The sequence below is a fragment of the Mercenaria mercenaria genome, chromosome 14 (assembly GCF_021730395.1).
Source record: "Mercenaria mercenaria strain notata chromosome 14, MADL_Memer_1, whole genome shotgun sequence".
Taxonomy (NCBI): domain Eukaryota; kingdom Metazoa; phylum Mollusca; class Bivalvia; order Venerida; family Veneridae; genus Mercenaria; species Mercenaria mercenaria.
Window position 1 is genome coordinate 5,783,691 of NC_069374.1, and position 288,358 is coordinate 6,072,048.

The 288,358-nt window shown below is 35.5% G+C and overlaps 4 protein-coding genes and 1 long non-coding RNA gene across 14 annotated transcripts in view; 4 read left to right on the top strand and 1 right to left on the bottom strand.

The window, feature by feature from the left end:
- The first annotated feature begins 87,310 nt into the window (after positions 1-87,310).
- Positions 87,311-208,004, top strand: LOC123526242 (D-glucuronyl C5-epimerase-like). 10 transcript variants are annotated; one of them, XM_053522881.1, is made up of 10 exons: positions 87,311-87,426; positions 120,802-120,986; positions 143,940-144,086; positions 154,824-154,895; positions 182,232-182,280; positions 194,711-194,866; positions 196,367-196,586; positions 199,017-199,188; positions 200,105-200,335; positions 200,661-208,004. In XM_053522881.1, exons 6-10 carry the CDS (start codon positions 194,724-194,726, stop codon positions 201,680-201,682), a joined length of 1,788 nt encoding a protein of 595 aa, XP_053378856.1. In that variant the 5' UTR covers positions 87,311-87,426; positions 120,802-120,986; positions 143,940-144,086; positions 154,824-154,895; positions 182,232-182,280; positions 194,711-194,723; the 3' UTR covers positions 201,683-208,004. The 10 variants fall into 10 exon arrangements, with proteins under 10 accessions (XP_053378856.1, XP_053378852.1, XP_053378853.1 ...); XM_053522877.1 differs by lacking the exon at positions 154,824-154,895; XM_053522878.1 differs by lacking the exons at positions 120,802-120,986; positions 154,824-154,895 and having other exon boundaries at positions 87,350-87,426.
- LOC128548630 (putative surface-exposed virulence protein BigA) lies at positions 132,664-142,253 on the top strand. Its single transcript, XM_053524002.1, has 3 exons — positions 132,664-132,767; positions 141,674-141,825; positions 141,976-142,253. The coding sequence occupies exons 1-3, from the start codon at positions 132,664-132,666 to the stop codon at positions 142,251-142,253; spliced, it is 534 nt and encodes a 177-aa protein (XP_053379977.1).
- LOC128548342 (uncharacterized) lies at positions 182,722-208,004 on the top strand. The gene is made up of 2 exons (XR_008366955.1): positions 182,722-183,578; positions 207,306-208,004. It is a non-coding gene; the product is annotated as an uncharacterized LOC128548342 (long non-coding RNA).
- Positions 208,005-218,521: 10,517 nt separating this feature from the next.
- Positions 218,522-219,451, bottom strand: LOC123552704 (uncharacterized). Its single transcript, XM_045342443.2, has one exon. It carries the CDS (start codon positions 219,449-219,451, stop codon positions 218,522-218,524), a length of 930 nt encoding a protein of 309 aa, XP_045198378.2.
- A 67,252-nt stretch (positions 219,452-286,703) lies between these two features.
- The window catches only part of LOC123528101 (hemicentin-2-like), a 20,811-nt gene continuing 19,156 nt past the window's right edge, over positions 286,704-288,358 (top strand). Inside the window, exon 1 of the mRNA XM_053522883.1 lies at positions 286,704-287,010. The gene's annotated coding sequence lies outside the window, so the exon portion shown is untranslated. The remainder of the gene's footprint in view (positions 287,011-288,358) is intronic.

A 288,358-nucleotide genomic window follows, 5' to 3' on the forward strand; every position in this document is an offset into this window, starting at 1 on the left:
TTTCTCTACAACAAGTGCTTACAGATAATGAAGGACTTTGAACGGGTTTTCTTCAGTTCTAAGTGCAAATAGATACTGAAGGATTTGTAACTGTCTTTCTTCGAGTCCACGAGCATGCATTTAATGAATGATTTGGAAAGTCTTTCTTCAATAACAAGTCCATACAGATAATGAATAGTTTGGAATGGTCTTACTTAAACTGTTAGTGCATGAAGATAATTTGGAACAGTTTTTTCCTCTGCCTCGATCTCCAACCTAACATAGAGGCCTGTACTGGTTCTTCCCAAGAAAGATGGGTCCGGAACGGTCTTTCGTCAACAGTTACTGTAAATGCTTCCGATAACGAAGGATTTGGAACGGTCTTTCTTCTACTCCACTTTCATACAGATATTGAAGAATTTGGAATGGCCTTTCTTCTGCCCCAAGAGGATAAAGATAACGAAGAATTTGGAATGGTCTTTCTTCAACTCCAATTTCATAGAGACAATTGGTTCCTTATCAGCATGCATTTGGTGGTAATGAAAGGCCGTTCCAAATCATTCATTAAATGTATGTACTTGGAGTAGAAGAAAGACCTTCCAAATCCTTTGTTAACTTTGCCCTCTAGGAGTAGAAGAAAGACTCTAACAAAATCTGCATTCGGAGTTGAAAAAAGACCATTCCAAATCCTTCATTATCTGTATGAAAGTGGAGTAGAAGAAAGACCGTTCCAAATTCTTCGTTACCTGAAGCATGTACAGTAACTGTTGAACAAAGACCGTTCCAAATCCATCATTATGTGTATGCACTCGAGATAGAAGAAAAAACTGTTCCAAATCCTTAATTAACTGTTTGCACTTACAGCTGGTGAACGGTCATTCCAAACTCTCCATTATCTCTATTGACTTGTATTTGAAGAAAGACTTTCCAAGTCATTCATTAAATGTTTGCTCTTGGACTCGAAAAGACTGTTACAAATACTTCATTATCTGTATGCACTTGAAGTAGAAGAAAGACCATTCCAAATCCTTAATTGTCTCTATGAAATTGGAGTTGAAGAAAGACCATTCCAAATTCTTCGTTATCTTTATCCTCTTGGGGCAGAAGAAAGGCCATTCCAAATTCTTCAATATCTGTATGAAAGTGGAGTAGAAGTTCAGATAATAAAGGATAAGAAACGGTCTTTCTTCCACTCTAAGTGCATACAAATAATGAAGGATTTGGAATGGTCTTGCTGCAACTCTTATTGCATACAGAAAATGAAGAATTTGGAAAGGTCGTTTTTCTGATACAAGTTTATACGGAAACGACTTGGAACAGTCTTTCTTCAGCTCTAATTGCATACAGATAATGAAGGATACGGAACGGTCTTTAATCCTCTCTAAGGATTTGGAACGGCCTTTCTTCTACTCCACTTTCATACAGATATTGAATAATTTGGAATGGTCTTTCTTCTGCCCCAAGAGGATAAAGATAACGAAGAATTTGGAATGGTCTTTCTTCAACTCCAATTTCATAGAGACAATTAAGGATTTGGAATGGTCTTTCTTCTACTTCAAGTGCATACAGATAATGAAGTATTTGTAACAGTCTTTTCGAGTCCAAGAGCAAACATTTAATGAATGACTTGGAAAGTCTTTCTTCAAATACAAGTCAATAGAGATAATGGAGAGTTTGGAATGACCGTTCACCAGCTGTAAGTGCAAACAGTTAATTAAGGATTTGGAACAGTTTTTTCTTCTATCTCGAGTGCATACACATAATGATGGGTTTGGAACGGTCTTTGTTCAACAGTTACTGTACATGCTTCAGGTAACGAAGAATTTGGAACGGTCTTTCTTCTACTCCACTTTCATACAGATAATGAAGGATTTGGAATGGTCTTTCTTCAACTCCGAATGCAGATTTTGTTAGAGTCTTTCTTCTACTCCTAGAGGGCAAAGTTAACAAAGGATTTGGAAGGTCTTTCTTCTACTCCAAGTACATACATTTAATGAATGATTTGGAACGGCCTTTCATTACCACCAAATGCATGCTGATAAGGAAGGTTTTGGAATGGTCTTTCTTCTACTGCAAATGCATGCAGGTAATGAATGATTTGGAATGGTCTTTCTTCTACTGCAAGTGCATGCTGATAATGAAGGATTTGGAATGGTCTTTCTTCTACTGCAAGTGCAAACAGATAAAGAAGGATTTGGAATGGTCTTTCTTCTACTCCATATGCAAACAGATAAGAAGAATTTTTAACGGCCTTGCTCCAAGTTCAGATAATAAAGGATAAGAAACGGTCTTTCTTCCACTCTAAGTGCATACAAATAATGAAGGATTTGGAATGGTCTTGCTGCAACTCTTATTGCATACTTAAAATGAAGAATTTGGAAAGGTCGTTTTTCTGATACAAGTTTATACGGAAACGACTTGGAACAGTCTTTCTTCAGCTCTAATTGCATACAGATAATGAAGGATACGGAACGGTCTTTAATCCTCTCTAAGTGCATGCAAATAACGAAGGATTTGGAATGGCCTTGCTGCAACTCTTATTGCATACAGATAGTGAAGGATTTGGATTGGACTTTCTTCTGATACAAGTTCATACAGATAATGAAGGACTTGGAACGGTTAGATTTTAGTTCTAAGTGTATACAGATAATAAGCATTAAGAACAGTCTTACTTCAACTCCAGTTCTCCTAAAACAAATTCATACAGATAATGAAAGGTTTTTAAACAGCTTCACACGAAGCCCCTGTAGCGTTAAATATGCCATGAACAACACGCAGTTATAAATAGTAGATATCGAAGTATTTTAAATAGAGGTTCTTGCAATGATTTTATTATAATAAACATAGCATGAAACAATATAAAAGCAATCTATCACAAACGTTGCTTCTCTTTTAAATTGAATTTTTCATCTGTCTCTTTTAAATTGAATTTTTCATCTGTCTCAGAGAAGCATTTGCAATCTTCAAATGATGTAAGCCGCAGTGAAGTTCAATTTGACAGATAAATGATTATGAGTAGCCTACAAGAGGAACACCGGAGGGGACTAAAGTAATATCCTTTGTCCGTTCGTCATTCCGTCCGAGCTTACATTTTCATACTTATGTGTCTGTAGGAACAATAGGTAACTGTACTTTTTCTTTTATGTCATTCATAAGCTCTTATGTAGCTATTTTTTTTTTACATGGCAGAAAAAAATAAAAAGCCACATCAATACCCAGATGTAGGAATATCCGTCTATTCATCCGTCTGTCTGTCCGAGCTAAAATTTGCATACTTAGGTGGCTATAGGGACAAAAGATAACTGTATGTTTTCTTTGATGTCATTCATTCGGTAAGCTTTTATTTGGCTATTTTCTTTTACGTGGCTAAAGGAACAATAGAGAGAACAAAATAGTAGCCACATAAATACCCGTTTGCAGGAATTTCCGTCAGTCTGTCCGTCTACAAGTCTGTATCCTTCGACACCTCAAATAGTATTTAAGGAAGGTTCATAAATCGTGGTATGTGAATAGTGAGCAATATGTAGATTATGCACGTACATGACTTATTCGTGTAGGTCAAAGGCCAAGGTCACTATTGAAGTTCAAGTAAAAATCGTTTTGCTCCCTAACTTTGATATGTAATGATTGATTATCTTTGTGATGCATAGAAACGATCAAACAATGTATCAACACATGATCTATACTTGGTTGTTAAAGGTAAAGGTCACTGTTAAAGGTCGAGTTATAGCTTATTTCTCCTTCATTACTTTTGATTGCATTGAAGGATTTTATTACCACGCAGAAATGTTCCCCATGATTAGTGTATGTGTCAAGGATATGACTCAATTTGGAAGGTCAAAGGTCAAGGTGACTTTTGAAGGCCAAGTAAAATTGTTTTTGTAAACCAGTAGGCGACTTCTGTACTGTCACTGTAAATGTCGATCACTTGAAGAAGTTACAAGCATTTTGCTAGTATTCAGCGAAAAGTGGGGGGTTTGTATATGTGTAACATAAAATCATTTTAGCAGGTTTACAAATCAAAACAATATTTAGAATAATTCACTCGGAATTACAAAACTGGAATTCAATTTTTGAAAATATTACTTTCACACTCTTGATCAATTGTTTTTACAAACTTTTCTGCTCGTAAATGTTCATTTTTGGAAAATGTTAAAATATTATGTAACATTAGCGGTTTTTATAAACTAGCACTGAATAAATGGGTAAAATTCAGACAAACCTTCGCCCCACAACTATTTCTGATACAAAAGATATGTTTTATTTGGATATAACGAGATAAGATGTCAAGGGAAATCTATATCTTTAAAATCTTTTTTTTTAAAGTGAAATTGAAAGATTCTGTGATCCTATTCTTTATGATTTTATTACTGCAGAACATCTATTAACAAAACTGAAATACATATGGACTCTTTAATATGAACCTGTCAACATCTGTGATTCTGATTTGCTGTTTGTTTCGGATATCATGATGACAGGCAAGTAAACAAATTGATTAATACGATTATATATGCAACATAATGGAAAATTTGAAAATTTAGAAATACTTGTAAATTCATTTACAACTATCAGTCAATAAGAAGCTTTTATAAACAATTAGAAAAATTAAAGAACAAATAAAAAGGCACAGTACTGATAATGAAAAAACTACATATATATATATATGGACGTATAAGTTTACACAATGTTGTGTATAGTAGAATATTTACAATCTAGAAAACAACAAAAATAAAGAAACTTCATCAAATTTTACTTGTCGTTTCGTTTTCGAACAAGTTCTGTTTCACTGGTGAAGTAACTATCGTGTTAATATTGTATTTATGCCAACTGCTGTTTTGCATACCGTCAGGGTAAAACATCTATTGGTCTTTGATCTCCATTGGTGACCTTGGCCTTTAAGCTAGGGTTCTGGTATTTTGCGCTTGACACGTCGTCTGATTTATACTAAGTAGTATTGTAATATGATGGTTGTTCTGGATCGAACATGAAACAGACCCCGTTGACCTTTGAGCTAGGGGTTTGAAAGCTTTGCATGACACATCATCTTATTATCATTTACATTTGTGGCAAGTAATAATAAAAAAAACCTTTATGGGTGGCAGAGTCATGGACAGGACAGGAAAACAGCTCTGGTGACATTTGATCCCCAAGTGTGACATTGACCTTTAAGCTTAGGGTCTGAGTTTTGCTTTGTTTGTATATTTCGATATTGACAACATGGTAACAATGACAACATTCATGATGATATCAAAATTTATCAGCAAGGCAAAAACTAATAAATTCATGAAATATGCTATGTTATAAACCATATCAGCTTATTAATATTAGGGATAACACATAAAAGGGAAGAAATCCTTTATTTCTATTATGGTCCCTGTTAGTGATGTTCTGACATAGAGAGGCATAAAACATTAATAAAAACATTAAAAAGACTTAAGATATCTAATTAAGAATTGCACTTAATTAAATAGAAAAAAGTGGAAACTTTTCATATTTTCGAAATTAAGAATGGTCAATCTCCTGACTTAATGATTAAATACTTTGTGACCCAAGATTCTGTGCATTCTTATAGAACAAGGTCTAATGACATAGGGTCTTTTATGCTAGGGTGAAAGGCTTTTGTTTGAAGTGTTTTTCCTCTGTAGGTTGTAAATTATGGAATATGTTTCCCTCTAAATAGGGAGTCTGTCCAAAAATTTGTCCTTTTGTGCCAAACTTTGTTTGCACTTAATTAAAGGCTAGGCACAAAGTAAAACAATTGAAAATTAAAAATTTTAGGGGTGTATTTAGTACAAATAATTTACCAAAAGGACCAAAGGTTGAATGTGGAATTATAAATTTGAACGACACTGCTGGGTCTGGAACACACTGTGTTTGCTATGTAAATAAAATATACTTTGACCCGTTTGGACTTCCTCCACCAAAAGAAGTAATTAATCACATCCCGGATGTAAAATACAATAATATACAATATCAAGACAAAACAAGTGTATTATGCGGTTACTATTGTTTATTTTTCATTAAAATGTTACAAGACAAAGTACCGTTGTATAATTTACTTTACAAAATACTAAATGTTCATACTCAAAGAAAAAATAAACAAACAATTATGAATTATTTTAATTAATAAGGACAAAACTATTGTAAATTGTTTTTCAGTGCGGAGTTTAAAGTTTCCTTCCGGGTTTTATAATGAAATATATTTTATATAAAATATATGTTTTCTTCACTTTATTAAACCAGAGGTTTTCACAGTAAGTTAAGTGTTTTTTTTAATTGTGTGAGCTTGCAGCTCCCAGGGACTTACGTCCATCAAACCAGAGGCTTTTTTAATTGGTCAGCAGTGGTCAGTTTGGGCCGAGGGTTGGAGGTCAAGTGAGGTTAAAGGCTTCGCACAATCATACTATAAACTACTAGACTAGTATAAACCTGTTTAATTAATTTTAGGTAACCTGTAGCTTGTTTTTTCAAACTTGAGATAAGTCGTGAAACCAGAAGGAACAGGCATAGTCAAAATGACACTGTATCAAAGCTAAAACTGAAAGTCTTTAAGTATGACCACGTATTCACCAGTAAGACTCTGAAAGTTGCACCTAGATACTTGGCAGATGAAGTGGAATTTATAGTTTGACCATTGCAACTAATATGAATGTTATTATCGGACCTTAACCTGGGTTTTGAGCCGAATAAAGTTGACTCTGTTTTTCCTAGATGTAGGGACAGCTTGTTATCAACTAACCACTGACTAACTGATTCAATGTCTTCTATTAGCTCTTTTTCAATGGCTGACCATTTTTTACCAGATACCAAAATAGCGGAGTCATCAGCATAAAGTTATAATTTATTTTTGACTACTGCAGATATATCATTTACTGATTTTTCTAGTACAATATATCATAAATTGATCTATTCATGTGTTTATAACACCAAACTGTAAAATGTTGTCGTTGTCAGACACTAAAATAAGGTCAATGATAGTAGATGACACTTCTAGTAAAGTCAGAAATCTGTTGCTTAAAATGAATATGTCCATAAAAGTTCTCATGCTAGTAAACAGTGCACACTTTTTACTGTTTTTACAAACGTCTGTGTTCAAATCCCCTGAAATGTAAGTTTCCAAAGAAATAAAATCTGATGCGTTTAAATAAACAGATTCTAAAATATTGTAGAAGTTCGACTGCTTTAGGGGTCTATAAATAACTCCACATATGATAGGTTTCGATTTAGGTAATAAGAACTTCGCACCACACTGCTTCCAACTCGTCATGTAAAAGATCTGCCCGTGTCATAAAGGCTATATCACTACGTATATGAAGGCATTAGTCTAGAATTCTAGAATTTTCAAATGAAAAGAAATTAAAAACTCGAAAAATGATGCGTGCATGATATTATAAGATATTCTTCTGGTTGCCAGTTGCAGTAATCTTATCAAGACCCCGATGTAACTGTCAGAACTATCTAACCTTTTCCTTTTTCTATATAACTTGCAAATGCAAGAGTTGCAAAATATTGAAGTTACATCCACATTAATGTCGATACTAGCTAGACTGGTTCTGTAACATTGATATACTGGGCGACTCAGTCTTGTCCTACAATTATATGTTGTTTTATTCTCTTTTGTATTGCACATTTATCTGTTTGCTAGCCATTATAAAGGTGCATGTATATAGTATATTTCTCTCACTATAATACCCGATCAGAATGTGACTACATGTGTAAGTACAGTATAACAACAGATGTAAAGAAAACAAACAATTGGCTATGATAACTGGCACCAGTCCAGAAAGAAAATGCCTCTGTTAATGTTATACTCTACCCTTAGGTATTCTATAATTACCATTGTCATCAACGGGAAAATATTCTAATCCATTTCAACCTACAACACGCAGTTCGGTAAATGTGTACTATTGATATTAAACAAGGGGTAAATCATCTTCCATTGTGTACCGGTCACATTTCTTCAAAATGTCTAATCTTAGAGAAACAGCGTGTTGCTTATAGTTTTTTCAACGTCACAAAAAAAAACTTGGTGAAGTTACGGTCTAGACTACAAAACATTCTGACTGGCTGATGTGAAAATGTCTCTCAGTCGTCGTTTAACTACTCGTGTAAGCTGAAATATGTATATGCAGCATAAATGTACAAAATGACTTAAATAAACAGATCAGATATATACCAATGTATGATTTCAAATTCAAAATCATATCTAAGATGAATTTCGCTCATAATTTCGAGGTTTTTTTTATTGAAAAACTGTGGATATTTTGCACTGTGATTTTGCTTATTTACATTTCGCCTAACATGAGCACACTGTTGTGACCTCTAGACCGGATGTTCATTAGGGAAGTCATTTTTCTGTAACGTTGAAAAGAACTGAAATATAGTTGTGTGACTAACGTTTATTGCTAGCTTTTCAATTATTTTTAAAGATGTTAATAAAATGATTATCTGCATTGATAAGGTTTATTTATTGTTTTGAAACATTTTATAATAGGCATACCTTCAATGCATATGCTTATTTCACTGAATTTATACATTGCACATTTTACAGAAAATATCATTCTCAGTCGCAAAATGCTAGAATTTCAACAACACAAATATAAAATAAAATTATTTTTGTGACAGTTTGATAGATGTATAACTTATTTATGAGTATCTGAAGACATTATATCAAATTATCTGTTATTGAGATTTTGCTTGTTTAAAAAAGTAATCCACTGTTTTGCAATGATGTTTAATTAAAACTATTTTTTATGGAAGAATCAAAAAAATAATCATCTAAAACAAGCAATAGCTCTAGATATGGCATTTCCTCTGTTTCGGAATAATGCATATTCTTCCGACCTGGTCAGCTTTCAATCAGCGGACTGACCTATATATGACTAAAGTTGGCAACCTGTCGATCAACCAAGCCAAAGCCCACAATCCTCATTAAACAAGCACCCACCGAAAGGGTTTGTGGTGAGAAATGGAAACGTATATATCCAGCAAAATGTTAACGATGTTTCTAAGAAGCAAATAATTTCATGCGTCAAAAACGATAACAGAAAACGAATATTTTAAGTGTACATAATAAATGTATGTTATAATTTTCCTGATTTATGTGTAATCAGCTTAGCTTTTAGAATTATATGGAATTATTTGAAATGTGAGCGTGAAGTGTGACTAGAACGAAATATCTTATTCAAGTAGTTTTGCACCATGTGTCGTTGTTTAACCTGTACATTTGAACTTAAAAGAACAGATTACTTAAGAGAGCACAATCAAATAAGAAATCTCTGGAATGTGGGTGGTGGCGTGGTGGTGATGGGTGGGAGGGATTGTGATACAACTTCACATGTAGACAAGCATTCATGGAAAGTTTAAAACTTCTTTTACAAAAGTAAAAAAAAGAATAGAATATTTTTTTTAGTGGGGGGAGGAGGGAGGTAAACGGGTGAGTGTACAAAACTTCAAATCTTGATAATGAATACTGATGGAAACTGAAAAAAATAAAAAAGGAAAATAAGAAATTAAAAATAGAAAAAGTTGGGGCAGGTGGGGAGGGATGCATGATCGGGGTGGTGAGATGACTGAGTGGAGGATCGAGGTTGTGGAGGGTACAACTTTGCATGTTGATAAATAGTCGTGGAATGTTTTAAAACAATAAATAAGGAACAAAAAATTGGGTAGGGGGAGGGTAAATGCTATGATCAGGGCCCTGTGGGTGGCCGGGTGTGGGTACACAACTCTACCTGTTTATAATACATGTTCATGGAAAAAAATGAAAGAAGCTTAAAGAAATTCTATCAATTAGGTAGTTCGTTATGTACACATATGTGGATTTTTAAACAATTAAAGGTAATTACTCTGAAGTTACAAAAGAAATCCTGACGAAATTAGTGTGTGCAATACCAAATTATGGTGATCTTGATTCAATTTGAATTTCATAGTTCTAGGTCAAATATGTCATAAGTTATGAGGCAGAAATTGCAAAATTTATAGAACCCTATATAGGTTACACAAGAAACTTCTAAGGGTCATAGTTCTGGTGTTACTTGGACAATCTGACTGAAACTCGACGGGCCGAATTTCCCTACTGTGATTAACATATATATGAAGTTTCATTTAAACATCCCTAACCACTTCCTAGATATGACTCCGGACGGACGGAAAGACGACTGACAGACGGACAACGCCAAAAATATATCCCTCCGCCTTCGGTTGGGGGAAAGCAATGTTGTTCAGAAAAGTATGACATACTTCAGAAAGACTAGGACAATCAAATACGGTTATAACTGTTCACCGGGCTGTTTACCGTAAAATCTCAAATATTTTATACATTTAGACCCTTTTTCAATTTCACAAAGGGGTGCGTAATATACACAAAAGTAGAGTTTTATACATTTATTCCCAGCTTGATAGTACGTAAATATCGGCGAAAATCGAACACTTTTTTGTCACTTGTCTCGTGTTTACTTTTTTGGCACCTCCTGTTAAAGAGAGCTTTCATCGGCTAGTTTTAAAACAGGAACGAAACCAAAACTATACAAATATACGGTAAAGTTGCCTTTCATTGCTTGTTTCCTTTTTTAATTTCTTTTAATTTCTAAAGATTTAATTAGTCATTCAAACGGCCATATAGTCACGATGTCGGTCAATTTTTACACATTCAAAAGCAGTGTATGATGTCAAATAAGTAAAAAAAACACATTTTATTTCAGGGGTTGATCTAGTATGAGATAAGGCACTGCCTCAATTGGGAATCGAACCGACTTCAACTCCACCCAATAACATTTGAAAATAACTGTCTAATGACGACACACTCGACTTTTTGAAACTCTTCCATCCCAAACTAGCTTAAAGCAAAAGGGGCATACCATTGAAATTTGAGACGACGTTCAGAAAGGAAAAAGAAGACCATCCGACTATACTTATAGCTGAACTCACCCTGAATGTTTAATTGACTTGGACAAAAAATTTAACCAACAGCACTACTGACAATTAAGTGGCACCAATACCTTTTCAAAAAGAGGACTCTGCAGGCCCTATAACGCTCATCGGGCCTAGGTCTTACCCTTGATAACGGAGTATCCATGTTTATCAATGATTTGACCTAGTGAAATAGTTTTTGTCCTCAGGCATTCCGATAGATTACATGCAGATAAATATTCTGACAAATGATTTAAGATGATAAGTTGAAAAAGCGACCTCTAAAGTTTACAAAGCTTTTCAATGATTTAAATTAATGACCCTGTTCTTTTAAAAAGACACTGTTACACGTTTATCCTAAATTCTAAACAAACAAACTAAGTCGCATCAAGGTCGGGTAGAACATATGGCATTTTGCATGTTAACAGTATCTTCTTACGCTTTGACCTAGATTTTGACCTAGATAACTCAATTTTGAAGTTTGCCTTGATTTCAAAGAGAAAAACATTCTACCAAGTTTGGAGATCAAACTGAAAATGTGGCCTCTAGAGTGTTAACAAGGTATTTCTTTGATTTGACCTAGTTTCTTATCTCATGTAACCCATATATTTCATAGACAAACACTCTGACTAAGTTTTAAGAAAACCAAACCTAAAATGTAACATTTTGAGTGTTAACAAGGTTTTCATATGATCTAACCTAATGACCTAGTTTTTTTACCTCAGGAAATTCAGTTTTCAAGAAAATCAGATTGAAAATATGGGCTCTAGAATGTAAGCAAGGTTTCTCTATGATTTAATTTAGTGATCTAGTTTTGGACCTCTGGTGACCCAGATCTAGATTACAGAGAGACAAACATTCTGACATAGTTTTAAGATGATCAAACAGAAAAAGAGACCTCTAGAGTGCTGAAAAGTTTCTTCTATGACTTGACCTAGTGAACTAGTGTTTGACCTCAGGCAACCAAATTTCAGACTTGACCAAGGGCATTTACAGTCCAATTGTTGAAAAGCACAATGACTGACATAGCGTGATCACAATAGCTCACATTTAGAGCATTGTGCCCCGGTGAGCTAAAAACCGGACAAGCATAATTTGAACAATCTTGTTAGGGAACCACTAGGCAACGCTACATATCAAACATCAAAGGCTTTAGCCTTGAACATTCAGACAAGAAGATTTTTATAATTTGTTTTCCTATACAAGTCTATGTAAAACTTGGGGCCCCTGGGACAGGGTCTCTTTTCACCCCAGGGCATAAGTCGAACAATTATGGTAGAGGGCCATTAGACATTGCAACATACCAAATATCAATAGCCTATGCTTTGCAGTTTCAGGTATGTAAAACTTGGGATCCCTTGGTGGGGCCTCTTTTCACCTCAGGGACATAATTTGAAAAATCTTGGTAAAGAACCACTAGACAATGCGACATACCAAATATCATAAGTCTAGACCTTAAAGTTTCAGAACAAAAGATTGTTTAAAGTGTTTTTTTCCACAATAAGTCAATGCAAAACTTTGTACCTCCAGGGAGAGGCCTCTTTTCACCCCAGGAACATAATTTGAGCAAACTTAGTAAAGGATCACAAGACAATGCTACATACCAAATATCAAAGGTCTAGGTCTTCTGGTTTCAGACAGGAAGATTTTTAAAGTTATTTCCTATATAAATCTAAGTAACACTTGGGACCCCCGGATGGGGCCTCTTTTCACCCCAGGTTTTTAATTTGAACAATTTTGGTAGAGGAACATAAGGACATGCTACATACCAAATATCAAAGGCCTAGGTCTGTGCGTGGCATTCCCTGTTTGATATTTTTCTTTGTTTTTTTTTTCAGACTAGAAGATTTTTAAAATAAATTCTATATAACTCTTTTTAGATTTGGACCTCCGGGGCTGGGCCTCTTTTCACCCCAGGGTTATAATTTGAACAATCTCGGTAGAAGATCACCAGGCAATGCTACATACCATATATCAAAGGCCTATGTCTTGTATTTTAAAACAAGAAGATTTTTAAAATAATTCCTATACAAGTCTATGTAAAACTTGAGATCCCCGGAGCGGGGCCTCTTTTCATCCCAGATGCATAATTCAAATAATCTTGGTAGAGGACTACTAGATGATGTCACATACCAAATATCAAAGCCCTATGCCCTGTGTTTTTGACAAGAAGATTGTCGAAGTCCTTTTTCCTATATAAGTCGATATAACCATGTGACCCCCGGGGCGGGGTCATATTTGACCCTAGGGGAATAATTTGTAAACTCATTACTAGATGATGTTACATACCACATATCAAAGCCCTAGGCCCAGTGGTTTTGGACAAATAGGTTTTCAAGTTTTTCCGTATATAAATCTATGTAAACCATGTGACTTCCCCACCCTCCAGGGCGGGGCCATATTTGACCCTAGGGGGATATTTCAACAAACTGGTTTTGGACAAGAAGATTTTAAACGTTTTTTCGTTTTGGTTGCCATGGCAACTAGAGTTCTGTAGGGAATTCATTTCTTTGACTAATTGTCAATGAGGATCATGCAAGGAACATTCCTGTGAAGTTTCATCAAAACTGAACTGGTGGTATAGGCTGGGAGGTGTTGACGGACGAGGTAGGATGACATACAATCACTGACCACAAAAGCTTACCCTTGAGCACTTCGTGCTCAGGTGAGCAAACAGATGGCAAATCCCTACAAACAAGATTGTAACAGCCACACATGTGCAAATCAATTTGCATACCGGCAGGGTAAGAGCATGGACTACTAGTATGGAGACATATTAGCCTTCATGCGCAGGCTTGAGTTATTTTATTTGTCTTGATTTTAATTTTGAAATTACTCACTCTTTGGCACCATGCTTGGTAAAACAAATACTAATTTTGCTTAGACATTAAAAAGGACTTGCAGCAACACTTAATGCATTAATTTAAATGAAATGTCCACTTGTTTAAGTTTTATCTATATATACTTTTATGATGACAGATTACATAATTTGTTTTATCCATTCATGAAATACAGCTGATCGGTGAATAAAAACTTTTACTAAGAGTACTGGATGCTTTTAGACAGAATTTCAGGCTTGAAATACGTATGTATCAAAATCAAAATAAAGAAAAGTGACTTGCTTTAATTAGTATTTTAAAATGTACCATTTTTTCAACAAAAACAAATAAAAACAAAACATTCTCTTTAAAATTGCACTGAAAATTTTATTAAAATATAAGTATGTAAATCAACAGGCAATTACCGAACCTTTGCAACAATTACAGAACCTTTGCGACAATTACCGAAAATAAGATTTAATGAAACATTAGTATATTTTATGTGCATAACAAAAATAATGTGATAATAGAAGTTTATCTCTTAGAGTAACAGAGCTTAATCAATCACTACTGTTCTCATTTTAAACTCAGTTGCCGCGTATATTCATATCTTTAAAATTTTATTTTATCCAGTTTTCCTTGTTCTTCTTTCTTTTCATATTTTCTGGTGTTTCTTTCTTGCTTTTTAAGTATAGTGATTTTGTTGACCTTCCATTCTGAAGCAGGAGTAAGCCTGTAAAACACAAATCAAACATTGTCAATTGATAAAAGACAATCTGACATGCTTACTTAGCTTTCAGAAAGCAGGCAAGCTAAAACAACAAAATCAATATAAAAATTTTAATACAATTTGACACGATTCTGAACAATTGGAAATATTTACAATTGTTTCAATACAGAGTTGGTCTGTCGCCTGGCAGTCATCTAATGACAAATTGAGTTGTCTTTATATGAAAATCAAACAAATTGCTTTTGAGAAAGAGATTTGCTAAATTTTCTATACAGTGATATATGAATAGACAGTACCAGCCACATGTGGCCTGTATATGTGTTCAGTTAAGTAGCTTTGTGGAGATCACCTGATGCTCAGATCTCTGAAATCACATTATTTTCTGACTTTTAGCATTTGAAAACAAATTGTTAACAGCTTCAGACTTAAAACAAGGTTTTCAAATGATTCAACCTAATGGCCTGGTTTATAACAACAGTTAATTTGGCTTAAACTTCTGTTAATATATATGACCTGGTCAGGATCCATGCTGTTCGCTTTCAAAGCCTATAACATTTAGAGAAACTGTTAGCTAACAGCATGGATCCTGACCACTATTTTTCTCATGGCGTGGCTCATATATATATAAACACTAGGCAGAAAATGTAGCCTCTAAACAGTTAAAAATGTGTCTAAGATTTGACTAAGTGACATAGTTTTTGACTCAAGTTGACCAAGGAAATTGAAGTAATGGTCTTTTTGATGATTTTATGAGGGAAATATACTTACAAAGTTCAATAAAGATTAGATAAAATTCTGATCCGAAGTGTTTGCAACTTAACAGTAAAATAGGTGACGACATATCACGATGATGACAGCCACCATGCAATAACAATCGCTTACCCGTGTATTGTACAGTATACAGTGCTCTTTGAATGATTGAAACTGCTTCCAACAACCACAACTAAAGAAAAAGAAAGACAGAAATACACACCTTAATCAAGTTGTTGCAGTCTGTCTACAAGCACATTGGAGCAGTACAACAATACTCTGTATTATGAAATCATATCTATAGACCCAATGTTCAGGGAAATAGTACTCTGTGACTGAGATGCCTGAAAAAGTGAAAAGTATGCAAATTCAGAAATACGGACAACCAGCTGTTTTGAAATTAGCAAGGTCTAAGGGCTTACCTGTTTTTTGAAACTCTAGTCATTTGTAGATAGTTAAATTAATGACCATCAAAACATATTTTGGTATCTCTTTTTTAAAACAAGAGGGTCATGATGACCCTGGATAGTTCACCTGAATAATGTGCACGTTTCTGATGCTAAAATATAAAGAAATTAGGTCACATTCATGGTCACTGAAAGTCAGTTTTAAGATCGGTGTGCAAAACTGTATCTGTCATTCAAAGCTCAGGCTCTACCTTAAAAAAACAAGAAAGTAGGTCAAGCACAGTCAAGTGACCCCTAACAACTTCGGGTCATCAGGTAATTATAATTAAACAGTCTTAGAATTATGATCAGATAATTTTACAAGATAATTTATATAACAAGTGACCCCCGGTGGGGGCCTCTTTTCACCCCAGGGGCATAATTTGAACAATTTTGACCTAGCTCTTGAACTTTCTGACAGTAAGTTTTTTTAAAGTTCTTTCACTTTATAATTCTATGTAAAACTTAGGACCCCCAGGGCAAAGCCTCTTTTTGTCGAAGGGGGCATAATTTGAAATATTTTGGTAGAGGACCACTAAGCAACGCAACATCGATGTTGGCAAAAAGCCGGTCAATATGAGTGCGGTCAATACTGGTTAAAGCAGTCATTAGTGGTAGATTCAATACTATGGTGGTCAATACTGGTTTAGTCAACATTTTTACATTATTGTAGTTTTGGATAAAAAGAGTTTTTAAGTTTTTCCTTTCGATTGCCATGGCAACCAGAGTTCTATTTTGAATTCAATTCTTTGAACAGTTTTGAAAGGCGGACACCAAAGGATCATTCCTGTGAAGAAACTGTTGAAAGATGCATGACGGACTACGGACATTGAGCGATCACAAAATCTCATAATGAGCCTTTGGCTCAAGTAAACTAAAAACACATAACTAAACGAGGATTTGGAAAATATGAATGTTTCACAATTCAACAGATCAGCAAAACATACCACAATTTGACCATTTAACACAAAAGCAAATATAAAAGAAGAAAAAATGGTATTAAATTATAAAATGCGACCAATAGTAATGAAACACAGCACAGACCAATATTACAAACAAAAGATATAATTCATTCAAAGGATCAGTTAACGCTGATATACAAAGGAAATTTAAAAAAAAAAGTGTATGTGCCGATTCTTTGTCGCCAGCCGACGTCAATCATACGTTACTGCAGTTCAGGTTAGAGACAACCAATTGTTTTTCAAAAAAGTTCTATTATAACATTACGGCATGTATTGCCTTCCATATATCGAAACATAAATCAAGAACTTAGTTCCATCAAAATATTGGACGAAACACATGAATATTGATACTTTATTTAAGTCATTTTCGTGTGAATGAGATAACCCTGTTTACATCATTGGCATGGCGGGAGAAATTTCATTTGATAAACTTTTCAATATAGTCTAATCAATCTTAAGCAGCCAGCCAGGGGAAACAGAAAACTTGGCTGCTTAAACTAGGTGACCGCTGATTGGAGGGCCAGTGAGCCAATTAATATATTTCAGACTTCTGACAAGTGTTCAATCATGACTTTAGGCCCATTTTCTATTTCTTTTTACTAATATCATTTTACCAGGATACATTGACCTGTATTTATTCGTAATACTAATGGGCTTCCTTCTTAGAATAGCTGATTAATTATCGAGCTCAAATTATGTCAAATTACTTAAAATAATGCAGTTCATGCAAGATTCTCAGATTCTGCGTACAGGAATTGCACATACAAAAACAAGTTTTAAAATCTTTAGCGTACAAATAATGAAATATACATGAATGGAAACACTGCAAAACCCTCGAGTGTCCGTTTACACAGCACATTGGCCGAACCATTAGCTTTAATTACGATCTTAGCAATGAACCATAAGAAACAGAAATCTAATACAGTAAGCCCATTTGAAATTTATAGATAAAAATAACAAATCTTTGTCTTCTAAGAGGGTGGGGTATTTGTTTACATTGGAAAATGTGTTACTCACGTTTCTATAAATGTCAACTGGTCCAACCACATTCTGTTACTGGAGCGTAGACCATTTTAACATATTAAAGTAGAATATTTCCATCCATCTATCATGCCTGCAAGCAAAATCACGGATTTCTTAAAAAAATTGTATGCGAATTGCCAATATTCATTTGCGAGTAACAGGAAAGTATCAGGAAGTTAAAAGTACCGAAAAGGAATTAAAATACAAATTGAAAAGCGATACAAAGATGAATCCATGAACTAACAAAATCGTAGGAGAAAGATTTTTTTCTCAAATTTTTAAATATGTCGGCCCCAGGGGTCAGTAAATCAATGGAAAATAGAGCTACTAAAAATCAAAATGTTCAAGACATGGGCGTCGTTTAAAAATGCTAATGAATAGAACATATTTGTATCACACAAAGAACCATAAAATACACAGAATGGCAACTGGGGATAATCCGGTGTCATCTCGTGTTAGCGCGTTATCTTATTTCAAAGCGTTTTCCGACTTGATCAATCGTGATCAAATCAACAGACGCTTACTGAAGTATAAACTGGCGGTACGCCCGGCGCGTATTAAACCGAATCGAGCCCATTCTTCAAATGACAACTGTTGATTTCTCAACCTTCCTATCATAAATTCATTCCTTCCCCGTGCAGAAAATACTATTCTAATATGACTAACACAGCGATGTTATGTTGACGTCACGTCAACGTGATATTTAGCGCCATGTACGCATCAACAAATAGCGCTTTCAAATTTCATGAAATGTTTTACTGATTAACATGTTTTAAACGAAATGTCACATTGCACAAGTGTTTTGATTAATTTATACACATACTGAATTAATTATCCGCTCTGTTGAATAATTCGCAATAATTTTCGCTCGAACTGAATTCTGCCGCAAGACGTATTACCGTTTCCGGTCCTGGCGTGTTCTAACAAATACCTACTATTGGGGCCATGCTTGCGCGAAGAAACAGTTCCATCATATTTGATATAAATTGTACAATAAAGAACATATTAGAATCGAAATAATTTATAGCAAAACAGTGCTTTATCACTATTTATACACTCGGGCGGTTATACGTCGTCCGAAATAATTTCACTCGGGCATAACATTAAAAAACCACCATTATCATTATAAACAAGCGATTCGAAAGTAATCTTATTTCAAAGCGTTTGTTGACATGATCAATCGTGATCAAATCAACAGACGCTTACTACAACGGGATCTCGTTCAGTTGCCACGGTATTTTGGCGAGATTTGCTCTATATGCCTTTCAAGTTGCCGATCTATTTAATTTTATGGCTCTTTGTATCACAATACCAGTGTAGTTTTGTTAGCGGCTGATAAGCTTGTGATCCAACAAACTTAACAGTTTACTTCAAATATCTTTCGTGTCGCAGACATCTTGTTGTGCGGATATTGCGTTTGGCAATCCGATGATCCAATGGACGCTTATTGACATTAGCGAACACCGGCGACGGAAAAGATATCCCGAATTTCATCGAGATCGTCGCACGCCCATGTTCTAAACTCCATATTTTTTTATCGCATGGTATGTGTTGTTTGGAATACCTCGCATGTTACCGTAGTGGGATCGATGGCTTCGCAACGAAATTCGATATGATCCCTAATAAATCCCAATCAGAACAACTTGCTTGTAATTTCTGTATTTCCAAGCAATTACCGATACAGTCCGCCATATATTGTTAAACAATCTTTCGTTTGATGTGCTTTTGTTATGAAATATTTGCTCACACGTCTAAAGCGTGCGGTGTAGATGCTGTCAGTGATAAAGTGTCATGTTGCCCATAACCGTTTAAGCAACGATTGCGATTTCCATGTAAAGTCATTGTTATGCGAGCAGTAAATGGTCGATTGTAAAGAAAACTTATCAGACTAATTTTCCAATGGAAGTGTTTATCCCAAGATTTTGATCCAAGATCGGGGCGTGGGTATACACGCGAGCATAAATTATATTGAGTGTTTACTATGCTTTGAACCAATCTTACGTATTGAAATGGACAGTGGGTGCATACAGGGACAAGGTAATACCTAGAATTGGTGGTTTGCATATATCGTTGAATTATTTGAAAATGATAAGTCACCATACAAAAGGGTCTGCTTTACATGAAAAATGGGTTGAATGCAATCTTATCTGTCCTATAGCCGCAGATCAGATATTGACTGGAAAGCACTACAACAGACCTACGAATAAGGGAATATACAGGCATTGTTTATTCCACAATTACTGAATTACATTGATTAGAGAGACATTAAATTACATGGGTCATTAATAGAAATGAAGCATTCTGCGGGCGTAGAAATTCTCGTTGCTGAGTTGCGAAACGACAACGTTATAATTTTGTTAAGACTGGTCGGAGTCTAACTTGCAGTTTTTTTGGACATACCAGGGAATGGTTTCAGTGCTTTTTAATGTTCATGTGCGAGCTATAAGGAATATTTTTAGATCTTATATCTCTACACATTTCGGTGCATGCTGCTTTTATTTCATATATATAATCATGCAAAGTATGCACGTTTGGAAGAGTCTTGCAAGCGGTCAAACGCCAAGTTATGGATCCTAATCAAAGCCAAGAATGGTTGAATTTAACTTTGAAGAGGGGGAATAATTGGTATAACGAGAACACTTACAGCTTTGACTAGATGGTCTTTATCATACAACCTGAGGTCTGACCAAGTGTACGTACAAATAAAATGACGAAAACATACTTGTGCACAATAAAACATCAAAAAGCAGGTAAACTGTGGACAAACAAGAATCAGTGGCTGATCACATTTGAAAGGTGAAAATTTGCTGAATGTAGCAACTTAAGGAGGTAGGTTACCTTTGTATTTGAATGTGCGCATGCCCAACCGGAGGTTATCGTGACGATTTACGACGACGTTTACGACAAACTAAATGTGTTTGTATATCCATTCTTCTGAAAAAAAATCCCGAGCCTGTCTCCGACCTGATGCTTGATGGTTTAATAAGGCAGATATAATGAATAAATTGCCGCAATAACGCTTCAAAACATTGTTGCCTTAAAATGACGTCATGACGTTACGTGTCAGTTACCGCGCAAAAAAAAAGATAGCTTTTATTTTGAAAGAACGTAATTCTGTGCATTTTCTGTATTTAAAAAGTTTTTAAACAGCCATTATTTGCTTAAATATTTTTTTGAGTCTTTACGCTCTGAATAATGATCAATATTTTGCTTTTTTATGTAGTTATATTGAAATGTTATGCGGAATGTAAGAAAATGATGATGGTTACTAATGTTATTAGGAATATAGTTGGGTGAAAGGTTATTTATTACAGCCATTTTCAAATAAAAATAGGACAGTTTGGTTTGTAATACATATTTTTCAGTTTCCCTTGATAATTTGTTACTTATATACTAAAACTAAGGTCTGAAATTGTTCAAATTTCAGTAGAAAATTGTGGTCTTTTGAATTAAATTGATGTTACAATGGAAACGAAGCCCGTGACCTCTATACCTAAATGTAAAATTCAAAAGCGTTGACACTGGTCTATTTAAGGAACACAGCTTCGGCTTTTTATTTGCATTTTACAATATCCATGAGAATAATAGCAGCGTGCAGAACGATTTTTTCATGAAAAATGCCCGACGAGGGGTACTGCTGTAAATATTTTAAGCTGTGATGTTTGTTTAAATATCTGTAAATAACACGAAAATATTACTTACGTTAGAAATAAGATGTTTTAGAGCTACAATAACAAGAAAGATAATTTTATTTAATATTTTTATAAGAAATTTCGATATAAGCTATTTTTAACATCTTTGTTGCCATGGTTGCTTTAAACTTTAAGAAAAATAGGGTACCGTGTAAAGTGCTTGGTATTTTGTTTATAATATTTCCCAAATATTCCATGTTTGTCATTAACAGAATGGCACTGAAGCTGCCGAAAAACCTTTTTTTCATACATAGTTGTTTAAAAATGAGAGAAAATGCGTTACCATGGAAACATGAGCCCTGCGACATATACATTTTAGTTAATATAGAAAGCTAACGCGCATACTAGTTAAATTATCAATTATGCAGATTTCTACGGATAACAATGAAACCACAATAAACAGAAAAGGGTTAAATATCCGTATTTCCCTTCTTCTTTCAATATAAAATACCTTTGGAGGGTCATGTACTTCAAACCTGGATAAAAATTGTACCTGAAGGGACAGAGATAAACGAAATTGAGATTGTAGCAGTTAAAACATTATATTCCACGAAATACAAAAATAATTGCTGCGGTTCAACTAATTTTACCCTGTTAACAAGGTAACCTACCTCCTTAACCAATTGTCACTGACACCATAGAAAGGTCTCTATTGTCTGCCCTGAAATCAAGCTAAGAACAAGTTGATAACTTTGTCACACAGAAAATCGGTGACAATTCATCGAAAGTTCAGCTATGTGATACAATAACAAAGAACAATCCATTTACAATTGCTTCAAGGTGATCACTGATAAAACATCAAAGTCAACAGTTGAGAATGGCAAAATATTAAAAGCAGATCGAAATACCCGGCATCATTTAGTGACTGCATATAAGGCAGGCGGGGATTTTGTTATAGAGGAAATACTTAACATGAATTGTGGCAAGTTGCATTTTTCATTTCTGAAAAAAATGGAACTCTCGAAGCGGACAAGAAATCCATACTGTCAGATGAACTTGTCAAGGACATTGAGATGAGTGACCAAAAAACGTAGAAGGAAAGACTGCATTAAATGTGGTTGGCCAATCGTTAGTCTGATAATAAAAGGAGAAACAACATTTGGTCAGAATGCTGATTTATTAATATGCTGATACAGTTTTGAACAAAGGAAAAATTAGGAAATAATCGATGAAGTGTTTGACTGATATAGGCATCACTCAATAAAATCAAACTTTAGGAAACACCGCACATGGACATATCGATCAAGTAGGGATATACCATTATAAAAATTGGTGTAACTTTTTAGCACTTCGTGCAAATAAAATTGACTTGGCTACATTTTCATCAAAGGAGCTGAACCTGCAAGCACCCACAGAAAAGACGTTGATTGTTGGTGGTGGTTTTCAGGAAAATAAAACCATTGAAAGCATTACCAGCGCACTGAATTTTGATGCATCAGAAGATAAATACGGGGAGGCTGAAGAATTATGGTTTATGCTGTTCACTGCAGTAAACGAACAATTTGTATTAATATTGTTGTTTCTGCCAGACATACTGACTAATTTGCTTGCCATTCATGCCCTCATTGGCTGTGACACGACATCATATTTCTACGGAATCTCTGAAACAATTGCATTTGAATCTTTTAAAGCTAATGCAAATCTAGTAGGCTTTGGACATAGACAACTGTCTTATTATGACGAAATGAAAAACTGTGATTATTTTGTTTACAAAATGTATGGTCAAGATAATGTAAGTTCTGTTATTTAATCGACCAACTTTCCCATTTAAGACCGGCCTGCACCTACCAACATGAGATGGAAGGTGGCAGATGCCAAATTATAGCATGTTCTTATTACCCATGATCCCATTTTTGCAGCTTGTATGGAAATTGTTGGTTGCAAGTGTACCTCTGGATGTAGGATCCTCAGAGAGAAATGTAAACAAGAGGGCCAAGATCGCCCTAGGTCGCTCACCTGAAAAACACACCATAACAGTGTAAACATGTGTGACCTAGTGATTTCATGGAAAAATATATTCTGACCAATTATCATTAAAAATGGAGCAAAAACCTTGAGTATAAACAAGTATTTTCTTTGATTTGACCTAGTGACCTAGTTTTTGACCCAAGATGATAATATTCGAACTTGACCTAGATTTCATCAAGGCTATCATTCTGACCAAATTTCATGAAGATCAATTGAAAAATACAGCCTCTATCGCATACACAAGGTTTTCCTTTGATTTGACCTAGTGACCTAGTTTTTGATCCTAGACAACCCATATTCAAACTTGATCTAGATTTCATCAAGGCAACCATTCTGACTAAATTTCATGAAAATCCAGTGTAAAATGCAGCCCCTATTGCATACACAAGGTTTTGCCTTGATTTGACCTAGTGACCTAGTTTTTTAATCCAGATGATCAATACTCGAACTTGACCTAGATTTCATCAAGGCAATCATTCTGACAAAATTTCATGAAGATCAGTTGAAAAATACAGCTTCTATCACATACCCGATGTTTTTCTTTGATTTAACCTAGTGACCTACTTTTTGACCCCAGATAAAACATAATCAAACTCAACCTAGATTTCATCAAGGCAATCATTCTGACCAAATTGTATGAAGATCAATTGAAAAATACAGCCTCTATCACATACACAAGGTTTTCCTTTGATTTGACCTAGTGACCTACTTCTTGACTTAAGATAACCTGTATTCAAATCTGACCTAGATCTCATCAAGACAATCATTCTGACTTAATTTCATGAAGATCACTTGAAAAATATAGCCTGTATCGCATACACAAAGTTTTTATTTGATTTGACCTAATGACCTACTTTTTGACCCGAGATGACCCATTTTTGAACTCGACCTAGATTTTATCAAGGCAATCATTCTGACCAATATTCACGAAGATCAATTGAAAAATACAGCCTCTATCGCATACACAAGGTTTTTCTTTGATTTGACCTAGTGACCTAGTTTTTGACCCCCAGATGACCCATTTTCGACCTCGGCCTAGATTTCATCAAGGTTATCATTCTGACCAATAATCATGAAGATTAATTGAAAAATACAGCCTCTATCGCATACACAAGGTTTTTCTTTGATTTGACCTAGTGACCTAGTTTTTGACCCGAAATGACCCATTTTCAAATTCGGCCTAGATTTCATCAAGCTTATCTTTCTGACCAATATTCATGAAGATTAATTGAAAAATACAGCCTCTATCGCATACACAAGGATTTTCTTTGATTTGACCTAGTGACCTAGTTTTTGACCCGAGATGATCCATTTTCGAACTCGGTTTAGATTTCATGAAAGTAATCAATCTAACCAATATTCATGAAGATTAATTGAAAAACACAGCCTCTATCGCATACATAACGTTTTTCTTTGATTTGACCTAGTGACCTAGTTTTTAAACCCAGATGACCCATTTTCGAACTTGGCCTAGATTTCATCAAGGTTATCATTCTAACCAAAATTCATGAAGATCAATTGAAAAATACAGCCTCTATCGCATACACAAGGTTTTTTTTTATTTGACCTAGTGACCTAGTTTTTGACCCCAGATGACCCATTTTCAAATTTGGCTTAGATTTCATCAAGGTTATCATTCTGACCAAATTTCATGAAGATCAATTGAAAAATACAGCCTCTATCGCATACACAAGCTAAATGTTGACAGACGACAGACAGACAGACAGACAGACAGACGACAGACGCCGGACATCGAGTGATCAGAAAAACTCACCTGAGCAATGCTCAGGTGAGCTAAAAAAAAAAAAGAAAAGACTGTGCACTAGCTCACAGATATATTTAAATGCAATAAACACATTTTCAGCTGTATGAACTCAAGGTAATAAATTAACAGATGAAATTGAACTGTGAAAGCAAACCTTACTGCTCAAAATTTCAATCTATATCATTTTGAAATGATTATATGATAATAAACAGTTTATGGATTTAGCTTCTGATTCCAAACGTTAGTTATAGTAACGTATAAAATAATAACAGGCGTGAATAATTTTTGTTTAATGATCATTTTTTTTAGCAAGCATTATCAAGGTAGAGCGCTTTATACATGTTATTTATTCATTTATTTATTTTTTGCTCTTAAATGAGCATACATTTAAATTAAAAGCTATGTTTGAAAAATGTTGTTTATTTTGTCTAATACTATGATACACATAAAGAAACCCGCATATTTTTGGTTAATTGTGATAATATTTTTTATTTTTATTAAAATATCTAAATTTCCCGGCCATTTTGTTTTCCGTCATTTTGACTCATAAGAATTATTTGTCAGATGACAAACTTTTATTTTAACGCAGTTTACCAAAACTATACGTAAAAAGAGTATATGGGACCAAATACTAATAAAATGCCTGTACTTCTCAAATTTATTGAAATCTGGACCACCTAGGAAAATTTCATTTCAAATTCTTAAAGACCCACCACGACCTCGGGACCTACTTTTTCCTCCCAAAATAATCGTGAAAATCATTCTAATAATACTGGTATAATTGCAGCTATGTTACATGATGACAGATGGACAACTTAGGCCCTCCATGAATTTATGCTTTCACAACTTCATCGACAAACTTATTCAGTCAATCGCTTTTCAGTATAGGTTTAAAACATAGGTAAATAACTATCTTACCCTGTAGAAACATAGTTTGATCTATACTCAGTTTAATATATCAAATATTGTTCTTAAAGCTACATTCATCCAGTACAATGTTTAGAATTAAACACATTGTCACAGCAAATTTGTTATTAGATACTTGTACTTCTCACTTTTTTTCCATGAAAATAATGTATAACTACCATCATGGAAATACGAAAGAATACAGTTATTTTGTGCCGCATTTTTAAATGCAGGATACTATTTTGTCAACCGTATTGTTAAACCGTTACTTTGCTGGGTTGTAATAGAAATTCGTATAAATTTGTACTGTCCTTTTTTTAAGGAGAACTATGTACTCATTAACTTTTGTTCTTGTATATCATATCAAAACATGCGCTGCATTTTGACAGCACGTGCCTGTAAACATCCGATGAAAATAGTCCCAATTTGTTCCACTTAATTAATTTTCAAATTTGACCCTAGCATGAATCATATGAATATGATGATGTATCGCTTTAAATTTGATAAAAGAATAACTTTATTGTCCTTTAGCTGTTTTATACGAAATCCGGTTAGTGCCTTTGAGGGCGACACACGACAATCAACGAGACACACGACACGACGCACAGCATTGTAACGCGACGGACGACAATGTACAAAGACACACGACATTTTAAGAATGTCTCATTGTCGCACTAGATTTTAGCAAAAAGTATTGCAGTAAAAATTAAGGGTCATTGTTCCTTGTCGTGTGTCGTGTCGTCTGTCACATTGAATGTCGTGTGACATCCGATGAAAATAGTCCAAATTTGTTCCACTTAATTAATTTTCAAATTTGACCCTAGCATGAATCATATTAATATGATGATGTATCGCTATAAATTTGATAAAAGAATAACTTTATTGTCCTTTAGCTGTTTTATACGAAATCTGGTTAGTGCCTTTGAGGGCGACATACGACAATCAACGAGACACACGACACGACGCACAACATTGCAACGCGACGGACGACAATGTACAAAGACACACGACATTTTAAGAATGTCTCATTGTCGCACTAGATTTTAGCAAAAAATATTGCAGTAAAAATTGAGGGTCATTGTTCCTTGTCGTGTGTCGTGTCGTCTGTCACATTGAATGTCGTGTGACACTTTGAGTTCAAAGCGACATACGACATTGAACAATGACACTCGACATTAAATAGGGCAGATTTCTTTGAATTGTCAATTGTGGACTTAAATTGCTTAACCATTACACGCAATATTAACGAGCAACGACACACGGCAGTCTATTGCACAAATATTGCGAAATTGTCGCATGTCGAGGTAACTAAGGTAAATTGTTGTTTTATTTTTTTTTTCAAAAATCGGTCATTTTCGATTAAATATTACGGCAAAAGTATTTAAAGTATCTTAAAAGAAGTTACATTATTTGTAGAAATATGCAAGAACTATTTCATAAAGGTAAATCGCAAGGCCCAAATCAGGCCCTAAGGGTTGTCCGGGCAAAAACATTTGTGTCATATCAAAAAGCAAAAAATACACGGAAATAAATCTTATCTATCTAAACAGAAGTTTGAATCAAATAAGGCTCTAATGTTATACACGTTGGTGTATATCAGTTATTTCTATGGATAATCTATAAATGGCTTACGGAAGGTCGGTGGTTCTACCCAGGTGCCCGCTCGTGATGAAATAATGCACGGAGGGGCACCTGGAGTCTTCCTCCACCATTAAAGCTGGAAAGTCGTCATATGACCTATCATGTGTCGGTGCGACGTTAAATCCAACGAAAAAAAAATCTATAAATACTTTTAGGTAAGTTTCGTCTGTCTGGACGATCTGTAGACTTGTTAAGGGGACGACTGTATAACGCTATTTGTGGTCGCATTCTTTCGAAAAATTCATCAATTGCATTTCATCATAAAACGTGGTAGGAATAAGATATCAAATTGAAATTCCTGTAAATAAATTATTGGAAATAGTTTCTAAACGAGTATGCAACAAATTTTCCCCCGTCGAGATCATTTGCTGAACTTTGCCAGTTTAGCTTAAAATATTTGCCGTAAAATAAGGGAAACGTGCTTGTAAAATATTCATTTTAGGTGAAGTATTGCAAATAAACTCTTGTTTAAATAAAAAATTATGGCATGTCCAAGGTTGTTAAATTTATATATCTATGTTATTGTAACAGTTATTGTTATTGATATTGTTATTCAAATACGTGTCATTCATATTCTAAGTCTTACCATTGTTATTGTATATATCGTTATTCTTATTGTGTGTTAGACATTCTTTGGTTAAAGTCATTATTGATATTCTATATTCCAATAACAGTGGAAACTAACTTAGAATATGAATGACACGACATTGAATAACAGTATCGAAGATACAATAACAATACTGAAATATAGAATAACATTAATGACTTTTACCGCAAGAATATCGAACATACAATAAGAATAACGACATATACAATAACAATGATAATACTTAGAATATGAATGAAACGACAATGAATAACAATGTCAAAGATACAATAACAAAACTAAATATAGAATAATAATAATAATGAATTTTGCCTTAGAAATATCGAACATACAATAATATCTCCTATAAACCAATGTTCTCCCCCTCTTCCTGTTGCGACCAATCATATAAAAAACTGGCAGCTCGAAGGTCAAAATCGTCTTCAAATAATTATTTGCTTTACATGGTGTACATTTAAGTTTTACAATAAGTCTAACACAAATATATGTATGTGGTTATATCAGATGAAACAGACAAGTAATGATTACAAAATGTTGACAAAATATTGGCTCATTACAACCATTGCGTGGAAATTCACTCGACCAAGTGACAAAACTGGTGAAATTATCATGCATTGTCCATAAATATATGTAAATGACATGTTGCATAGCTGTTGCGTTTTAGAGAAAAAAGTTTTTATCTAGACGGTACAAATATTAACTGTATACTGACTTGGCAATTTTAATATTTGATCTGATATTTTATTTCTGACTGACACTGTATTCCATTTTGCGAGTTAAGTATGCGAGCGATTTATGTCCTTTAAGCACGTTAATGTACCTAAGTTTCTAGATCGATTTGTTCTCCCGTGTGAAATGTCATTTAATGTCGAAACCCTCGAGCTATGCATGTATTACTCCACAGGGGCTTGGGGTCTATGACTCGCTATCCTACCTCATTATATAATGCACTTGACTGCTTTAGAATCGTTTACATGCAAGTAATCCGTGCTGGTTTTACAGATATATACACCCATAAAATAAAGAATAAAAAATACGAAAGTATACACAGGGTCCGTAGTATGCCATGCAAAAAATTACCCCCTTTTTGTGACCTTGACCTTGCAGCAAGGAACCAGATGGGACCAGTCTAATCAAACATCCTATCGTATCGTAGGACCATAATTTTGTCTGAATACTCTTGCTGATACCAGTAACAAAGCAAGTTTCTAATTTCATGTGTTCAAGATTTTATGTGTAGGCCTACGGACAGGTAGCATGTGTTCTGTATAATGTGTCCATATTCCAAAACAAATATTACAATTTTGACCAACGATCGATTTTAGTCGTACTTCGTTTGATAAGACTGGTCCCTGCGTCTTATGCGCTACACATCGACTGTTGAATACTTGTAACAAGTTATTTAAGTTAATTCAGAATCCCTTCATGAATAAAGACATTATGGCCCGGCCACGAAAAAGGAACCAACCCTATTTATGACATTTGACCTCTAAGTGTAACCTTGACCTTTGCGCTAGAGAGCTGCTTCTTGTGCACGACACATTGGCTCACGATGGTAAACATTTGTGCCAAGTTATTCCAGAATCACTTAATGCATAAAGATGTAAAGGCACAGACAGGAAAAAAATAGACCTTTTTTACCTTTGATCTCTTAAGGATGTATGAGCATTTTTTTCTAAAAAAATCAACGTAAAATTTACAATGGGGTAGGAGTAGGTAACTTCAAAGTAGGTCAGGTTTGGTTTTGATATTTTCCAGACAAAGACATATAATTGATAACCTATAATTGAAGTAAAAGTTTTCAAGATAGCACTTTGTTTTACGTAGAAAATATAAATTAAAACAAAAAGAATAAAAAAAAATATAAAAAATCACCAGTTTTTAACAGTTTTTACTTAATAAATCTGTTAATTGCACGGTGACCCCATTTTTTTCCCATTGTGAAGCAGTTTTGTGTATCATTAAAGCTGCAAAATATTTTTAAAATATGAGCGTCAGAATTTTTTCGCAGATCTAAATACGTTTTTTCCATTGAAAATAAAGTAGGTGGGGTAATTATGTCAACATGTAAAAGTGAAAGAGATTTCTTAGTATCATTTATGTTTATATAATACTGACATCACCTTGTATTCATATTAACCTGTAAGACCTGAAATCCCTACAGCATTAAATGGGATATTATATGTTTTATAAAGTTCCATCATTTTTTCAATTTTACAAAATTTCAGAAATGCTTAAACACTGGGTGAAGAAAAAGCCCTATAAAGTCAAAACGAGTTCGGTGACCTATGTTTTTTCTTCTCTTGATTGTCTTGGAAACTGATGTTCTTCAAGCTCACACAGTATGAAAACATTTTTAACGTTAAAAAAATCGTTCCAGCATCCTCAAGTGTGACATTGACCTTAAAAGAAAAAGAAAGGAAAAAAGAGGACGGGAATTAACTACATATAAACTGTGTGTGTGCGTGCGTGCGTGCGTTCGTGTGTGAAGTTTGAGAGAGTTAGGTGTAGTAATATTCAATTAATTGCAGGACCAAATTTTTAAGGACACACATACAGACAAACCGTACAAACAGACCGCTTGGTGATATCTCACTCCTTCAAACTTCGTTTGCGGGTTATAGTAACGAAACAATACTACTGGAGTAAGGTAAAGGCCGATATTTCATAAATAAATCAGTTCCTAACAGGAATACAGTCTGTCTTACGAACGTCGCAAACATTTGTACAGTAGTGGAACATATTGTCAATCGGTTTTAAAAATGTATTCAATGCCGTTTATGTTATCCACTTTAAATAAAGTCGTTACTTACTTACTGCATGTAAACATGCATACAGTCATAAAATCACACCGTATCCTCTTTCATTGACGGTTATAAACAAATTGGAGGTCTTAGCAATGACTTTATTTAATTTTACAAAAATAATATATTTATCCACGAAATAGTAGGATTTATATGTAGATCATTCTTCAAGCAAGAATATATGTACTTTTGACGCAGACAATGTTTAATTTCTGAACAAATTCTGTGACCAATCAAGTTATTTGCTATAATTTTACCTGTAATCAGACAAACACATTGTATTAACAAAAGATAATAGGTAAGGGTAGATTCCTCGGAAGCAAAGAGCACCAAAAACACAGCCCCAGAACCACTCATTTTTACATAGTAGGCCCAAAACAAAAAGAAGCTGTAATGGAAAAATATTTCAGACGGGTTGCTTCAAACATCCAACAAGTACATATTAATATAAGCTAAATATTGATAAAGGGGAAGGAAATGGTAAGGGGCGAAATGGGGTCGGGGATGGGGGAGGAATCTGAAGGGGGAAGTTGAACAAGGACGAATATACAAGTGAATGCCATGTTCTTTAAAAACAGTCGCACTACAACGTAAACCACAATAGCGCAGACACTCATGTACCAAAGATAAACACGCAACGACGATCAACTGAATAACATAGAAAAACGAACAAGCAAAACAGTAGGGCACCGTTATAGACTCACAAGCCTACAAACGTATCATGTTCAGTTTCAAATAAAATATAAGTATACACACCAACAAAGCACATTAATTTCTTTCAAATATTTTTTTTTTCAATTTTTAGCGATCAGCTTAATTTTTTATTATTATTATTATTATTATTTTTTGATCGGTTGCAACACGAACAGGGGGAGTACAGTCCTTTATAGGGGTTGAATAAGAATAACGACATATACAATAACAAAAGCAAATTTTAGAATATGAATGACACGATATTGAATAACAATAACAATCATCCAATGATAATAAGATTATAGATACGTATACGTAGACGTGCCATAGAAAATTTCAATTTCTGAAAGTGTTTTCCAAAAAAGACATCATGTGTTCGTCCGTCCATCCGTAGTTTAGGATAACAGCTGTATTTCCGTAGTTCTCGAACGGCAAACGTTTTTTTAACAACTGCAGAATATTCCAAACACAAGATATTTGATAAAACAACTTTTATAAATTAAATCTGAACATAATCCAAACAGATATGTAATTTGCATGCTTATATCGCCGACGGTTTCCTCGGGGCATTGTCTCAAAATGCACCATTTTTCGCGAATATATGCATACATCTTCGTATGTTAAATAGAGGCGCGGACCTTGTCAGAAGATTGCTATCTTCATAACCTGATGTTTATGTTAATAAATGATACGTCGGTGCAAAGGGCAGGCCGGTACCTAGAGAAAACAGGATAAGTCATTTCCAAACACGGTCAGCTGGGGGTCAAGGTCATAGGTCAAAGTCCGGTAACGTTATCAAAATATGAACTTTTCAGAGCAGTCAATGCAGTCCTGAAAACATAAGGCTACAAAAACCAATAACATCACTGAAAAATTTATCGCAGCTTCTGGGTCTGACCAGATTAGTCTTGGCCAGCTCCTTATTGTATATAACAAGTTCAGTCATTTTCTGATACCTGCCCTGAGCTCTGATGGCATCATATGGACTAGCAATATCTTCAATATGAAACCAAGACATTTAATAATATATTCATATACCGTATAGGTAGGCGAATGAGGTAAAGAGACATGAACAAGAGTCAAAATCTAACAACGTGTCATTATAAACTGAAATTTAGTTTGAATAACAATACCGTACATCCATATATTACCTCCACTGACACATATGGCCCACCCAGGTGTTCAAACATGAACTTAATCTGTGGCCAGGATCCGTACCTAATCGACCATGTATAAAACAGGTAAAACTTTTCATCAAAAGGGAACCACCTGGGTCCAAAACCTTCCAGACATGGTCAAAAACGCTGTTTCGAACCCTAAATTGTTCCCATATATGACCTGTCCTTACCTCAGGGGTTATCACAAGTACTCAAAATGGTCTCATTTAATAGCCAGGGATCTAATCTACATGACGATGTATTCAAACCTCGGTCGAAAACATCTATTATATGATCAAATGAGGAACTTCGAAGACCAAATGACCTTACATTCCCGCCCCGATCCCTACGGCTATCGAAGGAAAATTTTCTCGGTTGAGTTGATAGCTAGCCAGGACTTATACCCACACGACCATTTATGGTACGGGGATATATTTTTGTCATAGACGCTCGAATTTTATCGAAAACCTTTTAGTCTTAATTAAAAGAGACATTTTATCTAAGTCCGAACACTACCCGATGCCATTGTACGACCGGTCCTGACCCCTAGGCTATCCTAGGTACCAAAACCCTCATAAACAGACTCAATCAAACCGAGTCTGCTATTATTCTTCTTGGTTGCATTCTTTGCTTCCAAAGGATCTTTTTACACATTTTATTGAGAACTGCCTTGACTGCTCTAAAAAGTTCATATTTTGAGAATATTACCGGGCGTTAACCAATAACCTAGCCGACCGGGTTCGAACCCGACTTGGTCTGTTTTCTCTAGATTATTGCTTGCCCTTTGCAACGAGGTATCATTTATTGATACTGGACATCAAGTTATGAAGATATTACTCTAACAAGGCACATCCCCTATTTAATAGCTGAAGAAGTATCATTTGTATGCAGATTTTCGCGAATAATGGTACATTTGGAGACGGTCCACCGACAAAACCGTCCGCGTTTGCGTTTTAATTATACAAATTACACATCTGTTTATAAAATGCTTAGAGTTAATTCATTGAAATATTTGGTTTTGGAACATTCTACAACTAGCCCGCCCGTTTACGTCTTTAGAGAGAGTGCAGATCTACAGATCGCGGGATCGCGAGTTCGAACCCTGGAGAGGCGTATGTACTATGTGACGATTGATAAAAGACATTGTGTCTCGAATCATTCGTCCTCCACCGCTTATTCATGTGAAGTTTGGCAGTTATTTGCGGAGAAATGGTTTGTACTGGTACATAATCCAGGAACACTGATTAGGTTAACTGACCGCTGAAACATGACTTAAATACTGTTGAAAAATGGCGTTAAACCCAAAACAAACAAACAAACAAGGATTTGAAGTTAATGTAAAACAGGGACGTTTTACGTATGGAAACGAATGGAAATACAACTGTTATCCTAAATTACGTACAAATGGACGAATAGATGCTGTCATTTTTCACCATGAACTTTCAGATATGTAACTGTCCTTTCCCAACAAAACAAGCTTTCTATTTGTTTCTATTTACCCAAATTTATTTCCATAGAAATATTTGATATACACCAAAGCATGTTACTTTAGGGTCTTAGTTTATGTAAAAATAACAGCGTTAACAGCCGAAAATTGAAAATTCCATAAGGTCATGTGATGAAGCTGATCAAGCAACTTCGCACAAAGAAACAAAATTTTAGAAAATTGCATTTTATTCTGTAAATTACTTTTGCTAAAAATAAAATTGACACAAGAGGCCTCTGTGTCTACTGCCGTTGTTGTGAGATTGAGAGTTTTGCTACGAATATATATTTGTATGTTACATTAAGGAGGTAGATTACCTTGTTACCAGGGTAAATTAGTTGAACCCGCATTTTTTTTTTTGTATTTTATGTAATATGATGTTTTAACTGCTACAATCGGAATTTCGTTTATTTCTGTCCCTTCAAGTTTAATTTTTATTCAGGTTTGAACAACATAACCCTCCAAAGGTATTTTATATTGAAAGATTGAAGGAAGAAGGAGAATACGAATAATTATTTAACACTTTTCAGTGTATTTTGGTTTCATTGATATCCGTAGAAGTCTGCATAATTGATAATTTTACTTGTATACGCGTTAGCTTCTAATATAAGCTTAAAATATATATCACTCCGGGAGAACTACGTTCCAACGTTAGTCATGTCTCAACGATATCATGCGACATATCTCAACGATTTAGTTGCGGTGTCGCTCCGTATGACCTTGTTGATTCATTTAATATTATGTGCAATAAAGCATTTATTCTACGTTTTCATAACTATTTATACTTTACTGCATGTCTTTCTTCCTCGTCCTTTTTAAACAAGCACATTTCCTGAAAATTTCATTATTTCGATTTGTTTTCATCTCCCAATTTCCTTTTTAGATTCACGAAACTTGTGCATTTTCTAAGATATGCCAAACTTATGCAGCTTATTGCATTACCTTTTAACTTTTCTTTTTTCAAACTCAGTTCATAAAAGTCGTTCGGTAACTCGAATATCTTTTACTTTGTCGTTTTAGTGAATCGCCCTTTTCCTTTCTTAAATTAAAAATCATGCAAAAATAAGCCTTTATTTTAATCTCAGATAAATTAAAAAAAACAACCAAAAAACATTTAAAATGGCATTGTATATTCTGTGCACCCACAGTAAGTTAAAACGTGAAAGGCCACCACGGCCAATTGTCGCTGACTTCGAATCACTTGCCATCGCAACTATGTGCTTTAAGTGTGGGATTTTCATGTAAGATATCCATCCAGTACGCTTGCAGTACAGTAGGTCGTTTGCTCTACAAAGATGCCCGTCCGTATATGAAATAATGTTCAGATGGGCACCTAGGGCTTTCCATCACCATGAATCTTAATATATTTAATTGTCTCTGAGAGACGTAGAACGCTTCATTAATGTTACTAAATGGGCTCAGAATAGCTTATACATTCAAACTTATTAAATAGTACGTACATGCGTACACCGGTAATCAAAACTGTATAGATAATCAGGATCGTGAAGCATTACTTCCAGAACTTTGCACATAAATTAGCTGTTTTTATCACTTTGCGCAGGCGTATTGCTCATTTTGTCCGCAAATACTATTTACTATTACGTGCGAATGTATTAGGAAGCTGAGACGTCATAACTCGTAACCGCCCATGGCGCAAGTGCCCTCAGGACAGATATTTCTATTCAATTCGTAAACACATGAAGTTTTTCTTGCATATCGTATACAAATAAGCGTTTCATTCTGACAGATAATTTTTGTTGCATACCGTATTTTACAAATAATAGAAATTTAAAGCAAATAGAAATACTTTTTTGTAGCACTCCTTCTTATGGTAGAGTATTAGCGCACAGCACATGAAATTAACGTCCGAAAGCTGAAATGACGTCATGACGTTTCAGTGAAACTTTAGTTTGATCGTTTGTAGCGTTCCGTAAAATAACGTATTTTGGATCGAAAAATATACTATACGTAAAAAGGACGGAGCGAAGGTCTCAAGGTACCTGATATTGTCTTAGTTTGTATATACAATACCATATATAATCAATGCATGAAGCGCTAGTTGTCATTACCAGCACGAGAGCCATGTGGCATGGGGGTGCCAGATGGTTTTTACATGCATGGGTAAAATCAATGGAAACGCCAGTCCGGTGTGCAAGATTTTTTTTCCTTATTACATACCAAAACTTATTTTCCATTGAGTTTCAATGGACCGGCGTGCATTTTTTTCCTTATTATATACGTTACTATAGATAGTAACAAAAAAGCCGTTTAAAACGGTCATTACGGCTTCTGTTTATGCATCAATAATGGCGCAGTGCGCCTCACGCGCCATAATCAGAATGGCCCGGGTAACCGGATGTCAGTGCGTTCTAATGTTGACGTCATGTAGCAACATTATTATGGCGATTGAAAGGGCGTTGAATCATTTTCAGATCGATTGTCAAACATTTATGGCACTATTGATAAAAAGCAGTACAAATAATGCTTTTAAGTTTTTGAAAATATGTGAAATAAAAATACCAAGATATATATGAAGCGAAGGTATATAATAAAAAGGTCAATAAACATACTGGCACACATAGTTTCATAATAGCCCTCGGGCTAAAGCCATATAGGCGTGCCATTATGGCAAGAAAGCACAACCCAGTCGTACATTAACCTCTTAGTAATTCTTCGTGAAATGTTTTTTCTCCCAACCCTAAACTCACGGGTACTAAACAGTGCCTGCGGCACCGCCTGTGCCGATGAGAAATGAAGGCACTTCGCTTCCGGTACCGCAGGCATTTCGCCGATGTTGACAAATCAAGCGAGATCGGTGAGTGATTTTTTTCAGTTTTGTCATTTTGTTACAGCATGTAGCATTTTTTTTCAAAAATCGGGGAATGTAGCGGGGTGTAGAAGTACCTCATGAACATATCCATGCTAAAGTTTGTGGGAAATAATCAATTTCCTAGAAATGTAAGGACAAATAAGTTGGGAATAAAACGTGATTATTTCACATCAGTGACTGTTTAGAGTCATTTCTTTCCGCTGACCCAAACCATATCGTCTCTGCCTTCGTAAAACATATTTATAAATGATAAGTGATCTGCAAAAACATAAAATATGTCCAGAAAATTCCAAATTTGAACATTTATATGTCTATTTTGAAAATGTGCCACAGGCATTTTGACGGTGCCGCAGGCACTTCTTAAAGTATCGAGGCATAGATTTGGCTCGAAACTAACTAAATCTCGAATAACTTGCATTCGTGCAATTATATATAACATATTCACAAACATTTTCAATACATGTGATGAGTTATCAGATGAAATATTTTAGCAATCGGTTTATCTCCACATTCTTTTTTAAGATCCGTTTTGATCGATCAGTTTAAACAAACTGTATTTTTCCGAAAACATGCAACATTTTTAAAACCTTGTCACGCTGAAATCGGTTTGTTATAGATCAATATATTGATAGCAAATTGGATTTCTTCTGTGTGTGTGTGTGTGTGTGTGTGTGTGCGTGCGTATTCTTGTTTTCCTTTTTAGAGGAGCACAATCGATCATTAGTATAAGTCACTTATCTACTTTCCTTGCGTTTTTCTAGGTTGTTCCACTGAAAAGCAGTTTTGTTGAAAAAAAAGATGTAGTCATACTAAATGAAACGTAAGGTAAGTATATTTCAAAATATATGCTCGATTATTTACTCCTTTCTTTGTCCTGTACCCCAATATCAAATTTCATTTGTTTCAGTCGGGCTAGTTGCACGCGCATGAATTCGGTACATTTTTGGGATATGTTAAGTAGCCCGATCGGAACATCAAGGCGCAACTCAGTGTATCAATCACGTGATCCGGATATCCCGGCTTGGTATTATGTCTGTCCTCTGTGCGAAACATAGGGAACACTTCTTTGTTGTTTGTGTTTTGCAAACAAGTAACTATTACAAACTAATGCAAATATTGAATTGAAACCTTCCACATTTCTCAAGGTTTATAAACCTATGGTATAGCATAAAATTCCACAGATACCGATTGGAACTTTATAGATATTTTAACATTAAATGTTATATTTCCGAATTCGAATAGTCGAGGTTTTGCTTTCTTGTTGCTCTTGTTATAAAAGTTTTAACAATAAGTTCATGAGTAAGACAGCCCGCCAAGACAACACGGGTTATACCTGTCAACTTATTATTGTCTCTTGTTATTCATGATTTATTTTGAGAAAAGATGTCTGCATTTCTGAAATTCATGTTCATTATTGTTTTTCTAATGACAATCATAAAAAGCATAATGTTTGCAAAATACAGTTTGCTTCAACTGACTAAAGCAATGGTGTAGAGTTTAAGATCACTTGCGAATATAAACCGATTGCTGTTCATACTGTTCATACTGTTGTAGAGGCCACATGTGAATAAATCCATATAAACATATCGTTTCTGACGGCCCTTTTCTTTGTGTTCTCCCAAATCTCCGTCAGTAGCAACTTCCGTATACATGATGCATTTTTCACACACGTTATATTCTTATAAACTTATAGTCATCACAATGTCACAACATCATTGATAGCAACTAGCCTTAAATTTTATGGATAGACCCATCCAATGTTTATTTAAACGCGATCTAAATGCATTTACTGAGGGTGCTGGCACTACATTATCAGGTGTAAGTTGCTAAACTTTTTATTTATAACTCATCGCATGTATTGAAAATGTTTGTGAATATGACATATAATCGCATGAATGCGAGTTATTCGAGATTTGGTTAGTTTTGGGCCAAATTTATGCCCCCTATATTTTAAGAAGTGCCTGCGGCACCGTCGAAATGCCTACGGTACATTTTCAAAATAGGCATAATGTTCAAATTCGGAATTTTCTGGACACATTTTATGTTTTTGCAGATCACATATCATTTATAAATATGTTTTACGAAGGCGGAGACGATATGGTTTGGGTAAGCGGAAAGAAATGAGTCTAAACAGTCACTGATGTGAAAAAATCACGTTTCATTCCCAACTTATTTGTCCTTACATTTCTAGGAAATTGATTATTTCCCACAAACTTTAGCATGGATATGTTCATGAGGTACTTCTACACCCCTCTACATTCCCCTATTTTTGAAAAAAATGCTATATCCTGTAACAAAATGACAAAAACGAAAAAAATCACTCACCTATCTCGCTAGAATTGTCAACATCGGCGAAATGCCTGCGGTACCGGAAGCGAAGTGCCTTCATTCCTCATCGGCACAGGTGGTGCGACTGCCGCAGGCACTATTTGTACCCGTGAAACTATGCTTTATGTAAGAAAGGAAAACTATCAAGGCATTTGATTTTATAGAATGTATAGCCTCTTATACAAATAATATAGTAACTGAAAGGCTGCAGTAAATGCTAGTACCCATAAAAATTGCACTTTAAACTTTTCTTACAATATATTAGGTATAAATGTAATAAACAGGTAATTGCATTGATTAACCGATACATATTGACATGGAACGCTTTTATATCGGACGTGGATGTTTTCTAAAAGTTGTAATAGAAAGAATCGCGTGACGGCCATGGTGTCCACGCGCCCGTTGCGACAACAAGTTGACGTCAATTTCGCGGGAAATATCAATGCACGTCAGTTTGAATTATTTGTTACATTTTCGAAGAAATCTGGTATATTCCCTGTTTCTCGTAACAAAACGATAATTTAGACATAAAGTAATCATTTGGAAGTGGGTATATAATAAAAAGGTTATCAACTTTGTATGTAAGTATATGCACTTGTTCTTTCGCGGATAATATTGCCTTCCTAAAGTACCGCTGCAGAACAATGCATATATTCACATACAAAGTTAATAACCTATAAATATTGACGTTCCAGTTTCGGGTGTGTGTCGTCAATTGTGACGTCAGTTTCATGGATTTCGTCACGTTTTTAAGTTCTCTAAGTAGGACATTTTCAGTTCCACTCGGTCTAAAGAACAAAATTTATATCATTGATATAATGAATAATACACGTGTAGTAATTATAAAAGGTTTTTAGATTTGCATCGAGAAATATGCATTCATTCTTCATTTAGTCGCGCAATATTCTTATATTTCTGCTGCAGAACACGTTCATATTTCAATATACAAATTTAATAAGTAAACATGCAATTACATACTCACGTCATGTTGCTTAGTTGCCTCCTGTGCTTCAAAAGAATCGTTTTACAGGCTTTATAATAATTAGGGTGAGCGCATTCGATAGTATATTAAGTCAACTCCGCACCACCTCGTACATATTGCTTTCATTTGGACAAAGATATCTTGGTTTCTGGTATATTTTACTCGAAAAGCAATGTTTTAGTCCGCAAGACTTCGATGAGTGTCAGTAACGCTTACTTGTGTCGCGTTTAGAGAGTAACACCATCGGTTAGAGTGAGGAACATGATATTAAATAAATATTGCGTTTTAATGATAAAGCAGTTGCAGAAATACATTACTAAGATTAAAACTGGCATTGCCTTTAATCGATTCATTGACTGTTTGTGATTATTGCTTTTGTAAAAAGTGTAGTATATATTTTTCCTTTCTGTAAAATAGCAAAATGCTTTTTTTCTCAATAACAGACGACTGTTTTTAAAAATCTAAATGTTTTATTTAATTTATGCGATTACTTTCAGAATCTGAAAACATGGTCATGTCAAGACACAGGTAATGATAATCAAAGAAATTATTACATGTATATACGAAAATTATGTAGGCCGTGTCATATAGTGCGATACCGTAACCAAACGTCGTTGAGATATGTCACGTGATATCGTTGAGACATGACTTACGTTGGAACGTAGTACTCCCGGAGTGCATATGTCGTGGGGTTCGTGTTTCCATGGTTACGCATTTTCTCTCATTTTTAAAGAACTATGTATAAAAACGGAGTTTTCGAGGGCTCGTGTTTCCATGGTAACGCATTTTCTCTCATTTTTAAAGAACAATTATGTATAAAAACGAATTTTCGACGGCTTCAGTGCCATTCTGTTAATGACCAATATAGAATATTTGGGTAATATTATTAGCAAAATACCAAGTACTTAATAATACCTTATTTTTCTTAACGTTTAAAGTAGCCATGGCAACAGAGATGTTTAAAATAGCTTATATCTTGCTTTTTGTCGTAGGTTCTTATGAAAAAATATTGAATAAACTTATCTTTCTTGTTAATGTAGCTTTAAAACATATTAGTTCTAACGTAAGTAATATTTTCGTGTTGTTTGAATTGATTCAAACAAATTTTACAGCTTAAAATACTTTCAGCAGTACCCTTTGGCTGGCACTTTTCATGGAAAAATCGTTCTGCATGCTGCTATTATTCTCATGGATATTGTTTAAATGAAAATAAAAAGCCAAAACTGAGTTCCTTAAATAGACCAGTGTCAACGCTTAAAGATATATAGGTCACGGGCTTCGTTTCCATGGTAACATCAATTCAATTCAAGAAACCATAATTTTCTACTGAAATTCGAACAATTTTAGAGTTAAGTTTTTGTATATAAGTAACAAATTATCAACGGAAACTAAAACATAGATATTACAAATCAAACTGACAGACTTTTATTTGAAAATGGACGTAACAAGTAACCTTTCACCCAACTATATTCCAAATAACATTTATTACCATCATCCATTTTCTTACATTCCCCATAACATTTCACCATAACTGCATAAAAGAAGCAAGATATTATTATTCAGAGCAAAAGACTCATAAAAATATTTCAGCAAATAATGGCTGTTTGAAAATAGTTCAAATAAAAAAAGAATGCACAGAATTACGTACTTTCAAAATGAAAGCTATTAATTTTGCGCGGTGAATGACACGTAACATCTTGCACGTCAATGACGTCATTTTAAGGCAACAATGTTTTGAAGCGTTTCTGTCCGCATTATTAAACCATTAAGCATCAGATCGGAGACAGGTTCATGCTTCTTTTCCTGAAGAATGGTTATTCAAACACATTTAGTTTTGTCGTAAACGTCGTCGTAAATCGTCACGTTAGCTTCCGGTTGGGCATGCGCACATACCAATATTAAGGTAACCTACCTCCTTAAGGTAGTGGAAATTGGCCAATTTTAAAATAGATTTTAAATAGAAAAAACAATGATTTCTACTGTCAATGAAGTTATCCCAACCTACAAATGTTAAACGATATCATCTTGATTTTTGCTTTAAGTTTTATTTAAACTTAATACAAATATACAACATCTGAAAGCTGCGTCTGTACCCCAATTTACAGCCGAGTCCAACCATCAACAAGTGTTTCAACCCATAACTCGGAACACTCTCGGGAAGGGGGTCCACAGTGGTGATTAAGTCACTGTGTGGTGGTTGTGGGTTTCCAGCTACTAGTGTCTCGTATTGTCCACATCAAACACGACGCTCTTCCAGCTGCCTGAGCTACTCTCTGAATTGCAGCCTTCCTGCTTCGTCCTGTCACTCCAAAGCCGCTGAATATCCGCCACGCTGATTGGACGGGAAATACTCGTGCTCCATCTTCAACTAGGAAGTTCGAAGTGTATCATCCCTGTTGCCTGCATTCTGACAAAAGGTCCTGATATTTTTCTTTCTTCCTCTGGCTCGTGGGCCTCAGCACATCTCTCCTCCCATGGTACAGTAAGTTCAATGGCAATGATCTTCCTTTTTCCTTGTGACCACAGTACAACATCTGGTCTAAGGGTTGTGTGCACAATATCTGGGAAAGTGAGCCTGGTTTCAAGATCGACTGCCATTGTTCAGTCTTCTGCCTGGTCCAGAACTCCACGTCTGTCTCCATATCTAGCTTTGTTCGGAGTTTCGCCTTCTTTTACCAACTGTATTGACATCCGCTTCTTCTTTGGTCTGGCCTTACGCTCCTCAAGTGTATCGACTTTTTTATAATTTACTTTACCATAATATTTCACAGGGTATGTAATAACATAATATCCACAGGATATTAAACAATAGCAATATTTATTAGTTACTGTAAAATAACAAAGGAATGATAAGTTAAACATTTATGTGTTGCATTCTAACACGATCCGCAGCAATTACTATATAAACATATAGCGAAATCGCCTATACATGAATCTACGATAAAATATGGTTGGCTGTAACATTCCACTCCCTATTATTGTGACATAAGAGATTCTACTTCAGTTCCATTACATACGAATTATTTCAGGGCCAAACGGTTGAAAACAGCATTTCAAAAACATAAATATGATAACTGACTTATGTGTAGGACCGTAAAAACAAAGACAAATATCAAACAGGGAATGCCACGTACCAAAATCGCAGTCTCCCCAAAACGAAACCTACAGCACGCAGACGTGCACACCACAAACACACACACACACATACACGTGCACACACACAAAGCCAACACACGAGGACAAAACGAACAAACAAAGGAACACACACACATACACGCGCACACACACAAAGCCTACACAAGAGGACAAAACGAACAAACAAAGGAACACAGTGGGGCACCGCCTTGGAACGGTCAGTGGCAAAAACACCACTGGGGAGCTTAAACCGGTTTATGGTGCGCACCCATCCTCACTCTTACCCCAACCATGTTCCAAAGACACGGGACAGTGTAAATAAAAGTAATCCCCTCCAGGTGAATCTCTAATACACGTAATGGAAACAAAAAGGCATGGCATGTAAAACACAAAAATGCTCGTGTATAAAAATATAAAAAGCAAACCTTTAGAACCAAAAACGTATGTACTCAATGCCTTTTCAGAAGACAGAGCAACAAGAGAAACACCCTTAAGGGCCCGACGAAACAGGCCAGAAGACAGATATCAAAACAGTTCAGTCCTGGTAGGATTTAAAAACTGCTTATCATAGAGTCCTCCCCCTCTTCCGTCAGACACAAAGAGGGAAGCGTAGTGTCCAACTGTAAACGGATTGAACACTAAACATGCGGTATGTCTCAAAACAGTTGGGTCGTAACCTCTTTTAATAAAACGTTTTATAATTTTACCAAATACATTCGGAAAAATACCATGACCCAAGATCTTACGAAGTTTGTAAACCACATCCCCATAAAAAATACCTTCTCGCAGAAGTGTCTTTAAATTACTATTGAATTTTAAAACTAAATCAGAATTACGATAGTAAAATATTTACGCAATTTATAATAACAGTAGCCTTGCTGAAGAAGTTGACTTGTAATATATAGATTACGTTCATTGAAATGCTTGACATGACTACACGCTCTGGCAAACCGAATTAATTGAGAAATATATACCCCATAAGATGTAGCCTGAGGTACATCCCCATCCAAATGGGGAAAATTTACAATACTAAAGTTAAAATCATCCCTCTTGTCATAAATTTTGGTATGTATAATATTGTCATAAATAGAGAGATGTAAATCTAAAAACGAAGCATCAGTATCCGAATTGTTAGTTTTAATTAACTGAAGCTCCCTAGGATAAATAGTACCCGTAAAACACGTTCTGATCTCTACGAGCGAATTCAGTTGCTCAGTTATGATTAAGCGCTGACGTCATAACTGTATGACATAAAGTATGACGTCATAATGATGTGACGTCATATAAAAGTTAAGCTCGTCACTCGTAACACAGGGTCAACTCGCCTAATTTGATGATTCTGTTCGTAATTAGTTTTCGAGCTATTAGATTACTAATTTTTAAATACTTCTCAAAATTCTGATAAAAAAGAAACAAATATCTATACGTTCCATTTGCTATGCAACACTTTCTAACCATAGGGGGTAAATTGTAACCGCATAAGACCCGAATGAGGTATTACGCTGAAAATGTAGTACTGTAAAATGCGAATTATTTGCGTCGTTAGAATCGAAATAATAAATATGTTCCAATAATTTTATCAATTAATAAAACATGTGCAGTCGTTTGGATGCGAAAAATTAAATCACTCGTGCTACGCACTCGTGATTTAATTATTACGCATCCAAACTCCTGCCCATATTTTATTAACTGATAAAATATAGGAACAGATTTATTATTTCTTAAATAATACACATTGCCACGTTTTTCATTAACTAGACACATACAATGAATTGTCAATAATTTATTTCCTCATCTATTGGACGTGGCTCTAAACTTTTCGCTGTTATTTTACCAGCACGACGTTAATCAGCACATTTAGTAGCTACAACAAGATTCTGTTACAAACTCTGAATTCTAAATACAGGCTCACATCAAGATAGGCTAAGTTACGAATTAATTGTGCATTGATTCAGCTGTGTCAATGAATATTGAAATAAAAATAGCAATCAAAAGATAATTCTTCCTGAAATGTGTAAGAGGTATGTTTGAGTTACTTCCCTTGATTCAATGTTTATTAAAGAGAACATTCAAAGGAAATATAAGTAGAATCAAAGCGCTGATGGTGGCTGCTAATCAATGTGTAAAATATTACAAAGAATGCGACATTTGAGGAATTGTTAATATAAACCAGAAGAACTTATTTTTGCAAAATATTCGGCTTTTGTTTCAAAATTAATCCTTTTTCACTGCCAGTCATTGTTTACATACACATTGATTCAGTCTTTAACGAATAGTTTTGATCCTTTTTGATTATTTGTGACGAAAACTACAACATAAATTACATCGACGATGTTTTACTATAAATAAATGATATAAGCTTTTTCTCCAAATCATTCAGCTTTTAAGATTTCTTTCTAAAGCTTTTGGACAGTGTCTGTCATGAATTATATACACACTGATTTAGTCCTTATCAGATAGCTGTGGTTTTCATGAGATTTTTGTGAAAGAAAACAACACAAACATGCACATAAATGCACCTCAGAATGTCAGTTCTGCAGCCAGTGTATTTTAGAGGTGCATTAATTATCACTCCATCTGTTATACTCAAAAGTCCGCTAGACATAACAGCAGGCTTCGCAAAAATGCTGGACATACAGTCAGACAAACTTACAACTTTAGTCAGACCGAGAAAAATATCGAAAAATATGTAACTGGCGAAACGAAACCGTTTTAATTTTTATACATATATTTGTATCAATCCAGATATATTGAGCCGCATCATGAGAAAACCAACATAGTGCGTTTGCGACCAGCATGGATCCAGACCAGCCTGTGCATCCGCGCAGTCTGGTCAGGATCCATGCTGTTAGCTTTCAAAGCCTATTGCAACTGGAGAAGCCGTTAGCGAACAGCATGGATCCTGACCAGACTGTGTGGATCCGCAGTTTGATCTGGGTCCATCCTGGTCACAAATGCAATATGTTGTTTTTCTCATGGTGCGACTCGAATGAATTTAGCTGAAGTGAGCAGAATCTGTCTTGAAACAATTTAATTTTTAAGTTGGTCAAATCTGTTATCCGACGACTTGCTACAGTCTGACAGATTGCCGTTTCAAAAAGGCGAGTATTAATATCATCGCTGCGCCCACTTTCACGAGCTTACAAGTTGATGAAATCGTGATACAGTAACACCACTTAGTCAAAGCGAGCTTGCAACATTTGTCAGCTTGGTCGACCTGTGGGTTTCCACGTTGATAATTCGTGTATATTTAAGTATATTTTGTTCTTACTATAACGATGAACTCTACATGTTCAAGTTATATAAATGAATTACTATCCTGTTCTGTTCTGTTCATAAATCATCTCAGTAAGTTTGCGTTAATTAGTGTTAATTGGCAGTATCAACGCCTGAGGAAATCCATATCACTGCTGATTATCGATTTTCTATAAATAGCCTAATTAACATGCGGTCATATTTCCGCGTGTTTGAAACGAAAACGGGACAATGCTGTCGAAAATTCGGTAGCATTCTTAGATCACTAGGTTTGCATTAATATAATATCTTACAATTAGATAGCTATGACAAACATTTAAGTTTATTCTGACATATTTGAAAAGTGTTACGTCTTGCTGGAAAAGCTATGAGAGGTACAAACTGGTATTGTCTATGGACCGGAAATGTTCGGAAACTTTTGCGTTGAAATTCCGTTTCTATTTTTAGCCGCGGATTATTGCTAGCAGAAGTCATCGTTCTTTATCAAATACAGCCTTATATTTCGGGAGTTATACATGTGACATTGCGGTTAGGAAACATGTTTGAATTGTCAGTCTGGATTCCCAGGCTAGGTTTCTACCTTTTCTACGTTATAAGCTACGCGACCTCTAGGGCAGTACTATGCAAAAGCTAATCAATATCATCGCTCCAGTTCAGGTGGCATGAGGTCATCGTTTATTCACGTGATCATAAATTTGCATAGTTGTATTCTTACACGTTATGTTTTAATTAAAACGTTGACCAGTTTGTATTGATTTTAGTCGCCGAATTTACATTTAAAATGGTATAAAGGCATACATTGTAGCATTGCATATTCTGTACGTTGTGTAGATAATTGTTTCCCTGGAAAGCCTAGGACTATTTTTGGTTGTGTTGTTAGGATGGTTTTAAGAACTGACAAGATATCTCAAACTGAGTATTCTTTTTTGACACCAAAAAAGGAGAAAGGGTGGGGTGGGGGGTGGGGGTCCCAGTTAGGTGTCTGCGCAAAATGTTTTTTTTTGTTTTTTTTTCTTTATATTTTATGACAATATACCTACATGTATTAAGTTTCATTCACAAGTGTTACTGTTATCGGTTTTGACTTACTTTTATAGAAATTCACATTTAAAGTGGGTGGGGTAATTTGACATGTAACCAGCCAGGAACACAATTTCGTCGTTTTCTTGTTTGTTTGTTTTTGTTTTTTCTTTTTGTTTTTTTGAAAATGGTTCAAACTTTTTACCTTGAACTTTCATAATAAAATACCAATGCAGCGGACATTTACACAACATGTTGCGTTTTGAATTGTCTTGAATACCTTTTTCAAAACAGAGCCACAAAGTGGCCTGATCAAATTTACTGATTTTCAATGGACGAACTTCACAAAATATCTAAAACATTTTTTATTAGTTGAGGTATTCAGGTGTTATTTTCAGCAGGTATTGTAAGATAAATAAACATTAAAATGACAGTATATCAGTACACTCTTATTAATACTGGAAGAGTGGTACACTCTCAATCTGGGAAAAAGTGGTTGGGGTAAATAAACATTCGAAGCAACACTATTACTGGAACAAAAATTCTGCAGTTGTTAAGAAATGGCCTCAGATTGTCTACTACCCTCTTAATTGTATTAAATACAGCCATTGATGATAAACTTAAACACATATTTGTCCCTTATATACATGTGTGTCATGGAAAAAAAGCATAGACCATGAACATGAAATGTAGACAAACAAAATTATCCCTGAAAGCTCAAGATCTTTAACAAAAAGTTTTGCCTGAGGCAGTATATTATCAGGAAAGGTATTGTTAAAGTTGAGATTAAATTTTCTGCATTTGTAATTTCAATGTAGTTTAGAATATACATGAATATAGGTCTTCTAACTGGTAACTGACAGTCTCTTTTAGGTAGCCTTAGTGCTGGTAGTTTTAATATTCTATCTGGTTTGTCAATAGCAGCATATAATATACAGTACAGGCACTGCTGTCAGTGGCCGTTTACCTGAATGTACATAACACATTGATCGTTAATTTTTAGGCAGAAAAATAAATCTGCACTAAGCTTCAAGTACTTTTGTTATACGAAGGAACAAATACTTAAACATGTAACTGCATTAAAGAAGGAACCCATCAAGTAAGTTCAAGGGTGGAGTTTAAGGGTGGAACAGCACATTATTTACACTTGTTCCAAAGCAGGAACATATAGTCCTCAATCTAGGTATTGTTAGTTCCGGGTAGGGACATATACCTGTTGCACTCAATAAGCCACTATAAGTTCCAGAAAGTGTATCACCCAAGGCTGTATTTAATAAAACTAAAATTTGTCTGTAGGACACATGGTGTGCCCTCACTGGTACATTTGTCACAAATAAAGGCAATAATTCAAAAGTTCATGTTTGCAGTTTTAAGGGGATATAGCCTCAACAAACATTTTATACATAGAATTCATTATTCTATGCCATATACCTCTTGAGCTTTGAGCATCACAAGCAAAACATCCACTATTTTGGCTATTTTAAGGGCCATAATAATAAGCGTAATAAGCGCTAAGGTTCTCAAGAAGAATGCCAAGTGTGCAAGGTCATATCATAATCAAGACTCATGCAGTGTTTCATGAATTTACATCAAACTTTCTGAGCTAGGCACGTCATTAGATGAAAATGTGCATTTTGAACCATTTCAGGGGCCATAACTCTGGAAATAGGGGACAGAGCCAGACGACAAGTAAGAGGTGCACAAGTTCATATTATGATGAAGACTCATGCATGGTTTCATCAATTTATATGAAATACTTTTTGAGCTAGGCGCACACCAAGGTGAAAATGTGCATTTTTAACTATTTCAGGGGTCATTACTCTAGAAATTGGGGGTGGAGTCAGGCGAAAAAGTAGGAGATGCTCAAGTTCATATCACGATAATGATTTCAATTTATATGAAATACTTTTTGCGCTATCCACATCACAACGTGAAAATGCGCAGTTTTGACTATTTCAGGGGCCAAAACTCTGGAAAACGGGTGTAGAGACCGTAGAAAAATTAAAGGTGCGCAAGTTCATATCATGGTTAAGATTCATGCAAGGTTTCATCAATCTATATCAAATATTTTCTGAGCTAGGCGCGTCACATTGTGAAAATATTTGTTTTTGACTATGTCAGGGGCCATAACTCTGGAAATAAGGGGCGGAGCCAGACAAAAAATAGAAGGTACGCAAGTTTATATCACGATAAAGACTCATGCAATTTTTCAATTCATATCAAATACTTTTTGAGCTAGGTGCGTCAAGAACTTCGGGCGGCGGACGGACGCTCAGACGCACGGATGCAAGGACAAGACCAAATCTATATGCCCCCTTCACTCAGCGGGGCATAATTAAGATAGTAGTAGACAATCTGAGGCCATTTCTTGAACTGCAAAATTCTTATTCCTATATATGTGTTGCTTCGAATGTTGAGCTTCACATGTTTATTTACCCCACCCACTTTTCCCTAGTTTGAGAGTGTACCACTCTTCCAATATAAATCAGGGTATACTGATATATTGTCATTTTAATGTTTATTTATCTTACAATATCTGCTGAAAATAACTCCTGAATATCTCAACTAATAAAAAAGGTTTTAGATTTTTGGTGAAGTTCGACAATTGAAAATCGGTAAATTTGATTAGGCCACTTTGTGGCTCTGTGTTGAAAAAAGTATTCAAGACAATTCAAAACGCAACATGTTGTGTAAATTTCCATTGCATAATTATTTCATCATGAAAGTTCCAGGTAAAAAGTTTGAACCATTTTTAAAAAAGCGGCGGAAATTGTGTTCATGGCTGGTTACATGTCAAATTTACCCCCACCCACTTCAAATGTGAATTTCTATAAAAGTAAGTCAAAACTGATAACAGTAACACTTGTGAATCAAACTTTATACATGTAGGTATATAGTCAAAAAATATAAAGAAAATCAAAAAACATTTTGCGCAGACACCTAACTGGGACACCCCCCCCCCCCCCCCCCCCTGTTTAAAAGACCAAAGGGGACCGGGTGAGAGTTTAAAGTTAAAAACGCCTTAGATTGAAATACAAATGTTTTTTGTTTTTGAAATAAATAATTTGGACCAAAAATTGTGTGATTCATCCTAAACTGAAACCACTGCATTTTTGAGTTCTTTGTGCACTTAAAAGAAAATTTATATATATTTTCTAGATTGGGTTTACTAGATTTAAGTCTTGTGTCCATTTGTGTTGAGAGGAAGGCTGGCTTGTTTTGCTATTTAACGAATCATAACATTTTCTACAGCCTTTAACTCTAAAGTATATTATTGATATTGCTATAGGCAAGGGTTGCAGTAGATTTTTTGTTTGTTTCTTGTTTTCTTTACTTAGTGCTCTGATGCGGAATAAAAAGGCTATATAGATATGGGCGTGTAAAGGCAATATGTTATTGTAATGCAGATTATTGGTCCTTGTATTGTTTACCATTGAACTTCTTCAGTAGAAAATCGTTAACCAAAAAGGCCCCTTTGTCCAATACATGCTGATTTTCAAGAGTTTTCCCCCTTAATTTGAATTTTGTATTATTCCATATTGGTTGCATTGTTTACCATTGAACTTCTTCAGTAGAAAATCGTTAACGAAAAAGGCCCCTTTGTCCAATACATGCTGATTTTCAAGAGTTTTCTCCCTTAATTTGAATTTTGTATTATTCCATATTGGTTCAGAAAAAAACTCATACTATGTGTTAATCTGTTTCTTTTCAATAAGTGTTAATACCTACTTCCATACATCTCTCCAGAACTCATTTTGGATAAAATTAGTCTTTTGTTTTATATATTCGTTTCAATATTTACCAAAATTGGATACAAATAGGCATGTCTCTTTTACTAATACAAAATGTTTTGCGTTTTGTTGCTAAGATCTTCTTAACCATGTATATTTCAACGCTGTATTAAAGTTTCCAGCATTAATAACGCGGAGTTCCCCATTTTAAATCCTGTGCTGTTACCTCCCTTTTAATTTTATCTGGACCTTTATTCAATAAGAATCTAAAAATAAATTCTGCTGCAGCTATTTCATTGTCTAATTTTTCGGGGTGGGTAGACCAGTCATAAGATTATTTATTTTCGGAAGTGTTTAATTTTTATTACAATATTTTTCCCTACTGGTGTTGAATTCTTTTTGACCAAGTAGAAAAAAAAGAAGACTTTATTTCCCTTATTTTAGGTTTGCATTTCAAGTCAGTACTCTCTCATAAATTAACCGAGAAAGTCACACCTAATAGTTTAAAACTGCCCCTTTCCTAATTCAAACCAAGATCAGAGCAGACAACTTCATTGTTATAAACTGACATACGAGCCTCAAAGTGTCTGTGGTATAAAAACAGGTATTACAAACTTTTGGTTTACAAATTTCGTAAGATCTTGGGTCATGGTAATTTTCCAAATGTATTTGAAAAGATTATCAAACGTTTTATTAAAAGAGGTTACGACCCAACTGTTTTGAGACATACCGCATGTTTAGTGTTCAACCAGTTTACAGTTGGACACTACGCTTCCCTCTTTGATTGCGTCTGACCGAAGAGGGGGAGGACTCTATGATGAGCAGTTTTTAAATCCTACCAGGACCGAACTGTTTTGATATCTGTCTTCTGGCCTGTTTCGTCGGGCCCTTAAGGGTGTTTCTCTTGTTGCTCTGTCTTCTGAAAAGGCATTGAGCACATACGTTTTTGGTTCTTAAGGTTTGCTTTTTATATATTTATACACGAGCATTTTTGTGTTTTACATGCCATGCCTTTTTGTTTCCATTACGTGTGTTAGAGATTCACCTGGAGGGGATTACTTTTATTTACACTGTCCCATGTCTTTGGAACATGGTTGGGGTAAGAGTGAGGTTGGGTGCGCACCATAAACCGGTTTAAGCTCCCCAGTGGTGTTTTTGCCACTGACCGTTCCAAGGCAGTGCCCCACTGTGTTTTTTTGTTTGTTCGTTTTGTCCTTGTGTGTTGACTTTGTGTGCGCGCGTGTGTGTATGCTTATTGTTCGTCTTGTCCTTATGTGTTGGCTTTGAGTGTGCGTGTGTGTGTTGTTCATTTTGTCCTGATGTGTAAGCTATGAGTGTGTGTGGTGCACGCGTTTGCGTGTTGGGGGGTTCGTTTTGAGGATGCTGCGCTTTTGGTGCGTGGCAATCCCTGTTTGATATTTTTCTTTGTTTTTTTTTGCATCATATTTTTATAAATTTTTGAGCTATTGAGGTAAATGTCAGATGTTACGCATGCATAGAATACCTGTCGTGTTTTTTCTGTATTTGATAACTTGAATTTCCATGTAAATTTCATTAAATTCGGTTAAATAATAAAGAATTATATATTTTTTTAAACCTCAGAAATTACGTTTTTATCCCCGAAACCACTATAACGGGCCTTAAATTGTCTAATTTACTTTTTTCTATTCTTTGTAGAAATCATAATTTTCGCAATCGAGCTTTTTCCACCAGACGACATTTTCCTGGTGATGTCACGACCCGTAAGTGATTTTCCTAACTCGCCGCATGGGGGTGATTTCCCAGCGCTGAGATTCTACGTCCAAACTGTTGAGAAAGCTCAGGGATACAAACACCGGATATGGGGAGCCAGAATGGGGTTAATTACTTATTCGCGATTTGATGGGACAGTATCTTCAATAGTGTCAACATTAATAGTGTTGCTCTTAGTTTAAAGTAGATCTGAAACATCTGTAAAATCGTCACTATGACATTGCATTAGAAATCTGTGAAACGAACATTTTTTCTAAAATTATCACAGACTTTGAGCTTAGCCTTTTCTTTTCTTCTAATACGTAATTTCTTTTTATTCATTGTAAATATTCATTTTCTGTAAATAAGTTTGTGAATATTGTAATGTGTGTTAAATTGTTCGTATAGTTTCTGTCCCCGGTTAGACCATCCTATCACATTCACCATTTTTCCTGTCCAAATAAATTTGTCGCAGTTGACAAAGTCCCGAAATATTAGCATAGAATTTTAAAACGCGTATTGTGTTATTTAATGATTTTTCTGTACCATCTTACATAACTGATGTGTCATCCGCGTACTGTGACAGGAGAAATCCAAGGCTATTGATCATTGTGCCCTTGATGTTACTCTGTTCTTTAGCATAAGTGCAAAGATCTCGGAGCATACAAGGAAGAGATAAGGTGACAATAGGTCCCCTTGACGACAGCCTTAAGGTTCATAGAATCAGTCTGATAAATATACGTTTACAATAACAGAGGATTGAATGTTTCTATAAAGCCCTTCAGCGCACAAATTCAATACCAAATATCAAAAAATGGAGAACATCTAAAATAAGTTTCCATGAAAACTGAATCAAATGCTAGCTGAAAGTCAAGTTATAACAACAAACCTTGAACATAATTTTTCTCAGCATAAACATAACTCATATAATATTCTCACATTATCTGTTATGAAGCGTCCTGGAATAAATCCATTCTGGTCTTCATTTATTATTGAATTTTAAACCTTCTTCATTCGATTAGCAACAAATGCTGTGGATATCTTTTAGCCTACATTTAAAAGAGTAATAGGGCGCCAGATTTTAAGAAAAGACTTACTAGCATCTTTATCCCCTTTAGGTAAACATATTATGACACCTAATTCCTGAGATTTTGATAATTCTCCTACAGTACACCCGTGGTTTATTGACTTTATTAAAAATGGCCAATGTCAGACAAGAAAAAATGATAAAATGATACTTTGAAGCCAAAGTTTCTTTAAGGAGGTAGGTTACCTTGTTACAAGGGTACATTCAAATTAGCTGAACCGCAGCATTTTTTGGTATTTCGTGTAATATGACGTTTTAACTTCTACAATCTCAATTTCGTTTGTCTCTGTCTCTTCAAGTTCAGTTTTTATCCAGGTTTGAAGAACATGACCCTCAAAAGGTATTTCATATTGAAAGAAGAAGGAAAATACTGATATTTAACACTTTTCAGTGTATTTTAGTTTCATTGATATCCGTAAAAGTCTGCATAATTGATAATTTAACTAGTATGCACGTTAGCTTTCTAATATAAGCTTAAAATGTATATGTCGCGGGGCTCGTGTTTCCATGGTAACGCATTTTCTCTCATTTTTAAACAACTTTGTGTAAAAATACGGGTTTCCGACGGCCTCAGTGCCATTCTGTTAATGACCAACATGGAATATTTGGGTAATATTATCAGCAAAATACTAAGCACTTTACATGGTACCCTATTTTTCTCAAAGTTTAAAGTAACCATGGCAACAGAGATGTTTAAAATAGCTTATATATTGCTTTTTGTAGTAATTTCTTATAAAAAATATTGAATAAGATTATCTTTCTAGTTAATGTAGCTTTAAAACATATTATTTCTAACGTAAGTTATATTTTCGTGTTATTTGCATTTATTCAAACAAATTTCACAGCTTAGAATTCTTACAGCAGTACCCCGCGTCTGGCATTTTTCATGGAAAAATCGTTCAGCATGCTGTTTTTATTCTCATGGATATTGTTGAAATGAAAATAAAAAGCCGAAGCTGTGTTTCTTAAATAGACCAGTGTCAACGCTATTGAATTTCACATTTAGATATATAGGTCACGGGCTTCGTTTCCATGGTAACATCAACTTAATTCAAGAAACCATAATTTTCTACTGAAATCTGAACAATTTTAGATCTTAATTTAAGTATATAAGTAACAAATTATCAACGGAACCTGAAAAATAGGTATTACAAATCAAACTGCTAGATTTTTTATTTGAAAATGGCCGTAACAAGTAACCTTTCACCCAACTATATTCCAAATAACTTGGTTACCATCGTCCATTTTCTTACATTCCTCATAACATTTCAATATAACTACACAAAAGAAGCAAAATATTGATTATTATTCAGAGCAATAGATTCATAAAAATATTTCAGCAAATAATGGTTATTTGAAAATAGTTGAAATAAAGTAAATGCACAGAATTACGTACTTTCAAGATAAAAGCTATTAATTCAGCGCGGTAACTGACACGTAACGTCATGACGTCAATGACGTCATTTTAAAGCAACATTGTTTTGAAGCGTTTCTGCGGCAATTTATTCATTATTTCTGCATTATTAAGCCATAAAGCATCAGATCGAAGACAGGTTCATGATTTGTTTGTTTTCAGAAGAATGAATATACAATCACATTTAGTTTGTCGTAAACGTCGTCGTAAATCGTTACGTTAGCTTCCGGTTGGACATGCGCACATACAAATATGAAGGTAACCTACCTCCTTAAGCAGAAACATTTCGCATTTTTTAGATGTTCAAGCATTTCTTTGTATGTCAAATGCTTTTCTATTTCAGATAATCGGATAATCGTGGAACATTTACATTTGTGAATAATCTATTCAGATTAACATCTTTGGTTTCTTCGAAGGCGTACAAAGTTTTGTAATGATTAAAAGTTTAAGTTTTAAAATATCATCTTGCTCCTGCAATAAAGAACCTGCTTTTGAAAATAATTTATTTATCACTTTAGAGACAATTTTGCGGTTTTCTAGATTACAGAAATATTTACAAGGTTTCTCGCCTTTCAAAATCCATTTTGGCTCTTGATCTTATTCAATGAACCTTCTAATTTCTTTTTCCTAATTCCTTGTGTCTCCGTTTTCTTTTGCTCGATTAAAAATATTAATAATTCATAGTTTTGTGTCTGCGACCTTTTCAAATGTTCTGATTCTTTCTGTATTTCTTGCTCTCTTTAAACCTGTTGCTTTTTACGCAATTGATTTACCTCTCCATGCGCGGATCGAGAGTGGAATGGGTTAAAAAAGAAAGAAATGAAGGGAAGAAGGCAATATAAGGACCGCATTCAAAGTGTATGCTATATACAACCTCAACATAATTCATATCTATGTTAATTATCTCAAAGAAACAAAGAATTCTACCTTTATGAAAACTTAATTTTATCATTTTCCCAAATTTAACTGCTGAGCTCATATAAACGTGAAAATAAGGGAATATCTTATATAAATTTGCAGTGGAAAAAAAGTGTTTTTAAATGCTCCTTAAATTCCTAGGAAGCGAGGAGGCATGCCCCCGGAACCCTAGCTGGTCGACTACTTTTCTATTTCATCCCAGTTAGCAAATTTTATTTTGGCAAACCTATACTTATAAATGGGTACCATCCGCGTAAGTTACTTCAAATTATTTAGTGCATAAAGATACATGTTTGTGATAGTGAGGGTTCGGTCGGATCCCCTCTGAGAAAATTGGCTGGATCCGCGCATGCTTTATATCTGCATTAGCATAGTGTCAAAAATAATTGTAAAAATGATATCTTTATCAGGAATATCTTCAATAGGTATGTTAATTTCTTGAATACTAGTACTGTAAGCATATTGTAATTTAATCTGTGAAATAAGTTGTTTAATTTGTAGAACTTATTCTGAATCTTTTAGGAGAGAATCATTGAATTTCCAATACCTATTGCCTTTTTGAATTTATTGAGCTTAACTTTCTTTACTATTAAAGAATGTTCAGTTCTGTAACCAGGAAGTATTACAGAATCTATAGCATCTATATAAAAATACCCCTTCTTACTGTGAATGTAAAAACTCAAAATTTTGCTGTTCAGATGCCGGTCATGCCATCACTGGTAATTTTGATATTATTAAAGACAAACGTATTCGTACTTTATTCTTTAAAGGACCTAAATATAGAATTTCTTCAACTATTGATTTTGATGCTTGTCGTGGTCAGATTGCGGAATCCATCGAAACTTTTTGTGTTAAATGGTGTCGTCGTGAGAATGCTGATCCCAATGCATTAACGTCTTGGAAACGAAATATTTTTAACATTGTTGATTCTCGTATAAAATTTTATCAAACTAATGAACACCTAAACATTGAGTCCTTCTGTTGAAAATAATTTGGTCAATGATCACATCACTGAAGTTTCTAATTTAAAAGTTCGTATAGACGATCAACAAATTAAACTACCAACCATGTACTGGATTCTTAAATTGCATAAACAACCATATAAAGCTCGCTTCATCGCTAATTCAAGCTCTTGTACAACTACAAATATTTCAAAACTATTAACATCATGTCTAACTGCTGTGAAAGCCCACGTGGAATAATACTGCGATAAAGTATACGAAAACTCTGGTAAACACTTATTTTGGTCGATTAAAAATTCTGGCGAAATCCTGGATAAGTTTAAAATTAATAATTACAAGGTATCTACAGTCAGTACATTCGATTTTTCTACTTTGTATACCACTTTATCACATAACTTAATAAATGACAAACTAACTGCCCTAATTCAAAAGACTTTTGCCAGACAGAATGCTACATTTCTCGCTTGCAATTTTGATAAAGCTTTTTTTACTAGCAATATCATTAAACATTATACAATGTGGACCTGTGACGAAGTTTGTAAAGCCCTTTCCTTTTTATTGAACAACATTTATATCAGGTTTGGGAATGGAGTTTTTAGACATGTAGTTGGTATTCCCATAAGAACAAATTGTGCACCCCTGGTCGCAGATTTGTTTTTATATTGTTATGAAAGAGACTTTATGTTGAGCCTTTCTCCAGATACGCAGGCAGATATTATAATTACATTTAATAATACATCACGCTATCTGGATGATATTCTTAATATGGATAATCCGTTTTTTGGTCAATTGGTGGGTACTATTTATCCTAGGGAGCTTCAGTTAATTAAAACTAACAATTCGGATACTGATGCTTCATTTTTAGATTTACATCCCTCTATTTATGACAATATTATACATACCAAAATTTATGACAAGAGGGATGATTTTAATTTTAGTATTGTAAATTTTCCCCATTTGGATGGGGGTGTACCTCAGGCTACATCTTATGGGGTATATATTTCTCAATTAATTCGGTTTGCCAGAGCGTGTAGTCATGTTAAGCATTTCAATGAACGTAATCAATATATTACAAGTAAACTTCTTCAGCAAGGCTACCGTTATTACGAATTGCGTAAATATTTTGCTAAATTTTACTATCGTAATTCTGATTTAGTTTTAAAATTCAATAGTAATTTAAAGACACTTCTGCGAGAAGGTATTTCTAAACCCGTTTTTATGGGGATGTGGTTTACAAACTTCGTAAGATCTTGGGTCATGGTAATTTTCCAAATGTATTTGGTAAAATTATAAAACGTTTTATTAAAAGAGGTTACGACCCAACTGTTTTGAGACATACCGCATGTTTAGTGTTCAGTCCGTTTACAGTTGGACACTACGCTTCCCTCTTCGATTGTGTCTGACGGAAGAGGGGGAGGACTCTATGATAAGCAGTTTTTAAATCCTACCAGGACCGAACTGTTTTGATATCTGTCTTCTGGCCTGTTTCGTCGGGCCCTTAAGGGTGTTTTTCTTGTTGCTCTGTCTTCTGAAAAGGCATTGAGTACATACGTTTTTGGTTCTAAAGGTTTGCTTTTTATATTTTTATACACGAGCATTTTTGTGTTTTACATGCCATGCCTTTTTGTTTCCATTAGGTGTGTTAGAGATTCACCTGGAGGGGATTACTTTTATTTACACTGTCCCGTGTCTTTGGAACATGGTTGGGGTAAGAAAGAGGTTGGGTGCGCACCATAAACCGGTTTAAGCTCCCCAGTGGTGTTTTTGCCACTGACCGTTCCAAGGCGGTGCCCCACTGTGTTCCTTTGTTTGTTCGTTTTGTCCTAATGTCCTAATGTTTTGGCTTTGTGTGTGTGCGCGTGTATATGTATGTGTGCGTGTGTTTGTGGTGTGCGCGTCTGCGTGCTGTGGGTTTCGTTTTGGGGCGGCTGCGTTTTTGGTACGTGGCATTCCCTGTTTGATATTTGTCTTTGTTTTTTTTATATTAAAAGAACAACCTTTTTTTCACAGGGTTCTTCCTAAACAAAGTGTATTGTTGCAGTTCTAAATGTTAATCACGTCAGCAGTTAGTGACGTTACATATTGCCAATGAATGTATTACCTCGTTTCTTGGATTTGAATTATTCACACGCACATGATTAAAACAATTTATGTCTGTGTTCATCACTAAACTGAAATCACCCACCCCCGATTTTAATCATTACACAAACATTTTCTTCTGATGAGACTTTTTCAGTTAAGAATCTGTTAAAAATAGATTCATCATTATTTGGACCATACAAAAAAAAGAAGGAAAAATATTGATTTTACAATGAAATATGAGTACATTAGCATTAAAACATTTCTAAATATGTTTAAAACAAACTCAAAAGTGTTATCTATAAGAATTACTACCCCTTGAGAAGTTTAGTGTGCCTCCATGTATATCTCCTTTGTGTGAGTGCCACATGTCATGAAAAGGGCACATTTTCAAGGGTTCCTCGCTTCCCATATAGAGTGCAGTCTAGTCTGTCATTGAGATTCTACTTTTAGAGGTTGACTGACGAAGGGAGGATGTCATATACTGCCTGTAAAAGAAAACTGAGCCGGTATGTTGGGTATCTCCAATTCTCGGCTTAAGTGAGATTTCTGTCGTCAGATTCCCATACGGTCCATGCTCCCTGATAGCCAATTTCCACTGCATTTGTTCTTCTCTGTTCTTCTTCTTCTTCTGTCCTTATCTCCTTCTATAATAGGCTTCTCCTCTCAGCAACACTGGCAACATTCAAGAAGCAGCTGCTTTTTGTACCTAGTCCCTCGCGACCTTTGCAAACTGAACCAACGATCTCTATATGCCTCAACCTGCTTTCATCTTCGTCTACTGCTTTGCTGGCTGACCATTTTCTCCCTGTCTTGACCTGCACACCTTCTCATTTCCAGAATCCTTCACCGCTTAGCTCAGTAGGAAGAGCGTTGATCTATGGATCGCGAGTTCGATCCTCTGACGGGGCGTATGTTCTCCGTGACGATTTGATAAAAGACATTGTGTCTGAAATCATTCGTCCTCCACCTCTGATAATTCATGTGGGGAAGTTGGCAGTTACTTGCGGAGAACAGGTTTGTACTGGTACAGAATCCAGGATTACTGATAAAGTCAACAACCCGCCGTTACATGACTGAAATACTGTTGCTGTTGAAAAACGATGTAAAAGCCAAAACAAACAAACAAACAAACTTCAAGGTGATTAGAAGCCTTGCCTTTTTCACTTTGTACTCTACTGTCAAGGACGAAAGTTTCAGTTTGGCTGTTGAGTTATAGAGTTCCCTACTCTGTGTCACGGATGAAAATTTCTGTTTGGCTGATGAGAATCTTGGTGGAAGGCCAAGCCATTTGCAAAGATGCTTGTAAATGACACGCTCCAGTTTCTCAACGACCGTGGGTGATATCTCGTACAGCATCAGCGGCCAAGTCGGTAGTGGCAAGAGTAGGGCCTACATGTTGGTAGATCCAAGCTCTGAACTTACCTGGCTATCGAATCTTATTAATCGTCCTCATTCCCTCTTCTACATGCTGCTCCACTGTTCTGACGTTGGCCTTATCACTCAGTGTGTCCCTGAACCATTTCCATAGACACTTGATGGGGTTACCAATTATCGTTGGAATTCTGTCCCATGTACAATCAGGGTGAACTGCTGAGAGACCTTCTCTTTCCTTATTACTAAAGCTTTTGACTTCTTGGTTTGAAAGTCATCCTTGCGTAAGCTGCTGCATCTTCAAGTTCATTTTGCATCCATCTAACTTGGGTATAGGACTGTGTAGTATTCGTCAAATCATCAATAAAGCCTATGTTTGCTGGTTGCCCGATATTAGTGGCTCTCTTTGGGCCCCTTGTCACCCTTTCTCTAGCTTTTATAGCATGTTTATCCCCATGGCAAACAATATCAAAGGTATATCCTGTAATCCCTTTCTCTAGCTTCTGCCAAGAAGTCGTGAATCAATTGACTGAGAAGCACTAGATGGGTCCCGCTGAAATAGCTTCTTATGGTCCTTCTGAAGTGTTCTTGTATGTGGAGATACTTCAGGGCCTCCCCAATCACCATGTGTGGGATTGTTCCATACGCATTAGCCAAATTTAGCCATATATTGTCAGACCTGTAATGTAGACTTTGCTAGTATGTTCAATGCAACTTTAAAACCCGAAAACCCTGGACTTCCTCATTTCTGAACAGAGGTGTCGATATATCCATTGCTTCTCATGAACGGAGTCATATGCCAATCCATAAAAGAGAAGAAGATTTACCCTTCTACATTTAGTTAGGAAACGGTACACTTTAAAATAGTTCCTGTACAATTTGTAGGAAATACAGTTTGAGCCAGGTATAGAAAATGATGTTGCCTTTCTAACAGTCTCTGTTACTTCCCTCCAGGATTGTTCCTTTGAGTCCGAATCTCTCTGTGTTTTTTCAACCTCTTGGATCCTGGATCCTGTCACATGGTCCCAGAGGATCCCATGCATCAAAAGATGCCATAACACTTTATAATATTTCTTGTACAATTTGTAGGAAATACGGTTTGAGCCAGGTATAGAAAATGATCTTGCCTTTCTAACAGTCTCTGTTACTTCCCTCCAGGATTGTTCCTTTATGTCCAAATCACTCTGTGTTTTTTCAACCTCTTGGATCCTGGATCCTGTCACATGGTCCCAGAGGATCCCATGTTGACTATCACTATAGGTGTCGCTGAGGAAAATGTTCGACCTCTTCTCTGGTACTTGTCAGTTTCCCAGATTTCTTCCCCTCTAGGGCAGTGGAGGTAAACCTCTAAGGGTTTGCCTAAAATGCATGCCTCTTCTTCGCCCTTTCCTTTCTCTCTGCTTTCTGGATGTCATTGCTTTTCTTCCTCATAATATCTCTCAACTCCAGTCCACCTTTCTCTTCTTCTCTCGCTTTTTGTACTGTTCTGCAAGCTGTTTGAGTTCTGACCTGATCTTTCGTTACTCCTTCTGTCGTTTATTCTTTCCACAAGACCGTTCTTTATTGTTCCTTTGGATAAACCCAAACCGTTCTTTGCCCATAGTATACAGCATTGTTTCAAGGACAAGGGTAAAGTGTTCCTCTCCGTATCGCCAATCAGTGTTCTATTCGGGATCTTGCCCATATCTTCATCGAACGAGTCCCATTTTTTGTCATCTGCATCTACTTGAAAATAGTAGCTATCGATTTTACACATAAAATAATCTCAAAAAAAAAAAAAGAAACTGTTTGTCTTATTTCCTGATTATCAGCGTATTTTGTTTTCAATATGATATATTAAAACATAAAAAATAAAAAAATATTACTATTTTCACATTTTTCGTATGTAACTGTGTATTTATGTTATAAAAAGGAAACTAATTGCACTTGAAGCCCACAATATTTACGTTCTGAAACATTTTTCTATATAGATAAGGTTAATCTAAAGCATAAGTTGACCGATGTACTCCACAACTTGTCTGAAGTCAAAGCACCAAGAGCTCAACTTTTTAGGGCACAACAAGGAACGTTACAAGACAAAAATTCTCGCAGATATTCTACTTAATTCATAAAACTGCAATAAGCTCTCTCTCTCTCTCTCTCTCTCTTTCTCTCTCTCTCTGCCAGGATGTTAGTTCACGAGAAAAACCGTTAAGTCAAGAAACTTAGCTGGACTTACAATTTTGTCTTAAATTAAAAAAAAAAGCACTACTAAAACTATTAAAAAGGGTATGGTGTCAATAAAACGAAGAAAATATCAACAACGAATCTAACATACCTCGTTTAGACTGATTTTCAGAGGGGCAATTACATGGAAAGCGCAATATATGAGACAAAAAGGTCGGAAATCTCAATGACATTTGAGTTAATAATTTTTGTACTTATTCATGATAAAGGCATATCTTCCTAGTGTATACTAATTTGTTTTAGCTCGATAGTGATGAAAGCTTTAAGATTATTTTAACCACTTTTGAGTCCGCTTCCTAGAAAAACCAGTACTGGTGTCATATGAGAAGTAATGGTCGTGACCCCAGTGGGGCTCGAACCCACGACCCCTGTATTGAACGGCCGACACCTTATCCCCTAGACCACCGCTCCCATGTATATCTCCTTAGAAAGTGTTCAATGAATTGTATCTATATAATAGACCAATTTCAACAATTACTACGATTAAGCCATGGATATCATTTTTACATGGAGTTTAAACACTGTTCTCTAACAATGTGTGAACTAAATAGACATTTTAGTCAGTATCTTCCCGCTGGATAAAAAGACTTAATGGCTGTATTATAACTGGCACAGAATTGAGTATGAAATTACTTTTGAATGTTTTAGCTGTATAGCAGTAATAATACGAGACATTTATTAAGCATTGAAGGTTCATATCAATCTTATTACATTTCTATTATTTTGCTAGAATTAAATTCTACAAGTCTACAGAAATATCACAGAAAATACTAGAAATTTTTTAACGTAATTTATTGCTTTGTAAAATGAATTTCGAACCATTGCTTAATGCTGCAATATAATAAGAATGTTGGTAAACATATAGTTATTAATTTAACTACATTTGTAATATTACTAAATTCTCTGAGATGTAAAGCAAAATAAATATTTCATTACGGTACTATAGTTTTATTCTATGTGCTCGTTATTCGGCTGCATGTACCTCAGAATGAACACCAGAAAAATTACTTCAATGCAAAAATAAAAATGATTTACGTTTACTTGTATTTAAATAATCAATTTGCATTGACCTAATCGCTTTGTATAAAAAAGATCGTATATAATTTACAATATAAATAAGAACAATACAAAATTGCGTTACCTTTTCATTCAACAGAAAATAAATTTATCCTTCTTAAAATGCACAACCTTCTCCTCGGACAAGTTTATTCCGTATCGCATCACACATCTAGCTCCAATAGCTGAAACACGTGACTTTTTTAAGTTAAAGCATATCCTATTCCTTTGTGTTTAGAAAATCGTTAAGGAAAAAGTAACTGTATGAGCCGTGTCATGGGAAAATCAACATAGTGGCTTTGCGACCGGTATAGATCCAGACCAGCCTGCGCATCCGTGCAGTCTGGTCAGGATCCATGCTGTTCGCTAATGGTTTCTCTAATTGCAATAGACTTTGAAAGCGAACAGCATAGATCCTGACAAGACTGCGCGGATGCGCAGGCTAGTATGGATCCATGCTGGTCGCAAAGCCACTATGTTGGTTTTCTCATGGCAATGCTCGTATATGATTACTAAACTGAACGATCATGTTAACAACAAGTTGCTAAAAGCAACCAGTAACAGCAGCTTGTGTCGTATAGTTTGCCACTTTTTAACAAGTAATTAATCCTTGTATTGGGCTAATTTATTTTTTATGTTATTTGTATATAGAAAATGCCATGTTATAAGAAGAACAATAATATAAGCGTAAATTGAATGGAAATATTTTGTCAAAGGTATCTTGCTGAAGCATTCAGACATTTTATTTAGCTTGTAGTAGTAAATAAATCTACTATATGTTCTATATAAAATTTACAAACCTCCGAGCTGTAAAACATAGTCAGAGCCATTTTAAAAGACAATTACTAGCTTTTTCTTCTTGCATCACCTATAAGCCACAAAACACCAAGGAAAGTAAGGGTCATATATTCTCTAAGAGAGATTTTTGTCTGACTGGTCAACACAATGGACTGTCTTCCAAACTGACAGCTAAAATGTAGGAATAAAAAGGTGTGTTATGACTTCTATATATGCGAAAATCTCCTTGAATATGCTGCGAAAATATAAAAACAGGTCCACAATGAAACAAAAAGACGAACTAGCTGACATAAAACATGAACTTGAATGCCACTTTAATTGGGAAAAATTGAGAATTCGTTTCTTTCCGCCATTTTCCGACTAGCCCGGAAATGCTGCTTCATTACCTATTTAGAAATATTATACCTTAAACCCTACACCCTCTTTAATCAAAGGACCTAACCGTTGAATGAACACTATTTGTCAATTATATTCCTATCAATGCAATGAAAAAGCAACTTATCTATGTTATTTTTAATGTATGATAAACGCAGTCATGAATCTAACAATTTGTTCCTTGTTAGAGTAGGTTGTTAGACAAAGTGAGCGAAAGCTTATATAAAATGCATTACTCAATTTGTTTTATGTTTTAAAAGTTTTAAAACAGTCATGTTTCTAAATATTTCTGATGAAATTTCCAATGGCTATACTGATTGGTTTTGGTTATATTATTTTTAAGTCGTATCCCTATGTAATTTCTATGGTAGAAATAGGCAACGACAGTCCATCAGTTATCCAGATGATAGTATTTTCTGGCTATCACGTCCGTTCTTACTGTAGCCGGCTGATAGAGATCTGTGTTAGTCTTACAACATGCAATGCAATACGATTAAGGTATTAGGTCACTAATAGAGAGAGTATTCAATTCCTACCATAAACCTACTTTTACAGCAATTCTTAGGGGGGCGTAGGTTCAAGCCCTACTGGGGCCAAAATTTTTTCCCCTTATTTTCCTTTTTTCTAGTAAGTTTTTACTTCTTTCAAGACTTTTTATTGATTTCTTGTACAAAAATTGAAAACGATGAATATTATAAGCGATTTCTTGGTGTTCAAAGTGAATTTACTACTTAAACAGAAGGGATAGAGTTACACATCTTTAAAAATATTGAGTTACGCGCGGTGAAAGTTCTCTATTTTGCTTTCACTCTTAGATTATATATTGTGGAAGAAATTTAGGTGGGTTTTACATCTACCCTTTAAATAGGTTATTTTTAAATGGAGTAAGCAAAATTCAAAACAGAAACACAGCATTCGACCTTATTTTTTCAATGTTGAAATATGAATTCTGTCTCATTAAATCCGTTTACTTGAGGCACCATAGAAAAAATGATGTTGAAATTTTGCTTTTGTGTTTTATAATTGTTTATCAATAGTTTGATATTTCTTTTATTAAAATTAATGGTAAAATGAGTTCTCTGCAAATGTTTTGGATAGTGGCTATCACTGAAATTTGTCTGTACTTGAGATTGAGGAGATACCATAAGTTATACAAAATTTATAAAAGAAAAAACGGAACGGTAAAAGTTGTTTAAAAAATGCAAAATAGTACAGAACACGGTTACCTTTCAGAATATACCGAGCAGAGGCCATTTTGTAAACATTACTATTAGTGATCTAATACCTTAGTATAATTGCACAAAACATATAACATAATATTACCAGTAAAATAATATGGTTAATATATATTTTTTCTGTTCAACTATCTCGTATACTCTACTTATAATGATTAGATAATCTATGTACAAAAGGCTGAACAAAGTGTAAGTTTTATATGTTTACTTATAGGAGTTATTTCTCTTAGACCTCTGTCTTTAGTTACTCCCAATTTTTATTGTATTGTATTGTATTACATGCAATAACCGCTTCTTGGACAGGCCAAATAAATAAATATTTTCATATCTCTTCGGATAGGCCCTCCGGAGGGCACAGTTCATTTTATTTAAAGGTGCACACTACGTGACGTGTATAATTATACAACAGTGTGCCCATTCACGTGACTATGACGTCATTTTGGGTAAACACGGATAGTTTAATTAACAACAACTTCGTCGATTCGAAGGTTAAACGGATGTTCAATCGTTAAAGAGCGTTGATACATGAAAACAGTTTGCCATATATATATTATATTATTGTATTTGTGATTTTGTATACAGTATAACTGACATATTAACAATATTCAGTAACTAGAACATTTTAACAATATATTCTGTTGCTGTATAGTCTGCAAAGTATGAAAATAAGGAGGGTTCTATAATTGTTCTATAAATGTTCTGTCATGTACATTTTTAGTTTATTTCTTTGTTAGTTAGTTAGTTAGTTAGTTTATTTGTTTATTTGCTTGTTTTTTCTGGGGTCCATTTTTCAACAGTATTACAGTTATTTCAGTGTTCCAGGATTCTGTACCTGTACAAACCTGTTTTCTGCAAGTAACTGCCTGCCTACTTTCCAACATGAATCAGAGGTGGTGAACTTATGACAACAGACACAAAGTCTTTTATCAAACCTTTTATAAAATTATCACGGAGAACATACGCCCGTCCGGGGATCGAATGTGCTATTTTAGAATTTCAGTAATGCCCGGTAATTCTGTAATTGTTCTGGACAAACTCGAACAGCGAAATGGGTGTACCTAAATAGATATATGACAGAAGTCGTTAATACAGAATAGATTAACAGACTAAAGAATACAAAAATGTATAACACTGCACCTATCACATAACCACATAATAATAGTTTTGATTGATTTAATTGGACTATTGTAGAAATGATCTGTGAAATGTTAAGAATTCCAAAATTCCACCTAATACTGGTACTCTTAAAACGCCCAGGATAATTTAAGAATGGTCCATTTTGTCATATTAAGCATTGTATATATAGATTTGCCATATCAAGTTTCCTTCTAGTCTTCCTGTCTTGCATTTGAAACGCGCAAATAAATTATTTACCTGTATGTGTGTTGATTTATTGTCACACATCATGAAGAACGCATGCCTCTATCAATATAAAAAATAAAAAGAACAGTTATGGCGTTTTGATGCAAATACAAATTATAAAGGTGTCCAGAAAGTTCGTTACTTTTTTTTCCGAGAACCAGAATATTATGATGGTCTTTCTAAAGTGTCTAGTTTTTACAAGAAGAATACGTAAACTATTAACACTTGAAGATTGTGGTTAATAAAACTTCCATCAAGCCAAAAGGCACATTGAAATAATTATTATATCAGTGTTCTAAAGACTTTTCAAAGGATATCATTTTTCAGCAACTGTTTTGTGCTGCTTTATATAAAATGATAAAAATTGTTATTTACTGTCTACAGCTTGATGTTATATTCATTAAATTAAAGTATCTGAAATCTTTGGCATTACTTTTCTGATCTTTGATAAATGTCAAGTATTTGAACAATTAGTTTGCACAACAATATGTAAAATTAAGTATCAAAGTTTCCATCTTGGCCTCTTTGATCTTTGCCTACACAGACTGACGAACTGGGTCATCAAGTTCATGATCCCTGAAAACACATTAGCAGATGATCTCACAAGATGACCACGTGTAGATCTGTTAGGCTCATCTTCGAAAAATAAATAACACAATGCTCGGCCTAGCCTCGCCCAGTATAATTCCTTCAATGCCTAATATATTCTCTATTTATTATTAGGGAACTATTTCACCCGCAATGATAGTATTTATCACATCGATGAATTTAATGCAAGTGAGTATTGTACACTAGCGGCGATATGCATCGCAAACAATATGCAAGATTATATATGTAAAATAATACGTTTTTTAGCGTTTGGATGGTGCTAATTTCATTATAATTATTTAAAAACAACTATGCATACCTTCTAAGGCTTGAGGCGTTACCAGCAAGTGTCATGAACGTCCCTTTGATGTCTGTGAGGAAGTGCCCTGCCCCATCAGATTGTAAACCTTCTTTTTTAAAAGTTGTGTACTAGAACGACCTTAAAAGATGTAAATGTGTATGTTTTATGTATATCTGACGAGGTTTTATCACACATGAACAATAATAACGTTTAAGTTGGTGCTTACTGCGGTGATGCATTTTCCGTTACTGCCTTTATCAAATAAAACGAGATTTTTTCTTTAGTCCTTTGACAATTTTTGTGTGTTTTTGAAGTACCACGCTGCAAAAATTTAATTAAATGATTAATGATTATTGTATCGTGATGTCTATATCATTTAATACATGTTTTTAGAGGTGACATGGTCCGGGGTGAAAGCAACATATTATGGACCCAGAGATCATTAGTTCGAATCTCCCCCATAGGCAAACTTCCCACCACTGCCTCCCCTTTTCCTAAATTGACGCTAGTACTAGTTAAAAAAACTCAGAAAGTAGCTGTCGAGCGTGACTAAGTTCATTGTGAACATCCAATGACTTTTTTCTGAGGAGTGCGACTCAACAGACGGTTGTTTTGTCTTTTTTTTTAAAAAAAAGAAGGCTAGCCGTATTAGCGGGCTTGCTGTCTTAGCATATTTTGCATTTTCCACAGTTTTCTGATAATCCTGCCTTATTATTTCCGGCAAAGATCTTCAAAAGTGCAGGCATTGGATCTCTGTGAATCGGCTATACGCACGATATATTCCATGCCCACAGTTATCTGTTTTCCTGTCAAAAGGGACACTTGCTTGCCGTCATAACATGCTAAATTTTTGTTAAAAAATCGGTTTTCCCTTTTTCAGGCTAAAATTGCTCATCTGTTTATAAAACCATCTACTTGAACATGTAATATTCACTTTTTGCATTTGCTTGCGCTAAATTTGGCCAAAAAAAGAGCTTATGTTGATATGAAGTTTCGGACCGACGAAGTTGTTGTCAATTTACACGGGTATGAAACGTTGCCTGCGGCACAAAATGTGCCGCACTGAAACGAAGGCATCGCGCTTCCGACGGCGCAGGCATTGCGCAGGATGTTTACAAAAATAACGAGCACGGTGAGTAAAATTGAATGTTTTTGGTTATTGTCTTGTTACAGTAAACACTTTTTAGAAATCGGGGAATGCAGCGGGATGTAGTTATGTCTTGCCGACAAATCCATGCCCAGTTTGTGAAGATATATGTAATATTGTTATTTTGCGCGTGTTTTTCATCGGATACAGTAACGAGAAAATTACAAAAGCAGTGAATATTCCGAGTCATTTCACATCCTGCAGAAAAAGGAATGATGTATTTTTGTAGTATATTATAAAAAGACATGATATCTGATCGATTGAGATAAAATACATGTCAAGGAAAAGGCATATCCCCTCGTTCTGCCGATTTTTCAGTCCAGTGCCGCAGGCATCTCAATGGTGCCGCAGGCATCGCGAGGGACGCAGTTATCTTGAATACTATTTCTAGTCAGTAGTATGTGTAATTTCGACCACCTAACATGTATTAAAGTACAAAAAAAAATCAATAACAATGTTGTTCCTCCAGTTATTGTGTAAGACAAATCTTCTGAACCCGAACTTTGTAATATTAATAGCTATTTTAAGAAGTTTGCAGTATTTTTTCTCGCTGTTTTGGGGAATGGGGCCAGGTCGCTTCCAGCTGGGAAAATCACGTCATTTTATATCGAACTGGGATTATTTTCTCCTAAAATAACAATATTCAATTACCAAACATTACCATTAGTAACAATCATTGTTGCTTACTTCAAAGCAAGGTATGAAAACCAGCATTGGAGAACAAAACTGTCATAACTTTTGTCATTTTTCAGCCAGTTTTGATGTTTTTGTTTCAGCATCAAGTATTGTTGTTTCTATTTTCTTTACAGTTTTGGTGACTATTTTGATTAGCGATGAGCTGAGTTCCCCCACCCCCACCCTAACAAAAAAGAAAGAAAAACGAAAAAAAAAGAAATGGCAAAAAAATCACTGTTTTGGCTTTCCGCAAAAAAGGAACGAAACAAGACAAAAAAAATCGTAAAAACATGAAACTTCCCTTAAAACGATACTGTTCACAAATTTTATGTGGAAAAGAAGCAAATTATGAAGTTATCGAATGTTAAGTATCTTGTTAATTTTATATTTTCAGATGGATGTTCATTCAGTGTGTATTTAAAGGGAAAAGAAAATGATTTAGAACTCCTTATGGTCAGACGTCAACTTTATGTGTACAGTCATTGCACAGACCTAAATCATATTTGAACGACAAAGAGTGAGTAAAGTACGTTAATATTTTTGTAGAATTTCAGAAATAATTAAAACAAGTTAAGCCCCTTTTTGGAGAAATTTTTCGAAAGATCTCAACTTCATTGGTTCTTTTCCACACAAAACTTGGGAACAGTAGTTTTAAATATTCTTCGTTCGTATTTAAATATCTTGACCTAACAGTAAATTTGGTGCTGATGTACTGTTACAGAAAAACATGGCGCGAGATGAGCCAAAGAAGTTTCATGTTTTTACGATTTTTTATTTGTTTTTGCGTTCCTTTTTTTTTGGAACGCTGGAACGCAGTAATAGCGATTCTCACCAATACCTTATGTCTTTTCTTTATTTTTTTTTTTTTGGGGGGGGGGGGGGGGGAGATTCAGCTCACCGCTTATAAAAAAAGTACGCCCGAACTGTAAAGAAAAAACTCTTGATGCTGAAACACGGCTACTAAACGCTAGCGCCACCACCAAATTGTGGTGATAAGGAAATGAGCTATCGACATTTCCGTGGTGCAGCTATCGCCCGTTTCTATTTGTAAACACGTGAGTAAACTTTATATTTTATCTTATGTTTTTATTGATAGAACTTTTTTCGAAAATCGGAGAATGTAGTTCCGTGTAACAACACTTTTACTGCAGGTTGGCTGTTATTTCATTAAAATATTATGCAAATTGTGGTGTCAGGAGCTTTTCTCCCGAATCTGACTGTGGCACATTTTCATATCGGCCAGTATTCGAACACCATTCCGATGAATAGACACACTGTAAGAACATACCTGCGCATGCAAATGGTGCAGAAATGATAAATAATCATATACGCACACACCATGAATAATAGAATCTCGGGTTAGAAGAAATATACCAGGATTTTTAAAAGTAGTGGCGCTATAACTCTAGTGATGGCGCTATACAGTAGTGGTGGCGCTGTTACGACATTCAATAATACGAACTGCTGACGCGTCCGGAACAAAACAAACACAATATTTTTTCTAACTGATAATTTTCCTGCAAATAATTATGTTATTAAAGAAAGAAAAACACGATCATAGTTTATTTACCTTTATGAAACATTCTCTATCCAAGAAAAAAAAGAACAAAATACTCACAGACCCTTGGGACTCGTGTAGTCAAAGTAAATATTTTCCTTTGTTTAAAATGTTAATGTAGAATTATTTCTAACCTTTAAATATTGTACTTAAATACAAACGTAAGTGTACTTTAAATTCGGGTAAAGAAAAATAGTAGCAATACCTTTATTTCAAATGAAGATTTGTGTCCAGGCAATAATTTGAAGATAGTGTAGAATTTATTTTTATATTAATATTCTGAAAGTTACTTTCCTTTGTTTTTATACGTCTTTTGCATGTCATTGTAAACAAAAGACCTTACTTTCACAATTCTTTCTGAAAAGTAAATACAGTACAATTTCAATTCCAATCGGTTAAATATGATTAATCAATAGAGCTTAGTTGTACAATCTGAATCCATATATATGTAGACTATTTTATGTATGTATTTTGTTGAGTAACGTAATTTTATTATAGTGTGGGATAGGTTGATATCATCGATTATTGTAGAAATTTCCGTGGCTTGCAGACAGACATTTTCATATATTAAAATTGAATATATTAGCCACTAATCATATACAACATCGCCACCACTACAGTATAGCGCCACCACTTGAGTGATAACGCCACCACTTTCGAAAATAGTCGTGTTTTAACTTTTTACTGTGTTTTTCGTAATTCTTTGATGTAGGGGAATACGTGTAATTCATTTCTACACCATTTGCATGCGCAGGTATGTTCTTACAGTGTGTCTAGTCATCTGAATGGTGTTCGAATACTGACCGATATGAAAATATGCCACTGTCAGATTCAGGAGAAAAGCTCCTGGCACCACAATTTGCATAATATTTTAATGAAATAACAGCCAACCTGTAGTAAAAGTGTTGTTACACGGAACTACATTCTCCGATTTTCGAAAAAAGTTCTATCAATAAAAATATAAGATAAAATATAAGTTTTACTCACGTGTTTACAAATAGAAACGGGCGATAGCTGCACCACGGAAATGTCGATAGCTCATTTCCTTATCACCACAATTTGGTGGTGGCGCTAGCGTTTAGTAGCCGTGTGAAACAAAAGCAAAAAAATTGGTTGAAAAATGACAAAAGTTATGACAGTTTTTGTGCTCCAATGTTGGTTTTCATACCTTGCTTTGAACTAACTATCAATAATTGTTACAAATGGAAATGTTTGATAATTGAATATTGTTATTTCAGGGGAAATAATCCCAGTTCGATATAAAATGACGTGATTTTCTCAACTGAAAGGGATCTGACCCCATCCCACAAAACAGCGAGGAAAAATATTGCAAACTTCTCAAAATAGCTATTAATATTACAAAGTTCGGGTTCAGAAAATTTTGTCTTACACAATAACTGAAGGAACACCATTTAGTGTTATTTCTAGAGCGACGCAGCGGGGCGCCCCGCCCCGCCCTTTTTAACTGCCGCCACGCTGCCCTAAAATCGGTCCTATGTTCCGCCCCTTTACTGCCCTTTTCAACTGCCGTCAAAGTGCCCTAAAATCGGTCCTATGCTCCGCCCCGTTACTTCGCATTAGCCTCAAATTTGCATAATCACCTAGCGCGTGTCGTATCGATTCAGCAGCCTGTTGTATACATAGCGATAATTACGTCACGGAGCGTGAACACACTACAGGTCACATGTTGTGTAATGATTAAATTAAGTCAGCGTTATAATGATGTTACGGAGATTGATTGAAAGTTGTAATTGGGATCAAGGGATTACGACTAATTGTATAAATTAATACAAATAAAAGGACTTTGATCGGTGATAAATACGCAAAATTAAACATTGATTAGAATCAAAATATTGCCGTTTTGTAACGCTATTAAAGAGACAATGGATTACGGTGCTGAAAACGAAAGGTAAAAATCTGAATTCTAAAATTAATGTTCTGTATCATTCTTAATTCAGAATTGACGAGTTATAAACCATAAATTCATAGTTATAAGTGAACATAACCTTCTGTAAAAAGAAAATTGGTTCAGTTAGAGAAAGAGAGGGCTAAAATTGCAAAAAATAATCATTGTATGACATCGTTCTTCGGAGCTAGAGCAAGGTAATAAATAGATTATTCTTTAATATTAAAGGCACTGACCGACCAGATCAAACATTTTAGAGAAATTATTTATTGTTTGCAGATGCATTCAATAGATGCGTTCACATGCATTTTATTTTTGCTTGATAAAGGTATATCTATATTGAATCTAAATTTCATATTTAAAAACATGCACAATTACTTCATATTGTTTATTTGATGAGGACTTTATACATTTGAATAAATACCTAAAGATAAATCATTTTAGTTAAAGTTGTCCATAGGATATCTATTATGGAAAAATATCTTTTTTTTTTTGGTACTACAGGGTTTTAATTGTATAATTTCAGTGATGAGACAACTCAGGCTACCGAGGCTGTATTCGATCCAGCTCCTGTGCGTCAAGAAGATGCCAGCCACCAGTATCAACAACTTCAACACCAAAACAACGGAAAACGCTGAAAGCTAAACACAAGATTGGCTTTGAATCTGCATGGACATGACCAGACCTTGGTTTATACAGCAAACACGAATCGGATAGCAATGGGTCGTATGAAGTAATGTACTGTCGTCTGTGCCAGAAACACAAAACAAAGGGGCTCAACGGTAGTGAGGTTTGGTCACAAATAGGCTGTCGCAGTCTCAGGCTTGATAAAGTTACAACACATGAAAACTCGGACCAGCATCATCAGCAGTGAAACTAGAGACCGAGAGTCAGTTAAGTATTGAACAGTCTTTCAGTGATAGGACTCCATAAATGAAAAAGAATTTGAAGCCGTAGTTTGTGCTACAAAAGTGGTTCATTTTCTTGTAAAACACAATATTCCACACACAACAGTTTATGAGGTTTATGAGGACTTTATTAAGTTTGCAGTGGAGGAACTAAAAAGCCCAGTTCTTGCTAATCTGTCTCACAGCAAGAATGCGAAGTATACAAGTCAAACCACCGCTGATGAACTTCTTTCTGCTATGTCACAGGATATTGAGGAAACATTAAGAAAGCGCGTCACATCTAGTCCAGCATACTCAGTTATGACAGATGAAGCAACAGACATTGCCAATAGGAAACATCTGGCCTTTTGTGTAAAATATGTAGATTCTGAAACAGGTGATGTGAATGTGGACTTTTAAAGATGTTCAGGTTGATGATGGAAAGGCAGAGACAATTTTCAGTGAAACCAAGGTGCTTGTTGAGGAAGATCTGAAGTTTGAATCATTTGTAGGCTTTGTAGTGATGGATGCAACACAATGGTCGGGAAAAAATCTGGTGTCAACCCGTTTGAAGGAAATTAAACCGGACCTTATAACTGTACACTGTCACAATCACAGACTTGCACTTGCAGCCAAGAACACTTTGAATCCATCAAAGAATTTAGAGACACTGACGAAGTGCTATCTGGTGTGTATAAGTACTACAAATCTTCAGGTACCGGACACGATCACTGGAAAAACTTCAGAACATTCTAGATGAAAGTGATACTAAACGCATCAAACAAGTGCACACACCAGATGGCTGTCCCATCTGACGCAGTAACCTCACTCAGGGATACATATCCGGCAGTGCTGATGGATTTAGAAAACTGTGAACAATCCGGAAATGATCGTGTAAGGATAGGTTCTGGGCCATCTGCTATGGACTGAGTAAGAAGTTAAAGTGTTACCAAACTGTGCATATTATTCACTTCCTGTGTGATGCACTCAGACCTGTCACACAGTTAGCTTTAACATTTGAAAAGAACAGTGTTGACCTATCCGTCATCAACCACGAATGGATGCTGCCGTCAGTACATTAAGAAAACTTCAAACTTCAGATGGAATCAGCTTGAAGAAGGCAGAGAAACTTATGACAGACTTACATCACCCCGACTGAAGAACAAATAGAACCATGTAAACAAGCTGAGCATAAATTCATTGACAATCTCATTGATAACATTGAAATGCGTCTAGAGAACATTGATATCAATTGACAGCATGGCTGTCTTCACTATGCAGAGCACAGAATGCTTTGCTGTAATGATGAAATTGAAATACTGGCCCATCACTTTGGATTAGATATAGATCAGTGCCTTCTAGAGTGGGACCCAGCTGAAAAATGTGGTCAGAGACATTGATAATGGTAACATTGACTGTCCCTCCTCTTTAGTAAAGACAATTAGCAGTTTGAAAAACACTGCTGGTGACATCTTCCCTTCCATTGAAAAATGTTGCAGCTGCAGCTGTCCTTCCACTCAGCACTGCTGAAGTTGAACGGGTTTTTTCAGATGTGAATAGAACAGTGACTGATATAAGGAATCGTCTGAAGGTTGAAACAACAAACAAACTGTTGCTAGTTCACAAAGGTGACAAATACCTTGACTTTGAAAGAACAGTCAGATTGTGGCATAAGCAGAAGCCCCGTAGAATTAATATTTAAGTTAAAGACTGCTGAAAACTAGCTGAATTACTTATATGACTGTATCTGTCCTTGAATACTGATAAAATGTGTGACAATTAACTGTTTTCCACTTATATGAGCTTGTGAAATTTTTATGACATATTCTAAGCTTTGCACATTTAGCTTACACTCTGTCTTTAAATTTTGTTAAATTTAAGGTTTTGACAATTGACTGTTTTTAAACCAGAAAATACTCTCAATATTGTCCAATTACTGGAAGTTTTCACAGTATCACAGTGCTTTTGTATGATTTTTCAAAATAAGTCACTAAAGGGAGATAATAGAAACATTGTTAAGTTAAATGATAACATATTTGTTTGTATCTGTATCATAATGTGTACTATATGTAAATAATTCTTTGATGTTTGCAGTACATTTAAATACTTAAAGAACTAGCTGAATTAAGGTTTTCACTTAAGTATCACAGTGCTGTTTGTAAACATGTACTTTTTCAAAACAAAGTTACTAAATGGAGATAATAGAAACATTTGCAAGTCAAATAAGTTAGTCAGTTAAGTTGAATGATAACATATTTTGTTGTTATTATGTGTACTATATGTAAATAATTCTGTTGATGTTTTGCAGTACATTCTGAATACTTTTCACGAAATATTGAAGACAAAATTGATACAGCTAATTTCATCACAATTAGAATTGCTAGATTATATTATAGAATGCTAATTTTGCAAAAGATATGAAATTATTCAACTGATTACAGAAATGAACTGTATATATATGTATTTGATTGTAATCCTTACTTCAATGCAAGGGAAGCAACACCATAATCAGGTTAAATTGTTCTAAAGCCCTCTCAAACAACATGTTAGAAAATGCCCTTCTTTCCTAATCGCGGTACGGATGCCCCCTGCCCCTTTTTAGTAGCACCCTGCCCTTTTTGACCCTAGAAATAACACTACCATTGTTATTGATTTTTTAATGTACTTTAATACATGTTAGTTGGTCGAAATTACACATACTACTGACTACGATGGTATTCAAGATGACTGCGCCTCTCGCGATGCCTGCGGCACCATCGAGATGCCTGCGGCACTGGACTGAAAAGTCGGCAGAACGAGGGGTTATGCCTTTTTCTTGACATGTATTTTATCTCAATCGATCAGATATCATGTCTTTTTATAATATACTACAGAAATACATCATTCCTTTTTCTGCAGGATGTGAAATGACTCGGAATATGCACTGCTTTTGTAATTTTCACGTTACTGTATCCGATGAAAAACACGCGCAAAATAACAATATTACATATTTCTTCACAAACGGGGCATGGATTTGTCGCAAGACATAACTACATCCCGCTGCATTCCCCGATTTCTAAAAAGTGTTTTACTGTAACAAGACAATAACCAAAAACATTCAATTTTTCTCACCGTGCTCGTTATTTTTGTAAACATCCTGCGCAATGCCTGCGCCGTCGGAAGCGCGATGCCTTCATTTCAGTGCGGCACATTTTGTGCCGCAGGCAACGTTTCATACCCGTGATTTAGCTTGCCGTGATATCTAGAAATGACGTCAGAGTCACGTGCTTTGGGTACACTGTACAAGTGTTTGACAGGTGCAGACTAGTTAAAGAGACAGATATTCAGATACAAGGACCATGCTTGAAATAATGCTCGGAAAGAACACTAAAATCTGGAACAAAAACACAAAATAACTATTTACATTCACATTCACCTTATGCAAATATGTAAATGCGTCGGAAGCGGCCAGATATAAAATGGTTTTGGCTCAATCTTGAGATGAATTTATAATTTATGTAGACGCACAAGACTTCTGAAACACCGCACTATTGATATGGGGAGATAATAATAGTTGCTATAACTCATTTTTTCGCCCGACATTCAAGTTAAGGAATAAAATTTGGAAACTTGAATTGCATGTTATAATGGTTTGAAAATCAATTCTAATACTGCAATAAGAAAACAATACTAGAGCTAATATAACTCACTAGTTATTCATAAAAAGGGTGCTATTATATTTCATCAGGAAAACATTATAAAAAAGAGCGGACAGAGTGGTCCAGTGGTTACACTGTCTGACTACGAACCAGGGGTCATTAGTTCGTGAGTTACTAACATTGGGATAAGAGTCCCATGTATGGGTGCTTTACACCTGGCACCTCAAAGAACCAAGGAAGTTTCTGGAATTGTAACGTCTTGTCAATGTTGAATTCTATCCATTTTTTCATTAAAAACAATTAACTAAAACAACCATCTGTTCATACAATTTATTGAACACAGTTGTCTAAAAGCTTGTTTAATATGACAATATTTTGAAAATACTTACAGGCTAATTGAATTGTAATATAATACTGTTAAAAGATCAAGAGGGTGAAAAAAGTATATTTATTTTGTTCTAAGTACAATAAGTCATGTCTTGTATAACAAACTTTCGCATACGTTAAGACACAGACATGTTACCTCTACCTTTTACCCCCACTTAAATCTGGTATTATTAACAGACGCGAAGTCAGTGAAAATTAAAAGTTAATACAAGAATATGATCATAAAGGCATCAAAGTAAGAAAAGAATCTGCAAAGCATTTTAAAATATTACATAAATCATATTAAAATACATCCTGTCGCAATTATTTGTATTCAAGTTCGAGAACCTCGAGAGTAAGCAGATGAGCTGACACTCTCACTGTAAGTTAAAGACAACCAATGATTTCACCATATGTAAAAATTTAAACGTGCTGTCTTATGCAGATTTCTTATAATCGAAACATGTACATCTCGTCCAATTTTGGTGATGAACTTCAATGTTGTTATATTTTCTTGTCCTTTTGGATCATAAATATGTTATAGAGTTACGCTAAAGCCGGTGCTAGGGCATGAGAGATTGCTGCACATTCAGTTACCTGTAATGAACAGACACAATCAAACCGAGTCTGCTATTATTCTGCTTGCTTGCATTCTATGCACACAAAGGATCTTTAAGATTTTATTAATTGGAGAATAAAGGTCAAAATTTCAGAAGGGTTAATACAGACAAACCAAGCCTTCAGACCGTTTAAAGGATTTATCCCTTACATTTCAGGAATGCATTTAAGCTGTTTTCAAGAATTAATAATTGAGCAGAACGGTAAGAGATTCTACATCTGAATTATTCTCAGCCGAAGAAATGCTTCAAATATGCTCTCACTTTTTCTATGTGATTTTATTATCCAGTCTCCGCCATGTATGTAATGTTGAATTGTTTTAACACAAATAACACTCTCTTCGACAATAATTGTCCATTAGAGCCTAAATGCTAGTTTGACCGTGGTACAAATACATTTGTAATGTATTATGTATTACATGTTAAAAAATTAAGATCACTAGATTTACATGCCTTTTCATTGTTTCTTCAGGCAAGTAATGAAAATTGCAAAAACTACATTGAAAAGGACTTTTTAAGCATTTTCAAGGGCTTTTAAATACTTTTAAATGTAAGGAATAAGCGTTTTCACTTGTTTCATGACATTTTAAAACTTTCACACTTCAAACGTTGATAAATACGGTCATATTCATTTTTTGAGGATGAATAGTCAAGAGCAATAAAATGCAAACAGTCTTGCTACATTTTCTTCCAAACTTGTCTCTTCTGACTAACATATGGATATTTAACTCAGTCCAACCCTATCCTGATTTAAAACATGTGTCCATTTGAATGCATTGTTGTATATATACATGTACATGATTAGTGGTTATTTAGACAACAGTTTGCTTTGAGGTTCATTCCGAAGCTAATAAGAACGACGGATTTCTTGATTAAGCACCTATATTAACATTTAAGCACAATACTAAGCCATTCAGCTTCGTAATAATAGGGTAAAATGTACACTGTTAATCATATAACAGGCTAAAGCTTTTTCGCAAATCTAAATATCACTAGGTGTTTGGCGTAAAAATGAATTACTGCACATTAATTCTTATTGAATGACTGTACACAGTAGCTGAAATACCTTGTCAAAATAGCCACCATTATTTTAGTCCTTGTATATGTTGGAGGCCACAAATATTTCCTACAGACCTGTATTAAATATTTAGACAAACAATGCATAATACAAAAAATATCCAGGACTTCCCAGGTCTTTAAAGCGAAACAAACAGCCAGAATCAAAGCTTTATATCACATTTTCCTCTGTTATAAACGGCATCATGTATTTTGACTCATCGGTGTGGTGAGCAACATTTTAAAATACCATTTTTTGGTTAAGTTTATCATACGTGTCCACACCCGAGTCCCTTTGGAGTGGCAGACCGTCGGTGTAGAAGTACGTACTCAGGGGCGTAGGGACGATTTTAGCATTGGGTCGGCGGAGGAGGTGGGTTCTGGGAGGGGGATATACCCCCTCCCATCAACGGGGTCCGGGTGGCCCCGGGAAAATTTGTTTATAGCGAGAGTAAATGGTGCAATCTGGCGACTTCTTGGACTGCTCAGTAGCTGTTTTTTTTAATATGAATGGATTCCGTAATTTAAAACATTTAACACATAACACATCACACATAAGCATCCTGACAGATCCCAAATGCACAGGAGACGTAACATAATCGTATATTTTACAATAGATATTCACCTCATAATAGTGAATTCATGGAAATACGCTGAACTATTGAGGGTTGAATAAACGGAGTTAAGCGTTCTTTTTACCGAATGATCGCTTTGGAAACGCGAAATTGCGAGGCTGATTGGGCTTTTCCATTTTTATGTAGAAGCTGTAATACTTGTTTAATGTTATTAATGTTACTAGATCTGAAAATATGTGAGGATTTTTCTACATTCTGACACGTTGAATTTAATCATTATGATTGGTTTCTTTGATATTTTAAACAATATGTTTAAGTGTCAAAAATATTTAACTGAAAAGACATCTAAAGATGCCGATTTGCGTTTGTGTTTTACTTTGTCGATAGAATTTGAGACACAACATTAATTGCAAGTGTGTATAATCTTTTCGGTAGTAAGCAATTAAATACGATTAACTTTCATTAATTAGTGTACCGCCTATAATCCGAGTCTGCGGGGCGTGAAAATACAGCCACATTGGTCGTTGCGGATTATCGATTTTGTACAATACCCTGTCACCAAGGTGATCTAGCAAGGTGTCAGCGATATGACAAGATTCTGTGTACATATCAGTCGCCTATGCACTACATGATAAATTGACAATTGGCAAGGGAAGATCGCTGTATGTATTCTCAATTATATTTTCTAGCCTTTTTTTAAAATTTACGAGTTCGGCATTTCGCCGCCCCTCGAAACATTGGGGCGGCGGGCGCCGCCCCTGCCGCCCCAGCTCCTACGCCCTTGCGTACAGACTTCAAACTTATCAGGATTATCCCCAGATGGTTGATCGTTTGAATGTAAAGTGAAAATGCTCAAACTGTTTTCATTTCGAGAATTTCATTGAACGTAATCAATTTATTACAAGCAGACTTTTTCAGTAAGGCTACCGTTATAACAAATTGCGTTAATAGTTTGCTAACTTTTACTGTCGTAATTCTGATTTGGTTTTAAAATTCAGTAGTAATTTAAAGACACTTCTGCGAGAAGGTATTTCTAAACCTGTTTTTAATGGGGATGTGGTTTAAAACCTTCTTAAGACCTTGGGTCTTGGAGGTTACGACCAAAGAGTTTTGAGAAATACCGCATGTTTAGTGTTCAACCCGTTGACGGAAAAGAGAGGGGGAATCTGTGATAAGCAATTTCTAAATCCCACAAGGACTGAACTGTTTAGACCCTCAAGGGTGTTTCTCTTGGTGCTCTTTCTTCTGTAAAGGCACTGAGTACAAACTTTATCATTCCATCTTCAAGAACACAATATTATATGAACTCCTTCTTTCCCCGCACAATCAGATACTGGAACGCCTTAACTTATAACATCAAGGACAGTGTGAACCTTCAGTGCTTCACATCTGATCTAGATTCGTAGATACTCTGAGGGTGTTACTAGCTTTTGAAGATGTAAATTCAATATGTTTCTTCCAACTAAAGTCATCACTAATAGTAATCCCAAGATATTTAGCATTTTCTGTGGTTTTTAGTTCTTGATTATGTAATTTATATGGAAGATGATATTTTTTCTTTTTTTTTTAGAGATTCTTATGATTTCGCATTTATCAGGATTAAATTCCATAGACCATTTACGTTCCCATTCTTCTAATTTTGTCAAATCATCTTGAAGTTTATAGGAGTCTACTATAATGAGTCGATAGTGAGGTATATGATGGTGTCATCAGAAAATAGGCGTATTCTACTTTTAACAGTGTCGGGAAGGTCATTGATGAAACAAAGGAAGAGACAAGGACCCAACACTGAACCTTGGGGAACCCCTGAAAGAACTGGTAAAGAATCAGAATGTGAGCCTTCAACTACTACAGATTGAGAACGATTACTAAGGAAAGACTGAATCCAGGATACAGATGTTTTGTTGACACCAATTTCTTAAGTTTATAGAGAAGAAGCTGATGATCGACTTTATCGGAAGCTTTCGAGAAATCCATTACAATGAGATCTGTTTGTTTTCCAGATTGGAGATTGTCAAAAATTTCTTGTGTGAAGGATAAAAGTTGAGTCTCACAGCTATGTTTAGAACGGAAGCCATGTTGGAAAGGTGTGAAAAGATTGTTATTGTCGAGATGGCGCATGATGTTTGAGACCATGATATGCTTCATTAGTTTGGAAGCTATGCAAGTCAAAGAAATTGGTCGATAGTTGCTGGCTTAATATTTAGGACCCTTTTTGTATACAGGTGCAACAATAGCAGTTTTCCAGTCCTCTGGAACTATACCAGTCCTCAGTGAGTTCTGGAAGACTTTAGTGAGAAAAGGATCTGTTTCGAGAGAAAGTTCTTTAAGTAATCTTGTAATAGTAAGATAGATAGCTGTGTCATCAGCAAAAAGTCGGACCTGGGATTTTACATGATCAGGTAAGTCGTTAATATATAGAAGGAAGAGGAGATGCCCCAGGACAGACCCTTGGGCCACATCAGATGTCGCAGGAACTTCAACAGATTTCTCGCCCTCGAGAACAACCATCCGGGTTCTGCCTATTAAGAAAGAGCGAATCCAGTCAAGAGTACAGCCTCTGATACCATACTCATGAAGTTTATAAAGCAGTTTAGTGTGACTAATCAAAAGCCTTGCTAAAATCAAGGAGAAAACCGGATAACCGGATGTCAAAATTTATATGTCAAATATGAAGCAGTGACCACACAATATATAATCTCTAAAACTTTGTGAGCACACAAAAGTCTCGTGTATTAACATTTCAACATAAGCTATGAATTGCTGTTGGCCAATAAAAAAAGATATATGATCCCAGTTTTTGGTTTTCTGTTGTTTTCTTTAAAGGGAAAGGCAAAGTTGTTCTAATGTTAATTTCGCCTGCAAGGATTTCTTGTTTCATTTAAAAACGTGAAAGAATTTTCAAAATCGGCTTAAAAATGAGAAAGTTATCAGCATTTAAATATTACATCAAAATGGCGGCCATTTTGTTTCTATAGCAACAAAAAAAATGACAGATTTCTTAGATTTCTAGACATTACTTATTTCTGTTAAATAATTTCTCTGTTGTTTTTTTTCAAGCTATAATGAAAGGGATTACCAAGTTTTACATTTTACACTCAAGAAACATATGAAATTAGTCTATTTAACGGATTATTTGCTAAATAGAAAATTCAGCAGTGTGCAAATGACGTCATAAACACACTAAAATGGCTGCCTCTATGATCAGCCATTTTCTTAAATTTCAAACTGCCATATCTTTTTTGTATTTTCTATTTTTAGAACTGATAAGACAAAGACCGGGTGGGCAGACGCCGAGCGTCCATGTTTTTTGTAAACAGTGATGTTTTTCTAACGGCTTAAACTTTCTTAAAACATAAATAATATAAATAATTTTTTGATCAAATGAAAGTGTATAAAACAAGCAATTTATTTTAATTTCGAAATTAAATGTATTAATTATGAACGCTTAACTTACAGTGTTTTTTCTAAAAGTTTGGAGGATCGCTACGCCGCTATTAAAATCTTATGTCATTTAAAACGGTTATTCATTTTAAAAAGATATTTAAATGGGAAAATATGAAAGTCGTAAGCATTTCAAAACTTTTTGAATTTTTAAAATCCATAAATGTGCGAAAAAGTTATTAAAAATTAAAAATTCAGATCCCATACACAAACGATGTAAAAACATTTGTTTTACCCACCACCAGATAAACAGGTATTTATGCGTGACGTCATGGCGATCTCTCCTATAGTGGTCCAATTTTAAAAATTCTTTCAGCGTTATGAAAGGCTTGAGGATGGCTTTATAAAGTATACGAAAACTCAGGTAAACATTTATTTTGGTCGATTAAAAATTCTGGCGAAATCCTGGATAAGTTTAAAATTAATAATTACAAGGTATCTACAGTCAGTTCATACGATTTTTCTACTTTGTATACCACTTTACCACATAACTTAATAAATGACAAACTAACTGCCCTAATTCAAAAGACTTTTGCCAGAGAGAATGCTACATTTCTCGCTTGCAGTTTTGATAAAGCTTTTTTTACTAGCAATATTATTAAACATTATACAATGTGGACCTGTGACGAAGTTTGTAAAGCCCTTTCCTTTTTGTTGAACAACATTTACATAAGGTTTGGGAATGCAGTTTTTAGACAAGTAGTTGGTATTCCCATGGGAACAAATTGTGCACCCCTTGTCGCAGATTTGTTTTTATATTGTTATGAAAGAGACTTTATGTTGAGCCTTTTCCCAGATACGCAGGCAGATATTATAACTGCATTTAATAATACATCACGCTATCTGGATGATATTCTTAATATGGATAATCCGTTTTTTGGTCAATTGGTGGGTACTATTTATCCTAGGGAGCTTCAGTTAATTAAAACTAACAATTCGGATACTGATGCTTCGTTTTTAGATTTACATCTCTCTATTTATGACAATATTATACATACCAAAATTTATGACAAGAGGGATGATTTTAACTTTAGTATTGTAAATTTTCCCCATTTGGATGGGGATGTACCTCAGGCTACATCTTATGGGGTATATATTTCTCAATTAATTCGGTTTGCCAGAGCGTGTAGTCATGTCAAGCATTTCAATGAACGTAATCTATATATTACAAGTAAACTTCTTCAGCAAGGCTACCGTTATTACAAATTGCGTAAATATTTTGCTAAATTTTACTATCGTAATTCTGATTTAGTTTTAAAATTCAATAGTAATTTAAAGACACTTCTGCGAGAAGGTATTTCTAAACCCGTTTTTATGGGGATGTGGTTTACAAACTTCGTAAGATCTTGGGTCATGGTAATTTTCCAAATGTATTTGGTAAAATTATAAAACGTTTTATTAAAAGAGGTTATGACCCAACTGTTTTGAGACATACCGCATGTTTAGTGTTCAACCCGTTTACAGCTGGACACTACGCTTCCCTCTTTGATTGTGTCTGACGGAAGAGGGGGAGGACTCTATGATAAGCAGTTTTTAAATCCTACCAGGACTGAACTGTTTTGATATCTGTCTTCTGGCCTGTTTCGTCGGGCCCTTAAGGGTGTTTCTCTTGTTGCTCTGTCTTCTGAAAAGGCATTGAGTACATACGTTTTTGGTTCTAAAGGTTTGCTTTTTATATTTTTATACACGAGCATTTTTGTGTTTTACATGCCATGCCTTTTTGTTTCCATTACGTGTGTTAGAGATTCACCTGGAGGGGATTACCTTTATTTACACTGTCCCGTGTCTTTGGAACATGGTGGGGGTAAGAGTGAGGTTGGGTGCGCACCATAAACCGGTTTAAGCTCCCCAGTGGTGTTTTTGCCACTGACCGTTCCAAGGCGGTGTCCCACTGTGTTCCTTTGTTTGTTCGTTTTGTCCTCTTGTGTAGGCTTTGTGTGTGTGCGCGTGTATGTATGTGTGTTCCTTTGTTTGTTCGTTTTGTCCTCGTGTGTTGGCTTTGTGAGTGTCGGCCTGTGTGTGTGTTTGTGGTGTGCACGTCTGCGTGCTGTATGTTTCGTTTTGGGGAGGCTGCGATTTTGGTACGTGGCATTCCCTGTTTGATATTTGTCTTTGTTTTTCATATAAATTTAACATATTTTCAGGCTTTCCTTGTACTTTAAAGGTCATTTATAAATATTCTTTTGATTTTAAAATGGCCCTAACTATGACAGCACCAAGAAATTTATTTACTTGATATATCATACAGGACAAAATAGCTTTATTTGTAACGTCTCACGTTATCCCGGAGTAGAACGGGATTTATTCGTATCCGATATTAGCAAATTTTACAGGTACACAGTTCTTACAGCGACACAATATTTTGGAGAATTTCTCCGAATTTTCTCAGGAACTTTCCCAGGATTGTTTTCCTTTAGAATCTCATTTTCTGGTAAGAATAAACATTTTCTTTCGTAAAGATGTAAACATTAGTTATTTCAGAAGCTTTTTTGTATGTGAGTGTTTAGAGGACAAGCTGCTGATTATGTTGTATAATTTTTTTTGGTGAGAAAAAACATCACTCATCACTTACATCAGATGATCTTCCCAGTAGGAATTTATAACAACGTATCGGGCACTTGAGCGCTGCGCTATCTATCACCATTATTATGAATTAAGGCACCGCCTAGCATTGGGGATTTATCTTTTATATATCCGCTAAGAAAGAAATATTCAACGCTCAAGAAAGTGAAACTTTGCTCTAAACTGTAGTTTACATTTAGTGTCATCATACCTTTTACAGCGAATATCATACAATTGCAAAATTTACGGAAGCCATGCCGGTGACGTCATTCAGCGTTCTCGCACTAGCTTTGTTTGTTTGCACTCCACGCAGAAACTTGACGGTCTTTACACTTCCTTACTGTTTTAAAAGTGTTTTTCAGTTGCATGTACAGTTTTCATTACGAAAAAGAAGTAAAATAATCATGTTAGCGCGGTTTACGAGTTTCTATGACTAATTCGGGGTGCTCGGATGTTCATAAAGACAACCAGTCAGCGGATTTTATATAAACCGGAACCGGAAACATCGAAAAAATTGCCTCAGTATATGCAAACAGCAAAGACGAATATCTATATACGGACGTTACCGTCTCGGGGATTTTCATCCCCTATAAACCTTTCTTGCTTCAATCGGCTGTAGTTTCATTATTCATTAATCAAATTACAATTGTTTAGTTTCATTAAATAAATTAATATGAACTAAGGCAAAGCCTCAAAGCGAGCTCAAAGAAATCGGATTTATCTAAAAATATTATGCATCATTTATTTGTCACAAAGAAACTATTCACTAGTCACAAGAATTCACGAGAACCTATTCGCTTGAAAAAAGTCTACATTTAGTGTCACCATGCCTATAACAGTGAATATCATACGTTGCAAAATTTATGGGAGCCGGTGTCACGGTGACGTCATTACCGCGTTCCCGTTTCTTTCTGCTTATTAAAGACATTTTTTCCATTTTCTGGCCGATGCTTGATCTTTTAAATGCAAATAATATTTTTTTCAAACAACTGGAAATCATTCTTTCATTAGTGTTGAGTGATGAATAATTTTTAGCAATTGAATGAAGTTCTGTATTCACTCCGGAAAGAAGTTCTTCCTGTGAGCACCTATCCGCTAGGGTGCGCTTTTTAAAAACTTCCGACGAAACTTTTCAAATCAATCACCAAGTGTGCAAGTATATTTGCGTTACCATAAAGCTCGATTCTCAAGCAGGCCCTTTGGGCCTGCTCTTCGAGCTCACTATAAAGGAACTTTAGATTTATCTTTTCAAATATGTAAAAATATCTACTGTATATATTTTTTAATCTGAGATTATGTAGTTTTACCTTGTTTCAGTGGTAAATTTCTAGTTTACGAGGAATTTTGCTGCCATTTTTGTTTCGAATAGTATCATAATAATTGGGAAACAAAAATAGCTGTACACAGGCCTCAATCTTGACGGTAGCCCGAGGCTACCAGTTTTTCAGACGGACTACCGAATTTCCCAAGCTGGGTAGTCCGTCGGGCTACTAAGTTTTCAAACATGTTAATAATAAAAGCGTGAAATTTCACCGATTTATCTGATGTTTCCTTTTAAATGACAACGATATTTTCGGTCCGCATAGCACCGGTTGGCCATTTTTTCGAAATTTAAATCCCTTAATTTTCACAATAATTACAAAAAGAACTTCATGAATCTGAAATGAACATGCTAAATAGATCTACTAGCTTTCGTATATTTATGCATGAATTGATGACTTCAGATTTGCAATATATAAAGTAACTTTACAAAATTCAGAAATTACATCCCTAAGGCCATACCAAATTGATATGTCGTTCGTCGGAACAACCGCATCAATAATTTCATTCCCGAGAAAAAAAAATAAAAATTACCCGCCCACACGTACATAAAAATCTCCGAAAAAATTTTTTTCCCCCTATTACGCGGTCCGGAATAATAACGGCAAAGCAGGTTTTATCGCTGTTTTAATGCGTCAAAGTAATATTGATCGGATTTCATGCGTCCGTAATACATGTTACTGATGACCAAAACTCAAAAAGTCAGGAATTATGGTGTTGTTCATCATTTGTTTTAAATCTGGAGTGTCTGTGCTAGTGCCACACATGGCCTTCGATGTGTCGGTAGGTAATGAAGTAGACACGTTCTACTTTTGTTCAATACAGTGAAAGGGACGAAGCCCGACTTGTAAGACGTGCACGGGGATGCAGTTAAAATATTTGGAAATATTGTTCAGATATAGTTTTCAAACCATTTGTTATCAGTTGTTTAGTTCAGTATGTTATATCTAGAGCCCAAAGCTGAGGCCGACTACTGTCTTAAAAAAAATGTTTGTTCACAGATCCTGACCGACCTATCACATTGTCTAGGCCCAAATCTTTTTGAACGTAACTTCTTTCGTACAGCAGTCAGATATTCTATCGAAACGCATTTAGTCAATTTAAAAATTGTTTAGCTTTTCGAATAAGTAGTGTAGATATAAAATCTGTCCTTTTGTAACCCCAATTTTGCCTTTTTGTCTATTACTTGGCTATGAATTGATAGAACGGAACAAAAAACTGAAAAAAAAAACAGACCTACCCAACTCGAGTTCAGTCAAAGCAAAACAAACAACACTTTAAGGGTGGCCATATAACACTTTAAGGGTGGCCATATTGGGATCATTCTTTGTCAGTCTTGTTATCATTTTTGCCTGAAATGAATCTCCACCACAAAAACATAAGCTAGCCTGATCTGTTAAGAAATTATTCCAAAGGGATTCGGGCAATGCCAAAGCATCTGTATGACCAACTCTGTTTGGTCTCACTGGTCAAGTGGTTTATTACTTCCCTTCACCTCTATGGGTTGGAGTTCCACTAGGGGCACAAAGTTGTTCATGTGCCGAAGCCATCTAACTGTGTTTCAGAAGAAATGTTATTCCACACATGTGCCTGTTTTGTCTTAAATATTCCTCATGCTGTGCCGTTAAATCGGCAGGCCTTCAGATTAATGTAGAAAAATCAAAATTAAAAATAAGACACTCATCCCTTAGAAATTATAACTAAAAAAAAACAAAGTGATTCAGTGAGGTTTGGCAAGAATTTATTTGCAAAATCATTCATGTAGTCTTTAAAACATAATAGAAAAGCTATATACTGTGTTACCCACACTGTAAATGTTTGATTTCTGTGTTATTTCTAAAGAAATGTTAACTTCATGTATAATCATAACCGCCTCCTCAAGGGTCCAAGCTGGGAAAAAAAATATAAAAAAAGCCCGCTCGCTCTATGTAAAATCTACCCGCCTCTGAAAAAATCAAAATTGAGAAAAAAAAAATAAAATAAAAATTTCGCTCGCCCGCTCCAAATTTTTTTGAAAATTTTCCGAAGAACTATTAATCAATTTGGTATGGCCTAAAAATTACCTGGATTGACTGGAATTTACCTGCGAATTGTAAAGATATCAAAACGTCATGCCAGTAATTTTCCATTCCACTAGCACGTGCGACCTATCGTATCGCCGTTACTTAAATGTTTATCGACACATACACAAAAAACGCTTGTACTAAGTTGTAGTGCATTCATTTTTTAATATTCAAATTTTCAGCACCGCTTTAGAAGTAATACAGTTTGAATTCTATAACGATTTTAATAAGATGTCGACAGAAATATAGGCAAAATTCTATAAAAACGATCGAAGTTTCATACAATTATTTGTAAAATTTCAAACAGCGCGATCTTAATTATTTATTTATTTCTAAAAGAAAATAAATAATAAATACTATGATCATAAAATTCAGACTTTTGACAAGAAAGTACAAAACACAGAATTAAAAAATCTTAAATAATGAAAAAGCGGCACAATTTAAATACATCGAGTAAAACGATTTTTGGCAAACAGATTTCTTCAAGTGCGGATGAATAGGTTACGGGACCTCGTGAACGTAAATAAAAACAATGATTGTTTTAAAATAAAGCAGTATGATGTCGCTGTGGTTTTTAATAAGTTTAATAAGTAAATGAATCTTTGTACATGTCTTTTTTGACTCGACACTCAGATATTATTATATTCTTTTCAGACAATAATGTAAATTCCTTGAGGGCAAATAGGTCACAGAGGTAGGATATCTACTATTATCGTTTGACACATTTACCTGTCAGTTTATACAGGATATTGCACATTCGCTTTTAAAAAAAAATAAAGAAGATACTTTTTTACTGATTTCTTCTCAGCAATTTAAAGAACCGAGGCTGTACGATCAGACATTGATGTGCCACATGGCGCGAAAACATGACATAATGCCATGACAATCTCCGGCAACTAAACCACTTTGATCTCCACTTCAGATCTATGCCATGATACCGGCACACTTCTTTTAGCTCTTTGAGGGGGTTTTAATTGATGATGGAAACAAGGCCAATTACTTGTTTATCAACAGAATAATTACCGATAATTGTTAATGTTTTTATTTTCACTTTAAACACGGGTGGGTTGATGATGATTATTGTGTCCACGTCGCCCCGGACTGTGATAATAGGCTACATTTACTTGATACTAATTCTTAAAAAAAAAAATACCGACCTACCGACCCTACTTTTTTTGGCCATGCCACCAGAAACACAACATTTTTGGGGGGTTGGGGGGGGGGGGGGGGTGACACCGGGCTGATCCATTATTGCAGTTAAATTTGAACAGCTACACTATATTTTAAAGGCCCTGGCTAAAAAAGTCAGTTTTAGAAGGGTAGTGCAAATTTGAACCCCACGCCTGGCATATAACTAGATACTGGTATAGGTTTTACTTTTTTTCTACAGTTTTCTCCCATAATTTCTGTCTGCTAGTTACTTGAATATTGCAACATGGTTATCCACTAACGTTGGCTTAGCCTGCCCATGGATAGTGTGGGTAGGTTAGTTGCCTACCATTTAAATAACTGAATGTTGAATCAAGCATAAACTAAAATACATCATATTTATAAACAAAATGATTTCGGGCAATTAAAAATGTTTTCGGGCAGCCAAGTGGTTTTCTTAACTTACTTGCCCGAAAGGACAAGTGCTGAAAAAAAATTAAGGCGAAGACTGGAAGACTGTAATATATTTTTCACTTTTCCAAAACAGGACTACCAAAAACCTGGTCGGGCTACTTGATTTCACAAGTTGGTAGCCCTGCTGGCTACCAGCAAAAGTAGGTTAAGATCGAGGCCTGTGTACATGAATCATACTAATATAGAATTATCAAAAAATACCTTGGAGTGACCTTTGACAAACGGCTAACCTGGAAGCCCCACATTAGTCAAGCAGAAGGGAAGGCCCGTAGGAAGCTTGCCTGTTGCCATGATGCGCAAACTTGCTGGAACAACGTGGGGAGCAAATGAGCAAATACTCAAGACAGTATATCAGGGAACAGTGAGACCCCATTTAGAGTATAGATCAACTGCCTGGTCCACTACTGCCAAAACTAACCAACAGGCTTAAGACAAGGTTCAGAACCAAGCATTGCGGATCATGACAGGTGCTACAAAGTCAACACCAATCTCCTTCATGGAGAAGCTAACAGGCACACAGCCGTTACAAGACAGAAGATATGCAAAGGTTCTACTTCAAGCAGAGAAGTTCAGGTCTTTTCAAGACCATCCCATCAAAGCCAAGCTAGATGGCTACACAAAGAATCGGCTCAAACGTAGCAGCTTTGTACATGAGGCAAAGAAACTCAACTGAGAGTTCAAAACTGAGCTGAGCATACCAACGACTCCCCTAGGTAGTGAAGACATCATAAACCCACTAGCGAATGATCTGTCCTCAGTGACTGTGAGACTTGCTGTTCCTCGTCTTGACCGCGGGAAGCAAGAGGATGAAGGCATTCGGAAGAGCCTCACACTTGCTATGATCAATGAAGACTATCCTCCGGAATTATGGACTCATGTCTATACAGACGGATCAGCCACATGCGCCGTCAAAGATGGAGGAGCAGGAGTTTTCATTCAATACCCATCTGGCAAGAGAGAAACACTACATGCAGCCACAGGAAAACACTGCAGCAATTACAAGGCAGAGACTGAAGCACTCATGAAGGCCGTCTCAATGGTTGAAGACTCGGCAGAAGAAAGCTCCTCAGTCGTCTTTCTCACAGATGCACTGTCTGTCATGGAAGCTCTGATCAACAATAAAGCTCTGCAGCTAGCCAGGAGAATGCAGAGCCTGAGTATAACCTGCAAAGTAGCACTTCAGTGGATTCCATCCCATTGTGGACTTGCAGGCAATGAAGAGGCAGACAAACTGGCTAAGCTAGGAGCTCAGTCAGAACCTGTGAGTTACAAGGAGAAAGTCACCATCATCAAGGCACTAACGAGACCAAGAATGGAGGAAGATGCTTTTCATCTCCTTGATCGGTCTGAACAAGTGATGATGGTCAGGCTCCGCTCAGGGCACAACAAGCTCAATGCTCACATGTACAAGAAATACATACTGACATCATCGCCAACTTGTCCATGTGGTGAAGAAGATCAGACTGCGGAGCATATACTTCAGAGATGTAAAAGGAATGACCAGGAGCGGGCTGCGACTTGGCCGATAGATACCTCAATCCACCAGAAACTGTATGGTGGCATTGAGGATCTTCGGCAAACCACAAGTTTCATAAGAGGCCTCTGAAGGGGGTGATTTTTTTTATTTTCGGAAAATTAAAGCAATATTAAAAAAAAATACAACTGAAAATAGGTCTTTTTTGGTGACAATTATGGCATTGCCTATTGACCGGACTTTCCAGGACCCATTTTTTTATCGAATTTAGTCATTAAAGAAAAAGTTGATAACATAAAAATATATGTTTAACCTTGCATTTTTTTGTGCCATCGTTTCCAAATACCCCCCTCAGCAGGTGCGCTCTAGTTAGGTCGGCATTAAATCTCCTGCATTGAGTGTACGCACGCATTGAATGTACACAATTAAATCTACCTTAAACCTAACCCTAACCTTTAGTCAGTATATAGTACACTCAATAGGTGCGTACACCCAATAGGGGCGATTTAATGTTGACGCTCTAGTAATAAACTTTAAACAAATTACTTCCCTTGACAAAAAACTCTTCAATTTTCCGATATGGATTTGCTCTAGTTTTGACAGATGAATTTCTGACAGTCACCAGGTTTAACTCGTTATAACTTTTTAACAGATAAAGCTATTAAAAAATGGTTTTCACCATTGTTTCTCATAAAAATAGACCTTTCTAACAGTATAATATTATAGTGTGTGCCATTTATTTAAAAGAAAAGGAATAGTTTGTTATTGCTATTCCCAGTATGAGTATACTGGCAGTAGAGCTCTACCGGAAATTTTAATTTCACATTGGCAATTTGGTTCAGATTCTAGGATTACAGAAGTTCTGTATTCCTAGACAACCCTATGAGGTAGGCTAGGTAGCTATTTCAATGACATTTTATAAAGAATACATTTCCTATTTTTCAAAGTATCACTTCATTTAATAAGGCAATATCTTTCTAAAAATGTTAAAAAATTGGTTTAATTTATTGCAAAAAAAAAAGATCCTGCTCCATAAAATATTTTCTCCTACTTTTTCTTTCTTGATGCAAGAAAAAATGTAAACAAAAGGGAGACCACTACTCCCAACAAAGGGATAAGTTTCAGAATGCTAAATAGCAATGTTTAAGTTACTTCCCCGTTAGTGGTGATATTAACAGAAAGTGAATAATTGCTTCTCCCTAAGAGTTTCATAACTTCCGTTGCGCATGCGCAGTGAGCACTCTACGATTGGTAGTTTTGGAGGCAAATCGCTTGTAAATGCGAGTTGATAATGATTAGGGGTGACTATTGAGGCCAATTTTGACTATTGCAATACTATTGATATTGCTTAAAAACTATTGCGATACTATTCTATTGCAGGTTACTATTGCGATACTATTGCAATAGTTATCGGCCATCATATTTTATACAGTAAAGCTACCAACTGGCATTCTTTCTCCATGTCCATAGTACATTTTCTCATATAAAATTAACAGGTTATTTAAACATATTTAATCAAAGTTTCTAAGAAACTAAATTTATTAATTATCTCCCAGACTTCTCAGTCCTTTATGGTAGTTTAATTACGTGAGGGTAATTATTGTAATGGAGACGTAAACATTTTCCGAGGTGCAAATGAAAGCTGGCTCTGTTTCTTGGTTTATAAATTATAAATTATTTCTGTATTTACTAAAATTTCAAAACTATCGAAACTATCGATTATTGAAGGAACTATCGGCGATTGTTATTGGATCGTGACTTTTCTATCGATGCATGCTATCGGGACACTTAGTATCGCAATGCATCGATAGTTCGATGTATCGTTACACCCCTAATAATGATTTTATTTCGGTAAAAATAGGATACTTGCAAGGTACTTTGTCATCAGTAGAAATTTCTTTTTGTTTGCTGCTGTATTTATGAAAATTGAAAATTATTCCAACTTTCTATGTTACTAGATAAAAGCAAAGTTTCACCACCGAATTTGTTTTTAAAGAAAATGTCTTTTCTGCCGAAAAGATCATGAGTGAATTTATAAGTTTTGAAGTGAGCGGCACTTTCTACTTTCAATTGACGGCTGCCATATTTGTTTACATTAAAGGTCAAGGTCATTGAAATACCTAGTCTAGAATTACAGAATTATTTATGAGGCATCAAATATATCCCGACGTCATGTGTTCTCGACATACATGTATTCTCGAGCCAGGGTTTCCGCTGCAATTCACCAAATACGCCAATGGCGAAAAAAATAAAAAAGTGGCGGAAAAATATTTTGCCCTAAATGTATTTTTATGCCCCCGAAGGGAGGCATATTAGTTTTCAACTGTCTGTTCCCGTCTGTTAGTTTGTTCGTTCGTTCGTCACAACGTTAACTTTTTGCATGAAGGCACTTTACTCGCGAACCACTGCACCCAGTACCTTCAAACTTCACAGGCTGATAGTACTTATTGAGTACACGACCCCTACTGACTTTGGGGTCACCAGGTCAAAGTTCAAGGTCACAGGGGCCAATGTTAACTTTTTGCATGAAGGCACTTTACTCGTGAACCACTGACCCAGGACCTTCAAACTTCATGTGCTGATAGTACTTATTGAGTACACGACCCCTACTGACTTTGGGGTTTCCAGGTCAAAGGTCAAGGTCACATGGTCCGATGTTAACTTTTTGCATAAAGGCACTTTACTAATGAACCACTGCACCCAGGACCTTCAAACTTCACATACTGTTAGTACTTAATGAGTACACAACCGCTACTGACGTTGGGGTCACCAGGTCAAGGTCACAGGGGCCAATGTTAACTTTTTGCATGAAGGCACTTTACTCGTGAACCACTGACCCAGGACCTTCAAACTTCATGTGCTGATAGTACTTATTGAGTACACGACCCCTACTGACTTTGGGGTTTCCAGGTCAAAGGTCAAGGTCACATGGTCCGATGTTAACTTTTTGCATAAAGGCACTTTACTAATGAACCACTGCACCCAGGACCTTCAAACTTCACATACTGTTAGTACTTAATGAGTACACAACCGCTACTGACGTTGGGGTCACCAGGTCAAGGTCACAGGGGCCAATGTTAACTTTTTGCATTAAGGCTCTTTACTCGCGAACCACTGCACCCAGGACCTTCAAACTTCACGTGCTGATAGTACTTATTGAGAACCCGACCCCTACTGACTTTGGGGTCACCAGGTCAAAGGTCAAGGTCACAGGGGCCAATGTTAACTTTTTGCATGAAGACACTTTACTCGCGAACCACTGCACCCAGTACCTTCAAACTTCACATGCTGATAGTACGTATTGAGTATAAGACCCCTACTGACTTTGGGGTCTCCAGGTCAAAGGTCAAGGTCACATGGTCCAATGTTAACTTTTTGCATAAAGGCACTTTACTAACGAACCACTGCACCCAGGACCTTCAAACTTCACATACTGTTAGTACTTTGGGGTCACCAGGTCAAAGGTCAAGGCACTGCGGGGGCATTTGTCACCATTAGTGGCAGCTCTTGTTTTTAAATGTGTATTTCTTTGTCTAAAGTACTCTCTATCTAGCCTAAAAATCAATATTACCCGCGTCCGTTTCCGTTCATATTACACAATACACAGCATGTCACCAACGGAGGGATTAGCAATTCGACATCCATTACATAACGCTGCCATCTCTGACTTTAATTTAAACATGCGAGAAACCAATGACAGCTTTGGATGTAGAACGCGTGACGTATTTTATCGGCAAAATTATTTAGCTCCGCCTCTACATGTCATCGTTGATTGAAGTAATTGCTGATATTGTCAAAGAAATGAAAATCATGTTTCACGGACTGACGTAAAAGGCAATGACAGGTGTTAAATGAAAAACGCACATCAGTTATAAATTTCTCGGCAATGTTTTAATGAGCGGAATCACGAAAGTAGTATCAAAGTAGCCATTTCAAAGTTATATTTTGTAGCAAAACTTCGGAATGAATGACTGACGGGACATCCGTGATAATTTCTAATAATTTTAAATCATGATCGTAGACTGACTTTGGCAAAGTCCAATGAAAAACTGCGATAAACAAACAGAAATCAATGGTAAAAATTAACCCTGGTCATAGAAAATACATTATAAATTTTCATTTTATAAATAATGCTAATCTTGATTGCCTTTTTAGCTCACCTGAGCACAAAGTGCTCAGGGTGAGGTATTGTGATCGCTAACCGTCCGGCGTCCGTCCGTCGTCCATCCTTCCACACTTTCCTTTAAACAACATCTCCTCCTAAACCAACAGGCCAATTTTGATGAAACTTCACAGGGTTGTTTCTTGAATGGTCTTCTTTAAAAAATTTTCAAAGAATTGAATTCCATACAGAATTCTGGTTGCCATGGCAACCAAAAGGAAAAACTTTAAAAATCTTCTTCTCAAAAAGCAGAAGCCCTAGAGCTTAGATATTTGGTGTGAAGCATTGCCTAGTGGACCTCTACCAAGTTTGTTCAAATCATGACCCCAGGGTTAAAATTGACCCCGCCCCAGGGGTCACTTGATTTTACATAGGAAAATCTTAAAAAATCTTCTTCTCAAAAACCAGAAGCCCTTGACTTTGATATTTGACATGTAGCATTGCCTAGTGGACCTCTACTAAAATTGTTCAAATCATGACCCCGGGGTCAAAATTGACCTCGCCCCAGGGGTCACTTGATTTTACATAGGAAAATCTTCAAAAAATTTCTAAAAATAAACCAGAAGGCCTAGAGCTTAGATATTTGACATGTAGCATTGCAGTGGACCTCTACAAAATTTGTTCAAATCATGACCCCCGGGGTCAAAATTGACCCCACCCCAGGTGTCACTTGATTTTACATAGGAAAATCTTCAAAAATTTTCTAAAAATAAACCAGAAGGCCTAGATCTTAGATATTTGACATGTAGCATTGCCTAGTAGACTTCTACAAAATTTGTTCAAATCATGACCCCCGGGGTCAAATTGACCCCGCCCCATGGGATTACTTGATTGTACATAGAAAAATCTTCAAAATAAACCAGAAGGCCTAGAGCATAGATATTTCATATGTAGCATTGCCTAGTGAACCTCTACAAAATTTATGCAAATCATGACCCCCTGGGTTAAAATTGACCCCACCCCAGGGGTCACTTGATTTAACATAGGAAAATCTTCAAAATTTTTCTAAAAATAAACTAGAAGGCTTAGATCTTAGATATTTGACATGTAGCATTGCCTAGTAGACTTCTACAAAATTTGTTCAAATCATGACCTCCGGGGTCAAATTGACCCCACCCCATGGGGTTATTTGTTTAGCTTTAGCAAAGAATTTTTTTCAAGAAAGCAGTTAAACTCAGGTGAGCGATATAGGGCCATCATGGCCCTCTTGTTTTCGTTTGTCACACATTTTCGCGATCCCAATTTCAAATTAATTTTGGTCATTCAGAGAAGACCTACCTATGCAAGTGTATTTTGTAATTTTTGCTGAGAAGTACCCTACTATTTTGGCAAAGGAATAATAATAATATTTTCTCAAAATTTAGACCAAGAAACACACCAGAGGCCACCATTCCATACCTGTATTTTATAATTTTTCCAGGGTACTAACCCCTCCTTTACCTCAAAATTTTGGACCTAAAAATGTACCAGAGGCCACCATTTCATGTCTGTATTTCAAAATTTCCCAGGGGGAAACCCCCTGAGCCCCCCCTCCCCCCTTCATCAAAAGGCTACTAACCTCTCCATTATCTCTTTGTACCGCCTCGGTAGCCTAGTGGTAGAGCGTCCGCTTCCAGTGCGGGAGGTCGTGGGTTCGATCCCCGGCCGCGTCATACCAAAGACGTAAAAAATGGTACTAGCAGCTTCTTCGCTTGGCACTCAGCATTAAGGGGATAGTGCTAGGACTGGTCAGCCCGGTGTCAGTATAATGACTGTGACTGGGTGGGGTATCATGTCACATGTCTACGGCGTGATATTCCAGTGAGGCAGCACTATAAAGTTGGGCATTGTGCTCACTGCTACAAGTAGACACCGTCGTTTATATTACTGAAAAATTGTTGAAAAAGACGTTAAACCCAAACACACACACACACTCTCCATTATCTCAACATTTTGGATGTAAAAATGCACCAGAAGCCACCATTTCATGCCTGTATTTCAAAAATTTCCAAGGGGAGAGCCCCTTACTCCCCCCCCCCCCCCCACTTATCCCCCAATAAGAGTTTTACAATCAAATAATGAAAAAACTGTAAAAATGACAAATTGTTGCAACATGCACAGTGTGTTGGAGAATAAACCCACTTGACGCCCCCTCCCCCTATGTGTCGTTGACTTCGATATTTTGTGAGGAAAAAAAATTAGGGCCAGTGGAAATCCTGTAGGTGGGTAACAGTTTGTTTAAGTTATTTAGAACACAGTTAAAAAATGATTTCAAATGAATAGTTGAAAATATAGATTACAAACAACAGGGTCCCTTCAAATGCGAACTCTTTTTCCATTATTTTGAGCCATTGATGCGAATAAACTTAATAGTATAAAGTTTAATATTAATTTCTTGAGCTTAATTTGAAAAACTAACAAATACAATGAAGGAGGTCTGAGATCAGTGACTGTATCAATATGTTTCTGTCTAATAGTATTTAGTAAAATACAATCTTTGTAAAATTGATTTAATTTCCAAACATAATATGGACCATCCTACTGTTATACCATGACATAATAGCAGTCACTTGACTTCAGGCAGTTTATAAGTAACCTCCGTCACAGATTAATGTCTGTATAGTTCAAAGGTGATACTGATTGAATAAATGTATTCTCTTGGTATTTTTATTCAGTATGATAAAATTGCATGTGTTTATTGTGTGCATTTTGGAACGCAATGTATTCATATATAAATGTTATCTGTATGTCTGACAGTATGGAATGACATGTTGAAGTTTTTATATTAAAGTAAATCTATAGAAGATTTGATTTGTTTTAAGTATTTGCCTTAAATTCACCTCTTGTTGAGAATGAAACAATGAAGAAGCAAAATCTGTAATAAAAGTTTTGTTGAGGGTTTTGAGTCAGAGAATAAAATTTGAAAAACCATGGTCAAAGGAACAGTCCTTGAGACCCAAAAGTATGCCCAGAATTCACCAAGTGCATGCATTAATTTTAGAAAATATCTTGGAAAGTTTATCCCATAAATATTATCAGAAATGTTATATTTCTTTTTGCGATAAACTGTATGTCCAACGAAGACCCAATCTTATAGAAATCACCGTTTGCCTGTATAGTTTAAACACAAAACATGTCGCAGGACCCCAAACCCCTGCACACATTTGTTTGGAAATATATAAGAACATAGATTTACGATTGTGAGATTAAAGTAAGAAATATAATATCTGTTTACTTACTGAGTAGTTTGGAAAATCTCTGCATGTTGTTTTTGTTCAGATTTTTCAATTGTTTAAATGCAGATTTTTTCAGCAACCAAAATGTCATCATTCTTTGTGTTTAAAACTATGTCCAAGACCCTAAAATATGCTTGCATGCATAATTTAAAAAAATCTCAAAGGAGAACCCCCAAACTCACACACATTTCACACGAGGGAACAACTCTTTCCCCCTCCATTTAGAAAGAGCTTTTCACCAGGCTTTTTGTCAGGGATATACAGGTGACGGACATGTACAGGTGGCAGGCATATACAGTTGACAGGCATATACAGGTGACAGACATGCACAGATGACAGGGATATACAGGTGACGGACATGTACAGATGACAGGGATATACAGGTGACGGACATGTACAGGTGACAGGCATATACAGTTGACAGGCATATACAGGTGAGGGACATGCACAGATGACAGGGATATACAGGTGACGGACATGTACAGATGCAGGCATATACAGTGACAGGACATTACAGGTGACAGGACATCACAGATGACAGGGATATACAGGTGACGGCATACATGCAGCACAGTGACAGCATATACAGGTGACGGACATGCACAGATGACAGGATATACAGGTTGACAGACATGCACAGATGACAGGGATATACAGGTGACGGACATGTACAGGTGACAGGCAGTTGACAGACATGCATAGATGACAGGGATATACAGGTGACGGACATGCACAGATGACAGGCATATACAGGTGACAGACATGCACAGATGACAGGGATATACAGGTGACGGACATGTACAGGTGGCAGGCATATACAGTTGACAGGCATATACAGGTGACGGACATGCACAGATGACAGGCATATACAGGTGACAGACATGCACAGATGACAGGGATATACAGGTGACGGACATGTACAGGTGACAGGCATATACAGTTGACAGGCATATACAGGTGACAGACATGCACAGATGACAGGGATATACAGGTGACAGACATGCACAGATGACAGACATGCACAGGTGACAGGGATATACAGGTGACAGACATGTACAGATGACAGACACATAATACAAAACGTAGGACATCACAGATGACAGGCATTACAGTGAAGACATGCACAGCATGTACAGGTAACAGGGACATATACATGCAGGCATATACGTTGTAATGGATGACAAGACGAACAGTGACACAAGATGACTGGCATTAAGTTGACAGACATACAGATGACAGTACATGACAGATAACAGGACATGAATACAGATGACGTGGCATATGTGACAACATGACAGATGACAGACATGTACAGATAGATGACAGCATGTACACATGACTGGCATATACAACATGACAATGACGCATGTACAGTGATGAAGACATGTACAGATAACAGCATATACAAATGTACAGACATGTACAGATGACTGGCATGTAATGATGACAGACATGTACAGGTGGACAGGTTAAATGATCACTGTTTATGAGAGAACAATGTTGAAAGACAATGTTGTAAACATGTCAAACCATGAAAATTGATTGGCATACCAGCAGTGTTTGTAAATACAGATTTTTGCAAATTCCTGGATTAAAGGCATGATATCATTTTGTTTAAGGTGACAGTTCACAGTTGCATTGATATTCGTAGTGATAAGTATGAAACACCATAGATTTGCCTTGTTAAATCAAGAGAAATATTTAGGGAACTTGCAAAATAACAGAAAAAATATTGATATATCATAGTCAGATTAATTGTCCAGTTCATATGCAAATTAGTTATGGTTATTGTTTTATCCCTTCTTTGCTTCATGTTTATAAGCTGTCAGTTACTTGTGGAGAAATCAGTGTGGAGAGGTCAGTGTGAATAAGTCAATATGGAGAGGTCAGTGTGAAGAAGTCAGTATGGAGAGGTTGGTGTGAAGAAGTCAGTATGGAGAGGTCAGTGTGAAGAAGTCAGTATGGAAAGGTCAGTGTGAAGAAGTCAGTACGGAGAGGTCATTGTGAAGAAGTCAGTATGGAGAGGTCAGTGTGGAGAGGTTGGTGTGAAGAAGTCAGTATGGAGAGGTCAGTGTGAAGAAGTCAATATGGAGAGGTCAGTATAAGAAGTCAGTGTGGAGAAGTCAGTGTTGAGAAGACAGTGTGGACGTGTGAAGAAGTTAGTGTGGAGAGGTCAGACCTTAAATTGTATAGCTATAAGGTAACAGAAAGACTGTTGGAAAGTATTAATTTCATAGTAAACTAAGCCAAACTAACACATTGGTTACATATAGCAATGTTTTCTTCTGTCTTAAAATACTGAAAGAGATAAACTATTTTTCATATCTTAGCGGAGATAAATTGATGCTGGATCATGATGTACAGTCAGTTGGACTATAAAAAAGATGATTTATGAATGTTGAATTTTTTTTCTCTGATATAGATCTTATATTGCCAGTATGTTATCAGTTTATTTTCAAATATCAGTCTTTTTGTCCCACATCTGCCCTTGATGTTATATAATTCAATTACTAGATGCTTATAATGCCGACCTAGATTTCACTGTAAGTAGAATGTCTGGTGTTCGATCTTTGCTTCAGTTACTTTAGGTACACAGTCATGTACCGTAAGTTTTTAAGGCAAAGTCAGGTTGACTGACAGCCATCACAGGTTCATTACAGTACTGTTGAAAAATGGCACTGAATCAATAATGCAATTTGATTAAATTGTGGCTAACACATTTTTCCTTATGAAAATAATATACAGTCTAACCTGTCTTAAGCAGCCAGCCAAAGGAAGCAGACAATTTGGCCGCTTAAGCCAGGTGACCGCTGATTGGAGGTGCAGCCAATATATGTATTTTTCAGACTTCTTGCCAGTTTAGCCTTTAGGCCCAATTTTTGGGGGTTTTTCCATTATTATTTTACCAGGATACAATGACGTGCATTTGCCTTCGCAATACGACTGGTCTTCTTAGCAATCTTAAACTCTGGCGTGTTTTTTTACTACAAAAATTGTTACAGACAAGTTTCAAGTTTCAAGTTTATTTTCCAAGTTCAAAACAAGTTTGTTTACAATTTTCGCCATTTTAGTAAGGGAAGCTACTCTCCGCGCTTATTGTCTACGTTAAAATCTATGATTGTAGTTACGTTGCGTAAAAGATAGAGTGGTTTATATTTTTTTCAAACACAATGTCATATAAATTTAATAGTATTAATTTTTGATGACAGAAGTATAAAAAAAAATCACAAATATTATACTACTAATTAGTTATCGAGTATTATCTTTAACCGAGGTCAAACTGTGAACAACAAAATTGACACGAGGTGACACGCTAATTGCCGATAATTACTGGATATTTGATCATAACAAAAAGGGGATTACACCTTTGGTTATCAGTTTTAATTGAGAAGCTCATGTCATTTTGTCATTCTTGTGGTGAAGTCACGCGAAATTTAGCAATCACGTGCTTCTCAAAAATCGGGTATCTTCGGCCTAAAAATGATTGTTTTTGGAAGAAAAATGGCCGCTGAAAGGGGTCAAATACGGCGGTCGGGAGGCAATTTTGGTGTCCGCTGGCTGCGGATGGCAGGTAGCCGCTGAATAAAGTGATAAAATAGAGGAAAATCTGTCTGGGGCGTCATAAAATGACCGCTGAACCGAGGTGACCGCTGATCGGAGGTGACCGTTAGTACAGGTTAGACTGTATATCATATTTTTATATTCAGTCCTTTTTTCAGATATTATTTTTCAGATATGTGTCATAGATTTGAATATTTGTTCAACATAGCTGATATCATTATTGAATAAATCATTTTGATTACCTCCCTTTATGGGTCAGACAGTATCAGTTCATGTGTAATATTGAAGTTACTGAAGCCTGTTTAGCTCATGTGGTGTGTCATCCATTGTGTTTTAGGTTGATGTGCCATACGACACATTACATGACACATAACAACACAACATGACATCTAAAACAATTCAGGACAATGAGACGCAATGTGCCACATTAGTGTTATGATGGCATGTTGTATTGTCAGCAGTAATATTATGGGTTGAACATTGCAGTTTCATGCATCATGTTGTGTGTTGACCGTCTACCCTTCTATGTCAATGTGTGGCTTGCAATGAGACGTGCGACATAATGCATGACAATGCAACATGACATGCAACATGTATGTCACTATATGGCATCAAATTGTCCCCTGTTGTATCTTCTGCTGAGTGTTGTGTTGCTAATTACAAGGGTTTTTGAAGGTGCCGCGCTAGCTGTACTGTACCATGTTGCACATTTTATTTTGTGCATCAACCAGAAGAGTAGATAGTCAACATTCAACAGGGCATACAATAACATGACATGACAACTGGAAAAATGTCACATTGTTGTTTGTTGTGTTGTGTATCATGCGTCGTGTTGCAAGTAGTCCATCAAAATAAAACAAGACAAACGATACACAACATGAGCTAAACAGGATTCCGTATGAAGTTGTGTTTTACTAACCATGTAATTACGCAAATTTATTCTCTATTTGGGCAACTGCTTTATCTGCTTTTAACATTATTAAAATTATCAACCATACAGATATTTTGAGATACATACAGTAAAGTGATTTTTTTCTAATTACCAGTGATTGTTCATGCTTAAACTGTGTTGTTATGAAAAAGATCCAGTAATTTATACTCTGCACCAATATTCCTGTTGAGAAAGTCTAGAGGTCCATCCCCAGACAGTAGGACAGAACACCTGACTAGACTTATTTTCTCTCATTTTTATGTGTCGCTTAGGATGATGAATATTTGGGGTTTGTATTTTCCCCCATACATCAGATAATTTATAAGAAATTTCAGCTGTTTTCATAGTTTGTCATCATTTTTTCCATTTCATAATTGAGAAGGCTGCTGGAATGTTTGTTACTGCAGATATTTCATCTTAACAGAGTGATAAAGACGTTCAGACGTGGTAATAAACTTGAAATTCATGGCAGTTTATCTTTTAAATGTTCATTTTAATGTTGTTAAGGTGTAAGGTGGAATCCATACTCACAATAAAAATATCCTACGGTTTATTTCTGAATTTCTGAATTGGTTGCAAGAAATCTGTTGTCAAGAATTAACCTTTTTTTTCAAACAGGGGAGGTTATTATTGCAAGTCCTGTACCATTTTAGTGAAAGTTTTTTTCTGTATTACTTCCCTTCCCCAACTACACTACTCAAAACTCTTCTTAAACATTTTTGTGTTTAAAATTTAATGTACTTTTAAGTTAGAAGATTATCACAGATTGGCCCATACCATCAGGTATACAATATTGTATAAATTACATGTATTCACATTTTTATTTGGCTTTATTTTCTTCTGTACCTGGTTGCAAAAGTCAGTATTGTATTACGTAATAAGGTTATATTATATAGTATTTTCTAAATTTGACCTCAGATAAAATAACATTTGCTTATGAGATTAGCAGAAAGTGTTAAGAAATTATGAAACTTTTGTTTTCTCAGAGCAGACCCAGGAGTCCACTTGTCAAAAAGCAATTAAACTGTGGTACATAATCCGAAAATAATTAGATATTGGATATTATAATTATATAAACAAGATTTTAAGCCTAAAGGAAAAGTAATTTCAATTGTTCGTCTTATAACATCATATTGTTGGTCCTAGACTAAAATTTAATTGAAGAAAGAAGAAAGTCTTTTGCAAATATTTGCAATTAAAAGGGGGACGAGTAAACAAACAATGACATAAGGTCGCTAGGACCTGACTTTATTTGCTCATATAACATTGTATTGACAGCAACATTTATGGTTCCCTTCAGGCAGAAATGAAAGAGGTGGTCTTAAATTTTCCCTGTCAAAATTTTTCATTTTTGTTACCAGCATGTTTTTTCATTGAAAGAAAATAAAGCTAGCTTACTGCTTCTATGTGCATGTAGATTATTTCTCAACCCCCTTGTTCTTTTACAATTATTCTTGGGTATGTAAGTGTTGTTGGGATTGAACAACGTGATTTTACACTTTAATACTGAATGACATGCCAGTCAACAGTCCAGGGTTTTTTCTAGCTAATTTGGGAACATAGCCTATACCCCCAAGGGTTTTTTCTAGCCTATACCCCCAAAATTGGGAATTTTGACACGTAAATGTTCCAAATTGGGAAATATTTAGTCCCATAGGATATAGTAAGGATGTGTTTAAGCACTTTCTCATACACTTTTTTCAAATTGTACAACCTCTTTAACATACTTCCATTACAAATTGTCCATAATTTGGTAAATTTTTGTGCAATTTTGATGAATTTTTTTTCAGAATGTAGATTGGGAATTTTTGCACTCATTTTGGGAAAAATACATACTTCTTGGCATTGGGAATATAGCTGAATAAGGGCTATAAAAACAGCCGGAAAAAAACCCTGCAGTCAAAACTATTGCATGATGTCTGAAGGATCAAGGGCAGTAGTTTTTTCTGTTGACTGACAAGCCATTTGATAAGTGTTTTGTTACATGACATCAGAAATTAATTTCACAGTTTAATTTCGAGTTTTTGACACATATTAACCCAGTAAAGATTGTGCTGAGTATATACCAGTCATATAGCACAAACTACTGAGTATATACCAGTCATATAGCACAAACTACTGAGTATATACCAGTCATATAGCACAAAGTACTGAGTATATACCAGTCATATAGCACAAACTACTAAGTATATACCAGTCATATAGCACAAAGTACTGCAAACTATTGAGTATATACCAGTCATATAGCACAAACTATTGAGTATATACCAGTCGTATAGCACAAAGTACTGAGTATATACCAGTCGTATAGCACAAACTATTGAGTATATACCAGTCGTATAGCACAAACTACTGAGTATATACCAGTCACATAGCACAAACTACTGCGTATATACCAGTCATATAGCACAAACTACTGAGTATATACCAGTCACATAGCACAAACTACTGAGTATATATCAGTCATATAGCACAAACTACTGAGTATATATCAGTCACATAGCACAAACTACTGAGTATATATCAGTCATATAGCACAAACTACTGCGTATATACCAGTCACATAGCACAAACTATTGAGTATATATCAGTCACATAGCACAAACTACTGCGTATATACCAGTCACATAGCACAAACTACTGCGTATATACCAGTCACATAGCACAAACTACTGCGTATATATCAGTCACATAGCACAAACTACTGCGTATATATCAGTCACATAGCACAAACTACTGCGTATATATCAGTCATATAGCACAAACTACTGCGTATATATCAGTCATATAGCACAAACTACTGCGTATATACCAGTCACATAGCACAAACTACTGCGTATATATCAGTCATATAGCACAAACTATTGAGTATATATCAGTCATATAGCACAAACTACTGCGTATATACCAGTCACATAGCACAAACTACTGCGTATATACCAGTCACATAGCACAAACTACTGAGTATATATCAGTCATATAGCACAAACTACTGCGTATATACCAGTCATATAGCACAAACTACTGAGTATATATCAGTCATATAGCACAAACTACTGAGTATATACCAGTCACATAGCACAAACTACTGCGTATATACCAGTCATATAGCACAAACTACTGCGTATATACCAGTCACATAGCACAAACTACTGCGTATATACCAGTCACATAGCACAAACTACTGCGTATATACCAGTCACATAGCACAAACTACTGCGTATATATCAGTCACATAGCACAAACTACTGCGTATATATCAGTCACATAGCACAAACTACTGCGTATATATCAGTCATATAGCACAAACTACTGCGTATATACCAGTCACATAGCACAAACTACTGCGTATATACCAGTCACATAGCACAAACTACTGAGTATATATCAGTCATATAGCACAAACTACTGAGTATATACCAGTCATATAGCACAAAGTACTGAGTATATACCAGTCATATAGCACAAACTACTAAGTATATACCAGTCATATAGCACAAAGTACTGCAAACTATTGAGTATATACCAGTCATATAGCACAAACTATTGAGTATATACCAGTCATATAGCACAAATACTGAGTATATACCAGTCACATAGCACAAACTATGAGTATATACCAGTCTATAGCACAAACTACTGAGTATATACCAGTCACATAGCACAAACTACTGCGTATATACCAGTCATATAGCACAAACTACTGAGTATATACCAGTCACATAGCACAAACTACTGAGTATATATCAGTCATATAGCACAAACTACTGAGTATATATCAGTCATATAGCACAAACTACTGAGTATATATCAGTCACATAGCACAAACTACTGAGTATATATCAGTCACATAGCACAAACTACTGCGTATATACCAGTCACATAGCACAAACTATTGAGTATATATCAGTCACATAGCACAAACTACTGCGTATATACCAGTCACATAGCACAAACTACTGCGTATATACCAGTCACATAGCACAAACTACTGCGTATATATCAGTCACATAGCACAAACTACTGCGTATATATCAGTCACATAGCACAAACTACTGCGTATATATCAGTCATATAGCACAAACTACTGCGTATATATCAGTCATATAGCACAAACTACTGCGTATATACCAGTCACATAGCACAAACTACTGCGTATATATCAGTCACATAGCACAAACTACTGCGTATATACCAGTCACATAGCACAAACTACTGAGTATATACCAGTCACATAGCACAAACTACTGCGTATATACCAGTCATATAGCACAAACTACTGAGTATATATCAGTCATATAGCACAAACTACTGCGTATATACCAGTCACATAGCACAAACTACTGCGTATATACCAGTCACATAGCACAAACTACTGAGTATATATCAGTCATATAGCACAAACTACTGAGTATATATCAGTCACATAGCACAAACTACTGAGTATATATCAGTCATATAGCACAAACTACTGCGTATATACCAGTCACATAGCACAAACTACTGAGTATATATCAGTCATATAGCACAAACTACTGAGTATATATCAGTCACATAGCACAAACTACTGAGTATTACCAGTCACATAGCACAAACTACTGAGTATATATCAGTCACATAGCACAAACATCGTATCGTCACAGCACAACTTGATAATATAGTCATATAGACAAACTACTGATAATTTCACGATTGATAAACACATTTGAATATGAGACATTAATAAGGATATATAATAACTGTTTAATTTTCGTTATAACATTTAGCACTGTTTCTAGCATCTTTAAGGGGCCCACCGTCTTGTAGGGAGGCAGTACTTGTGCAAATTGATATCTCTCTTGATCAAGTCAATGTTATACATAAAAAATAAATTCAGCAGTAGAATTATTACATTCTTAACCTCAAAGGGACTATTTTAATAAACTTTTTTTATAATCTATTAAATCATCTGGGTGGTCTGTAAGTGGCAATTAATAAAGATTGATACTTTTTTAACTCCATTTTTGTTCTGCTATATTAGTATAATTGTGAAGCAGTACAGTTGAAACAAATATTTTGCTCAGTATGACATAAGATCTGATTAAGATAAGTTGATGGACTGGTTTTGAAAAAATCTCCTGTAAATAAAATCTTGATGAATGGCAGTTTAGTGAACCAGTCTAAGAAACAAGATAATTATTTTATCATTCATGTCATCAATCGCAATCATCATGCATCAATCGTTTATCATCACACATCAATCCTTTATCATCACTAGATCTTAGAAGGGTCTTTATTTTGGAAATCAGGGCTCAATTCATCATATGATTTTTATGATAGCCTGATGTCATCAGCTTACTGTAAGGACAGTGGTGTCAAAAAACTGAAATACATCAAAAGGTTTTAAATTAAAGTTAGTACTAGAGACAATTTTTAACTTTTTTTTTTTTGGAAGATGGGGTTTGGCGAGACTTTAGTAGTTTAGGCATATACTTTTTGCTTCTTTGAGATGTACTAGTTTGTGCTTTGCACCATCCTTTAATAATAGAGCATCAAAAAACAAATGTGGACGGTAACACCATGTAGATTCTAGTGCAGCAAGATAAATTTTGATTATGCAGTAAACACCATAAAGTGTACTAGTATTATTATATGTAAGGAATAACTAAAATATATGGCAGCAAATGCCAGCCAGTATCTAGTACAGCACATAGCACATGCAGTACTAAGAGATTAGTTTTGGGATTGGTCAGTCCAGTGTCAGTATAATGGGTGGGGTATGATGTCATGTGTCTACTGCATGATATTTCATTGAAGCAGCACTATAAAGTTGGGCTTTGTGCTCACTGCTACAAGTGGACATCATCTTTCATAGGATTGAGAAATTGTTGAAAAAGACAGTATACCTGAACACACACACACCTGAAGCATCAAGAGACAGTATACCTGAACACTAGTGATGGGGCGACAATCGACTAATCGTCGGCATTGCATTCATGAGTGTGATCGCCGACTTCACTTTTCCCTGACCGATTAATTACTTTGCACCCTAAAGGGATAAATTAGTTGTTTCTGACCTTTTTAGCTCACCTGTCACATAGTGACAAGGTGAGCTTTTGTGATCACCCTTTGTCCGTCGTGTGTCCGTGCGTCTGTTTCGTGCGTCCGTCAACAATTTCTTGTCTGCACGATAGTGGTTTCATTTATGATTTTATTTTAACCAAACTTGCACACAACTTGTATCACCATAAGATCACGGTTCCTTTCTTGAACTGGCCAGATCCCATTATGGGTTCCAGAGTTATGGCCCCTGAAAGGGCCAAAACTAGCTATTTTGACCTTGTCTGCACAATAGCAGCTTCATTTATGATTTGATTTTAACCAAACTTGCACACAACTTGTATCACTATAAGATCTCGGTTCCTTTCTTGAACTGGCGAGATTCCGTTATGGGTTCCAGAGTGATGGCCCCTGAAAGGGCCAGAATTAGCTATTTTGACCTTGTCTGCACAATAGCAGCTTCATTTATGATTTGAATTTAATCAAACTTGCACAAAACTTGTGTCGCCATAAGATCTTGGTTCCTCTCTTGAACCGGCCAGATCCCATTATGGGTTCCAGAGTTATGGCCCCTGAAAGGGCCAGAATTAGCTATTTTGACCTTGTCTGCACAATAGCAGCTTCATTTATGATTTGATTTTAACCAAACTTGCACACAACTTGTATCACCACAAGATCTTGCTTCCTTTCTTCAACTGGCCAGATTCCATCATGGGTTCCAGAGTTATGGCCCCTTGAAGGTACAAAATTGGCTATTTTGGCTTTTGCAGCCATATAGAGACTTCATTTATGGTTTTATTTGATACAAACTTCCAAAATACCTTCAACAACAAGAAATCTTGGATTCCATGACAAATCAGATCCAATCATAGGTTCCAGAGTTATTTTATATCTGATTACCTCCCCTGATTGTAATCAAAATGGATTTATATCAGTAAGTACTTACAGGACTTATTTGAAATTTCATTATTGTTATTAGTTGGACTGAGACAATAAGGGTAGATAACTATGGACTGATTTTATGTCAAATTACCTCCCTTTATTTCAAATTAAAATTGTTATATCTCCATAACTAATGAAGATACTGATCTGAAATTTCATTTATGTCAACAGATTTATTTGGCAGATCCTTCTTTTGTCCACTTACAATATTTTTTTTTAATTACTTCCCTTTTACGTTACTATAAATAGCCTATTTTTAGTAACTTTTTTTATTATTGGCCGTAGGGAAAACACGAGACCAGTTTTCTGTGGTACAACATGGATGGTACCTCCAATTTTTTAGGTGTATTTTAACATATCTATACCTTGTAAGATTTTTTTTTCTTTTTGGTTAAATTTCTTCCCTTTGTTGTTCCTGTCCTTTGGACTTGGATATTTTTTCTGAGGACCTTCTTGTCCTCAAGTGCAATGATAACAGGTGAGCGATATAGGGCCATCATGGCCCTCTTGTTCTTTCTGGTATCTACGGTTCTTTGGGGCAGTTACGCCAAGGGAAACTACGTAAAAATGGCTTCCTCCGAAGTCTCAAAAGAAATAGAAGTCGTCTGTGATAAGATACGTGGCTTTTACAAAGTTAAGCCGGGAAAACTATCAACCTAAACTCTTGACATAAGTATGGCAGTATGCATTGCATGCCGTAAGACTTACGCAAGCATATTAGCAAAGGTATTTTGATTTTTTGCTTTTTGTGGGATTGAAATCATTCCAGTCGTTAATGAAGAATTAATAAATCGTTAATACTTTTTTGCTCCAAATAAAAAGTTTAATTAAATAACACTGGATAAGTCACTGGTGAAATTAAGAGTACCTGATTTGAAGTTTACTATCTTCACAATCTGACTTAAGTAATTGATCTTCTAAACGAAGATCTGAGAACGACCCATTCACATACGTCTTCTGTATATTTTGGATTTCCAGTATTGCTATTTTTATTTTAACCAATCAGACGACTTGTTCGAATGTCACAGAGTAAGAAAAATGTGCAGTCCCTCCAGGGCTCGAACCCGGGACCCCTCGTTTACAAAGCGAGTGGCCTACCGACTGAGCTAACCGGCTCTCTGACACATTATGACATAAGAATTGTAAATATCAAAAGTCAAGTCTACAGGTAGATTTGCAAAATGTTGTAAGTTAAGCTCTGATTGGCTAGCGAAAGGGTCGTCAGAACGAGGCTATGAATAGGTCGTTCTCAGATCCTATGCGTAGCGTAATAGGAGATGTACTTTAGTCAGATTGACTATCTTCACAAATATTTCACTGTTATGCTCACTTACTCGTGTTTATGAAGGGATACAATAGTAGAAATAGAATATTTAATGTCTGTGTGGTTCATTTCTTAAGTAATGACATAAAACATACACTGCAGTGTGAACTTATAGATATGTAACTAGAGTAACCAATTATCCGATTATATCCGATTAATCGAATCCGTTGGCTTGTCCAATTATGCCGATTAATCGGTTGGCAAATCTAACCGATTTGCCCATCACTACTGAACACACATACCAGAAGCATCAAGAGACAGTATACCTGAACACACACACCTGAAGCATCAAGAGACAATATACCTGAACACACACATCTGAAGCATCAAGAGACAGTATACCTGAACACACACATCTGAAGCATCAGGAGACAGTATACCTGAACACACACACCTGAAGCGTCAAGAGACAGTATACCTGAACACACACACCTGAAGCATCAAGAGACAGTATACCTGAACACACACATCTGAAGCATCAAGAGACGACAATTAGGAAGAAACATCCTGTATAAATCATTCTAATATGTTTATTTCTGTTAAAACAAGCTTACACGAAAATGATGTCACATTAACGTGCGATGATGTCTATTTTTTTGCTGCGACTAAGAAATAGCGCTACTATATTTTATCTACTGTTTATATTAAGAGCATATTAGCATCAAAATAATGTATAGCAAAATTGTGTTTTACTTAAATTAATACACCCAAATCGGTTATACATCCACAAATATTAATTCACTAGTGTTACGCCCTCGTGAAATTATTCCTTGGACATAAATTATAACCTGTTTTCATGCATTATTAATGTTAAAACATGGTTTTTAGTTCGACTATTCGAAGAATAGGTGAGCTATCCTACTCGCCCCGGCGTCGGCGTGAGCGTGAGCATCACACAAATGTTAAAGTTTGCGTACCACCCCAAATATTTTCAAAGTCCATTGAGATATTGCTTTCATATTTTGCATACTTGTTTACCATCATGACCCCAGTCTGTAAAAAGGAGGAGGCAACTTTATCAAGCATATTGACTGAATTATGGCCCCTTTTCGACTTAGAATAAATGTTAAAGTTTGCGTACCACCCCAAATATTTCTAAAGTCCATTGAGATATTGCTTTCAGATTTTGCATACTTGTTTACCATCATGACCCCAGTCTGTAAAAAGGAGGAGGCAACTCTATCAAGCATTTTGACTGAATTATGGCCCCTTTGCGACTTAGAATATGCTTATTGTAATGTTAAAGTTTTACTCATTGCTTATATTATACTATCAGGCACTGAGAATAGTCGAGCGTGCTGTCCACTGACAGTTCTAGATCTAAACATTGTTTCCTAGTTATGCAGTTCACACATTCAAAACTATAATCAAATCTGCAAAAAAACTCCATACAGCTAGCAAATGCCATGCACTAGCAGTTATAGTGGCAGCGACTGCTATATAAGATGCCCCCCCCCCCCCCCCCCCCCCCCGGCTCCTCCTTGGATGCAACTGAAAACAAGCCAACTAAGAATGTTGTATAACATAATTGGAATCTTGCCTGTCATATTCAAGGAAGTAAGCTAGATCTTCCCTTCGCATTCATATTTGAATGGATTGGATCAGTTTAAATACTTCAAATAAATTTGATTTATTTTGAAATTGAAAAATAACTATCACTGTAAGTAAATGTAATCCGGTTGTTTACGCCTTATTAGTATTCATGTGTTTGAAGCGAAGAGCAAAAAAGGTGAAGTGGCGATTTGATATGCATGTGTGGTTATACTGTTGACAGATTTAGTTGGACAGATTATTCAAGCAAATGCTAACTTGATTCTATTTAATGGTATTGTTGGAAAATTAATTTAAACCAATTCCAACAAATAATTTTTGTAATAATCATTTCAGTCTAATTAATCTAGTCAAGTTTTTATGCCCCCGGAAGTTGGGCATATTAAAATGTCAATATTTAACTGTCCTTCCATGTGTGTGTGTGCGTCTGTTTAAATTTTTTCAGGGCTGTAACTTCAACATTCATAGGGGGATTTGAAAATAATTTGACACAAATGTTAACTATCTTGGGAAGGCTTGTGACCCGGGTCTCTCAGGTTGAGGTCAAAGTCACAAAATGATGTGTGATTTTTTTTTTGTACGGTCCAAATCTTTTTGGCACATGCAGGGATTTTGAAATAGATTTGCACAAATGTTCATCTAATCCCAAGGGTGTGTCATGTCAATGACTCGGATCTCTTGGATCAAGGTCAAGGTCACAATTTGACATAGCGGTTTTCTGCATGCAGTCATTATTTCTTTTTAATCATTTATGTATGGATTTAGAAGTCATTTTGTGCAAATAACTATTTAAAATATGCTATGTGCTTGATCCAGGTCTCTCGGGTCAAGGTCAAGGTCAGTATTTAAATTTTATTTATTTTGCGCAGACAACTGTAGCATTCTTGGGCACACTTCGGGGACATTTGTCACTAACAGTAATCATTTGTATGAAATCGAACCGAACCAGTTATCGGCCACCATATTTAAAATGCTGTTTTCTCTCCTGACGACTGTATCAAGGTTCTTCCAGCAGCTGAATACATTAGGAACTTACGGACTTAATCGTTTGCAAGCAGTGTGATAATTAATAATTAAGTCATATTTGGTGTAATTTATTTTACACAGAATTATCACGACAGGCAAATCCGAGACTATTGACTATGTTCAATGTGTTTTAGCGGGAATATACTGCGGGTCTATGTGCTAGTGAGAGGAATGTATAAAGTATGATTCATGATATTTATTGTTAGAAAGCGATTAGCGGTTTTGCAAAATTGAAACTGGTTTCACCTAGTAATTGAATCGGATCTGATTAACCTAGTAATCGTCCCAGTCCTAGTAACAGTGAACAAGTTCATCATGTAGATGAGTTAGCAATTGGCAACACATACTTAACCTACAGACTGAAAAGGTAAATGTGATCTTCTAACGTTTTGTTTTCGCTAAATTGGCTAATACGTACATTAGTTAAGCTGCTGCTAACAAATATGTATCATCATATTTTATTTAATTATCATTCTGATTTATTTTGATAACACTATACTATAAAAAATGTACAAAGGAACATATATTGTGCGACAGTAGCAAGACTTAATACCATATTGTGTGTGTCACATAAGAGGGGTGTCACATAATTAGAGGTTGCCAGGTTGTTCAAGTTTTTATTTAAGAATATATTTATATATATATGTGTTTAAATACTTATTTGGTTTATCATTGCATTTTTTTTTTATGTTTCTGCAAGAAATATATTTATCAAATATGTGATTATAACAGTTAAAATTGATCAGGAAAGTAATTTAAAATGAAACTGAAATGAGGGTTATAAAGTGATTTTTGTTGCAGCTTTAATTCCACATTCTGGAAGGTTAAAGATTACATTGAACAGATTATTCCAGTCATAAAGCCACTATTTTGTCATTCGCATTTTTATATTGACATTAAGAAGAATTTAAGAAGTATTACTGCTTTAGATTGCATAGCAAACAACATATCAGTATGTTAATTTATTCACAAGTGAGAATTGAAAGTGAGCTTAATGCATTCCAAGCACGCGTGGCGGCGCGCTGCCCTAGAGATGAAGCATAATTGTGTGAATTCCTTTGAGCGAGTTTGTCAAACCATAACCTATTTCAAGTCATGTGGAAAATCTGAAATCCCCACTTCTTCAAAGAAGAACAGTATGGGTCTGAACTGTATTTTGGATGATTTTGTTTTAACAATGGTACATAAACACCCAGCTCGGCAGTTTTTTTCCCTGCGCTTTTAATTTCAGTTTTATTTTCATGTTCAGCTATTGGTAAACCTCATTTAGATTTTTCTGTGACGGTATGATATAGCTGTTTCTCGAATGAAATATTTTGCCAGCAAGATTATTTTACTGTAACTTATTTATGTATGTTAATGTCTTGGACATTACAACTAGAAAAATTCATTTTATGCATAAAATCGGTAGAATGGCTTTAAAGGCCTAAGAAGCCTAATGAACAGAAGGTAATTGATCCCTGGCAGAATCAAATGGTACCAGTAGTAGCTCCCGTGCTAGGTGCTCAGCATGAAAAGGGAAACTGCCTCTTCTCTTGTACCTCAATGGTTATGGGTTTCCTCAGGAATGAGATGTCAAGAGTGGTTAATATAAGTGATACAACATGTTTCACAATAAGTCTCCCATAAAATAACTTGGTATAAGTTTAAGACAGTCAAAAACTGTGCTTTTGAATGTCTCATTTACTGGTAACTCGATAGTAAAACTATTACTGCATTATGTGCATTATGCACAAAAGCATACCAAAAATGATTGCCATATGCTTTTGAAGTCTGGCAAAAATATGAGTCAGTTTGTCTGAAAAAAATGCAGGTATTTCTTTCCTGAGAAATTAAAGAATACAGAAAATTAATGCAAACCGTCAAACATTGAAAGTGCACAGTAATTATCATTTTCTGCCTCGTTAAACACAGATTGTACTGTAATGAGAAATAAGTGCTCCTGTTAATGTAGGAGAGAAAGTTGTTTTCTTTACGCAAGAATCTCCAGAAATAATAAAAGCAATGCTATAAGCTTCCTAAAGGTATTAAAGGAATGCAGCTTGTGAAATTTAAAAAAAGAGAAATTTAAACTTTAGGAAATAGTGTTATGAGTGATAGTAAAATGAGCATTCTACTTTAGTACTGTACTGGCTTTAAAACTTGGTTAAGGTTGCTCCGACTTCAAATCACTTGCCCTTCATCTATGTGGGCTTGAGCCTCACTTGGGACATAGAATTCTTTAGCTGGGGAAGCCATCCAGCTTTCTTATGGACAGTTGTTGATTTTACCCAGGTTAATCCTGCCTGTGATTAAATATATAAATGCCTGAAGGGGCACCTGGTGTCATCTTTCACCAGGAAAATCTGGAACGTTGCTGTACAACCTATAATTGTGTCGGTGTGCCTGTTAAAAAAAAAACCCCCAAAACTTGGAGCTTATATTCATTATAAGTCTTTAAATTGAGGTATTTTGGATGCCATGCAAATTTAATAATTAGATCACTGATAGAAACATCCTTTTATGTTATTTTAATGAACTATAAACATTTAAGATTTGAAAATTGATAAATTTAGCTTGAAAATAATTTTGAAAACTATATGCATCATCTTTATGAGATACGTCAATCTTTGATAATTGGTGTGTGTATCTGACAATATCTGGAGACGTTATGATAATATTTCCTGTGATGAAACAAAATTTTAATCCTGAGGACTAAATGTTCCTTCAGATCATTGGTATTTTCAGACTTTAAGACTTGAAGTTATTCCATGTTCCAAGATTGATCACAATGTAGTCAGCAAATCTTTGCTTGAACATTATTAATGTACTATTTGATTTGTTAAGATTGTCCTTTCAAGTAGGAATGAGAATTTTTAGTATTGGCCTTTTTGCTGGATAGCTTCCTAATCATTGCATGAAAGTTGACAGGGAGGTTAGTCATGACCAACTGATGACCCATATTAGTTTTGAGTCTGTAGGCCAAAGGTCAAGGTCACAGTGACCTGGAACAGGTAAACACTTTCTGGACGATATCTTGAGAACGCTTTGGCCTAGGACCACGATATTTAATAGGGAGGTTGATCATGGCCAGCTGACCATCCCTGTAGATTTTGAGGTCAATAGGTAAAAGGTCAAGGTCACATTGACCCAGAACAGTAGAACTTTTGTGTACAGTGACCAAATAATTTCTATTCTTTGTGCAGTTACTGAATGCATCAAGGGGGGCATTTAGTTTCCTATGAGCTCTTGTTAACTTAAGAAAAACTCTGTAGTTTGTATTTTATAAACATATACATTAGTTTTACTGTTTGATACACTATTTCAACCATTTCGAAAATTTTATGAGGTATTCATGAACTGTTCAAGAATAAATTCATGTAGTATTTCATTAACTGAAAGTAGGGCTATAGCCAGTTTATAATCTAATTCATGAACTGTTCATGTTTGCTAGATATGTATAGTTCATGAACTCAGCCCCAGTATTGTTCGTGAACACACTTACTGGACTAGTAATGGGTCATTTATGCTCATATGAACTGTTTATGAATGTTGATGAACTCATGAACTTCATCTCCACGGGTTAAGTTACACAGTGATAATCCAGTTAATAAAAAAAAAATCTTTTTTTTGACAAATGCAGGGATTGCCAAGACCATTAATGGTTTGATAAAGTTGCTGAAAGTTTATCACCTTTGTCTCTTGTTCCTTTTCTAGTTGCAAAGGTTTGTGGTACAAACCAGATGCCACCCGAGCCCAAAATAGTGCTCTTAATAGAATCTGAAATCTGAAAGTGACACCATAATACTGAAAAAGACAAATGCTGGAATACAACTTATATTCTTGCAGTTTGGCAAACCTGCAAGAATTATTCAGTACATACAGAATTTGAAAAAAACTGATGTCATGAACTTGCTTATATGGTTTTCAAATGAAAGAAGCCAATCCTATCAACATGGTTTATCAGGAGCCAGTACAACAAGACCCTGCCTTGTATGCTATTATAAAACTCATTAAAATTTCTCTCTTTTCAGGAACCTAATCAAGAACTTTTCTGTGAAGCAAACTGTAACTTGGTTTATAATTGAAGAATACAGAGAGGTGATGAATCTATAAGTGAGGATTTTCTACTATATGGAAATTGTGATGAACTAAAGTCATATTACGGCAGTAAATTTGCATTATGTAAGAACGGAATAAGTTATCAGAAAGGATTAAGGTATAATAATATTTTGTGTACTGCTTTCATAGTTAAAAATACTTGTGTTGTTCTTTATAATATGGACAATTCACAAAGTCAGAATTTGAATTTGATTGATTTCGAATGGGTATTATATTTGTATCCTGGGAGAGTTTTTGTATTGTCCAATGCTCAAATTAACCCCTCCAGTTTATTGTGCTGTCAGGAATAATGTTTCCATTATCATTTTAAAATGCTAATATTTGTTTGATACATTTTCTATTCAGGAAACTGTTGGTGGTTGTAGTCACTTGGGATTTATTGAGCCTTTAAGAGCCTGTTTTAAATTTACTTTAAGGAACAAATTCATTAGTATTCTATTGTGCCGCGAGGTGTTATTGGCTATCGAATTTGCCGTTTGAAGCTTTTCAAAATAGATGAAATTATAGGATATAGTAATTTTCCTCATTCTGTATGGCTTCGGTACTTTATTAGTTTTATATGGGCAGACAATTGGGATTATTCTGATGAAATTTTTTACAAGGTGTTAAAAGCAAACATGTCATTAGTACATTTTTGGGTGCGAGTTTATTGATAGGGAATTATGGGGTATCTAAATGCTTTGATCAGGCAACAGGTAGTGTAGGCAAGGTATCCTTGAATTTGCATACAAGTGGCTTGTAGTCCAGTCCTGGCCCCAATTTCACGAAAATGCTTAGGTTTGTTAATTGACATAAGTACGTCAATTTACTAAAGTTTGGATTTTTCTTAAACACTTAAGTCAGGGTCTGGGCCTAAGTTTTGGAGACCAGTTTCAAATCTTCAGCATCTGATTGGTTGATCCTAACTTCAGATTTAAAATTGACCAATGGCATGGCAGCTTTTTGAGACTAGTTTGAAAAAGTCAGTTTTATGACATATATATAATGACCCAGGCTTATTTGATCCAGATCCAGATATTGTAATAATTTTGTGGGCATGTAATTTCGTGGTTTTGGTCAAATCAGCAATTTCGTGGGGATAAGAATTCGTGGATTTCAAGTTCTGAGCATAAAATGAATTGGAATTTTACTTGTTTGTTGGGATTAATTTTCGTGGATTGAATCAACCACAAAATCCACGAAAATTAGTCCCATGACTATTAATGATTTCGCAGTAGTTGACAAATTAAGACCCCTCTTGCTCTAAACTTTTGCTTGTTTACTTATATAATGAATGGAGGCAGCTACATTATTTCTTACATAGATAATGTGCTTGTTCAATTTCATGGCGTAGCATTCTTAATCTATTTAATGTGTGCACGTTAACCAGTATTTCCAAAACAACTGCACGAGTAATTAATGTATCACATGTTCTTTTTATAAATTTGCTTATATTTACATTTAAGCTAAATTAGATAATTCCGATGAATTACAAGGAGACAGTTTTATTGCAAAGAAACATTATAAAACTTATCTTAAATCAAAAGTTGCCTCCCTTGTAGCAGAGGCATCTCTGTTACTGGAACATTCTGGAAGTCAGCTCTTTTTTTTCAGGAATGATAATGTTAAATATCAAAGTGAATGCTGCATTTTCAAATAGTGTATCTGTTACTGCATCATTAACTTGTTTTAATTAAGTTTTTATATTTTTGTTACAAACTGACTTTATTAATGTTATATATGTCTTTGCTATCCGACACCCCTTCGTTCTTTGAACTTTCTGTCTATATTATGAATTATACTGTTCTGGAACTGTTCTTATGATATTCAAAAAACTGTTCTTGAACATATTGGGAACAAAAAATGATCATAACCTATTCTTAAAATGTTCAAAGAAGAGTTAAGTACAAAGGTTTAGCACTATGACAGCATTTCTTTCAGTTTCAAGAACAGGTCTTTGTGTTCAAGAACTCGGAACAAGAACTGTTTCTGACAGTAAGAACAGGTTGCATTGTATGTTTGTTTGGCCCCCACCACTTCATTAGTGGAGGGGGCATATAGATTTGGTCTTGTCTGTGCTATGTTTGTTAAAGAAGCATTTACAGGGGTGGGGGAGAGCTTTTGGGTAATGGTACTTTTAGTGCAATAGCTAGACCATATTAGGGACAGATTATAAAACATACTATAAATCTGACGATGGGTGTACTAGATGGGGAGCGATAAATTATCAACATAGTACAGTAAACAGTATGTTATCATCCCGAAATCTCCTAATTGTGAAAAAATAAACACAGAATATTTTAATATTTATTACTTCATTAAGCATATGGATGGGTTGGTAGTTATTTAAGTGACTCAGTGTTCTCTATGGATTATGATGGAATAAGATTATTATGTTAGTGGAAAAGTTCGTGAAGCGGAAATGTTCACAAATATGGGAGAATATCAGCCAGCGGAATTTCCACGTTTACTCAGACACGTCACTATTGTCAAAGGTTAACGATCTTAGCTTTAGCACTGGCAAAAATATTTCTGCTCCCGGAAGGTCTGGAATCGGCTGAATTTGTAAATATTTTGACCCGGGAATTTCACACTTCTACAGTATATGTATCCATATGTGACGACATTATCTGATGTAATGGAATTAGAATAAATGTCTCTACGAATGTCACAATCCTTTAGGATTGCACCAATCTTTACCTAAATCTTTATATGGAAATTATGGGGCTTATCAGGGATTTTCCATTAATAATTAACTTGCTCAGAAGAAACCAGATGAAATATTTCTTTTATCCCTGTAATCATCTTTGTACTAGAAATTCTCAAGTATCTAGTATTTGGTTGTGTTTTTTACAGTGAATAATCTATAGTTTATTGCTAATAGCTATTGATTACCGAACCAGAGCTTCTTTAGGGTATTGATAAAAGCCTGGTGTTCAAACAGAGAAACAAAAAAAGTAATGAAATATTATTTTCCTGTTGATCTACTGAACTAGAGGATTGAAGATCAAATGTTCTAATACACAACCCAAATTTCTGTGTGTTGAGAGTGGGGAATGGGGGAGGGGAGTTCATGTAGCGGGTGCCATGTCTGTCCAGTTACTAAGTGTTGACACACAAGTGAATTTGCTAGAGACAGCTGTGTTGGGATAACAGTACTCTACACACAAAGTCAGTGCCTGTACCAGAGACACTTGGTCTACTGACAATACCTTCAGCATCTACAGAGAGAGACAGTTAGTGTAGAAACACTTGAATGGTCTACTGAAATAACACTATCTACAACAAGAGGCAGTAAATTACCAGAGACAGGGGTACCAAGATACCAGTCTCTGTCTCTACATTCAGAGACAGATTCTTTACTATAGATATGTCTACTGAGATACCAGCATCCACAGACAGTGACAGTTACTTAACTAGAGATAGGTCCACAGAGATACCAGCATCCACAGACAGTGACAGTTACTTTACTAGAGATAGGTCCACAGAGATACCAGCATCCACAGACAGTGACAGTTACTTTACTAGAGATAGGTCCACAGAGATACCAGCATCCACAGACAGTGACAGTTACTTTACTAGAGATAGGTCCACAGAGATACCAGCATCCACAGACAGTGACAGTTACTTTACTAGAGATAGGGCCACTGAGATATCACTATCCACCCACTGAGATACCACCATCCGCAGACCCACAGACAGAGACAGTTTCTTTACTAGAGATACGTCTATTGAGATACCAGCATCCACAGACAGTGACGGTGACTTTACTAGAAGCAGGTCCACCGAGATACTAGTGTCCAGAGACAGTGACTTTACTAGAGGCAGTTCCACTGAGATATCAGCGTCCACAGACAGTGACAGTTACTTTACTAGAGGCAGGTCCACTGAGATACCAGCTTCCACAGACAGTTACAGTGACTTTACTAGAGGCAGTCCCACTGAGATACCAGGGCTCTCATACAGTGACAGTGACTTTACTAAAGTTACTTAACTAGAGGCAGGTCCACCGAGATACCAGTGTCCACAGACAGTGACAGTTACTTTACTAGAGGCAGGTCCACTGAGATACAAGTGTCCACAGACAGTGACAGTAACTTTACTAGAGGCAGGTCCACAGAGATACCAGTGTCAACAGACAGTGACAGTTACTTTATTAGAGGCAGGTCCACAGAGATACCAGTGTCCTCAGACATTGACAGTGACTTTACTAGAGACAGGACCACCGAGATACCAGCATCCACAGACAGTGACAGTGACATTACTAGAAACTGGGCCACCGAGATACCAGCATCCACAGACAGTGACAGTTACTTTACTGGAGGCAGGTCCACCTAGATATCAACATCCACAGACTGTTACTTTATTGGAGGCATGTTCACCGAGATACCAGCATCCACAGACTGTTACTTTACTGGAGGCAGGTCCACCGAGATACCAGCAACTGCAGACAGAGACAGTTTCTTTACTTGAGACAGATTTACTAAGATACTTAGATACGGATCTCTAGACCATCTAAATGAATCTCTAGTTGACTTTCTACATGTATCTCTAGACATGTAAATGGATCTCTAGATGCATTTACAGACAGAGATCATGATCTAATACATGAATTATTTCTGAACACGTTTTACCCAGAACCTAGCATTTGATTGGTTGATAGGAAATTAACCAATGGTAAGGTTTAGACTTGTCCTCAGTTTTATAACCTTGTAGCCAGTTATATTAAAAGTAACTAAATGCATTTATTTTATAGCTTTCAGGTAAAATCTGATTTAATATATACAAGTTCATATCAGGGTAAATGAAACACCGCCTCCGTAGCCTTAGTGGTAGAGCACCCGCTTCAAGTGCAGGAGGTGTCGGGTTTGATCCCTGCACACGTCATACCAAAGAATGTACTAGTAGCTTCCTCTGTTGGCGCTCAGCATAATAACGGGATAGTACTAGAACTGGTCAGCCCGGTGTCAGTATAATGTGACTGGTTGGGGTATCATGTGTCTACAGCGTGACATTCCAGTGATCCAGCACTATAGAGTTGGGCATTGGGCTCACTACTACTAGTAGACACCGTCGTTTGTATGACTGAAAAATTGTTGAAAAAGACATTAAACCCGAACACACACACAGGCTAAATGAAGAAAGTTTGATTATTTTGACTGTCAAGTGTTTCAAGATTCCAGGGGGTATTGAATACCTGTATGCCACATATGATAAATTGCAAAACTGTGCAATCGAAGGCAAAAAAATAACATTTAGACAGTTGTAAATTGACAAAAATGTGTGCCAACACCTTAGTGAGAATAAACAACTGAAAAAGTACCCCTCCAAAGTGACAATTGACAATTTGCATCATATCAAAATTCTCTTGTTGTCAGAGATTAAGGCAATCAAAATTTTTAGTCAAGATTTTGCTACCTGACAACCAGTATACACGATATTCTGTTTTAGGGATCAACAGAAAACGTAAAAGGGCATTTATTGATCAAAATGTGAACTCGTTAAAATGATCGTAAAAGAAATCCACAGGATTAGTTGCCAAGTGAGCAGCCGATTATCACTCTCCGGACAAAACGGAATGAATAAATTGATTCATAAAGAATGTTTTACCTTATACGGCTGATAGATAATATTGTTATACCTGGCCTCTTAAATTGTCTTTATTTCAATGTGTATATCCTTTCTTAAATTCTTAGTAGACAAGCAAAATAATGCATTAGGCATGATGAATGTATAGGATTTGTTTGAATTGATCCAGCGTGGCTATTATATGAAATCAGCCTGATTTAGTGTTTATAGATACAGTATTATTTGACTTGATCATGTGACTTTTCTAATCTAGTGAATTTAGATTGTTTATTCACACTATGACATGATTTTATGCACCCAAGCATATAGGAATCAAACTGCTTTCTGTTTGCTCGTCTGTATGAAATTTTACCATTTCACCTACAGTCCACATTAATGACTCAGTTTAGTTCATAACTGCACTCAACAATCCTTGCAACGACCTATTTATAAATGACCTTGACTTTCATAATTTATGTCCTTCACTATCAAACTTAAAACCTTTTAATCCACATAAATGACCCAGTTTAGTTCATACTCACACCCAAGAAACCTTGGGTCAGACCTACAGTCTGATCTATATATAGATTACCTTGACCTTCATATGATATTCAGCCTTACACTAAAACCTCGAAAAGCAACATCTTTGGTCATACTCCTGGGGGCATGATTTTGCCTTTTGAAAGTGCAGCTCCTTGTTTATTTCCCAATTTACTCATTTCATAAAATTAAACCACAAAGAACAAGAAAACTTAATGAATGATAGCTAAAGGCTTTTAGAATCCCCAATGAAAAAGTTAGCTTGGCAAATTCTACAAAATTTATATAGTTTCTCAACATTTTGCACAGTGGTTAGCTTGCATGAAAGAGCCATACAAGTTTTGTCAACAACCATCCAATAAAAAATCATTCAATAAAAATATAAAACTTCAATCTCATACCATATTAGCCTGCAACAAATCAATTCTAGCAATCTAAGTATCTTTGTGACCCTTTGTTCAAATTAGCTGCAAGATAAGGCAGTGTTTGTCGCCAGTTTCTACTTGCCACCATTTTTATCAGATTGTCATCAGATTGTCAAATTTATATCACCATAAATTAGGAAAATGGTCACTGGTTGTGTGTGAAGGTGTTTGACAGGTGTTTTCAAGTGTTCTCTATCCATCTTGAGCATTCCTGGTGTGGAGGGTCTGCTTCCTGAAACAGATAAAAAGTAAGGTTTTTTTTGGTAGTCTAAAGTCACATGCTGTGTTTTATGTGCACATATGCAAGGCCACCATTGGCTGTTAGAAAAGATATGTTTGTAGACTGGCTAGTATACCATCCTGGTAGTTTTTGTACCCCCCGACAACAAAGTTGTAAGGGGGGGTATACTGGTTTCAGGTTGTCTGTCTGTCTGTCTGTCTGTCCGTCTGTCCGTAGACGCAATCTTGTGCGCACCATCTCTCCTTATCCCCTTGACAGAATTTAATGAAACTTCACACAAGTGATCAGTACCAACAGTAGTTGTGCATGGGGCATGTTAGGTTCTTTTAGAAAAAAAATTTGCAGAGTTATGGGACTTTGTTTTTTTGTTACTATACTATATACATAGACACAATCTTGTGCGCACCATCTCTCCTCATCCCCTTGACACAATTTAATGAAACTTCACACAAGTGATCAGTACCAACAGTAGTTGTGCATGGGGCATGTTAGGTTCTTTTAGAAAAAAAATTTGCAGAGTTATGGGACTTTGTTTTTTTGTTACTATACTATATACATAGAAACAATCTTGTGCGCACCATCTCTCCTCATCCCCTTGACACAATTTAATGAAACTTCACACAAGTGATCAGTACCAACAGTAGTTGTGCATGGGGCATGTTAGGTTCTTTTAGAAAAAAAATTTGCAGAGTTATGGGACTTTGTTTTTTTGTTACTATACTATATACATAGACACAGTCTTGTGCACACCATCTCTCCTCATCCCCTTGACACCCCCCGACAACAAAGTTGTAAGGGGGGGTATACTGGTTTCAGGTTGTCTGTCTGGTTGTCTGTCTGTCTGTCTGTCCGTCTGTCTGTCTGTCCGTCTGTCCGTAGACGCAATCTTGTGTGCACCATCTCTCCTTATCCCCTTGACAGAATTTAATGAAACTTCACACAAGTGATCAGTACCAACAGTAGTTGTGCATGGGGCATGTTAGGTTCTTTTAGAAAAAAATTTGCAGAGTTATGGGACTTTGTTTTTTTGTTACTATACTATATACATAGACACAATCTTGTGCGCACCATCTCTCCTCATCCCCTTGACACAATTTAATGAAACTTCACACAAGTGATCAGTACCAACAGTAGTTGTGCATGGGGCATGTTAGGTTCTTTTAGAAAAAAAATTTGCAGAGTTATGGGACTTTGTTTTTTTGTTACTATACTAAATACATAGAAACAATCTTGTGCGCACCATCTCTCCTCATCCCCTTGACACAATTTAATGAAACTTCACCCAAGTGATCAGTACCAACAGTAGTTGTGCATGGGGCATGTTAGGTTCTTTTAGAAAAAAAATTTGCAGAGTTATGGGACTTTGTTTTTTTGTTACTATACTATATACATAGACACAATCTTGTGCACACCATCTCTCCTCATCCCCTTGACACAATTTAATGAAACTTCACACAAGTGATCAGTAACAACAGTAGTTGTGCATGGGGCATGTTAGGTTCTTTCAGAAAAAAAATTTGCAGAGTTATGGGACTTTGTTTTTTTTTTTGTTACTATACTATATACATAGACACAATCTTGTGTGCACCATATCTCCTCATCCCCTTGACACAATTTAATGAAACTTCACACAAGTGATCAGTACCAACCCTAGTTGTGCATGGTGCATGTTACATTCTTTTAGATAAATATTCTGCATAGTTATGGGACTTTGTTTTTTGTTACTATACTGTATACATACATTCTATATACATACAGTCCACATAATTATGCAATCTTGTGTGCGTCAAATTGCAATGTACTGTGTCAGTGCATGCGTGGGGTACATTCATCACCTTTAGTGATAGCTCTAGTTAAACTCAGCAGTATCAGTGTCTTCCTTAAGTTTCAAGGTCAGAAATGCCAGTTCATTCTAAAGATTCAAGGTCAACCTAAACAAGGCCATCCCAAAGTGTGAAGGTTATTATTTTAAGTTTTATTGTCAATATTACTAACATCACAGTCAAGTTCGGTGGTCAAAACTGCCATTGTCACTCAAACCTTCCAAAGACAATATTATCAGTGCCAACTTAAAGTTCCAGGATCAACAGTACCAGCCCCACACTTAAGTTCTAAGGTTAACTTTACCAGCCCATCCTAAAGTTCTAAGGCTTAACACTATTAGTCCCACCCTAAAGTTCTAACATCAACTTTACCAGTCCCATCCAAAAGTTATAAGGTCAACATTACCAGTCCCACCATAAATGTCCATGGTCTACATTACAAGTGCCATATCAACAATACCAGTCCCACCCGAAAGGTCCAACGTCAACATTACAAGTGCCAAGGTCGTCAATACCAGTCCCACCCTAAACTTCCAAGGTCAACAATATCAGTTACACCTTAAAGTCCTAAGGTCAATAATATCAGTAACGTCTTAAATATCCAAGGTCAGCAATATCAGTCACACCTTTATGTCCCAAGGTCATCAATATCAGTTCTTAAAGTTTCAAAGTCAACAATATCAGTAACACCTTTAAGTGCCAAGGTCATCAATATCTGTTCTTTAAGTTTCAAGATCAACAATATCAGTCACACCTTTAAGCGCTAAGGTCAGCAATATCAGTCACACCTTTAAGTCCCAAGGTCATCAATATCAGTTCTTTAAGTTTCAAGACCAACAATATCAGTCACACCTTTAAGCGCCAAGGTCAGCAGTATCAGTCACACCTTTTAAGTGCCAAGGTCATCAATATCAATTCTTTAAGTTTCAAGATCAACAAAATCAGTCACACCTTTAAGTGCCAAAGGTCATCAATATCAGTTCTTTAAGTTTCAGGATCAATAATATCAGTCACACCTTTAAGCGCCAAAGTCAACAATATCAGTCACACCTTTAAGTGCCAAGGCCATCAATATCAGTCACACCTTTTAAGTGCCAAGGTCATCAATATCAGTTCTTTGTTTCAAGAACTACAATATCAGCAACACCTTTAAGTGCCAAGGTCAACAATATCAGTCACACCTTTAAGTGCCAAGGTCATCAATATCAGTCACACCTTTAAGTGCCGAGGTCATCAATATCAGTTCTTTAAGTGCCAAGGTCAGCAGTATTAGTCACACCTTGAAGTACCAAGGTCAGCATTATCAGTCACACCTTTTAGTTCTAAGGTCATCAATATCAGTTCTTTATTTTTAGAACCAAGGTCAACAATATCAGTCACTCCTTTAAGTGCAAAGGTCAACAATATCATTAAAATCTTTAAGTTCCAAGGTCAGCAATATCAGTTTTAAGTTCCAAGGTCAGCAATATCAGTTTTTAGTTCCAAGGTCAACAATATCAGTCACAACTTTACTTTCCCAGGTCAACAGTATCTGAGCCACACCATTAAAGGCACATGCCTTAGATTGTAAAGCAACAACAACAAAATTAAGTATTAGGAAATTAAAATGCTTAATATTTCTTAAGAATGCTTTGAAACATAATTTCTATTTAAAGTGCTACCCTAAAGTTTTAAGGTCAACAATAATACTCAATATCAGTACCATGCTAAAGTTGTATTAGGTCAAAAATACAAGTCACAAGTTCCAAGGGCCGCCACTGATGCTAGAAAGACACCATATGACAAAGATTTAGTGTATTGGTGTTTCGTTAAATTGTTTTTTTTCCTGTTTGTGTTTAGAGCAGTTGGCATTTAGAAAGGTGATATGTAGTTCAAAGTTTGTCTAAACATTTCTCATGAAGTTGACAGAAATATTTTGAATTATTTATACCACCCTTTCGAATGGACATTAGATATTAGAGATCAAAGGGTCAGGTAATCATATATTTAAACTAGATTATGGTATTCATACTTATCGAGAAGATTGACAAGTTTATAAGTTACTGTTACTTTCTGGATTTCCTTCTCTTTTATTTAATCTTTATTACCCTTGACTCTTATCTCAGTTTTTTTTCGCTTTTAGCACTATTTTAAACTTAAGCAGTTTTTGACCATGTTGACCTTGTTAGGCTAGGTCAGGCTTTCATTCAATTAGTTCAGGTGAGAGTTTTCTCAGCTCTGTAGTTACTTTCTAAAATTACTAATGCAAGTAAGTTAAAAAAAAGTTGCGTTAAACAAAGGGCACACAGATAATTTTTACAAATAGAATTCAAATGAGCAAGTTTTAGTGCCCATTGTTTCCCTGTTCTTGGTTTTTATTCTACCTGAAAATTATCATGGGAGCATATTGTTGTTGCTTTGTCAGTCCGTCAGACCTGACATTCTTATCAGGGCTCTTTCTCAGGAACCTGCACTGCCTGGATGTACTAAGAGTTTTGGTCTTTTAATGGTAGTTTTTAAATAGATGTATCTGGACTAGTTTTCCTTTACTATTCATATTTGATAGAAATAATTTGTATGAAGCTTTGTTGCACATATGATATGAGTAGGAATAATTTTTCACTAAGTTCACTGAGTTACGGCCCTTTGAACTTTAGACATCAAGTCTTAAATAACATACAGTCCAACCTGAAATTCTTTCTGGAGCTTAGATTTCTCAACAAACACTCGCAAGAATTGAACAAAACTTTACAAGAAGCTATATTACCAATAATAGATATGCATAGTTTTAGCCCATCTTGGTAGGCTAATGTATTGCAGAGTTATGAGCCTTTAATGGTATTTTTTTCGGTATAAAATTACAACAGTTTGTAGTTAAAGCTAAGGTGATGATACCTAACATGACCTGACAGTAGCACAACCCGTGTCCTCTTTATCTTTATTTACTGCTGTATTTATCTACCTCTTGTTGACTTTCTGATAGCCTGCAAGCTTTCATCTCACATTGACTAAACAAGCTGTTACCTGACATGGCTCTTTGTGATAAAAATATATATATTTATTTTGAATAAAAAAAAAACAGGTACAACAGCTATTGCGAAACAAACAAGTTTAAAATCAAATAGATCAAAATCTCTATTTAAACTTATTACTAAGCCCCTTAGGTAGAGCACAAGACTTAAGACTGGAGTGATTGCTTCTTTAATCCCTGGCAAAGGTATGACTGTAGAGGATGCATGTTTGAGCCCTGGGCAAAGGTATGACTGGAGAGGATGCGTGTTTGAGCCCTGGGCAAAGGATGCGAGTTTGAGCCCTGGGCAAAGGTATTGCTGGAGAGGATGCATGTTTGAGCCCTGGGCAAAGGTATGACTGGAGAGGATGCGTGTTTGAGCCCTGGGCAAAGGATGCGTGTTTGAGCCCTGGGCAAAGGTATGACTGGAGAGGATGCGTGTTTGAGCCCTGGGCAAAGGATGCGTGTTTGAGCCCTGGGCAAAGGTATGGCTGGAGAGGAAGCATGTTTGAGCCCTGGGCAAAGGTATGACTGGAGAGGATGCGTGTTTGAGCCTTGGGAAAAGGTATGGCTGGAGAGGATGCCTGTTTGAGCCCTGGGCAAAGGTATGACTAGAGAGGATGCCTGTTTGAGCCCTGGGCAAAGGTATGGCTGGAGAGGATGCGTGTTTGAGCCCTGGGCAAAGGTATGACTGGAGAGTGCATGTTTGATCCCAGGGCAAGGGTATGACTGGGGAGGGCGCTTGTTTAATCCCTGGGCAAGTGTATGACTGGAAAGGGCACGTGTTGGATCCCTTGGAAAAGGTATGACAGGAGAGGGTGCGTGTTTGATCCTTGGGCAAGGGTATAGCTGGAGAGGATGCATGTTTGATACTTGGGCAAGCATATGACTAGAGAGGGTGCAAGTTTGATCCCAGTGCAAGGTTATTACTGGAAAGGGTGCATGTTTGATCTTTGGACATAGGTTTGACTGAAGAGAGCGCATGTTTAATCCCTTGGCAAGAGTATGACTGAAGAGAGCGCATGTTTAATCCCTTGGCAAGAGTATGACTGAAGAGTGTGCGTATTGTACTAGTAGAGAATGAATTTGGAGCCCTTTTCATGATAAACATGTTCAAAGATGCTTTACATAACGCTAAGGCAACCACTCAATGTTTGATCCCTGGACAAGCGTCTGACCAGAGAGGGCGTATGTTTGACATCTAGGCAAGGGTATGACTGGAGAAGGCATGTTGTTGGATCCCTAAGCAAAGGTATGACTGGAAAGGGCGTATGTTTGATCTCTAGGCAAGGGTATAACTGGAGAAGGCACATGTTGGATCCATTGGCAAGGGTATGACTAAAAAGGGCATGTGTTTGATCCCTGGGCAAGGGTATGACTGGAGAGGGTGCGTGTTTGATCCCTGGGTAAGAGTATGACTCGGGGAGGATGCATGTTTGAACGTTGGGCAAAGGTTTGACTGGAGGGGGCACATGTTTGATACCTGGCCCCGTGTTCACAAAACATTTTTTGGTCTCATCTGAGTTTGAGCTTGAAATTTTACTAAAACTTGAAGGTTAAATTCCGAGTGAGACTGACCATCAATACTGAATAGTCATTTGAAAATAGTTATTACCTTTAAATTTAGTTTTAAACATGCTATTTAGATATAAATGACAAATACAGTTTCATTATCAAACTCAGCTGAGGCTGAAAATGTTTTGTGAACACGTGGCCAGGGCATGGGTATGTCTAGAGAGTACTCATATTTGGGCAAAGGTATGACTGGAGAGGACTTACGTTTAATCCCCAGGAGTTGCAAGGGGAATGTTACCCAGGAAGATTTTTATAGCGTATAATATATCTGTTCAAAGTCATTCTTTTGCCACCTCTGAATCTGTGGAGAAGCTGTTAATTACTTGTAGTAAATAAATCAGTACAGGTACAGAGGTCAGAAACACAAGTATAGCTAACCGACACTATGACGTAAATGAAATGCTATAAAAGGTGAAGAACATAAGTTAAGCTAACTGACACCAATAACTTAACAGAAGAGCTGTTAAAACCAGCATTTATTCTGACTCTGTAGTTAAAAACAATGTTAAGTCTGATCCCCATTGCATAACTGGAATGCTGTTAAAACCAGCATTAATTCTGTCCCCATTACTTTTATCTGAAATGCTGTGAAAACCTGCATTAACTCCAAATCAAACAAAATTTAATGCTGTAAAACAGTGATATTTCTTCAAGTAGTAGCTAGTATCAAGTGTTCCAACTCCATGTGGTGTAGAGTCAGGGTGCTACCTGATTAGCATTGCTTGATTGTGTGGAAAATGATCAGCTTGTTATATGGACATTATTTCTAAGCCTGTTTGAAAAGGTGGTGTAATTCTATCTTTATCCCTATTATATTTTATGTTTCTGTATTTACAGGGCCTGCATCTTTTCTTTTGTGTACCAAGTATAGCCTGCTGCCTGGTATTTTGTATGTTTTAGGTCTCTGTTCACACATAAAGACATCTGTTTCAGCCCATAGACCACCTGCCATACATATTTACTGTAAAACAAGTTCAGTTTGTGAAGTCTTAACAGAGTGATTTTAAATTCACCTTTTTATATAGTTCTTATTAGTTTTATTGTTATATCAGCTACGTGTTTTTGTAGTTTAATTTGATAAAACCGTTTCCTATAGCAATGAACTGTAAATGGAACACCACAGCGACCATTTTATATGCATTGCTATAGTCCAGTAAGTAGCTTAATATGTGACCTGAGTTGCCGTGTTGTTGTAATGGGGATCCAGTTGCATTGTGGCTAAAATATACCTTTATATTAAAAGGATGTTTCCCAAAAAAATATTTCTGACATATTTATAATATTGACTTTTGCTGGTTTTCATAGATTATTTTAGCTATGTAATTTTATCTTGGCTCACTGTTTAAGCCACATAGCCATCTCAGCCCAAGTTGTTTGCCATTTAAACCATACTTCATACCACATTCCCGTCTTAGCCCTGTATTCAGTGGTATCATTTCATCTCTCCCTGTACCTTATCTGACATATTTTAAACCAAAGTAAGTTAATTAATATGAGTAACAATATGTCAACACCAAGTCGTTTATTATAATTTATTATTATCTACTAGTTTCGATCATACAATGATCTTCATCAGGACCTATAAGATAAAAAGATAACAAGATAAGATAAAAAGTATCAAAGACAATGAATGCTCACCACAAAGTGTCTGCCAGAAATTCTTGATACTTTTCTCAAACACTTCAACCAAATGTGTTTTTTTTTTCATGGACTAAAGTGTAGATCAGGTACACACTGGAATTTAGGTGAAGTGTTTGAAGACAGTATTGATTAAGAGTAGCAGAAGTTTTATGTTGAGGAAAGCACTTGTTTTTCTATTTTTAACACTTTTTATTTTATGAAAATCCATCAAGTGACAAGAATTACAAACAAAAAAGCTACATGAATTGAGGGATTTTCCCGGTGTGTACGATGGCAAAAAGTCATGTGGGTTTGCCACACTGCTCATGCTGTCTCAGTCAATTGGCCCTGAACTTTATGCCACATTATATTGTAATTCTTATTATTATTTGCAATTATGCTGTATTCCTATCTTTACCTTTGAAGCTACTTTATACAGCATAATCCTGGTTCTTTATGTCTTACAGCATAATCTCAGCCCTGAACTTAGTGTTAACCGGTTCTGAGAACTATGTGCTACATTGCCGTCATATCACTAAACTTTATGCCACACTGCTTTACCAACTTGTCAGTTCTTACCCCTGTGGGACATGTGATCTCCTTACATGATCAGAAGAAATTGTGCTGCTTGCAACATTTACAAAAACGAAATGTTGTTGCCAAAAAGTACAAAAAATGAAACTAATTCTGGTGTCAGAGACAGACTATTCTCTCTGTAGGCAGTCATCAGAGGGAGATTTCTCTTGTAACAGTTTACCTAATAAAGGAAGAAAAATAGAGAGATGTTGCTAATGTTCCTAGACACCCATATTGATATAGTCTGTGAATACAGACTTTTAGCATTTAATTGTGTGTTAGACCTAATATAGATGATGGAGGTCTTACCATACACACCTTCTACTGTCTCTCTGTTCACTGGCTGCTGTCAGAGCCAGACATCCAATCAGATGCCAGAGATTCTTTAAAGTATTAATAGTTGGGAAATCAGTTGGTCCCAACTCCCAGTCCAGGTTGCAGGTAAAGATCAAAGTTGGTTTATTTAATTAATGGCACTCCAAAGTAACTTAGTTCAACTTTGCTTCTCTTTATTTTTTAAAATAAGTAAAAGATAGGACAGAATGTAGAAATTTCAGAGGCATGCAGTGTTGAGTAAACTAATGGAACAATTTTTTAGGGAAGCAGTTATTGTAACATTGGATTAAACTATCGCTTTGTCTCTAAATTTTCTACTTGCATAGACGGTCTGTGCTACAATACAAGAAAAAGTTTTACAAGGGGCCAGTCATTAAGTATAAGAGCTTATTATCTTGTCGTATAAAAGGAGAATAACACTTCAACATCCTAACACGGTTATCAGACAATTCGACCATACGGTACATCTGTCCGTCCTTTTGAAAACGGGAACAATGTCTAGTGTGATGATAGTCAATTATGTTTACATTTTGCTCATTTTTTGACCACAGAGTCAAACTGTTTGACATGGTCACAAGTAATATAATAAATACTTTCGTATAATAGATACCCACTGAACAGTTGCTTTAGAAAAAAAGAGATTCTTTACAAAAATTGTGACAGTGAGCAAGTGATGCCAGTCATTTCTATCATTCAAATGCTACCAAAGGTGGACCAGACATATGGCCAGGGGTTACACTTCGCATTTACAAACTTGCTATGGAATGCATTTAATTATTGTTACAAAGCAGTCAGTGACTGGTACTATTGTCATGGTGACAGTGTTTATCTTTTGTTCATTCTTAAGATGACATCAATGTCATGAATTGACACTAATATGGAAGCTGGAAAGGTTGAAATCTGTCTTCAGAGTTTGGAAGTAAAAGAGTATGGGTCAGTAACATCTTAAGTAAAATGGTCCCAACCTTCTTAATTTTGTGACAGTTTTCTAATTATCATTGATAGACCTTCAAATCCTTACTATGTTACACAATTAAGGCATAATTTATTTGTTAATTCTCAACAGAATGAATGAAACCAACATTTTGCTCAGATACCATTGAAGTTCTTGTGTGCAAGATGAACATTCTGATTAAAAATCAAATTCCTGTAAAACAATTGTCCATAATTGTCTATAAAAGTAACAATCTCTAATGACTGTGTTAAAGCATTTAAAGTACAGTCGAACTTCGATGGCTCGAACTCGAGGGTCCCGTGGAAATTTGTTCGAGTTTTCCGTTGTTGGAACCATCCAAATGGCGGCCATTTTGAATTTGGGAATTCGAGGGCATGATGTGTTACAAACCTTACATCGTAATATATTGTCATATTATACCTAAATGTGAGTATGATACGATGATAAATAAAAAACGAACGCTGAAATATGCTTTATTTCAAACATGACATGATACGGAAAAAACACAAATAAAACACTAATATAATTATAAGAATTTGGTGAAGACAGCATCAAATAGAAAGACATGAATAACAAACCTTTTTGAATCATAGTCCAGTACAAATATTATCAAATTTATTGCTTTCCAGTAGCCGACTTAGCTATCCCCCCGTATCCGGGTCCTTTACTAAGTTGTTCAGCCATGCTAAAGCAGTATGAAAGTTGACGTCGGATCTCCCGTTTTTATGCAGAAAAAATAAAGACAGACGTAGTATGTACATTGCTCAATCATTTTAAATAATTTTATTCATATAAATAAAAGCCCATTAAAGCATTGCAGTGAACGAAAGTCACTGTTTAATTTGTTTGTCGTATACCGACGCTAATTACGTAAGCGTGTGAAAATTACGCACGCGCCGGTTAAAGGGGAAGCTTGGCGAATGTCAGGCAGAAGTGTGAAAAACTTTGTAAACACAAGCCATCCCGGCAAAAATTGTCTGTTCGACTGAAAAGGTGTAATTATCACTGTAATTAAGCCGAGGGGACCACCAAATGAGTTCGAGAGTTCGAATTATCGAAGTTCGAGCGATCCGAGGTAAAAATATATAGAATAAAGAAGGAATAAATTCGGGACCGGGCGAAGAGTTCGAGCGATCCCGGGTGTTCGAAAGATCCGAGTTCGAGCCATTGAAGTTCAACTGTATCTGAAAATTGGTTACAAATTCAAAAATCATGTTTATTTTTACTTCATTTGACTCAAACTGACTGTTAGTCATTATCTTCGTTTGAATCTTGACAGCCAAAGGTATCCAAATGAATCTTAATAACCACTAAAAAACTTTTCAAGTTTTTCTATTGATCTGTAATCATTGAATTTTCTTATTTCTGTAATTGTGAAACTTTGAAAGAAAGGCTTTTGTAACTGTTTCCATTTCTTTAGAGGTTTCAAGTTTCATGCTAAACAAAAGATCATCTAAAATGATCGCAGTGACCTCCCATCTGATACTCTTCAGTGCTGGGGGGTTAAAAAGGTGCCCATTTATGATACTCTTCATTGCTAGAAGGTTGAAAAGGTCCCATTTCTTTAATGTAACTGTTGCAGGTTGGAGGTAATGAAGCTTGAGTTATCAATATTCAATCTGTGAAAAAAAGAATTTGATGGGAAAAGAGATATTGAATCTTTCCCTAATTTATTTAAAATGAACTGTAACTAACAGGGACTGACCTCACATGAATTTGAGTCTTCACTTGTTCAGTTTATTTTCAATCTATGCTTAAAAAGACTGCCTTTGAACAGAGGCTGCCTCATAGACTCAAAAAGCTTTTATCTTGTTTCATGTATAAATTCTATATAAAAAGACATATTTTAGCTTACTTAAGAGACCCCTTTTCGGCACACGAGCACGGTGGTTACTTGAGGTTGTCTTGGTTGGAATGTAGTTGGGTTGGGGGATTGGGAATGGGTATTTTATGTTAGCCAAGCAAGTGGGATTTAGTCTAGAGCATCCAAAGTCAAGTTTTTCCGGGTACTCATAACATTAGTTTTGCTACTGAACACCAGACTAGAAAGAAAATGACGTTTTACTCAAAATTATTTAGTTTGGCAGTTAAATAAACCTAATATTCAGGTTACATCAATAAATCTTTTCACAACAAAATGTTAACTATGTTCGTCGAGCTTACTTGGAGATTCAAACTCGTGACCACCAGGTTAGGAATCTGATACTCTACCACTTCACCACTCTGTGATGATAGCTAATACTCAGCTTTTTGCTTTGAAACCTGTTTGCACAATTGTGCGGCAAACCCTTGCAATGTTTTGATAATATTCTGATATTCCAAAGACAAGGTAGTTGACGGCCAATTAAAAGCTGCACAAGTGAATGCAGACTGACTAGAGAAGAAAAGTTTGAAGAATGCAAGAAATTTTTATTTACGTATTGAAGAGGCCATCTTCTTTGTAATCGGTCCTTGTTGATTTCTTTTTGAATAGATAAGACGTATAATGGTGACAAGGGCTCCACTTTCACCGGATTTAAAATCAGTCTAATTGGATTGAACAATTTCATATAAAAATGATAAATTAACATGTGTCATTATATCGGGTAGCGAGAATTGAAGTGACTGCGTTGTATTCTCGTATATTTATAAACGTTTTATAGATAAATTGTGAAATATAGAAGCTGATTAGTAGTTAACGAAGACCCATCCAATAATAATAAAATTCAAGTGTTTGGTTAGATAGGTTACAAAATCAAATAAGACATGTTTCATTCTTCTATTGTTAGTGTGAATAGAATTGCGAATGAACGGCCATGAAATTTTATAACAGAATGAAAGCAATATTGCTTAAATCAAGGAGAAACGTTGAAGATTGATTGAAATGAAATTGGTCTTAGTTTGAATAGGATGGTACTTGAAATGAAATGAAATGTAAATAAAGATTTATTCTTACCCCTCCCACTTTTGGCTCAAGTGTGATTTCTAGACGTAAAGCCATGGAAATCTGGCCACTGTTGGTGGTAAGCTGTACCTAGATGGTACTTGATGTGATAGTTAGTCTTGTTGATTCTGTATTATATTTTCCTATATCTGTATAAGTATTACATTCTGCTGTATGCTAACATATCTTTAATATTCAGCATTAATTATGTACTGCCTTTTCAAAGAATTTTAGTTTGATTTAAACTCACTTAAAAGTTAAAGCATCATTTTCTGTAGCAGTACTGACTTATTCGGCTCTATAGGTCAAGGTCGCATTTGAAGGTCAAAGTTAGACTGGCTATTTTTTTTGTCCAGTATGCACCCTTTGTGAATATGAGAAATCATACCATATGTTGAAGTATCCATTGTGTAGTGTTTATGGTTGCATTTCGTGGCCTTTGCGGCCGAGTTGTGAAGGTTGCAGACTTCAAATTACTTGCCCCTAACCGGTGTGGGTTCGAGTCTAGGTTGGGGTGTAGAATTCTCCATCCAGCTGGCTTACGGAAGGTCGATGTTTCTCGTAACCCTGGTGCACATGACCATGATGAAATAATGCCTTGAAGGGCACTTGGTGTCTTCTTCCGCCATGAAAAGCTGGAAAATTAAAGTCACCATATGACCTATAATTGTGTTTGGTGTGGCATTAAACCCAACTAAGGAAATCACACTAGAATGACAAGTACACAATTTTCATGAAACAGTTTGATATTAAACAGCTTTCTGAATGCTCAAAGAATGTACAGATTAAATAAATTGTGATGTAAACATATATTATGAAAATTTATAGCCACATTATTGCTACATGACAATGGTAAATGTCTTAATTTATTTTTTCTTGTAGCTGTAAGGACCACCTAAAATGAAATGTTAAGTATTGTGTAAGAAGTTTATGTGAATTTCTTGGTTTATGCAAATAACGAAAAGAACAAAGTCAATACTCTACACAAGAGCAACATTTTAAATGTATGAGTAAGGGCCTTAAATGACTATATTAAATTTTATAAACAATGAATCAACTGCTGGGATCAAATTCTTCTGTTGGTTGCTTTTGATGATGATAATGATGTAGATTTTGCTGGAGATGATGCTGATTTTATTATTGTTGTTGTTGATGATGATGCTGATTTTATTATTGTTGTTGTTGATGATGATGGTGATTGTGATGTTATTGCAACTGATGATGATGGTGATAGTGATGTTGTTGCAACTGATGATGATGGTGATAGTGATGTTGTTGCAACTGATGATGATGGTGACAATGATGTTGTTGCAACTGATGGTGATAGTGATGTTGTTGCAACTGATGGTGATGGTGATAGTGATGATGTTGCAACTGATGATGATGGTGATAGTGATGTTGTTGTTGATGATGATGATGATAGTAATGTTGTTGCAACTGATGATGATGGTGATAGTGATGTTGTTGCAACTGATGATGATGGTGATAGTGATGTTGTTGCAATTGATGATGATGATGATAGTGATGTTGTTGCAGCTGATGATGATGGTGATAGTGATGTTGTTGCAACTGATAATGATGGTGATAGTGATGTTGTTGCAACTGATGATGATGGTGATAGTGATGTTGTTGCAACTTATGATGATGGTGATAGTGATGTTGTTGTTGATGATGATGGTGATAGTGATGTTGTTGCAACTTATGATGATGGTGATAGTGATGTTGTTGCAACTGATGATGATGGTGATAGTGATGTTGTTGCAACTTATGATGATGGTGATAGTGATGCAGTGTTCATTCCAGGATTTTTTTAAGTGGGGTCAAAGGGCCCCATGATGGCAAAAAATTGGGGACATTTGAAAAAAATAGGGGCCATGAAAGAAAAACTGATTTACATGAAAGGAAAGGCTGTATTTTTAACACTTTTCTTACATGGAGTTCAAGGTATTCTTTTCGCGGTTCGTAAAACATAATTACAAAGAGAAAAGTAAACACTTCACAGGTCGCTCAACACGACAAAAACGAAACAAGTCATAATATTTTGACCGTTACCGAAACTTAACCACGGAAAGTCCGACAGCCATGAATGCGGATTTACTACGGAATTAATGTTTGTCGCCTGATTTTGGCTAAGCGGTTAGGCTATTGAGTGGTCTAGCGGTCTCGAACATGTCATCTTTCTTTGGAAATTTGTTCTCCATCCTCTGCTTTTTTTAACGGTTAGAGAAAAACATAAAATTGGATTTCTTTTTTCTCCGAATCGCGACTGTTTTTTTTTTTTGTCCGCCATTGCATAGCAACATTGAAAGCTGTATGTTGTTAGGCGACCGGAGACTGGCTACTATTTTAACATCGACCAATGAAAATGCGCGTTACGTCATCGGAAGAGTCGTATTCGATTTACAACTTCTGGAAGTCGGCTCATTGTAAACGGACTGTTTTCTGAAAAAGTGTGCGCCCGACGGGCGCTATAGGGCAAACTTTTATGCGCCAATACAGTAAAATACGCGCCTATGGCCCCATGGCGCGGCCTGGAATGAACACTGGTGATGTTGTTGTTGATGATGATGGTGATAGTGATGTTGTTGCAACTGATGATGATGGTGACAATGATGTTGTTGCAACTGATGACGATGGTGATAGTGATGTTGTTACAACTGATGATGATGGTGATAGTGATGTTGTTACAACTGATGATGATGGTATTGATGTGAATGTGATGATGAAGTTGTTGATGATGACTGTAATTTTGTTGATGGTAGTGTTTATCAAGATAACAGTAATAACGATGAGGATGACAATGGAAAATTTGATATGTTTGATTCTGTTTTACTATTGATGATTATGTTGCTGATGATATTATTGTATATGATAATAGTTGTAATTATCATGATGAATTTTATGAAACAGTTTTGTCCTAGAAATGCATATTTGCAGTGAAATGTATATACTGTTAAATATTATAAGATATATGAGCTGAGTGACCAGTGAGTCAGTTCAAACATTAGGTGTCAGCAACAGAGTAAAATTAAACCTCATATTGAGCCAAAAACTGACATTGTTGTATTAAATCGTGTTGCTAAGCAACTTTGGAATTAACCATATTGGATTGAAGAGGCATATTATCACCATTAATTGCACCTTAAATTCTTGACCATCCATCAATAGCACAGTAGGGAGATTTACATCCCATTCAGGGTTAATACCTTATTTGAGCCTGTTACTGTCTGACAAAGTTTTAACTCGAGCGTGAGGTCACGATCAGTTCAGATCCTGCTACTTAAACGATTATTTTTGTTACCTTATCAGTTTGTGTTTGTTTTTCATTATTTTGATACTGTTTGTTTCTACATTATCAACAAAGAAGAGGGGGGAAAAAAAACACTGTGTATCAGGGTCAGTAGATTTAGTAGATTTATTTTTGTCTAATTTATATCTCTCTCATACTCTTTTAGCTTTTCATTCATTTATATTGATTAAAGTGTTTTACTCCATTTCAGTGTAGCTAACTTCTGACCTTCAACCAATCAAAGTACTACAAATGTGACCATGAATGGGAAAGGGGCAGTACCAAGGAGAACAGCCAACCAATCAAAATGAGTGTTACATAAATAAGTGTGAAACGTAGGCCGAGTTTTAGTTTTGAGGTATGTAATTGTAAATAAGTCATACATATTTTACAGTCAAATCTGTGTCATCGTTTTAAGTGTTTATCGTTTTGTGGTTGCAAAAACAGCTTAAGATATTGTAGAAATTTCCGATTTGTGTCGTCTTTCATGACGAAATAATATATATATAAATATCTAGCCTATAACTCTACTGAACAATATTTCCTTTTGGATTATAGATAAACAAATTGTGAACTTTTAAAGATTAAATTTTATAGAGTTGACTGGTTTTGTAAAATTGTACTAATTGTTCAGGACCGAAGTGTGTTTGTCTTTATCGGGCTCGGATCTTAAATAGAGAACAGGTAAGCTTTTCCCACGTGTCTTTAATTTGTACAATTACATTGAGAACAAATAAAGTTACTGTTACAGGGGCAATGAGAAAGGAAAGTTAGATGACATTTTACGATTGACTAAAATGTGTCTTAACCGAAGTTTATTCTTTGTTGTACGTAGTGGTGTCAGTGGTTTTAATTAATTGCATTTTTGTTTATGTTTAATATAAAAGGTTAAAGTTGTGACATTTAGTTATTTTCTCAGTCTTTTGACATTCGCCTTTCTATTGTCTTAAAAACAAACGAAATCTGTTTTTTGCACCATGCAAGATGTCACTGATAATATGCATTTTTTTTATGGCAGAAATCATAAAAATTCATGATAATATGCAATAGGTAATCTATCATTTTTTCCTTTTATCAGAAAAATATAGCTTGTGTCATGCATAATTCATGATATAGTGATACATTGCCTGATATTCCTGGTGTAGTTTTTTGATGTTTGATTCTAAATTCTGAGTTTGCGCCCCACTGGGGTTGCATTTTGATGTAATCTAATGGTTTGAATGTTGTGGTGTTTCACACCAGGGCCTGTGTTTAGACTTAGTCTAAAAAGTACCTGAAATCATTCCTCTGCCACCTTGAATTCATGTTGAGAAGTTGGCAGTTACTTGTGGAGAAGAGGCTATTATGCTGGTACAGAACCAGGAATACTGGTTAGCTAATACTGAATATCTGCCTGCCATTTACTAACTGGAATACTGTCCTAAAATGATTCTTGATTTTCTCCAATATGGTGTATGAGGCACACTTTTTGCTACCAAATTTCAGTAAAATCTTTTACCTGCCTGATTTCTTGGAAATTCTTAAATAAGGGAAGAGAGTTTTTGAGTTTCTAAATATTTAAGCTGTTAGATTTGCTTAAGTCTGTTAGCCATCTACTATTTTCATAAAATCTGAATCTGATATACAAATATTCCAAAAGAATAAAAGGATTTTAAGCATTTTAAAACATAATTTTCAGACTTAAAATGTCAATAAATTAAACTGAAGCAAGCCCAGTGAGGTTGTGCTTGCCTGTGATCTAATACCTTATTTAGTAAACTCTGTAACACATTTTTCTGCTGCAGAAACATGCAATTTAGAATTCCTTGATACGATTATTGGTAATAATTCATATAATACAGTGTCAGACTTCATAGCTCCTGCAATAAAGTAGAGAGTATCTCCACATAGTCTAGATATTACTGGTACTTCATCAGAGGTGGTGCTGTATGGATTGTGTGCATATGTATTGATTATCAGCAGGTTAAATGCACAAATTATGATAAAACATTTCCTGTTCAACAGTGCTTCTTTAATTATGAAGCAGACTGCAAGTCTCCTGCTGATTATAATAGGATAGTCATGAGCTGACTGGAACAGCATTTTACCATAATCTTTGCTAATAAATAAATGTTGAGATTTTTGTCGAGCCCGCTTGCGGAAGCGAAGACGTAGTTGTCCAAATGGCTGTTCGGTGTGTGTGCGTCCGTCCGTCCGGATTTGTTTGTCCGGTCCATAACTTTGACATGCATGGAGCAATCTTGTTTATATTTGGCATGAATGTTAACCTCAATGAGACGGAGTGTCATGCGCAAACCCCAGGTTCCTATCTCAAAGGTCAAGTTCACACTTAGAGGTCAACGGTCAAATTCAATAATGACTTTGTCCGGAGCATTTCTTCTTCATGCATGGAGAGATTTTGATGTAACTTGGCACAAATGTTCACCACCATGAGACAGAGTCATGCGCAAGAACCAGGTCCATAGGTCTAAGGTCAAGGTAACTTGGCACAATTGTTCTAGTTTGATGGAGGCTTTGGTGTTCCAGTTTGATGGAGGCTTTGGTGTTCCAGTTTGATGGATGATTTGGTGTTCTAGTTTGAAGGAGGCTTTGGTGTTCCAGTTTGATGGAGGCTTTGGTCTTCTAGTTTGATGGAGGCTTTGGTGTTCCAGATTGATGATCGAGGCTTTGGTGGTCTAGTTTGATGGAGGCTTTGATATTACAGTTAGATGGAGGATTTGGTGTTCCATTTTGATGGAGGCTTTGGTGTTCCAGCTTGATGGAGGCTTTGGTGTTCCAGCTTGATGGAGGATTTGGTGTTCCAGTTTGATGGAGGCTTTGGTGTTCTAGTTTGATGGAGGATTTGGTACTCCAGTTTGATGGAGGCATTTGTGTTCCAGTTTGATGGATGATTTGTTATTCCAGTTTGATGAAGGCTTTTGTGTTCCAGTTTGATGGAGGCTTTGGTGTTCCGGTTTGATGGAAACTTCGGTGTTGCAGTTTGATGGAGGCTTTGGTGTTGCAGTTTGATGGATGATTTGGTGTTCTAGTTTGATGGAGGCTTTGGTGTTCCAGTTTGATGGAGGCTTTGTTGTTCTAGTTTGATGGAGGCTTTGGTGTTCTAGTTTGATGGAGGCTTTGGTGTTCCAGTTTGATAGAGGCTTTGGTGTATTAGTTTGATGGAGGCTTAGTGTTCCAGCTTGATGGATGATTTGTTGTTCCAGTTTACTTGAGGATTTAGTGTTCCAGCTTGATGAGTTTGACAGAGGCTTTGATATTCCAGTTTGGTGGATGATTTGGTGTTCCAGTTTGATGGAGGGTGGATTTGGTGTTCCAGTTTGATGGAGGCTTGGTGTTCCAGTTTGATGGAGGCTTTGGTGTTCAAGTTTGATGGAGGCTTTGGTATTCCAGTTTGATGGAGGATTTGATGTTCCAGTTTGATGGAGGCTTTGGTATTCCAGTTTGATTGAGGCTTTGGTGTTCCAGTTTGATGGAGGATTTGATGTTCCAGTTTGATGGATGATTTGTTGTTCCAGTTTGATGGAGGATTTGGTGTTCCTGGGTTTGTTGGAAGCTTTGATGTTCCAGTTTGATAGAAGATTTAGTGTTCCTGCTTGATGGATGATTTGGTGTTCTAGTTTGATGAAGGCTTTTGTGTCGAGTTTGAAGCAGTTACTGCTTGGCTCTAGTGTTTTAGTGAACAAATTACCTGTTTGTTTGAGGCTTTGTTGTCTCAGTGAACAGTTACTGCTTGATTGAGACTGTAGTGTTTTAGTGAAAAGTAACTATTTGTTTGAGGATTTCTTGTTCCAGTGAACAGTTACTGATTGGTTGAGGTTGTTTTAGTGAACAGTAACTTCTTGTTTGAGGATTACTGCTTGGGTTGAGGCTGTAGTGTTTCAGTGAACAGTTACTACTTGTTTAAGGATTTGTTGTTCCAGTGAACAGTTACTGCTTAGTTGAGGCTCTAGTGTTTTAGTGAACAGTTACTACTTGTATGCAGATTTGTTTTCCAGTTAACAGTTACTGCTTGGTTGAGGCTCTAGAGTATTAGTGAACAGCTACTTTTTGTTTGAGGATTACTGCTTGGGTTGTGGCTCTAGTGTTTTAGTGAACAGTTACTACTTGTTTAAGGATTTGTTGTTCCAGTGAACAGTTACTGCTTAGGTGAGACTCTAGTGTTTTAGTGAACAGTTTTACTTGTATGCAGATTTGTTTTCCAGTTAACAGTTACTGCTTGGTTGAGGCTCTAGAGTATTAGTGAACAGCTACTTTTTTTGATCTGATTTAAAGATACTGCTTGGGTTGTGCTCTGGTGCTATTGAGAGGATTTTTGTTATGAACATTTGATTTTCATAGAACATAATGTTAGGTGAAGACTCTAGTGTTTTAGTGAACAGTTTTACTTGTATGCAGATTTGTTTTCCAGTTAACAGTTACTGCTTGGTTGAGGCTCGAGAGTATTAGTGAACAGCTACTTTTTGTTTGAGGATCTGTATTCTTAACAGATACTGCTTGCTTGTGACTCTGGTGCCTAATTTGAGAGAGAATTTTTGTTAATGCAACATTTCCAGATTTAAATAAAACTGACTGAATGTTAGCTGTCAGATACAGGATCCAGGATATCTGGCTAGCATTGAAAACAGACACAGATCTAGCTTGTAGCCAAAATTATTTTAAAGGGGCATGCCTCACAAGATTTATTCCAACATTTTCAGTGTACAGGGTAGTTGGCAGTGAGTTTTCTATAGAATGCTGTTATAGCTCAGGCATACAAAAGCTACAAAGGCTGTTTACTTGTTACTATCATTGCAAAAAAAATATTTTGGAAAGTTAACTTTGCTTCACATCCTGCACATAAAATATTACAAAGGTTAACTTCCATTACAATGTGTGTTCAAGGAAAATTTTTCTTTAAATAGATCTAAAAGCACTTTTTAGATTTTTTTTTTCTTTTAAAACAAAGATTTCTATACCAAAAAAGGGAGCATGCCCATTTAAACCTTTGGCAGCCTATTTGAGTGAAAGACCATTTTCTCAAAATGTCTGTCCTAAAATTGAGTATAATTTGCTTACAATATTATATACGAGACATGGTAATAAAATAATAGATACAAATTTTGAACAGCTTGTAATGGCTTGGAGTCTAATATAAAATATAAATGTCTCGCATTGCATGCTAATGTAACATTATGTACTGGTGAAATTTAAGCACCCATCTTTATTCAATAAACAGCCGTTTTAGATAGTGGAGGCTGAGGTATGGTTATTTAATTGGAAGTAATTTGATAAAATATATGCAATCTAGAATGGTTATATGATGAACAGTTGATGTTTGTTCACGATAAGACATGGAGGGCCTTAAGATGTTTGCATTTTTAGTGTTAGTTTACTTTAATGATATTTGATCTTGCCAGGTTTGTATACATTGTGGTAGATCTAATGCTATATGGTGGTAAAGTTTTCTCTTATTTATTCATTTTAGTGTAGTTTTCACTATGTTTGAATGTGATGGCAAAATATTGTAAATTAAGGTTTGCACAAAGCTAGATGTAAGGTATACTATAGTTATATAGCACAGGCTGTTAAATATGGTGTCCTTTGTCTTTGGCCTCCAACAAAGGTTATTTAACTGTATATGTCATATTTTGAAATTTTATATGAACAGAAATTTTAAAAAAATCTTAAAGCTCTGGTGCATTTATTTCCTCAGTAAATAACTGGCTCTCAAATGACAGCTGTCCATTTGCTATTAAATTTCTTAGTGAATGACAGCTCTCGGTTTGCTATATTACTTAGTAAATGACAGCTTACTCAATTTGCTATTTTTCTCAGTATATGGCAGCTCTCCATTTGCTATTATCCGCAGTAAGTGGCGGCTCTTGGTTTACTACTTACCTCAGTAAATGACAGCTCTTTGTTTACTATTTTCCTCAGTAAATGGCAGCTCTCCATTAACTATTTTCCACAGTAAATGACAGGTGTTGGTTTACTATTTTCCTCAGTAAATGACAGTTCTCCTTTTGCTATATTCCTCTTTAAATGACAGCTCTCCATTTGCTATTTTCTTCAGTAAATGACAGCTGTTTGTTTACTATTTTCCTCAGTAAATGGCAGCTCTCCATTAACTATCTTTTCACAGTAAATGACAGCTCTTAGTTTACTGTTTTCCTCAGTAAATGACAGTTCTCCTTTAACTATATTCCTCTTTAAATGACAGCTCTCCATTTGCTGTTTTCCTCAGTAAATGGCAGCTCTTGGTTTACTACTTTCCTCAGTAAATGGCAGCTCTTGGTTTACTACCTCAGTAAATGGCAGCTCTTGGTTTACTACTTTCCTCAGTAAATGGCAGCTCTTGGTTTACTATTTTCCTCAGTAAATGGCAGCTCTCAGTTATCCATTTTCCTCAGTAAATGACTGCTCTTGGTATGCTATTTTTCTTCAGTAAATGACAGTTCTCCATTTGCTGTTTTCCTCAGTAAATGATAGCTCTCAGTTTACCGTTTTCCTCAGTAAATGACCGCGCTCAGTATTCTATATTTCTCAGTAAAGGACAGTCTCAGTTTGCTATTTTTCTCAGTAAATGACAGTTATCCATTTGTTGTTTTCCTCAGTAAATGAACGCTCTTTATATGCTTTATTCCGCAGTAAATGACAGCTCCTTGTATGCTTTATTCCTCAGTAAGTGACAGCTCCTTGTATGCTTTATTCCTCAGTAAATGACTGCTCTTTGTATGCTTTATTCCTCAGTAAATGACAGCTCTTTGCATGCTTTATTCCTCAGTTAATGACAGCTCCTTGTATGCTTTATTCCTCAGTAAGTGACAGCTCCTTGTATGCTTTATTCCTCAGTAAATGACAGCTCCTTGTATGCTTTATTCCTCAGTAAGTGACAGCTCCTGTATGCTAAATTATTCCTCAGTAAATGACAGCTCATTGTATGCTTTATTCCTCAGTAAATGACAGCTCATTGTATGCTTTATTCCTCAGTGCTTTATTCCTCAGTAAATGACAGCTCATTGTATGCTTTATTCCTCAGTAAGTGACAGCTCATTGTATGCTTTATTCCTCAGTAAATGACAGCTCATTGTATGCTTTATTCCTCAGTAAATGAACGCTCTTTGTATGCTTTATTCCTCAGTAAATGAACACTCTTTGTATGCTTTATTCTTCAATAAATGACAGCTCTCGGTTTGCTGTTTACCTCAGTAAATGACAGCTCTCCCGGACGGACATGTATGCCTGAAATGACTTCTCCCCCACCCCTTATAGACAGTACTTAAAGGTCTATGGAGACTTTATGTCTCAGCACTCATAAGAATATTCCAGTCAGCCAGCTGCCATATCATTGATCTGAAAATTACAGCTTAATAGAAATGTTAAACAAATTATAATATACTGAACACCTATCTGTAAAAAACTGGAATATTTTTATTAATTCTAACATTTTTTTTGTATGCTGAGATTAGGATCTCAACAGCTTCTATTCTACTGTGTCTGTCAGTTTGTCAGCTGATTTATGTATTATTTTGTGAGTTTTCAGTTTTTTACCCTATCTGTTATACAGAAACAGCAGGTGTGCTAACTTCTGGGGAACAACAAGCTGGGAATTCCTGAAAGGAAGTTGCTAAATTCCTGTCCTTGTAGGATTTCCTTTGATTTGTTTGTTTGAGTGGAGGCTATCACTGTTTTCTTACAGAATTTCGAGATCACCTAACCAGTGTTTTTAGGATTCTGTATCAGTACTGATTCTCCTGAGAAAGAACCAGGCAGTTTTCTCACGTGCTGGAACAAATTATGTCAGACATATTGTCAACTGTCAGATTGTTGTAAATTTTATCTTCTGAGGCAAAAGTTGAAATCAATGAATTTAAATACCCTTAAAATAGCCATTTTGCCCAGTCCATGAAATTGCATCTACTCGAAATTAAATGATTTCAGGTTTTGAAGTCTTTCAAGGAAACCAAGCTTGTTACAGAGATTAGCTGGTATGCCACTGTCTGTATTTAGAAGTGCTGAGCTCAGTCATTTTGAAGTTAATGTACTGTCGAACTTGGTTCTCTGGAACTTAGCAGGACCATCAAAATTAGTGGAGTTATGAGTAGTTTGAGCCATTGAAAATCATACATTATACACGGATTTTGTTTGGACTTAACAATGAGTTTTAGTTGTCGTCAGTTATCTGCATTTGAGCGATCAAAATTTGACTGTACATGTAGCTGTAATTTTGGTTTACTATTACTGTCCCTCATCCTTAAAGAACATTAGAAATAAAGTCTAAATTAGAATAGGATGCTTCTTAGTTTTGGGAAATATGATTGGCTGATGAATATCTAGCCAGTGGTTAAATACTAAGCTTAGTAGTTACTGTGAAATCATTTTTATTCACGTAGGACGAATTTTCGCGTATTTCGCGCTAGAACCGATGCGCGAATTTAAGACCGTGCTATTATTATTTTTTAATTTGCTTTTTCATTTATGAATTGAAAATGCGCGAATTAAAGCCCGCGTAAAACAGTCCTTTTTCACGTTTGCGCGAAATTTCATGCCAGCGAATTTAAATGATTTCACAGTAACCAGTTTATAGAATTTTGATGAGGTTTTTTGTGAGCCTTTGTTTCTATAAAATGTTCTTTGATGAATAATTGTGTGGCAGGTAAACAACATTTTTAATCATAGATCAACATTAACCAGTGTTATCAAAATAAGCATCACCTAATTTTACTGCTAATTGTTTGTGAAGGCCTCCTAACAGTGACTGTTGCTTCATTTTATAGACTGTCTGTAAGTATTATTGATGTATGTTTAACATGTTCTTGAAAACAGAAGCTCTTAATTGGATTATAATTAACCAGGTAAATCACCAAGCCAGACAAGAACTGGGAATGTTGTTACTGTACTGCACTAGCGAAGTGCAACAGATTTTCCAACAGCATCAGTTTGGGGTACAGCCAGATTTCCCAATTATAGCAATATAATATAGACTTTAAGAATGTAGTAAAACATCCTAATTTTGATGAGGTGAATGCTAAATCAAAATATCTTGTAGAGTTAATTAAGGATTATAGGTAGCAAAGTTGAATGAACTCCATAGAGTTGTAGAGAGAAAAGTGGACAAAAATAAAACAGCGAATCAAGCTCATTTTAAAAAGGCTGAAGAAAGAAAATTTATCTAAATTCTATCCAGTCTGTGTAAATTGGGGGTGGATTTATTTTATTCCTTAGATTGAAAAAAGAGGAATATTTCCATATTACTATAAGCATTTACAGAGAGTAAACCAAGGTTAGTGCTTACATTTTAAGAATGCACTGTCCTCTGATAAATATTTTGATGGACAGTAAAGGCAGACTGATAATATTGTAGTAATATCCATCATCTGAAACTATTAGAGTAAGGATATGGAGTGTTTTTCTGTTTACACAATGATAGGTTTGTATAATATATTTCTTGGACAGCACATTATAGCAGGTTCTGATGAGTATCATTCACTTTCTAATATAGTTTATTAAAGAATTACCAGCCATTATCGCAGAAATGATGTTCTGGCAAAGCCTTGTTGTTACTGAATTCATGTTGCCTGCCATTTAATCTTGCAGAAATGATGGTCACTGCTGTTATTACAGAAAGAATGTTTTCTGCCGATATTCCCTGTCATTGTTTGCAGAAATGGTGTTCTGTCATTGTTGCAGAAATAATTTTCACTGCCATTTTTGCAGAAATGATGTTCTCTGCTATTGCAGAATAATCTTCCCAGCCATTATCACAAAAATGATGCTCCCTGCCATTATCTCAGAAATGATGTTTCCTGCCATTATTTCAGAAATGATGTTCCCTACCATTATCACAGAAATGATGTTCCGTGCCATCATCTCAGAAATAATATACCTGCCAATATCTCAGAAATGATGTTCCCTGCCATTATCTCAGAAATGATGTTTCCTGCCATTATTTCAGAAATGATGTTCCCTGTCATTATTTCAGAAATGATGTTTTTCCTTGCCATTATCTCCTGCCACTGCCATTATCTCAGAAAGGATGTTCCCTGTCATTATTTCAGAACTGATGTTGTTCCTTGCCATTATATCAGAAATGATGTTCCTTGCCATTAACTCAGAAATGATGTTCCCTGCCACTGCCATTATCTCAGAAATGATGTTCCCTGCCACTGCCATTATATCAGAAATGATGTTCCTTGCCATTATCACAGAAATGATGTTACCTGCCATTGTCTCAGAAATGATGGTCCCTGCCATTATTTCAGAAATGATGTTCCCTACAAACTTGCTTTTGTCTGTCAAAAAGCCTCGGAAATACAGGCATACAGTAACATAGCTATATTGTGGCAAGCAACAGTGTTTTTTGATGTCAGAAACAGTTAAAACTTTTCAGCAAATTTTGTTCCTGAAGTAGAGCCATGGACACACCTAGAAATTGTGACAGTGTATTTTTAGACTTAAGGCCCATCCCTGTCGGTCTTCTTGCATCTATCTAAACAAACAGTTCCGAAAATTGTATTTTCACATTTGATATTCTGTGAGTGTCTTTTTGCTACAAGATTGTAAGAAATGGCGGAAATCCAATACAAGCACAACTGAAAGCCTGTGGAATTATGTTCATTATCTTGTTCCTTAGGTGATCATTATAATTGTAGTAGCTTTTCACTTGTCTTTCATCCGAAAATGAAATTACACTCAGTTAATATTCAGGATTGGTTGGCAGTTGCCTTGGAAAATGTGAGATTAAAGTGTGGATCTATTGAGGAGTGATGATAAATTATTTTTGTGTTATAGTTTTAAGTAATGAACTCAAAGTTAGTAAACAAACATACTCTATTATCCTTCTATAGCTTCAGAAAAACAAGGATTACTGAAGAGGAATTTTTGGTATTCTTTGCAATTAATTAGGTGTTGATGTAGAGGTCCACTTCTTAATGTGAAACATCAATTACTGGTTAGTTATTACAGGAGGGCTATTATTTGGTTGAAGATCTTTAGACTCCAGTTGTTGGTGTTTTGTAGAATATTAATATAGAGCAGGAGGGAATATTTGTGTATTCTGTAAAATAATTATTTATATAACCAAGATAAGAGAATACTCTTTGTTCTCATTTTGTAGGATTACTAAAAGACTATCAGTGGTAAAAAAAATGCAGAAGAAATTTTGTGTTATGTCATGCAGGATATTGAAGTAAACATTGTTTCTTTGCAATATGAATAAAAAATTTGCTAGATTGTAAACTTGTATTTATTGAGTTTAAACTTTAACAATGGTATAATATAATAATGAAAAATGGTAACTTTTTACTTGAGTTTATTATAAAGGAGGAAAATAAAGAGATGATGTGTAACAAATTTATGTTACATTATAACTTAGTGCACAGTAACTGTTGTAAATTAAGAAGTATAATTATGTGTTTATATATATTTAAAATTTCATTAATGCAAGTAGTTTACCTATTTATTGGCAAAAATTTCATATTCAAAAGAGTTTTTGCAAATTTAAACACAGATTCATAAAGATTTATGGCTTGGAGTTTCAATTAATTCATAATTTAGGTTTACAAAAATGTAATTTGCTTCTGATATTTTTTTTGGTATTTTTCATTTATTTTAAAATTTGCAAGTAAATTGATCTTTTTTCTAATTTAACTTGCTTCTTGATATTCTTTTTGAAATGTTGATTTGGAGCTATCCCAGCTGCATTAATCAAGAGAAGCGAAAGAATGTGGAATTTGAAGCAATTTTTTTTTTACCTCCAATATTGAAGAGTATGGATTTTCTTTGTAGTTATTATGTCACACTTATAAGCAATAGATATAGTAAACCTTGGCTAAGACTGATTGATTGATTGATTATTAATGTCTTACATTTTAGAGACATAGATATTTTGATTGATAAATCTATATAAATCCAAATATTTGATAATCAGGGTAGCTTTTTTTCTTTGATCATATTATATGACATTTTAAAGTGACATTTTAATTGTTTGCGCAAAAATTAGACAGGCTTAATGTTGATAAAAGTAATGTAATCATAAATGGTACCTGGATGACTCAAGATAAGTTTTGAATGTCAGAAGATTTAATGGTTCCTAACATATTAAATCTCTTTCCATTGAATCATATTAATATTTTGGTTAGATTTGCATAATTGAATGAATAAAAGCATATTTTTCTCATATCAAGAATATACATTTGTTTCTGTTATTAAGCTTAATTTGATCACTGTAAATCTGAAATTTTTGCAAGGTATTTATTTTCACTGTAATTGCTAAATGTCTGTATTTGCAAAAAAAAATACTTGCAAAAGTTGGAGGATGTTATTGGTATGATTCATACATTATATATATTATATACCTTGATAACAATCTTGTAGATGTCCATTGACCCTGATTACATCTTCTATGTATTCACTGTACTTGATATTTTAACATTTGTAAGTGTCCACTAACCTTTATTACATCTTGTAAGTGTCCATTTACATTGATTACATCTTGTAAGCATCTGCTGACCTTGATGAAATCTTGTAAGTTTCCGCTGACCTTGATGACATATTGTAAATGTTCGCTCAGACCTTGATTACATCTTGTAAGTGTCCACTGACCTTGATGACAGCTTGTAAGTGTCCACTGACCTTGATGACAGCTTGTAAGTGTCCACTGACCTTGATGAAATCTTGCAAGTGTCTGCTGACCTTGATTAAAGCTTGTAAGTGTCCATTGACCTTGATGACATCTTGTTAGTGTCCACTGACATTGATGACAGCATGTAAGTCTCCGCTGACCTTGATGAAAGCTTGTAAATGTCTGCTTATGTTGATGACATCTTGTAAGTGTCTGTAGTCCTTGATGATATCTTGTATTAGTGTCTGCAGACCTTGATGACATCATGTAAGTGTCCCCTGACCTTGATGACATCATGTAAGTGTCCACTGACCTTGATGATGACATCTTGTAAGTGTCCACAGACCTTGATGATGACATCATGTAAATGTCTGCAGACCTTGATGACATCATGTAACTTACTAAGTGTCTGCAGACCTTGATGATGACATCATTTAAGTGACCGCAGACCTCGATGACATCTTGTAAGTGTCTGCTGACAGTGATGATGACACCATATAAGTGTCCGCAGACCTTGATGACATTATGTAAGTGTCTGTAGACCTTGATGACATCTTGTTAGTGTCCGAAGACCTTGATGACATCATGTAAGTGTCTGCAGACCTTGATGACATCTTGTAAGTGTCCACGGACCTTGATAGCGTCTTGTAAGACTTAGTGTCTCCTGGCCTTTATATCGTCTTGTGAGTGTTGACTATCCAACCTTGGTAACATCTTGTAAGTGTCCTCTGACCTTGATTTTTAAGTGAATAACATGTTTAGTTGTAGAGTCAATTTTACAATGTTTACGGTAAGATTATGTTAATTGTCGTAAAGTATTTTAATACAAGTTTAAATGTCATCCTTTACACCCATTATCTATTATTTATGTTGTATTAATGGACATCTTCAAATAATATTTAGTCAGAAGGGTCTGATCACTATTGTTCCACATTATGGTCTTGCAAATATTAATGACATTTATATATTGGAGATAAACAAAGAATATTTGATATTTGAGCCCCACAAGTGTCGTTTAAATTTTCAGCAAGTGGATGCGACCACTTGAGTATTTATGGTTGGATTGTTATGAATTTTATAGTGGGTACTTGATTTATTTATGAATGTTCAATAGATGCTATAGTATAATAAATTTAAAGACTCATAATGTCTTTATTCCGAACATGCTGCACAAGCAATAATATGCAAATGAGATATGAGTGGACGCAGGGATCCAATAGTAAGACTGACTGTTTAACCAGGGCTCGTGAGTTTAACTAACATTTGTACAATAATTCCCATGTATGGGTGCTTTACACCGGGCAATAACCTGAAAAAACATGGAAACTTCTTGAGGAGCATCTTCCTATATATTGCACTTTAATCCTCTCACAAAAAAACTACTAACAGTCTAAATTGTCTTCTGGAGGAGTTGCACATATGGGTTAAAATACCATCAACTTTCTTAAATATTGAGGTCAGAAGTTTTAATTGATTTGCATATTATGACCCGCATGCTAAGTAATCAGACAGCAGGTAATATAGGTACTACTTAATAATTTAGCTTATATGGAAATAGCTGTCTGGATCATAGAATAAAAATCATCAGTAAAACTTTTTACTCTGTAGTTACACTAGTACTATATGAAGGAAAATAGTTACACTAGTATACTATATGAAGGAAAATAGTTACACTAGTATACTATATGCACGAAAAACATTCTTCACTTCATTAAGAGTGGAAAGTTTCCTGTCCATAAGAAAAAAACAAACTATATTTGCAAAATGAGAATGTAATTGCTCATGGCACATTTATTACGCAGTTATTTTGATGATGCAGTGCATTTAGGATAGAGCAAATGATATGTTATAGATGAAAATGAGATAAATACTAGCTATTTAATCATTTCTGCAAAACTGTAAGTTGCAAATGGAGCTATTTTGAAAAAAGGGGGGTAACTCAGCCATGTTTATCAGAGTTGTGCAAATGGTGTATTTATAAAAAAAGGGAGGCAAATTCATTCAGTTTTGACACAAAGAGAAATTTAACATAATCAGATTGTGTTTAACTTTAATCCTGGATGACGTTTTCTTATCTAAGCCATCTATTTCCTAAAGAATAAAGGCAAGTGTCTCGCCATTACATTCCAAATTTTATTTTTATCTAGATTTTAAAGTAAAATAGGTAGCTCCCCTAGTTTTTGTGATACTAACAGTGAACATTAAAAATTATTTATCATTGTTTATCAGCATAGATGATCATGTGATATGATTAGACATTGGCTGCTACTGTGCATGCTTAAATTGAAAGTTAAATGTGATCAGGCAATTTATCAAAATATTTATGCAAATTTATTTATTGTCAAGCCCACCTTGACACATTTGGTATCTAAAAAATCTTTTAACATACAGCAGTAATGTTTGAAGTGTGATATGAGTACATAATTTAAGCCAGTAACTGACTCCTGAATATCTTATTAGTAACATTTTCTTACAAAGCAGAATATTAAAGAAATTTATTCATCTGCCATTCCTTCTTTAAAATATGATTTTTAAGGCAAAAATTGGACAGTCTTAATTGTAATTGATAGCTTTAAGGTCTATTAAGAAAAGAAAGTTATGGTCTATTAAGAAAAGAAAGTCAAAAAAATTTCAGTAAATTTTTACCGACTGCAACGTGATTGGAACAATCTTTGATAATTGGTTTCCGTACTAACATTTTGTTATTCTCAGATTCTCCTGTCTTCCCCAATCCTGGCCCTGTTGTATTTTAAAAAAATAGAAATTACGCTTCACCCCAATCTTTTGTGAACCTTGTTTAACTATGATTATGATTAAGGCTGCCAGAAAAAATTCATGTTTACTGTTTTTGCATATGAAAGAGAGGCATAATTGAAGTAGCCTGTTTGGTAAAAAACAATATTTTTCATACGAAATCTTAATGGTTTCCATTCCAGCTAGTATTCATGATTGTACCCTTCAGTCCCATTCACCAATAATAATTTGCTTCAGAGTAAAGCTAATATTCTTTTTTCAGGGAAGGTCAATTTGAATCTTTATCATTTTGGAGTACTTTTTGGATTATAGTATTAGAACTTCTCCCTGTCTGGTGTAGTTTTACTATCTATAAAGTACTGTACATTACACAGAAAAATAGTCTATCTGCTCAAGATTGGATAATTCTGTGATAAAAACTAGATAATAAGTGACTGCTTACTGCTCACAGACAACCATTACATCAATAACTTATCTCAGATTACAGTAAAAATGACATAAAAATATTTCTAATTGTTTATTTTACAGAAAGCAGGTAAGAAATATATAGATTATATGATTTATTTTTTCGGTATAGGATGTAGTGTTTTCAGAAAAGGCACAAGTAGTGTGACTAGGGAAAGATAATTCGATTTAACATGTAATATTTCATGCCTTGTCAGTGGTTGAAAGCAAATTGTATGCATTTATTGTGCAATGTCAAATATTGCACTATCAGGCTCTTAATTATTTATATGGGAAAAGTCAAAATTTTAAGTTCCTTTTGAGTTCAAGTGCATATAAGTTCCTTACCGGAATGAAATTATGTTTGTTAATTTTCCTCATGTTTGAAACAGTGGTTAGTAGTCACTGAAAATTATTTTTCACTAAACTGCCAGAAGCATGAAATAACATTTCACATTCTTTGTACATCATATATACTGTCAGAAATTATCTTTAGATAGTTTCTGATTATTAAATATTGAATGATACTTACGCATGTCAGGGTCAGTGACCTAAGATCATTTCTTTCAAGTCATTCACATATAGTAAGGCGACTGTTACCCCTGGACTGTGTTGAAGGCACAGCATCTGTTACCCCTGGACTGTGTTTAAGGCACAGCGTATGTTACACCAGGACTGTTTTGACGGCACAGTGTCTGTTTCCCATGGACTGTTTTGAAGGCACAGCATCTGTTACCCCTGGACTGTGTTGAAGGCACAGCGTATGTTACACCAGGACTGTTTTGACGGCACAGTGTCTGTTACCCATGGACTGTGTTGAAGGCACAGCATCTGTTACCCCTGGACTGTGTTGAAGGCACAGTGTCTGTTGCCGCTGGACTGTTCTGAAGGCACAGAGTCTGTTACCCATGGACTGTGTTGAAGGCACAGCATGGCTGTTAACCCTGGACTGTGTTGAGGGCACAGTGTCTGTTACCCATGGACTGTTTTGAAGGTACAGCATCTGTTACCCCTGGACTGTGTTGAAGGCACAGCGTATGTTACACCAGGACTGTTTTGACAGCACAGTGTCTTGTTTTCCCTGGACTGTTTTGAAGGCACAGTGTGTTACCCATGGACTGCGTTGAAGGCACAGCGAATGTTACACCAGGACTGTTTTGACGGCACATTGTCTGTTTCCCCTGGACTGTTTTGAAGGCACAGTGTCTGTTACCCATGGACTGTGTTGAAGGCACAGCATGGCTGTTAACCCTGGACTGTGTTGAGGGCACAGTGTCTGTTACCCATGGACTGTTTTGAAGGTACAGCATCTGTTACCCATGGACTGTGTTGAAGGCACAGTGTCTGTTACCCATGGACTGTTTTGAAGGTACAGCGTCTGTTACCCCTGGACTGTGTTGAAGGCACAGTGTCTGTTACCCATGGACTGTTTTGAAGGCACAGCATCTGTTACACCAGGACTGTTTTGAAGGAACAGCATCTGTTTCCCCTGGACTGTGTTGAAGGCACAGTGTCTGTTGCTGCTAGACTGTTCTGAAGGCACAGTGTCTGTTACCCCTGGACTGTGTTGAAGGCACAGTGTCTGTTGCCGCTGGACTGTTCTGAATGCACATCTGTTACATCAGGACTGTTTTGAAGGCACAGTGTCTGTTTCCCCTTGGACTGTTTTGAAGGCATAGTGTCTGTTACCCCTGGACTATTTTGAAGCTACAGCATCAGTTTCCCCTGGACTGTGTTGAAGGCACAGCGTGATCTGTTACCCGTGTGTTTAAGGCACAGCGTCTGCTACAGCTGTACTTATTTGAAGGCACAGCGCTACAGCTGGACTGTTATAGTGTCTGTTACCCATGGACTGTGTTGAAGGAACAGTGTCTGTTACCCCTGGAATGTGTTGAAGGCACATCATCTGTTACCCCTGAACTGTGTTGAAGGCACCGTGTCTGTTTACCCTGGACTGTGTTGAAGGCACAGAGTCTGTTGCCGCTGGACTGTTCTGAAGGCACAGTGTCTGTTACCCCTGGACTGTATTGAAGGAACAGCATCTGTTTCCCCTGGACTGTGTTGAAGGCACAGTGTCTGTTGCCGCTGGACTGTTTTGAAGGCACAACTTCCCAAAAGGAATACATTACATTTACAAAGCTACTCAAAATTGTATAATGACTATGTCCCCTGACTAAATATCTTTCAAATACCAGCTTGAACCTTAATCAATTGTATTACTTATATATATCTCTGTATAAAGATATGGGCTTCAGATATTTTGGAATTACTTTGTATGTAAAAGGGTCCTTAAATGAGAGATGGATGTTTCAAAGAGGGTTTGAAGGCATTTGATAAATACTCTACAGAAGAAACACACACTAAAGTCAGTTAGATAAATTTTGATAAAATGACAACTCTTCTTTATATATCTGACATAATTGGTTCATCGTGATCTCCTAATTGAATGATTTTAAACACTACTATCAGTTAAATATTATGTAAATATTACTGATACCATTGTTTCCATATTTGATGTTGCATAACTGATTTTATATACACCTGTCTAATGTTTCAAAGTGAGTGACTCATGTTAAATTATATTTAAGTGTATGGTTTTATATCTTAAAGGTGTTTTTCACAATTATTTCTAGGGACAGAATTTTTTGTAACTTTGCATATTTATAGATTGATGTATGACAAGTTAAGATAAAAAATAAAACTAATAGGTACCCGTGCTTCTTTTTTCAATATTCAAAGTTTATTAAGAACACCAAATCGATATTTTTGTCTGAAGAAACAGTACATACATGTTATAATAAAACTACTGCAAACAATTATCTATTCGAAGTTTCATTCTGATGTTACTTTTTATGCATCCGAATTAATAACACCACTATAACTATGCATAAAATGTCAACATATAGATATAATAACTCAGAAAAATTACTCTTGACAGATGTCGAAAGTATCAGAAACTGAGAAAAACACGAAGTATTTCTTAATGATATGAAAAATCTAGCGGACAGATTTTTTCCAAATTTTATATTATGTAAGCTAGAACTAAGACAAAAAAATCTAAACCAAAAAAATAATATCAACCCGTGCTTGTTTTCAAGAAAAATTAAAAAATATTCACTCCACCCACAAAAGTATTTTTTCATTACCCCACCCACCTAAAAATTATGAACATTTTTTTTCTTACAAAACAAATTGCACAATGTTATTACCAGTTCCTTAACCAATATTCTTACTCACATGCGGAATAATGCTCCTTTAAGGTTGCAAGCCTCTAGATCAAAGACTTTTTGAGATACATGCTACACAAGCTTTCACATCCCATTTACGTATATATTTGACCACGTCAAGGGACATAAATCTGTTTTTATTGAGTGAAACCTCAAACAAAAGCACTGGTGCACAATTTCGCATTCTGAATTTAATTCTTGTGTGGTTTCACGACTCTTGGCGCATATAATTTTGAGGTACATGCGACACAAATGTTTATACCCTTTATGTACAATTTGACTATCAGGGGCCATAACTCTGGTCTTACTACGTGAAATTCGGGATGGGGCACAAAAAAGTAAAACAACATTTTTAGGAAGTCACATTTGAACTTGAAGGAGATATATCTACTTTAAGATTTTCTGGAATTTTATTTGACTTGGAGTCAGCTGCATCATTACTGGACGAAATAATTTTTCTTTCAAATTGGCTGTCCACAATGTATTCGATTCGATCACTTCCTACAACTACTCCTCCAATAAAACACCATCACTTTTAAAGGTAAAATATGGATGCACGACCTATATTGTCAGTACATACGATATATTTTGCGCGAGTGCCCTCATATCCAACAATTATGCACTTTCGGCGGCGAATTCTGAACTTTACAGTGGATATCGCTTGCTGCGCGATTGAGCTGCGCACAAAATATTGTGATGAACTCCTTTAAGAATGGCAAACAACCGTTTAGAGTATTGTTAGAAAAGAAGCAAAAACTTGGATATTTTGATATTTATCCTTTTCTCCTTCTAGGAAAAAAATGTTGGATTCATGATGATTGACAGTTTCAAAGTAAATGGAGCATTTAACTTTGGGTGTAATTATGTTGTTACGGTAGAATAGGAAAGTGAAGGACTTCCAATAATGATTCAGATCAAAAAACAAAAAAATCTTTGTTATTTGTAAATGAAACATCTTGGAATATTAAATGGTACATGTTAAGATTTAATAAAATGCAGATTGAAATTTGATAATGGACATTTCTTGTTTCATTTTACATGGAACATTATGCACCTTAAAGTTTCATATACTGTGAAACACAGGTTACACTTCCATTTTACATTTACAGAAAAATTGTGTGTTTCATTTTTTAGCTCATCTGATTTTTTGAAAAAAAATGATGAGTTATTGTCATCACTTGAGCGGTTGTCGGCGTCGGCGTCGGCGTCGGCGTTGCCTGGTTAAGTTTTATGTTTAGGTCAGCTTTTCTCCTAAACTATCAAAGCTATTGCTTTGAAACTTGGAATACTTGTTCACCATCATAAGCTGACCCTGTATAGCAAGAAACATAACTCCATCTTGCTTTTTGCAAGATTTATGGCCCCTTTTGGACTTAGAAAATATCAGATTTCTTGGTTAAGTTTTATGTTTAGGTCAACTTTTCTCCTAAACTATCAAAGCTTTTGCTTTGAAACTTGGAATACTTGTTCACCATCATAAGCTGACCCTGTACATCAAGAAACATAACTCCATCTTGCTTTTTGCAAGAATTATTGCCCCTTTTGGACTTAGAAAATCAGTTTTCTTGGTTAAGTTTTATGTTTAGGTCAGCTTTTATCCTAAACTATCAAAGCTATTCCTTTGAAACTTGCAACACTTGTTCACCATCATAAGCTGACCCTGTACAGCAAGAAACATAACTCCATCCTGCTTTTTGCAAGATTTATGGCCCCTTTTGGACTTAGAAAATATCAGATTTCTTGGTTAAGTTTTATGTTTAGGTCAACTTTTTCTCTTAAACTATCAAAGCTATTGCTTTAAAACTTGCAACTCTTGTTCACCATCATAAGCTGACCCTGTACAGCAAGCAACATAACTCCATCCTGCTTTTTGCAATAATTATTGCCCCTTTTGGACTTAGAAAAATCATTTTCTTGGTTGAATATTATGTTTAAGTCAACTTTTCTCATAAACTATCAAAGCTATTGTTTTAAAACTTGCAACAGTTTTTCACCATCATAAGTGGACACTGTGCATCAAGAAACATAACTCTATCCTACTTTTTGCAAGAGTGATGGCCCTTTTTAGACTTAGAAAATCATGGGTAGGACAATATTTCTATTATACAAAAAAAATCAGATGAGCGTCAGCACCCGCAAGGCGGTGCTCTTGTTGAATATATAAAATTATGTTATGTTTCATATAAAATGAAGCTTATGCTCTAGTGTGAAACAGAAGTTTTTAACAAAAAATAAAACTGTTGTGTTTAGAGAATTTTTGTTTCATTTATATGAAACATCTTTGGATAATGTTATGTTTTAAATAATTATCTGAATGAAGGTTTGTACCAAAATTTTGCCATGTGCATGAAACACAAACTTCAGACTCACAGTTCTTGTATAAATGAAACATAATTATTTATAAATAAAGTGATGTTTCAGATTAGGTGAAACCCTAGGACAAGGGTGGTTTAGTTATCAGTATAATATCAGTGAATACTCACACCAAGATAATTATACTAAATACAGTGAGATAATTCCACTTAATATGACATGTGGGAGATAACAGGTAACAGGAATACAAGGGGATGTATTATGAAGTAGAAGAGGAAATATGGAAATAAATGTTTCTATCACTAGAGTATCAAGTACAGTCAGTGCCAGCTTTGTTAATTTAGTGTTAATGTAGGATCACATTCTGTTAAAGGTGGTTAATCATTCTATGGTCAATTTAAGTAACCTGTTTAGTCAAAACATAGTGCTTAATACAAGATAGATTTTCACTGACTGTCACAATTTTTAAATTTTCATTTTAGTATTTCATTTTATTTTCCAAGATTTTTAGTGTAAGTTTGACAAACATACTTTGCCTGGGAAATGATATGAATATAAGAACTTTAGTAATATAATTGTAAAAAGGTTTGTATTATAACTATATATTTAGCTGAAATTCATTAGAAATGCAAGTCTGAAAAAATATTATTACCTCCCTTTGTCCATCAATATAGACCAGAAATAAATGAATTCAGAGGTTAAGACACAGTTTACGGTAATTCAGATTGTTGAAATATCCAAATATATATTAAATGCAATTGTAAAACTAGAAATTATGTTGAAATAAAAAGAAATACTCAGCTTTTGAAATAATTTTATATTAAAGAGAAGTTACATCTTTTTTTAAAAAATCAATAAAACATACATTTATAATAAGTAATGTTAATTTTGTTCCTGAAATAAATCTCGGGAAAAGGGAAAAATGTGCTGAATTGTTGCTTAAATGTGAGTATAGAAGCAAATAATTTGTTTATTATGGATGTCTATCAGTGCCATTAATTAATTGTTAATATAGGATTTATAGGGGTAAAGATCAATTTAATATAGAAGCAACATTCATGTCAATACTTACATGGCAACTATTGTGAAACATAAAGGTTGTAGGCAGGTCTTTATGTCAGGGCTGGTGTCAACAAGTCTGCTCATATTGAACATACTTAATTACTATATGTAGTTGCTAATTACTCCGATATTGATATAGCTGCCTTGATAAAAGGATTTACTGTCGTGTTCTGGAATATTGTTATTTTCAGAATACTTTACTTCGGCCTGAATTTGGCGATAGAATTTCTATTTACACTTTGGTGAATTTTGCTGTTTTTAAAAAAATATTATCTTACTAGTGTGAAATAATCATGAACACTAAAAATTTATAATTATCCAGATATTTGTATATATATAGATGCCATGCACACTAAAAAACAACATTGGATAAAAATGATATTTAGTTATTATTGAATGATTGCATGTGAATATGATATGTGCAGTTTATCATGCATTACTTTCTCTACGTATTATTTTGTGTACTTGATGTCTGGTTTGTATCAAATCAGACTTAAATATAATGTTTGATACATGGGTTTGATGAAATTTTGATGGACAGCATTAAGCACACCATAAATGTTGGTGTTCAATTGCTCCTATGCCGGGAGGTAAAGGGTATGATCCCTGCAGGGTTTATGACTCACTGACTCTGAGTGCAGTGCCCAAGGTCTTACATGAGACACTAGTACTATTTTCCTTACAACTAGTTAGTGCCTGTAATATTAGCTTCGAACCATCTCAAATGTGTTTGACTCGCTCAGGGTACCTACGGCAGAAAAATTTGCCACTTCCATTCTAGTTCTTAACCTTTCGTTTAAAAACAAAATCTAAGTATTTCATAAAATAGTTTCTAACAGATGGTTTTAATGATCATTATATGTTAAAGAATATTAGAACTAAAGAGCCAGATGTTGTACAAAAACCAAGAAGTTAATACTGATATTTATAGCTTTGATTTAAAGAACTTGATAGTTATCCACAATGAAATATGTTTCCGGTGATGCATGTTTTTGGGACAGTTATTTTTTTAAATGTTGAATTTAGGTATACAAAGATTTGAATACCTTAAATTTGCTTTGAAGTATTAAGTGTTGATATTATTTTGTAATGTGAGATGTTTTTTCAAGAAACTCAAAGACTGTTTGTTTGAAGTAATCTATCCTCCACTTAGTATACATGCGAGGAAGTTGTCAAATACTAGTTTAAACGGAGTCCCAAGTATACAGACTTGTACAAAATCAAGAAAAGTCTTTCACATTGAAAGTAAGTGAGCTTATATAAGTGTTCAAGGGAAAAACAACAATTGCCCCTCCCCACCTCAGGGTTGGAACCGGTACAACCACCTGATTGGAAATCTTGTGAGCTAACAAGATGACCATTTAGGCTTAAAAAAATATTATTTCCAGTAACATGCAAAAAAAGGGTAGGTAGGTAGAAAATATTTTATTGATTTTTGTTTTACAATGAAGAAAGAGCAACACGAAGTGAAAAATAAAAAAAAAATAGCAAAAATATCGAAAAAAATATCGAAAAACATTTAAAGTCTCTGCAGATTTTTAGGGAGGTTAGGATACCAGAAACAAACATTTTTTTCAGGCCTAATAGGGAAACAAAAAAAAAGAGAAAACTCAATACAAGGATTTTAAGTTTCTCTTGAGAAATCAGACAGAATAGCTGATGTTTGAAGAAAAACAATTTCCTAAAATTTAATGTCTGTGCATCTAAAAGCAATGGAGACATCTGGTATCAAATTTCTGAAAAACTGAAGAAATCGATGCACACTTATGGAAGAATGAGCTTGCAAATGTAATTGCAGCAAATATGTGGTTATGTTGATATTCTATACATTCAACATTGTGGTATTACATGATGTTACTCGCAAATGAACGGTTAGGAGGGATTTTACTGAAACTTATCATGCAAGAAAATTTATAAATAGTATATCTAATTGCAGTATATGGTGCTGATATTGCAAAATTATACCACTATATAAGCATACAACTACATGTGTACATTGCATAATATTATATATCGGATTTGTACTTGTTCTTATTGTTTACTGGACTATTCTATTAAGATACTTGTAACAGATGGTTACTATTTAAATTTGTCGAGTACTTTGCAAAGAAAGACACCGGGGTTTTTTCCTACATGTGCACGACGCTACGTCATGGAAAATTACTGAGAAACTGCTTGCAACTAGCCGTTTCACGGGGCTTTCCTCGTTCTAAAAATAACAACCATTTAACATCAAAGTATTTTTAAATGTGTTAGGTCATGAAGGTCACGCGTGATACATGCAGATTTCCCCTAAACAACAATTTGTGTATACGATGGCTCGGAATTTATGGCCTTAATTTATGGCCTTACATAACGGGAAGTGTTAATCAAAACAGAAGGACCGCGGCTTTCAAATATTTTATGACACCCCAAGAGTTAATTGCTGCGGAAGTCACCCGTGATGTACCGACGTTTGATCATCAAAATATTACGTAATAATATCTTAAAAATATTTAATTTTTAGCACAAGAATACTGTAGTCTGTTACGAGTCTCGATCTCCACGATCTTTTTGCCCTTTCAGAAATTTTACGATCCGTTATTTTTGTAGTGTTTTTCAGTTTGATGGTTGTTTTTTATATAAATACTTACCGATTCCGATTCAGAAGATAAGTCTATTAACTATAAATCAAACTTTCAAACATCAAAATGAAATTGTATATGAATTTCAATGTGAAAGTAATCCAAAACAGAATTTTATGCCTAAAAATATATATTCCCGTACTTTAACACTTTATATCTTCGAAACTCAAAGAGAAACTACAATAAATTTTGTATCATCGGAAAGAGAATTTAAATTGCTATAAACTTTATATTGACAAAAATAATGTCAAACTTACAGAAAATATTAAAATAATTACATTTTTAAGATGTGTGTATGTAATCACAAAATAATGCCAACACCTCTGTTCAGATAAGACAGTCACCTTTATCAGCCGTATACCGATTATTGATTATTGATTATCACTTATCAGTGTTATGTAAAAGAGGTTACTTTGGCTTCTGTTCTGTGTGGTAAAGGGTTAAGATACTTGTAACAGATGTACCGGTATTGCCACTGCATGTATGTTTACTGGCCTATTCTATTAAGGTACTTGTAACAGATGTACCGGTATTGCCACTGCATGTATGTTTACTGGCCTATTCTATTAAGATACTTGTAACAGATGTACCGGTATTGCCACTGCATGTATGTTTACTGGCCTATTCTATTAAGATACTTGTAACAGATGTACCGGTATTGCCACTGCATGTATGTTTACTGGCCTATTCTATTAAGATACTTGTAACAGATGTACCGGTATTGCCACTGCATGTATGTTTACTGGACTATTCTATTAAGGTACTTGTAACAGATGTACCGGTATTGCCACTGCATGTATGTTTACTGGCCTATTCTATTAAGATACTTGTAACAGATGTACCGGTATTGCCACTGCATGTATGTTTACTGGACTATTCTATTAAGGTACTTGTAACAGATGTACCGGTATTGCCACTGCATGTATGTTTACTGGCCTATTCTATTAAGATACTTGTAACAGATGTACCGGTATTGCCACTGCATGTATGTTTACTGGCCTATTCTATTAAGATACTTGTAACAGATGTACCGGTATTGCCACTACATGTATGTTTACTGGACTATTTGAAAAGTGCTGTAACAACCTGTTTAGAAGTTGTCATTTACTTGCGGAGTAAGGAAATTCAATAAACACTGAACTATGTGTGTTTAACTAAATATAAAAGCCAAACTTGCCTTATATTGGCTCTGGTACCGGCACCGGCACCTGGAGAGAGTATACAAGCAGTATATGCAGCATCACACTGTACATAATGTAAACCAAACTTGTCTAGTCATTACGGTCAAGTCCTAAACCAGTCAGGGAAAATGTCCAATATTATATATAACCAACAAGAGAGCACATCTTCCATGGCTCACACCCAGCCAAATCATACTGTATGTGTTTAACTAATTTGATGTATTACTGGGTACCTTGCTGTATCACCAGTGGCTGTCAGTTTACTATTTTAAGAGCTGGTATTATAAGTGGTCCAGGGGTCATGAGTTTGAGGTCCAGCTGTTCCATCGTAAGTCACTCTAATAAGAGTGCAATGAGTATATGCTTTACACCTGACACAATAAAGAACCAGGGAAGCTTCTAATATTGCAGCATGTGATGTATCTTGCACAATCATCCAATTACTAGAACTCTTCTAGAGGAGTTGTCAACATGGGTTACCTGTGGCCGCTATAAATAAGCTTACGCACACACCTTCAAACTCGCACATACACCTTACTATTTTATATCTGTATATAATAAATAATGTCCTTACAGTTTCAGATCCAACTCAACATCACGGGAAGCTTTAAATCTAACACTGGGGGTCAATTTTACCCGATTCCTGTCCCATTCCTTCCCAGTCATTTGAATACTAATTGAAGGATAGATTACAAAAAGTGATACTGAAATATAAATATGAAATTTGCATGATAATATTTGCTGCATTTGCTTTGTGCAAAGGTCATCAAAAGGAATGGTAGTGATCAGGCATGAAGTATGACTGTGCTAGATTTTACCTGTCAACTTCAAACAGAATTGGCTGTCCAGTTTCTCTTTGTTCTTGATCACAGGGGTTACATCCTTAATGGGCACTTTGATGATGGACAGTGCTTTACCATTGGTCACGATGGATGCACAAAATTAATTATGGCGCATTTCTGTTCATGTTGGATTTTGAATTTTATTGAAATATTTTATTAATGATAATGTTGTGTGTACAGTGGAATCTAGCATAAACCTGGTTATTATGTCTCCCACCACACAGTGGTGTGGGAGACATATTGATTTACTCCAGTCTGTGTGTGTATCTGTCTGTCTCTGTGTGTGTCTGTCTGTCTGTCACAACCTTGTCCGCACTCTAAGTCGAACATTTCTCATCCGAACTTCACCAAACTTGAACAAAATGTGTTTGACCATAAGACCTCGGCCAAGTTTGATAACTAGCCAAATCGGCCCAGGCACTTTTAAATTATGGCCCTTGAATTACTGATTAGATCCACTCGTCCAGACCATCTAATTGAATCCATTCATCTAGACCATCCAGAGAAACTAGACATTTTTCATAAGAGCAGTTGTGGGAGACATGCGTTTTCTCAAAAGCCTCTTTAGTTATACCTTATTTTTGTTGCAATTTCATACATGTAATTCTTAATATAAGAGTTATGACAAAATAATGCTAAATGCCATAATAATAAGTTGTTATTGTGCTGCATTTTTATCATATTTATTTCTCTTTTATTTTAACAAGTCAAGTAGACTAATGCAGTATTAATGGCAGAAAAAATTCTGTATTAAGCTCTAAAAATTAATATACTTGACAATTAATATACTTGACAATAGGAAGCATTTTTTTTGGGCTGTTTTAATTGTTTCATTTCTCAACAATGAACTTATAATTAAAGTGTGTTTGAACCCCACATGTTTTTGCTTCTTCTGAAGACACTGGTGAAGTTGGGACTTTCTTATTAGTCTTATTAGAAGGCCAGACTTATGATAAAGTGATTTTAGATAGTATTGTAATTATCACCAGTTTTTCTGTTATCACCCAGTGTGTCATAATTAAAGCTCACGCTTTCTTTATCTCTTGCTGATTGGCTTGTTCTGTCGTTGTCTCTCAGTAGTTTAACTCACTTTGCTTTGTTTCTTAGTGTTTCAGCTCACTAGATATCTTTGTCTCTCAGTAGTTTAACTCACTTTGCTTTGTTTCTTAGTGTTTCAGCTCACTAGATATCTTTGTCTGTCTGTAGTTTAACTCACTTTGCTTTGTTTCTTAGTGTCTTAGTGTTTCAGCTCACTAGATATCTTTGTCTGTCAGTAGTTTAACTCACTTTGCTTTGTTTCTTAGTGTTTCAGCTCACTAGATATCTTTGTCTGTCTGTAGTTTAACTCACTTTGCTTTGTTTCTTAGTGTTTCAGCTCACTAGATATCTTTGTCTGTCTGTAGTTTAACTCACTTTGCTTTGTTTCTTAGTGTTTCAGCTCACTAGATATCTTTGTCTGTCTGTAGTTTAACTCACTTTGCTTTGTTTCTTAGTGTTTCAGCTCACTAGATATCTTTGTCTGTCTGTAGTTTAACTCACTTTGCTTTGTTTCTTAGTGTTTCAGCTCACTAGATATCTTTGTCTCTCAGTAGTTTAACCCACTTTGCTTTGTTTCTTAGTGTTTCAGCTCACTAGATATCTTTGTCTGTCTGTAGTTTAACTCACTTTGCTTTGTTTCTTAGTGTTTCAGCTCACTAGATATCTTTGTCTCTCAGTAGTTTAACTCACTTTGCTTTGTTTCTTAGTGTTTCAGCTCACTAGATACCTTTGTCTGTCTGTATAAGCTTGCTCGGTTTTTGTCTCTGAGTGTTTTACTATCACTCTGTTGTCCTGTACCTCATTTATTTCAATTCCTGATTGATATGTAAGCTATCCAGCCAGTTTTTCGGAAGGTCATTTATTTCTACAGAGGTGCTGGCCAGTGCCTTTGGAAGGGACTGCAGATGGGATGGTGAAGACTGCAGGAACACCAGTGGGATCTTCATCCACAATGTCTAGAAAGTTGCTGTATGATCTGGAGACAAAAATGCAGAGTGTTGCTGTGTAATGATCTAGAGAGTGTTGGCGTGACTTTAAAACAAACAGCAGACAATTTATTGTCCCTTGGACTACCTAGAATGTCTGGTTATAAATCAAGCAAGATAATTGAAACGATTTTTACAGGGTTATTTACAGTGGACAAAATCAATGCTGTTATTTTATCCTTAAATAGCATAAAAACTACTGAATAGAGACCAAAGAGAGGTAGAGTCTGCTATCTGAAATGTTACAGTGCACTTACCATCAAATAGCTTCTAATTGTGGAATTGTCTGGGGATGTAGATAATGTAATGTCTGAGCCCACAGGGTAGTCCACAGGAAGGTGAGCAAATTGTCTGTGAATATAGGAAACTTAATGGAAGACTATACCGCAGGCTGGCTCGCATAGACGTAGACCATGGATATTACAAAGAGGAGTGAGTAGTGAAATTGCAAATGGAGAGTAGAATCTGTGAGAGTGGGTGCATGTCCCTCATCCTGCTTGACTGGGGTGGGAATTGCAGGAAAAAAGAACTCATTTTTAAAAAATGCAGTCTTCACAGTTTGATGTAAATCTGTGATTTTTTTGTTCTGTTTTCTGCGAGTAAAAAAAGATCATTGGCAAATGTGTAAAAAGTACGAACTTGTTGGCAAGCATAAGATAGCAAATTAGAAAAAAAAAATTGATATACAGTCATATACTACAATACAAAATGGTCAATAAAATAAAAATTACATACAATTAAAATTAGATGCTGGCATATGTGATGCACTTCCCGACTGGATACGCCATGCAGAGTTGTAAAAGAAAAAAAAAATGGAACTTGATATTTGTTGGGTTTTTGTGATGTACATTAAAAGAACAGACTTATTTTGTAATTCATCAGTGTTAGCTTCATTGGTTATTTATAAATGCAGGGACTGGGGATAGGCTTCTAGCAAATCAATAAATGGTCATTGAAATAAAGATGTCATTGGTTTGTGGTCATTTCTTATTTGATATCAGGGAATTGTTAGTTAGCTATGAGAGGAAATCTTGTTGAAAGGTCAGTGTAAATATGGCTATAGAATTTTGTAATTTGTAATTTGGCTGATTTTTTATTTTAGAGAGAAAATGAAATTGTTATTCATTTTATATTATTTATTGAATGTTTATGTACTGCGTCAACAGTGTTTTCTAAGAGCAGTTGTTGCCGATTAGTTTCAATTTAGTCATAATTTTGGGGTATTTTTTTTTTTATTTAAGTAAAAGCACATTTGAAAGTTAGAAAAGAAAAAGTTTGAATGGATAAAATCACCCCTCTTGTTCCTGAGACTGCACACTAACTTAGGATCAAATTCAGTAACTAAGGGAGTATTGTAATTTTGAAGTACAAAATTACTAAAATTGGTCAATTTATTATCGTAGTAAATTGCTCAATTTATTATCGTAGTTGCACAGTTAAACTGAATTTTTTCAAATTTATCAAATTTTAGTGTTAAGATTTAATGGTGTTTTGTTTGCGAAAGTAATGAGAGGAAGGGGAGCCTCAGGAGTGTAAAGCTGGAACACTGGTTAGGTTAACTGCCTGCCGTTACATGACTGAAATACTGTTGAAAAACCCAAAACAAACAAACAAGACAAAAGCCATCATACACATAACTTTTCTGGACATTATAATAGTAATTTCCTTTGGAAGGGTTTAAACGTTGGCTCAAACCAAGGAACCATATGTTTGTAGCACAGCCCCAAAAAATAACCATTACACCATTGTGTTCACTCTAGAACTTTGTCTGCCAGTGGGAGGGGAGGTAATTCAGAGGTTTCATCAAATACTGAAGTGCAAAGTAGAGGAAGGTCTGCGATCCTCCCATTGATTTGCTACAGGAAAATTATTGGAGGCTTCAGACCACTAAAGTAAGGGGAAATCCCGGTCTTACAGCCTCTTTATGAAACCCCTGATGATTTTGTCTGTCCTAGGAGGCACAGGAGGATATTTTGTTTGCCTCAGGAAGGGGAGTGGAATTTATCTGCCTGAGGATTGGGGGAGGAGGTTTTTTATGCCAGGGGAGGGCATTTTGCCAGAGGACGGGGAGGGGACTTTGTCCGAATACAAACGTTCACACCTGTTGTATTGTTTGCTAAATATAGAGATCAAAGTGACAGGTACACTTGAGATCAATTCTCTGTATTAGATTATTGTGAGAGAAGTCATAAAACTCCATAAAATTCCAAGTGGCAATATGCAGAGGAATTGTAACCACTTATACTCTTATCAGAGAGTATTTCACCTTCAAGACTTTAGTGCTTTCTTATGTTTACAGAAGAAATTTCAATTATTTAAGGTGATGCATACCTCTGCAAAATTATATAATTTGTTAATATGATGTAGAACTTTGCACTGTTTGCATTAATTGACTATGTACATTAAGTCTCTTAGCAAAACTGTTAATTGGTAAAGAACCAAGATTGCTGTTAACTGCATGTCACTTGTTTTTAGCTCACCTGAGCACAAAGTGCTCACGGTGAGCTTTTGTGATCACCCTGTGTCCATCGTCGTCCGTTGTCAGTCGTCCGTCGTCGACAACAATTTGACTGTTAACACTCTAGATGTCACAATTTTGGCCTAATCTTAATGAAACTTGGACAGAATGTTACCCTCAATAAAATCTTGGACGAGTTCGATATTGGGTCATCTGGGTTCAAAAACTAGGTCACCAGGTCAAATCAAAGGAAAAGCTTGTTAACACTCTACAGATCACAATTTTGGCCCAGTCTTAATGAAACTTGGTCAGGAAGTTACCCTCAATAAAATCTTGGATGAGTTTGATATTGGGTCATTTGGGGTCAAAAACTAGGTCACCAGGTCAAATCAAAGGAAAAGCTTGTTAACACTCTAGAAAACACAATTTTGGCCCAATTTTAATGAAACTTGGTCAGAATGTTGCTCTCAATACAATCTTAGACGAGTTCGATATAGGGTCATCCGGGTTAAAAAACTAGGTCACTAGGTCAAATTGTAGGAAAAGCTTGTTAACATTGTAGAGGCCACATTTATGAGTGTATCTTCATGAAACTTGGTCAGAATGTTAATCTTGATGATCTTTAGGTCAGGTTTGAATCTGGGTCATGTGGGGTTAAAAACAAGGTCACCAGGTCAAATCAAAGGAAAAGCTATTTAACACTGTAGAGGCCACATTATGACCATATCTTAATGAAACTTGTTGAAAATGTTAATCTTGATGATTTATAGGTCAAGTACAAATCTTGGTCAGGTAGGGTCAAAAACTAGGTCACTAGGTCAGGTCAAAGGAAAAGCTTGTTAACACTCTAGAGGCCACATTTACGACTGTATCTTCATGAAACTTAGTCAGAATGTTAATCTTGATGATCTTTAGGTCAAATTTGAATCTTGGTCATGTGGGGTTAAAAACTAGGTCCCCAGGTCAAATCAAAGGAAAAGCTAGTTAACACTTTAGAGGCCATTATATTAATGAAACTTGGTCAGAATGTTAATCTTGATGATCTGTAAGTCAATAGGTCAGGTGAGCAATACAGGGCCTTCATGGCCCTCTTTTTTTTTTTTTAGTTTTTGTTAATGCTGTTGTTGTTTTGACTTTTTATTCTGACTTTTTTTTAAATGAAGAGCTGCATCTTCAGGGTTGGCAGTTTTCAAAGCCGACATGTCAGAATAGAAATAAAATATAGTAGTAACATCTCACATTTACATGCAGTTAATTGGATAAGAATTATAATCTAAAGTCAAAACAGGCTATATCTTTTTTGCATAAAAAAAGTTGCTTGTTCATTTGTATCAGCTAGCTAGGTTTGCATATAAAATTATGGAAATTCAGCAAAAAACAAACAAACAAGGAAGTTTAATTCGAAGGGAGATAATAATTGTCTGTTCTGTTGAGGTCTTTTATTCATTGACCAAAAATATACACTTAATTTTTAATGTTCTATAATGGTGTTCATAATCCTTAACAAAAATATAACAGAAAGATTGATTGAATTCCTGTTTTCATTTGATATAGTCTTTCTGTTTTAAATTTGAGAAGTTTGGCAGATATTTTGTTTTGAAAGCTTCTATACAAATCATTTATCTTTCAATAGCATCAAAAATTCTACCATTAGGTGTGGAAAGGATGATTGTAAATGTTAATTACTGACTTGAAGGTGACAGCATTGTGATGAATCATGACAAGTAACCTTACTCAGTCTCATTGACAGACAATACATGATTACTGTATTACATGTGAACCCATGTGTCATTTCTATTAGTATCTCTGAAAGTAGGATTGGTCAGAAATATTCTAGACAATGTAAGAGAATCATAGAACTGTTGTCTCTTTTTTGTAAAAAGTATAATATCAAATAGTTCATACATGTCAACTTAATAGATTTTTTAATTGATTGTTGAGTTTATGGTCTACCTTAATTGATTCATACAGGAAGAGCTTGTCTTAAACATTGTTGACAGTAATGTAATCAGTAAATTATCCGAAATGTGATCAGCTGATTATCAGCATGTGCATCTAGATTCTGGTATACCTTTGCCTTGCAGCATTGTGTCTGTAGAATCTAGGATACCCTTGTACTTTGTAGAATTGTTTCAACCTGTAAAGCTGACATGTTTATTGATAAGATTGGTGTATTCAATTCAAAGACAGGGAAGATAATTTCAAGATTTTTTTAACTGACTTCAAAAGGTGTCAACATAATTATCACCGAAATCAATCAGTACTATACTGCAGTATAAATATTTGTGGTATACAGGGACAAAATGGACCAGGATTTTGGAAGCCTGACAAAATTTTGATTTTTACCTACTGGTAAAGTAGTGACTAGATGGATAGGAATTTTGGTTAAGTACTTAATTTTGTAATGTTGAAACAAGGTTAAATTTGAATCACTTGATTTCTAGATATAAATATTGTTAATTGCATAAATAAATGGTTTATATATTTGTTAGATAGTACAGTCCATAGAAAAATACTTTATCAATTTGAACTGAAAATTTGGGCAGTGTCAGATCTCAAATGGAAAAAAAAATCTGAAAAGATAAAATGAAAAGGCTTTAAATACAGTGATTACAGGTGGGAGCAAGAGAAGCCCAAGTAATTAAGCGCAAAATAGACCATTCTTGCTTTCAATTGCTATATGAAAACAACGAATTGTTAAGAGGTAACACCAAGATGTTCAAAATTGATCGCAGTCCATCAGCATTTGGACTTCGAGAATCTTTTACAAATATTATAATAATCATTTATAATTTTTAGAGTTTGTGGTATTGTTAATAGTCCTTAAAACGATATTAACTCCTGAATGAAAACAAAAAATGAAATTCCCATTTTATAATTTTATATTTAAAATGACAGATTTTGCTGAAACCACAAAATTCAAACTGAAGGAATTAATTTATTTCATAGCATTTACATATGAGCCGTGCCATGGGAAAACCAACATAGTGGCTTTGCGACCAGCATGGATCCAGACCAGCCTGCGCATCTGCGTAGTCTGGTCAGGATCCATGCTGTTAGCTAACAGTTTCTCTAATAGCAATAGGCTTTGAAAGCGAACAGCATGGATCCTGACCAGACTGGTCGCAAAGCCACTATGTTGGTTTTCCCATGGCACGGCTCATATGTATTCAAAGTGATAAACTTCAAAATTCTTAATTTTCGTACTGAGGTATCAGTGTGACCATGGATTACAAGCTGCCGTGACCTGGACGTGTACAATATCTGTAAACAATACCTGACTAACCTTTGACCACGGTTTCAACTTTCATACTGTCATCTTATTCTCCTATATGACACTTCATCTTAAATATAAACAACCTGTCTTGTATTGTTGGTGTACCAGCAAATATTTATTGTGATTAAAATATGTGAACCCATTAACTTGCTGTGAAGTACACTTAACATAATAAGTTAATATAGCTTAAATTCTTTTGCTAGATGTTGAATCAGGGCCTGCAGCATCCATTTGCTAATACAGTCTAACCTGTCTTAAGCAGCCAGCCAAGGGAAGCAGACAATTTGGCCGCTAAAGCCAGGTGACCGCTGACCGGAGGTGCAGCCAGTATATGTATTTTTCAGACTTCTGACCAGTCTATAGCCTTTAGGCCCGTTTCTTTTTGGGTTTTCCATTATTATTTTACCAGGATACAATGACGTGCATTTGCCTTCGCAATACGAATGGTCTTCTTAGCAATCTAAAACTCCGCCGTTTTTTTTTTACTACAAAAATTGTTACAGACAATTTTCCAACTTCAAAACAAGTTTGTTTACAATTTTCGCCATTTTGGTAAGGGAAGCTACTCTCGGCGCTTATTGTCTACGCTAAATCTAAAATTGCCGTTACGTTCCGTAAAAGATAGAGTGGTTTATATTTTTTTTCAAACACAATTAATTTCGTATAAATTTAATAGTATTTTGATGACAGAAGTATAAAAAAATCACAAATATTATGCTACTAATTAGTTATCGAGTATTATCGTTAACCGAGGTCAAACTGTGAACAACAAAATTGACACGAGGTGACACGCTAATTACCGATAATTACTGGCCATTTGATCATAACAAAAGGGGATTACACCTTTGGTTATCAGTTTTAATTGAGAAGCTCATGTCATTTTGTCGTTCTTGTGGTGAAGTCCCGCGAAACTTAGCAACCACGTGCTTCTCAAAATCGGGTATCTTCGGCGATTATTGCCTAAAAATAATTGGTTTTGGAAGAAAAATGGCCGCTGAAAGGGGTCAAATACGGCGGTCGGGAGGCAATTTCGGTGGCCGCTGGCCGCGGACGGCAGGTGGCCGCTGAATAAAGTGATAAAATAGAGGAAAATCCGTCGGGGGCGTCATAAAATGACCGCTGAACGGAGGTGACCGCTGATCGGAGGTGACCGTTAGTACAGGTTAGACTGTACCTTATCTGTGCTTATTTCAGGGCCTCTTGTACATTCTGAGAAACAGATCTATCTATTCATCTAATGGCCAGGGTACCCGGTGAGTGACCCCCTCACTTCCAGTTGTAAGTCCACCTTTACTCATCAAATTTTTAAGATCCAAAACACACCAGAGGCCTCATTTTTATGCCTTGTAAATTTTCTAAAACTTCCAGCGGGGAAACTCATAGACCCTCCTTGCAGGAGAAGGTAACCCATCCCTTCTTGGACAAAATCTATATCTGGGGCTGTGCACCTTCCAGCTGAGGTCTTTGCCTTTATCTTCAGTGGGCCCCCTTAGTTGAAATTTTCTACATCTGGGCCTGTCATTTATTTGTGTCAGTAGCCTACAGTTATTTGTGTTATTGTGTTTGTTGGTTAAAGTCCTTTGAAGAGCTTCTTTGGCTTAAAACTCTCATAAGTCATTGTAGATGTAACAAAAGTTTGAACGGGCTTATAGGTACTTATTATTATTAATACAGTAAGAGTTATCCAGTTTTACGAGTGATCCAAACGTAGAACATAATAAAGAAGCTGGTTTGGGACCCAAGAATCGCTAAAGCATGCCCATGTTTTTAAGCCATTGACGCTCAAGCATCGGCGGTGTTTGACTGTTGTCTTGATCTAATAGAGTCATTAGTTCCCTGATGCTGAGAAGTTGTCCGCCCTTGTTTTACATATCAAATAAATATTGACGTTTGCTAATTGTTGCAATATTTTGTTGAGCAGTGTAGTGAATCTGAAAGATAGGACAGTGTCAGCAAGTGGGATGACCATTTTACAACTTCAGTTTAATGATAGTAATAATCACCCTGTAAGTTCATGTACGGTCATGGAAATACTTAATTTTGTATGAGGGTTGTCCGGACAGTCATTATTACAGTGTTGGATGTTGTAAATGAATAAAATCATCTACAGACACAGACAGTCAATCTGACCTTTCACACATTTCATACTGATTTGTGACCCAATTGCAATACACAACCAGAAAGTTTGTGGTTGGTGAGAGTTCTGTCCTTTGCCATCTTTCACAGACATCATAATGTTGGCCTGCACAAGGGAATTATTCTGGGTTTGAAGAATCTTCTGTTTAATAATTAATGCAAGTGGCTGCTTACTACAGGTAGTCATGAAATGCAGGTTGAACTGAATATGAGCCACACCATGAGAAAACCAACATAGTGCGTTTGCGACCAGCATAGATCCAGATCGGCCTGCACATCCATGCAGTCTGGTCAGGATCCATGCTGTTTGCTTTCAAAGCCTATTGCAATTAGAGAAACCATTAGCGAACAGCATGGATCATGACCAGACTGTGTGGATGCGCAGACTGGTCTGGATCCATGCTGGTTGCAGAGGCACTATATATAACATTCATAGCATTTTAAAGCCTAAGTTTCAGACTTTAAACATTGAATAGTGGACTCTGAAGCATCTGACATGCTTTTAATGCTATATCTGTATTGAGGTAACTTGTGTATTCTCTTTGTGATCCCTGTAAAAAGATATCAACTTTACAATTATGAAAGCTAATGTTCTCATTAAAAAGCCATTTAAGTGCCATTAAATTCCAGTTAACAAATAACAAACATAGTTGTTGCTAATAAATTCATAAAAATTACATTTTCATAGAACTAAATTGTACATTCTTTATTGTGAAAGAAATTAGTTTAAATTTTAAGTGTTTTTATTATTGCTTGATTTTCTGTACTTTTCTTTAATACATTTTACTTGTTAAACACCGCCATACAGCATTGGCGATGAACATTGTATTATGTTTTGCCAAATAAACTATCGAATTTGAATTGACTTAATAAAAATGTTATCTGTCATCTGTTGAATTAAAGTCATGTCCGAATTCAACTCCTGCTGGTCAGTATATTACAGTTTGAGACGAAAAGTCTGTCCATCATTTCTTTGTCTTTTTCACGCCTTTTAATTAAAAAATTTTAATCATATTTTTTGTAAAGAAAAACAGTTAGGGTTAGATTTCTTGCCTAATTACACAACAATATGGCACATGTGAATGAGTAAAACAGTTCTTAATTGGTGTCTATTACAAGTAATTATATAGGAATGTTAGGTGTAATTGACATGTGATTGGCATTGTAAACTAGCCAATAAGGTGTGAAAAATACTTTTCTGTCATTTGTGATTTTAATAGTTAAATATAATGTTACCTACAGTTTTGTGCTGTTGTGTTTGTTGGTTAAAGTCCTTTGAAGTGCTTCTTTGGCTTAAAACTCTTATAAGGACTGGCTTTGGTGTTGTGTCTGTGTAAATTGCTGAAAAAGAAACTTAGCAATAGAATTTCTTCATTTGCTTAAATTTGTTTCACTTACACTTGGATATTTTTGTTGGTTTCAAGGAGAGGTATATTTTATCAAACTGCTTTATTATTATTAAAAAAAAAAATTCTCTTAAGAATGAATTGATCATTTTAAGATTTTGCCTCATTTTATTTAAATGAATAAACTATATAAGAGTTTCTTTTTCTGTTGCAGGTACCAGTCTGAAGTGTTAAAGACAAGAGAAAAAAATATTTGGATGAAGGTAATAATCATTGTTCACTAATTATCTTTATAAAATCTATTTTGTTTACAAAGCATTAAGCAAAATTTTAAATATTATTACATTAAAGGGAGATAATTACAAAATTTCACAATTTATTTACTGATGCTACTTCTATCCGAATGTGTTGCTAAAATGCAGTTGACCACCATTAAACATGACACACAGTAGCCTGTGTGGGGTAAGGGTTACTCCATACGGACAAATTTCCCCATGTCATTTTGTCTAATTAGATGCTAATTTCACTTCATTCGATAATTATCATCTTAAAAATTGTATTTTGTAATTTCTGTTCATCTTTATTTGATTTTAAAACTTAATCAACAAAATCAAATGGGGGGATTTTGTCTGTCCATCTTGGTGAAATGAGGTGGGGGGGTGTGGAAGGGAGGATTTTGTCCAGAGGAGGGAGTGGAATTTTTGTCTTACATTCATCATCTGAAACTGAAGTCACATAACTTTCAAGACATATTGTAACAAATACTTACATTTTTAGCTCATCTGATTTTTTGAAAAAAAATGATGAGTTATTGTCATCACTTGAGCTGTTGTCGGCGTCGGCTGGTTAAGTTTTATGTTTAGGTAAGCTTTTCTCCTAAACTATCAAAGCTATTGCTTTGAAACTTGGAATACTTGTTCACCATCATAAGCTGACCCTGTATAGCAAGAAACATAACTCCATCTTGCTTTTTGCAAGATTTATGGCCCCTTTTGTACTTAGAAAATATCAGATTTCTTGGTTAAGTTTTATGTTTAGGTCAACTTTTCTCCTAAACTATCAAAGCTATTGCTTTGAAACTTGGAATACTTGTTCACCATCATAAGCTGACCCTGTACATCAAGAAACATAACTCCATCTTGCTTTTTGCAAGAATTATTGCCCCTTTTGGACTTAGAAAATCAGTTTTCTTGGTTAAGTTTTATGTTTAGGTCAGCTTTTTTTCTTAAACTATCAAAGCTATTGCTTTAAAACTTGCAACACTTGTTCACCATCATAAGCTGACCCTGTACAACAAGAAACATAATTCCATCCTGCTTTTTGCAAGATTTATGGCCCCTTTTGGACTTAGAAAATATCAGATTTCTTGGTTAAGTTTTATGTTTAGGTCAACTTTTTTTCTTAAACTATCAAAGCTATTGCTTTAAAACTTGCAACACTTGTTCACCATCATAAGCTGACCCTGTACAGCAAGCAACATAACTCCATCCTGCTTTTTGCAATAATTATTGCCCTTTTTGGACTTAGAAAAATCATTTTCTTGGTTGAATATTATGTTTAGGTCAACTTTTCTCATAAACTATCAAAGCTATTGCTTTAAAACTTGCAACAGTTTTTCACCATCATAAGTGGACACTGTACATCAAGAAACATAACTCTATCCTGCTTTTTGCAAGAGTGATGGCCCTTTTTAGACTTAGAAAATCATGGGTAGGACAATATTTCTATTATACAAAAAAAATCAGATGAGCGTCAGCACCCGCAAGGCGGTGCTCTTGTTGTGATATATAATCATGTCTTGTTAATATGACTTTAATTTCAATTTTATGCATACTTTAAATATTAAAGCATAAATTGTCTCATAATTAAACAGACTTGTAAACTTTAATTACTGTCAGCTTACAAGCTTGAACTATATAGTACAGACCATTAGTTCAATATTTCTAATACAGGCTTTTGACATGCATTTTACAATTTTAGTTGAGTATTTTAAGTTCATGGTAATCTTTTTATGTAAGAAGGGGAGAATGTAATATCTGCATTTTTCTGTTATTTCATCCAATTCCAGCCATGACTTTAAATGGTTTAAGGGGTTCTAATGAAACTTAATGAGAAGGTGTGTCACACACAATTGTCAGGTTGCTATCTCTTGAAGGTCACTGTGAGGCAAAGGTACTCCAGTTTGCGGTCAGTGGTTCTTATAAATTTACACTTTTGCACATTAAACACTTCCTGATCTAATGTGGGCATATTATCTATTCAATTCTATATCAAATGTCAAATGCTTGTACAAATCATTCCTTAAAATTGCAATAAAATTCTAATTGGTATGCTTTAAATTCCTAAGAGTTTTATTAGCCCTTATCATGCTGGACACACTGATTCGAGACTGCCTTTGCGACCAGTGTAGATCAGCACTGTTTGCCATTCAGTCAGTATCTTTTTGGTAAGCGGCCATTTTAACAGTTAATGGTACTGTCAAGATTGAAAGATGGACAAGTTCATTATAGAAATTTAGCAGGGTAAGGGTTAGATATCATGTTGTTTGAAAGGTTGAAATTAACAGTATGTATATTAGCCCGAGTAAGAGACATGAAAATAACCAAACACATTACAACAAATTTGGGCTTAATTTTCTATTGTTCTGCTTTATTTGTACCAAGTTCTCTTAGAATGTTGTGTTGTTAGTAGCGTTATGAATGGGAAAAATCCAGGGAGACAACACTCCTTCAAGTCCTTGTTCAGTTGACAAAATGTTGGACCTATCTCTTACTTTTGACAGTCATATTAAAGAGTTCATTTAGTCAAATTTATTATAAACTGTAGTCCATAGTGCATTTTAATATCTGTTAGTGCATTTTTGTACTTGAAGGTGGCGGCAGGTGACAGAACAGGGGAGGTAATTCAAAAAAATTCAAATTGCAATAACTTTGTCATTTCTTGGTCAAAATTGGTGGAATAAGCAGCAAAAAAAGATGATTCATAGATACCATCTCTATGAAAAGCTTTGAAATTGTCTTTAAGAACAGTCATATTTATAATGATTCTTGCTCAGTATCTGACAGGTCCTTTCAATAAACAGTTGTTTGTAGGGCTCTATTTTGGCCTATTGACAGTTGATTTCCATTTATTTGCTGACATATGACTGCTCTCATGACATGCGCACATCAAACGGGTGGAGGGAGGGGGATGGGACATGGGCAGTTTATTCCTACAAACACCTTTCAAACATTGACTGCTTGTATCCTAACTATTTTATGGCATACCATCCACTTGACTTCTACTTGTAAATTTTGTCTGTCTCAAACTGACAACTTAAAGGGCACCTATGTCATAATAGAATATTACAATAACAACAGTAAATCTTAAAAACAAGTCAGTGTTGTCTAATCACATTTGACCCGTGTAGGTTTAGTTGACCTCATCAGCTTGTCATAACAACTGGATTTTTGAAATTTTTATAATTTTTTTGTTATGCAGTTTAAATAGGATGAAAACATTTAAATTCCGACCATAAACTGAAGGTGCTTTTGGAAGCCCTCCATATAAAAACTAAAATCTTGGATAGCTGTGTGTTTAACTGACAGTGACCGTTGAATCTTCCATCAATGGCATATTTAAGACCGACTTCTCACCGTGTTCTTCTGTGTATTATGTCTCATTTTGACATGACTACCTCATTTCCCAAAACCTAGTGACAAAACCTCGGATGTATTCCAGAGCATCGTGCCAGCCTGAGCTGCCTGTATATTGACAATTCTCTGTACGCCATTAACAATATTGTCGGAACAAATTAAGTAAAAGCCGATGCTGCATCTTCGCCGACACACATACAAATCAATACGAACATGGTGATGTGAGCAAGCATGTACTATTAGTTTCTTCACTGTAAGCTTCTTTCCCCATATATATATTTTTATGTTACAAAAGCTGATTGGAATAGGAAATTTAATTAAGCTCTGACGTCCCCTATATAAGATTTTCTATATAACAGGATTTAGCAGGATTGGAATTAGAATGTGTAAGTTGTAACAGTGTGCTTCTGTGAATGTTTTACAAGTTCATTTATTACTTAAAGTATAATCTTTTGAAGCCAGTATCATGCAGTTTGTAAGTGTATAAATAATGAAAGTTGCAGTTACAAGAGATGCCACAGACAGTGACAGCACAGCTCTTTAATTGGATTTTTGTGGAGTACAGACTTAAGTTGAATAATTGCAGAATTTCATTAACGTGTAAGCAGAAATGAACTTGTGGCAATGGTTCAATTAAAATAATTATGGTATAAAATTGGCACTACATCATGTAACTTGTTTTTTATATTTCTATTCTGCCATCAAGGTAAGGAATGGAATTTATTTCATAAGTTTTTACCATGTATGAACTTTGTTCTTATTACCAGAGTCAAATTTGAGCTTTCTGTAATTCAAGTCTTTTCAAGTTTATTTCCGAGGACAGAGGGAACTTGGTTGTTGGCAACAATGTATGTGTTGATTTATTTCCTGTCTTTAACTAGGGATTATTGAATTTGGCGCTCTTTATATTTGGCTAAAGTAGTTGGAAGAGACTGTTAAGCTCCTAAAAGGAAATGTAATCTAAGAGAAGTCTATAGGGTGATAATTCAGTTTGAGATGTGCGAAGTAAAGGTAGGATGTGTAAAACATTGGGTGATGAATATTTCATTACTCCATCTGCAGCCAGTGAACAGAAAAGCTTGAAAATGTTTATATTAGTAACAGTAAAAACTGTTGCTGAATTGTAAATCTAATACCGTGTTCAGACTACGTTTTTAATCCTACATTAACTTGGGTTTATTTTTTAAACTCGTTTGCGTCCACACTATATGTGGTGTAAAACGTGAATTTTGTAAAGGTCAAGTGGTTTCTGTAATGTAGCATTAAAACTACCTCGGGAGGTGGTTTTAATACTACATTAAAAAGTAATGCTACATTATTTTACAAATGTGAACGCAAATGTGGTTTATAACTGGTTTTACAATCCCAAATCCACAGATCTTACCTTTTGGTGGAAGAATACTATGTGTTTCTCTTTTGTATCAAACAATTGATGCTGTGGCTGGCAAAAGTAATTGGACTGATGTTGAAACAAAAACATTAAATTGCGATATGGAGTCATGCTGATGCTCAAAATGGACAATAGAAGGAATGAACAGAAATTCTTAGATGAACACAGAAGTTTAAATATTGATGACCCCTTCTTGTTTCTGTTAGCCTCAATTCTTTGTAACCTTTTTTTGCTTATTACAAGATATTTGTTAACTTCCAACATGGCATGTATATATTTAAACCACATTTCTTTGCCTAGTGTGGACGCAAACTAGATTATATTTTGATGGGTTTTAAATGTCAAATACCAATTATAGCAAATTAGTGCCTGATTAAAATAAAACCGTTCTGCTAGTGTGAACACGGTATAAGTGAAGTTTCTAGAATATGTCAGGAGAAACAGGAAGTGCTTGAATAACCGTTACAATTGGTAAAGTATCAGAACTAAAAATGGGCTTAAGGAATTAGTGCCTTTAAAGCTCAGGGGAGATAACTGATGAAGATATTCAAATTTTATTTTTAATTATATCCCTTTTTGTTCTCAAAATATACATGATTTGAGATCTAGAAGAAAGTTTACTCAGACAGTAAATTTGAAAAAGTAAAAAAGATGTTTTAAATATTACGGAAAAAGATAATAGACTAAGCTTAAATTTGAACGACAATGTGTAAATGAGTATATTAGGTCATAATAAATGTTTTAGTCAAATTGTTAAGAAATCACTAATCATTAATGAGCTGTGCCATGGGAAAACCAACATAGTGGCTTTGCGACCAGCATGGATCCAGACCAGCCTGCGCATCCGCGAAGTCTGGTCAGGATCCATGCTGTTCGCTAACAGTTTCTCTAATTGCAATAGGCTTTGAAAGCGAACAGCATGGATCCTGACCAGACTGCACGAATGCGCAGGCTGGTCTGGATCCATGCTGGTCGCAAACCCACTATGTTGGTTTTCCAATGGCGCGGCTCATTTAAGGTCATTGATTGAATTAATTCAATGATCTCAAAATACTCGTATGAAGCTTACACTGTTAGCTTGATTTTCCTTTACATGATAATCTTCTTTTTAAAATGAGAAGAATTTGGAAATGACCCAAATTCATTTCATTCACAGTTGAATTATTTAAACAAACTTGAACACACAGTATATTGAAAGTAAATGCATGCAGTGATGCATTTTCAGTTGACATTTTGACTCGTTACAATAGACTGGAAATTTAAATGTAATTTTTCTGCAATGACATTTATTTGATATGTAAGTTAGAGTTACGCAGTTTTAAACCATTTTAGTGAAAAGATGGTTATAGGATAGTCTAAGGTAAGTAAGTCTTCTGAAGGAAAGTTACAGTGACCAGAAAAAAATGTTTGAGTAGTTTAACATAATGGTAATTGAATTTGCATATTATGTTCAGGATTTAATAAATGAGTTATCTTGAATTTTAGTGATCAATTGTCACCAATTATATAACTTCTTTTTATACGCCTGTTTGAAAAACGGGACATATTATGGGAACGCCCCTGGCGGGCGGCATCCACAGACCTTGTCCGGGTGGCGTCTTCTACATGCATGGAGGGATTTTGATGAAACTTGGCACAGTTGTTCACCATCATGAGACGGAGTGTCATTCGCAAGAACCAGGTCCCTAGGGGTAAGGTCAAGGCCACACTTAGAGGTCAAGGATACAAGAATGAAAACTTTGTCCGGATCATTTCTTCTTCATGCATTGAGGGATTTTGATACAACTTGGCACAAATGTTCACAAGCATGAGACAGAGTGTCATGCACTGGTCCCTTCTTTTGAATTACTTCCCTTTGCTGTTGCTATAAATAGCTTATATTGTAACTTTTTCATTACAAGTTGTAGGGAAAAATCGAGACCACTTTTCTGTAGTACAACATGCATGTTACATCCAATTTTGAGCTATCTCTACCTGGTAAGGATTTTTGTATGGACTTGTAATTTTTTTATTTTTTTTATTTTTTATTTCTCTTTAAAGATTAACTTCCCTTAGTTGTTACTTTAAATAACTTACATTGTAACTTTTTTATAATTGACCATAGGGAAAAACCAAGACCACTTTTCTGTGGTACAACATTGATGTTACTTTCAAATTTTGGGTGTATTTTAAGGTATCTCTACATGGTAAGGATTTTTTTTTGTGGACTTAGAAAAATAAAAGAATTACAATAATTTCTAAAAAAAGAAAAAACATTGTAAACAACTAGAAAATTAAAATTCCATTTGCAAATACAGGTGCTATTGTAAAGAAATTTGCTGTGACGAGCGTATATTGTGACATTCTGGCACTCTTGTTAATGCTAAATTCTTATGACTGGTTGCATAAAGATTTGGTATAATTACTACAGATTTGGTTATTTCTTGTGCAACTTTTCCCACAATTCTGAGAAGTTTTGGCCATATTCATATAGATCGAGTTCTAAGTTTTCACAACTATTTATTTGAGATGTTTGATATTCACCAGAGATTTAAACTGTATTTAAATGTCACTCTGTTCTCTGCTGCAACTTTTAGATAATTCAGGAATCCCAGTGAAACTTTATACAAATATGAAGAATAATGAAAAAAATTCAGCAGTCAGCTAGGTCTTTGCCTCCAAGGTCAAGGTCACAGGTATGAACCCCTGACATTTACAATTAACTCAAACCCACAGGCAGCTTGGCACTCCACTTGACAGGGGCATTCCTCATTCATGGTTGACATTATATCTTTATGTTTACATTTAAGTTTATCTCATCTTTTTATACAAAATATGCTCAGAACAAATATATGTAACAACATCTTTTGAAATGTGGATTCTGTTCAAGATTGTTTTATGCATTATTTTGTATTCAAACAGAAAATGCATTTCTGATATGCAGTCTGCTAAAGCATAAAATTTAATATAGCCGGGATTCTTGAAGTTATGTCTTTTTATTCAATTTATGAATACAAAATTATAGGGGCCAAACCATTGCTCTTGCATTTCCAGTCAGATAAAAATCTCCTGAAAATCAATTTTAACGATCACTAATACGCGTCAAATCATACGGAATATTCTTAAATGTTTCGAATCACGATAGTGATTTAAAAGCCGTCTAAAGAAAAGGAAGGGCCTAATTGTATGTTTTGGAAAAGTGTTTAGTTTGGAATGTTTTTATTACAGCAGCTTAGCTGATGGATTTAATACAACCGAATGCGGGTAATTTCTATTGAAGAATGGATTTATGTTTCATAGCTGGATGAACATTGTGATATGTTTTTCATTTATGTCGTCTTAATGTTATTCGTTTACTTAACGTGAAAGGATATTATACATAAGGCTGCGTTTAAATGGAGTGTGTCTCGGATACTCAAAACATTAGATGCTGTTGTTTAACTTGGGAGGAAGTTTTGTGTTTGGTTTTCGTAATAAACTGGAACAAAAATAGAGCCAGTGATACAGCGAAGTTGACTTTGTCAGACAACTGGGAGCAGATATTGAATAAAAGCAATGGAAATATTAAATCAAAATTGATCTTCTCAGTTGAGATACAGCTTGCGAAGGTATAAAATGTTGCAATAGGATTTACTTGTCTTTTCTGACAGTTGTGAATTTTATGAAATGGATAGCGCTTGTAAAATGTACTTATGATGTGTATTCTATTTTGATGAATATTACATGTAACAGATTTCCTTCTGGTATTATGTTTACGTAAATTATGTGTGTAATGCTTCAGTCTTTATTTCTAGTGTCAGAATTCAGGATATTGCACTTTTCAAACGCCCGAAGGGATATATTATGCTATTCTCCCAGTGTCCGTCAGTGAGTGTCCATCCGTTAGCAATTTTGTGTAACTCTTGAACCCCTCAAAGGATTTCAAAGAAACTTGACACAAATGTTTGCCACATCGGGATGACGTGCAGGACTCATGTTCTGGATGGCTCGCTTCAAGATCAAGGTCACACTTAGGACTCAAAGGTCATAATGAGTGTGTTTCGTGTCCGTTCATTAACTCTTGACCCCCTTCAAGGATTTAAAAAAAAACTTGACACAAATATTCACCACAACGAGACAATGTGTAGAGCGCATGTTCTGGATGGCTCATTTCAAGGTCAAGGTCACACTTGGGGGTCAATAGCCATATGAGTGAGTTTCATGTCCGCTCTGTTACTCTTGAACTGCTTGAAGGATTGTAAAGAAACAGGGTTTTCCCGGACGCAGGTTTTCTGCGTCCCTGACGCGGTTTGACTGCTTTGAACTCGCATTTTGTAGTGCCTCTGCGTCCACTGGACCCGCAAAATCGGTCACGAAACTCCTTTGCACTGAAGCCTCCTTTGCGCAGATACCCACGTAAAATGCGCAGTTTTTTACCACCGGGACCATCCCCGAATCGTGGGTGCTCATTATACACAGGTATAGACGATTTTCCAACTTCAAAACAAGTTTTGTTACCGATGTTCGCCATTTTGGTAAAGGGAAACTACTCTCCGCGCTAACTGACACCGCTAAAATCTAAGATTGCCGTTACGTTCCGTAAAACATGGAATGGTTTATTTTTCTATTAAACAAAATTAATTTCATATAAATTTAAAGTATTTTGATGAAAAAATATTAATAAATCACAAAAATTATTATACTAATTAAGGATCGAGTATTATCTTTAACCGAGATCAAACTGTGAACAACATAACTGACACGAGGTGACACTTAATTGCTGGTAATTACTGGCTAGTTGATCATAACAAAAAGACTGTCACACCTTTCGTTATCAGTCTGGATTGAGAAGCTCATGCCATTTTGAAAGATACCATTCCGAAATATTGAATCAGCTGCTATCTAAATTAAAAAGATACAAGTTCATTCGGTTTTAGGATAATTTTTTTTAGTAATAATGTCCATTTTCAAGATCAATAATTTGTGGACCCCCAAAAATTATTAGGGACCCTTAAATTAGCAGCCGTGGGAGTCCATGGACTCCCAAATAAAAAACCCGAGGGAAAACCCTGAAGAAACTTGGCACAAACTTTCACCGCATCGACATGATATGCAGAGCGCATGTTCTGGATGGCTAGCTAGAAAGTCAAGGTCATAATTAGGGGTCAAAGGTCATACTTTTGGCGTATATTGCGGTGCTCTTATTACACATTTTATTGATTCACATATGAAATGTAACTGTAAAACCTTAATATGAATGTTTAAAATGTGTTGATTTATGTATTATAACTAAGAAACTTAGATATTTTAGCAGATCTGGCTGGTATTTATTCCTGTACGTATTTGATGGTAATTATCATCCTGTGGAATACTCCTAAAATTGCCAAAAATTGGGAAAACTGGGAAATACTACCCAAAAAATTCTATAGAAAATGTTGTTTATTGTAAAAGAAAACATGATATGAATGTGTCATATATAATTAATATTAATATTATTCAGGTATTGCCATTCAATATGTTGGCCTCAACATTACCTTAACCTTTTATTTTCACAGATGTGACAGGGTTTTAGAGGACTATATGGTATGCAAGAGATGAGTTAGATAGAATTCTAGCTTCCTAGTTTACATTTTCTGGAGATACTTCATTGTAATGTTCTGATGCACCTGTAGACACTACATGGAGATTTATTGCCTCAATTTCAGTTGAAACTGGAAGATTTATTGTATGATTTTTTGAGTTGAAAGTTTCTATATGATTGGCCATTTTAAGTTTTCCCCTGCTAAATTTCTAAAATGGACTTGTCCAGCATTCAATTTGGACATTGCCACTTACTATTCAAAGGGGGTTCAGTGAACATTTACTGACTGAGTAGCGAACAGTGCTGACCATACTCGGCCTGGTCTTGGTCTGGCACTGGTCCCAAAGTCAGAATCACTTTGCCAGCAGGCAAAAGGTTAGCTCTTCAACTTGCAACCATGATATATTTGTATGTAAATTGACATCAACGAAAGACTATCCAAACGGCAGTTATAACTGTAGATTTCATTGATATAGATAATATGTTAACTGCGAACAAATTGCTTATACATTTTTCAAGCAAAAACACACATATTAGATGACATTTTACATTTATAATGGCCGCACCATGCCCCAAGGCTTTTTGATGTATAAGTCAAATTAACCTGCATAAAATTTATCTTTGTAAAACATTTGTTAAAACATCAAAAGCGTTTGGAGTATGTTTTTGGGTGGGTTGGAAGAGATTTTTACATTGTAAGTTTAAAAATTTTACTTTAATCCTCTTTTGGTGTAACATATTTTTATCTTGATAATTTAAAGATATGGATTTGAATGAATAGAAAAACAGAAAGTTTTTACTATGCATAAAATTGATATAGATAAGAAATTTTATCTTTTGTAAATCTGTCACTTGTTTAACAATGACTTAGACAATAAAGGGCTTTTATTTGTTTATTGCTCTTTATCCATAAATCATAGAAAACAACTGATAACAAAAAAAAAAAATAACATTGATAGTTTTATTACAAAAGGTCTTTTCTATGTCAGTCAAAAGAAGCATAAGGTTAAATTTGTCAGAATAGATAGAGTATCTTTTGTCTTTCAGTTCGTAAATTGATTATGGTAATTTACTATTGTATAAAACTGACAGATTTTTTGTTATTTTAGTCCTTTCTCATAATTTTGTTATTTTTGTGATATAAAGCCGCTGTATAATTATGGAGAAGTTCTGTGAAGTATATATATAGCTAAAAATTACTATTGTATAATTTTTGGTTATTTTAATCCTTTTTCATATTTTGTTCTTTTTGTGATATAAAGCCAGCTGTATAATTATGGAGAAATTCTGTATAGCAAATAAATACAGAAATATAATGCCATTTATGTCAGATATACAACACACATTCTTATGCAACATACAGGCATTAAGTTGAGCTTTGGCGCCATTAGAAGATAGTACTTTACTGTGATGTTACTTTGACGTCATTTAAGTATTTTTATGTTTCTGAAATGAGATTTGATACCGTATAGTTTCTGAGAGCAGACCTAGTTTTTGATGTCATCCTGGCAGTTATTGTTCTAGTTTATTTGGAGATGCCTTTTTAGCTTCTGTAATATAATCTTCTGTAAGTAGTTAATGTTGTTTCATTACAGAATTTAAGGAGTTATGATTTGATTGGATGAAACTTTTCATTTATTTCTACAAAATTTATGTAATTAAGAGATATCTCAAGTTATAACATTTCACCTTTTTTCGAGCACTAATAGTAAAATTTTCGTTATTTTGTTCTTTTTTATTCAGCATATAAATGAAGCCAAAAATAAAACTACCACGAAAATTAGATATGCATACAGTATGTGAGACTAAGCTTCCTGATTGTTGAATTTATGTTCAATTTAACCCTTACCCTGCTAAATTTCTATAATGAACTCGTCCATCTTTCAATTTGGACAGTACCATTAACTGTTAAAAGGGGGCATTTACCAAAGACATACTGACTGAATGGCAAACAGTGCAGATCATGATCAGACTGCATGTATGTGCAGGCTGATCATGATCTACACTGGTCGCAAAGGCAGAATCAATTGTGTCCAGCATGATAAGGGTTTAAAGTAGTTATTCGTGTAGCGAAACTGTTTCTCCGCTGTAGAATTCAGCTTAAAATGGACATTCATTTCTATTTTCAGATGATGAACTGAAATGTTAAAATCTGTCACGAGCATCTGCAACATGCGATTCAATCGTCGATCTCTCCTCTTCCTGCTGGTCCTGTGTACTTTCATGATCTGCTTCTCATTCTGGTCAAGATGTATTCTCAATCCAGAAACTTCTGATCTCAACAGGTATGTTAGTATTCTCAATCACGAAACTTCTGATCTCAACAGGTACATTAGTATTCTCAATCTGGAAACTTCTGATCTCAACAGGTACATTAGTATTCTCAATCCGGAAACTTCTGATCTCAACAGGTACATTAGTATTCTCAATCCGGAAACTTCTGATCTCAACAGGTATGTTATGTCTTCTGCTTCATCTGTCATAGCTTAACTCAATAGGGAAAGAACAGATCTATGGATCACGGGGTTAGAGTTCAATTCCCAGGCAAGATGTATGTTCTCTGTAACGATTTGATAAAAGACATTGTGTCTGAAATCATTATTCCTCCTCCTCTGATTCATGTGGAGAAGTTGGCAGTAACATTACTTGCATGGAGTAGGTAAGTACTAGTACAGAATCCAGAAACAATGGTTAAATGTACTGACTGAATAGCAAACAGTGCAGACCATGATCAGTCTGCACAGATGTGCATGCTGATTTTGGTCTGCACTGGTCGAAAAGGCAGAACTACTAGCCGCCAGCAGGCTAAAGGTTAATAAGATGTGTTCTGAATCCAGAAACTTCCTGTCAGGACAGGTGCTTCTTCAAGTTGCAGTAAAACTTGATGAATTTGAAGACAGAAAAAAAAATGGATATCTTTGGAGTGTGATTTTATCACTTCAGCTATATTTTCCGCCTTCTGTTAAACAGTATATAAAGATAACAGATAGCCAGAAATGTTTTATTATTTGCACATAACAGTGTTCATCTTCAATACTGTGAAGAGATTTTATCTTGTAGTTACTGCATACAATGCATATTTCTCAAGCGATATTACTTTTTCAACCATGCAGTGAAATTGTAGTAAATTATGGTGTCCCGTTAATGCCAGCGCATGCTTCCTATATAATGTAGGTATAATGAAGGTGCACTGGCAAAGGATGAAGATTTTTCCATCTTCATGTTATATAAGTAGCATACGCTGGTCCATATGAAACACTACTACATAACAACTGTATGTTTGAATGCACTTGCAATATTGATGAATTCATAGCTTCAAGCTGTGCACATTTATTCATATCTTTATTACATTATGCATGAAGAAAATACAACAAATAAACTAGTGAAAACTTGGTACAATAGCATGATTTGCAATAGATATGTTTGGTAAGTACATATACTATTGATGAATGGGTCATTTTCCCTGCATATCATGTTTATTTTATGTAATTCTTTCTCATGCAGTTGGACAGAGTTGAATCCTGGGTAACCAGACCCGTTTTCCATGACATTTCAATGAAGGCAGTTTGTCTTAAGTTGATTGTCCTCTACCTTTGAATAATGTTTGGAAGGTGTCATTTACTTGTAGAACATTTCAGTTTTGGTACTGAACAGACTTGGGGTTAACAGACCCAGTTACCAACTGAATTGGTGTCGAAAAACAATGTTAAACACACATAAAACAAATAAACATTTTCTGAATTTGCTGGTTCTTACCATTGTTTTGTGCTATGGTCAAATTACAGGAAGCTGATTGCAGATGGACGAACAAATGGAGATTTTGACAACGTTCATTTCGTCAACCGGGGAGCAAAGAATTACAACGCACCCGTGAATGAAATGGAAATACCTTCGTCAAACTTGCAGGAAATCGAGTGTGAAATAAACAGAGAATACTCCGTGCAATGTCGCAAGGACAATAATGAAGTTTATCTGCCATTCAGCTTCATACAGAAATACTTTGAGGTAACAATGCTACTGCTTTTATTGAAATTTTCCAGAAGCACTTGCTTATTAGACGCGCCCCCTTCAATGAATTTGAAATCGAATCAGCAATTATGGGTCTAATAGGTGAAAATGTGATGGTATGACAGCTTATGAAAATTGATCTAATAAAACTCCAACCTTGTGTTGACAATATTGGCTAGAATATTTGGATTTTATTTACTAGAAAGCAAGTACTCTCATTTGTAATGCTGGATCTTGGTGAAACTTTTCAGGATTGTTAACAGTTGACTGAACATTGAACCTAGCAAGTTTCAGAATGACCTGTGAGGAAATAGAAAATACAGGAAATACAATATATAAGAAAAAATGTCTTTCAAAATTTCAACAAAAATGGTTTAATTGTTGATAAAGACGGACACAGGATGTTGTTTTCTATATCAACAGTTAATGATTCACTTGTTATTAAATAATGAATCAACCGACCAGGACTTCTTGTCTGAATTTTACCATGTAAACCCTAAGGCTAGGGTGTAACAATATGCAAGGAATCTGCATTTTCCTTTTTGTAAATATATTGATGAGGGTCTCTGCTGATTGTCAATTAACATTCGAATTAATTCAGTACATTGATTCTGTAATCTTCACACTCGCCTAACTAAACTGTGGTTAAATATCTGCATATGATTAAAGGTAGGACAGTACTTAAAGCAAATTGTAAATGTTAAAACTTGTTGATAAAAATCAAGTACTCCCCAAACTTCTTAAGCTTTAAATTTTGTTGAATAGGACTTTGATATATAAGTTTTGCAAAGCTTTTTCTTTTACAAAAAACAAATACATGTACATATGATTTGAAAAGGAGTATAGCGGCTGAAACATTTCTAAGCACAATATCGACAGTCTGTGTAGTTTTAACAAATATTGTATAAATAGTCCCATTTTCTCCTCTTTGAAAGTTTTGCAGTGTCCTACATCTGAAATAAAAATTTGTTAAATTTTAAAGAAATTCAAATTTTTCACTGCTAGCTATGATAGAGCCTCTTTAAAATCACATCCTGTAGTTAGACAATGGAGATTTATGTAAAACTTTCTGTCATTTTTGAAAATGTGTACGATTCTTTGAAGTAAAAACAGTTCTTTGGTTTCATTTCTTTTAAGAATATTTTCTAGAAAATTAAAGACAAAGAAAACTGTCTGCTTTTGACAGTTTTTCTCCAGTTTCTTAATGTTTTTGTTACTAGAACAAAGAACTGTCTGATCTAACTGTGTAACTGTATTTGCATAAATTGTCTCTTTTTAAATTGTCTTTTTATATTTCTTGCTTAGTCATACACTACATTTGAGCTGCGCCATGAGAAAACCAACATAGTGCCTTTGCGACTAGCATGGATCCATACTGTTAGTTAATGGTTTCTCTAATTGCAATAGGCTTTGAAAGCGAACAGCATGGATCCTGACTAGACTGCGCGGATGTGCAGGCTGGTCTGGATCCATGCTGGTCGCAAAGGCACTATGTTGGTTTTCTCATGGCATGGCTCATTTCAGCTGGGCCACCAGAAATTGGTTTCACTCTTCTTTCTACTTGTTAGAATAATGGGTAACAAACAAGACAACTTGGAAAATGGCGTTCGATTTCTGTAACCTTTTAGGTCATTTTGAAATTGTAAACCTTAATTTTAGTGCATATAGGGATTAAATATATGTCATCAAATGTTGAGGCATTTTTCATAAAATTCATGAATTGAAAAAAGTGCTCTAAATTAAAACAGCCACTTCAGTATACATGGTATACAATTAAGTATGGAAAGTGCATCCATTAATTGCAAAAAAAACCCAAAATACAGCTATTCTTTGAGAGAGCAAACAAAGTAGATACAGGCAGTTTTATTTAATGATACGCATGCTAAGTACTGCACAAAACACATCCAAGAGTATGCAGATAGCTGTTCTCTGTTTTCCATATTATTACTGGATAATGAATTTAGAACCTTGCAAAAAATTATGACAAGACCATTTTTGCAGCAATGCAAATGTTTTTACCATACCATTTATTATGCATACTTAATAAGAAAATGTATTACGTAGTACAATTTAATGCTTATAGCATTGTGTTCAGCTTTTTGTAGAAATAACTCGGAAAAAAGAAAAAAATGAAAATGCATTCCCTTCTTTATGACTCTGCCTTAAATTCCTTTAGCATGATATTCTGTGAGGGAAATGTTAGGAAATATTGCGAAAAAAGGCGCATTTAAATCTCTATTAAATACTAAAACATAAATAAATACTGATAAAGATTTAAGATAATATAATTGTTGTTAGAAAAGAAATTAAATTTTAGCTTGTCTTCAAAAAGTAAGTAGAACTGTTGCACTTGCCCATGCATATATCTGTACAACTGTTCAAGCTATATGAAAGTATAATGAACATGATGATTGGTCTCTCTGACAGGTATATGGAGAGTTCGAGAACATTGAAGGATATGAGAAATTTGAGTTCTCGCACAGTTACTCCGAAGTTCATCACCCGCCGGACGTTATCAGACCTGATGGAGCATTCATGTCATTTGAGCATTACAATGTGGAAATCAGAAAGAGAGTAAAATGTATAACAGCAGTAGAAGGTATGTCTGTATTTCTCTTTTCAATGTTTTTGGTCAAAGTATTTATTTTGCCCCATGTGGTTCTGGGATGATCTGTGTATGAAAAGAATTGGAACCACTGTCTTACCCTTGCATGATCATAAGAGGCGACTAATAGGGTCTTAACACTTGGTTTTGTTGTATCTCTGTGATTCCAGTAGGTATGCAAATTTTGATTCCATACCTCATGTTTTTATTTCGATGTAAATGAGATGTGAAACCAAAATTTGTAGTCCTGTTTGGCGCCATATAACCTATACTGTGTTGGTGCGCCGTAAAACCCAAATTAAATCATTTATTTTGCTGAAACTTCATACGTTTTCTCCCAATAAATGATACGTTGCTAAAACATTGTCCAGAACTAGCGGTCATACTGTTAATTGGTTATATTGGAATTGTAAATATGGTTATAAGACTGTGCTCAACTCCTTCAAAATGATGACTACTAGGTTGTTTACTGACCACTATATAAACGCCTCGGTAGCCTAATGGTAAAGCACCAACTTCAAGTGGGAGGTTGTGGGTTCACTTCCAGACCGTGTCATACCAAAGACATGAAAGATGGTACTACTAGCTTTAGCATTAAGAGGATAGGACTAGGACTGGTCAACCCGGTGTCAGTATAATGTGACTTGGTGGTGTATCATGTCACATGTCTATGGCGTGATATTACAGTGAAGCAGCACTACGAAGGTGGACATTTTGCTTGCTGCTACAAGAAGACACTGTCATTAATACAACTGAAAAATCGTTGAAAAAGATGCAAAACTGGAACAAACTCACAAACTGACCACTGCATAAATGGAATATTGTCAAATCAGCTTGACAAACAGACACATGAGTTAGACATATGGTCCAGGATTGTTTTCAGTGTTAGATAATTTTGTAAATTTTTCAGGTGTACCAATATCAACCCAGTGGGAACCAGCAGGACATTACTATCCTATACAGATTGCTCAATTTGCACTGTCTCACTATAGTAAATACTTGAAGGAAGGGGAACCAGACCAGATCCCATTGCTGAATAGTGAAAGGGATGTGGGAATGTGGTTGAAGGGTGGAAATGTTAACATAAAAAGTGTCTGGAGTAAAACCCGCCGTTCACAAGTTGTTGAATTCCAGTCTTCAGGTAGGAAAAACTAAACTGTAAACATACACATTATTGTTGGATGAGCAATTTGATCAAACCAGTGCAGATTTATCATTGGAAGATCTACAACAAAATTTTTTAGGATTCACAACCAATTGCTCTACTGTTTTAGTAAAGAAATGAAATTTTAAATTTGTAGAAGCCTTTGCAACAAATTTAAATCTTTAATAAAAGTCAGTTTTCTGTCTACTTGCTTGATTGAATTTAATATCTAAAGTAGAGTTGTGAGAGTTGTAAGTAGAATAAGGCATATACAGGAAAGCTGTTTGCGTGTCAGTAAACATACGTTTCTATTTCATTTCAGATTCTTTATCGAATGCTGGGTTTTACACCATGATGAAAGAGACATCAAATTTTGCTGTAACATTTGACTTCAAAATCGTTTCAAATGGAAGTATAAGTTTAACCTTGAAAAATGACGCTGTTACATTCCATTTACATTATGTGTTTTCTGATACATTGATAACCTGTGATGGAAAAAATATTTATTACGGACTCGGAGAAAATCGCCGAGGTGACTGGATCCATTTTGCACGGGATGCAGACATGGATCTCTTGAAAGGTTTAAGTTTAAAGTGTTCCAAATATAGAAAATTAGGTAGATTGACGTTGTTAGGTATCACTATTCGAGGACATGGTTGGTTAGATAATGTAACAGTATCATCCGCCGCTCATATGGACCATTTTTTCAATGCAGCTAACTGGTTTGTTACACATCAAGACAGTCGTGGCGGCTGGCCGATCATGGTCACTCGCAAGCTTATTTCAGGGGTTATGGAACTTCAGCCAGGATGGTACTCGGCCATGGCACAGGGTCATGGCATATCAACATTAGTACGGGCATATTTAAAGTCTAAAAATACAGTTTATCTAAGAACAGCTATAAATGCGTTAAAAATATTTGAAATCAGTAGTGCTCAAGGTGGTGTGAAAGCGCGTTTTGCGAACTCGTACAATTGGTACGAGGAGTATCCAACTACTCCAAGCAGTTTTGTGTTAAATGGATTTATTTTCTCTTTATTTGGTCTCTATGACCTGAAAGAAATAGCAACAGGGGAACCCCTAGAGAAAGTGACTCAGTTATATGAGGAAGGAATAAAATCATTGAAAGCTATGTTGTTAATGTATGACTCTGGTTTTGGAACATTTTATGATCTCAGGCATGTGAGTGCGGGTCTTGCGCCCAACCGAGCCCGCTGGGATTATCATACAGTCCACATTAGTCAACTTCTTCAGTTATCTAAAATGGAGGACGAGCCCCTGTTCACTAGAACAGTGAAGCGATGGCAGGATTATATGAAAGGAGTTAGGTCCCCTCATAACTGAACAACTGGTTCCTGACTTCTGTGTTATATCTATATAGAATCCTCCTCACAGGATAGAATCCTGCCTAGGGGATTGTGGGAGTAGAGCTGATGATGTCATTGTGAAAGATAACACTTTCTGATGATAAGAAGTCTCAGAATGAGGCAAAAGAATGAAAGCACTGTTCCCACAGGTGATGTTCAAAAAGAACCCAAAGAGATGTTCATGTACCCAAAGAAACCTAAAGACCTCAAAGAAATAAATGTTTTCACAAGAGGAATGTGTAACTAGTATTGGTAACCAACTGGTATCAGAAACAAAAAGGAAATTTAAGCTTTTTAAAAAAGCTGTTCTTTAGTGTTCAGTCAGTCAGACAAAACCTTTGTCTCAAATGTTTCCAAAACAGCTGCTTTAGAGACGGGACATATTACATTTGTTTAATTGTCTATTTTACTATCTGGAAAACTTATTTTGACAAACTTGCAGTTCTGGTGAATATTGACAAAGTAATGCATTTACAGACTGAAATGAATTAAGCTGAACCCTGCCTAAAATGTGGCTTGTTTTTCAAACAAGAAACAGCCATTAACAAGTCTGTAAATTATTGTTGCAGAAATAATGATGGTCCGTTCATATTAAGAATATTTGTCTCATGTTTTGACACAAGGCAGTTTTATAGTACAGCTATAACTGTGTTATTGTTCTCTTAAGGTAGTTCTGCATGTTTGGATAAATTCACTTGATTCTGATTTATCAAAACATTGTGATTTACTAAATTATACTAAATATACCGTCAGAAAAAAGATAGGGTTTTGTGCTATATTTTTCGCTGTACTGATTTGAACATTCTTGACCTCAAACAAGTTTTTTTTATAATGTGAGTCATTGATAAAAATTGCAATTTTTATCATGATTTTGCATATAAAAAGTTCTACTATGTAGATTTACTACTACTAAAAGTTTTAAATTTTCTAACATATAGTCAAATAAAATGCAAATATAAAAGTGTGTGTGCTAAAAGATATATTTCCAGGCTTGAAAAGAACCCCCAATATGAAGCTGATTTTTTGACATTATATAGAACTTTTTGTTACTATATTTAAACTTTTTAGAAAGATATTATTACCAGTGTACTCATTTAACACAAGAGTTGTCATTTATTTCAACCATGCTTTCTGTTTCTGTATGCCTGATTTATTCTAGGTTATCCAGATATTTGATGTGAAATGTCAGGCCATTACTTCTGGAGAAACAAACATGCAGAACTACCTTAAGTGATGTTTTAAAGGCTGATAAAGGCATTTGAATAGAAAGATAAATGGCAAACTGGTAACTTTTAATGTTATCAAGACCTTTTGAAATTTGAATGTTACTGCCAAAGATTCGGGTTGCATTTTTTGTATGACTTTCATCATTATTGTACATCATCAACATTTTGAATGTTTTTTTTTGTTGTTGTTTTTTTGCAGAAATTTTCGAAAAGGCTAATCATGTGTTTATTAATTCAATGGCTTGAATCAAGAGTTCTGTTAATTTAAAACTATTTTGTGATGTTAAATACTCTTACAAATCCAAAGTCACAAAATAGTTATGAAACTGGATTTGGAGACCAGTCACAGAATGCAATCTTCTCATTGGTCAGTTTCAAAACTGAGCTCAAAATGAACCAATCAGGTGCTTGAATTTTTAGACTGGTCCCCAATCTCTTTCCTTATAAGCTCAGGCATATTAAGCGAGGTATCTGAAGGTTGCAGAAAAACTTTTAAAAGACAGATTTATTGAGCACTGAAAACAGTTTCTTAGATCTTTTTGGAAATAAAATTCAAATACCGTAACCAACTTATACCACAGATTTTTAATTATTGAAACCTGAGTCTATGTTTTTAATGGCCTAAAACTTCACTGTGTCAAATTTGGTGTTTAAATGCCTTTGTTATTTAGTGATATATAGCCTTGGTAGTCAGACTCACCAAACAACACACCAACCTCATTGTAATTGTATATGTATATACATTGATACATAGTTGTATACATTGATACATAGTTGTATACATAGTTATCTGTGATGTATCTGTCATTCAGTAATGTATGTACATTACCCTATATATATGTGTGTATGGTAATAAAGGCTGGTAACATGATCACTCGGTTTACAGTTACATAGTTTAACTTCATGGTGATGAAAGCCAGCTTGGGACCACCTTGAGGTTCTGCTAGACAGAATGCTAGTTTTTTTTAACACTCTTAGGTCAGCCACTGCTATTGATTTCTCCATATGCTTCCAGTGTAAGAAATGACCCTGCCACATACCCAGAAATTGAGAGTAGACCATTAAAATGTGATTCTTTCAATAAAATGACACCCTTTTTTTTCCAATCTGCTGAAGTCTCGTGAATTTTATGGTTTTCACTTCTTTTTTTTTTAGACAAACGGAAGCTGTCCTTTCAGTACCATCATTTGACCTGTAGGGTTCAGTTTAATGGAATGGCTATGGATTTTTACTCTCCCTAAGGTTCTGCTGGTCACTTGTGTCAGGGACCTATTGGTTTGAGCCTTAAATTTGTAGATTTTTTATAAAGATTCAAAGATCTTCATACGACTAGTTTAGAATACAAAGATGGCTGGAGTGAGAGGTTTGTCTTACTATATTGGTAGTAAGGAAGTATATATTACATAAGTTCAGATAAGTAACTTAAATTGCTTATTGTTGGCGTGTATATAACTGTAAAACAAAACAGTTTTTTCTCACCTAAGGCACTGTCTGTTGGAAAATAGAATTAAAGTATATAGTCTGTGGCAGGGGTTCTAACCAATCCCGATCAGGTTGCAGGTTAGAAATTTGTCTAGGTTACAGCCATACTGTCACATACGACATGATTATCGGTATTTGCCCATAGGGCAGACAACCATACATTAATACATTCATTGTTTTCTGTTGATGATAATGATACCATATTTTACTTTCCTTTAAACATAACACTATTGAAATCAGCAAAACATAAAATATTATACGCAATAAATCAGTCTTTCTGAATGACGTTTAAGTGTTGTTTTTTTTTTAGATATGGCCTTGTTCAGTGTATGCATTTATATTGCTAATTTGCCGACTTTACATTTTCATTTTTTAGGTAAATTGACAGTCTTAGTTTAACCATTTTTATGACGGTTTTTATATGATTATATTCATTTTTTTATGTAAATATGAAAATTACATAAGCTTGTGTAATTATTCATGGAGGATCAAAAGATGTACATAATTCAGATTTGAATTGTTTTTATCAGCCCAGTTTGTGATATGTAAATATATTTTAGTTTTCTGCTTAGAAGTAAAATTATAGTATAATGTTGTGAATGTTGAACATAGTTAACAGGTTTTACTTCCAAGTGGAAAGTTCAGAAGTCGAGAGCTTTTAGAAATTTCCAGTTTTATATGGTGATATTATTATGATTTTATATGATTAGCATTTACGTATAAATAATTACTTTTTATGTATGTACATTTACTTAGAAATTATGTACATTTACATAGCAGTAATTACTTTTTGTCACATTACGCACCATTCAAGTACCAGTGCTGGTTAAAGATATCTGAAATATTCTGGATGTCTGTTTTAGAACACCTCTAATATATGTTGGGAAGTTTTCCATTATTGGTGGAGAACGAATTGTCACTGGTTGAAAATACTGAAAACATTGGCTAGATTGAATGATAACTGTTAGATTCTTTAAAAAATGCATTAAAACTGGGTCAAACTGTTCAAGAAAACTTTTTGTATATTTTGGTTTTATTTTTTGGGCAAAAAAATTGAAGGAATATTCCCTAAAAACAATAAAAAAAATATTTAAAAAAGCATTATTTAGTAAGTGGACCATTTTGATCCGAAACTGTTCATTGAAACACAATTTGGCTTATGGTGAACTTTTAAGAATGAGAAATTTTATTTTCACAGACTTGGAAATGCCAGGTATGCGGTCTGGATGCTACACTGTATCAAGTAATTAAAAAGCTGGTCTTAATTGAAATACATTTTTTTAAATTAAACACAGACTTTACATAATACGCAGGGAACTCACAGGCAGAAGTCTGTGTTGAAAGCAAAGAGTTATATAATTATTCAAAGTTTTGGCAGTTAATTCTATTATACGTACTGTATATTACCTAATTAACACCCTCACCCCAACCATACTTTTAAGAAAAAAGTATGAATTTAGGTCAGAAGTGAATTATGCACATTTGAATGGAGCTATAATGATTAAATTTCATTCATTAGAAATTGGATTTATAGTTCATATATACCAAAAAAAGTATTGAGAGCCTTAAAAAATGCCCCACCCCCATCCTTTCGTAAAATGTAACTCAGGCCTCCTGGAGGTGTTAATAAAGGTTACTGTACATTAACTTGAATTTCTAAGCTTGTTATCTGTTACATATTTCTAGTGAGAAACATTAACTTTTTTTGTTAATTTCACATTCGGAGATGGGTTTTGGTTGTGTATATAAAGATGAGTTGTGCTTTTTATAACAGCACCCGTTATCTTTCTCTGGTTTCTGCCTTTTTTTCTTGCAAATTTTTTTTATATACATACATTATATTCTAGCAGCAATTTTTATGATTGTTTTTTTATTGGTATTCCAATGATTTATGTTGCTCTATTGTTTATAAATGGATGACGGCGGCCAAGAATGAATTAATTAGAAAAAATGTTTGGAAGAGTGTGTGTATGTAAAAAAAAAATTGTTATTATAAATATTAATCATAATTGAGCAGTGCCATGAGAAAACCAACATAGTGGCGTTGCGACCAGCATGGATCCAGACCAGGCTGCGCAATGCGCAGTCTGGTCAGAATCCATGGTGTTTGGTTTCAAAGCCTATTGCAATTAAAGTAACTTAGCGAACAGTATGGATCCTGACCAGACTGCGCAGATGCGCAGGCTGGTCTGGATCCATGCTGGTCGCAAAACCACTGTTGGTTTTCTCATGGCATGGCTCATATATTATCACAATGCATTTTTAGCTCATCTGATTTTTTGAAAAAAAATGATGAGTTATTGTCATCACTTGAGCGGTTGTCGGCGTCGGCGTCTGCGTCGGCGTTGCCTGGTTAAGTTTTATGTTTAGGTCAGCTTTTCTCCTAAACTATCAAAGCTATTGCTTTGAAACTTGGAATACTTGTTCACCATCATAAGCTGACCCTGTATAGCAAGAAACATAACTCCATCTTGCTTTTTGCAAGATTTTTGGCCCCTTTTGTACTTAGAAAATATCAGATTTCTTGGTTAAGTTTTATGTTTAGGTCAACTTTTCTCCTAAACTATCAAAGCTATTGCTTTGAAACTTGGAATACTTGTTCACCATCATAAGCTGACCCTGTACATCAAGAAACATAACTCCATCTTGCTTTTTGCAAGATTTATTGCCCTTTTGGACTTAGAAAATCAGTTTTCTTGGTTAAGTTTTATGTTTAGGTCAGCTTTTATCCTAAACTATCAAAGCTATTGCTTTAAAACTTGCAACACTTGTTCACCATCATAAGTTGACCCTGTACAGCAAGAAACATAACTCCGTCCTGCTTTTTGCAAGATTTATGGCCCCTTTTGGACTTAGAAAATATCAGATTTCTTGGTTAAGTTTTATGTTTAGGTCAACTTTTTCTCTTAAACTATCAAAGCTATTGCTTTGAAACTTGCAACACTTGTTCACCATCATAAGCTGACCCTGTACAGCAAGCAACATAACTCCATCCTGCTTTTTGCAATAATTATTGCCCCTTTTGGACTTAGAAAATCATTTTCTTGGTTGAGTATTATGTTTAAGTCAACTTTTCTCATAAACTATCAAAGCTATTGCTTTAAAACTGCAACAGTTTTTCACCATCATAAGTGGACACTGTACATCAAGAAACATAACTCTATCCTGCTTTTTGCAAAAATGATGGCCCTTTTTAGACTTAGAAAATCATGGGTAGGACAATATTTCTATTACACAAAAAAAATCAGATGAGCGTCAGCACCCGCAAGGCGGTGCTCTTGTTAATTATGTGAGCAGACTTTGATATTTATGAAATACTCAGTACAGAAACTTGAAAACATTGAATAGGACTAGATTTACTGGGTTAATTATTCATGCCTCAAGTCTAACCCCACATCGAGATGTACAACGTTGAAGCCACCTGCCTTCATTCCAGACCTGTATAAAATTTTGCAAAATTTATAAAGTTCTTTCATTTGTTTGTTACTGTAAGAGCTGTGAGGACTAGCTAGTATTATTTATAAGAACAACATTTCGTCTTTATAGAAAAAATGTATGTGCTAGGTTAATTCATAGTAAATACAAAATGTATTTGATGTAAAAATAGAAGCATCAAAACAGTTCTTCATATTCTACTCGTCAAATCTTATTTAATAAAATACTGATTTTTAGTTTTTTTTATACATTTTGCTATATCTTTTTGATAAAGCATTCATATACTGTTTGTTTAGCTAGAGATTTCTCACATTCTTGTTCTGCTTTTTAACCCTTAGCCTGCTGCAGGCGAATTTAACAGCCTTTGCAAACAGCTTGGAACCAGATCAGACGCCGATTAAATCGGCGTCTGATCAGGTTCCAAGCTGTTTGCTACTCTGACAATATTTCTTCCAATTTTGGAGCAAATTGAATGAACTTTACAATTTTAGCAGACGACATTTCCAGCAGACGACAATTTATCTAGCATGCTAAGGGTTAAGTACTAACCTTTAAGTTATACAGTATGTTTGAAATGACCTTTTAAGGCTATTTTACTCAACAAGACATTGTTTTGCAGGGGATGGTTTTGACATGATGACACTTTTATTATAATAGAAATTATTTACACTCAAATATAAAAAGTCAGCTCACACCAGTCCTAGACCAGGTCAGTAAAACTGAGCTATGTGATAAGTTTGTTATTGTACGCATGACCGTTACAGTGTTGATTATGTTAGTGTATGTCTGTGAGATCATATAGATGTATGGTGATAATTTGACATTGCGTGTTGTTACAAAAATGACATACATATAAAAAGTCGTGCTGGCTTTGAGAGATTTTAATAAATCTTAGAATTAGTGCACCTATAGATTATCCAGTTATGGAATCGGATCTGCCCTGTCTTAGACCTTTTTAAATGACTGTTCAATGCCAAATTGTCATTGTATATCTGTATAGTACAATTATTGTTAATGATGATGTTTGTTAATAATTAAACTGATATTGTCACCTCCATACTTGTTATGAAATATTTTTCAATGCAGAACAGAATTGAAAAAAGAAAATAAAAACAAAAACTAAAATGTTGCTTTCATTTTGTTTTTCAGCCATTGTGCCTTATTTGCTTTATGCTAGGTTTCATATTTTATGCCCACTTCTTCCAGTTGGAGGTGTTTTGCTTATTTCTGTCTATCTACCTGCAATTCGTCACCGAGAAATAATAGCAGAAGAGAAGCCAATTTCCCTTTTAATGCAAAGTACCAACCCCTTTCAAGGTACCAGCATACTTGAAACTGAAAATTACCCACCCATTTTCCTACATGAGGCCATCTTTGGAAGCAACCACATTTTGTTATCCATCAGCATAGCATAGTGATTGATTATAGAAGAAACAACTCTGTGATTTAAGTTTGTTTGTTAGTTTTGTTGGGTTTAATATCACACTGCCACAATTATAGGTCATATAGCGACTTTCCAGTTTTGATGATGGAAAAAGACCCAAAGTGCCCCTGCGTGCATTATTTCATCACAGGCCAACACCTGGGTAGACCAACCGACCTATAAGCCAGCTGGATGGCTTCCTCGCACAAAGAGTCCTGAGTGAGAATGATTTCAGTATCTGACTTGATCACCTGACCATTATCACACCTTTCACCAAGTGAATCCCTGTCCTCCATCATCACTGTTGCAAAGTATCTAAGATGTCCAATCGCTTGTCCATCACATCTGTGGCAAAGTGGTTTAGGTGTTTGAATCACCTGTCTGCCATCACATCTGTGGCAAAGTGGTTTAGGTGATTGAATCACCTGTCTGCCATCATCTTTGGCAAAATGGTTTAGGTTGTTTGAATCACCTGTCTGTCATCACATCTGTGGTAAAGAGGTTTAGGTGTTTGAATCACCTGTCTGCCATCACATCTGTGGTAAAGAGGTTTAGGTGTTTGAATCACCTGTCTGCCATCATCTGTGGCAAAATGGTTTAGGTGTTTGAATCACCTATCTGCCATCACATCTGTGGTAAAGTGGTTTAGGTGTTTGAATCACCTGTCTGCCATCACATCTGTGATAAAGAGGTTTAGGTGTTTGAATCACCTGTCTGCCATCACATCTGTGGTAAAGAGGTTTAGGTGTTTGAATCACCTGTCTGCCATCACATCTGTGGCAAAGTGGTTTAGGTGTTTGAATCACCTGTCTGCCATCACATCTGTGGCAAAGTGGTTAAAGTGTCCTAATTAGAGGAAGGTGCCCTGCATCACATCTGTAGGAAAGTGATTAAGGTATCTGACTTAGAAACACTTGTCCTTTGGCACCACTGGGCCAACGTACTTAAGGTGTGTGACTTTGGTCACCTGTACCTCAGCAGCACTGTAGCAAAAGTGGTTTAAGTATCATAAATTGCATCCTTTGTTCTCCAACACTTTTGCGGTGAAGTTGTTCCAGTCCCATGTCCTTTGATACCTTTGTGCAAAGTGGTATTAGTATCTGACTGGATAAGCTTGTCCTTCAATAACACTATGGCAAAGTGGTTAAGGTACTGACTTTCAATGCCCTTGTCCTAAAGCACAAGTTTTGCAAAGTAGTTTACATTATCTGTCTTTGATTCACTGTCCTTTGTCACTGTGTCACAGCAGATGATGTGTCTGACTTTGAGTCTACTGTCTATCAGCATTTTAGTGGCAAAGTGGTTGTGGTATCTGATTGTGAATCCCGAGTCCTTTGACACATAATGTCAAGGAGGTTAAGGTATCTGACTTTGAAACACATGTCATTCAGCACCACTGCAGCTATCTGCTTAAGGTATCTTACCTTGAATCACCTTTCCTTCAACACCAGTGCAGCCACATTAACATGGCTGAATCCACTGTGAAAAAAATGGCTAAGGTATCGTTCAGTACCACTGTGGCAAACTGGTTTAGATATCAGCACTGTTAATTAATTTGAACTTTGACGCAGTCAGTTTGTCTTGCATGAGAACTCCATACAGCTTGTATAAGGTGAGTGCATCTTCTCAGATATCCATAATACTGTAAAATCATTTTTATTGGCGTAGGACGAATTTTCGCGTATTTCGCGCTAGAACCGATGCGCGAATTTAAGCCCGCGCTAATATTATTTTTTAATTTTATTTTTTTCATTTATAAATTGAAAATGCGCAAATTAAAGTCCGCGCGAAACAGTCTTTTTTCACGTTTGCGCGAATTTTTATGCCAGCGAATTTAAATGATTTCACAGTATAGCTAAATAATGCATGAAAGTTCACCCCAGGTTCTTCTTTCAAAAACAAATAAAGTTAACAGTCTTTACTTTGCAGCTAGTTTCATCGCTGCAACAAATATTCTCCATTAAAAAATAGTAGCAGTTTGAAATAGTAAGTATAGACTTTAACAAGTTTGGGCAACTGTTTTTGCTCTACCGTATCATGCTACTCTTTGCAAACTTTAAGCTTACAAAATTGAACGATTTTTTTTCAATGATCTCGCGATACATTAAAATTTCTTTTGTATTTTTTTATAACTGATGTACACATCTACATAACAATTTGACTGGTTGTTCTATGGACATAAATCATAAATATGATATTAGAAAATCATAAATGGCAAGTACGAAAATGATGTTTTTGTAAATATTTACTTTAATTTACACTTGAAATATCACATTACAACTGCACCTAATAATTCTTTCTACAGTTTGTAATTAGGGGTTGTTTGATTCACTTTGCTAGGGACTTATGATAGTCATTTTCAGGTTATGTCAGCAATAATTCATCCGTTATCTGTCTGTTATTACTTCAATAACTGGTAGTGTACTGGTTTTAAGATCGTTATCTCAGGGGGAAATTGAGATAGTTTTCAAGTTCGATATAGGCTGGAAAAAAGTGAAGCCATTTGTGAAATAACCTTATTAGGTCGATAGAAAAAAAAGTATTTGAAAACAGTCTGAAAGGCTTTTTGGTATTAATCTTGCATAAGCCTTTGACGGGGGAACTGCGCTGGTTAGAATACTCGTCTATAGCTACTGTGCAAAATATAGTCTAAATTTGCTTTAGGTACCGTATGATATCAATTTGAATACAAAAAAGTGGTAACTTTTATTGTATGTAAAATAGAGTGGATGAATGCCGTTGTAAAAGGCCAGTAAATGGAACAATTTCACTTATCAACCACTAGTAATTGACATAATTGGCACTAAATTATACATTTTTGTGCTATAATCATCACTTCTGGCAATTACAGGTTATATGATAATTATTTAAAATACCATATTCCTGATTTTCAATACAAAAATCACACTATGTGAGAGGCTGTGTATATACTTCATATAAAGCTGTATGACCATATTGTAGAATTGCTACACACACACCTAAAAATAAAACATGTTATATATATATATCCAGTAATATATACCTAAACTTGAAAACAATCGTACATCCAATGTTGTGCATGACAACAATACTGCAATATGTGTCATGCACCATAATGAGCGAAGGGAACCAGAATTTTAGGTGTTCTACCGTTGACATCATATAGCAACATCAATATGGCCGATGAAAAGCTGTTGAAAACATAATGATTGTTACACACAATGGTATTTTAGATACACTGATGCATTGGGAAATACCAAGTTGAAATTATAGCTGAAGAGATGACAGAATCATTCGGGATTTTATTTTTCAGAAATATTCGCTTTGTGCATATGATATACAGAGCGTTAAAATTCAAACTGCACGTGCATTGGTACATGCATATATACTTGAAATGTTTTATGAGATAGAAAGTTGTTGGCAGACTTTTTTTTTGTAAAATAATAATATCATAATGAGATATTTACATACCAGTATTAGAATATATACTTCTAATACAGATCGCCATATTTACATGTAGTTGTATTGTCATATGGATCTCAGACCTTCTGGATATGAAAATAAATAAACTTGATAGTATGTATTACATATTTCATGTATACCATTGATTCATATCGTCCCACAGATACTTCGTTTATTCATAAAATAAACAAACATTATATCTAAAGTACACAGGAAAGGATATATGGCAACATAACTTCACATTGCCCACATAATTACGTAAATCATAATAAAAACTCTGTCGCTTTTCCCTCTCAAAAATGTGTAGGAACGTCTTGGGAACGGGCTTTCGCGAATGAACATTAAAAGCGCTACTACTTCTCCAGTTGTATGTATTTTTAAGTACTCATCGACCGTATTTTGAGAAACATCTTTTTCTGCGTCCTCTTGTACGTGCCAGCAGTTAATCATGGCCGTGCTAAAAACTTGTTTGCTTGATTTTCATCACAACTGGTTCAGTAAACATCCATGATTCCGCTACAAGGAACTGCAGAACGCTGTCTCTACTTTCTGTTCAATACTTCAGATGAAATAAGGCAGTGTGCGTACATAATTTCATTTCCAATAGAAAAATTATTCATTACTTAATACAGTTATGAGAAAGTTTTCTCATAAGTTGTTTCTCAATAGTGCAAATAAATTACATCCAGTATACATGTACAGCGTATGCTGCAAACGTATACAACAAAACATGTACTGAAAATTCCCCATACAAAGAATTCATGACATTTGATATAGATCCACAGCCAATATATACTTGGATGGAGGTACAGCCAATATATACTTGGAAGTAAGTACCGAAATGCATTTAATAAGTAGAAAAAATAGGGACCAAAATACTAAAAGTTCCTATTTATAATATTGGCGACTTTAATGCTATACCAGAATGTAGATGGTAAAAGATATATTTGTGGGAAGGGAAAAATAGAAATGATGAAACATTACTGAACTATTTGATGATTGATAATTGTCATACATGTAACTTATTTGCCAACTTTCGCAGGAGTTTACCTTCTCCTCTAGCACTTATCACAACGACACTTATTACAGTCGTAACATGCATGTTTTATTTCCCATTTATTTCATTGCATTTTATGACATTTAAGGTAACTGCGCAGTCTGGTCAGGATCCATGCTGTTCGCTTTCAAAGCCTATTGCATTTAGAGAAACCGTTAGCGAACAGCATGGATCCTGACCAGACTGCGCGGATGGTCTGGATCCGTGCTGGTTGCAAAGCAACTATGTTGGTTTTCTCATGGCACGGCTCATTTAAAAACTAAAACAGTTACTTTCTGTTTCATTCCATTAACGTCTCGGCTTTAAGGCCTTTATCAAAATGACAAATCTCGAATGACGAACAACAAAATCAATCATAGCATTATAAAACATGATTAACAACGAAACCATATACAGCATTTTAAAACATTATGATCCAAAATTGATAGCATAGCAACACAGGACTAACCACAAAGCCATAGCATAACAAATAAAATCATAGCATAATAAAAACATGATAAATAACAAAACCATATCATTACAAAGCATGACGACCCACAAAACAACTGCATAAAAACAAATGATCAACCACAATGGCATAGCATATTAAAATACACTGACAAACAAAATCTTAGCTTGATAAAAACATGATAAACGACAAATCCAACGTGATTATAATGAGCAGTCAAAGAATTAGCAAAAAGTACACTGTAACAATTTAGCATATATGCTACATGAAATGAGACCCAAGTGAAGTGTATGTTTCATTCCAACGGAAACGTACAGTAACGTACTACTCAAAATACAAAATGTATTTTACATTTACTTTGAAAAATGATTTGTTAAATTATCAAATAAAGTGGTCATACTTTAACATATGTTACGCATGCTTCATTATATGTCATACCACTTTTTACATATGATTTGTAAACGAAGTCTTTCAAGGAGCAATCGTTGATTTTCATTGAACCAAATCGCTTGGAAAACGAACCCCTAGTACGAAACGATAAATGAAAACAATAACGCTTTTTAGCTGAACGAAAACGCAAACATGGCAATCAATGCGTGTAAAGTATATAGATATCAAGATGCACTACCCTTAACGTATTTGATAAATTATGTATATATATAATCTGATAAAAAGAAAACATGTCCCCTTTAACATTTTTTTTCATTTCATTTATTGGCAAATCGGCATTACAAATGCCTTTGACCATTTACAATATGTTTATTCAATATGGTCAAGACATACAAATACATAATTATATAATATACACAAATACACAAAAATATCACTTCAATAAAACATTTATACTGTGCAAACATAAATTCAGCTAAACATTATATGAAAATTTAAAGAGCAGTTAAATCTTCAAGAGTTTGTTCACGTAGTTTAATAGCTTCGCTTATATATTTCGCATTTCTTATCAATCTTTTCTTGCTAGTAGAGGACATGATATATATGAATTTATTAACAGACGGCCAAGCTGCATTGATACAATATTTCTGTCTAATATGTGAATACTTATTGCAACAAAGCATAATATGGTATTCAGATTCAACAAAATGACTAGAGCATATTTTACAGATACGATCCTGTCTATCAATACCAGTATACCGGCCTACTTCGATTTCTAAGCTATGTGATGCAGTTCTAAAACTTGTATATTGTTTTCTCAGTAAAGTGCTTGGTAAAATATCTAAATATTTCTCATAACAAAATTCAAGTTTATATTTACTATAATATTCAAGTTTCAATACATTTTGAATAGACGCTTTCCAACTTTGTATGTACTGATCACGTAGCCGTTGCTTAAACATAGCATAATAGTTGCAGTTCGAATCGAAATTCAACCAGATATCACTAAATCCTAAACTATCTAATAAAGATTTAATTTTATGTGACCATGAATCACCATTCAGGCTATTGCATTGCTCATTAAAAATTCTATACATGGGCATATCCTGATTTTTCATAATTTTTATCCAATATTTTAAGGCTCTCTCTTTCATAATTACTGATAATGGAAAGCGGCCAAGTTCGCCAAAGACAGCTAAGTTAGGAGTTTGATTTCGTACCCCTAAGACATGTTTACAAAATCTTAAATGTAGTTTGTCGATTTCTTTGAATTCGTATATTCCCCAAATATCAGCAGCATACAAAAGAATAGGCGCAACCATTGAATCAAAAAGTGATAATTTTGTTCTAATATCCATATTTATCCTACTGAAAACAGATAGCAAATTATTATACGCCCTTAAGGCTTGGTCAGAGAGAGTCTTTACAGCAATTTTCATATTTCCGGTATAAGTGAAATTAACACCCAGGTAACAAAAATGATCAACAATATCCAACTTCTCACCATTAACATACCATTCAAATGTACGGTTTTGTTTTCTTTTTTCAAAAATACAAACTTTGGTCTTTCTGACATTTATCTTAAGACCCCATTTATCAGAATATTGATAAATACAATCAAGTTGTGTTTGTAAGCTCTCAGCATTTGTTGTGAATAAAACAATGTCGTCCGCAAAAATCAGCATATACATTGACAATTGAGTTAAATCATTTTCAGTAAGGTTATTAAAATCGATACAATTTTTAATATCATTTAGGAATAATATAAACAATAGGGGCGAGAGTGGTTCCCCTTGTTTTAATCCGATAGTGACATCAAAGAAGTCTGACATTTTCATATTTGGAGTTAATTTTACACATGACTTAACATTTGAGTATATAGACTTTAGCATGGTTAACACTTTACAACTAATGCCTGAATTACAGAGTTTGATCCACAAGGCATCACGTATTACTGTGTCAAATGCCTTTTCATAATCTATAAAAGCACAAAATAATTTAGATTTATTATACAAGGTATTCTGAATAATTGTGTGTAATAAAAATATACAGTCACTAGTGCAATGATTATCTCTAAAACCAAATTGAGCATCATTAAAGACATCATTAGATTCACACCACTTATTGATTCTATTTCTTAGAGTTAAAGAAAATATTTTTGCAGTTATATTGACAAGAGTAATTCCCCTGTAATTACAAGGGTTTGATTCATCCCCCTTTTTAAAAATAGGTATTATAACACCTTTACACCATGACTCGGGGTATCTCCCCGAGTCATAAATTTTGTTGAATATAGAAACAAGATAAGGAGTTATAAAATGATTAGAATCAATGAAAAAATCGGCTACATTATTTTCATAATCGCAGCTTTTATGTCTATTTAAAGACGAAATTACTTTAGATACTTCATCCGAAGTAAATGGACAATCTAGTTCATCTATACGTAAATTCTCTGTACGACTACTCTCTTCATCTTCTGATACAAAATCAGTTTGATTTGAACTAGATAATGTACTAAAATACTCAGCAAAATCATTTACACTAATACCATCAGATTTCGGCATGCTTTTATTTTTGAATTTTTTAATATATTTCCAAAATTTTCGTGGATTCCGTTTACTTAAATCAGATAATTTGGACTTTTCAATGTTATAATATTCCTTTTTAACTTTGCTTTTAATCTGAGTAAATCTTCTCCTACTTGACAAAAAATTAAGTCTATTTGTATCAGACGGATTAGTTTTGAATGCCCTTTTGTCCCTCCAAAAAGCCTTTTTAGCTTGCTTACACCTATCATCAAACCATGGGGATTTCTTATGTACATTCTTCTTAGGCCTAACGGTAAAAGTTTTACCATGCAACTTAAAGGATGTGTCAAAAATAATTGTATTCAAATTATCAATACACCTGTCAATGTCTGATTCATCAGTCTCCAACTGATATAAAATATTATCAAACATGTGTTTATTTTCATTTAAAACATGATTCAATATAATTGGGTCATTTTCTTCCCAAATAATTTTATCATAAGTCAATACATCATAATGATATAATATTGTATTTTCGCAGTTCAAACCAAATTCAATCGGACAGTGATCCGAATATTCCGTTAAATCACAGACTTTCATATTTGTTATATTAGCGAAGTTATTGTAGCTTGTAATTACATAATCAACAACACTAGCAGCCTTGCGGCTATGCGCTGTATTATAACAAGTAAAACTCCCTTTTTCAAGCCGGCCATTAACAATGTTAATATTATTTTCTTTACATAGAGACAGCAATTTTAATCCGAAACCGTTAACATGACTGTCTTGTGATACACGTGATGGTATATTATTTACAGCTATATCATCTAAAGGCATGTGAACATATCGATCAAGGTTGATGTTATTGACAGAATCAGGATGTTGTCCTGTTCTAGAGTTTAAATCACCTGTCACATATATATCTCCAAAATTACTGTAACTCCTGATGTCATCATTTATTTGTTCAAAGAAGTCGAAGTTATGTAAACTCGACGAGATGTTTTTATAAACATTTGAATCCTCAGGCGGTATGTAACACGTACAGAAATACAAGTCATTTAAAGTTCCAAAGTGTTCTTTCAGTAATTTAAACCATACTATACCTTTGACATTTAAACTTACAAGTTCAATTTTTTTGAAATATTTTTCTTTATAGTATATAACAACACCACCACTAAATCGTTTTGCTTTGCGGTTATATTTTGGCCTCGGACACGAAAAAGAGCAATATCCATCGATATCAATATTGGTTGTTTTTGAGTTCCATACTTCTGTGAACAATAAGATGTCAAAATTGCCTATGTAGTTTAAAAATTCACTATCATTTAGTTTATTTACAATCCCCTGAATATTCCATAACAGGAAAGTTAACTGCCCCTGCTCTTCCTAATTGGCTTCCTCAACTGTTTCACGAAACAAACTGCCATTAATATACAGCTTATCGTATCTCAAAACTGCTGTCTTGTTTTCTTCTCTAGCCTTTATCATCTCTGGTATTAACCTCTTTCTGCGATCCTGGATAACTTTAGGATATTGATCACTGCATTTGACAGATATAGAATCCTGTTTCTCAAATACCTTTTTTTTTATTTCTATTTTATCGGGTGTGTGATTAAATTTTACCACTATTGGTCTTTTTTTACCCGTTGTAAATTGGCCAATACGGTGCGCCCTGTCAATCTGTACACTGGTTTGAACGTCCGCCATACCCAGATCGTTTTTACAGAACGTGTAAATTTTGTTACTACAGTTTTCAGTTTTGCGGGCCTCATCGGTTTTTTCTTCTTCAATGTTAAAAAAGAGTAAATTGTCCCGCATGGACCTCGACTGTAAGTCAATAACTTCCTCAGTCAATCTGTGATTCTCCTTCTTTAAAGTTTGATATTCCGACATTACTTTCTTATTTGCTTCAATACCAGACTTAAGTTGTTTGTCAATGTCATATTGTTTTTTTCTAATCTCATCGCTTAATTGGGAATCATAATTTCTGCTGGCTTCAATTTCTGTTAATTTACTGTTTTGCTCATAAATTTTACCCTCAAGTGATGAGACACGTTGATCCATAACGGTCATTTTCTGTGTCAAATTGCTAATCTGACTTTCAATTAAATCCAGCTTATTTAATCTTTTGTCCATTGCCTCGAGCTTTTCCATAATCGCTTGATTTACAGGTATTGAAGATTGAGTGAGCTGTTGTTGATATTGAGGTGGGGTCATAAATTGGGTATGTGGAGGTAAAAATTGACCTGGAAATCCATGTACCTGTGTTACGTAACTAGCATTTGGGGATGATCCCGGAGAACTTTGATCTGCCATAATTAGTCTTTTACCAGGCTGTTCAATCAGATAATTCGGGGATGCTTGAGATTTCGTTCGTTTTTTTCTGCCCATTAAAAGTTTTCATAACACTTTCAAATCTATCCCGCCAAAATATAAAACCTTATTGTTTTTATATAATCTCACTGTCTACAGTAGAACACTACTCACTATCGTTTTCTGCTTGTTTCTAATATATATATGCAAACTCCTGTTCGCTTTTATCCAAAAAAACACTAAATAATCCATTTTTTGCACAAAAATTTAGCTGTTCGAAAATAACATGTCCGCCATATTGTCACATGACCACGATATGTATGTTTCATTCCAACGGAAACGTACAGTAACGTACTACTCAAAATACAAAATGTATTTTACATTTACTTTGAAAAATGATTTGTTAAATTATCAAATAAAGTGGTCATACTTTAACATATGTTACGCATGCTTCATTATATGTCATACCACTTTTTACATATGATTTGTAAACGAAGTCTTTCAAGGAGCAATCGTTGATTTTCATTGAACCAAATCGCTTGGAAAACGAACCCCTAGTACGAAACGATAAATGAAAACAATAACGCTTTTTAGCTGAACGAAAACGCAAACATGGCAATCAATGCGTGTAAAGTATATAGATATCAAGATGCACTACCCTTAACGTATTTGATAAATTATGTATATATATAATCTGATAAAAAGAAAACATGTCCCCTTTAACGAGTAGACAACTTTCTGCTAATTGTAATAAATGGTAACGCTAAAATGGTAACTGAAGACCCAAGCGTGGCAAATACAGGGGCAAGGCATAGTCTTCTATGTTTGTAAATCCTAATGGCTAAATACTCTTAGATCCTTACTCAAACTTGGCTTATTTTCAGACATATGAATTTATTGTCAGAGGAAATACTCAACTTTCTTAAGCTATGGAGACTGATTTCTGCCGCCCGTTTTGGCGTGTTGTCGCATTTGAAGACCGACAAAACGCCGAAAAACGACAAACATACGATAAATACCGTATTTGTCGTATCGCCGTGCTAATTTATTTCGTATTGGCGTGTGGATACCCAAACACACCAACACGCAAGAACGACACATATTTTATCGTTTTTGGTGTGTTTGGACGTTAAAAAGGCATCGACACACAAGGACGACACATCAGCGCGCCTGTTTATCGTGCTTAAATATATCAAAACAGGGATTCTGCGATATATATTTATTATTTCGATGCTTATATGTCTTTTATGTTAATAGTGAATGAAATCGGAAAGCACTGTTTCTTGGCGCATGTATGACACTAAAATGTAGGTCGGATATGACGTGGAGTTTAATATCAGAACATGGCGAAGAGGCTACGCGTCCCGCGGAGTAATTGTGGAGTACGTAGACGTCTATTGAATTATTTTACGAGCCTAATAATCAATGCGAAGTATGTGAACTAAGTGTCACAATGCAAAGTACATTTATGTGAACTAAGTGCCACAATGCAAAGTATGTGAACTAAGTGTCACAATGCAAAGTACATTTATGTGAACTAAGTGCCACAATGCAAAGTATGTGAACTAAGTGTCACAATGCAAAGTATGTGAACTAAGTGTCACAATGCGAAGTAAGTGAACTAAGTGTCACTATGCGAAGTATGTGAACTAAGTGTCACAATGCGAAGTATGTGAACTAAGTGTCACAATGCAAAGTACATTTATGTGAACTAGGTGTCACAATGCAAAGTATGTGAACTAAGTGTCACAATGCGAAGTATGTAAACTAAGTGTCACAATGCGAAGTATGTGAAATAAGTGTGATACCGTTACGTTATATAATTTCTATTCTGGAAAAAAAATCATTTTTTGTAGCTTTCTTTCTCGGCGCCTGTATGAAAACAAACGTGATATTTTTTTAAATCTTAGACTTTGTTAAACCATGTTTTTCTTCAGAAAGACATATATTTTCCGAAGCAGTTTTATAAGATGATTCAAACGAAACCCTTAACTATTATATGTTTTATCCAAACAAGAAGTGAAACGGCTTTTAGGTGAAAACTTGAAAAAACAAACAGCGCGTAAAGAAAAAATGATATATAGATATCCAGATTTATTCACATATTCAATAAATCATGTACCATCTGATTTAAACAAATTTCAGATACAGACATGTCCCCCTTTAGACTAGACAAGTCACAAATCGGATAACTTTCTATTAATCGTCATAAATTATAGATTAATGACAATGTATTTACAATTTTTAATGCGACCATATTGGGACAAATACAGGACCGAAGCAACGTGTTCTGTGTTCAAAAACGTTTAGGGCGGATGAGCGAAATAACAATAACAAAATTACAAAACATATCTATGTAATGACCTAATTTAACACGATACATAGATTGTTCATTTACTTGTTCATTCATGTGACAAGAGCTCTAGTCAGAAAGTATGCTAAACTCCGCTATCTGAGCAATACTGGCACATAATAGTAATCCATGACAATTCAAGTCTCCCTGCGCAACAGTTTGCTATATGCATTGTCTCATATATAACTCGACCAAAGGAGAATCTGTAGCTGCTCCTGTACTAAAGGAGTTGTCATTAAATACCGCTTCCATACTGAATACTCTAGTATTACTCTGGCCAAAAAGGAGGTAGTTCTTGCATGCATATGTGGCCTTTACCCTGGATCCTGTCTCTGAAACCTCCGGTCATTTTGTACAGTTATTGAACTGCGTTTATCTTCATTAAAACAGGATTAATATATAGCATACTTTGAATTATTTTCTTTTGTACAAAGGATAATGTTCGGAGCCGTTAGTGTGACCTTGACATTGAAGTTTTGGTTTCAGTGTCTTATGTAAGGTGGTGCATTATATCTCAAATATTTTCCACATGCTACTATCTATTGCATACCGCAGTTTTCGGTGTATTCCCCGCTGCTGTAAAACTCCAATGGTGTCTAGAACGAACTACATCTATTTAGTAAATTCGTGCATCAATTGTTATTTTCACGTAAAACGAGATAAATATCAGCATATTTTACGATTCAGAAAAGTTGTTTTACACGAAATACATTGCAGATAAAGTAAACAGGAACCCGAAGTTGTCATGCGCCTGACGTCTTTACGTCTTTTTCCTGTTTACGAACCAAACGTTCCTTGCACTTTTTTAAATACGATACTGTAAGAAAATAGTGCTATATTGAAAGTTTTTTGTTTTATTTTGCTGTTATTATGATTTGGTATGCTAGAAAACGATTATTTCACTGGTTGTGGGTAAAATGATATGGTACGAAAGAAAATGATCATATCACTGGTTGTAGGTGACATGGTTTGGTATGCAAGAAAACGATTACTAGAATATCACTGGTTGTAATTATATAACATTATAGACCATTCTACTCCGACGATCTTTAATTGTCACTATGGCGTTGTATTTAAATGTAGTTCAATCCCAACTGAGGCAGAAATTTTGGAGTTTATCCGTCTGTCCGTCTCAGTCAATCTGTAATGTATTAAGATATATCGAAAATCACAACAAGACGATGTAAGGCCAGAAGTGCCAATGATACAACTGACTTGTTACTGAACACGTATACCATGAACAATGAAATAGACCCAGAGTCTTTAAAAGTATGATGTATGAAGTAACACTATTGAGATGTTGATATCAGGCGTCTTGGTGTCTCCCTATGTCTATATAGCTTGTTGAAATAGAACCGAAATTATCTAACATAGAGATATATCTACAATATAACATCTTTTCATAGCTTTTCTCAAAGGAATTTTTAAGAGCGGAATAATCTTCTCAAACAGTATTAAACTGAAGGAGCTACCTTTATATTACTTTCAATTTGCAATACAATAGGTGTCTCATTTTATGCGATAAGCTTTTTTTTTAGAAAAGTAGATGCATAGAAAATGCATTGACCTCATTTCTTCCATTGAAAGTATATAATATCGTAATCATCTCTCTTCTTTTGAGATATGTAGTTAAATTTATGAATCTTTTGTGTTCAATGCACCGCGGTGGCGCCTTGTGTGTATAGATTTAACATCGTCAAATTTATACTATTATATCATTTTATACAGCGTGTATCAGAAGTAGATCGTTAATATTTATTATTTATTGTTAATATATCTGTGTGAAAGAATTCTTTTAAGTTGTTTTCAATAGTGTAAATAAATTACATTCGTTTACAAAAGTTGTAAGCGAAAACATGCACTTGAAATTGCCACAGACCAGCGGACATAATTCTCCCCGCGTTGGATCACTTTTAAGTACAAAAAGAAAGAAAAAGAAATAAAGGGATAGAATGATGAAGACGATAATTATTTAACATAAAATTGATGCTTTTGATACAATATTTCCATATAACAAGCCATCAGGCTCTACTCACGGAGAAAAGCCAAACACCATCATGAGGAAAGTGGTTCCAACCCAAAATCCTTAAAGAGTATCCGGCGAACTAGATGTTCGATCGACAGGTATCTTCTGTGGTTAGTGAAAATAGTATAAAAAGGGTATATAACTAATATCAAGGTAATTATTCCGTTCCAAGCTTACTTGTGTTGGTTTTGGCCTCAAAAGTTCTTTTTCCTTTACATTTTGAAATCTTCACAATTAAGAAGACGATTATTATAACTTCATAAAGTATAATTATGGCTAAATCAGAATGAAAATGTGAGCTGTCATGGGAGATTGTGGAATTTAGAGAATCTATCTGCTGTCAGTGTTTGTGCGGACACCCATCACGAAGGCGTACGTATAAAATAGAAATGATGAAACTGTTATAACTTGTGTCATTTTACTAATTTTATTACTAATAATCACCACTTACTCAAATTTTTGTGACTTTTCAACCACCTTAGAAAGGCACTGAAAAGCGCGCGACCGTATCCAGTATGGACGACATATTCATTGTAACAACCTACATTAACATAGATACCCGTTTTAAACGTAATAAAATCGTACTCTTTTAAAAGAATCGAGAGAATAATAATAATAATAATAATAATAATAATAAGAAGAAGAAGAAGAAGAAGAAGAAGACCTATTACGTCCAAAAATTACATTAAATATAATTATTTTATGTTTTTCGGTGGTTTATCGAAATATAACGGTGAATTATATCCTGATAAACTCACTGGCCACTCAGTGAAAATTATCAAATCTGATACCCGGATTAACGTCAAAAAGTTTACCGAGCGTACTGAAAGCCGGAAACAATATGACGATGACGTCGTTAAAATGACGTCATCTTTGCGAATCTTCCTGATAAAATTTCCCGCAAATTTCGACATTTTATTGAAATAAACACAACAAAAGTAGAGTTTTAGACATAAAATAAACAGAAAAATTGTTGGTATCGATGTAATATCACGGTAATTTCACTCGTGAACACCAAAAGTTGTTATTTTCACTCGTGGCTGCGCCACTCGTGAAAATATCACTTTTGGTGCCCACTCGGTGAAATTATAACGTGATATTACACCGAAACCAACAATTATCCTCTATTTATATGATGGGACTGATAATAATAATGATGAAAAAATATGACTCATAACGCGATAAGCTTAATTAGCAATAAAGACCAGCGGACTATTTTCATGGCTCACTTCCGGCGAATAAACAATATCCCTCTTTGTGGACCCCGGTCTTAGTGATGGAACACATGGCAAATCTATTAGAATTTGTCCATGAATACATTTCTAACACTACATTTCGGTTTGAATAAGTTTATACTAATCGAAACATCAAACGGCGCTTGATAATTTTTAAGATTGAAGATATTATTCATGATTGTAATAGTAGGCCTACATTTATCAAATTTCTTACACTTATAGATAAATTCACTAAATTTAGCAGAATTTGTTTATACTGATACAGAGGTGTAAACGTGTACTTTTCACTGATATATGAACAAATATCAAACTAAATTTGAATTCATTTTCAAGATATGACAGGATAAAGACGTTATTTTGCGTTTGTCAAATCTTTTCGTAAATTATAGACATGTATCTTTTGTGACTTTTTAGAATTGGATTCAGGCCATATGATATTATACCATCACTTAATTTTGTTGACAGATACAAACGTAATTTTCCATTGTGTTTACCTTTCCAAATATGTGAGGACCTTCCAAAATGTAGTGATAGTGATTATGAAAAATACTGACAGAGATAACGAGTGTGCTAGAGGTTTAGTTAAGTGATTATTTCTTTTCCTACCAAATGCTTTTCTTTTTATCCTAATAATCAAAATTTATTAAAATGAATGCTATTAGTGGTGTCTAAGAAATGAAACATAATAGTACCTGCTTCCAGTTTTTCGATATCTACTGAAAGTAAAACACAGTCTATTAATTTTGTTAATAGTCATTTTTCTTAACTAGGTGTTCATAATTTCTTTCATTTCTTTATTTTTTTCTTAAAATAACCTACATTTGTAATTGTATGTAAAGTAAAACAATCTAAAATTCGTGTTGTTATTATTTTATGCTGTGTGTTATTTTTATGGCAGAGAAATTTACAAAAGTTCCCTTCTTAATACTGCAGAAATATTATGTTATTGTAAAACACATAATATATATATGTGTATATATATTGAACTAACTAACAAAACATTTCATAACAAAAGACATGCGTCGTCTTGTAATTTTTCCTTGCCGAAACCAAACGCCAACCGGTTAGCTCAGTCTGCGTCAGTTGGTATAGTGCTCGCCCAGTAAGCGAGGGGTCCCTGGTTCGATTGCACAACTTTCTCACCCAGTGAAAGTTTGCTGCCAACATTGGACCGTTACATCATTGGTCGGTCAGTCTTACCACGCTTAGTAAACTGGGTCCTCCGTGGCCGAGTGAGTAAGGTCGCCGACTTAGAATCACTGGCCCGTTACAGCCGTGGGTTCGAAACAGTGTTTCGGATGTAGAATTCTTTCATCTGAGGAAGCCATCCAGCTGGTTTACGGAAGGCTGGTTGTTCCACCTAGATGTCTACCCTTACCTGGACATACACTGAGGGTCTTCCTCACAGACACCTGCAATGCGGATATCAGAGTGTAGATTTATGAAGAGGAAATTTCACTAGAAGGGGGATAAAACATCACCTTGCACAATTCTTTAGAATCTTAAATGCAGCTTTTTCATCGAAAGACCAATATCTAAAAATCTTGTTATTTGTTGTTTTTTAAAAATTGGTCAATCGAATTATTGCCAAAACAATATTTTTGCACATTTGTAAGTTCCTACATTACTTTGGAGATTATTGGCTCTTCACAGAGAGAAAAAATGCCACCAGAATAGTATATTTTTCCAATTTACATTTTTTTTGTCTGGGAAATATTTGTTAAAATAGTGCTGACACTTTTGTAATTGTTTCTATTTTTGATGAGTTATATACTTCTGAAAATTGTACTTCAGAAAATCGATGACGGAAAGTATGTCGCAGTACAAACTCTTTCACATTAGACAATAGTATGCATAAGGCAGCTAGTTAGCTTAGTTGGTAGAGTACTCACCCTGTAATCAAGTGACCCTGGATTCAAGCGCGGGACTGAGTATACACGTTTCTCAACCTCTGACATATGGTAAGATCTGCGGATAAAAAGGCAAGATACTGAGTTGAAATGTCGAATTAGTAACTTGAAATTTCTGAACTAGAAAATTGAGATTTCGACTTACCTAACTAGAAATGCTTTTCCGTAAATACTGTTCAAACAATACATGAAAAACGAAAAATATCGGGTTTGGGATGAAACGTTGAACAGCTAAAAGCCCACTTACTAATAAGTATGAAAGCAAAATGATGATATATAGATATCGGGAGATCACTCTTAACATTTTTAATAAGAATATATATCATATGATGTAAAACTTCAAAAGAAACATTCGTCCCCTTACACAGTGACTAATCAGATAACATTCTATTAATTGTAATAAATTATAACTTAATGGCAATGTATCTCTACACCACTTTAAGATGACTATAGTGGGACAAATATACAGGGCCAAGGCAAATAATTCTATGCTTGTAAGTCACAATCTATAGGGATAACAAAATATCAAAACAAGTTATTTAGTGGTAACGTTATTTCTGCGTCACAAGCTTAGGTACATTATGTCCATTAAAGAAAGAAGATAGTTTTGCAATATAAAGTATAAGCTTTTTATAATGTTTCACAAATTCATGACATTTTTATTGAAAATTAAAACCATTTTCGTTTTTTAAAGAACCTCACATTTCCCCACATCCTTGTTCTTTTTAAAAGCTTTGTTTACAGTATGTTTATTTTTTCTTTGCATGAGACATTTCATTTGAAACTTGTCTAGTCAGCGTATCATTCAAACTATACTCAAGTAATTTAAAAACGCAACACCAATAAATTTGATCCTCTCAGAAGATATTCTTACTATTTTCATATTAATAATACTATTTGAGCTGCGGTGGCCTAATGGATAAGGCATCTGCCTCAATCGGGAGGTCGAAGATTCGAGCCCTGTCAGAGGCGGGTCTTGTTACTGAAGAGAGACGGGTTGGTGAACCGCCACCTAGTTAAATGAAAGTTACAGATTGCCTACCTGCCGCCTGGTGCATGGCATTAAAAATGGAATCGGGAAGTAATGCTGTTCAATGTATGTAGGTGTCTCATAAGCCAAATTGGCTGGCCCTTTCAGTAGAGGTGACACTATAATAAACAAACTCTTTACTTACTTAACTTGTTATCGTATGTGCAATAAATAAGGGTATCAGTTATGTAGCTTTTCAATGCTATTAATTACAGACCTATAAATACAAAGGTTCTGCAAAAGCCAATTTTTCTTAGAGAACTGGCTAAGCTACTTTGTCTTTGTATGAGACATTTAATTTTCTTCAGTGTATCATTATAAATTATGAGAATACACCAATGCATTTTATTGTTGAATGAGTATTTTTATTTCTGCACGTTGCGCACTTGAACGATAAATCGTATTGACACAAACTAGCCAATTTGTGATGTAGCATACTACACTAGTCATATATCAATCTTTAAGTTTTAAATAAATATATATACATTCACTTGTTTTATTGTGTGCGTTTTTATTTGCAATGTCTGTCTACATGAAAAAAAGATTGAATGTCGTGTTTAGATGTTATTGCAGTGTTTGAGGTTTAATTGTGAGGGAGAAACCTAAGATGAAACTGCGAACATAATTTCAGACATGGGTTTAACCACGCACCATCTGAAAATGCCAGCTTGTTGGTGTCATCACATGAGAGAATTCGTCCTTGACCCCTAATAAAACTTAAATATAAAACTGGTGAGTGAGAGGTAGATTAAACTTCTTGCGAGAATTCCATGCAACAAAGGACTGGACACTACTAATGATTTAAGAGTGTCTTTAAACTTAATACAATACTGCTGTGTTTTACTCTTTCTTACATGTACCGTAAAACGTGTCGGTATGCGAAACTACGTAAAAACGATGTTAGTTGTGGGCAGATGAGCGTTTTAAATCATAGTAAAACATGTAATGTTTTGGCGGGAACATATGTAAACTGACTACAACATTACAATCATGTTGTTGTTACATATTTTGACGTCACGGACAACAAGGAAGTAATCTAGACATATGAATAAAAAATTCAGTATTTTGGTCATTTTGGAACTCCCTAGTCTAGGAACTCCCTTAAGTTCCTGAATAATTGCAAAGTACAATTCTGGAAATCATCCTTTATCATTATCAGTCACATTGTGGTATTGTAGTAGACTAATATTCCAAAACTGTAAATACTGTGACGAGGGGCTGATTGTGACAGGTATCTATTAATGGAAACTTCTTTTGTAAGAAACAAATCCATAATTGAGATGCCAACTGTCTGCATCTACTATACCTCAATTTCTCCTTGCAAGGTATATTACCGATACCCTACGTGAATACCAATCGTTTAGAAGGACTAACGTCCATGTGAAATAATGATTTAAAAAAGAAATCATGAGCATAAAGTTTTATGACTCTACATGAATACGTGAAATACTTTTCGAATATATGCGACACAAACATTATATGCTCTTTGTGCAATTTTTTTATTAAATCAACGGCCATAACTCTGGTCCTACCGATGGAAACTCCAAACGACAAGAGGTGTACAATTTCACAAGCTGAATAATATTTCTTTCATGTTTTATGACCCCAGGTAAAATACACTTTAAGACACATAAGACACAAACTTTCATGCCCTTCAATGCATATGTTTGAGTAAGTCAAGGGCCATTACTCTGGTCTAGCTGAGTGAAATCTCAACTGAAACACCATGGCCAAGCTTCAATGACTCTAGGTCAAATATTTTTGTAGATATCAACGACGCAAATTCGGACTGACAGACAGACGTACAGACAAGGGCAAATGTAAACTCCCCCCCCCCCCTCCTTATTTTGAATTATAAATTTAAGTGTGAGACGGGGGCGGGGGCACAAAAATGTATTGTTGCAGGTATTAACAATGACTTTTCGAAACCATTCTGTATACAATGAAATTTAATCATGAATGTGATTTGTATTTTCTTCTCATTATATGACAAATATTCTAATTCAATGAAGGTATAAGAACAAAACTTGAAAATGTTGAATACAGTTTTGAAGAAACTTTCATACACGAAATTTCTTTGAATTTCTTTGAATATGCATATACTTTAGTGGAACCGTCACGTGATATTGCTTTCTGTATTATGCTTTTTACGCAGGAAATGTCGCACATTACAACGCTTTGTATGTCTTGTAAAACTTGAAAGTATACTATGTCAGATTTACATAGCGCCCTTTTCATGATAAACGCTTTCAAAGGCACTTTACATAAACGCAAAGAGCCAGGTTTATTCCCTACTAGTACATCTCAGAGCGATCTGACCAGAGGGACAGAGCAAGAGAAAGCCCCCTCCCCACGAACAGATAGAGAAAAATTTGTCCGACTAACGTAACCTAGTTTACGAATAGACAATCCGGTTCTAGCTCCGGTGTGAAGACGTCCTTCAGTACTGGCATCTTAGTTAGGTGGGAGACTGTTAATAGAATCTCAGAAACCTTCAGTGCTGGGCTGAGATTCGAACCGGCCACCCGTTAAATTATTAGTAACAATTAAAGGGGTGCAACTACATGTACATAAATACTTAAAGTAATCACTTGTTAGTTCCCCTGATAAACTTAGTCGACTGACATCACAGAGATTATTACATGTTGCTTTTGTCGCTATATGCACACATTCCCCGAAAGATCACAGTTAATATAAATCGGCTTAGTCACACGAAATTTACGTAAAGGAAAAAGATAAATAGGTTAATACGTCATTGGATTTTGCATGTAATAGGATGTAGCATACTAGATTTTCTTCTCTTCATTTAAACCCTATAAAAGAAGTGGGAGGAGCCTAATTTCGAAGGAGAGTGTTTGCAATAATGCTGTTCATAAAGAAAATCTTGCGGTTGTAGGGACACGTTTTCTCTTTACAAACATGTATTTCTTTGAAAAAAAATTGAAATAACGTTTGACCCAAGTCATGTGGTAAAAACATCTACTTGAGGTTTAACGTCATACCGGCACAATTATAATAGTAATTCATACAATAGTTTTTACACCCATACCAAGGTTTATTGTCTTGACAAGGAAGTTTTTAAATCGGGCCTAGATGTTGAGGAATGTTAGTATAGTGCCATCCAGGAAGATACACCTAAACGAGATAAACAAAGTTTTGAATATTTTTTTTGCATATTTCATAGGGATATATTATGAGTCAAATATATCTTTGAACAACAGGTGCAATATAATCACGAGTAGGGCAGCTATGAGAAATAATGTTCTTCCACGCGAACGAGAAGAAGAAAAAGATAATGTTCTTCCTGATGTTGACAACAGAAATGTAAAACATAGCATATTCTTACTAGTTTTTGCTTTTCTTACGAATCCTCTAAATTGATTTCTAACACTTTTATTTTTGATATAACATTCTTTGTCTATTTACATGTACTTACGAAATAATATTTCATACTTACACAATATTTCTTAATAACAAAATAATATATATTTTTAGCTCCACTTTTCGGAGAATAGGGCGGCTATTCTACTCGCCCCGGCGTCGGCGTTAGCGTCGACGTCGGCGTCGGCGCGAGCTTTCTTGGTTTAAGTTTTTCAGCAACCTTTGTTTTTCTGTCATATCTTTGTTATTATTGCTTATATCTTACTGTAAGTACACATAAACATTGTCCAGCATACAAACAAAGTATGTGCAGGGGCTGGGACCATTATACCAAAGGTCAAGGTCACCAAGGTGTTATACTTAGGTTATTTTTAAGGCTAAAGTTTTTCGGCAACCTTTGTTTTTCTGTCATATCTTTGTTACTATTGCTTATATCTTACTGTAAGTTCACATAAACATTGTCCAGCATACAAAAAAAGTATGTGCAGGGGCTCGGTCCATTATACTCAAAAGATAATAGGTAAGTGTAGATTTCTCGGAAGCACAGAGCACCAAAAACACAGCCCCAGAGCCATGCATTTACATAGTAGGCCCACAACAAAAAGAAGCTGTAACGGAAAAATATTTCAGACGGGTTGTTTCAAACATCCAACCAGTACATATCAATATAAGCTAAATATTGATAAAGGGGAAGGAAATGGCAAGGGGCGAAACGGGGCCGGGGGTTGGGGAGGAACCCGAAGGGGAAAGCCGAACAAGGACGAACACACAAGGGAACGCCATGCTCCTCAAAAACAGCCGCACCACAACGCAAACCACAACAGCGCAGACACCCATGCGCCAAAGACAAACACACAACGACGACCAACCGAACAACACAGAAAAATGAACAAGCAACACACAAGAAAACAGCAGGGCACCGTTATAGATTCACAAGCTTACAAACGCACCAACACAAGTAGGAAAAACAACCAAGTACAGTTACGGAATTCGGCTGCCAAAACAAAGAGGAGTCACGAAAACTTACTAAAGTTAAAGGGGAGGGGATGCAAAAAGTAGCGTAAATGCAAGGGAAAGGAGAGGGCAAAAGGGGACAGTGGGGCGGAGGAAAAACGCCTACAATAAACAAGAAAACAGACACAACACACAATACAAGACAGACAAAACAACCTGTTGAAAATAGGGGCACCGCCTTGGAACGGTCAGAAACCTAAATAAAGGAAACTGGGGGTTTAAACGCGTTAAGGGCATGCCAACCTCGCACTTACCCTATTTTTAACAAGTTAAACAACACAATGTAAATAAAATCCTTGCTGAGAAAGGCTCTAACGTTAGTGCAAAAGTAACAGATAAATAAAGAAAAACATAAAATTAAGGTAATTTTAAGGTACAATTACACCAGTGTACTCAACAACTTGTCTGAAGTCAGAGCAACAAGAGCCTAACTTTTAAGGGCACGACTAAGAAAACTGTAAGACAAAAATCAACTCCCTCCGTCAAGGTAAAGGTCACAAAGGGGGCGGGGGTCCCAGTTAGGTGTCTGCGCAAAATGTTTTTTGATTTTATTTATACTTTGTGGTAATATACCTACATGTATTAAGTTTCATTAACAAGTGTTACTGTTACCTGTTTTGACTTACGTTTATAGATATTCACATTTAAAGTGGGTGGGGTAATCTGACATGTGACCAGCTAGGAACACAATTTCTGTTATTTTTTAAAAAATGGTTCTAACTTTTTACCTGAAACTTTCATGATAAAAAAGCAATGCAATGGGCATTCACACAACATGTTGCATTTTAAATTATACTGAATACTTTTTTCAGCACAGAGCCACAAAATGGTCTAATCAATTTTACTGATTTTCAATGGACGAACTTCACTCAAAAGCTAAAACATTTTTCATTAGTTGAGATATTAAGGTGTTATTTTTAGCAGATATTGTAAACTAAATAAACATAAAAATGACAGTATATCAGTTTACTCTGATTAATATTGGAAGAATGGTACACTCTCAAACTGGGTAAAAGTGGGTGGGGTAAATAAATATTCAAAGCAACACTACAAAATTTGTGCAGTTGTTACGAAACGGCCTCAAGATTGTCTATTACTATCTTAATTGTGCCCCCATGAGTGGTGGGAGCATATAGATTTGCTCTTGTCCGTGCGTCCGTCCGTCCATCCGTCCGTACGTCCGTCTGAAGTTCGTGACGCGCCTAGCTCTAAAAGTATTTGAAATAAATTGATGAAACCTTGCAAGAGTCTTTATCATGATATGGACTTGCGCACCTTCTATTTTTCGTCTGGCTCCGCCCCCTTAATTTTAGAGTTACTGCCCCTGAAATAGTAAAAAATGCACATTTTCACCTTGTGACAGGCCTAGCTCAAAAGTATTTGATATAAATTGATGAAATCTTGCACGAGTCTTTATAATGATATGAACTTGCACACCTTCAATTTTTCGTCTGGCTACGCCCCCTATTTCTAGAGTTATGGCCCCTGAAATAGTAAAAAATGCACATTTTCACCTTGTGACACGCCTAGCTCAAAAAGTACTTGATATAGATTAATGAAACCTTGCATTAGTCTTAATCATGATATGAACTTGCGCATCTCCTATTTTTAATCTGGGTCCGCGCCCTATTTCTAGAGTTATGTCCCCTGAAATAGTCAAAAATGCACATTTTCACCTTGTGACACGCCTAGCTCAAAAAGTATTTGATATAAATTGATGAGTGTTTATCATGATATGAACTTGCGCACCTACTACTTTTTATCTGGGTCTGCCCCCTATTTCCAGAGTTATGGCCCCTGAAATAGTAAAAAAATGCACATATTTACATAATTATGTGCCTTACTCAGAAGTATTCTTGGTGCCTTACTCAGAAGTATTTAAATGTAAATTCATGAAACCTTGCTTGAGTCTTTATCATAATGTGACCTTTGCACACATGGCATTCTTCTTGAGAATTTTAGCATTCATTACAGAGTTATGGCCCTTGAAATAGCCAAAATAGTGGATTTTTTGTTTGTGATGCTCATAGCTCAAAAAGTATATGGTATAGAATAATGAATACTTTTCATATTTTTTTTAAGGCTATACCCCATTAAGACTGCAAACATTTGAATTATTTCCCCTTATTTGTGACAAATGTACCAGTCGGGGGGAGGGCACACCATGTGTCCTACAGACACATTCTAGTTTTAGTAAATACAGACTGGGTTGATAAATTTTAACAAAATTTTTTTCTCTTTAATAAGACTTTATACATGTGTGCCATGGAAAAATCAATGCAGAAAATTTAATGTTAATTTGAACAATAGCTTTCCTTAAAATATACTGCCTCAGGCAAAACCTTTTGTTAAATACTTTGAGCTTTCAGGGTTAATTTGGTTTGTCTACATGTCATGATCAAGGTCCATGCTTTTTCCATGATAAACATGTATACAGTGGGAATTTTTTTGTTAAAATTTATCAATCAATGCTGTATTTGATAAAATTAAGATAGTAATAGACAATCTGAGGCCATTTCTTAACAACTGCACAATTTTTGTAGTGTTGCTTCGAATATGTATTTACCCCACCCACTTTTTCCCAGTTTGAGAGTATACCACTCTTTCAATATTAATCAGAGTGTACTGATATACTGTCATTTTAATGTTTATTTAGTTTACAATATCTGCTGAAAATAACACCTTAATATCTCAACTAATGAAAAATGTTTTAGCTTTTTGGTAAAGTTCGTCCATTGAAGATCAGTAAATTTGATTAGACCACTTTGTGGCTCTGTGATGAAAAAAGTATTCAGTACAATTTAAAATGCAACATGTTGTGTGAATGGCCATTGTTTAGTTATTTTATCATGAAAGTTTCAGGTAAAAAGTTTGAACCATTTAAAAAGAAATAATATAAATTGTGTTCCTGGCTGGTCACATGTCAGATTACCCCACCCACTTTAAATGTGAATATCTATAAAAGTAAGTCATAACTGGTAACAGTAACACTTGTTAATGAAACTTAATGCATGTAGGTATATTATCACAAAGTATAAATAAAATAAAAAAACATTTTGCGCAGACACCTAACTGGGACCCCCCTTTGTTATACTTAGAATTATTTTCATGTTATTTTTTTTGAAAGCTTTGTTTATAGACATATCTTTGGTTCTTAAAAAGATAATGACTTGAAATTGAAAACATTTCTTTATAATGTGTGTTACAATCCCGATAACTCTAATTGTATTTTTGACAGAACTATGCCCCTTTCATACATAAAATGTTTTGGCAATCTTCGTTTTTCTCGATGTTACTTTAGTACATTCTAGCATAAAACTGCTGTTATTGTCATTTTTCAGGGGTGTTTTGACAGGAGAGAAAACGTGTGTTAACAGAGAGATTCTCGCGCTCACGTGCTGTAATAACACCTTTTTATATACAAAAATGTATGCGCGTCCCGTGGCAAAACGGATAATTCAAAAGGAAATGACGTCCACGTGAAAAAACAACGTAGATTTCACCGCGCATTTCATGGAAATTTTAGGACGTTGAGGGACAACATATTCATTTACCTGTTTTTTTTACGCGTTTATGCTAAAATAGCGTTAGCGCATGTTCTTTTCGTGTTGTAACATTTTCAGAATCCCTCGGAAATCGTTGGTACCCTCGCCCTAACGGGCTTGGGTACCAACCATTACCTCGGGATTCTGCAGATGTTATAACACGAAAAAACATGCGTTATCTCTACAATATAAGATAAAGACTTGAAACATGAAATGTATCTTTATCATCATCATCTGCATAAGTGGTAACAATCTCAATAACTCTGATTTGTATTTTTGACCAAATTATGCCCCTTTTATACATAAATTTTTTGACAATCTTCGTTTTTTGGACATACCTTTGATACTATATAAGGTTATGACTTAAAACTCAGAATATATCTTTACTATCATCATCTGCATGTGTGATAACAATCCCAATAATTCTAATTTGTGTTCTTGACAGAAGTATGCCACTTTGTGTATCTTCCTTTTAAAGTAGAGGTCTCTTATTGAGACCTATATTCATTTTACTGTCAAATCGCCGAATAGTGGAGCGCGCTGTCTTACGGACAGCTCTTGTTATTTTAGAGATTACATTTTTTTTCATTTTATAAATACGAAATAATATTTCATAAAAACGAAACATATTTCGTATTTGATATTTCGGAAAAACGCTATAATAGCGTTTATATTTTGGTATTTACGGTATTACATATATTTCCTGACGATATATATGGTATTAAATGATTATATGGACAATATGACAATAGGGGAGGTGTACATTTTAAGGGGTAGAGGAACATTAATACTAGAGTATATGGTAATACATGTATAGTTAAACAATATATATATTGAGATATGCAGTAGTACATGCATATACATGTATTGACAATACATCAAAAACTACTTTTTCATTACACTTATTTCCAAATAAGGGGTGTGGTGCGTTTCCGCGGAATGCGGAGCGTTTATACCAGAGTATACGGAGGTACATGTATATCCTGAAAATATGACGTGACAATATGCCCAAATTAACTGAACGTAGTTATTTTTTACGTTACTTTGAACCATATCCGTTAACAACTCGGTCAAGGCTTACGTCAGTACTGGGCACTATACAGCATTCTATAAAATCTTAAATGGACATGACGCCTATACAGGGCATGGTGCATTCACGCTCTAACCATATGCCATTGTTTACCCCATAGTGATACTTTTTTGAAAGTGTGGACCACATCCGCTTTCAACCGCAGGAGGAGTTGTCCGTACAGTGCTTACATTAGCATTGCGCAACATGCTGTACAGCATTCCGTAAAATTTCAACTAGGACTAACCAGGCAAAATGACAATATGATGGTCACTGGAATACATTCCTGTAAGTTTAGGCGAAATTCCTGTATATACTCGTATATATATCTAACATATTATACAGCATTCTGTAAAATTTTAAAGGACCGTTTATGTTATAAACTGTTCATTTATGTCATTGTAATATGCAAGTTTATTTCGGTACATTTCTGTTAGTCTGAGTCAAATCCCATGGAAACTGTAGGAGGTGATAGATAGGCAAAGATTTCGGGATATAAAGGCAAGGCGGCAATTATGTACCCCCTACACAAGCATTTAAATCAGGAATGTTTGGACCTGCAATAATTCCAAAAAAACTTGTGTTCTCTTTGATCCTTGGCAGATATCTCAAAATAATTCGAACAAGCTTAACATTTCATTTTATAGAAAGTAGGTATACGTGCACCTGCTAGAACTTGAAGTTAAATCATTTCAGTTTCTTCTGTAGCAAGAATGACATTATAACTTTGATCTTCAGATTGATTCCATGGGTGAACTAGCAAAAACAAAGGTCCTGACTTTCCTCAAATAGGATTCACTAAAGTTGCAACCTGTAGGAACAATTTTCATTAATGCTATGTATAAAGGGAGAGGTGGACAACAGCATTTCAACAAACTTTTTAACGAATTATTGTCCATTGCTTAAATTATTATGTAGTAAACTTGCTGTGTGACGTTTCTTTTATTCTGTCTCTTTTCCGATAATATCTCTTTATCATGTTATAATATTTGTCCGGAATATTAGTATATATCTTCGTTTTTTGTTGCTTGGACCAGAGTCACCTCGACACAATTAAAGCGAGCTTTGCTTTGATGGGGAAGAAAGTCAAAAGGAACCCCTCCGGGCATTGTTTCATGCAAAGGCTGACACTTGGGTCACCATCGACCTTCCGTAAGTCAAATATGGAGACTGAAATTACGATACAACAACAATAGCAACGAGGTTTCCTTGACAACATGTTGAATTTAAATACTTCTATGTTTCAATGGAGGAGGATACAATTATTTGCCAATTACATTTTCTTTCTGACTTCGTTTAGTATAAAAACATTTTTTAAAAACATCTTGTTTGTTTAGAAATAATATCATTATGAAATAATAACAAATTAATTGTAAACTAACCACTCAAAAATTGTGTTAAGAGAATGATTTCTACAAATTTAACTTTTAGCATAATTATGGGCCGTTTCATGACAACACATGTGTTAACTAGTGACAAAATAGATCAAAATAGAGATAACACAATATTCGTGAAGACCATTCTTTAACATAAATTATCAAATCTGAAAATTAAAAAAAATGATCCTCACTATTTCAATACTTACAATGCTTTTAATTAAGTCACAAAAGAAGTTTAGAGACATGACGTTTAGAACATCGGGAAAACATCTTCGTGCATGGCGTGCATACGAATTAAGTGTACACCTTACAACGAGTGTATACCGGTTATAACAAAAAATCAAAATTTCAACTACTTTAGCAGACGAATCCATACATTAATACATGGCAACTGTATTTTTTTTCAGCAATAACCCTGAAGTGTATGTTTACCTTCAGTGTTTAAAATTGTCAAGGACTTTATTAGTTTTAAATTTAAATGTGTTTTCCATTGCATAACGTCTGCAAGTTACATAAAGTTTAAAATTCACCAAAGTGTAACATTATTTTAGTGAAGATAAGACTTAGACTATCCATGTTTTGAGGATATTCTTGTTGTGGGTAGGTGTTTGATATATTTCACACATTTTAAAACGAGTACAGCCGTTGATTTCCGCGCATCAAGGTGGTTTTGAAAGTCAACGAAAGTCATAATCATTCTATGAGGAATCTAGTATTATCTATATAGAATGCCAAGGTAAATATAGTTGCTCTGAAAATCAAAATGACATTTACAAATAACTATTTCGCATTTGTCTATGGTTTACTATAAGTAGAGGTCGGCAATACTATTCGGGGTCATTCTTATTAAATTCAATAGCTGTAATAGGGTTTGTTTTTAATTTTAATTTTCGAAATAGGATATTAGGGTTAGGCGGACGGTTTCGAAATTTTTCCGATATCCAAGAAATAAATGCAAAGTGGAGAAAAGTGACTAGATTAAAACATAATAAACAGAAAAAAAAAACAATTATCAATTTAAACATAAAGACAATAGATTTAAATTAAATAGAAAAGTAAATCAGTAACGGCAAAACAAAATGTCTATTTGATTTGGAAAAGTGTAGTTCTCTATTATTAACCGATTTTTATAGGTGGGCCGGTGATCTAGTGGTAACACGTTTGACTGTTCGAATCCCGGTCCAGGAATTGGAAATTTCTGAGATGCTCTTGAGTGTCTACCACTTAACTAGTGGCCTGTACCGGTTCTTCCCAGGAAAGACGGTTTCGCGTGTATCGATGCTATACATTGGGAACGTTAAAGAACTAGACTGTCTATTCGCAAAGAGCTAGGTAAAGTTAGCCGGACACGTCTGTATCTAAAACGATCTCTCTGTCTGTTCTGGGGGCTTTATCACACTCTGTCCCTCTGGTCAGATCGTTCTGTGTCTGTACTTGTAGAGAATGAATTTTGCGCCCTTTGTGGCTGTGTTTGCTATATGTAAAGCGCTTTTGAACGTGTTTATCATGAAAAGGGCGCTATATAAATCTTGTATAATAATAATGATAATAATAATAATAATAATAATAATTTTAACGAAAACAATAAAATCGGCTAAATTTTGTGAATGTAAAATAAACGCGCTGTAAAGTGTTGAGTGAAATTGCCGTATCATTTTTGCTTAAATAATAAATGCTCGAGGCAAGTGCGTGTATATACTGTCAGGAATCGTTGTTAATTCTGAATCGTATGTTGGAACAACTTTGGTACAACTGTTTTGGCTTTTTAATATACTTCATTAATAGTTTGAAATAAATTGCACACAATTGTTATTTGCGATAACTTCTTCTTTTTTGGCGGGGCGGGGGGAAGTGGGGTGGGGGGGGGGGGGGGTTAACATTGCATCTCATATGGCGACTTTTCCGGCTTTAATGGTGGAGGAAGATCCCAGCGACCTTCCGTAAGCCAGCTGGATGGCTTCCTCACATGAAGAAATCCACAACCCGACTGAGGCTCGAACCCATATCGATGAGGGGCAATTGATTTAAAGTCAGCAACCTTAACCACACACGCAATACTAGCATTGTAGCTAGTACAAAAACTTGTTTTCGATGAAGTTAAAGAAAAGGAATATCCAATTGTACGTCTTTGTTAGAATATACCAAGTTGTAAATATATGACAAAAAAATGTGCATTTTTATTCTATAATATCTACTTTATGACATTAACTTCTATAAGTTATCTCAAAAGAATCGCAGGTTTTATATCCCTTTAATGTTCATAATTTAACTATAAAGGAGAAGGTTCACTTTTGTCTCAAAATGGCCTAAAAACTGAAAGTTTTTAAATGGGGTAAAAAGCATGTTTTCTTTCATCAGGAAGTAGTCTTTTATCAAATTGCACAATATAGTTTACAATATATTCATTATAGAAGAATATATTTGACATAACTGAAAATACATTTACCATTATGGGTATGGGAAACCTTCGGTTTATAACAGAATTTTTAAACAAATCTGAAATTTTCACTACGAGCACAGCTGTCGACCACAATAAAAAATGACCATAAATTCTGTGAAAGAAGCTGGACCTATGCTCAAAATATTTTTGTGGTCCTTGAGTGTGCTCACTACTAAAATATTCCTATGTGCCCTAAATATGGCGAAAATTGCCCATTTTCTTGAAAAATATACTGCGATTTCATCATTATTCAGTGATATGTGCTGAACAAAATTATAAATCTGTTTATAAAAACTAAATTCCTAACTGTAGTTAAACATTCTGGTAGCAAATAATATATAGATTTTCAAATTTTAGCCAATTTGAAAATTTTCAAAATTGCATAGGCCATATAAGGCTTAAGTTAACTTTGTTTTCATACGCTCGGAGCATTTTAACAGCTAACATAAAAAAGTGTATGCAATTGTTTTGGTTCAATAAGTAAAAGATATACTATATCTTTAAAATCAAATTCATTTATAAATCCAAGAAAACAGTGAATCGTTTTGTTACATTATTTGTAACTGAGATTGTATTCCTTATTTACTTACAGATACCTTTTAACTTTGGATGATAACACATGTCATCATGACTCATTTATTTGTCACATTGACGGTTGTTTACATTCAAGGTATTGTTTATTTTTAACATTTACTCCAGTATTTGACTTGTGTTTTAGTTATCACTATTGAATGTTTTTAAAGTGTACATGTTTGTTACAAATGGACTTTGAACAGGCTTTTTCAAATGAGGCATGGCAAAACCGAGTCTGCAATTTTCACTATTTGCCTTGTTCTCGGTGCTTCCGTGGGATCTTCTTTCCAGATTTCATAATTATAAAATCAACAATAACCGAGTACGTTTCCCACAAGTTCTTTACACGACTATCAAGGAAGACGTTTTGTATTTCAAAAGATTTTAGTCAAATGTTTGAAGTACTGTTACAACGTAAATGTTATATAATGTGTCTACTTTCCTTCCTTCAACGGATTGAAACATAATTCTTCGTAATGTATATTACATGTACTAACTCAGCAAGTTTATTGCGGTCTGTCATATGATTTTATTTACAAATATTAACACCCTGATACTTCATCCACTGTCCAAAGCTCCTTTTGTGTCCTATTAGTACATACTATACAAACAAATTTTTAAAATGTATTAAGATAAGTCTGCACTTCTTTGTATTGGTGAATGTCTATCCAAGTCCTCAGGTCTTTCTTGGTGCATTTGTAGCAATACCTAGGCGTTTATTTCTCCATAATAGTCCATTTTGGTCAACAACTATTTTAAGTACATTGGCCTGTACACGTTTTCCGCAATGCGCTATGTTATTCAGATATCCGTCGTTAAAATGGGTTTGAACCTTCTCTGGATAAGATAATTAGTTACGCCTCCGCAACAGTTTTGTCCCTATTCTCGAAACGGCAAATACATTGTACCTCCGGACAGCGTAATTCATTACGGAATCCTGTTTCCGCCATCGACTTTTCGACTAGACAGAAACGCGAAAACTTGAAATTAAGCATCTAATTTATACTTTTCGTGCTATAAATTTACCGCGAAAAGTCGAAATCTTGAAGTTTTTGACCCGACAATTGTCGTGCAAACGTCAACTTTTCGACCTAGAATCAAGCGCGAAAAGTAGAAATTAAGAGAGCTAATTTCAACTTCTCGTGCTAAGATATTTCCTCGAAAAATTGAAAAGTCGAAGTTTGTAACGCGACAATTGTCGTGCAAATTTCAACTTATCGACTGAATTTGTAGGGCGAAAAGTATAAATTAAAGTCTTAACTTCTACTTTTCGTGCCAGTTCTTTGGCCGATAATTTCGCGATATTATCGCTTAAATTTCGACTTTTCGTTGTAGGACTAATTTCAGTGAGCATAACTCTACACCGGTAAGAGGTGTCTTGGTAAAAAACTGTATACTATCACCGTTTTTCGAAATGTCGTTGGAAGATGACATTTGGCATTATTTTATGCAGAATCATACAAACAGGGAAATATTGGTACTTTTACACCTGGAAAAGAATGTAAGTATCAGGTAAGCTTCATAATATGAAATAAGGCGTTGCCTATCTGACGGGAAAACCTAGTCATACGGATTCTTTCTTCTTTCTGCATAAAGTGTTCTTTCTGATATTTTCAGTTTTGACTGTAAGCCTAGTGGTTTTGCTCTTGTTATATTACATAATATAATATTTCAAACACTTCAGTATACCCCATTCGGTACATACCTACACTCGGTGCCATGCGCCCTTTAACGATCATGCCTCTAATACAAATTTCTGAATCCAGGAATGCACAGTTTCTTTTCAGTTCATTTTTTACATATAGTTTTTAAAAAAGACCAAAATAAAAATACAAATCAAGCAATAAACATCACAAACTGTATGTTATCTTTACATTTCTTTGACTATCAAATACTATATGATAGACCCACAGTATATTTCTGCTTCAACATAATTAATGGTCTCAGATTTGCCTGTCGTGATAAGTCTTAAAAATACTCTAAAATGTGACTTATTTATCACACGATAAAGTCTGTAAGTTCCTGATGAAGTCAGCTGCTGAAAGTACAAATGTACTTTGATACGGTCGCCAGGAAAGAAAACAGCATTTTAAATATGATACGACGCACAACAATGGCATCATATGGACTTGTAATAGCTTAAATGTAAAGCCAAGTCATCTACGAACATATCCATATATGGTATAGGTAGGTACCTGGGGTGTAGAGACTTGAACAAGGGTCAAAATCTAACATAGTGTCATTGTCAACTGAAATTCCGTATAAATTACAATAATAATAATAATAATAATAATAATAATAGGACAGGTATCAGAAAATGACGAAACTTGTTATATGCGGTAGGGTGCTGGCCAAGACTAAGCTGGCCTGACCCGTGGAGCTCTGAGAATTGCTCCAATGGTGTCATTGGACTGAGTAAAGGTAGTGCTTGGGTTTTCAGGACTTCATTGACTGCTCTAACAAGTTAATATTTTGAGAATTTTACCTGAATTTGACCTATGACCTTGACCCCTAGTTGACCGGGTACGAACCGGACGTGGCCACTTTTCTCTAGGTATTGGTTTGCCCTTTGCAACAAGGTATCATGAAATCAGACATCAGGTTATGAAGATATAGCTCCTCAGACAAGGACCACTCCTCTATTTAATATATGAAGAAGTATGCATATTTTCACGAAAAATGATACATTTTGAGACGGTTCTCCGACGAAACCGTCGGTGGTAAAATTATACAAATTACGTATCCGTTTAGACAATGTTAAAATTATATTTATAAAAGTAATACCATTTAAATATCTTGTGTTTGGAACATTCTACAATTTTTTTAAGTTAATGAATAAAACGGACATTTTACTTACGGAAATACAGCTTTTATCCTAAATTACGTACAGACGGATGAACAGATATTGTCTTTTTTGTCACAAACATTCAGATTTTGTCATTTTCTTTCAAAACAAGTTTTTATTTGCAGTTATTTACCTAAAATAAATCTGTTATAAGCACTTTTTCCTGATTTTACTGATAATGTTTTAAGCCAAAAATTGCAAAGTTCAGCAAATGTTCCCGACAGCGTGCCCATCGGGGAAGAACATTTGTTTTTAATATTCGATTTGACAATACTACTTCTTAAAAGAAATTTCAGTTTGATACCTTACTTTTACCGCTTTTAATGATAAATTGAAATTGATGAATTGTTAAAAAAATGTCACCAAGATTAGGCGGGTTTTTTTTAGTGAACACCGCTATTTATTCAAGTGAACACCAGTTGACGCACGACAATGCGATACGACATCGCGATAATGTCGTTTGTCGTATCGCGTTTTCGCGCGTCGTATCATATTGTTGTGATGTCGTATTGCATTGTCGTGTTTTGTATTGCGATGTCGCATCGTGCTATTGACGACAATGCGACACGACATCACGACAATGTCGTTTGAGAATGTACGGAAACGTTTATGGGCCTCGCAATGTCGTGTAAGATAACGCAAATATCGACATATTTTCGCGAGAAATCAACATATTATCATAACAAGTCGTTATTTTTTATTGACATATTGCATTCATCTTTTCAATGTTTAATAATTTTTTCCCGAGATCCGCGTAAGCTGTAATGATACCTCGACATATTATGTCGATATAAACCATCCGTTTCTTGATTTTCTAACGCAAGTTCTCGACTTAACCCGACTATATGTATACAAAGTCACTTCAATGACAGTGAGCAGGGGTGTAGGAAAGGTGTGTTTGGTTAGGATTCAGTATGTATGCGTGGATCAGGGGACTCGTCAAGCAGATTATACGAATACACAATGAACATAAACATAAAATAAAAACGTGTAGTATCTCTAGAAAAAAATGCGGATTCACTGTATAGGCAGTTTACGAGTACTTAGGCACCAAATTTTCACTCGGCGGATCATTTGCCTTTCTATAAAGAGACTCGGCAGAGCTGCTAGTAATAGCAAGACTAAAAGTTTATTTCTGGTTTACTGCAATTTGTAAGTGCCTTAATGCTACTCGTTGACAGATAGTATGAAGCAGAGAATAACTGCATACACAGTTTGGTTTGTCTCTGAACAAATAACATATCACTAGCACATAACACATTTTCATCAACCTTTTCTGAGTGCATGTTCTTTCAAAAACAGCAACAACTAACAAATTAAACAGATAAAGAAAATTAGGGGAAAAAACAGTCTCACAGTAAAATATCCACAGTTCTACTTTCACAACAGACGTCGGTCAAGTGTTGTGAAAGTGAGACAATTCTTTGATTGTTTTTCTATTTTTATGGATTTCATAAATGAACACCAAGACACTTTTATATTAAATAACAAAAATGTTTTTCATAAAGTAGATCTAGGTTAAACACGGATTTCGTAATAAAAAGTAAATATTCAAATTTAAAAAAAAAATACAATGATTATGTTTCATGAATGTATTTTATTAAAGAACGTTCGAAAATAACAACACTTTCTTAAACTAAAAATATAAACAAGTTTTAATATTTTTATGAAGTACATCAAGAATACAGTCGGATTTCTTTAAAAAGATGATTAAGGGAAATAAATAAATAAAATGTTGAGTTTTTTTATTAAGTAGATTAAGACTGCTTGGGTTTCCTAAAATATCTGTTGCATTGCATTTGACCGACCAATGTGTTTGTAACACTATCTGCTATCTATGTCATCTCACATGGATCAGGAACTTACATACTATAAGTGGTCAGCTTGAATAGTGTATACTTTTCCATCGATAATTTCTACATGTTTTATTCATGACAGGAAATATGGAACCTGTTTTTTTGTGTACATTCATATATCTTTTGTGTGTTGTCAGAATTCAAAGGAATTATGGTAACGTTACTGTTGTTTTTAGGAACCGCTTTTTTAACACATCCCGCTCCCAAAAATTGCAAACTAAGTGCTGGTTTATAGTTGTAAAAGTACAGTCTAACCTGCCCTACGGTCAGTTTATATTGGCGGTAAGCCAGGCTTCTAGGAACAGGGTCAGTGCAACAATTCCCGAAATAATTTCCAAAATTGCGTTTATTCTACTGATTGAACTTCCAGCTAGTTGATTTGTCTTACTAGCATAAAATACTTCGTAAGGGCCTGTAAACCCAAATTCCATATTTCTAAAGAGAGCAATTACTATATATTACGAGAACTCACTTTAGTAAATCAAGAAAGGGTCGTTTCTACGGAAGCTTATTAGGGCCTACAGTTGGTGAGATGTTTGTGCTAAGTCGACTTGTCTTTACTCGCCTAGATAAGATGTTTTACACATGTCAATAAAATTTATTGACAAAGATTAAAAGTATAGAGGTAATGCAACTTAACCTTTCTCGATATGCTCGATGTTTTTCTCTTTTCGAATTAACTTTTCTCGATAAGCTCGATGTTTTTCACTTTTCGACTTAACTTTTCTCAATATGCTCGATGTTTTTCTATTTTCGACAAATATTTAATTGAAAAAAATATACGTCGTGATTTTCGAGAAAAACATTGTGAGAAATTTTCTATAAACTTAATGTTTTTGCTTGTTTAGTACCATTTATTTTTGAATTCTCTCTGTGGAAAGATGGCGTATTTAGCACAAAAGTACGGAAGCTTATCAGGGCCTCCACTTATTTAAAAGTTTCGCGTCAAGTCAACTTGTGTCTTTTCGTTTTGAACAAAAACATCTGATGAAGGCGTGATAATTAATACATTATACGTAAATGTTTTTAATCATTACGCATACTTTTTTATCGAATTGCGTGAAATATTTGTCAATGCGATTAACTTCTACACGTCTAACTAGATCTTTCAGCGAAGTCGTCAAGAAACATAACAAGAAGATAAATGTATTTGGTATTTCAACATAATTTACTCGACTTGTTACATCTTTTTCTCGAGAACTTTTACTTTAAGCGATATAATTATGCATGTCACGTGATATTTAAACACGTCAGGTTCAAAAATTGCCTTTATTGGTCTTGTCTGCACAGTGATGGTTTCATTATGTCTACGCCAGAAATATTCTAGGGAGACATATTGTTTTCCCCGAGTTGTCTGTCTGTCCGTCTGTCTGTCCCGACGTGCCCACACGTAAATTTGGGGTTAGCGTTTCTGTTGAATTTGACATTCTGAGGTTGTGGTCATTCTGGGGTTAAATTGGTATGTGGGGTTAAAAATTAGTATTGTGGGGTTAAAAGGATCAAAGGAAGATAATAGGTATGTTAAGGGATTACCCCACAAATCCTGTAAGTTCGTCCGTCTGTCCTTCACAAATCGTTCCGGGCTGTATTGTTTAAACCCCTTAAAGGATTTTCAATTACTTGGCACAAATAGTCACTGTAACAAATCATGGAGGCTGGGGAGACATGTGTTTTTGTTACAAAACCCTTCTTGTTTGTGAGTTGATTTTAACTAAACTTGCACATAACTTTTACCACCAAAAGATCTTGCTTCCTTTCTTGAACCAGGCATATCCCATGATTGACTCGAGAGTTATATCCCCTAAAAGGGCAAAACTTGTCTAAATTGTGGTCTTGTCTGCACAGAGTTATTGTTTCATTTATGATTCTATTTTTCAGCTATATTTCAATATGAACATGTGAAATTTCATAATAACACAACAACACTCCACCCTCTTCCACCCCACCCCCACATCACAACCCCCTCCACACACTGAGGTGGCCGCCCCCCCCCCACCCCCCTTAAAAAATCTATTGTTAGCTATATTTTCAATATAAACATGTGAAAATGTGAAATTTCAAAACAACAGTTCCCCGCATCCCGACACCCTGCACCCCCTCCACCAGGGTGACATCCCTCCCCCAGTTATTCTTTTTATTTTCCAGCTCTATTTCAGTATGAACATGTGAAATTTCAAAAAGGCACTTCCACACGCCCCCGCCCCCTCCCCTCCTCCTTCCCATTCAGTTATATATGATTGTCCTTTTTAGCTCGACTAAATATACAAACACTATCAAAGCTTTGATACTAGCTAGATCAATGTAATTTTGTATGTGAATAGAGGGCAATATTGAAATTATGAACAACACTTTGTTAAAATTCATGTTGCTATGGCAACAGAAATAGTCAAAATATAGTTTTTCCCATATGGATCCTTTGATGACTAAAAATATAGTGGCTAGGTTAATGTAATTTGGTATGTGAATACATGGAAATATGGAGATTACTATAGGTTTACTCTCCATCTGTCTGTCTGTCTGTCCATCCGTCTCACAATGTTTATCTCGAAAATCACGATTTATATTTTTTTTTCAATTAAATATTTGTCGAAAATAGAAAAACATCGAGCATATTGAGAAAAGTTAAGTCGAAAAGTGAAAAACATCGAGCATATCGAGAAAAGTGAAGTCGAAAAGGGAAAAACATTGAGCATATCGCGAAAGGTTAAGTTGCATTACCTCTATACTTTTAATCTTTGTCAATAAATTTTATTGACATGTGTAAAACATCTTATCTAGGCGAGTAAAGACAAGTTGACTTAGCACAAAACATCTCACCAACTGTAGGCCCTAATAAGCTTCCGTACAAAAGGTATGTATACATGTATTTTAAAAATTATTCGGGTTAGATTTACTCTTTAAACTTGTACGTTCGTGTGTGTGTCCGTATGTCCGTTCGTCCCGAAAATCGTGACAGGCGTTCAGCTAAAACTATTTGTTGTAGAAAGCATTGGGACCGCTAGGGGCTCCTGCGCGTACTCGAAGTGTCTGGAAACACTGAAACAGATGATGTGTATGCTATTAGATTATTGAATTTTCTGTTTTTGAGCATAGCCAACATATTCTTAATCTATATTGTAATGCAAATGTATTTGTATCTTGCGACTGTGTATGTGTATGTGTGTTTCAAAACACATGTGTATACATTTGAATGGAATAGAACAGGCAATCAATTATTCAATAATTCATATCTGTTGATCTAAAGGGCATCAGATCGAATTCCGTTTTGAAATTCATCAAATTCATTTTTAGTGAAACATGTTTTAACATAATACATCAATTATGACAATTTCAGATTTTATAGAATATATAGTGTATGCTTTCTATGTATTATAATTATGCGAGGTTTGTTAAAAAATAACAAGTATAAATTTTTTTTCTCAACGTACCATTGTACTTCAATGTCTTCCGTTCAACGATAGTTTTGGTAAAATTTATTCTATTGCTTTCAGGTATTGCTTGTGGTTTTCTGTTGCTTACCTGTGTGTTTCGCACCACCAGTTGACAATGAAAATATTGACAATTTAGTAAAACAATATTTTTATGAAGGGTACACCGTGAAGGAAATTGTATCTACTATTTTGGCTATTTCTGTTGCCATAGCAACATGAATTTTAACAAAGTGATGTGCATAATTTCAATATTGCCATCTATTCACATACAAAATTACATTGATCTAGCTAGTATCAAAGCTTTGATAGTGTTTGATATATTTAGTCGAGCTAAAAAGGACCAGTCATATATTAACTGAATGGAAGAGGAGGGGAGGGGGCGGGGGCGTGTGGAAGTGCTCTTCTGAAATTTCACATGTTCATACTGAAATAGAGCTGGAAAATAAAAAAAACACTAACTGGAGGAGGGATGTCACCCTGGTGGAGGGGGTGCAGGGTGTCGGGATGCGGAGACTGTTGTTTTGAAATTTCAAATTTTCACATGTTTATATTGAAAATATAGCTGAACAAAAGATTTTCTTAAGGGGTGGGTGGGTGGGTGGGGGTCTCCTCAGTGTGGGGAAGGGGTTGTGATGTGGGGGTGGGGTGGAAGAGGGGGAAGTGTTGTTGTGTTATTATGAAATTTCACATGTTCATATTGAAATATAGCTGAAAATAAAATCATAAATGAAACAATAATTCTGTGCAGACAAGACCACAAATTAGACAGTATTGCCCTTTTAGGGGATATAACTCTGGAGTCAGTCATGGGATATGCCTGGTTCAAGAAAGGAACCAAGATCTTTTGGTGGTAAAAGTTATGTGCAAGTTTAGTTAAAATCAACTCACAAACAAGAAGGGTTTTTTTTGTAACAAAAACACATGTCTCCCCCAGCCTCCATGATTTGTTACAGTGACTATTTGTGCCAAGTAATTTGAAAATCCTTTAAGGGGTTTAAACAATACAGCCAGGACACGATTTGTGAAGGACAGACGGACGAACTTACAGGATTTGTGGGGTAATCCCTTATATTACCTATTATCTTCCTTTGATCCTTTTAACCCCACAATACTATTTTAACCCCACAATACCAATTTAACCCCAGAATGACCACAACCTCAGAATGTCAATTTCAACAGAAACGCTAACCCCAAATTTACATGTGGGCACGTCGGGACAGACAGACGGTCAGACAGACAACTCGGGAAAAACAATATGTCTCCCTAGAATATTTCTGGGGTAGACATTATGAAACCATCACTGTGCAGACAAGACCATGCATAATTTTATCGCCTTAAAGTAATCGTTCTCGAGAAAAAGATGTAACAAGTCGAGTAAATTATGTTGAAAAACCAAATACATTTATCTTCTTGCTATGTTTCTTGACGACTTCGCTGAAAGATCTAGTTAGACGTGTAGAAGTTAATCGCATTGACAGATATTTTACGCAATTCGATAAAAAAGTATGCGTAATGATTAAAAACATTTACGTATAACGTATTAATTATCACGCCTTCATCAGATGTTTTTGTTCAAAACGAAAAGACACAAGTTGACTTGAGGCGAAACTTTTAAATAAGTGGAGGCCCTGATAAGCTTCCATACGTTTCATATCGTCATTATATGTCGAAATATCTTTATAGTTTACGCGGATAACGAGAAAAAGTGGTTAAACATTGGAAAAATGAATGCAATATGTCAATAAAATATATCGACTTGTTGTGATAATATGTTGATTTCTCGCGATATTATGTCGATATTTGCGTTATCTAAAGCGACATTGCGAGGCCCATAAACGTTTCCCTAAGAATGTCATGTGTCGTATGCGTCGCTAAAATGCAGGACACGATGCGCTACAATGCGATACGACATCGCGACAATACGATACGAAGCACGACAATGCGATACGACGGACAACAATGTGACGCGATACTGCGACATATCGTGCCAAAATTGCCAACTCAACGCACGACACTGCGAAGCGACATCGCGACATTTGGACGAATGTCATATTGCATTGTCTCGCGTCGTATCTCATTGTCGTGTGTCGTATCGCATTGTCCCGTGTTGTATCGCATTGTCGTGATGTGGTATCGCAATGTCGTGCATCGCCTTTGAGTGGCGAGGGACGACATTTCACATGGCACTTACAGGATTCCGTAGCTAACTGATAACAAACAAGACTCACACACCAAGCTTAAAAGCCCACATGTCCACCAGCCGTGCATGACATGATATTTAATTAGTTTAAAAACATAAATGCTGTCGGGTGCAAACAATTCAACACCATTGAATTATTTGAATAAAATTGATATCGAATTCATGTAAACAGTAGTACAGTAGTAGATATGAGGAATGCATTTTTTATATTAAGAAATAGTAATGTTTTATAGATCTGTCTACTAGTATATAAAAAAGAAGAAAAAACAAACAATGTGCACAAAGTAAATGTACATTGTTTCATTTCAGAGACGTATAGATCATATATTTATATGTTTGTGATTGTTTCAATAACTTCATGTATTTTACAGATTCATAACACATGATTTAAAACTGTGATAATATATATTCCGAAATTATTTTTTTTAATTTAAACTTTAATTATTTTAACGTTTAGATTAGAAATGTAACACAAGTAATTATTTGAAAAATCCTCTTATTTTGTGACATATACATCACATAAAATTACAAGTTAGGGAACTTCATTAGAACATGTACTTGAGTAATAACCTCTAATAAGGTGTGAATTACATAATACCATGAAAATAAAGTTTGATGAACCGGCAGTATAAATTAAGTTTTATTTAATGTATTACAGTCTTAGAAGTCTTGAGAGAATTCTTCGTAGCCTTGGTTTGAGAAGAAGGAGAACATTGGTTGTGCCCAGAGTTCAGGCAGCATTAATGGTATATACTTTTGTCTGTTTTCTGTGTTTTGTTTAAAAAAAGATGATCTTGACATGCTTGAAGGCTTTGAAACCTATATAGCTAATGGCTACTTGTTGACCCTGCTATTTTTAAGCCGCAGTGAAATTGCCAGCTATTAATTATCCAATGTGTGAAAACATCAGATTCTGGCCCTACCCTTAGGTGTACTATTTGTCTAAAAACAATTTGATAGCCATTTTTTATACCACTTGTACCAAAGTACCAAATGCATAATAGTAACTTTCAACAAAGGATGGTAACCATTATCACATACAAGTCAGACAAAATTCACAAGAAATAGTCATGTGATTGCTAAATAAATTTACTCACAAACTAGTTCAGAAACACTTTTAGAGAAATGTGTGCCTGATGGAAATACCTTATTTTACATTATTACATGAGTACCTATAAATAGTAACAAATTTGTGCTGAAAATTCTCCCATTATCGCATTGCGTCGTGTATTATCACATTATCATAATAAGCTCCGGGGCCATTATCGATAATGGCCCTGGCGTTAGCGCGGGAAATTAACGTCCGTAAATAAAAATGACGTCATGGCATTTCATGGAGGTAAAATAGGGAATATTTCCGTTTTATTTTATCATCTTGAGCGTTACATCGTGTATTCTTCGTGAAATAGCGTATTTTTCTCCCTAAATTATGCAATAAGCAAGAAAGTAAAACTATCCAGGTATTTGATTTTTATACAGTAAATAGACTCTTATAGCCTACAAATAATATAGAAACTGAAAAGCTGAAATTATTGTGCCAAAAGACGCAAGTAGGCCTACCCATATAAATGACACAAAAACCCCATTTTTTACTATATTATAGGTAAACATGTAATAAACAGGTAAATACATGAGAGCGCGGTGCCTTTGAGTGATAATGGCCCTGGAAGAAGATAATAGCCCTCGGGCTATTATCACCTTGCCAGGGCCATTATCACTCAAAGGCGCTGCTCTCCCATTTATTAACCTATACATAACACACATCACAGGAAAATGGGCAATTTTGAGCCTTGTCCAAGATCTGTCTGAAGTTGTGAAAGCTGACCAGACCCATATTATACATGTATTTCTTTTTGTTCTTTACTTTTTTATTCAAAACCAATTTATATTTTTCTTGTCATTGCACCATTATCTCTGTACATGTACAGATATGGTAAATGGACTGATATATTTTAGCCACTTAATGACTCAACTTGTAAACAAACATATAAAATGGACGCTTGCAGTGGTTTGGTTGATTACTGGATCTGTGCCATATGAGACTGGCCAATAAGCACTGCTGGCTTGATGCATACTTGTAGGTACTTGTCTATGATTCATTATGGAAGTGCATATCAAGACTGATAACTCAACAGCAATTAGGAATTAGTACTTAGCTAATAGGTAGACATTTTGCCTTCCCAACAATGTTAATGTTTATCATGGAACTTTTTTCAGTCATCAAGAATAATGTATGTTGACTGTTTAAACCTACCAAATTTGAAGGAAGGATAGTGGAATTTTAAATTCTTTTTATAATTTCTAGAGAATCGAGTCGTGGTGGAGGCTAATGCGGCAAATGGGAATAGGCTACTGGATTGACTATTTCAAAGATCTGGATGACAATGGGGTATTGTCCACTGAAAGTCCAGTTCATGTGTGAGTATTGTCTCAACCATAGTATAATGCACAAAGTGTATAAATAATTATTGACAAATATGCAGGTAAGGAACCTCAACTAGAAGATGTAAATTTTCGCAAATATTGTTAAAAGTAACTTATTTAAGCTCTACTTAGAAGATAGCTTAAGGACGTGTCTGGGAGTTACTTATATAATAATAGTGTGAAGAATTTCCCATGAAATCGGATTTTCTCGTTGTTTCTTGATTTCAAGGGCAGATAACTCAAAAGCAATGATGGCGACCTATATTTTTTATTTTATTTTCTCTCTGTGTGGGAAATTTTTCACACTATTATTATATAGGGATCTCCCAGACTTTTTTTTTGTGTGTGTGTGTGTGTGTGTTTATAAATTTTTGTGTACACATGTGTACTTTGTGACGTTACTTGGCAACGCCACATTTTCATTATGTCTGCCCTAACGATTTTACATGAAACCGGTTGGTGGACGAAATACATATTAAAAACGCATTTGATGTTTTTTTATCATTTTTAGCTCGAATATTCTAAGAATAGGGGAGCTATCCTACTCGCCCGGCGTCGGCGGGAGCGTTAGCGTGAGCGTCACACAAACGTTAAAGTTTGCGTACCACCCCAAATATTTTCAAAGTCCATTGAGATATTGCTTTCATATTTTGCATACTTGTTTTCCATCATGACCCCATTCTGTAAACAGGAGCAGACAACTCTATCAAGTATTTTGACTGAATTATGGCCCCTTTTCGGCTTAGAATATGCTTATTGTAATGTTGAAGTTTTACTCATAGCTTATATTATACTATCAAGCACTGAGAATAGTCGAGCGCGCTGTCAACTGACAGCTCTTATTTATCTTATAATATACTTGTCCAGGAGAAAGTTATATATATATATATATATATATATATATATATATATATGTATATATATATATATATACACACACATGTTCATAAATTTTTGAACTGATTGTATAAATTAAAACAATTAATGGGTGTTTTAGCTCACCTGTCACACAGTGACAAGGTAAGCCTTTGAGTTCACATTTTGTCGTTCCTCCGTCCGTGTGTGCGTCCGTGCGTCAACAATCGATGTCTGCGCTCTAGTGGCCACAATTCTTCTTCAATTTTCACCAAACCTGGTCAGAAGTTGTGTCTGGATGATATCTAGGTCAAGTTCGAATATGGGTCAGATGGGGTAAAAAAAACTAGGTCACACGGTCACGAAGTACATTGAAAATCAGCTTTATAATGCTGTAGCGGCTACAATTTTGATTAGATTTTCAACAAAACCTGGTCAGAAGTTGCTTCTTTGTGAGTTCTAGGTCTTTGTTCAAATATTTGTCATGTCTTGTCAAAAACTAGGTCATGGAGTCACTTAGTACATTTAAAAAGGCCTTTTAACACTCTAGCAGCTACAATTTTCGTTGGAATTTCCCCAAACCTGCTCATAAATTGCTTCTAGATGATCTCTAGGTAAAGTTCGAATATGGGTCATGTTGGGTCTAAAACAAGGTCACAGATTTACTATGTACATTATAAAATAGCCTGTGAACGCTCTAGCGGCTACAATTTTTGGTGGATTTTCACCAAACTTAGTTAAATGCGACATCTAGGTGATACGTAGACCGATCAAGTGTCAAAAAATCGGACACATGGTTACTTAGTACATTGAAAAAATGAAACAGTCTACTTCAACAGGTGAGCGACCTTAAGATCATCTATGATGACCCTCTTGTTTTGTTACCCATTTTTTTCAGGGAGTGTCTGAGGTTTTGTTTTATGAAGTTGCTTCAGAAAGAGCTTGATGAATTGAGAGAACAGTGGAACTTGCATCGTGTTAGAACTTCGTCAAAGTTTTGCTGGAAAGCCAAACCTGCTCTATCACCACCCAGAACTTTTTGGTTAGTTGTTCAGTTCCTTCGTTCCTACATGAACAGAATGAAACATAAAGAAGCAGTACTGTACATACTTAATTATAATTAGCAGATTTTTTTTACCATATCTCAACTTCACTGTCCAATAATCATAGTAATTATTGACTTATTTTTTAAGATCTAATAGGACATAGTTCATAACTTTTAATATATCGCTGGATAAGTTGTCTTAGGGATAAATCTTGCCTGGAATATACATGTCTGATGATGGTGGACAGTTGAACCAAGTTATGTCATAATTTATGACAGCCTAGACAAGTTCTGTTGAATGCAAAATTGACCTATAACCTCTATATGTGCCTTTGAAGTATGGACCTAGGACTTAAGCAAGACACATGGTCTCATTTCGGTGAGCATTTGTGCCAAGTAATTGCAAAGTCCTTAATTGCGTAAGAGATACAGTTTTTACAAAGTGATCTGTGCACACACTGTTAGCATGCTTCTGAAGGTCTTTATATTGTGTCACTGTGCAACAAGTATTGATGGCAATTTTAGATAGATAAATAGATAGATTTATTTCGATAATTGAGCAAAACATAACATAGTTACAATACATGCATATAATAAAATTTATAATCAAATATAAAAGTTGTCATATGAAGTAACGTGTTATGAACTATGTCAGTCACATCAATATCAAGGATGACACAAGAAAGAGAAAAAAAATCTCTTATTTCCATTTTGCCACTCATTCAAGGTTGTTTTTTTATTTTTAAGGTGCAAGAGACTACAAATTTCCAGTAGAGTTTGAGGATATTGATGCTCTAGAAAGATTCACTGTTAGGACACCACAGTATGGTTGTCTTGTTGAGTATGTTGAAGAATTTTAAATCCTTCTCGAAAGGAATGGAAAGGAAATGCCAGAAACCTGTCATGAAGCTATAACCCTTTATTTATGGTTAATACAACAAATCTGAAATTGTAATCTTTGTCCTGCAAGCGTGGCTTGAGTTTGAGGAGGATATGTAACAAAGATCAAGAGCTCAGTAAAGCAAACTTTATAGCTCATGAAAAGAGCAACAACATTGTCATACATTTTAGATACTAGTAGCATAAATATTGGTAATGTAATTGCTAGAAATATACCAGATCACTCTTTTTTTCTTTGGAAAACCAATGTAAATGTTGGATTGCATTCACAGGCTCACTGCATGCCATCGCAAAGTTATGACAATTCCAACTTCGGTAATATCCCAGGGAATTTTCTGTCTGACCAAAGTATAGTTACACAGTTAAATGACCTAATAGCTAAACTAGTAACTTGCCTGAGAATGCAATCGGACATAAATGTTGCATACAACCAATGGTGTGATATTGTTAAGTCAGAAATGTATGAGAAAATACCTTTTATAACCATTTATAGTAATAACATTTTATCTTGTTCCAAATATAGAACGTTTAAACCTTGGTGGAATGATAAATCGTCTGATCTGTGGCGAAATGTTCATACAGCAGAAAGAAATTGGTTAAATTGTTCTTCCAAATCTTTGAAAAATGATTTTAAGCATGTATATGTTAATGTTAAAGAACAATTTGATAGAGAGGTACAACGTTCTATAACGTTTGTTTGGTATAAAACTCAAAATGATATTTTATCTGATCTACATTGTGATAGTAACCAGTTTTGGAAAGCAATGGGCAAAACAGGTATTGCAAATGAAAAAAGTAAGACTATACCTATGCAGGTAGCTGATATTGTAACTGACAATGTTTTAGATACTGATATGTGTTTTAGAAGTAAAGAAAGCAGAACAGCGTCTGGTTTTGATATGTTACCATGAGAAATTTTAAAGAATGATACTTCAATTTTTATTTTGCATAGTCTTTTCAATATATGTTTTAAAACTGGTCAGGTTCTAGCACTCTGGTCAAAAACTATTATAAACCCAATACCAAAGTCATCTTCTAATGATCCTAGAAAGCCTATGTCATATAGAGGTATATCATTGGTCTGTTCTATTAGATATACATACCTTGGTTTAACCTTAACTGAACATCTTGATTTAAACATTACAGCCAAAATGGTCGCTCAGAGTACTGGCCGTGCCCTGGGACTACTCATTGCCAAGTACAAAAGCTTTGTTGGGTTACCTTATGATGTTTACAAAATTGTATTATTCAAATGTGGTACCAGTTATACGCTATGGAGCCGCTGTTTGGGGTGCAAGAAGATTTTCATGTATCAATGCAATACACCACAGGGCTATGAGATTTTTCCTAGGCACCGGCAAATATACACCCAGTGCTGCTATACAAGGTGACATGGGTTGGCAACCTATTATTGTTGAGCAATGGAAGAATATATGTTATCACTGGAACCATTGTTTACATTAACATGATTATAGAATTAACAGTAAGATTTTTCAATGGTGTTTAAGAAAAGGTAATCATAGGTGTATTCTAAAAAGTCACAAAGGTAAATAACGACATAGAATTTTGGTAATATCTTTGATAAACTTGTCACTACTGTCTACATGATGATGCACTGCACTGTAAAATGTTGCATGTAAAGTAGTCACGAGGCTTAAAATGAACATTCTGACCTTGTTTCGTGAAACTCTGATAAAAAATGTGGCCTTTAAAATGGTTGCAAGATTTTCCTCAAATTTGACATAGTGACCTAATTTTTGACCCCAGTTGACCTATATATAAACTGGATCTACATATCATCAAGAGAAACCTTATGACCAAGATTCATGAAAATCCACTGCAAATTATAGCCTAACCCTACTTGACACAGATTCAACCTTGACCTAGGTCTCATTAAGATAAACATTCTGACAAAGTTTCATGAAGATCCATTGAAAAACATAGCCTCTAGATTGGTCACAGTGTTTTCGTATTTGGTTACGTAGGTATTGACCCCACTTGACCTAGATTCAAACTCGACCTAGATATCGAGATAAACATTCTGACCTAATTACCCTTGGAAAATGTGGCATTTGCAGTGAGTGATCACAAGCAAAAGTGTATGCATGCATGGCCAACGGATAATCACAAAAGCTCAACTTGCCACTTTGCAACAGGTGAGCTAATACTAGGTAAGTACATGTAGGTCATGGTAAAGATTATTCGTGGTAAAAATATGTCAAACACTTCACAAAAAATATGAACTGGTACGGAAAACTTAACCAAGACTTCTAAGTCAAAATGGGGCCATAATTCAGCCAAAATCCTTGATGGAGTTATGTACTATTGCCTATAACTGGATATGGTGATGGTAAACAGGTGTTAAAAGTTTCAAAGCTTTATCTCAAAAGACTTTCTCAAAATGTGGACTGGTACGAAAAACTTAACCAAGGTGTGACGCCGACGCCGTGGTGAGTAGGATAGCTCTACTTATTCTTCGAATAGTCGAGCTAAAAAGTGGGTCAGTTACACAAGAGTAAGACTATTCACGACGATTAACCCTCCTTTTTCATACTATGGGCTGATGGGCATAATTTGAGCTTTTTCATAGGCGACGTCGCTTATCAAATATCCATACTTTTCACCTTGTAGTTGTCGAGACAATTGCTCCAATGTGTTACAAAAACATTAAAAGAAACACTGTCTTTTTTAGTTTTATTGCAAAGGATATGCCTTATCCTTATATGATCAAAATTTTATGTAACTATACTAGTCAAAAGTTCCAACGCCCATATGTACAAAAGTATCAATATTTCATTTAATATTATTCCAAATACACTGAAATTTGACATGAGTATCACATAACTATCCTGTAACAGAATAAAAAACAAAAACTTATCAAATACCACAGTAGTCTGCGATAAAATGCATTAATTAATTGAAGGGTGCATTTTTAAAGTTTGCAGGATAGGTCAGAAGCGCGTAACGGTAACATGAACGGTCAGCGATACCAAAAGGACATCTTGCGTGCTGTGGTGGTACCTTACATCAACGCACATCCGGCGTACAATCTCATTTTCCAACAGGACAACGCACGTCCGCACGTGGCTCGTATAAATATGGCATACCTGCAGCAGAACGGCGTCAACATTCTTGATTGGCCTGTGTTATCTTCCGACATGTCGCCAATTGAGCACCTGTGGGACTCGCTCGACAAGGCGATCCGCCAGCGTCATAGACAGCCTAGAAACCTACAAGAACTAACCAATGCGATTATCCAGGAGTGGCGTAACATTCCAATTAACTTTGTGCGTCGTTTGATCGCATCAACGCGAAGAAGATGTTTAGCTGTGGTGAATGCTGCTGGTGGCCACACCCGCTATTGACTGATCCTGCGAACTTTAAAAATGCACCATTCAATCAATTAATGCATTTTATTGTTATCTACTGTGTTTTTCTGTTAAGTTCTTGTTTTTCTTTCTGTTACAGGATAGTTATGTGTTACTCATGTCAAGTTTCATTGTACTTGGTTGAATATTAAATAAAATATCGAAACTTATGTACATATGGGCGTTGGAACTTTTGACTAGTATATAATTATACTCGCCCTTCAGGGAACATCAAAATCAAGAGCAACATTTAGTATGAAAATTATTTTTCCAAAATAGGCCTACACAACATTTATACTGAAATAAATGAGTAACCGACAGCTTAAGTATGAAACACTAAGGGCTGTTCCAGGAAAAAAGGCATGGAGTGTGTGTTTGTGTGTGTGTGGTGGGAGGGTGGGGGGCCAGAATGCCATCCTAAACAAGAGCTCCGCCAAGTGGGGCAATATACACCCGAAGGGTTATATCAGAGGAGGATGGGAGTAAAATTTAAAGAACTTATCTTTTGAAGCCCAAAGGACAGGAAGAACAAAAAGAAGAAATTCAAAAAAAAAAAAAATTCTAAGTCAACAGCAAAAACTATAAGTCCGCAAAAAATCCTTACCAGGTATAGATATGTCAAAATATACCTAAAAATTGGAGGTACCATCCATGTTGTACCACAGAAAAGTGGTCTCGGCTTTTCCCTATGACCAATAATAAAATAGTTACACAATAAGCTATTTATAGTAACATAAAAAGGAAGTAATTCAACAAGAGGGTCATGATGACCCTGAATCGCTCACCTGGGTAATATGAGCCAAATGTTTCAAATGGCAAACTGACTCTAAAATATTATAAAGTAGGTCACAATCATGGTCACTGAAAGTCAGTTTTAAGATTGGTGTGCAAAACTGTACATGTCATCCAAATTTCATGGCTGTATCTTAAAAAACAAAAAGGAAGGTCAAGGTCACCGTCAAGTGACTCCTAATTGCTTAGGGTCATCAGGTAATTATAATTAAACAGTCTAGGAAATATAATCTGATAATATTTGAAGTATTTATTCCTATATAACTCATATAACAAATGAACCCCAGGGCGGGCCTCTTTTCCTCCCAAGGTCATAATTTGAACAATATTGTTAGAGATCCACTAGGCAATGCTACACATCAGATATCAAAGGCCTTGAACTTTCAGAGACGAAGATTTTTAATTATTTTCCTATATAAGTCTATGTAAAAATTGGGACCCCCGGAGCGGCGCCTCTTTTCACCCCAGGGGCATAATTTTAACAATCTTGGTAGAGGAGCACAAGGCAATGCTTCATATCAAATATCAAAGTCCTAGGTCTTGCGGTATCAGACATGAAGATTTTCAAAGTTTTTTCCTATACAAGTCTATGTAAAACTTGGGACCCCCGGGCCGGGGCCTCTATTCACCCCAGGGGCACAATTTGAACAATTTTCATAGAGGACCATTAGATAATGTCACATATCAAATATCAAGGCTCTATGCCTACCCCGGTAAATTAGTCCTACAACGAAAAGTCGAAATTTAAGCGATAATATCGCGAAATTATCGGCCAAAGAACTGGCACGAAAAGTAGAAGTTAAGACTTTAATTTATACTTTTCGCCCTACAAATTCAGTCGATAAGTTGAAATTTGCACGACAATTGTCGCGTTACAAACTTCGACTTTTCAACTTTTCGAGGAAATATCTTAGCACGAGAAGTTGAAATTAGCTCTCTTAATTTCTACTTTTCGCGCTTGATTCTAGGTCGAAAAGTTGACGTTTGCACGACAATTGTCGGGTCAAAAACTTCATGATTTCGACTTTTCGCGGTAAATTTATAGCACGAAAAGTATAAATTAGATGCTTAATTTCAAGTTTTCGCGTTTCTGTCTAGTCGAAAAGTCGATGGCGGAAACAGGATTCCGTAATTCATAGTAGTTTACTAACGAGTGTCAAAATGCAACGGTATCCTTGACCTTATAATGTTGTAATTTGCCTGTGTTCCAGAAAATATCGCATTTTTGACAACGTCGACGGATAATCCCAGCAAATGGAACGTAATACATGTTCATATGCGAATGACACTTCTGTTTTCTGGTACTGCTTTGGGATATCAAATCACCTTTAATCATATTAATAATTCTCTTCTTCATTTTGTTGTCGACCTCGTATCTTTAATTGATGCCACTCGTTGTTGAATTAGTCTTTTTAACTTTCATTGATCTCCATAATCTATTTAAAGTCTTAAAATTAGATTTCTGTTAAAGATAACCAGCATAGCTTTGTATCTCTTAAAAGGTTTCATAACTTACCTTTACTTGTTTAGCTCTAGTGATGGAAGTAGAAACTACTTTAACATCACGAACAAACCACTGTACATCTGGCATGTCCAGCACATTTTATATTTCACCAAGTATAAAATCACAAAATACAAAGTCTAACGCCATAGCCTCTATCCCACCAGTACGGTGTATCAGTTTTTGCCATAGGTACGCCCATCAGTTGTTAACATTATCCAGTTTTTCTTATGCAAATGACCTTCTTCGTCTATCTGTTTTCTACCTGTTGCTAATTCTAAAGCGATCTCTTTGAATCTTTTTTGGTCACCTAGCCTAGCGTCAAAACGACTCCTCGTAAAAAATTTCCGAACATGTACATATCCTAAATATTTTACAATTTGATTTCTACCAGTTTTTCTACACCGCTTATTACTTTGATCTCGATGGTTTGTTGCCTTCTAACCAGAGCTTCTTTAAAACAGTCGTATCAGGGCGGCGATTTGAAGTCCGAACTACAATTAGAGTGCGACATTTAAATAGTATTAAATTTTGCTGTGAATTTTTGTTTTCATTTGAGTATAAACTTAGATATTTAACGTCACTAACATTCCAATTCTGATTGTTCCTACAAAATATCAAGTTATACCGATAAAATATATATGAAACTCTTCGTACAATCATTTTAGTAATCAAAACAACCTTCATAGAACAATGAAAGCGTAACCAGTCTAACAAAAGAGACACCCACAATATCAAATTAAGCTTGGGTGTTTAATTGCGTGTTGAATGACTAGACTAGCGACGTCGAACTTACTTTCCTTCTTGGAAAGATTCTTTTAAAGAAGTGCTCACTAACAATTAAATCCGTCCAGTCATCATTATTGGCGAACTCAGTTATTTTATCTTATTCCATCTGCTCAAGTGGCTGTCTAGAGTTTAATGCCTGATAGTCTAAAGCTAAAGAACTCAAAGTAATGACCAATGTATCATGTTACCACTCTTGGCAAAGATCAAAACATCAAAGGGAAACATCAATATGTTCTTGCCTATCTTCAAATATTGATAGGTTTGATTTTAGGCATTTGCTTTGTGGCTCCTCGACAAGAAAGGAAACCACGTCCGCTTATAGCTGACACTGCATTCCATGTGTGTGAAGAAAAATGTCTTTTTTATCATAAAGTCGAGAAAAACTATAATGTGTCAAAAAAGAGGAAAAATAAAGACGCAAAGACAGGAACCCTTGTGTTTGTGGTGCTTGATACATGTTTTTATTATATCTGTTTTAAAAAAGATAAAGCCCGCCCGCTTAGCTCAGTAGGTAGAGCGTTGGTCTACGGATCGCGGGGTCATGAGTTCCATCCTCGGGCGGGGCGTATGTTCTACGTGACTATTTGATAAACGACATTGTGTCTGAAATCATTAGTCCTCCACCTCTGATTCAAGTGGGCAAGTTGGCAGTTACCTGCGGAGAACAAGTTTGTACTGGTATCCAGGAACACTAGTTAGGTTAACTGCCCGCAGTTACATGACTGAAATACTGTTGAAAACGGCGTTAAACCCAAAACAAACAAACAAACAAACAAACAAATCAAAAATAAATGTATAGCAATATCTAAAACAGCCAAACTGATTTTATGTAAAGTTGTGAATATTTGAGCGAATAAGCTCGATCCCCGGGCGAGGTGTATGGGATCAGTGTCGATTTGATAACAGATGTTGTGTTCCCACACCTTTGATTCATGCTGAGAAGTTGGTAGGCACTTGTGGTAGGGAGGTTGCTACTGGTGCAGAAACCAAGAGCTCTGGTTAGGTTAACAGCCTGACGTTTTGTAACTGAAATACTGTTGAAAAACCGCGCTAAACCCAAAACAAAACAAACAGATATAGGAATGTTTTGTCTTTTTGCATTAAAACGTACCGTCAGTCAGAATCTGATATTCATTTATTCTTGAAAAGAGAAAGACATTTGATGATCGAGGGCTCTCAAAGTATTTTGGATATGAACGTTCGATTGTAGGTGTTTTTGAACTCGACACGATATCTACATCAATGGTAACTCGAAAACAGTCTTTATACAATTTTGACTAAGTACCTTATGCTTTATTTAACAGTTTTAATTAGATTAGACATCAATGTAAAAAGAAAGCTATTTAACATGCCATTTTTGACTTTTGAAATTACCAAAACTTGCTTATATAAATCCTACATACCAATTTAATCATTTTAACACGACATAACATTCCAAGATTGTCTTTTTTCCAGAAGCTTTCTAAAAACAATAACAGACCCGGTAGTTTTTTTGACACCAATTTACGTAGACCTCATCGAGGAGGTAGTGTCAATAATTAAATGGCTTTCAATTTCCAATTTCGGCCAATTCGTTCTGGTCAAACTTGTTTCGCACCAATTTGATAAGTCATTTCGACACACGATAGTACATGCAGAATTTTATAATATTTACATGTGTTTAAGTACTATTTCACAGTTTTAGCTATCTTAATCTGTAAAGGACAATGACATTTTAACCTTGCTTCTGGTCAGGTTTTATAAACATCGATTACGTTGTTCATTAAAAGTTATTTTGAACCTTTTTTTTTTGTTGTGGCCATCCATAAAAGCGGACAAGCAGAACCATCAAGTTACGGTAAAAATGCAAAATTCGTCATTACAACACTACACAATTAATAAAAGGCTATTTCAGGGGAGCTGTATAAGAAATTGCGCTGTCTGATTTTAAAATACTTTGTTAATTCTGATGAGGTTCTTTCTATTTAGATGAAATTTATAATGGATGTAAGCGGTTGTGCTACGTACGAAAATGTGACAAGACTTAAGAAACTAAATATCGCTACGTCTGGTTATTGCTTTAGAATTCATTGTTTTGTGAAGATTACTGAGATTTGAATTGTCAGCAAACGAACTAAAGAAAACACGTAAGTCAATAAAGAAAAGGAAAGGTTTGAACATTTTATGGACGAATGTGAGCCTAGTGCTTGTTTCCAATTATTAACACTTCAGATTTTGTGTTCCATGAAGACATTACATCTAGCCATACATCTAAACAAACATTAAATTATCGTAAATGATAAAAGAAGTTAATTTCATAGCTTCCCAAACATTGATCCCTAAGTCTTTGTACACCAACTCAACTGCCTATGGTATATCAAAAAGCGCGCTATGAATTCTCGAACATGACTTAAAGTTAGTCTTAAGGACAGTTGGAAGAAACAAGGCCATTAACTGTAAAAACAAAAAAACCCAGAAAACTTTGCAGTCTATGCCTAAGGTCTAAGCGTTGCAGTTATGTAAAAGAGGTCGAATTTTCAATTGCAGTTATAATAAGCAGGTTCGTCTGACGTTACTTCAATTCCATGCTATGAAAATTTATATTCCTCGCAGCATTTTGTCATTATATGAATATACAATATATTTCATTCCCCTTCAGCCGCTGTTGTTGTATCTACAATGGTTACCCTGGGGGAATGGATGTTTTTGGTTGCATGAATTTTTCCGAATGACTTGTTTCAAATTTATCTTTACGAAAAATTCCTAATAAAAAATGGGGGTTTTTTTCTTTATTTCCATGAACACATCAGTTTGGGTTTCAAAAAAAAGATGAAAACATTTTTTAAGACATTTTGGCGTTTTCAAAAACCCCCCGTATTCTTTTACTTTCTGTGAAAAAAAAAGTTCTTTAAATTTTTTGTGCTTTAAGCAAGTAGTTTCCCCTCACCTTACAGAATGGTTTTCCCGCTATCTGGGAAAACGATATATTTAAAACTGTTCAATAAAGTAAATAGTAAGTATTTTAAATTTTTTTTCTCTTGGCTTTTAAAAAAAACTTTTAAAAAAGATAAACTATTTGCATTGGGGTTAAATTGTTGGTTGAAACACGTGCGTGATGAAAACAGTCTCTCCTCAAGCTCGCAAAAAGTCCGCTTAATTTTTAAAGCGTATACATGTACATTTAAATTTTGAAGTTCAAAAATTTACATTGTTTTTAAAATGCAAGGGTTTAAGTTTCAAAATTTTGTTTTATAAAAAGGGAGCAAGGTACTCAGTAAAATTTTTACAATAATCGATTTGTACAGGTTCTTCGCCTACAAAATCCAGGGTTCTTTTTTTCGATATTTTAAACTGGTCTGCCCCCACTTTTCGGGTTCCCAAAAGGGCCCCAAATTTAAGTTTTTAAAATAGGAAACAAACACATCAAGATTGCCAAATTTGACATAATGTTTTAAAAAAAATTTACCCAAAAAAAGTCCTAATTTAGAATAAACAAATTTTATAATACACAGGTTACTGAAAATTTATTTTAAAATAGTTGAATTGTGATACGGTTTACCTCCTTTGTGAAAAAAAGTATTGTTTTAAAATTTTAAAAAAATTTTTTTAAAAAAAAAAATTGGGCCGGGGGAAAAACATCGGTAAAAAAAAATATTAGTTGGGAAAATTTTAAAACATCATTTGTTTTGCATTTTTGTATTGTTTTGCTCGCTATGCCCTCCAATGAAGTTTAAACAATTTTTTAAAAAATAAAAATTTTGTGAATTTCCCAATAAACTGTCGCCCTTTTTGACCAATTATAGGGATAGAAGGAAAGGCAAAATTTTTGGGAAGCGAAAATTAAAGGTTTTTTTTTGGTTGGGAAACCTTTTTTAGTAAAATCAATTTTCCCCTTTATTTTAAAGATTTAAATAATTCACTTATTTTTGTTTTTGTTTTTTGTCGTATATCAGTAAATCAGTATTCCGCTTTATCATGGGTTTTTAAATCTGTGTTCCCCTTGTTTTTTGTATTGTACTCCGGGGTTTTTTTTTTTCAAGTCCCGTCATGTGTTTACCCCGTGCATATGGGCTTTTTTTTTTTTTATAGGGAAAAGTTTTCATTGGTCATTAAAGTTTTACACGAATAATTACTTTTGGGCGAAATTTAAAATTTGCACGGGCCCTCTATAAAATCATTCCCCCCGGAAACATTTTCTAGTGAAAAGCAAGTTTCTTAAGAATTTCCTTTGTACTTTGGCAAAAAAGACCTTTTCCGTTTGGGCCCTTGCTACCCCTTTTTAAAATTTTGGGAAAATGTCCCTTTCCTTTTGGACACCTTGCCCCCCCTTTTCTTTGTAAATTTGGGAAAAAATTTCCCTTTCCTTTGGGCAAACCCTTTCTTAAAACCCTTTTTACTTTGGAAATGTCCTTACCCTTTTTAAAATTTCTATCTTTTTTACTTTGGGGAAAATGTCCTTACCTTTGGGACAAACCCTTTCTACCTTTGTACTTTGGCAAAACGCCCTTACCTTTGGAAACCTTGGGTATCTTTGTCTTTGGCAAAACGCCCTTACCTTTTGGCACCTTGCTACCTTTTTACTTTGGGAAAACGCCCTTTCCTTTGGGGCACCTTGGGTAAACCCTTTTTACTTTGGGAAAACGCCCCTTTCCTTTGGGAACCTTCTACCTTTGTACTTTGGCAAAAAGCCCTTTCCTTTGGACACCTTCTACCTTTGAACTTTGGCAAAATGTCCTTTCCTTTGGGGCACCCTTTCTAAATTTTTTTTCTTTGGGGAAAAAGTCCTTACCCCTTTTTTTAAACCCTTTTTTTCCTTTGTACTTTTGGGAAAAAAACCCCCTTTCCTTTGGACACCTTTTCTACCTTTTTCTTTGGGAAAATGTCCTTTCCTTTGGACAAACCCTTTTACCTTTGTACTTTGGCCCAAAAAACGCCCTTACCGTTGGGAACCTTTTACCTTTGCTTTGGCAAAAAAGGCCCCCCTTACCGTTGGCCCCCTTGTACCTTTTTTCTTTGGGGGAAAACGCCTTTCCTTTGGACACCTTGCTACCTTTGAACCTTTTGGGAAAATGTCCTTACCTTTGGACACCTTTTCTATCTTTGTACTTGGCAAAATGTCCCCTTAAACCCTTTTGGGCACCCCTTTCTACCTTTGTACTTTTTGGCCAAAAAGGGGCCCTTTCCTTTTGGGCACCTTGCATCTTTTTAACTTTTGGGAAAACGCCCCCCTTTTGGCAAATTGCTTTCCTTTTACTTTGGCCAAAAAGTCCCCCTTTAAATTTTGGGAACCTTTTCTACCTTTGTTTTTTTGGCAAAAAAGCCCCCTTTCCTTTGGACACCTTGCTACCTTTGTACTTTGGGGAAAAAAGGCCTTTTTCCTTTGGAAAAACCCCCCCCCTTTTTTTCCTTTTTACTTTGGCAAAAAGCCCTTACTTTTGGGAACCTTGCTCCTTTTTTCTTTTCCAAAAAAGCCCTTTCCCCTTTTGGGCACCTTTTACCTTTTTTACTTTTGGCAAAAAAGTCCTTTGGACAAACCCTTTCTACATTTGTACATTTTGGGAAAATTTCCTTACCGTTTTGGAAAAAACCCCTTTCTACCTTTTTTACTTTGGCAAAACGCCCTTAAACCCTTGGGGAAAAACCCTTTCTACCTTTTTACTTTGGCCAAAAAAGTCGTACCTTTGAACCCTTTCACCCTTTTTACATTGGGGAAAATGTCCTTACCGTTTTGGGCACCTTGCTATCTTTGTACTTTTGGGAAAAACCCCCTTTAAGTTGGAAACCTTGCTAAAACCCTTTTTACTTTGGCAAAACGTTTCCCTTAAACCCTTTTTGGGGAAAACCCCTTTCTACCTTTTTTAAATTGGCAAAACGTCCTTACCGTTGGACACCCTTTCTATCTTTGTACTTTGGCAAAATGTCCTTACGTTGGACACCCCCCTTTTTTCCTTTTCCTTTTTTTATTTTGGCAAAAATTCCCCTTTCCGTTTGGCACCTTCCCATCCCTTTTTACTTTGGAAAAACCCCTTACCGTTGGACACCTTGCTATCTTTGTACTTTGGCCCCAAAAAGCCCTTTACCCTTGGACACCCTTTAAACCCTTTTTACTTTTTTCAAAATGTCCTTACCGTTGGGGACCTTCCTAAACCCTTTTTACTTTTTGGGAAAATGTCCTTACCGTTGGACACCTTTCCAAACTTTGTACTTTGGCAAAAAAGCCCTTACCCTTTTGGGGGGGGCCCCGGGTTTCTACCTTTGTACTTTGGCAAAATGTTTCCCTTTCCCTTGGACCCCTTGCTATCTTTGTCTTTGGGCCCCAAAATTTTCTTTTTCCGTTGGGGAACCCTTTTTACCTTTGTAAATTTTGGGAAAAGCCCTTAACCCTTGGTAACCTTTTTCTAAACCCTTTTTACTTTGGCAAAAAAGTCCTTTCCGTTGGTAACCTTTGAACCCTTTTTTACTTTTTGGGAAAAATTTTTTTACCCCTTGGACACCTTTTTTTTCTTTGTACTTTGGGAAAAAAGCCCTTCCCCTTGGTTTAACCCTTTTAAACCCTTTTTACATTGGGCAAAATTCCCCTTTCCTTTGGACCCTTGCTAAACCCTTTTTACTTTGGCAAAATGTTTTTTACCGTTTGGGAACCTTTTCCCACCTTTGTACTTGGCAAAAACGCCCTTCCTTTGGGCACCTTGTTTCCTTTTTTAATTTGGCAAAATGTCCTTTTCCTTTGGACACCTTGCTTTCCTTTGTACATTTGGAAAAAGTCCTTTTGGGCACCTTGTACCTTTTTTTACTTTGGGAAAACGGGGCCTTTCCCCTTGGACACCTTGCCCACCTTTTTTACATTGGGGAAAATGTCCCCTTTCCGTTGGTAACCTTTCTACCTTTTTACTTTTTGGGAAAACGGGGCCCTTTCCTTGGGGGGCACCTTTTCTAAACCCTTTTTAATTTTTCAAAAACGCCCCCCTTTCCTTTGGACACCTTGTTTCCCTTTTTACATTGGCAAAATGTCCTTTGGACCCTTGCTACCTTTGTACTTTGGGGAAAATGTCTTTACCGTTGGTAACCCTTTTACCTTTGTACTTTGGCCAAAAAAGTCCTTAAAACCCTTGGACACCTTACTCCTTTGTACTTTGGCAAAAAGTCCTTAAATTTTTGGCACCTTTTTCTAATTTTTACTTTGGGAAAATTTTCCTTTTTGGGCCAAACCTTTTTACCTTTGTACATTGGGGAAAACCCCTTACCTTTGGACACCCCTTTCTACCTTTTGTACATTTTCAAATGTCCCCTTAACCCGTTGGACACCCTTTCACCTTTGTACTTTGGGCCCAAAAAGTCCTTACCCTTTTGGGCAAACCCGCTTTAAATTTTTTACATTTGGCCCAAAATCCCTTTGGACAAACCCTTTCTACCTTTGTACATTTGGGAAAAAGCCCCTTTCCGTTGGGAAAAACCTTTTCTTTCCTTTGTACTTTTGGCAAAATGTCCTTACCCCTTTGGGCAACCCCTTTCTACCTATGTACATTTGGGAAATGTCCTTACCCCTTGGGGCAAAAAAGCTATTTTGTATTTGGGAAAAAAGCCCTTTAACCGGTTTTGGGCACCTTGCTACCCTTTTTACATTGGCAAAATGCCCCTTTCCCTTTTGGGCAAACCCTTTCCCACCTTTGTTTCTTTTTGGCCCAAAAAGGCCCCCTACCTTTGGACACCTTGCTACCCTTTGTACTTTGGGAAAATGCCCTTTCCTTTGGAAACCCTTTAACCCTTTTTACTTGGGAAAAAGCCCTTACCTTTGGAACCCCTTTCTAACCCTTTTTTCTTTGGCAAAAATGTCCCTTTGGCAAACCCTTTCTACCTTTTTTCTTTTGGGAAAATTTCCTTTTGGGAAACCCTTGGGTACCTTTTTACTTTTGGGAAAACCCCCCTTTTCCTTTTTGGGCCCCTTCTCCCCTTTTACTTTGGAAAAAAAAGTCCTTTGGGGCACCTTTCTACCTTTGCTTTTGGGAAAATGTTTCCTTTTTAAAACCTTGCTACCCCTTTTAATTTGGCAAAATGTCCCTTTTGGGCACCCTTTCTACCTTTGTACTTTGGCAAAAAGGCCCCCTTTTCCCTTTTTTTCACCTTGGGTACCTTTGTAAATTTGGCAAAATGCCTTTGGACACCCCTTTCAACCTTTGTACATTGGGGAAAAAGACCTTCCGTTGGGGCACCTTGCTTTCCTTTTTTACTTTTTTAAAAAAGCCCTTACCTTTGGGCACCTTTTTAACCCTTTGACTTTTTGGGAAAATTGGGGCCCCCTTTGGGCCCCTTGCTACCTTTTACTTTTGCAAAAAAGTCCTTAAACCCTTTTGGGCAACCCTTTCTATCTTTTTTACTTTGGCCCAAAAAGGGCCCTTTTCCGTTGGGAAAACCTTTCTATCTTTGTATTTGGAAAACGCCCTTACCGTTGGACACCTTGCTACCTTTGTACTTGGCAAAAAGTCTTACCTTTGGACACCTTGCTATCTTTTTTACTTTTTGGAAAAATTTTTCCTTTGGGCATTTGAACTTGTACCCTTTTGGGAAAATGTCCCCTTTTAAAAAGTTGGGAACCCTTTCTACCTTTGTACTTTGGGAAAAAAGCCTTAAACCCTTTTGGGAAACCCTTTCTACATTTTGGGCTTTGGCAAAAGTCCTTTCCCTTGGACACCCTTTCTACCCTTTTTAATTGGGGAAAAAACCCCTTTCCTTTGGAAAAACCTTGCTACCCTTTTTTAAATTTGGGAAAACGCCCTTACCTTTTTGGGCACCCTTTCTACCCCTTTTTACCTTTTGGGAAAAAGTCCTTACCCTTTTGGGAACCCTTTCTACCCTTTTTACTTTGGCAAAAAGTCTTTACCCTTGGTAACCCTTTCCCACCTTTGTAAAATTGGGGGAAAAGTCCTTTCCTTTGGGCACCTTGCTACCTTTTTTACTTTGGCAAAATGTTTCCCTTTTTTTTGGGCACCCTTTCACCTTTGTACTTTGGCAAAATGTCCTTTTGGGGCACCTTGCTAACCCTTTTTACATTGGCAAAACGGGCCCCTTTCCTTTGGACACCCCTTTCTACCTTTTTACATTGGCAAAATGGCCTTTTTCCCTTGGGGCACCTTTCTAATTTGTACTTTGGGAAAATGTTTCCCTTTCCGTTGGCCCCCCTTGCTACCCTTTTGGGACTTTGGGAAAATGTCCTTACCTTTGGACACCTTGCTACCTTTGTTAAAATTTCCCAAAAATTTCCCTTTTGGGCACCTTTTCTAAACCTTTTTACCTTGGCAAAAAACGCCCCTTTTTCCGTTGGCCCCCTTGCTACCCTTTTTACTTTTTACAAAATGGCCTTACCGTTGGAAACCCCTTTCTACCTTTTTTACTTTGGCAAATGTCCCCTTTCCCTTGGGCACCTTGCTACTTTTTCTTTTGGGAAAACCCCTTACCTTGGACAACCCTTTCTACCCTTTTTACTTTGGCAAAAAATCCCTTTCCCCTTTTGGGCACCTTGCTCATATGGACCCCTTGGCCAAAAAAAGCCCCTTTCCGTTGGACACCTTGCTATCTTTGTAAATTTGGCAAAAAAGCCCCTTTCCGTTTGGGCCCCCTTGCTACCTTTTTTTAACCCTTGGCAAAAAAAAGCCCCCTTTCCTTGGACCCCCTTGCTACTTTTTTTATTTGGCCAACCCCCCTTTCCCTTTTGGGCGGCCTTTTTCCTTTGTACTTTTGGGAAATTTCCCCTTTCCTTTGGGCACATTTCAACCTTTTTTAAATTTGGCAAAACCCCTTACCTTGGCCCCCTTGCTACCTTTGTACTTTGGCAAAATGCCTTTGGACCCTTGGGGTACCTTTTTTTACTTTTGGGGAAAAAAGTCCCTTTTTTACACCCTTTCTACCTTTGTTTCTTTGGCCAAAAAAGCCCTTTCCTTTGGACACCTTGCTAAAAAAATTTTTACTTTGGCAAAAAAGTTCCCCTTTTGGGCACCTTGCTTTCCTTTGGTTTCTTTTTCAAAATTCCTTTGGAACCTTGTACCTTTGTACTTTGGCAAAAAAAATGTCCTTTTTGGGCACCTTTCTACCTTTGGGAAATTTGGCAAAAACCCCCCTTTCCCCTTTTTTACACCTTGCTACCTTTTTTCTTTTGGCCCAAAAAGTCCCCTTTTGGGCACCTTGCTTTCCTTTTTACATTGGGGAAAAAGACCTTACCGTTGGGAACCTTGCTAAAATTTTTACTTTGGGAAAAAAAAACCCCCCCACCTTTGGAACCTTCCTTGTTTTTCCCCTTTTTTTTACTTTGGCAAAAAGTCCTTTGGACACCTTTTCTTTCCTTTGGGACTTTTGGAAAATGTCCCCTTTTGGGCAAACCCTTTCTACCTTTGGGAAAATTTTTCAAAAAAGACCCCTTTCCGTTGGGGCACCTTGCTACCTTTTTACTTTGGCCCAAAACCCCCTTACCTTTGGGGCCAAACCCCCTTTCTCCTTTGTACTTTTTGGGAAAATGTCCCTTTGGGGCACCTTGGGTACCTTTGTTTCTTTGGCAAAAAGTTTCCCTTACCTTTGGGGCCCCCTTGCTATCTTTTTTTTAAAAACCTTTGGCAAAAACCCTCCCTTACGTTTGGAAAAACCTTGGGGCTAAATTCCTTTGGGTTCCCTTTGGGGGGGGCCAAAAACCCCCCTTTCCCGTTGGGGGGGGCCAAACCCGCTAAAATTTTTAAATTTTGGCAAAATGGGGGGCCCCCCCTTAAAACCTTTGGAAAAACCCCTTGTTGGTATTTTTTTTGTACCTTTTTGGGAAAAGTTCCTTTTGGGCACCTTGCCCCTTCTTTGGGGCCCCCCCCCCACCCTTTTTTAAAATTTTTCTTTTTGGCAAAAAAGTCCTTTCCGTTGGTAACCCTTTCTACCCCTTTTTACTTTTTTGGGAAATGTCCTTACCTTTGGACACCTTTCAAAATTTGTTTCTTTGGCAAAATGCCTTACCCTTGGACACCTTTTTTTCCTTTGTACATTGGGCAAAACGCCCTTACCTTTGGACACCTTGCTACCTTTGTACTTTGGCAAAACGCCCCTTAAACCCTTGGAAATTGCCCACCTTTGTTTCTTTGGCAAAAAGGGCCTTCCGTTTGGGAACCCTTTCCCAAATTTTTTTACTTTGCAAAATTTTTCCCTTTTCCGTTTGGGAAACCTTTCACCTTTTTACTTGGCAAAAAAGCCCTTCCCCTTGGACCCCTTGCTTTCCTTTGTCTTTGGCCAAAAACCCCTTCCGTTGGACACCTTTCAAACCCTTTTTTTCTTTGGCGAAAAGCCCCTTTTTCCCTTTGGGAAAACCCCTTTCTACCTTTGTTTCTTTGGCAAAATGGGCTTTTAACCCTTTTGGGAACCCCGCTACCTTTTTATTTGGCCAAAATGTCTTTACCGTTGGGAACCTTGCTACCTTTGACATTGGCAAAAAAGTCCTTACCGTTTTAAAACCTTGGGTTTCCTTTGTTTCTTTTGGGGGAAAAAGTCCTTACCGTTGGACACCTTGCTACCTTTGTAAATTTTGGGAAAATGTCCCTTTTCCCTTGGTTTAAACCCTTTCTGGCCTTTTTTACTTTGGCAAAACGGCCCTTTTCCCTTTTGGGCACCTTTCACCTTTTTACTTTTGGGAAAAAAGGGCCCTTTGGACCCTTGGGAAACCCTTTTTACATTGGGGAAAAAGCCCTTTCCTTTTGGGCAATTTCTTTTCCCTTTTTGCTTTGGCAAAATGGGCCTTTGGAAAACCTTGGGTTTCCTTTTTACAATTTGGGGAAACGCCCTTACCGTTGGAACCCTTTCATCTTTTTTACTTTGGGAAAATGTCCCTTACCGTTTGGGCACCTTGCACCTTTTTTACTTTGGGAAAAACCCCCACCTTTTTGGGGAAACCCTTTCTACCTTTGTACATTGGCCAAAAAGCCCCTTTCCTTTGGACACCTTCACCTTTTTTTACTTTGGCAAAATTTCTTTTTTCCCTTGGTAAACCCTTTTACCTTTGACTTTTGGGAAAAAATTTCTTTTCCCCTTGTAACCCTTTCTACCCTTTGTAATTGGGAAAAAAAGTCCTTACCCTTTTGGGCACCCTTTTACCTTTGTACTTGGAAAAAGTCCTTACCCTTGGACACCTTGTTACCTTTTTAAATTTTTGGGAAAAATTTTTTACCCTTGGTAACCTTGCTTTCCTTTTTACTTTTGGGAAAATGTCCTTTCCCTTTTTTGGAACCCCCCCTTTCTACCTTTGTACTTTTGGGAAAACGCCCTTACCGTTTGGCAAACCCTTTCTAAAACCCTTTTTACTTTTGGGAAAACGCCCTTACCGTTTGGGGCCCCCCTTTCTACCCTTTTTTACTTTGGGGGAAAAGCCCTTTCCTTTTTGGGAAAACCCTTTCTACCTTTGTACTTTGGCAAAATGTCTTTACCGTTGGTAACCTTGCTACCTTTGTACTTTGGCAAAATGTCTTTACCGTTGGTAACCTTGCTCCCTTTTTTACATTGGCAAAAAAGTCCTTACCTTGGACCCCCTTGTAAACCCTTTTTACTTTGGGCAAACGTTTCCCTTTCCGTTTGGGGAAAACCTTTCTACCTTTGTACTTTGGCCAAAACCCCCCTTTCCTTTGGACACCTTGCCCACCTTTGTATTTGGCAAAATGTCCTTTTGGGGGCCCCTTTCTCCTTTGTACATTGGGGGAAACGCCCTTACCTTTGGAACTTTTTCTACTTTGTTTCTTTGGCAAAATTTTCCTTTGGACACCTTCTAACCCTTTTACATTGGGGAAAAAGCCCTTTACCGGGTTTGGGCCCTTTTCTATCTTTTTACTTTGGGGGAAAATGTCCTTACCGTTGGGGCACCTTGTACCCTTTTTACTTTGGCCAAAAACCCTTAAAACCCTTTTGGGCACCTTTTACCTTTGTCCCTTGGGAAAACGCCCCTTTCCCTTTTGGGCACCTTTCTAAATTTGTTCTTTGGCAAAATGTTTTTTACCTTTGGTTTAAACCCTTTTACCTTTGTACTTTTGGGAAAATGTCTTTACCGTTTTTTAACCTTTTACCCTTTTTACATTGGCAAAAAGCCTTAAACCGTTGGGGGACCTTGCCCACCTTTTTTTTCTTTGGCAAAAAAGTCCAACCGTTTTGGGCACCTTTTACCTTTGTCCCTTTGGGAAAAAGTCTTTACCCTTGGGAAACCCTTTCTACCTTTGTACATTGGCAAAAAGTTTTCCCTTTCCGTTGGACACCTTGCTACCTTTTTTCTTTGGCAAAAAAGGGCCCTTAAACCCTTTTGGGCACCCTTTCTTCCTTTTTTCTTTGGCGAAACGCCCTTCCCTTTTGGGCACCTTTTACCTTTGTACTTTGGCAAAATTTTCTTTACCGTTGGTAACCTTTCTACCTTTTTACTTTTGGGAAAATGCCTTTTTTTTTTCCCTTTTGGGAACCTTGCCCCCTTTGTTTTTTTTTTTTGGCAAAAAGTCCTTTAAACCCTGGACACCCTTTGGGGACCTTTGTAATTTGGGAAAAAATCCCTTTCCGTTGGAACCCCCTTTTCTACCTTTGACTTTGGCAAAAAGTCTTTTACCGTTTGGGAAACCCTTTCTACCCTTTTTTTCTTTGGCAAAAAGCCCTTTTCCCTTTTGGGCACCTTTCTACCCTTTTTCTTTGGCAAAAAGTCCTTTGGACACCTTGGACCTTTGTACCTTTGGGGAAATTCCCTTACCTTTTGGGCACTTTGCTATCTTTGGGACTTTGGCAAAATGTCCCTTTTGGGCCCTTGCTTAAACCCTTTTTACAATTTGGGGAAACGCCCTTAACCCTTTTGGGCACCCTTTCTTTTTGTACTTTGGAAAATTTTCCTTACCGTTTGGGCACCTTCTACCTTTTACTTTGGCAAAACGCCCTTTCCTTTTGGGGCCCCCTTGCCCTTTGTACATTGGGAAAACCCCTTTTCCTTTGGACACTTGCTACCTTTGTACTTTTGGGAAAAAAACCTTTACCGTTGGTTTCCCCTTTCTACCTTTGTACTTTGGCAAAATGTCTTTACCGTTGGTAACCTTGCTACCTTTGTACATTGGCAAAATGTCCTTACCGTTGGACACCTTGCCACCTTTGTACTTTTGGCAAAAAAAGTTTTTTACCCTTGGACACCTTTCTACCTTTTTACTTTGGGGAAAATTTTCCTTTTTTTTTTCCCGTTGGTAAAATTGCTACCTTTGTACTTTTGGGAAAAGCCCTTTCCCTTTGGGGCACCTTCTACCTTTGTAAAATTTTTCAAAAATTCCCCTTTGGGAACCTTTGCTACCTTTGTACATTCCCCGAAAAGCCCTTACCTTTGGACAATTTTTTCTATCTTTGTTTCTTTGGCAAAATGTCCTTTGGACACCCCTTTTAAAACCTTTTTTACATTGGCGAAACGCCCCTTTTCCGTTGGGGCACCCTTGCCATACCTTTGTACTTTGGCAAAATGTCCTTAAACCCTTGGGCACCTTGTACCTTTTTTACATTGGGGAAAAAACGCCCTTACCTTTTTTGGGAAAACCCTTTCTTCTTTGTACTTTGGCAAAATTTTCCCCTTTTGGGCACCTTGCTACCTTTGTACATTGGGGAAAACGCCCTTTTCCTTTGGGCACCTTTTATACCTTTGGGACATTGGCAAAACGCCCTTTCCCTTTTGGGCACCTTGCTCCTTTGTACCTTTTGGGAAAATGTCCTTTGGACACCTTGCTACCTTTGTACATTTGGGAAAAAAGGGCCCCTTTCCCCTTTGGGGGCACCCTTTCTATCTTTTTTACTTTGGCAAATGTCCTTTGGACACCTTTTATCTTTGTCTTTGGCCAAAAGCCCCTTTCCGTTTTGGGCACCTTTCTACCTTTGTACTTTTGGGAAAATGTCCCCTTAAACCCTTTTGGGCACCTTGTATCTTTTTACTTTGGGGAAAATGTTTCCCCTTTTGGGGGGAACCCTTCAACCTTTGTAAAATTGGCCCCAAAAAGCCCTTAAAATTTGGACACCTTTCTAAACTTTGTACTTTGGCAAATGTCCTTTGGAAAAACTTTTCCCACCCTTTTGGGAAAAATTGGCGAAACGGGCCCCTTAAACCCTTTTGGGCCTTTGCTATTTTTGTACTTTGGCAAAATGTTCCCTTTTCCGTTTGGGAACCTTGCTACCTTTTTTACTTTTGGGAAAAACCCCCCTTACCTTTTGGGGCAAACCTTGTACCTTTGGGAAATTTGGGAAAATGTCCTTACCTTTTGGGAAAACTTTCTACCTTTTTACTTTGGGGAAAATTCTTTACCGTTGAATAACCTTGCTACCTTTGGGACTTTGGCAAAACGCCCTTACCTTTGGACACCTTGCTACCCCTTTAAAACTTCGGCAAAAAAGCATTTCTTTGGCACCCTTGCTACTTTGTACCAAATTTGGCCCAAAAAGTCCCTTTTGGGCCCTTGCTTCCCTTTTTTTTTGGCAAAACGGGCCCCTTTTCCTTTTGGGCACCATGCTAACCTTGGGACAAATTGGGGAAAATGTCTTTTCCTTTTTGGGAACCTTGCACCTTTGTATTTGGCAAAAAGCCCTTACCGTTGGTAAAACCTTTTTTACCTTTGTACAATTTGGGAAAAAGTCCCCACCTTTTGGCACCCCTTTCTACCTTTTTTACTTTGGCAAAATGTCTTTACCGTTGGTTAACCCTTCTACCTTTGTACTTTGGGAAAAAAGCCCCCTTTCCTTTGGGCCCTTGCTATCTTGTACTTGGCAAAAATTGGGCCTTACCTTTTTAACCTTTCCCACCTTTGTACATTTGGGAAAATGTCCTTTTTTGGGCACCTTGACCTTTGTACTTTTTGGGAAAAACCCTCCCTTTCCGTTTGGGCCCCCTTGCTACCTTTGACTTGGGAAAATTTTTCCTTAAAGTTTTGGTTTAAACCCTTTCTACCTTTGTACTTTGGGCCCAAAAAGGGCCCTTTCCTTTGGACACCCTTTCTACCTTGTACTTTGGCAAAAGTCCTTTTTGGACACCTTGCTACCTTTGTTTCTTTGGCCAAAAACCCTTACCGTTTTTTCACCTTTCTACCTTTGTCCTTTGGGGAAAACGCCCTTTTCCTTTGGGCCCCCTTGCACCCTTTTTAAAAATTTGGGAAAAAATTTTCCCTTTCCCTTTGGGCAACCTTGCTACCCTTTTTAAATTTGGGAAAAGTTCCTTTCCCTTTTTACAAACCCTTTCTTAACCCTTTTTATTTGGGGAAAATGTTTTGGGGAACCCCTTTCAACCTTTGTACATTTTGGGAAAACGCCCTTTCCTTTTTGGGAAAACCTGCTACCTTGTAACATTTTCAAAATTTTCCTTTCCGTTTGGGCACCTTTTCCTACCTTTTTAATTTGGCCAAAAAAGTCCTTACCTTTGGACCCCTTGCTACCCTTTTTTCATTGGCAAAATATCCTTTGGAAAACCTTGCTACCTTTTTTCATTGGGGAAAGCCCTTTCCGTTGGACACCTTTCTACCTTTGTTTTTTGGCCCCAAAAAGTCCTTTTCCCTTGGACACCCTTTCTATTTGTACTTTGGGAAAATGTCCTTACCGTTTGGAAAACCCTTTCTATCTTTGTACTTTGGCACAAAAGCCCTTTTACCTTGGACACCTTGTCCCCTTTTTACTTTGGCAAAATGTCCTTAAACCCTTTGGGGAAACCCTTTCTACCTTTGTACTTTGGGAAAATGCCCTTACCTTTGGGCAAACCCTTTCTTTCCTTTGTTCCCTTGGCCAAAAAAGCCCTTTTCCCTTGGACACCTTGCTACCTTTGTACATTGGCAAAAGCCTTAAACCCTTTGGGGCACCCCTTTCTTTTTTGACTTTTTTTGGCAAAATGTCCTTAAACCCCCCCTGGACAAACCCTTTCTTTCCTTTGTTTCTTTGGCAAAAAGCCCTTACCTTTGGACACCTTGTACCCTTTTTATTTGGCAAAATGTCCTTAAACCCTTTTGGGCCCTTGCTACCTTTGTACATTGGCAAAACGCCCCCTTTCCCTTTTGGGAAATTTTTACCTTTGTACTTTGGGAAAATGCCCCTTTCCTTTGGAACCTTGCCCACCCCTTTTACTTTGGCAAAATGTCCTTACCTTTGGACAAACCCCTTTCTACCTTTTTTACATTGGGAAAATGTCCCTTTTGGGCACCTTCTACCTTTTGGGACTTTGGCAAAACGTCCTTACCTTGGACAAAATTGCTACCTTTGGGACATTGGCAAAATGTCCTTACGTTGGTAACCTTGAAACCCTTTTTACCCTTTTGGCCCCAAAAAGCCTTACCTTTGGACACCCTTTCTACTTTTTTACTTTGGGAAAAAGTCCCTTTTGGGCAACCCTTTCTAAACCCTTTTTACTTTGGCAAAAAGCCCCTTAACCCTTGGAACCCCTTTTACCTTTTGTACTTTGGCAAAAAGCCCTTTTCCTTTTTGGGCACCTTTCTACCTTTGAAAAATTGGGGAAAAAAACCTTACCCTTTGGGCACCTTTCTAACCTTTGAAAATTTTGGGAAAATGTTTCCTTTCCTTTGGACACCTTGCTACCTTTTTTCCCTTTTGGGAAAATGTCCTTTGGGGAAATTGCTAACCCTTTTTACATTGGAAAAAAGCCCTTAACCCTTTGGAAACCCTTTTACCCCTTTTTAAAATTGGGGAAAATGTCCTTACGTTGGACACCCCTTGGGGGTTCCTTTTTACTTTTGGGAAAATGCCTTACCTTTTGGGGACACCTTGCTACCCCTTTGGGGACATTGGCAAAAAAAATCCTTTGGAACCTTTCTACCTTTGTACCCTTGGCCCCCAAAGGGCCCTTTCCCCTTGGAAACCCTTTCTACCTTTGTCCCCCTTTGGGAAAAATTTTCCTTTCCCTTGGAACCTTTTCTACCCTTTTTACTTTTGGGAAAATGTCCCTTTCCCTTGGACCCCCTTGCTTTTCTTTGTCCCTTTTGGGAAAACGCCCTTTAACCCTTGGACAAACCTTTCTATTTGTACTTTTGGGAAAAAAGTCCCTTCCTTTGGGGAAACCCTTTTTACCTTTGTTTCTTTTTTCCAAAATTTCCCTTACCCTTTTTTTACCCTTTCTACCCTTTTTACATTGGCAAAAAAGACCCCCTTTCCGTTGGACCCCTTGCTACCTTTGTAATTGGCAAAATGGGCCCCTTTCCCTTTTACACCTTTTCTTTCCTTTTTTACTTTGGCCAAAAAGTTTCCCAAACCCCTGGACCCCTTGCTGCCCTTTTTACTTTTGGCCCAAAAAGCCCCTTTCCTTTGGACACGTTTGCTACCTTTTTATTTGGCAAAAGGGCCTTACCCTTTGGACCCTTGGGTAAATTTTTTACATGGCCCAAAAAAACCCTTTCCTTTGGGGCACCCTTTCTTTTCCTTTGTACTTTGGCAAAAAGCCCTTACCCTTTGGGGCACCTTGTACCTTTGTAATTTGGGGAAAATGCCTTCCTTTGGACACCTTGTAATTTTTTCTTTGGCAAAATGCCTTACCGGGTTTGGGCATCTTGCTACCTTTGTACTTTTGGGAAAATGCCCCTTTAAAACCCTTTTGGGCACCTTTTCTACCTTTGTCCCTTTTGGAAAAAAGCCCCTTACCTTTTGGGGCACCCTTTCTACCCTTTTTCTTTTGGCAAAAAGTCCTTTGGAACCTTGCACCTTTTTTTTTGGCAAAAGTCCTTTGGGGCAACCCTTTTTCCCCTTTTACATGGGGAAAAAGCCCTTTTTTTCCCTTGGACACGTTTTTTTTTCCTTTTACTTTGGCAAAAGGGCCCTTTTTTCACCCTTTTTTACCTTTTTACTTTTGGGAAAATGCCCTTTCCTTTGGACACCTTGTTAAACCTTTTTTCATTGGCAAAACGCCCTTACCGTTTGGGACCTTGTACCTTTGACTTTGGCAAAAAAGTCCTTACCCCTTGGGAAAAGGTTTTACCCTTTTTACTTTGGCAAAAATGTCCTTTGGAAACCCTTTCTAAACCCTTTTTATTTGGCAAAAAAGTCCCTTTCCCTTTTGGGAAACCCTTTCTAATTTTTTTTCTTTGGCAAAAAAGCCCCCTTTCCCTTGGTAACCTTGTAAACCCTTTTTACATTGGCAAAATGTCCTTTACCGTTGGGGAAAAATTTTACCTTTGACTTTTGGGAAAATGTCCTTAAACCCTTTGGGCACCTTTCTACCTTTTTACTTTGGCAAAATGTCCTTACCTTTGGACAAACCCTTTCTACCTTTTTTACTTTGGCCCAAAAACCCTTACCGTTGGTAACCTTGCTACCTTTGTACTTTGGGAAAAAAGCCCTTAAACCATTTGGGCACCTTGTACCTTTGTACATTGGCAAAAAAGCCCTAACCTTTGGACAAACCCTTTCTACCTTTGAAATTTGGCAAAATGTCCTTTGGGCACCTTGTACCCTTTTTACTTTTTGGGAAAAAGTCCTTACCGTTGGAAACCTTTCTACCTTTAACTTTGGCAAAAAGCCTTTCCGTTGGAAAACTTTTTACCTTTTTACTTTGGCAAAATGTCCTTTCCGTTGGACACCTTGGGTAAAATTTGTTTCTTTTTTCAAAAAGTCCTTTTCCGTTGGGAAAACCCGGGTACCTTTGTACTTTGGCCCAAAAAGTCCCCTTTCCGTTTTGGGCCCCCTTGCTACCTTTTTTACCCTTTTGGGAAACGCCCCCACCGTTGGACACTTGCTACCTTTTTACTTTTGGGAAAAAGCCCTTTCCGTTGGAAAAAATTTTTGCCCTTTTTACTTTTGGGAAAACGCCCCTTTCCGTTGGGCACCCCTTTCTTTCCTTTGTACTTTGGGAAAATGCCCCTTTCCCTTTTGGCCCCTTGCTACCTTTGTACTTTGGGAAAATGCCCCTTAGTTGGAAAACGTTGTACCTTTTTTACTTTGGCAAAACGCCCTTACCCTTGGTAACCTTGCTATTTTTACTTTGGCAAAAATTTTCCTTACCTTTTTGGAAAACCCTTTCTACCTTTGACTTTTGGGAAAATTTCCCCTTTTCCGGGGGGAAACCTTGCTAAACCCTTTTTACTTTGGCAAAACCCCCCTTCCCTTGGGGCACCCTTCATCTTTTTACTTTGGCAAAAAGCCCTTACCGTTTGGGCACCCTTTCTACCTTTTTAATTGGGAAAAAAGCCCTTACCGTTGGACACTTTTCCCACCTTTGTACTTTGGCAAAATTTCCCTTAAACCCTTGGTAACCTTGCTACCTTTTTACTTTGGCAAAAAAGGGCCCTTTCCGTTGGACACCTTTCTACCTTTGTACTTTTGGGAAAAAGTCCCTTTTCCTTGGACACCTTGCCCATCTTTGTACTTTGGAAAAAGTCCTTACCTTTTTTGGGGACCCTTTCTACCTTTGTAATTTGGCAAAACCCTTCTTACCGTTGGGCACCCTTGGGTACCCTTTTTTTATTTGGGGAAAACGTCCCCTTTCCGTTGGACACCCTTTCTCCTTTGTTTCTTTGGGGAAAACCCTTTTCCGTTGGGCACCTTGCTCTTTAGTATTAAGTGTAAAATTTGCTAGGGCGTTTTGGGAAGTTTGTTCTTTTTTTAATTTAGTAATAAACCCAAAAACCGCGAGAAAGGGATTTTTTAAATCTGTTTTTTCCGTCTGCATTTTGCCCTTGTAATTCGTATTGGTTTTTTTTCCCCCGATTTCATGTTTAAAGTTGTAATTTTTTTTTCTGTCTATCTGGTACTTTCCCCACCAAAAAAATGGGTTGGGGGCTTTTTAAAATTTGGTTTTGGGTTTTCCCCCACACCCCAAAATACCACCTTTTTACAAAAAATAATACTATGCCATAAAAAATTGTTCTAAAAATTTCCTGTTTTGCAGGTAAACTTTAACATATGGAAAAAAATTATGACTGATAATTGTAAAGTTTTTTTTACTTAGAAATAAAGTCTGTACGTGAATCTGATTGTATCATCCCAAAATCCTTGGCCTGTGTTTTTTAGGCCCTTTGGGTATACACCAGCATAATGTTTTTTGGTTTTAATTTACTGCCAACTGCGAGGCCCCATGCAAAATAAAGTAAGTTTGCATGCAATCAATAGTTGTTTTTCTTTTAACATGATAGAAGCTGTGACAAAGTTTTTAAAATTTTTAATTTAAAAGGATACTAAACGACGAAATATTTAAAAAACAAAAAAGGGTTAAAATTTTAAAAGTCCAGGGTTGAGAGTGTTCCCAATGCGACTTTGAAAGTGGGTTAAAAAGCAAATTTAAAAATTCATATTTCCTTTTTGTAATTTTAAAAAAGTTATTTTTTTTTTTATCGTTTAAAAAAACAAAGTACTTTCTATCTCAATTTTTTTAAAAACATCGACAATAATTTTTTTTGAAATTCCATTTCATATCCAAAAAATTGGGCTATGTTCCGGGGGGCAAAAGAAAAAAAAAAAGAATTTACTTGTCCTTTTTTAAAAAAGAAATTTTGGTGACCTCCGTATTTCTTTTTTTAATTATGTCTTTTTTTCCCGGGTTCCCCAAAAAAAATATTAAAATAACTGGAATTTTAAATTTTTATGAAAAAAAAATTTAAAAATTTTCAAAAATGGGAGAAAAACACAAATATATTCTGAAAGATTCATTTTGACTTTTTCCTCTCAATAACAAAAATATTTTAAACAACGTTTTGAATAGAAGGGAAAAAAATGTTTACTGTCTTCGTAAAAATTTTTTTGAAAAATTTTTATTAAAATGACAGCTGTTAATTTTTCCGGGAGATATGGGCGGGGGGTATTTTTTATTAATTAAAAAAAATTGTGAAAGGGAAAAGTAAATCCCCTGGCAAAAAGAAATGTAATTTTCATTTGAAAAAATAAAAATTTTGTCTAATTATTACATTTAATGTTGAACCAATTATTCATTATCCTTTTTAACCCTTTCATTTAATTTTCTCAAAAAAAATTTTTATATGTCTAATAATATTTTTTTAAAGAGTCATAAAGAAATGGAGAAGACAGTAGTTAAATTTTTTGACTTTTTTTGTGAAATTCAAACAATGTATTGCTGTTTAGTATTTTGTTTCTTCTTTTCAAACAACTCAAACAGAAATATCCATTTTATTTTTTACTTCATCTTCTTTTCAAAGTTTTTTGGTTCCCACTTGCTTTCCTGTCCCTCTTCCCAATCCTCGTGATTTTGTACATTGTATTTCTGTTCTATATCAAACATGTTCGAAAGCTGAGGAAATTAAAGTAATGAACGAGATGTTTTTTGTTTTATGAATTGCTTAATTGAAAGATGTTTCTGTGATCTATATTTGAATGATGCCTATTATGCATATTCTAACTGACGCACTCTGTTTCTAGCACGCAAATTGACTGGCAGTTGAATTTGCGACAGCATAAATGTTTGCTCTCTGTATAATTCCTTTCGTCTCCTTCTAGATAAAAATAGCCAGCTTTATTTAGTCATTTTATGTTGATTCTGCCATTAGAAAAAAATGCGACAAACTCTTACATTTTGAAACCCTTAAATCCTTCTCTTGAACAACTTTCATTTCCTACACGTTAAATAATATGATGCAAAACATTAGGAAGCGAGCGCTGAACTGGCAGTATTTGCGAGGATCGGACTTTATTTTATAGTTCTAACATAAGTAGTTAATTACTTTACAATCTAGAAGATAATTATTACTATATCTGGTATCCCTTGAATTAAGTAGATTGCTAGGTTTTTAAGAAAGTGTCTGATGCATGGGCAGTAAAGGTCCCATAAGAAATATAGGTGGGACTTTATTTTAGCATAGTCTAATATTTACCAAAATAATTAAGTACACGTCACATTGTGTGTGATGAACGGACCTCACATTAGTTCCAAACTTTTAAAATTGCAACATATTTGGAATTAAACCTAATTTGTCAAAATTGATGCAATATTATAATTGTTCTTATATTTAACAATATAATTGCCTACGTAGCTCTGTCATATTGTGCTGACGGCAAATCTGTTTGTATAAGTATTCCATTTATTTTGCAAGTGTAAGTAAATTGGGTGTAAGTAAAGCCACTTTCGTTTTTATTTAATTATTTCTCCATTTGAACGAATGTCTTAAATGAAAAACTGTATGTGTTATGGGATTAAGTAATTATAAGGTACGAATGCGTATTTAGTAAGTCATGTTCTACATTTTTTTAACGGGTTCATTCATTTTAATCAGTTTTAAAAAGTATTCAACAAAGTTGAACAGGAATCGTTATTTTGCTTTCATCTTCTTCTTGCATGAGGTATTTTATTCCGGCATATACATTTTTCAGTTCAAGTAAACGCTTTGACTTTAAAATACAAAGGTAGTGTAATTACCAGAGAGGAAATAGTCAACGTGAAAGAAAACTCTGTCCTTATAGTGGAGTGTACGTCTTCGTTCGGTCGACCACTACCCCATATAGAATGGTTTAGATATTCAAATGGAAGCACACTGTCAGACAAAAACTTAATTGGAGAGGTTTATGCGAGTGATATTGCAGTATTACGGTACAACACATCAAAAGACGATAACGGTGTGAGCATTGGCTGTGTTGCAAGTAACAGGAGAAATTTCAGTGTAACATCTAAAACGATAAACCTGAATATTTTATGTAAGTGTCTACCTCATTATAACGCCTTAAACGGAATTCTGCATTTTAAAAACTATTTTAACTTTTCAATATAATAACATTATTGAAAGAAATATTAAAAGTCATATAAAATGATCATAAGTATATCAATATTAAAATTACTGGATTCTTTGGACTGTTGAACAGTAAAGCTAATTTTATATTTGTAACTTATCAGCTTTGTATGGAGAAATATGTACGAGTTTTGCAGCACAATATTACTCCGCTAAAGGACGAGGGCATATTTCTAGATGCAAATCTAATAATCTTTTCATTACATACGTATCTACACATATAATATTACATAAATATAACGAACTCAATAGCCTGAATAAAATTAACTATACTGACGTAAATTCACGAAATTACCTCAACGACACACATCAAAATGACATCATGTACCCGATATGAAATTTAGACATCAATATGGAAAAACATTGTAACCTAACAGAGAGGTCGCTGACTTCAATCACTTGCCCCTCATCGATGCGGGTTCGAGCCTCACAAGAGGCGTTGAATTCTTCATGTGAGGAAGCCATCCAGCTGGCTTAAGGATGGTCGGTGGTTCTACCCAGGTGCCCACTCCTGATGAAATAATGCACGGATAGGCACCTGTGGTCTTCCTCAACCTTAAAAACTTGAAAGTCGCCATTTGACCTATAATTGTGTCGGCGCGACGTTTAACCCAACAAAATAAATAACTTAACAGAGAGTAAATACATGAATATGCGAATAATAAACAATCCAGAAACGAAAATATGTTTAGACTTTCCGGACACACAGACGTTTCCCTCGGCACGTGTTTAATATATATAGTCAATAAATCATATTCGATGTTTTAGGACGTGTATATGAATCCTGAATATTCGTCTCTCAAAAACGGGCAATGTGCAAAGTTTTAAACATCTTTGTACGTTAATGTATTAAATTCTTGAAATGATTCCATAGTATATATCATTCAGCTCCTGATGATGACTTTAGTGGACCTGATCCATCGAAACCATCGTTTCTCTGCAGGATACAGCAGTAACTGAGTACCCGAATCTATTCAGTTATCGTAATTATATAACATTCTTTTAACGTATTCCGCCGACATCCTGAAAATCTGTCCGCAATGTAACATGTACCTTATTGAACATATCAACACGGCTTATTGCATCCGCCCCAATTAACATTGTAAATTACAGCAATTAATCTAGCTCATTTCGTGATACATGAAAACCGACTAATATACTTTAGTAAGCAGATTTAACGTTTTTGTTGTCGCCACATAATGCATTTGTTTTCAAAACGGATTTCATGTTGTACCTCTAAACATCTCCATCTGCTG

What these genes read in the sequence shown, in the direction of transcription:
- LOC128548630 (XM_053524002.1), top strand. Translation starts at nt 132,664, where the DNA reads ATGACTGTAGAGGATGCATGTTTGAGCCCTGGGCAAAGGTATGACTGG. An exon ending in AGTTTGAGCCCTGGGCAAAG is followed by an intron (nt 132,768 to 141,673) that starts GTATTGCTGGAG and finishes TGATGGTGATAG; the next exon opens with TGATGTTGTTGCAACTGATG. An exon ending in TGTTGCAACTGATGATGATG is followed by an intron (nt 141,826 to 141,975) that starts GTGATAGTGATG and finishes ATGTTGTTGCAG; the next exon opens with CTGATGATGATGGTGATAGT.
- LOC123526242 (XM_053522881.1), top strand. Translation starts at nt 194,724, where the DNA reads ATGTTAAAATCTGTCACGAGCATCTGCAACATGCGATTCAATCGTCGA. An exon ending in TCATACAGAAATACTTTGAG is followed by an intron (nt 196,587 to 199,016) that starts GTAACAATGCTA and finishes TCTCTCTGACAG; the next exon opens with GTATATGGAGAGTTCGAGAA. An exon ending in TGTTGAATTCCAGTCTTCAG is followed by an intron (nt 200,336 to 200,660) that starts GTAGGAAAAACT and finishes ATTTCATTTCAG; the next exon opens with ATTCTTTATCGAATGCTGGG.
- LOC123552704 (XM_045342443.2), bottom strand. Translation starts at nt 219,451, where the DNA reads ATGGCAGATCAAAGTTCTCCGGGATCATCCCCAAATGCTAGTTACGTA.